This window comes from Carcharodon carcharias, chromosome 16 (genome assembly GCF_017639515.1).
Source record: "Carcharodon carcharias isolate sCarCar2 chromosome 16, sCarCar2.pri, whole genome shotgun sequence".
Taxonomy (NCBI): Eukaryota; Metazoa; Chordata; class Chondrichthyes; order Lamniformes; family Lamnidae; genus Carcharodon; species Carcharodon carcharias.
In genome coordinates this window covers 102293624-102581981 of record NC_054482.1, presented here as the reverse complement: position 1 = coordinate 102581981, position 288358 = coordinate 102293624, and the positions used below count along the sequence as shown (strand labels likewise).

Below are 288358 nucleotides of genomic sequence, written 5' to 3'. Positions count from 1 at the left end.
GGAGTAAACAAAAACAAAAATAGCTGGAAAAACTCAACAGGTCTGATAGCATCTGTGGAGAAGAAGACAGAGCTAACATTTCGAGTCCATATGACTCTTCACCAGATTTTGGAGTTGCGAGCTTCAAGGCACTAATGGCTGCCATGAAGTTTGGATAGGTTCCTGACAGCTGCCTTTATACCCTTGTACTTTTTTGTTGGCCTAGTGACTGCTCTCTGAGGCCTGATTGCTGCTGCAAAAAAGCCTGTGAATAGGTGGGTGTTTGTTTACTTTGGAGGAATCCACAGCTTTTCATCAACTGCCCCCAAGAGGGAGATGGAATGTGGGTTGAAGGAGAGTGAGATAGGGCAGGGGTTGAAGGAGAGGGAGATGGGCTAAAGAAGACAGAGATGAGACATTGTCAACACCTTTTCCTCCCAGCTCAACAACTGAAACCTCCCAAATTTTCACCTGGGGTCACACAGAGTCTGATACATTAATATGGGGTCACACCAGGAAAAAGTGACTCAGAGCTTTATGATGTCCTTAGGTAATGAAAGACACTATATAAATGTCTTCCTAAATCGAAATGTTAATTTGTCATTCCTCTTTGCTGCTTCCCCCCAACCTATACCCCCTGCCGTTGCCCTAAGATTTATATCATTACTTATGCCTATATTTTTATTCGTTATTACGCAGTACGAGTGACACTGGCAAGTCGGTACTTATTGCACATCTCTAGTTGCTCTGAGAATATTGTGGGCCTTTTTCAAGAACAATTTGTTTCTACCACCATGTAGCTTGCTAGGCCACATCAGATGCTATCAACAGCCAAACATTTCGACTGGAGTCAAATGTAGGTTAGATCATGTAGGCATAACATATTTTCATAGGACTTGACCGGGATTTTATGACAATCCAGCAACTTTCATAGTTAAGTTTCCTTGGTGCCGGCCTACAAATGACCAGATTCATCGAATGCAACTTTGCAATTTTCCTTGGTGCAAGTTGTTAGTCCAGTACCGTACACGACATGGCCATACATAACACAAGTCAATTCCATTTTCATTTTTGTTCAATCTTGTAGCTTCCTCTGATTTATATTATTATGCCTTCCACCTGACAATAGTTTGCAGCAGTCACTTTGGGATCAACCCATTGGCCCACTTTTCTGGACTAACTGGTCTCTGCAAAAATGGTACACAAGGTGGTAAATATGTGATAACAATATCTTGTAGTTTACGAGCTTGTTACAATGATGATTTTTTGGGAATCATAGATGTCCACAGTCGCTACAGTCCTACGCTACAGGCATCCACATTTACAGTGGTGCGCTGTAATATCAAGCCCCACTGCTCCCCAAGCCATGACAAGTGTGAAAAGTGTGACCAAATCACTGGGTTTTGCCCCAGTTCCACCTATCTGATTAATTTATGTTAACAGAATACGAGCACCAGGTTTGTAAGCTTAATAAGTAAATAACTGTTTATTGAACAAATTGTCTTGAACTAATGGTAAAAGAAAGAAATATGAACTGCTAACTTCTAACTCTATAACTTAAACTCTACCCCTTCTTAAATCCTTATACACAAACACACATACACATGCACATGCAAACACACACATAAGACACACAAAACATGGATTTTAAGGGCGAGGTAAAACAGTTCAGTAGCACCAATCCAGGGTACAGGATCAGATGGGTTCATTTTGTTTGATGTCTTCCAAATTCATTGCAGTTTCTCTATCCCTTTCCTTGCTTTTAGATTTTGCTCTTTTTTTCTTGATCTTTACTCTTGCCCTGTTCCTCATCATTACTACTGGATTTTTACATCCTTTACACTGGCTACTTGCCTTCCTCTCCCACTTTCTATCCTTTTCAAATTTATGAGGTGATGGAAAAAAGGTTTAGCTTTATGGATCAGCTCATAATCATCAGCCACTACTGCTGCCTGTCTAGCAGTTGCAACCCTTTGGTCTTCAACATAGATTCTTATTACAGAAGGTAGGGAGATTTAAAATTCTTCCAAGGGAATGGTCTGTCTGAGAACTTCATAGGTAGTTTCAACTCCTAATGCTTGTATCCACCTGTCAAAACTATTTTGCTTAATCCTTTCAAATCCAATGTAAGTTTGCCCAAGCTGTTTCCTTAAATTTCAAACTTTTGTCTAAATGCTTCAGGAACCAACTCATATGCACTCAAAATGGCCTTTTTCACCACATAATAATCACTGGAAACCTCCTCTAACAGTGAGGCATAAATTTCCTGTGCTTTACCTGTCAATTTGCTCTGCATGGGTAATGTCCAGTTTCCCTTGGGCTGATTCGTCTGTTTAGCTATCTTCTCAAATGAAGTAAAGAATGCTTCAACATCTCTTTCCTCAAACTTTAGAAAAACTTATACAAATTTAAACATCTTCCCACTGGGTCCTGATCTGGAAATGAGCCCTGCCTCACCTCCTGGTATCTCTTTTTTAATTGTCAGCATTTTATGCTGGAATTCTCTCTCCTTTTTTTCTCTTTCTGTTCTTTCCTGTTCAAGCTTATGTTTCTCCTTTTCTAACCTCACCATTTGTAACTCACTTTGAAATGTCCTTACTGCCTGTTCCCTTTGGAATGCTCTCTCTTCTCCTGCTGCTTCTAGTTCCATTTTTTATACTTGCTGCAGAATTTGAGCCCATTCCAATGAACCACCTCTTGGAGAGCTCGGTCTCTCGAGTACTCCTTACAGTTTTAAATGCTGTGCTATCTCTTCGATTATCTCTATCTTCCTACTCTTAATTTACTTGCCAATTCGATTAACCTGACTTTTGGGATCCCTTGTAAAATTGTCAGGGACATCCGTTCCACTTGCAGGAAGGTTTTAGCAATTTCCAGTGTCATCATATTTTTGATACTTACAAACCTGGTTTTTCCTTTTAGCTTTTATTACTTACTAAATCTACACCCGAATCGTCATTGTCTTTTGTTCCAAAATATCTCAGACTTGAGTCCCCAAACTATGTCACGATTCACTGGGAATGGTGCACTCCAATATCAAGCCCCACTGCTCCCTGAGCTGTGACAAATGTGAAAAGTTTGGCCAAACCACCCGATTGCCCCAATTCTACCAAACTGTTTAATTTAGGTTAACAGAATACAAGCACCAGGTTTGTAAACTTAATAAGTAAATAACTGCTTATTGAACAAATTATCTATAACTGGTGGCAAAAGAAAGAAATATGAACTGCTAACTTCTAACTCTATAACTTAAACTCTACTCCTTCTTAAACCCTTACACATAAACATACATACACATACACATAAGACACACAAAAATTGGATTTTAAGGGTGAGATAAAACAGTTCAATAGCATCAATCTGGAGTACAGGATTATATAGGTTGATTTTGATTGATGTCTTCCAAATTCCTTGCAGTTTGTTTTTAAATGACACGAGGTGGTCTCTCAGCACTTTCAGTCTGTGGTTCACTGGTGGAGAAACTTGCTTACAATGTCTCTACTGGTGATTTTCCCCTTTTCCTCTTGACAGAGGTTTTCAGAGAAAGCAGGTTACAGAGATATGAGGAATAGCCAGCTAGCTATTATGGCAGAATTACTGGAATTTTACAAACACAGGACGGAGAAGTTTTAGGTCTTCTCTCTTTGTAGGCTAGGAGCTGCACTGTCTGCACTGTTGCTACACAAAATCCTGGTCACCTGGCAGGAGCTAATTAAAATGCTGTCATCAGGTAGTTCCCCTTAGTCCAGGACTCCTTTCTGGCACCATCCTGTTCTTTTATGGCACACTCTGTTCTAGGATAGCAACTTTGTAGATATTCCTCATCCTGTTCCAGTGAACACGTCTTTCAACTGCAACTATGGTAGTTTTTAAAGCCACGGTCCAATTTTAAAGCCACAGTCCAAGTAAAATAAAAACAGGTTCTTTAAATAGTATGCTCAATTTAACAGAAATGCAAGTAATAAAGTGGGAAGAGGAAAATAAATCTTGAAACTGCAGTAAGATAAATGTTCCTCTCTTTGCAGCATATGATTTGATATTAAGTAACAGTAAAGAAAACTTAACCATATGATACTTATTTCTTCAAGTAATTCCATATCATGTTTACACAAAGCATTAAAATATGAAGGATTTGTTTTTTTATTACTGAGCTGGAGAATTAAACCAAGCGGAAGTTGGCGAAAACTGGCACACAATCTAACAGATGACTCATAGGGATTTATACAAGAGCAAAATCTATGTTAATGCCAGGAAAATTTAGTAACAGCATTGTTTATCACAATAGGGGAGTGTCCCAAGAAATGACAGCTCTGTGTGCTTTGGGTTGTGCCTGAGATTTTCTGCAAAGTCCCACTCTCTTCTCTCTTATGACTAATAAGGTCACATCCCATCTGGCACAGTTCTACTCCAGATTCATCTAACTCACAATTGTTTGAAACTGAATTTTAACTTTTCCAACACATCCCTCATACTTTGATGGAAATCCAAAGATTTAAATGCCGCAGAAACTGTTTCAAAGCTTCTTTTTCGGAACAATTTAGATTAGTTCAGGAGATCACAGGATAAATATGGGTGATGAAACTCACTCAGGTCATCTAACATAATCATCAATTAATCAAAACACTGTAGTCCCCCATAATAATCACCCATAAAACCATAGAGGTTTAGGACACAGAAGGCCATTCAACACATCGCCTGTGTTGTCACAAAGGGTGCCTCCAGGGTGAGAATCAGTTCCGATTATAAGTTTGTGCTTAGTCACGAGGGATGCAAGCAGACCTGCTGAGCAAAGGTGTCTTTGCCTTGCTCCTGATACCAGTAAATCTACTTTTGCAGATGATTACAAAGAATGTACCAACTCTATCTACCTCTCTCTAGGCCAGGGCTTCCCAAACTGGGTAGCAACCCCAGTGGGGGTCACGAGACGAGATTTTTGGAGTTGTAAACTCTAAGGCAGCAATGGCCACCTTGGAGCTTAGACTGATTTCTGACAGCTGCGAGGCCCCTTTAAACTCTCACCTTTTTTTCTATTGGTGGGTATGGCCTAATGGACTGCTCTCTGAGGCCTGATTGCTACTGCAAAAAAAGGTCTGTGAAAAAGTAAGTGCTTGTTTTCTTTTGTAGAAACCCACACTTTTTTATTAACTCCCCCAATTCATTAGTCAATGCCGAATCAACACAAACCCATATCCTGGGTAGGCTGATAGATACAACAAGCTTGCTACCTCTTCTGTCCATGCAACAACCAAAGCTTGTGCAAACCAGTCTAAATTTGAGATATACACCTTTTAAAAAAGCATACAATTCATGCTTACTAAAAGTTTTGTGAGCCATAATATTTTTGTAGGAGAAGAAAGACGTTTATGACTATATTTCACACCAATATTTTCTTGTGGTGTATAATTAAAACCCTACTGTGATGACTATCATCAAATCTGGCTCTACATGTGATTTACAGTCATGTATAACTAAATGCCCTTTTAGGCTTTAGGTAGGTAATAAATATGGAGAGTTATAAAGAGAATTATAAAGAGTTAATTATGCATGAGTTCAATGTACAATGTAGATTTTACCATATAACAAATTTTAGTTGAGGTTATTGTAAGCATTTAGCTACATCAAGTAATGAGCACGATATGGTTGCACAAGCCTACCCTTCCCCCCCACCCCCCATTCAACAGCTCCTAAAACCCCTAAATTTCCACTGTTGGGTCACAAGAAGTATGAGACATTAGATTGGGCTCACATTGGGGAAGAATTTCCAATTCCAATGAGGCACCACTCCAGGCAGTTTGTACCTGTGCTTTTACTGGAGGGAGGCCCTTAATCCTAAGTAGTGCCCTCAACTTTAATGGATTACCTGCATAAGGATCTTTTCAGTGTCAAAAATATGTCTCTGCTTTAGCATTGTGAGCACTTAGTCACAATTCCTGCCCTTACTGCAGCTTCCTCTTTGATGGCAAGATACAATCCTTTTAGAGCCGTTGCTTTGCTGGATTTCCTATTTTCTAGCTAACTGTGTTATAGGCGAAGCTGTCTCGTCCAACTTTGAATGTGCTTATTCAGAAAATTCAGCACAAACCACCCTCTGACGTGTCAACACAGACCAGCCTTGTCACAAGTCAGCTCAAGTCCATTGTTGCCAATATCTGAGCTCGGGGGCTTCTTGAGTGTCCAGAGTGATTGTGTTAGGACTATAATTTATGTTGTTGTTTCTTATCGTGTACAGGAACCAAATGGTAGAGGAAACCAGCAATTTTGATAATAACCTAAATCAGCTTTACTGGCATTTATTCCTGGTGATGTTGTCTCTTCCCTCAAATTTTGTGCTTTTGTAATGTGGTGAGTTGAATAGAGAGAAAAATTATTGTCTTGTGCTCAAATAGATGTGCATTTCTAGAAAAATAGTACATGAATCCTGATGGCTTGTAGGTTTTTTTCAGAAAGTTGGCCTTGCTTTTGTTGGCTTGCCTAAGCTGTATTTCAGAGATATAAAAATGTATTCAGCATTAGGAATAAAAATGCTGTCACAGACAACTTTAAGATGTTACCTTTTATTTCCCTTGATCAAATATATTTGTATACGGATGTGTATATTTTCTTACCCTTGGAGTGACTGAGTCATTTTAAACAAACCAAGAGTTTTGTATTTTAAGATGAAGAAGATTAGATCATTTCTCATACACTTGCCCCAGAGGTTAACAAACACATGGCGTCTCACTCACACGACTCACCCACCCTATCACACACACAAAACTAGACACAGTTGAAGATAAAACAGTAATTATAAAAATGGAATTGAACTCAGTCTCTAATTCAGTGCGGGCCTAATGTTTCGTAGTCCAGTTGTTACCTTAGCTGAAGTGAAGGTCCCAAAAATGGAGAGGTTTGTCCTTGGTTGTGGTGGTTCCTAGAGTTGATCTGCCCGGAGGTTGTTTCTACAGGTAGGCTTGAAGATGGAACAGTTTAGAGGTGACAGGGAGAGAGGCTTAGGCTGGGACTGTCCGGGCCCGCTGGTGTCAGGTGTTCAGTAGTGTGAATTGACAATATGGCCCGATTAGTTCCACGTGACTTGAAACCAGTTCATAATGTCTGTTCTACCCGTCAATGGTGGGCCACATTCTCTGCCATCAGACATCGGGTACCTCATTGTAATACATCAGCATATCAATATTAGGCCTGCCTACAGAATCGTCCCCACCCTGCCCCCTTGGATTGTCCACCCACGTTGGCGGGAAAGCAGGCCAATGTAGAACACATCTTGACAACTGGGATGTGCAGATGTTGGGACTTACCCGCCAGGGCTTTGCTCACACGGCAGACATTCGAAGAGCAGAAGATGCTGAAGCCTAACATCAATGGCACACTGGAGGAACATCCATGGCATGTTGGGTGGATTCTCATGGACATGGCTCTGCTGTGAAGTAGCGCACAAAAGTTGGATAGTCACCTTTGATACTCACAATGGGTGATGGTCGAAGGAGTGGGAGAGGAAGGGCTAGGATTGGCTGGAGTGGGAAAGGTGTCAGGAGGGTAAGGTTGGGAGGAGGGAACGAAGGTGTCGGGGGGGGTTGAGTTTGGGAGTGGGAGGCAGAGTGGGGGGAAGGAGAGGGTAATAGGGAGAAGACGGCTGCTGGGGAGGTAGGTGTAAGGGGGGGAGGTGGAAAGTGCAAGGGAAGGAGGGCAGAGAGGGGAGGGCGTCAGGGGAAGGAAAGGATACAGAGAGGGGGAGGGTGTCCGGGGATGGAAGAGGTATGAAGAGGGTTGTCTGGGAGGAGGAAGGGGTACAGGGAGGGGTGGGTTTCCAGGGGGCAGAAGGGGTGTGGACAGGGGAGGGAATAAGAGTGGAGGAAGAAGTATGAGTGGAAGTAGGAGTCAGGAAGGGGGTAGGAGTAAGGCTGGAGGAAGAAGTGGGGCTGGAGGAAGAGGTAAGGCTGGAGGAAGGAGTCAGGAAGGGGAGGTACTAAGCGGGGGCATGGTGGGGGCGGAATCCAAGGGATAGTAGGACTTGGGGGGTTGGGGAAGGGTTTCTGGGGACGAATAGCTTCCAGGGGTGAAAGGATTTCCGGGGGATAGGGATGCAGAGTGGGGAAGGAGTGCAGAGTGGGAGATGTGCAGGTGAATGTGCACAGGAGGGGTCAGATAGGTCCCTGTTGCCTCCTGGAGCGTGAACGGAGGGTATGCATGATATGGAGGAAGGGTGAGATGACCAAGGGTAGAGTGAGGCAGTAGGGTGGGAGGGTGAGGGTTCGACAATAGTGTAGAAGGGCTGGTGAGGGTGGTTGGTGGGAAGTCAGAGGCAGACACAGATCCTGGGGAGTGGGAAGGAGGAGGTTGGGAGGTGAATGTGGATGGGGGTTGGGTTTTCAGGATGAAAGGGAACACGTACATTCCCCTGGACGTCACAAAAGGAAATGGGTTGCAGCTGGTAGGTAACAGAGGGGAGTTGGAAGGAGATGCCGGGGGGGGGGGGGGGGTCAACTGTGATGGGGGAGATGAAATAGGTGAACGGGGAGGGTAAAGATGGGGAATGCACAATGTAGTGGAGCCAGACCATGCTTGCTAAATCAAAAGTGAAACGAGAGTAGTGGTGAGAGAGATCATGTGCTGCATGGGAGAGTTGTCAGTGGGTGGGCGGAGATGCAGGTCAGCTCAGATGGATATTGAACCCCAGCAGGCAGCATTGAAAGTGCTCAGGGCATTGAGATGAGTGTGAAATGTGAAGGATCCGTGTGTGTGGGAGAATGCTTGCAGGGAGCTCTGAAAGGCCCTCCCACACACACACTTTTCCCTTCAGAATCATTCATGGGCCGGCTGCTCCCTCTGCGGTGATGGGTCTTCCAGGCTGCTTATTTCTGCCTCTTCACTAGAGGAGAAGCCCTCTTGGCTGCAGTTAAGGAGGTGGATGGAGCTGAGGGACTGGCTGGCTGAGGGTGTCAGTCACTTGGCAGAACTCCCTGTGAGCTAAAGTAGAGATGGTTAGTGCGTAGCAGCAGAGTCAAAAGCAGGGGAGACAGCACTCACAGCTGCGTTGAGAGAGGGATGATGTGACGCGGGATCCTCAGGTGGGTGTTTGTTGTCGACCTCACTGTCACTACAGGCAGGGTCCACATCCTCACCAGTCAGTGCAATGGCACACTCCTCAGAGTGAGTGAGGGGCTGAACTTGGGCCACTCCACCCTAGTCTGGGACCTCTCCCTGCTGATGTGAGCAGGCTTCTCTTGCATGAGAACAGATGGAGAGAGTGTGAGCAGGACACATGGCACCGCGTGGAATGTTTGTGTGGTGAGCGGAGCCAGGGACAGGATGAGGACGCGAGCTCGAGAGGATATGAACCTGATGGAGATGTGAGGGCGTGAGTGAGAGTTAGTGGTGTTGTCCCTTGAGGTGTGAGATCCCTGTGGGTGGGTGATGGGTTTGTGAGTTGAGATTGATAAGAAGAGTGAGTCACCCTGGCGGAAGGGATGAGACCCCATACATCCTGTAGCGGCACAGGTGCCTGTCCTCTTTTGCAGGGCAGTGGCGCTGACCACCGCTACCACTGTCTCCCAAGCCCGGCTGGTAATGCCGCTGCCCATCCTGCAGCCAGAGCTGGGGTTGGGGCCTCCACGGCATCCAAAAGGCATTCCAGTGATGCATCATTAAATTCTGGTGGCTGCAGTCTTCTCGCCTTTCGTGGACATCTTACCTGCAGCGGTCATGGGCTGGAAGCACTGAGGTGTGTGCACAAGGCTAGACTTTAAATATGGCGCCCAGCGTGATAAAGCGACGAGGTGGACGTGGGCAGGCAAACGAGAGCCCGCCCACCCATCAAAACGTCCTGTTTCCCAGGAATGCATAAATAATGTGGCGGGATTGGGAGGATACAGAGTGAAAACGTGTCATCATGGCCTGCGGGTGAAATGTCGTTTTACCCACCCGCTACTGCACTTAGTGCAAATCTGGGACAATTCCGCCCTTAGTTTCTCTTTCAAGATATTGTAGGATATTATATTGTAGTTATATTGCTGCTTAAACTGGCTGCTACGGTTGATGGTTTTGCCTGTCGGATCCCCGCGCTCTCTCTCTCTCTCGCTCTGATGGATTTCTGCCTGCATCTCTGAAGATGTCTCTCAAAAACAGTTTGAATTTTCTGCTGTGTCTTTAGCAGGGAGCCAAGATGGCTCCTGTATCATGTGACCTCACATCAGTGTCGAGCTATGGTTCTAAATAAGGAATTGTGGTAATTTAGTTAATAGTCTCAATTCTTCTCTGAGCTGTTTTTCAAAGGTGGCCAAAGCCTTTAAGCTTGACAGTGCAAATTTTCATTTTTACAATTAAGGTGTCGATGAAGTGAAGTGAGTCAAAATCAGAAAAGGTATCGTTGTCCTCTTGAGAGATAAGATGGTTTAATCCACAAAACTGCTTGGTGGCTCTGAGGAGCCATCTTAAGTTCCAGTGCAGTACAAAGCTTTTTTGCACTCACAATGTTTTTTGGATGAGAATCTTGTCTGCTCTCCCAGGTAAAAGATCCTTGGGCACTATTTCTAAGGAGAGTTATACCCGATGATGTGCCCAATGTTTATCTTCAATTAAAATCACAAAATAAAATCCAGTCATTATCATATTGCTATTTGCAGGAAAATGCTGTGCAAGAATTGCATTCCCTACATTACTACAGTGACTATACTTCACTTGGTTGGCTATAAAGTGCCTTGGGATGTCCTGAGGGTATGAAAGGATCTATATAGATGCAAGTCTTTTCTTTATTTCTCTCATTTACCTGGCACTCATTTGTTTTTGGCACTTTCCCATTGCATCACAATATGTTGAGCACCTGTACAAGATGCCTCTCTCCATGCCATTGTGCACAGCTTCAGACACATGTGCTTCTTCCAGACCAGAGTATTGGGTTTGCTGTTCACATTTTTAAGTAGGTTATCTCTTTAAGGTACATTATAACTAGTACTATAGTGTGATCCTGATATCCTTGAGGCTCACCACATCAATTCAATGTCCCACTTCCCCCAATCTATCTGTCTGCAAAAGACTAGCAATCTCCAAGGCATGAATTTCCCTTTTCCACCTTTAGTTTGAATTTGGTGTTATGTCAAGTCACTGTGGAGCAGTGATGCTGTCAAGCAGGATAAGCAACCAATCATTTTCAAGTATTTTCACAGACTGTAAACCATAAGTAAAATGCACTGAGTGTCCTGCATTATTAATATAATTTTACAGAGAGTGAAATGAATGATTGGGTTATACACATGGGATTAAGGTAGAAGTTAAAATGTCATAAATAACATTCCACAAATATAAAACTTTGTTTTCAGGCCGAGAGAGGTTGTTCAATAGTAATTATAGGCTTAATGTATAGTTAAAAGTTCAGTTACACTTCATTTAACAAGGTGCAATTTTTACAAGGGTTTTTATAATGAGAATAATTGTGTAAAAGGGCACACTCACATCAGTTCAGTGTGGACTGCCTGAATACATTATTTCTTACAGGTCCCAATCTGACTGTAACAAGTGGCTAACAGTGAGTGGAGATCCTGGTGTCTTCATGCACTGAAGTAGAAGTTAGTCTGAGATGATTCCTGTTAGCAGGGTACAGGAGACAGCTTGAGAAAGGGCCACGCTCTGGTCCTCTTGGCTACATAGATGTGGACTAAAGAAAGGATAACATTACAACTAAAAAACAGAAATCATAACCATAATAAGAATGTTTGAAAAGGGCATAGGTTATTATTTACTTCAGGGACAAAGTATACACAGCACTGATTCAGAGCCTAAATTACATTAGGGAATGGGTAAGTTACTTAAGACGGTCTGTGCATGTTGCTGCATAGGGTAAGTTGAATTGCAGAAGGGAAAATGCCAGAAACTTAGCTCCGTCATAATTTGGTTTATGTTTCATTTTAAAAATACAGTCTGTGCATTAGCCACAAGCAATAAAAACCAATTAGCTTCACATAATGTTGTAATAAAGACTTGTTTTACTTTGAGATGTACATAAATGAGATACATACTGACATACCAATATTACAGGTATTTCAAAGTTACAGACACTGTTCCCGAAATGTCCAAATAACTGAGGCTCTATTTCTTCTTTATTTTCATTGTGTTGTTACGTCTCTTTTTAAAATGGTGACAGTTTGAATGACTGGATCCAATCCCTATTAAAAGTTAAAATAATGTTCACAGTAAAACTAGATCCAGGCTTGCCAACCAGAGTATGGTGGGGTTGAGGGAGGGAGGGGGGGTTGGGGGTGGATGTGGTGGTGTTCAGCTGTGACTGACGTGCAGCTCTTGGAATGTTTTGTCCAACTGCCCTGCCTTGCCCACGTACTCTGTCCCACTGTGAGAGGGACAGAACAGCAAAGGATGCCCATCAGGCACACAATAACTATGTGGTTGGGGCAGTCCAACTAAAGAAGTCAAAGGATGTAGATGTGGAAAATGATAGCCCATTCACACAACTGCCTTGAGGTCAGTTTGTGCTGAATTAGAATGTAATTGTAATTGAGTTATGTGATTAAGTGTTGAAATTGTTCCAATCTGTTGATATAAACTGCAGTTAGTAATCTTTATACACATTTTTAAACCTGCTGCGAACCACAGAAATTTAATCTGTTTTTTATAATTTGCTGACTTGCTGTTGCCTGCAAAGCACAGTTTCACATAAATGCAGCCAATTTTGAATTTAACCCCCATTTCAATCTCATGAAGGACAGAGCCTCACTTTAATGAGAATATTAAAATGGTCGCTTGACAATTGAACATTTCATTGATCATCCCAACGTCACCTTAAACATGACATTCATTTATTTATCACTACTCCATGTGAAGCTTGAAACCCTTAATACGTCAAAGGATCAGGATGAATACCTATACTGAATGAATATTTCGGCTCCATGGACGAGAAAGCAGATTTTCAAACTGAGGGAAAATGAGAGAAGTGGGAAAAAGAGCCTGAGAGCGTGTGTGACTCAGATGGAACATTAGAGAGAAAGAGGAAGGGAGAGAAAGAATTGGGAGGGGGAGAATTTGAGAGAGACAGAGGAAATATTTGAAATAATTGGAGGGGGCATTGTGTAACAGAGGAAGGGCAGAAATCGAGCTCGATTGAAAATGTACAATCCAAATTCCAAGCAAATAATTGGAAGCAACACATGCCCAAAAGATAGGTTTCAATGTTCCCTGGTATGGGCTACTTAGAAGTAAAGTGACAACATAAGTTCGAGCATACTATATCCAAAACCTGTGACAATTTGTTAGTATACAGTTCCTTTGTCAATATTGATCAATGGGAAAATAAATTCCAGTCTATGTAGTCCCTCCTTCACTATTGCCAAGAGCAAGGGCTTGTAGTACTCAATTACATTCCATTGACAGCTCCACTGCTCTGCCAGGCAGGCACTATTTCGTCTGGTGGGGCAATCCAGAACAAAGGGGCACAATCTCAAAATTGGAGCTAGACCATTTCGGAGTGAAACCAGGAAGCAAATTTCCCATGCAGAAAATAGTGGAAACCTGGAATTCTCTCCCCAGACCGAGACTTTAGCTGATATGCATTCAGCCACAAGCTTTCTTTGTCTGAGCTTCATAGATACCTGAGCATTCCTTCTATTGGTGTTTGCGAATGGATGTTCTTACTTATAAATTTATGTTATACCACAAGATATTAGGATTCAAAGGCATATATTGGCTTTCATAGGAATTATACAATGATATCTATTATTACAAAAAATTTCACTTTTGTATTCTGGTAGCTATTGCCAATAATAATAAACATACACTTGAGACACTTAAGGTATCAGGAGTTCGCAGCATCACAGGTTTTGAGCTTCAGGGGAAATGCTGACCAAGCCTTGTTAAATTCCAAGGCATCTATTCTAAACCTCTTTTCACATCTTTGTATCACCTTTGTTGAAAATCTGTATATTTCAAAGTATTACCTCATCTAATAGGGAGAGATGGAAGCAAAAACATTGCAGGATCATTTTTAACACAACTCTCAGCAGCCAGTTCCTGAGCAGTTTTGATGAAGCCAAAGGAGCCGGTCAATCATGCAGTTTAATGGCTTTGGATGACTCATGGCTTAAAAAGAACCATTTAGGAAACAAGAGCATTACCCTCATGGATTCAGAAAAAGACAAACCCTTTTAAAGCTTCATGGTGCTACATGTGTTAATTGTTTTACTTGTGCTTATTTTGAGCATTGCTGGTGTGATGGAAAAATATGGTAGGCCAACATTACACATCTGGACATGCAAGGCAGACAATAAAGTAATGAAGCTACTTCTCACTGGTGGCTGTGGAACTCTGTAGTTTCTATTCTGCATCTGCTAGGGAGGAGTCATAATCAGTTGACTTTAAGTTGGTTTGAATGATGTGGTTGCAAGAGCATGTCAGAGGCGGAGTATTCTCTGAGGAGTGACTCACATCCTGACTTGTCAAAGCCTGCCCACCATCTACAAGGCACAAGTTGGAGTGTGATGGAATACTCTCCACTTGCCTTGATGAGTGCAGCTCCCACAACACTCAAGAAGCTCAACATCATCCAGGACAAAGCTTGATTGGCACCCCATCCACCACTTTAAACATTCACTCCCTCCACCACCGGTGCACAGTGACAGCAGTGTGTACCATCTATAATGCACTGCAGCAAATCACCAAGGATCCTTTAACAGCATGTTCCAAATCCACAGCCTAAATCCCTACAATCAAAAAAAAGACCATAGGTGAAAGGAAACACCATCACCTCGAAGTTGCCCTCCAAGTCTCTACAGTACAGAGGCATCTTGGTGACCTGGTATGTGAATCACAAAAAATCAATATGCAAAAAGTGATTGGGAAGGCAAATGGAATATTGTTGTTTATTGCAAAGGGAGTGGAACTTAAAAGTTGATAGGTTTTGCTACAGTTGTACAGAGTGTTGGTTAGACCGCACCTGGAGTATGGTGTACTGTTTTGGTCTCCTTGTTTAAGAAAGGACATAATTGCATTAGAAGCAGTTCAGAGGATGTTCACTTGACTGATTCCTGGGATGAGAGTTTGTCTTGTGAGGAAAGGTTGGAAAAGTTGGGCCTGTACCCATTGGAGTTTGGAAGAACAAGAGGTGATATAATTGAAACATATAAGACCCTGAGGAGATTTTACAGGGTGGATATGGAGGATGTTGTCCCATGGGAGAGACTAGAACTAGGGGACACAGATTAAGAATAAGGGTTTTCCCATTTAAGACCAAGATGAGGAGAAATTTCTTCTCGCAGAGGATTGTTAGCCTGTGAAATTCTCATCTCCAGGGAGCAGTGGAGACAGATTCTTTGAATATTTTTAAGGCTGAGTTAAGTAAATCCTTGGCTGACGAGGGAGTCAACAGGTAGAGGAGGTAGACAGGAAAGTAGAGGCCACAATCAGATCAGCCCTGATCTTATCAAATTGTCCCAAAGTATAAATACAAATCCCTGTTGTGGATACTTGTGAGTTACAAGAAAGCTTTACTCTACAATTATATTGAAGAGCAGTGTGGATGGAATCTGGTTATTGATGGCAGTTTATGTTTCTTTAATAAAAGTAAAGAAGAAAATCTCCAAATATAAAAATCAAATCCAATTCAAAAATGAGCTGGTGTGCTTTAATTTTTAAACAACTTGGGACTGTGCTTGGAGTTCCAATTTATGTCCATATGGAAATTCACTTGAGTGAAATAACAGGTAAGAGTCAGTTGTAGAAAAATGTTCAAGGAGCCAACTGGCCTACTCATGCTCCTAACTCGTATGTACGTTTGTTCTTGTGTTCATAAGCCACACACATCCTGACTTGGAAATATATTATCTTTGGATTGGATTGAACTCCTGGAACTCCCTCCCTAACAGCACAGTAGGTGTACCTACAGCACATGGATTGCAGTGGTTCAAGAAGATGGATCACCACCATCTCCTCGAGGGCAATTAAAAATTTGGCCCTGCCAGCAAACCCCTCGATCCTGTGGATACATAAATTTAAGAAAATTATTCTTTTTACGAAAGAAGCCAAAGGAGTAAGTAATGTGCTCTCACCTTAGTCAGATATTCCGAGTTAGCTGCAAGTAACCAGCAAGGAGTCAAAGCTAGAACAGGATTCAGGACTGTAGGGATGATTATCTGAATATTGTGCCAGAACTATTGCATATTACTATGTCTATGTGTATTTATTAAACCTCCAGCTTTTCTATTCATCACTTAATCTGATTTATAGAAGTGAGAGACATATGATGCAGCATTGCATAAGTCTAGCTTGAGCTTCACATTCTGCCAGATTACATTTCTTACCAAATTATTTTCCATTGCAATAAATCAACATTGGTGACACATCTCCCTTCCCCGAGCTGATCTGTGTTCCCAAAGCATATCTTGTTTAGATTTGTGAACATCTTTCTACAACTTAACGCCAACTGACTCTTACCTGTTATTTCACTCAAGTGAACTTCCATATGGACAGAAATCGGAACTCAGAGTGCAGTCCCAAGTTGTTTAAAAATTAAAGCAGACCAGTTCATTTTTGAATTGATTTTGATTTTTATATTTGGAGATTTTCTTCTTTACTTTTATTAAAGAAACATAAACTGTCATCAATAACGAGATTCCATCCACACTGCTCTTCGACATAACTGTGGAGTAAAACTATCTTGTGACCCACAAGCATCCAGAAAAGGGATTTGTATTTCCTATGCCATGACAGGCTCCAAACAGGTGGCAGGTACAAAGCAGAACAATACATAATAATAGTAATACGGCAGTGCCACATTGACAGTCACATTATAGAGATGCTGAAGAACTGGGCTTCAGCCATAACGCTTTGGTATATTGCCATAGAGTCCCGTACCATCATTCCTTACTGTTTCTTAAGGTGTTTTCACAGTTAACATCAGTTTAGGGTTCTAAGCATGGTTTCAACTGTGGGTCAAATTTAAGCTCGTGCACTGTAGATTGGGTGTGAAAATCAGAACTCCACTATGAGCCCACTGACTCCCACAGCTATCTTGACGACACTCCCTCCTACACTGATTCCTGTAAGGATTCTGTTCCATTCTCCTTCTGTCTCTTTCTTCTCTGTCCTGATGACGCCACCTGCTAAACCAACACTTCTAATATGTCCCATTTTGCCCTCAACTGAGGATTTCCCTTCCACCATGATTGACATGGCCGAATTAGCTGTGCGCCTGCCAACCTGTCAACGGCCAATTGAGGCCATTTAAAAAGTAATTGCAGTAGTTAAAGGTTGGCAGGCAGGCCAGGAGCCCTGGCAGGCTTCAGAGAAAGCATGAAACCTCATCCACAGACAGGATGAGGTCTCATGTAGGTTTTAAAAATCTAATAGAAGTTTAACTAAAAGTGATGGACATATCCGAACTCATGTGACAGTGCCACCTAGGGGGACATGTCAGGGAAATTTTATTTTTCTATTTTTAACATTTTTGAATTTGGCGCCAATCTCCCTGAGGCAGCACTTAGCCTCAGGAAGATGAGTGCCCTCTTTCACACACATGCGTGCGAAAGAGCACACTCTCAGCATAGGGAATCCAACCCCCTCCCCCGCCCCACCCACATAAAATGGCAGTGTGCCCCCGATCGGAGAGCCAATCGGAGGCGCGCCTCCATGTGCCCGCTCCTGAATGACCCCCCCAACCGGGTGGGGGGTGGGGGGGATATTCTGCTCCTGATATTATTGTGGGATACTTTATAACAGGCTTATGTTTCTGTGTATGTGAATAATTTAAGTAAACTGCAGACTGTTTGACTGCAGAGGACTGGAGAATGGCCAATGTTGTTCCATTGTTTAAGAAGGGTAGCAGGGATAATCCAGGAAATTACAGGCTAGTGAGCCTAACGTCAGTGGTAGGGAAATTATTGGAGAAGATTCTTCCTGACAGGATTTACTACCATTTGGAAGCAAATGGGCGTATTATTAAGAGGCAGCATAGTTTTGTGAAGGGGAGGTCGTGTCTCACTAACTTGATCGAGTTTTTCGAGGAAGTGACAAAGATGATCAACGATGGAAGGGCACTGGATGTTATATACATGGATTTCAGTAAGGCCTTTGACAAGGTCCCTCATGGCAGACTGGTACAGAAGGTAAAGTCGCACGGGATCAGAGGTGAGCTGGCAAGATGGATACAGAATTGGCTTGGTCATAGAAGACAAAGGGTAGCAGTGGAAGGGTGATTTTCTGAATGGAGAGCCGTGACTAGTGGAACTCCGCAGGGATCAGTGCTGGAGCCTTTGCTGGTTGTAGTATACATAAATGATTTGGAAGAAAATGTAACTGGGCTAATTAGTAAGTTTGCAGATGACACTAAGGTTGGAGGAGTTGCAGCTTGTGAAGAGGATTGTCAAAGGATACAAGGGGATGTAGATCGGTTGGAGATTTGGGCGGAGAAATGGCAGATGGAGTTTAATCTGGACAAATGTGAGGTAATGCATTTTGGAATGTCTAATACAGGCAGGAATTATACAGTAAATGGCAGAACCCTTAAGTGCATCGACAGGCAGAGGGATCGGGGTGTACAGGTCCACTGGTCACTGAAAGTGGCAACGCAGGTGGATAGGGTAGTCAGGAAGGCATATGGCATGCTTGCCTACATCGGCAGGGGTATTGAGCATAAAAGCTGGGAAGTCATGCTGCAGCTGTATCGAACCTTGGTTAGGCTACACTTCGAATATTGCGTGCAATTCTGGTCGCCACATTACCAGAAGGATATGGAGGTGTTGGAGAGGGTGCAGAGGAGGTTTACTAGGATGCTGCCTGGTCTGGAGGTTATTAACTATGAGGAGACGTTGGATAAACTCGGATTGTTCTCACTAGAGCGACGGAGATTGAGGGGTGACTTGATAGAAGTTTACAAAATTATGAGTGGCATGGACAGAGTAGATAGTCAGAAGCTTTTTCCCAGGGCAGAAGAGTCAATTACTAGGGGACATAGATTTAAGGTGAGAGGAGAAAACTGTAGAGGAGATGTGCAGGGCAAGTTTTTTACGCGAGGGTAGTGAGTGTCTGGAATTCGCTGCCAGAGGAGGTGGTGGAAGCAGGTATGATAGTGGTGTTTAAAAGGCAGCTTGACAAATACATGAATAGGATGGGAATAGAGGGATATGGACCCCAGAAGTGCAAAATGTTTTAGTTGATGGGCAATATGATCGTTGCAGGCTTGGAGGGCCGAAGGGCCTGTTCCTGTGCTGTACTTTTCTTTGTTCTTTGTTTGTTGTTTGATTCATCAAAGGGGTTAAGTGTAAAAAACAGGTATTTGAAGTGCTAATGGATGAGCCAAGTAAAATGGAATTTGCATTTTTAGATAAGGGGAGATATTGTTGGTTTTTCAAAGGGACATGATAAGATGTTTACAACTGACAAGGTAAATAAGACAAAGTTATTATGTTTATTTTTCCCAGAAGTGCTGGTCATAATGACAGCATGAAAGATTTTTATGTTCTGGGGAAAGTAACTTCCAAAGACAGGTTTAAACAATGGAATTTACAGATCAAAAAGGGGGAAATATATTTAAAGAATGATGGAAAGCTGTATGGGTGTGATTGTATGAGATCTTGAGAAGTGTACCATGTGAAACAGGCTTGGTGGAAAAAGCCTTTAGCCATGCTGGAGAAATTTGCTGTTCCAGCGACCAAGGTTGTGTTAAAAGCCTTGAAATTCCATTGTCAAGAGAGAGGGTGAAAGAAGTTGTGAAATACCTCCCTTATAGAAACAGTGGGTGCTTGCGGTAATATTGCTAGATATTTTATAGATTAAGGGCCTATTTTGGACTGTTACTTGAAAGGAGTGTGTAATTGGGAGTCTAGTTAAGTATAAATCTTGTGGGAACTGTCATAAAACTAAATGTAATTGTGTAATGGAAATCTTGTGTGTTTGAGTTTTCTTTTCTTTTGTTAACAAATGTTTTAATTTAATCTTTAAAATTTCGAAAGGTGGTAGTGAACTCATTACTCCTGACTTCAGTGCACAAACCTTCTCATAATAAATACAAATTGCAAAACCATTGTGATAGCCTGGCCAAGTTTCCCTCTGGGATGTGGTCAGCCTGGCAAACACCACCTGCTATATCATAACACTAAGGGGTCGCGAATGGTGCTGAACATTGTGCAATCATCAGCGAACATCCCCACTCCTGACCTTATGATGGAGGGAGGTCACTGGAGAAGCAGCTAAAGATGGTTGGGCCTAGGACACTACCCTGAGGAACTCCTGGAGTCATGTCACAGGACTAAGATGTTTGACCTCCAACCACAGCCATCTTCCTTTGTGCTAGGTATGACTCCAACCAGTGGAGAACTTTCTTCCTAATTCCCAATGAATTCAATTTTACTAGGGCTTCTTGATGCCAAATATGATCAAATACTGCCTTGGTACAACTTCACCTCTGAAATTCGACCCTTTTGTCTGTGTTTTAAGTCAAATGGTCCTGGCGGGCCACAAACTGAGAATTAGTGAGCAGGTTGTTGCTGAGTAAGTGTTGCTTGATAGCACCATTGATGACTTCTTCCGTTAATTTGCTGATGATTGAGAGTAGACTGATTGAACAGTAATTGGCTGGTTTGAATTTTTCCTTCTTTTTGTGGACCTGGGTAATTTTCCTCATTGCTGGGTGGATGCCAATGTTGTAGCTATACTGGAACAGCTTGGCTAGGGTCACAGCTAATTCTGGAGCTCAAGTCTTCAGTACTGCAGTCAGGATGTTGTCAGAGCCCACAGCCTTTACAGTATCAAATGCCTTCAGCCATTTCTTGATATCACACATAGTAAATCAAATTGGTTGAAGACTGGCATCTGAGATGCTGGAGACCTCCGGAGGAGGCCGAGATGGAGCATCCACTCTGCACCTTTGGCTGAAAGTGGCTGCACAAATGCTTTGTCTTTTGCTCTGATGCGCTGATCTCTGCCATCATTGAGCATAAGGATATTAATGGAGGTTCTTCCTCTTGTTAATTGTTTAATTGTCCATCACCAGTTACGACTGGATATGGCAGGACTGCAGAGCTTTGATCTGATCCATTGGTTGTGGGGATGCTTAGCTTTGTCTATAGCATGCTACTTCTGCTGTTTAACATGCTGTGTTATAGCTTCACAAGGTTGACACTTCATTTTTAGGTATGCCTGGTGCTGCTCCTGGCATGTTCTTCTGCACTCTTCATTGAACCAGGGTTGGTCCCCTGGCTTGATGGTAATGGTAGAGTGAAGGATAAACTAAGTTATGAAATTAAAGGTAGTGGTGGAATACAATTCTGCTGTTGCTGATGGCCCACATCGTTGATGCCCAGTTTTGAGCTGCTAAATCTGATCTGAATCGGTCTAATTTAACACAATGGTAGTGCCACACAACATGATGGATGGTGTTCTCAGTGTCCCCACAAGAATTGTGCAGAGCTCGCTCCTACCAATATTGTCATTGATAGATACGTCTGCTATAGGTAGATTGGTAAGGATGAGGTCAAGTAGATTTCTTCTTGTTGGTTCTCTCACCACCTGCTGCAACCACAGTCTGGCACCATCATGACTAGGCCAGCTCGGGTCAGTAGTGGTGCTGTCAAACTACTCTTGGTGATGGATATTGAAATCCCCCAGCCAGAGTTTATTTTGCGCCCTTGCTATCCTCAATGGTTCTCCAGGCGGTGCTCAACGTGGAGAGGTACTGATTTATCAGCTGAGGGAAGGCAGTTGGGTGGTAATCAACAGGAGGTTTCCTTGCCCATATTTGACCTGATGCCATGAGACTTCATGGGATCCAGAGACAATGTTGAGAACTCCTAGAGCCAATCCTTCCTGCTTCTGGCTGTGCCGCCACCTCTGTTGGGACTGTCCTACCAGTAGGACAGGATATGCCAGGGATGTTGGCTGAACGGTGTAATTCGGTAAATATGACTGTGCCTAGGCTGCTGCTTGACTTGTTGGCTTGGTGCAGGCATAAGAGTCCTGCAGCAGTAACCAATTCCGCCCTCTACCCTACTCTGCCCAGTGGTCAGCCCCCAAGTGCAGGCAGCAATATTACCAGGAGCCCTCCAAAAATATCTCAACAATCTCGCCCACAGAAAGTTCATTGGGGTCAGCTCCGTCAAGTAGGCTGAAAAGTTCCCCTCTTCCATAGATAGTGCAGGGGAGGAAAATCTCCACTTACGTGTCATGAGCTGTGATCAAAATGAACGTTAGTCACATTCCTTTGGTTCCTTGGTACACTAATTATTCTGCTTCTAAAGCAACAGGTTATCCCCTCTGGACAGAACAATTTCTTCGGAATCTCTTAAATGTTGGTACAAAAATATTGTGCAGTTAATTTCCAAATCTAATACTTATTTCAGAAAATCTGCACTAGAAAAAACATGCAGGGAGCCCTCAGCAACAAGTAGAGTCATGCGGTGAACAGAAGACATGCTGTTTTGGCCAAATCTGTGTCCTGAGCATTTTCAGTTAGTTGGATGGATTAATCTCTGCTCTCTGCAATAGAAATTTTATCTGCTACCACAATTTCTTTTCTGTAAGCTAACAATGAGGTTTAAAATCACTGTTTGTTATCACTTACAGTCATTCATTTCTGATGGCAACAGAAAGTGTTTAAGTTTTATATTAGTTTTCAATATGCAGGCCCATCAAACGTTCCCTTGTTGATTAATTTCATGAGGGGTGGAATAAGACCAATCAAAGGGTAAAGCGCTTTTTTCTTGTTTTAATTATTCTGCAAATATTTGAAGTTTGCAAGCTTGAATATCTCTGGCTGTGATTTTCACTTTGATGGGCACAGCTGTATAAACAGATGCTGTGTCGGCCACAGATAAAACCTCCTTGCATCCAAGCATGAACTTGATACTTTCCCATCGGCTGGCACTTGAAAACATTCGTTTCCAACCATAATCGTTTCTTAAAGGGAATTTGAAATTTCTCTCCTTCCCCCTTTTCCAGTGATCTCACATCCTTTCAACAATCAAAGCAGCAGTTTGTTCCACAGGTCTGCCAGTAGAGTTCTGAAATCGGATATTGGCAAGTTGACTGTCTCGTTTTCTCTTCCCATGGAGTGGTGATTTTAACCGCCTTCACTCTGAGAGGTGAGAGAGAGCCAGGCATGAGTTATATTATTGGCATCAGGCAATGAAACTCTGTCACAACCTCATCCCCATCAATTTATGATTTAACAAACAGAAAGCAGGCCATGGATGAACTTATGAAAAATGCAGGTAGGGGCCAGATTAACATTCAAAAGTCACGGTGCCAGGTCTTATATTGTGGTCCATGAGGGGCAGGAGTTTACCTCCTGGGCCTCATTATGAACCTTCATCCTCCATTGAACTGGGTGGTGGCCCTGATGTTCTCTCCCTCCCTCCTATCCTCAGACCTGATCGCAGCTCCATTGTCCTGTCCCCACCTCCTGATGGCTCAATCTCAGCCACCTACCCCACTGGTGGCAGCCTGGTGCCAAGTTCCTGTACTGAATGCCAAGGACTGTCCCCATGAGTCCTTGGATGCACACTCCTGTCACTTGTTTAGAACAAGAACAAAGAAAAGTACAGCACAGGAACAGGCCCTTCGGCCCTCCAAGCCTGCGCCGATCATATTGCCTGTTAAACTAAAACATTTTGCACTTCCGGGGTCCATATCCCTCTATTCCCATTCTATTCACGCATTTGTCAAGCTGCCTCTTAAACATCACTATCGTACCTGCTTCCACCACCTCCTCTGGCAGCGAATTCCAGACACTCACTACCTCTGCGTAAAAACATGCCCTGCACAGCTCCTTTATAGTTTTCTCCTCTCACCTTAAATCTATGTCCCCTAGTAATTGACTCTTCTGCCCTGGGAAAAAGCTTCTGACTATCTACTCTGTCCATGCCGCTCATAATTTTGTAAACTTCTATCAAGTCACCCCTCAATCTCCGTCACTGTAGTGAGAACAATCCAAGTTTCTCCAATGTCTCTTCATAGCTAATAACCTCCAGACCAGGCAGCGTCCTGGTAAACCTCCTCTGCACCCTCTCCAACACCTCCATATCCTTCTGGTAATGTGGCGACCAGAATTGCACGCAATATTCCAAGTGTAGCCTAACCTAAGTTCTATTCAGCTGCAGCATGACCTCCCAGCTTTTATACTCAATGCCCTTGCCGATGAAGGCAAGCATGCCATATTGACTACCTTATCCACCTGCGTTGCTACTTTCAGTGACCTGTGGACCTGTACACCCAGATCCCTCCGCCTGTTGATGCACTTAAGGGTTCTACCATTTACTGTATAATTCCTACCTGTATTAGACCTTCCAAAAAGCATTACCTCGCATTTGTCTGGATTAAACTCCATCTGTCATTTCTCTGCCAAGTCTCCAACTGATCTATATCCAGTTGTATCCTTTGACAATCCTCTTCACAATCTGCAACTCCTCCAACCTTAGTGTCGTGCCCCTTCCTGCCAACAAGGTTGCCAATTTGACCGGCTGTCAAGCAGAAGGCTACAGCAGGCTTTCATTGTTGTATTAGTACTGCTTGACTGCTTCCACAACCTGTCATTATCAAGGGTAGCAGAGGGGGTTGGGGGAATGAGGGGGGGCGGTGGTGGTGGTCTTGTAAATTCACGTTTCATTGACAGCTCCAAGTAGTTATGAATAGATTAGCTGTTTTTGAGGTGGGGCGATGAATACCAATGTTTATCTTATAAGAGATTAAGTACTTGAAGCGATTTAAATATATTGAATATGTTTTTATCAATGAGAGTGGTTTTTTTAGATAGCGAAGCCAGTAACAGATACTTAAAACTTTACTTTGTTTCATCTCAGAATGGCTCCTGAGATCTGTCCATGGTGAATACTGGGTGAGTTGGCATGGAGGGTGTAAGGGGCTATGGGAGTTGATAAAGGGACATAAGTTGGCATGGAGGGTATGTGGGACCATGGGGAGTGGGTAGAGAGTCACGGATTGGCATGAAGGATATGAAAGGCCATGGAGGGTTGGTGGGGGCATGAGTTGGCATGGATGGGGTATGGGGAATGTGCGGGGGGTGAGAGGGTGTGAGGGGTGAGGGTTAGAGGACCTTAATGTTTTTATTATAACTGGGACAAAAACCCAGAGCACTGAGGCTGGCCTTTTAATCAGCCTGTCTTGGCACTCGGTAGCCCCTGTGGCTGCCTCCGCTCTGTTTCCGGGGGTGGCAGGCCCAACTCCAATTAGCACCCACCCCCCAAGATGAAAATCCAGCGGTTTGGGGCAGTTTCTCTTAAGTTAGATTTGGGGAGTCAAGAATTTTCCCAAGTCTGCACATCCAACTCAGGAGTGAAAATTCAGGCCTTAATACTTAATTCATTAAACAAAGTACTTTTATGTTGATCTTTGACTCATGTGTCACTGTAATGTTAGAGTTTGTTTCTGCTTTTCAATGTGCTGTGACTTTCTAGTTCATAATTTATATGTTTTACAATATAACTTTTAGTTTTAGGAATTGATGTTTTAACTGTAGATAAATGGAGCAGATGATTGACAAACTGATAAGCATGCCTGAAGTAAATGCAATTCAAACAAGCTTGGAGGAAATTACACTTAAAATATAGCCTGTGTTGGTCTTGTAAAGTCAGAGTTGATAGTGAAAAAATTTGAACAATGAAGCCAAGATGTCTGGAGAAAGAGCAATTGCATCCAGTAGAAATATAAATTATTCATTTCAGTTTCCAGAATCAAAGAGCTATGTTGCAAGTAACATGATTAGTTTGCATTTCTGTTTGAATCAGCACAAAACATGCCATGTTGCCACAGAGATAGGGATTCAGGGAAGAGCCTTGGTTAGGAGGCTCTTTTGTCTAACTTATCTATGTGTATTTGCTGGCAGAAGTAGGCAGTTCAGTTCAGTTTGGATTTTATGAGGGAAAAGAAGCTAGAAGATTTGCCCTACCTTGCAGCTAGTGGAAGAAATCTACAGTGGTCCTCACAGAACCTTGTGGCAGAAAGCAATCAGCTTCAATAATTAGCTTGGAAAGAGATATACAGAAGACTGGGAAAAAAACAGTCTATGTATGTCCAAAGCCAGGACTAGAAGCTGTAGAGTCCACAGTCTTGAGGTCTGTAATGAAAAATTGGAAGATTGCTTAGCTAATGGAAGGATCCCCATAATTTGTATCTCAAGGAATAGCTGGAATACTAAGGAGAATTAAAGTAAATTCTGGAGGTCTGTGGCATACTTTTGGGTTGATCCCAGGACAAGTGAATGAGCCTACATGATTTCATAAGACAAGGGAACTCTTGGGGGAAGTAAAAAGTTTAACTGAGTTTATAAGCATAAGTCTTCATAAGCTTTGTTAATAGTGCTTACTTTGTTTAACATTTTTTGAGATACAATAAAGTTTGTTTTTGTTTAAAAATGTGAAAACTTCTGTTGGTTAATTGTTGGGTGTTCGGATTTCTTCTTTAAATGTTAATGGTCCCTAATAGGATCGTAATGAATGTATTAACTGAAAACCTTTTTCCAAAAAATGACCAGTCTGGGGCTGCTGGTGTTCTAAGCTTTAACACATATATTTGTTCATTTTAAAATGTAAAAATATTTGTTATTGTTTCTTAGTTCCATACTAGGACCATAGGAGCATAGGTACAGAAATAGGCCATTTAGTCCCTAAAATCTGTTCCACTGCCATTTACGAGAACATGGTTGATCTGTAACCTAACTATATATACCCATCTTTTCCCCATATTCATTAATAAATTTGACTATCAAAAATATATCATTCTCAGATTTAAAAGTTACAATTGATCTAGCGTCAATTGCTGTTTGTGGAAGAGAGTTCCAAACTTCCATCACCCTTTATATGTAGAAGTATGTCCTAATTTCACTCCTGCCAGGTCTGACTCTAACTTTTAGACCATTTCTTCTTGTCCTAGACTCCCCAACCAGAGGAAATAGTTTCTCTCAATCTCCTCTATCAGTTCCCCTTAATATCTTGAAAACTTTGATCAAATCACACTATAACCTTCTAAATTCCTGGGAATATAATCCTAGTTTATATAATCTTTCCTTGTAATTCAAACCTTAGAGTTGAGATACCAATCTGGTAAATCTACACAGCGCTCCCTCCAAGGCCTCCTAAGGTATGGTGCATAGTCCTGCTCACGGTTCTGCTGTTGGGGATAATTGTCATCTTATTCCAATTATAGCTCTGCATGATTTTATGAATGAAAGTAATGTTCTACACACAGAATAAACATACTCATCGGCGCTGACTAGGGTGGGAGGGGCAACTGCTGTCCCTGATGGCAATTTTAAGGGGACATTCCTCTCCCTGCTTGCAAAATGTCAAAATGTTGTGGAGCTGTGCCCAGGAGCTTTGGGCAATTTTTTGGGCCACCTGTTGTGGCTTGCAGTCCAAATGCCTGCCACACAGAGCTTTGCCTGCTGAATGGAACTCCAGTAGAAGGGGGCTGTCATAAGGCAACGCCTGCTGTTTCATGTCAAATTCCTCATGTTGACTGGTTTGACCTTGTGCAGAGTCATTCATGTGATTTTAATGTCATTGAGTTTAATCTTGATTAAAGTGTACCATTTTACTTGAGAAAGCATGACACCACAGCATATAAATTTAACTCTCATTCAAACTCAGTTATACACAACATACATGCAGGCTGTGTGTGTCTTCATATCACATACTTCGTTAGCCTACCTTACTTTTATTCCAGTTTGTAACTGTTTATTTTAAATATATGTGCCAGTGCAACATGATAAAAGCAAGATCACAGTCACTGACTTGAGTAAAATGTGAGTGGGTGGGCAGAGGATGGTCATGGAGAGAGCAGAACTCAGACAATGTATCAAGGGTTATAGAACCAAGGCAGGTTAATGGGGTCGAGATACAGATCAGCCCTGTTCTAACTGAACGGTGGAGCCGACTCAAGGGGCTGAATGGCCTAATCCTGTTATTTGTTCCTGTGACTATTGTAACTGTCAATGCTGTGTTGGATTAATTGGTCAGTTAAGCGGTGGAGCGGTTTCAGAGATAACAATGACTGGTGCTATCTTTGATTTTGTATTTGCTGTGGTATACAGTAAAATGATTCGACTCTGACACGCTAATATAGTAACAGAACATTTATTTATAACAATGAAGGTCCAGGAAAATTAGTCAAATCTCTGTATTTGATGCTCAAAGAAAATGTGCACTCTTTTCAGGCAATTTATGTATGGTCCTCGTGAAGGAGAAGAACAGAATTCAGTACAGTTGGAGCTGCACGAGACTCCATGAAGAAACTGACATGAAACAACGCCCCTTGCCTTAAGTGAGAATGGATAGTATTTTAATTGGAAATGTGAAGCGTAAGTGTATTAGCTAGATATTTACTCAGGCTTGTTTCTGATTTAATTGAACGTTTATTACCCAGCCCACAGTAGTGATGGGCTTAATACTGTCTAAGTTTTACCCTCTTCCCTTTCGCCATTACACTTGAGTCAGCAGCTATGATCTTGCTTTTAGCTTGCTACACATGCGTGTAGAATAAAAGAAATATCAGCTAATGGAGCACATGATATTAAGACTTTGCAAGGTTGCATGTAATTTATGTAGGATTGAGTCTGAATTCCTGTTAAAGTTACATGATGTATAAAAGCAACATGCTTTCTCAAAGAAAGTTGTATCCAAAAGATTGCTTGGTGGTACAGAATTTGAGTACTTCTGAAAAAAGAGACATGCTGTCAAAGCTTTTCATCTTGCATGCATCAGGACTGAATCGTACAAATACCAAATCTCAAAGAGAACAACATGTTACACTGCATGAGAAGAGAGGGCTAATTGGTTGGTAAGTGGACTTTGATTGGTAGAGGTGTTGCCGTGGAGAATGCACCAGGGAACAGTTAACTGCCGAGCCTTTGTTTAAATTCAAACCAAGCAAGTCAACTTTGATTGGTCAAGGCATTTGCCATGGGGAATGAACCAGGGACTGGCTGTCTCCCAAGCTTTTGTTAAGTTGAAAAAGGCGCAATGCTTGGACATGCTCTTTCTGTTTACAAAGGTCAGGGCCCTGCGTGTGAATACATGTAGCTTCTAGCATGCATAAGTGAGCCACACTGTGAGCCTGGCCGATAATCTTAAATTGGTTGTTAGTGTAATTCTTAGCACAATCAGGATTGTTTAGTAAATGTTGTCCAATCACGGAATCACATTGTGGTGATTGTTGCTTTAAGGCCAGCCTTGCTGATTAAGGGCCATATGGTCAGAACAGCCAATCAGCACCAAGCTCGGGAAGCTTATAAAGCGCAGAGTTTTCCTAGTCTAGACAGTGTATTGTAACCTTGCTAGAGGTCTGCAGTTAATCCAACAGCTCTGTAAATAAAGTTCATTGTTCAACTAAAGAAGTCTCTCGGCGGTACGTCTCTCCATCTAGCGACAAAGATAAATGATCCAGTGCTTCCTCTCGCCCTACACTGTGAGTATCTCATTTTAAAGAAGGAAAACATATATACTCACCAAGATGTCTCCCTTTGGGATGATTGACTGATTTGACTCCTCCACTGAGGACTGGATTCAATACATCGAGCGCCTTGGGTTTTATTTCCAGCCAATGAAATAGGGGAGGAGGCAAAGCACAAAGCAATTCTCTTGAGTGTGGGAGTCAAACCGACAACCTTATTTGCAGCTTCACAGCCCCAAGCGCGCCTGACTCCAAACTGTTCAATGAGCTCCTTAATTTAGTGAAGGACCATTTTCAGCCAGAATCATTCCCAATTACCCAGAAATCAAAAAGGGATACTGGAGGCAATCAGACAGCGATCCTGAAGTTGAAATGTTATTGATGCGGGGGTAACCACACCCTTGAAACATGTAGATTTAAGGAGGCCGAGTGTTATTACTGTTGCAAAAGAAAACATTTAATCAAGCAGTGCAGAGCTAAGTCCAGACTACTAAGTAACCAGCTAGCAAAGATGCTAGGAGTACATAATGTAAAAGAGCCTGATATTCTGACATTCAGTCTCTTTTTAATCTTAAAGCAGTGAAGGCAGACCCTATTACTGTCACACTCCACATAAATGAGAAGCCTCTAGTTATGGAGATGGATACAGGGGCATTAGCCACAGTGATGGGTGAGCACATATTTCAGTGCCTAAGAGAAGATACCCAACCCTTAATCCTGGAGAGAACTTCTGCCTGGTTGAAGACTTACACTGGAGAAGCCATGAAAGTAAAAGACACCACCACAGTACCTTTGAGCTACAGGCAGCAGTCAGCCCAGATCCCAGTAATAATAGAGACTTCTGGGCCGTGATTGGCTAAAAGAAATCAAGTTAAACTGGTCCGAGATTTTTCAAGTGAGGGCAGGAGGACTGCTAGAATTGTTTAAAAAAATGGCAGCATTTTTCACAATGAATTAGGAAAAATCAAAGGCTTGCAAGCCAACATTTATGTTGATCCAGAGGCAACTCCCTGATATATGTTGAGGCAAGACTGGTACCATATGCCTTAAGAGAAAAAGTGGATGCTAAGTTAAACAGGTTGGAGGAGCTAGGCATCATACAGCTGGTTCAATTTTTGGAATGGGCAGCACCTATCATCCTTGCACTGAAACCGGCGGCGATTATAATCAGACCACCAAGACAGATAAATATCCAATTCCAAGAATTGAAGGCTTGTATGCAAAGCTGGCAAGGGGTCAATCCTACACTAAGTTGGATATGAGCCACGCGACCCAGCAACTCAAATTAGATAACACATCACGGGGATATATCACAATAAACACACACAATGGCCTATTCAATATACCCGCCTACCTTTTGGCGTTTCCACACATGTGCAATATTTCAAAGGACGATGGAGAGTTTGCTACAGGGATTACCATGGGTTGTAGTATTCCTTGACGACATCCTCGTAACTGGATTGACAGAGGCTGAGCATTTAGCAAATTTAGAGGAGGTATTAAACAGATTTCTGGAAGCTTGACGCCGTCTAAAAAAAGGAGAAATGCATTTTCCAAGCCATCGAGGTTACCTATCTGGGGCACCAGGGAGACGCACAAGGATTTTACACCCCATGGAAGAAAAGGTTAAGGCGATAAAGAAGGCGCCTTCCCCCACAAATATCATCGAACTCAAATAATTTTTAGGGACGGTCAACTACTACGGGTGATCTTTACCCCACTTATCGACTGTACTGACCCCCTTGCACATACCACTGAAGAAACCTTCAACAGAGTAAAACAACCGCTGCACTCCTCATTCTTGTTAATGCACTTTGGCCCATCTAAAGAATTGATATTGGCCTGTGACGCCTCTCCATATGGTGTTGGTGCAGTATTGTCCCATGAAATGGACGACGGCTCTGAGAGGTCACTAGGTTACATATCAAGAACCCTCTCAATGGCTGAAAAAGGTTAGTTGCAGATCGAGAAGGAAGGACTGTCAATAGACTTTGGAGTTAGAAAATTCCACCAGTACTTACATGGCTGGCACTTTACTGTTGTCCCCAAGCATAAACCACTTTTGGGCCTTTTCAAAGAAGACAAGGCTATCTCGCTGATAGCCTTGGCAAGAATTCAGTGATGGGCCTTAGTTCTGTCCACCTATGAATAATTTTCAAGCACCAACTTGGGATATACATAGCGAACACAGACGCCCTTAGCTGCCTACCCTTGCAAGAAAGCATCTCTTGTACTCCTGTACCCCAAGAAATCATCCCTGTATTGAATTTTTTAGACACATCGCCCATCTGCATGAAGTAAATCAGGAACTGGACCAATTGAGATCCGCTTCTATCCAATGTGAGAGACCAGATACTTACAGGATGGTCAAATGAGCCAGTCTCCCAGGAAATGAAACCATTTTTTACCCACAGATATGAATTGAGCTGTCAAAATGGCATCATGCTCAGGGGAGCAAGAATTGTCGTTCCTGTATCAGAGAACTGATCCTAACTGAATTACACAGCACTCATCCTGGCATTTCTAAGATGAAAGTGCTAGCCAGGAGTTACATGTGGTGGCCTGGTATAGATGCAGATATCGAGAAGTCAGTCAAGCGCTGTCAACAGTGCCAACAGCAACAAAAGTTGCCAGCCGCATCCCCACTACACCCTTAGGAATGGCCTAGCCGACCATCGGTGTGGATCCATACAGACTACCTGGGCACAATGTTTTTGATCATAATCGACACTCATTCAAAATAAATGGAGACTTTTGGGGTGAAATCACCTACCTCACATGCTACCATCGAAAGGTTACGCCAATGCTTTTCAAATCACAGATTGCCCAAAGTTATTGTATCGGACAACAGTGCCGTATTTACATGCGCTGAATTTCGAAGCTTCACCAATCTAAACATCATTGAACAGACCCGGTCTACGCCTTACCACCCAGCATCAAACGGACTAGCCGAGAGGGCTGTCCAAACCTTCAAATCAGGGCTAAAAAAATTGTCAGGAGGAACCTTGGAAACTAAAACCTCACGCTTCCTTCTTAGCTACGGTATGACTCCACATGCAACAACGGGGCTTCCACTATCAGAACTGTTTATGAAGCATGATCTCAGAATGACCCTGAGCCTCATATTTCCAAATTTGCCAGGGAAGGTAGAGAAAAACCAAGATAATCAGAAAACAAACAACGATTTGCAGAGTGGAGCCTGGAAATTTATGGTAGATGAAGCAGTAAGTGGTTTATGTAAGAAACTTCAGTAGCAGTCCAAGTTGGATCCCAGGAATTATTGCCTATGAGACAGGACCCCTTTTATACCGAGTAGACGTGGAAGGCCCGATCGTTCGTCCGGTGGATCACCTGGGGAGCAGTAAGATGCTTCCACAGTCAGTATTGCCATCAAGGAATGTCATCAAATATGTAAGCACCGAAATACTTGATCGGCCTGTTGTAAACATAACTGATGTCTCCATTGAATCAAATAGTGATGAACTGCCTGTGCCAAAACAGGTTATCGCACTCTGTTTGTTTTGATCCTGTAGGAGAGCCTCACGCTATAGAATTATGTCACTCTACCCGGAACAGAAAACCCCCTCAATGACTGGATTTTTAATTACTGGACCTATGTATATAAGAGTATAATCTGAATTCATGACAAAGTGCAAGTGTGACTATTTCCAAGATTTTTTACATTGTTTTCCATTCACCTGTATAATGTAATTTGTGTAAATAAGGAATGTAAAATAAGGAATTAAAGGGGGAGGGATGTAGCGATTATTGCTTTAAGGCCAGCCTTACTGAGTAAGGGTCATGTGGTCAGAACAACCAATCAACACTGAGCACAGGGAAGCTTATAAGGGGCGGACTTTTCCTAGTCTAGAGAGGAGCCCGTAGCCTTGCTAAGGGCCTGCAGCTAGTCCAACAGCTCTGTAATTAAAGTTTGTTGTCCGACTAAAGAAGCCTCTTGGTAGTGCATCTCTACACACATCTAATGTTGGACACTGAGTTTTGCAAGCATGGGCTGGTTGAATACAATCAGAACTTTGCCAGCTGCGAGCTGCTGAAGGGATGTTTTGTTTGATACAATCCAACAATCATTAGGACCTACAGCCTACATACCTGGCATGACACCGGCACTGAAATTCGTATATCACATTACTCATTTTGCGGTAGGCAGAATGTCTTTCTTTCTTGACAGCAACAATCTCTACTGCATTGTAGCAGCGTGAAACAGCCAGCTTCACCTGTTGCTCAAATTTTTGAGACACCTTACCCTTCCAGGGTAATCTGAGGTAGACTGGGCACTTTTCAGGACTGAAAGTGGTGGCCTTAGGTACAGTCGTGAGTTTGTGCGACATACAGTGGGCAATGATAGGGTAACCATTATCCCATAGGATGGCTCTGATGCCACCTATTTCAGCATCAAGTTTGTATGGTGAGCAAGTGGCTCGAGCCGCATTTATGTGTTTACTGATAAGGCCATTCTTATAGTGCGTGGAACTGTAGGAATCGTGTATATTGACCAGTGAAGGTGGGCTTGCAGTAGACAGTATTAGAACCCATTGACAGATTTCTCAACTAGCACGTCGAAGAAAGGGAGCTCATTTGACTGCTCCATTTCAAAGGTGAATTTGAGTGCAGTATGAAGCCCATTAAGGTGTGTGATGACATTCTTACATGCAGCTGTGGATTCAAATATAGCAAGCATAACATATGCATCAAGAACATGCGAGGGATAGGAGATAAGAAGTCATTTCATTGAAGGCACGTTTCACGTGGAAACTGATGAAGATGTTTGTGAGACCTGGGCCTAGAGGGGATCCCAAGGCAACACCATCTACTTGAGCATACATAGCGTTATTAAAACTGAACTGAACTGTGCAAGTTGCTGAGTTCACAAGTTCAATTAATACAAAGGTGGTGTGTCTAGATCGCCCCGATATAGTGACATTGTACAAATGTCTATTGGTTCCTTGAGCGGTACATTGGTGAATAGGCTAGCAATGTCAAACGAGCACATGGACACGACATTACTATTAATATGCAAGTCCTGTATGGTCTTTGCAAATGTGAAGGAATCTTTCACATGTTCAGAACCAGTTGTAGCAACTCGCTCAACTATTTGGCCAATTCATGCTGTGCAGAGCCGGTCATAAATAAGATGGGCACAAAGGGACAGCACTTTTATGTGTCTTGGGCAACACATACATCCGCGGATACAGTGAACCGTGAGGATGAATCCTATCATAGACACCACCAGGCAGTTTGTCACTCTTACACAAGTCCAACAAGCATTTCTGTAACTTGCTTTTGAGCCGGGCTGTGCAGTCATGCTTAGCAGTGGGCCCAAAGGATACGAATTTGGACCCATCATTAAGAACGGTGTGCGTGGTATGCATCAATCAAGATTAGACAAGGTGTAATGACTTGCAATGACATCAAATCAGAAATGTTAAAACTCTATTATAAAAGAAAAGCAGAGGCCATTAACTATCTCAGAACCCTCAAGTACCCTTTATGTTTTGCCAGGCCAAGTTTTACTGATGTCTTATTTCTGAGTTGCAGCACAGAGCACGTCTGAAAGTTTCATGTTGCTGAGCAGCTACATTTTGTGATAGCAATAAGAGGGCTCTGGTATTTCAATGTCACAATCTCAAAAGACCTTTCTGGGGAATATGAGGCACCATTGAGGGTTCTAATGACTTCAAAAGTAACAATCATTACTCCAAGCTGCTCTTGGGGATTGTCTGGTTTGAGTAACCCATTCAGAATGAACCATTTCTGTTTTAAACTATGATCCTTATCAGCTTGTAGTTTCACTCTTTCCAATGTGTAAAGTTTGTGAAAGATATGTTGAGACTTGCTAGGATTAGCTTGTGCTGCTTTACTCAGTGCTGAGTAGCTCATTCATTGAACAGTTTAAGATGAAACATTGGCTCATTTCAACATGTAATGTGTAGGGGTAGCAAATCCATTTGAGCAACTATTTTGTCATTTAAGCTGGAAATCATCACAATTGGGTTGACGTGAGCTGAAAAGAAAACTTTATTCTCCTTTCACCGTGTCAAAGTCTGCGGATAAAGTCATTCACTTTTCTCATTTCTGTGTGTATATAAATCAGTTGCTGTGTGCATAGTTGTGGAAAGTGGAAAATGGGAAATCTGGGAAAGGCTTGAAAAGTTGAACGATGAAGGTGAAATGTTTGATGTTATGGCAAAGTCAATAAAAGAAGCTTGTTCATCATAGATTACAACATAAAGAGCCATGACTTCTGTGGAAGTGCTCACTATTTTAAATGATACCCTTGTAGATTAGGGAGTTCTGCAGGGGAATGTGCGTTGATAGTTGTGCAAAGGACTGATAAGCCAAAGCCAATGTTTTCCTAATGCCAAAGTTTCTTGGACTGATCTGTAGTGACGTAAGTGACAGCTGACCAGCTCTGATATTATACTTTGCAACTGGGATAGATTAGACAGAATTTAGTATTAAGGACATCATACATAATAGTCCATAGCCTTTCTTTGGAACACAACAGTATATGTAATTGTACATTTGAGTGGACCCTTTAATGTCACAGAGAACTGTTGGACTACTTCTTGAGTCTCTAACTTTGTGTTAGCAATGCAAAACTACGTTTCCACTGAGACATAAATCCTATCGATATGTTTTGTCTAAATGGCAATTTATCTCCTTTGCTCTTGTTGGGATCTGGCTGCTACATTTCCTACATTACAATGGTGACTACACTTCAAATGTGCTTCATTAGCCGTGAAGCCCTTTATGACATCCTGTGGTCACGAAAGGCAGTGTATAAATGCAAGTTCTTTCTTTCTTCAAATTATCCAAATGTTAAGTTGGTATGTCACTAAATGTAACAACATTTAACATGTATATTTCATTAGCTGCTCATTCAGGGCATTGAACAGTTTTGGTAATTGAGTGTGGCTGAGGTTAACTGTGTAATGGCATAATTTGCCCTTGTATGGGAATGAAATAACATGAGATCATTTGCAAATGATAAGTTGATATTCATATTTTGGCAATGATGACTTTACAAAGCTGCTTTAATTATGTAGCATTGTAAACAGCAAATGTTTTTCTTCACATCTCCACAGATGTGATTTATCTGGCACAAGAATCCAGACACTCCTCCTTCTGGGACTTCAATTAACTCATTGTCTCTTCCGGATGCGACAGTTTAAGTGTCCATCAAGTTCATAACAAAGGCCATTTCCTTGTATCATAGATATTCTAGGGAGGATGGGTTAGACTACAACGAAGCATTGACATTTCCTTGGCTCATGGATGTTAATGCTTTCCCCTTCACTGAAGGCTCCCTGCTTTGCTACACTTTCCAGCAACTGCCCCACCCAAACCACCATGGTGATGAAGTAACTCTTATACCAAAATTCACTTTGGTTTCTCCCCTTCCTCCCCTGATACCACCTCCTCTTTTCAGCATCTCACTTTAGTCTGTTCTTCATCTCTCCTTTGTAGTCCTAGTTCTCAATCACACAACCAAGACCTAGTTCCTGTTTCTCACCAAGATACCCTTTCTCCTTTCTTCTCAGGTTCTACACTGAGTGCCTCCTCACTTTCAGTAATTTCAACCTCCATCAACTCACCTTACCCTCTCCCCTTTCCCTGCCTCTTCCATCTACACCTCCAACAGTAAGTATGAGGAGCACATTATTATGACCAATGCAGTTAGTAAAGCAGAGTTATTTAAAAATCCCAGAGGGAAACTTTAAACAACTGTCATAACCTATACTTTTAAATGTTATGTTTGAGATGCGACTCTAAATTCAAGAATCAGACCACCAGTTCTTGAGGCTTTACATTAAACTAATTGAAACATTTTATTAATTTACACAGGTTAAAATATAAATACATGGCCACAAATTACTACTATCATAGCTTTTAGCAAATTCCCAAACTAATCTCCATTAAGGCAACAGCAACCCATAGACATAACCAAACACCAGGCAAAGCATTTTCACCTTAGGAATTCAGAATGAGGTTCTTTTCACTATGGAGCCAGTTAGAGGCTTACAGCTGCCTTTTGATCTTACGTTGCCTCTTCTCTGCACACCCGAAAACTACTGAAGTTATACCTACCACCACTGATTGAATCCAAATTCTCATTGTCTCAACAGTCTCTTTGAACTTTACCTTTTAACAATGAAACCCCACCCATTGTACCAATTTTATTAGTAATATAAACGTATTGCTTGGTAGCTGTTAGAAAGGCATCACCCCACTTCTTGAATGCTCTATTCACAAAGTGCAAATACACTCTACTTCTCTGTTTACATCTCAAACTAATACATGTCAAAACACCCAGACTACCTGACTTTAATCCAATTAAGATACCCGCAGACTAAACCACTACTTTAAAAGAAAAATATTTTCCAAAGTATTCTATACATTAATAGCGTCATGACACACATGAATTTCTTTAATTGTCACTAAGATTGAGACCATCGGGTCAGCTGCATCTACCACATTACCCTTTCCCTTGCTCATCAAGGCATGCTCCCTCCAAGATTCCCCCAGCTTTAGCCCTGAATCTGCATATTTCAGTGCTTTCTCCTCCATCTGCTCTCATTCCCTCCCTGAGCTTTTCATGTCCATAAGACCCATCTCCTTATTCACACTAACCTGCTGCCCACCTAAATTCCTTGCCTGAACTCCTGTTGGCCTACATGATACATGTCCCCAGTGTTCAGATGCATTCCCCATTCCCTTTCAAAACTGTTGTCATCTCCCTCTACTCACAAACCCACCTTCCAACTCTATCCTCAGGGAGGCAGTGGCATAGTGGTATTGGCAGCCATTGTATTAATCTCTGTCTTGACGATTTCAATGCCTCTGAGGGTAGCAGCAATTGTATTCATCTGTCTTCACAGCTACCAAGCAGACCCAACTTTGGAATGCTATTATAGGACTGTAAGGATGGATAGAAACCGGGTGCATGGAAGGATCCTTCCAGGATTTATGATGAGGTACATTGTTGGGTCTTAATCTGGGTGTGCTTGATATTGATGTTGGCTGATTTGACCTGGGAGTTGTTGTATTGCTGGGTCCCTTTATACAAAGCCACCAATCACCCACACCAAATTGGTAAACTATAAGTAGGTTTGATTTATTTGAAAGCTCCAACTGAAATATATATATATTACAGGATAGCTAAACAAACAGGTATATGCTAGAGATTCAGTAACACAACATTACTCACAGAAACAGATGAAGGTCACACACTACTATGAATGAGAGTTTTTTCACTATCAAGTGTGTAGGAGTGGGAGCTATATTAGGTAGTTAGAAGTTTATTCTTTTCATCTCCACATGGCTCCTGAGATCTGCCCATGATGGATACTGAGTGAGTGGCTATGGAGGTGACATGGAGGGTATGGGAGACCATGGGGATGGGTGGGGCATGAGTTGGCATTGAGTTTGCATGGAGAGTATGAGAGGCCAGGAGATGGGTGGGGGCATTGAATTGACATGAATGATATGAGGGGCCAGGGGTGGTGGGTGGGAGGCTGAGTGAGTGTGAAACGTGAGGGCCAGAGGGCCTAACAATTTCTAAAACAACTGGGACTGCGCTCTTCTTCAAGGGTAGGTGGGCCTGACTCCATCCTGACCCACCCAGCCCAGAATGAAAATTGCATGTTTCAGGGCACTTTTTACCAAGGCAAATCTGGCAATTCAGGATATTTCCTTACTTGAGCTGCCTGCCTTGGTAGTCAAAATCTGGCCCACTGTATCTTTGAAAATGAGCTGGATTTTGTGGAGCCAACATGGGTCTCACCCACCAGTCAAAGAACTGGTGGGGAACCCCAGTCAGTTTCATTGGGTGACCCCATAGAATCAAGTGCCCTTCAGTCACTTAAGTGACCAGTGTTGGTTGTACCCCATAACTGAGGTCCCTGGTGGTAGGAATCCCACCCACCAAGATCTGCCGGCCAGTCAGAGGCTGGCAGCTACTTATAGCTATGAGTGGCAGCGGGTGTGATGGCTGCTGGTGGTACTGCACCTATCAGAGGCCCAGGAACATAGTGAGACCACAGACCAAAGGCGAGAGCAGGATGTGGGGTCGCAGGGTGGGGGTAGTGGGAGGGGGGCAGTAGAGGGGTTGGAGGCAAGGGCAGGAGTTGGTTTTCAATGCCCCCTCCCCAATCCATGCCAGGTCCCTTGATTGGGCAGAGAGTTTCTGATAACAAATGAACAACACCCTCATCCTCACCCTCACCCTCACTGCCACCTGAGAGGTTGCTGGCAACCTTCCAAGGATACGGAGAAGCTGGGCAGCTCCCATTAAATCCCTGAGATACCACTAAACTGTGGTGGCCTCAAGGATAATGGGAATCAATTGGCTCATAAATGAGCCTAATCAACATCTTGCTGCTGGTAACTGGGTATCCAGTGTAAACTCCTTTTGCCCCCCCCCGGGGAGACTTACATGGGGCCTCTCCCCTGATTAAGGGCTGCCATTGTTCCCACTGTGACGGGCTGCATTAAATCAAGCTCAATTTTTTTTTATTATTCATTCATGGGATCATTTATTGCCCATCCTTAATTGCCCTTGAGAGGGTGGTGCTGAGCTGCCTTCTTGAACTGCTGCAGCCCATGTGATGTAGGTACACCCACAGTGCTGTTAGGGAAGGAGTGCCAGGATTTTGACCCAGCGACAGTGAAGGAATGGTGATATCTTTCCAAGTCAGGATGCTGAATGGCTTGGAGGGGGACTTCAAGGTGGTGGTGTTCCCATGTATCTGCTGCCCTTGTCCTTCTAGATGGTGATGGTTGTGGGTTTGGGAGATGCTGTCTAAGGAACGTTGCTGAGTTCCTGCAGTGTATCTTGTAGGTGGTACTGTTCATCGGTGGCGGAGGGAGTGAATGTTTGTGGATGTGGCGCCAAACAAGTGAGTTGCTTTGTCCTAGATGTTATCAAGTTACTTGAGTGTTGTGGGAGTTGCACTCATCCAAGCAAATAGAGAGTATTCCATCACATTCCTGATTTATGCCTTGCAGATGGTGCACAGGCTTTGGGGAGTCAGGAGGTGAGTTAATCGCTACAGGATTCCGAGCTCTGACCTACTCTTGTAGCCACAGTATTTATATAGCTAGCCCAGTTCAGCTTCTGGTCAGTGGTAACCCCGAGGATGTTGATAGTGGGGGATTCAGTAGTGGTAATGCCATTGAGTGTCAGGCCATGATGGTTAGATCCTCTCTTTTTGGAGACAGTCATTACCACACTTGTGTTGCATGAACGTTACTCGCCACTTGTCAGCCAAAGCCTGGATATTGTCTGGGTCTTGTTGCATTTGGACATGGACTGCTTTGGTATCTGAGGAGTCGTGAATGGTGTTGAACATTGTGCAATCATGAGCGAACATCCCAACTTCTGACCTTATGATAGAAGGAAGGTCATTGATGATGGTTGGTCCTAGGACACTGCCCTAACAACTTCTGCAGTGAGGTCCTGGAACTGAGATGATTGACCTTCAACAACCACAACCATCTTCCTTTGTGCTAGGTATGACTCCAACCAGCGAAGAGTTTTCCCCCGATTCCCATTGACCCAAGTTTTGCTAGGGCTCCTTGATGCCACAGTTGATAAATGCTGCCTTGATTTCAAGGGCAGTTATTCTCTCCTAACCTCTGGAGTACAGCTCTTTTGTCCATGTTTGAACCAAGACTCTAATGAGGTCAGGAGCTGAGTATCCATTTATATGGGCCAATAGACCCCACAATCAGAAGCAGTGCTGGTAATTTGAAAACAGAGCAGTGCTTGGAGGTCACTAGTTTCCTTGGGCACTGTTCTTCCTCATGTTATTCTTGCTGCACCCTAACATCAATATAAACACACCTAAACTAAATAGGAGTGTGGGAAAGTTGATTTAACATTATCAAGATAATGCTATTAACCCAGGAGAGCTCAGTGGCTTAGAGATTCAAGTTGCATGAGGTATTCAACTCCATTACACTGCAGGGAGCAATAACCCCTTCAAGACATTTCTGCTCATTAAAAAAGAACAATCTACTGAAACAAAAACATTTATAGCAACAGCTGAAGACAGATAATGAAGATACAATCATTTGTAAAAACGTATATTTTTAAGGGAGTAAATGTGTTTTTATTCTGTCTTTTAATATAATAGTGACGGGGTTTAACTGGAACGGACACAAAGCTCCTTTGTTATGCGATGAATAGAGGTCTATTGAACAGACAATAACCAGCTGGTTGTGAAGTGCTTCCTTTTCCAAAAGTAAAATCAATCATATTTAACCATTTTGCATCCAGCAGGATATACTTTCAATTCTCCAGAGACCACATTGAAGATGGAATTTTCACTTGACATGTAGTGTTTGTCCCACAGTCCATTTGGTGCAAACTAAATTCTCAAGTGACTTTTGTTCAACAATGCTGCTTATTTGGAAACTTATCAGATCGGAGTAAAATATCTTTATTAATAAGCCCATGTGCGTAGGTTTGATGAAAGCCAATGATGTAATTCCCACAATCTAACATTGCTGCTATTTAATGTTCCAGGTGCGAAGAAAAAGGGCTTCGACCAGAGTAACTGAATATTATCTCATTTCACCATTCCAGTAGAATTTCTGCTGTAGATTTGAAGCCATTTGCCTGTCTTGTTAATCCTCAAGAACGTTCATTAGCTAATATTAAAATGCTTCTTTTAAGAGCTCAACGTTCAGTTGGGAAATATGTAGGCATGTTGCTCACTCAACTCATTTCCCATCAAACTGGAGGATACTGGGTAGAGGCTGTGGGGATTTGGGTGAAGGAGATAATGTGGACTTTGGAAGGGAGGAGGCAGGAAGCTGGAATTAAAGGGTGGTATTAATCCAGGCAATGGGGCTCTTGCCTGCTAGCTAGAGAGCCGGCGAGGGCCCTGCATCACCTCCTTTCAGGAAAGCCCACTGATCAGGCACTTAAGTGGCCAGTGGTGGGCCTTCCCTAGGATTAAGGGCCCTGGAGGTGGACGATGGAAATCTCACCACCCACCCAACCCACACCCTCCCCACCCCCGGCTGCTGCTGACCTCTCCATTTCAGGCAGTGGTAGTGGGAGTGGTGACAGTTGCCAGCAATGCACCCAGCTGAGGCCCAGGATCAGGGGGGTGGGGGGACCCCAGGCCAGGTAAGTGAATGTGAGATGGGGGTCGTGGGAGAGGGGGTTGGCAGCAAGGGGAGGGGGTTGGCTTTCTGGGCCTCCCCTGCTTCATTATGGCAGGCCCTTTGATTAAGCACTGAGTGTCTGACAACAAGGGCCCAGAGGCCACTCGCTGCCCCCCACCCCAGCCCTGGCTGGGGTCCACAGTCAAACAACAGTCTCCCTGCAAGGCGACTCCCCTTCCTGTTGCTGGGGGCAAGGCGAGAAGGCCGTCCACGAGCCTTCCCATTCCAGGCTTAATCGGGACAGTTGGGAAGGTGGTGGGGTCCTACGCAGCAGCCTCCCGCCTGATTAAATGCCCCCTGTCTCCAAACTCACCTCGGGGAAGAACATTAAATTTCACCCAGAGTGTGGGAAGAAGTGGACAGAGCAGACTGCAGGAGGGGATCTTAGATTTGGGAATAATTGTGGGCGCACTGCGATCCAGGATCTCTACTTATGATTGTAGATTGAGCCTGGAAGGAGGTTAAGGGATGGCAAGTATTTGGCAGCACTCATGGAGAGGGGTGGTGCTAGTGTGCAAGAATACTCACAGGGCTGGGTGTAAAACTCCATAACACTGGGGTGGAGAGAACGAATGCTGTTTTATTATTTGCCATCCAGATAAATAGTATGATTTAATGAATCCCATTTGGGAAGACAATGACTGGTATTTTCCATGCCCGCTGGCGTTGGGGGTGTGTTTGGCGGCATGAGCTGGAGGAAGAGGTAAGGCTGGAGGAAGGGGGAAGGACTAAGGGTGGTGGAATAAGCAAGGGTGTCTAAGGGAGTCAGGAGGGGGAAGGGATGAAGTGGTGGGGGAGTCCAGAGGGGCGGGGGTGGGAGGACTAAATGGGGGGAAGGTGTTCGGGGGGTGGGGGGGGGGGCAAATGGGTCCGGAAGGGGGTAGGGGGAAGGGGGGTATGGGGTTCCGGGAGGAAGGGGGTTCTGGGAGAGGAGGAGTCTGGAGGGGGGGGGAAGGGTTCCAGGGAGAAGGCCGAAAATCGGTTTCGCGACGCTGTGAAACAAGTTCGTGATCGTGCGCTCAGCCCATCAGTGGCAGGCCGCATTCCCCACCATCGAACGTTGGGAATCTCATTGTAGTACAATAGCATATCATTACAAAGCCAGCCCGCCGGACTCATCCCCACCAACCCCCCCCATCCCGCGTGACGGGCAGGAGTCGGGACTTACCATCAGGGCCTTGCTCACATCACGGACATCCGAGGAGCAGATGATGCTGGAGCCCGACAGTAACAGAGGAACGTGGCATGTTGGGTGGATTCTCACGGACACGGCTCTGCTGAGAAGCAGCTCACGGAAGTTGGAAAGACGCCATTCACGCTCACAACGGGTGATGGTCGAGGAGGTGGGAGAGGAAGGTCAAGGATCGATTGGGAGAGGAAGAGGCATTGGGGGGGTGAGGTTGGGAGGAGGGAATGAAGGCGTCAGGATGGGGTGAGGTTGGGAGGGTGGAGGGTTACAAGGGAAGAGGGGGTAACCAGGGAGAAGTTGGCAATTGAGGAGGTAAGAGTAAAGGAGGTGGAAGGTGTAAGGGAAGGAGTTTGGAGTGGGGAAGGAGTGCAGAGAGGGGATGGAGGTAATCCAGGGGGAGGCAGGAGTATGGAGATGGGATGGAGTCCAGGGGGAGGAGGGAAGATGGAGTCCAGAGAGGGTAGGGAATAAGGGTGGAGGGAGAAGTAAGGGTGGAGGAAGGGGTCGGGAAGGGGAAAGGAGTAAAGCCGGAGGAAGAAGTGAGGCTGGAGGAAGGGGGAAGGCTGGAGGAAGGAGGAAAGACCAAGGGTGGTGGAATAAGCAAGGGTGTCTGAGGGAATCAGGAAGGGGGAGGGGCTAAGTGGTGAGGGAGTCTTGGGGTGGGGGGGGGGGGGTGGTGCGGGGTGGACTAAGTGGGGGGAAGGCATTCTGGGGGGAGGCCAAATGGTTCCAGAAGGGGGTAGGGGGAAGGGGGGATGGGGTTCTGGAGGAAAGAGGTTCTGGGAGAGAAGGAGTCTGGAGGGGGAAAAGGGTTCCAGGGAGTGAAGGGGGCCTGAGGGGGGGATGTCCAGATGACCATGCAAGAGAGGGGTCTGATGGGTCCATGACTGCCTCCTGGGGAGTAAACTGAGGGTGGGCATGGTATGAGGGAATGGTGAGTATGAGAAGGGGGGCTGAGTGAGGCGGTAAGGTGGGAGGGTGAGGGTTGGACAGTGGCGGTAGAAGGGACAGTGAGGGTTAATGGTGGGGCTCGGAGGCACTTCTCCCTCCAGAATCATTCATTGGCCAGCTGCTCCCTCTGTGGTGACAGAGGACGAGGTTGAGGGGCTCACTGGCAAAGGGGACTCTGAGGGAGAGGACAGCTTCTGAGATTCCTGAGTGGATGACCCAGGGGTGTTCAGCAGCCGCTCCTCCTCCCTTCAGGTGCTCAGGGGCCCTGGGCTGACTCCTTGAGGGGAAGAAGCACCTGGAGGGGCGTCAAGGTGCCCCATTTCCCTCTCGTGTTGCCTCTGTAGTAACTCCCCCGTGGCTCCCGCGATGAAGTGCAAGTCTGCACATATCTTCGTCTTCTGTTTGACCATGGTCTCCATGGAATCTGCCATCATTTCCATGGAGACCTCCATACATGCACATGTGGGCTCCACTTCATCAGAGAGTGGCAGACACACTCCTTCAACTCGCATGCCACTCTGCTGAGGGCTTCCAATAGCTCTGCGTGATGTTCCCACACCTTTTGCTGACTCTAGGATGAGTTGAAAGGCCAAATCTAGAGGCTCATCATCTGACTCAGACCTCACAGATGCCTGATCCCCAGCAGTCCTCCGAGTGCCAGGGAGCTCGCACAAACCTGCCTCCTGCTGCTGTGGGCATGTGTCTGTGCGGTAACCATCAGACTGTGAACTCAAGCCTACTCAAGATCTGGGTTCCACAGAGGTGTGTGTCTCTGCACTGGTGGAGGGTGTGGGTAAGCGCAGTGAAAGGTCTTCCAGGTTGCTCTTTTCCAGCTCTTCAATGGAGGAGGTGTCCTTTGGCTGGAAGTGAGGATTTGGATGGAGCTGAGGGAATGGCTGGCTGAGAGTGTCGGTTGCTTGGCAGAGCTCCTTGTGATCCAAAGTAGAGATAATTAGTGCATGGCAGCAGAGTCAAGAGCAGGAGAGGGAGCCTCACATTTGTATTGGGAGAGGGATGATGTGGTGCAGGATCCTCACAAGGGTGTTAATCGCTGATCTCACCGTCGCTGCAGGCATGGCCCACGCCCTCACTAATCAGTGCAATGATACACTCCTCAAAGTGAGTGAGAGGCCTAATGGGGGCCACTCCACCCCCCGATCTGGAACATGTCCCTGCTGATGTGAGCCAGCTTCTCCTGCATGAAAACATATGGAGTGTGAGCAGGACATATGACACTGCATGGAATGTTTGTGTGGGGAGTGGAGCCATGGACAGGATGAGGACTCGAGCTCCAGAAGGTATGAACCTGATGAAGATGTGAGGGTGTGTGAGAGAGTTAGTGGTGTTGTCCCTTGAGACGTGACATCCCTAGTGATTCGTGATGGATTTGTGTGTGTGAGTTGAGAGTGAATTACCTTGGTGAAATGGATGAGACCATTCATCCTGTAGCAGCACCTGGTGGCTGTCCTCTTTTGCAGGGCATTGGCGCTGACCACTGTTGCCACCACCTCCCAAGCCAGAGTAATGAGTTTGCTGCCCATGCTACGGCCAGAGTGGGGATAGAGGACATCACGGTGAGCCCCCACTGCGTCCAAAAGGTGCTTGAGGGTCGAATCATTGAACCTAGGAGCTGCAGTCTTTTTGCCTTTCAGTGCCACGTCTTCTTTGTAGCAGTCATGAGCTGGAAGCACTGAGAGGTGTGCGCGTGGCTGGACTCTAAATATGGTGCCCGGTGTGATGAAGCGGCAAGGTGATGGCGTGCAGGGCGATTGAGGGCCCACCCGCCCTGGAAACGGCATGTTTCTTGGGAATGCATAATTAATGCGGCAGGTTTGGGATGATATGGTGTGAAAAGCCACCACTGCGGCCGCCGAGTAAGATGTCGCTTTACCTGCCCACTACTGTACGTAGTGCAAATCTGGGACAATTCCGCCCAATGATTACTAAACTTTGTGCCTGGTCAAATCCTTTCATTTGCCATGAAAGTTGTATTTGAACAATAATCATGGAAATTATTATTGATGCCATTGGATATATTGTAGTTTATGGGAATGATGAGTAATAGGATTACTCACAATGCAATGAATTATTCATGATCTCATTCAACTTTGGTTAATAACACATTAGTCTTTACTAGCCTTGGTTTGATTAATCTAGATACATGATGTTTCACATTAAACTGACCTCTAACTTGTGAAGGTTTTATTTCAAGTTCTGAAATGTCAAAAGCAGCTAATAGAAATTCTAACAGCAGCAGGATTAAAGAAGTGGAAACTGTCAACAACCCCTGTGGTCTGGTTGATGCACGAAGAGACTGCAGTGAGCACTGCACTCAAAGGCAAATATTGATCTTTTGCAAGCAATGTTTAAAATTATTTTTGTGTATCAATTGGGCAGTGAATGTTTAGTTTCATTAAATAGCACATTAACCTGTTAGCAATAATACATTGTGTTGCATATTAGAAATTTTAGCCTATATTATGCAACATTGCTAAACATTTTAACGACCTTTACCTAAAACTAAATGTTCATGGTTATACACAATCTTTAATCATTAACGTCAGAGCACTTTTGTTCACCACCCGTAGGATGTAAATTAGAGATTCTGAGCAGAATGCGGCAAAGCTAATGAAAAACTGTCTTCGATTTCAGCACCAGTTAATCTTAAACCTCACCACATTCCTGCTCATGATTCATAGCCATGCTCCAATCATCACATCTACATCAGATACCAAAAATCCATTAAACCAAGCAAGTTGTTTCTCATTTTGTCATACAGTCATCTTTAGGATCAGTGGGGCATGGCAGGCTAAAGTGTATTAGTAATCGGATTTGCAGAGAAGTGTTCTGGGTCCAAATAAAAGCAATTAGAGCAAGAAAAGCCACAAAGAATGATAAAAAATAATCGTATAATGAACACTTGAACAATAAAAAGAAAATAGGAGAACAGTTTTGGAAAATTGGAATGCTCTATGCCAAATTCTTCGTAAGAAATGAGATCATTTTCTGGTAAAGGTACATATGCAAATCACTGACTTCTAATGGGCAATATTTCTGAATAGCTGCACAATTGTGGACTGCTTGCTAGGGTACAATTTGTTACACTGGAAGTGGTTTTGTTCTGTGTAAATAACAGCTAACAGTATTTCAATTTTAATTCTATTTGATGTTAGTATTAGTAATATCTCAAGATTAGTCAAGTGTAAAAATAAAAATAGAGCTTTTGTTCTGGAATAAGCGTCACAATCTGCAGTCCAAAACCTAGTCCAACAGTTAACCCTTGCATTTCTAAAACATCGGAATTGAACATATAAAACAGAAGGAAGCTACACAGGGGTGAAATTGGTCTATGCCAGCAGTGTGAAACAGGTTCATTGCAAATTGGCAGCCGAATTTTCACTACACCTGACCTTCTTTCCACCGAGGTTGACAGAAAGATAGTTCAAATTCTTTTTGGAGATTTATTTTCTATTCTTACATTTACTCGGTTTGAAATGAAAAAAACTTGTCAATATTTTCCAAGACAATGGAAAATAAAAACTGCGCAGTGAAAAATCGGCTGCTGATTGGCTACAAGGCTACATCACTTTGATGATGTAGACCAATTTCACCCCCATACATTTGCATTGGGATTAAAATTTGTTACGATAGCGCTCCTTCAAATCGGTGCTTCATAGACTACATCGATTCCATCAGAGTAGCAGCACCTCATTTATATCATTGAAAGACCCATGTGGATTATGCAGGATCCACAGTGCTGCCTGTCTGCATAGCACTGTTTTGAAGTGGAATGACACAAATTAAATTTTGGCCCCAAAGTGTCTTATCACAGATGTCTTACAAAGTGCTGAAAATTTATTAAAAATATTTAGGTGACAAATATTTAGATCTGCACTTATTTACACAAATACATTATTTTTGAGGAAGGTAAGTGGCTCATATTTTATTTGTTGGCTTAACTTTTTTATTATACACTATTGCATTCCACATTATATATGGTAGTCCTTCACTTCTAGACTTTTTATGATTCCTCATTAACAAAGAAGCTATACATAACATTTCTAAAATGCTCTGCTATTTAATTCCCCGTTCTCCTTTTGTGGGCTCTTTACAATGTGTTGCATTCCACACTGAGGGGGCAGGAAGGAAACTTGCTTCCAGCTCTCTGCCAACACTCTGTGACCATCTGCTGGAAGGTGCTTGAGAGCAACTCACAGGGACTCTCTTTTCCAGTTTTATTTCCTCCCTGTGGAGAAGCCCCTGGGCTCTACTCAACCTTTTCACAATGGTACTGCCAATTTAATAATTTATTATATAAGAAATTATGGGTAGAAACAAGCGCCTTGCCATAAAGAAACTCCCTGCTATAACATGAATTGGTACGGCCCCAAAATACAGGATAACGAAGATCAATCAAAGCTGTTCTGATTTTTTTCTGATTGTTTTCTATTATTCTAGTATTTTGCATTATACTACATGTAATCTACTACTCAAACTGAAGATCAAGAAACTCTCCACAGAAAGTATCATTAGTTGGGATGGATTCACAGGTGGGACAGTGGAAGCAACATTCTTGGAATCATCTAAGCCACAATTGGATAATGTAATGGGGAACTGTAGAGTTTTTCTGGGTGGAAGACCTAAGATGGGTCATATAGCCTTTCCCATCTGTGTATATTTAACGATCTTGGAGGATTAATTCTTGGCAAATGTATTGGGTGAAGTTGCAACCATCATGCCAAGAGTGCCAGGTTTTTAACTTTCTTGTATCTAGTATCTTGTTTACTTAATAATAAAAATTGCGTAATCTATTAATTGATATACACCTTTATTTTACACAATTATATCGTATGACAAATGATCATACATTTTTTAAAAATTTACAAATCCCTTTACAACAGCATATGAAAAATAGACATGAACAGAACACAGTCCTATTAAGAATGCACAGACACCACCTGCAATTACTTACAAAAGTCAATTGGTACAACCAGCAGTACAAGCTTTGTTCCTTTAGTACAACAGTGAGGTAGATATATTTTAAAGATAAAGGCGAACAAAGTACAGTATTAAGAACAGAAAATTTACAATCTTAAAAATGAATTGTTACTCCAACAGTAATATATTATACAAACATCCAAAGTTGCAGAAGGTATATACCTTCTGAAATTTAGAAGTACAGAGCTGCCAATATTCACACTAAATCATTCAGAGTGAACCTACCATAATGTTTAAGGTAATCCAATTGCTACTGATTGTTTCAGAAAAATTTCTTACACAAGTTAGAATCACAAGAATCCTTGAGCCAATGGTAGATTGAGAAAGCAAAGATAAAAAAGTTGTTGTAGGGCATTACATTCAGTGATTTTCTTTATGCATCATTATGCTGTTAGGGCAAAATGTATTTATATATATGCATATAATTCTATTACACAAAAGATTTTACATGCAACTTAAAAGTAGATTAACATGAACTTTGAAAGCATAATGTGGAAGGCATAATGTCACCCCTTTTGTGGCAGTCAGTCTAACTCTTAAATATTTTCAATTTATATCATGAAAAGAGAAAAATATCCCTGCAGGGGATTTTTCCAATCAATTTGGAAAAAGATGAGAAAGCAAAATATTACAGTGACAGCTGCCTGTAAAAATGTTAACTGTAATCACCGCCTAACACCAAGCTATCAAAAAAATCTGTAATTTTAAAAAGTAGTCAGTAGGACATGCCAGAGGCAACTTTAATAAGTGATTTGGAGAAAAGAATAAGTAATATATGAATGATGCTACCTTATACTTTACACCCTTTATTCAACTGGCTAGCATGGGTTTAATACAGACTTTTTAGAAAATTAATAAATTGTGAAATTGCCTTGGTGTTTGGAAAGTTAAGAGAATTAAAGTGCTAAATTGCTCATTCATAGACATTTCTCTCAGCAATGTACTGAATAAGGGAATAGAAATTAGTTGTTTAATAGGAACCTGTGTCCCTGCTTTAGTGAAGTGCATTGGTCACTTTGTCTCTTGATTTTTCAGTGCCATTACATCCACAAATGATGTACACAATGCATGGTGCACAATGGATTTTACTAAGTTCAATCATACTATTCTGCTGTTAATTTTTAAAATCATCCTTGAAGTCACATCTACTCCTAAAGTCCTTCAGTTGCCAGCCTTGGAAAAGTGCGCGTATTTGGTGCAGTCTCATCGGTTGTCAATGGCGTCAGAAAAATAAAGTTAAAATATGCCCTTAGTATCTTACCAAAATGCAAAAATGGGCCTTCCCAATTACTTTCAATAGGATTGACTCTGATTAAACAAATCGACTTCTATTACCCGAATAGAATTTCTGAGGGGAATGAGTAAAAAGCTGGTAGCAAAGTAGCAAAAGTACATTACAAAATTCAATGGAAAATTCACAGTTAGCAAAATTAATACACATCTGTATAAATGAATTTAATTTATGTAATTTTGACATTAAAGGGTAAATTCAATAATCCTGCAATCCCAGTGGGAAAACAAGGGAGTGCGGGTCAGAGATTGGGCAACATCATAGTTAGCACAGATTATCCCACCTGCGCTCACTTTGAACTTGGTTCCCCACTGGCAGCATTGGATCACTGATTCTGCCCTTAGAACACATACAGAAATTCAGAATACAATAAAAAATATAGCTTATATGTTACTAAAATACTCTGTACTCTGCTCTAGAGAGTGTCTATAAATGTTTATATACAAGGAATACATTATTAATTCATGATGTAAAATACATTCAACTGTACAGTATGCAATAATCAGTACCGTGAAGAACACAGTTTGCTGAGCTGCACAAAATTGGACATTCATGATACGGGACAAGTCAGAGACTCTCTCACTGATGAACACCTGCTTTTAAAAATACATACAAAAAAAGCCAGGAAAGGAATTCACAGTGTGCTTAAAATGTCCCATTTGTGTCTTAAAATATTAGTTGCTGCCAGATACTTGAAAAATAATTAATTGATATCTTTGAAAAACACCTGTCTAACTCATTTGAGAAAAACAGCAGAAAGTTTTGATTTGGTCTACATTTTTAATTTTAGATCAATTTCCTTAAAAGCATGATTACCTTAACAAAGTTGTTAATATTCCTGGAAATTATGTGTCATGGTGGTCAGAATATTATAAAAGGGGGCTCACTGTAAATATACCTATGTGAAAACACCAATGTTTCTCTGGAATCTGTTTAAATCATACAGATTTTGCTCTCTGTGTGGTGTGTTTCTGTTATCGAAGATTTTTGTCTTCTGTTAATCAGTACATGGTGTTGCCCTTTCTACACTCAGCAAGTTGCTGGTGTTTACATAAAGCCCAGAAAAAAATAAATAGCTGCATTCTAGAAATAAGGCAGCACTGGAAAAAAATATCTGGTACAAATTTCACATAAGGAACCCATAAACGGTTAGCAAGTTCCCAACTCAGGGTAATTAGTAGTTTTGTCACATATAGTGTTATGTACTCGAGTTAAGTCAGTTTGCCTAAAGTATAAAGCAACTTAGATGATTTCTTGCCTCAAAAACAGATCTCTGCTTTCAAAGGAAGGTCTTCCTTTTATCCTCAGGATACTAACATCAACAATTAGCCACTTTGAACTTTGCCTCGATACTCCATTTCCCCACAACTATTTCCCTTAGGGTTAGGCCGTACTGCTGCTTGAACAGGGAGTGCTTTGAGTACTGCCAATGCTGTGAGCAGTGCTGCTGTTTTCTGATGCTGGAGGAGATGTGGGGACTTGCTGCCTTCCAGCTGCTTCACCTGCAGAAGGTAGACAGTTGTCAATTTATTGACCAGATGCAAAGACCTTACATAAATTTAGTCATGCATTTGTGGGACAATTAAGTGAACAGAAGTAAAATATCTTCTCTTGAAAAGGATCATCTTGTTATGTACAGCAATAATAATTCATCAATGGTTAGTATGTGAGATATAAAGTTTAAGGCTTTATGTCCATAACATCTCCTGTATATAATTCCTTCCTCTGCAGGACCAGTCAACTATATACCGACAAGTATAAATGGACATAGCTTTTGAAAGCCATGAAGCTCTTTTCTCCCCTCCACTAGTGGAGGTGCTTTTGTTTAATCAGAATCCCTTTTCAAGGCCCCTCTGCTCTGAAACTCACTGCCAAGTAAAAATAATTCATCACAGATTCATGCGAAAATCAGAACAGGCCTTGAACCAACCCCTGCTGTTATCCCAGATTGGTAACTTCATTCTACATTTAACTATTTCCCGAGCCATGTAATGGTAAATACTTTATTTAGGGAGGAAAATGGCTTTCAGGACTTAACTGGATTCGCTAAATGTAAGAATCAGTTCACCATTCAGTAAGGGATAAATTCATAGTCTGCATTGAAATATATGAAAATAGCTGAGTACTACTAGAACTGTCTCCAAGAACATCAACAGCTAATCTGTTAAAAATCAAGATATACTGTGGAAAAAGCTTGGTTAGCAGAGTGAACATGGTGGGGTGTACAAATAATTTGCACACTTTTAAATGAAACAAATCCAGCTCTGAGCAGTAAACTGCTTTTGTTTTGTTAGTATCTGATTGGGGTACATGCATATATATATTACAATTCCCTGTCCAGGAAATCTGACTGCTATTTTTCCATCTGCTTGAGTATGATTTGAGTTTGCTTTGTCAGATTATTTTAATTAGGACACGTTGAAAATTTGATAGTCCACAATTCTTCAAGGATTTATTCAATATTTCATTTTCCTCTCCAAGCGAATAAGTGCTAACAATTATTACTGAAAGAAAAATGTTTTTGTAGGGGTAAATTAACATCCAAAACCTGAAGCTAGATGCAGATAATAGATGTCTAACAGATATTTATTACCTTACGTTAATACAACGAATCAGAAGCATTTAACAAATGAGGTTCCAAGTAATGCAGAAAGCTGAATTCTAATCCTAAAGATTTAGGGGGAATATGCTCACTTTTTTGAGATGAACACATTTGGATCTTTGGTCATAATTCATAACATGCACAGAGAGATGGAGGGAAACACGAATCAAATGGAACAATGTGCACTCAATGAGTTGTACTAGATGACGCTGAACTGAGTTTCCACCTCCAGGGCTGAATAGTAGTAATTCAGACAGCTGTTGTATCTTTTGCTGAATTTCAATGGATGTTTTAAAGGCAATGGGCTATGTTCAGTACAATTGCATTACAGTGGAATATTTTGCTATTTTCTCCCTCCAGTACTTTAAGCTTTATAAGTAAGAGAAAGTGATAACTAGCTTTCGTCATTCTCTCTGAAGGGAAACAAATATTTTTCCTCTGGTGCAGGTTTATACATGCCTGACTGTTCCCTGTAACTTAAGAAATATTTCTGACCTACAGTCACACAGCTGTTTTGTAAAATTAGTGTCAAGAGAGATGGTATAGTTCTTATGAACTTTTGAACAAGTAACTTAATTTTGTTGTATACTTGAAGCAGATTATGGACTTGCTCTTCAACCTGAAACAGTAGGTCAACAATGTGACCTGCCAGCTGCTCGATCATTTCCCTATATACAAATTAATGAACAATTCAGTGTTTCCAGTCATCCTTGATAAATATGGACTTGTACATCTATCTTGTACAAAGAAACACTGTTGAATTAATTGATTGATCACCAGCTGCACCTACAATTAGTACACAAGAGCCAATTGAGCACTTTAAGAGTGTTATGTATAGGGCTTTGGATATTTAAAAAATAGAGCAAAACAAATTCCCATGTAGACAAACAAATACTCAACCTTTCCTCAGAAAATTAATATAAATCCATCAATACCAAAATAACCAGCCTAACTTCAAGCACTGGGAAGTAATAGCAAAGCAACAGAATCTACAGTACAGAGATACAACCATTCTTACTCAACCATTTCATTTTAATTAATCTTGCAGATAGTGTTTTAATATTTAATTGCATCTACCCAACTACCTAGAACAATGGAATAAAAGCAAAATGCTGCAGATGCTGGAAATCTGAAATAAAAACAGAAAATGTTGGAAAAACTCAGCAGGTCTGGCGGCATCTGTGGAGAGAGACACAGAGCGAACGTTGTGAGTCCGTATGACTTTAAAATTGCTTTTATAGACTCAGATGTTTACAGCACAGAAGGAAGCCATTCGGCCCATCGTGTCCGTACCGATCAACAAAGATCTGACAACACTAATCCCATTTTCCAGTGCTTGGCCCATAGCCCTGGAAGCTATGACAACACAAGTAAATATCTAAATACTTCTTAAATGTTACAAGACTTTCTGACTCAACCACCTTTTAGGGCAGTGAGTTCCAGACTCTCACCACCCTCTGGGTGAAAAAAATTCTCCTCAGCTCCCCTCTTAGCCTTCTACCTTTTACCTTAAATCTATGCCCCCTGGTTATTACTCTACTAATGGAAAAAGTGCTTTCTTATCCACCCTATCTATGCCCCTCATAGTCTTATACACCTCTCTCAGGTCCCCTCTCAACCTTCATTACTCCAAGGAAAACAACCCCAGCCTATCCAATCTTTTGTCATAGCTCAGACCCTCCAGCACAGGCAGCATCCTGGTAAATCTCCTCTGCACCCTCTCCAGTGCAATAATATCCTTCCTATAATGTGGTGACCAGAACTGCATGCAGCACTCCAGTTGTGGCCTAACCAGCATTTTATACAGTTCCAGCATAACCTCCCTGCTCTTGTATACTGTGCCTCAGCTAATAAAGGCAAGTATCCCATATGTCTTCTTAACCACCTTATCTACTTGCCCTGCTACCCTCAGGGATCTGTGGATATGCACACCAAGGTCCCTCTGATCTTCAGTACTTTCCAGGTTCCTAGCCTTCATAGTGTAATCTCTTGCCTTGTTAGCCCTCCCAAGTATATTATCTCACACTTTTCCAGGTTGAATTCCATTTGCCACAGCTCTGCCCACCTGACCAGTCTATTGATATCCTCTTGCAGTTTACGCCAATCCTCACTATTTACCACCCTGCCAATTTTCATGATATCTGCGAACTTCTTGATCATACACCCTACATTCAAGTCCAAATCATTTATCACAAACAGCAAGGTCCCCAGCACCGAACCCTGCAGAACCCACTGGACACAGACTTCCAGTCACAGAAACATCCCTCTAACATCACCCTCTGCTACCTGCCTCTCAGCCAATTTTGGATCGAACGTGCCACTTTGCCTTGGATTCCATGGGCACTTACTTTCTTGACCAGTCTTCCATGAGGGACCTCATCAAAAGCCTTGCTAATGTCCATGTAGACCACATCAAATGCGTTATCCTCAACAACACTCCTGGTTATCTCTTCAAAAAATTTGATCAAATTTGTCAAATATGACCTTCCCTTAACAATTCCATGCTGATTATCCCTGATTAATCTGTGTCTCTCCAAGTACAGATATATTCTATCCCTCAGAATTCTTTCTAGTAACTTACCCACCACCGAGGTTAGACCGACTGGCCTGTAATTTCTTGGTCTATCCCTTCCTCCCTTTTTTAATAATGGGACAATGTTAGCAGCCCTCCAGTCCTCTGGCACCTCACCTGTGGCCAGAGAGGATTTGAAAATTACTGCCAGGGCCCCTGATATCTCTTCCCATGCCTCCCTCAACAGCCTGGGATACATCTCATCTGGGTCTGCAGATTTATCCACTTTTAAGGCCGCTAAACCAGCTAGTACCTCCAATCTCTCTCTGTTAATCTCCTCTAATATTTCATAGTCATCCACCCTGATGTCTATACCTGCATTGCCCTTTTCCATTGTGAAGACCGATGCAAAGCAGTCACTGAGGACTGTGCCCACGCCTTCCGGATCCACACACAGATTACCTCCATGGTCCCTAGTTGGACCTACTCTTTCCCTAGTTATTCTCTTGTTCTTTATATATTTGAAAAAAACCCCTTTGGGTTTTCCTCTACTCCACCCACCAATTCTTTCTCTCTTAGCTTTCCTAATTTTGTTTATAAGGTCCCCAGTGCAATTTTTATACTCCTCTAGGGACTCTGCTGTATTGAGCCCTTGGTATCTGCCATAAGCTTCTCTTTTTTTCTTAATCCTAACCTTTATGTCCTTTGACATCCAGGGTTCTCTGGACATGGTCCCCCGCTTTGTCTTTATGGGAACATATTTGCCCCGTACTCTTGTGATTTCCTCCTTGAATCCCTTCCACTGCTCTGACACAGTTGTATCTGCAAGTAGCTGCTTCCAGTCTACATGGGCCAAATTGTGTCTCATCTTAGTAAAATTTGCCTTTCCTCAATTTAGAACTTATATTCCCGGCCTAACATCCTTTTCCATAACTATCTTAAATCTAACTGAATTATGGTCACTATCTCCAAAATACTCCCCACTGATACGCCTCATTTCCGAATATTAGATCCAGAACTGTCCCCTCCCTTGTTGGGCTTTCCACGTACTAGCTAAGAAAGTTCTCCTGGATGCAACTTAAGAATTTTGCTCCCTCCCTTGCACACTAAAATCCCCTAGTATTACTGCCACATTATTCTTACACATTTCTGAAATTTGGCTACATACTTGATCCTCTATCTCTCCCTGACTATTTGGGGGCCTATTGTACACACCCAACAGCGTGTTTGCCCCTTGTGTGTTTTTTACTTCGACCCATATGGCCTCATTTGATGATCCTTCCAGGATATCATCCCTCCTCACTGCTATAATTGATTCCTTGATCAATATTGCGACACCCCCTCCTCTCCTATCCCCCTCTCTATCTCATCTGAATACCCTATAACCAGGAATGCTATGCTGCCTTTCTTGTGGCCAAGTCTTGATCATAGCTATGATATCGTACTTTCACATGCCTATCTGTGTCCTCAGCTCCCCTGTCTTATTTCTCAAGCTCCTTGCATTAAAATATATTCCATTTAGCTTTGCTAATTTCTCTTCCTTCTTATCTAGCCTATGTTTCCTCTGCCTTCCAGATTCACTTACTAGCATTTTAACTTCTAATTCTATCTCAGCTTCTCTCCTCTCTGAACCACTCTTCAGGATCCTGTCCCTCTGCAAATTTAGTTTAAATCCATCCTAACAGCTTTAGCAAACCTCCCCGCGATGATGTTGGTCCCGTTCCTGTTCAGATGTAACCCACCCAATTTGTACAGGTCCCAACTCCCCCAGAAATGGTCCCAATGCGCCAGGAATCTAAAGCCCTCCCTCCTATACCATCTCTCCAGCCACGCATTCATCTGCTCTACCCTTCTGTTCCTATACTCACTACTGCGAGGCACCAGGAGTAATCCGGAGATTACTACTTTTGAAGTCCTGCTTTTCAATCTCCTATCTAATTCCCTAAAGTCTGCTTGCAGGACCTCATTTCTCTTTCTTCCTATGTCATTGGTCCCAACATAGACCACAACCTCCGGCTGTTTGCCCTCCCCCTTCAGAATGCCCTGCAGCCATTCCCTGACATCCTTGACCCTGGCACCCAGGAGGCAACATACCATCCTGGAGTCACGTTTATGGTTGCAGAAGCGCCTGTCTACTCCCCTCACTTAAGAATCCCCTACCACTATTTCCCTTCCACACTTCTTTCTCCCCCCATGAGCAGCTGGACCACCGACAATGCCATGGCCTTGGCTCTGGTTGACTTCTACAGAGGAACCGTCACTCTCACTGTTTTCCAAGGCTGAAAAATGGTTTGGGAGCGAGGTGAACTCAGGGGATTCTCTCACTACCTGCCTGGTCCCCTTCTTCTGTTTGGCGGTCACCCATTCCCTCTCTGCTTGCACTTCCTTAAGCTGCGGGGTGACCATGTCCTGAAATGAGCTATCGACGAACCTCTCAGCCTCGTGAATGCACCATAGCGCCCCCCAGCTGCTGCTCAAGCTCCAAAACCCAGAGCTCCAGTTGCTCCGGTTGGAGGCACCTCCTGCACACATGGTCATCCAGACTGCCAGGGGCACCTAGGGTTTCCCACATAGTGCAGGATGTGCAAATCATGGGACTGAGCTCCCCAGACATATCTTACTAAATAGAATATGGACCCTTGCTTTTATTGTACCCTTATTCCTATTTGAGTAAAGGCTAGATGCTAGATTCTCTAGATAGACTGGATCCTCTAGGTGCTTCTAACTGCCTGTCCCAGGGTCCTTCTCTCACACTCTCCTCCAGTTGCTGTTGACTGCCTGTCCCAGGGTGGTCCTCTCGCATTCTCCTCCTCTAACACTTAAATTATTACTCAGCAAGAAGTAAGTCAATGTTGCATTTAGATACTATGAAAGATCTTTCTTACAACTGGAAACATTTTTACGATACAGATCTTGTCATTTCCTGTGGAACTTACACTGCCCAAAAGGGAGTACATTACACCAGGGGACTCTGTCAATGGAACTTGAAGTAAAGCAGAAAAGGTATATTGGATTTACATTGTTCTGCTCCCACAGACCAAATGTTAATATTTCCACCATTTAGATCCCTGCTTCTGTGATCTATTACCACAGCTCAACCACGTGGGAATATTAATACCATGGGACTTCTCCATAACCACCATCAATTCTAGTCCATTGCCAGATATCAGGAGCTGAATTTATGTTGCTGTGTCTGTTTACATCAAGTTTTTATTCTTCTCCCACTCCTGATATTTTTGAGAGTTCTTTTGAATGAAAAATTACTTCTCCACTTTTTAAAGGTTGACTTCACTTAAGAAAAACTTATGAATGGAAGTTATTTTGTCTGTGGAATCAGATTTGTAGCATCATGTATGAGTGAAAAATGAGCATCCATTTCTCTAGCATTTCTAAGGTCTTCCTTTTCTTTCAACCAACAATTCTCCCCCCCACCATGGTTTACAAGGTTGGCAATTGTGCATGTTCTACTTCACGCACTTCTGTTCTCACCTCTTTCCCTCCCTCCCTAAATCACCCTTATCCTCACCTTCTATCTCACCAACCCCTGTATTCAACTCATCATACTCTGCCATTTCCACCACCTCCAGTATGATGCCACTACAAAACATATTTTCCCCTTCCTTTTCAGCATTCAGGAGGGACTGTTTCCTCTGTGATACCCTGTTCAACTCCTCAATCAACCCACCACCCCTTCTATTTCCTTCAGCACCTTTCCATGTAAGAACGTTTATCATCTCTCAATGATTCTTATATAATAGAGTCCAAACTATCTATTCCTCATTAACCATTCAATTTCAAAAGTTTCACTGCATTAAATTACTTGCATTTTCAAACAACATTCAACAATTTTAAAACTTAAATGGTTTGATTAATGCATTATGGCATTTTACTGATATTAAATGAAATCTTTAGTTATTTATTTCACATACTCATGAAGTGCTAACAATATACTTTCTGGCCTGAATTTTTCCTGTGTCGGGTGGGCTTGGTCGTGGAGCTGCCCATGAACGGCTCCACGGCACTATTTTACGTGGTGGGCCAATTAAGGCCCGCCTAGCGTAAGATGCGAGTAGTTGCGCTCAGCGCTACCTGTACTGGGGATGGGAGTCGGAGGAAGGAGAGTCGGGGCTACGAAAGAGCACTTCAATCTCCCTGAGGCTTGGAGCTGCCTCAGGGAGATTGAAGCGCTTTTGAAATAAATAAATGGATTAAAAATTTAGTTAAACATGTCCCCACATGAGATGGGACATGTTTTTACATTTCAGAAAAATGCTTTCTTTAATTCATTAAAGCTTTAGGAAACCTCATCCTGCTCATGCATGAGGTTTCCTAAAAATCGTAGAGGCCGCTTGGCCTTTTCGCCTGCCCACCAACTGTAAGGTTGGACGGGCAGCGTAAAGTAGGCCTTAATTACTTCCTTAATGGCCTTAATAAGCCTTTTAAATATCAGCGGGCGTGCAGCTGACTCCGGTGCGTGCCCGTCAAACGAAACATCATGAGACAGCGCGATGACATTTTACACGCTGGCAGGTCTGGCCTCTACTTCATGAATGGAATTCATTCAAACTATGAATGCGTGGTTTTACAAACTCAGAAAAAGGGATTAAAACTGTGATTTGTATGCTCATTAATACTGCAACCTAAGGTACTTGCTTATATAATAGAGTCCATCCTATCTATTCCTCATTAGCCATTTGACTTCAACAGTTCCACTGCATTAAATTACTTGCATTTTCAGACAACCTTCAACATTCATCCCATCCCCACCCAAGAGAGTGAGCCTGCTGCAGGGCGATAAGTAAGTTAAACATTTGACAAGATACATACCTGTGTGGGAGTAAATGTACCACAAAGCTCCTGTCAGAAGTGCACCAATGACAAATGCTGCAAATGCAATTCCCACAACTGTTGGGGTATCCAGGCCATAAATGACATCTGAAATATAAAAGGATGGTATGACACAGATTTACAGTGTAGAAAATAAGATATTCTTCTAACGCGATTATCATTTAACAAATAGATGTTGGGCAAGGCACTAATGTTAAGTCCCAACTTCTGAGCGTCACACTTGTCCAGACTTGTTCTAGGCTGGTGTGTTTTCCCATGGATGTGGGTGGAAAATTTGAAGTAGGGGAATAATTCTGGCAAGCAGGCAAGTTGATGAGATGCAAATGCATTGAAATTAGGTTCCCAACCTCCGGAAGTGGGAAAGAGGGCCCGCCGTTGACGGGTGGAATGGACGATCGTAAACTGGTTTCACGAAGGTGTCAAACTGATTTTTGGCCTTCCTGCCATATTGTCCACCCACGCCTGCCATCATGTACAACGCCAATGGGGGTGGAAAATTCCGGCCGCTGTCACTTGCGGGGGTCAGCTTTGTTTATGAATCATGCTATCATGGTAACTTGTATGGTGTTTAACACAGCACATATATGCCAACTGTGGTACAATCTTCTTGATTTTAGCCTTAATTTAGCTTTCTTGCATTGTGCTGAATATTTCAAAGATCTCCAAATACATGACCATTTACATGGAAGAGGAAAAAGTAAGCTTTTTTGTATGCATTGGTCAGCAGGGAGTGATGGTGGAAGAGAGGATGGGTGGGTGGGAGAGAGATCTGGTAGCACGTGGGAAACCTAGAAGCCGGCTTTGGAGTTTTAACTCCACAGTGTGCGTCTTCCTGTCTGGGAATCAGCCTGATTGACAGAAGGCTGAGGAGATGAGAGGGTGTGGAATGTCCAATCTGTGATCTTGGGAGGGATGGATGGGGTGGGGGGGCTGTGATGCGACGTAGGGTATTGTTGTTGAGTGAGCTTGAGGGGTTAGAGGAAATATTCTGCTCCTCCTGGCTCACAAGGAATGCAGTTATAAGCCACTTACTTTCTCCCTAATGCTGTGCTTGCTTTACTGCTGGGTTTTCCAAGGCCTGGGAAACCCAGCTGGTCACAGTTAAACTTGTAAAGCAAATTAAATCTGAGGCTTATGGCTTCATTAACATATTTAAAATGCCAACCTGTATCCTAGGAGTGGGTTGGATGCCCATTCCTTGACCCGCTTCAATAAAATTTAGAAGTCAGTGGGTTGAGCAGCTGCCCAACAAGCTAAGAATTTTTGCCCATTTAAGCCCCCTCACCCAATTCCACCTGCTCATCCATATTAAAACACCTCCATTATCTCAGCTGGCAATATTAACTAGTTTTGGCAGTAGGGTAAAGGCATGAAAAGTTTGTGGTTTGAATTTGGGCTTGTACTATAATTAGAAAAATAAAGGGAAGGTTTGTGAGCTCATGTTTTCCTTAGCACATACATTTGAATTTCTAAATACAAAGAGGGGGTGAGAGAGAAAATAAAAAATAATGAAACCCAGAGATTTATTCTCTATGTACTGAGTTTCTTAATGAAAAATAATTTTTAAAAGATAACATAAACAAGTTTTTAAATGCTGCTTTCTGCACATTGTTTTTTTTAACCGCATCAGTATTCATATGATAGAAAAGTCTGTAACTTAGAAATTCATGTTTTGTAAGTAATTTTCTGGCTTCTGTAATGGAATACAGATTGATAATATCTTATTACACAGATTCCTGAAAAGTTGCTAGGTTTTTAGCAGTTACCTCTTCTCCATATAATAAGATAATTGAATTCCTGGCTTCTAGGGATGGCACTTAGATAGCTTAAATAAAACTAGATCAAAAAATGTTTTTTAATTGCAAACTTACTTCCCCTGGCGGAGAAATTGTTTTTGAAAAAGCTTTAGCCAAATAAATCCAGTCACCAGAGTGCAATTCACATTAGCAGGACTTATTAAAAAAAAATCTTAACAAAGGGTTTTTTTTGACAACAATTGAGACAACCATAAACAATCAAAGTACATAAAAATATTGATTGTAAAGCTAAAATAACATTTAATCATCCAACTTACAAGGCCGTGGTCTCTCTACATTAATCTGGCTGTCAGGTGTCACTGAAAAGAACACAAATAAATGTATTTAATAGAGCTATTAAACAAAACCTTATATTCTGTGAGCTGAGTATAATAGTAGTAAAATATATAATTCCATAAAGTAGCAAAGAACACATGACTCAGTGGCTGTACTTATGCACTGTATCACATAGCAGTGATGGGTTTGATCTGCATTTTTTTTCTACATTTCCATGTAAGTACTTAAGCACTTCAGTTAGATAGATGTCTGGAAAGAAGCTGCCTGTTTCTCCTCTTTATTGGAGAATGAGGGGAGCGAGGGACTTTGACACAGCTATACAGTAAACAATAACCTTTCATTCATTTGAAGGCTTTGTATTTCTATTCATCTTGCTTTGAACTCTTACCTTGCCATTTGTCCACAGTATAATGTATAGATATATTTGAATGATAGGGTTACTTCAAGATGCTTTTTAATTTTAAGGAACCTACTGCTCCTGCATCCTCCAGAAGGGAGCTTAACCAAACTGAGTTATTGAGATCTTAATGTTCTCCCAATCCATTTAATTTTTCAACTCATGCCCAGGGAGGGGAGAGGGAGGGAGAGAGAAAACGGAGAACTACAGACTAGTTTGACGTCAGTAGTATGAAACATGTTAGAATCTGTTATAAAGGATGTGATAAATGGACATTTAGAAAATAATGATATGATTGGGCAGAGCCTACATAGATTGATGAAAGGGAAATCATGTTTGACAAACCTGTTGGAGTTTTTGAAGATGTTAGTTGTAGTATAGCTAAAGGAGAACCAGTGATGTGATGTATTTGGATTTTGTGAAGATGGCTGTAATTATTTTTATATTTTTGGGAATATGGTGGTATTCTGAAAAGAAGGATGTGTGTGTGTGTGTGTATCCATGATTAGTTAAATTGGGGGGAAGTTTAGTAAAGGCAACTTGTCTGTGGGAACTGAGAGGTGAAAGGTAAAGGTGCTAGGTGCATGATTTGTAATGAGAGGCTATGGTGAAGTTGGAATTACAAGTAAATAGGTTGGGTTTTAAGATTTATATCAGGTGATAGGTAAGGACTTGACTTTTCAGCTGCTAAATTTTAAAGGGAGTTTAAGGGACTTCTACAACTTACAAAGGTTTCATAAGTAAACAAGGGAAGGTTATTCAATTTTTTTGACCCGAAAGTGGAGACAATAGGAAGATGTGAAAGATTTTTATATTTTGGAAATGTTGAGTTCAAAGAGGTACTTCGGACAATGGAGTCTAGGATGAAAGGGAAAAAAAGATATTTAAGGAAAGATGTTTAGTTGAGTTGAGGTGGCTGCATGGGGGAGATGTCCTGAGACCAGCTCTGTGCTAAGAAAAGTTGTGAATTTGAAGCAGCCATCCAGTTTCAAGCCAGAAAAGTCTTTGTTTTTAGAAAGCAGTCTATTTCTGAACTTTCTTTTGGATTTCCACACCACAGTGGAACAGGGTGAGAAGTCGTGTGGTAAACTTTATTAAAGTGACAGCAGTTTTTGCCTTGGTTAAAAATCTATAAGGCAGTTGTTGCCATGTTGTTTACTTATGTGTTCTGACCAAGTTGGGTTTCTTTGGGGAATGTTTTGTAAGACAGCTTCAGCTGTGTAATTTTAATCTTGCGTATTTAAGTTTTTTTTTTCTTCTTGTTAATAAATCTTTTAATTTTAAAATCCTAGAAGTGTTACTGGGATTCTATGCTTCTGGGATCAGTAGTTTTCCCCTCGTTTTCAAAATACGAAACAAAAACAGTTATGATCAGTAAGACAAATTTTGCTCTGAGATTTGGCTTGCTCAGCGAATAACATCGACTGTGATCGTAACAATTTTCAGAAGGCTTTCGATAAGGTCCCACACAGGAGGAAAGTAAACAAAATTGGAGGACATGAGATTGGGTGTAATGTACTGCTGTGGATTGAAAATTAATTAACAGACAGAAAACAGAGTAGGAATAAACGGATCATTCTCAGAACGGCAGGCTGTTACTAGAGGGATACCGCAAGGATCAGTACTTGGGCCACAGGTGTTCACAATTTATATAAGTGATCTGTATGTGGGGACCAAATGTAATATTTCCAAATTATCTGATGACACAGAACTAGGTGGGAATGTGAGTTATGAGGTGAATACAAGGAGGCTTCAAGAGGATTTGGACATACAAAGTGAATGGGCAAGAACATGGCAGGTGGAATATAATGTGAATAAGTATGAAATTATCCACTTTGGTAGAAGAAACAGAAAGGTGGAGTTTTCTTAAATGATGAGAGGTTGGGAAGTATTGATGTCCAAAGGGACCTGGGTGCCCTTGTTCATGATTCACGAAAAGCTATCATGCAGGTGCAGCAAGTAATTAGGAAGTCAAATGGTATGTTGGCCTTCTTGTAAGGGGATTTGAGTATAGGAGTAAAGATGGCTTGCTGCAATTGTTTGGAGCCTTGGTGAGACCACGCCTGGTGTACTGTGTACAGTTTTGGTATCATTGTCTAAGGAAGGATGTGCTTGCCACAGAGGGAATGCAACTGAGTTTCACTAGACTAAATCCTGGAAGCCAGGATTGCCTTATGAGGAGATATCGAGGAAACTGGGCCTCTATTCTCTAGTTTCGAAGAATGAGAGGTGATCTCATTGAAATTTCCAAAATTCTTACAGGGTGTGACAGGGTAGATATGGATAGGATGTTTCCGCTGGCTGATGAGTGTAGAACCAGGGGACACAGTCTCAGAATAAAGGGCAGGCCATTTAAGACTGAGATGAGGAGGAATTAATTCACTCAGAGGGTGGTGAATCTTTGGAATTCTCTATCCTGGTGACTTGTGTAAATGCAAGCATTGAGCATGTTCAAGATAGAAATCAACAGATTTCTGCTTACTAAAGACATTAAGTGGGGAAAAATGGTGTAGAGGTAGATGATCACCATGATCTGTTTGAATAGCAGAGTAGGCTCAATGGGCCAAATGGTCTACTGCTCCTATGTTCACAGTATAATCACAGTTCAGTAAAGTACATTTGATGGGCTTCTCTCTTCCTTTCCCCTTCTTACTGTTTAAACAGCATAAACACATAAGTAAATAGTTAGGAAAATGTTTTTACATTGAAAGGACTGTTTATTTTACATAGAAAACAAAGGATAAACCAAGTCTGTGTGTTACAAATACATGTTGCTTATAAAGGGGTGGGGTAATCATTCCAGATGATGCTCATATGTTTTCATTGTTACAGTGTGCTGACAAACAGATAAACTTTATAGGCTACGTAATTCCCTTCATGGGACATTGCAAGATAGGATGCATGCACCAGAGTTTTGGATGAACTGGAGTTTAGAAGGCTGAGGATGGGAGGCTGGTCAGGAAAGCTTTGAAAACAGGGGGCCAATCCAATCCTGTCAGTCTCCTGTCACACAGGTTTGGTTAAAATTACCCTCAGAGGTTAAGGAATCAGGAGCTCTGCCGAGACCATGAACGGTATGCTTCAGACAGAGGTGGTGGCTGGCAGGAAGGTCATGGAGTTTGTTGAGGGACAAAGGACAATCGCTTTGTTCTTCCCAGTGTTTATCTAGCAAAAAGTGTGGCTCATCTAAGGCTGAACATTGGACAAGTAACCTGTTATCATAAGAGGCACTGGAGGTATTGTGAGATGTGAAGAGTTAGAGCTGGGCAGTGGGCAGTAAATTTGGAAGCAAAGTACTTTACATGGTAGAAGAAAACAGCAAAAGGTGGGTCCTAGGGGGTGCTCTAGAGATACTGACAGAATGTGATAAGAGAATAGAAATCATAGAAATTTTCTGTCTATGCTCAGTAGGTAAAATTTAAAAAAAAATTCTTCCTTGGATGTGGGTGTAACTGGCTAAGGCAGCAGTTTTACCCATCCCTAGTTGCTCTTGAGAAGGTGGTGGTGAGCTGCCTTCTTGAACCACTGCAGTTCATGTGGTGTAGGTACACATACAATGCTGTTAGGGAGTTCCAGGGATTTGACCCAGCGGCAGTGAAGGAACAGCAATATATTTCCAAGTCAGGGTGGTGAGAGGCTTGGAGGAGAACTTCCGGGTGGTGGTGTTTTCATATGTCTGCTACCCTTGTCTTTCCAGATGGTAGTAGTTGTGGGTTTGGAAAGTGCTGTCTAAGCTTGGTGAGATCCTGCAGTGCATCTTGTAGATGGTATACACTGCTGCTACTGTGCATTGGTGGTGTAGGGAGTGAATGTTTGTGGGTGGGGTGCCAATCAAGTGGGCTGCTTTGTCCTGGATTGTGTCAAGCTTCTTGAGTGTTGTTGGTAGCTGCACTCAGCCAGGCAAGTGAGAAGGATATTCCATCACACTCCTGACTTGTGCCTTGTACCAGATGATGGGCAAGCTTTGGGGAGTCAGACTGTGAGTTACTCAACACAGGATTCCTAGCCTCTGACCTGCTCTTGCAGCCACAGTATTTATATGGTAGTCCAGTTTAGTTTCTGGTCAATGGTAACCCCAGGATGTCGATAGTGGGGGATTCAGCGATGGTAGTGCCATTGAATGTCAAGGGCTGATGGTTATATTCCCTCTTGCTGGATCTGGTCATTGCCTGGCATGTGTGTGATGCGAATGTTACTTGCCACTTGTCAGCCCAAGCCTGGATATTGTGCAGGTTTTGCTGCATTTGGACATGGACTACTTCAATATGTGAGGTGTCACGAATAGTGCTGAACATTGTGCAATTATCAGCGAGCATCCCCACTTTTGACCTTAAGATGGGAGGAAGGTCATTGATGAAGCAGCTGAAGATGGTTGGGCCTAGGACACTACCCTGAGGAACTCCTGCAATGATGTTATGGAGCTGAAATGATTGACCTCCAACAACCACAAACATCTTCCTTTGTGCTAGGTATAACTCCAACTAGCAGAGTTTCCCCTCGATTCTGATTGACACCAGTTTTGCGGGAGCATCTTGATGCCACACATGGTCAACTGCTGTCTTGATGTCAAGGGCAGTCACTCTCACTTCACTTCTAGAGTTCAGCTCTTTTATCCATGTTTGAACAAGGCTGTAATGAGGTCAGGAGCTGAGTGGCCCTGGCAGAACCTAAACTGAGCATTAGTGGGCAGTTATCGCTAAGCAAATACCGTTTAATAACACTGTTGATGATCCCTTCCATCACTTTCCTGATGCTTGAGAGTAGATAGATGGGGCAGTGATTGGACGGGTTGGATTTATCCTGCTTCTTGTGTACAGGGCAATTTTCCACATTGCCAGGTAGATGCCAGTTTTGTAGCTGTACTGGAACAATTTGGCTAGGGGCATGGCAAGTTCCGGAGCACAAGTCTTCAGTACTATTGCCGGAATATTGTCAGGACCCATAGCCTTTGCAGTAATCAGTGCTTTCAGCCATTTCTTGATATCACATGGAGTGAAGACTGGTATCTGTGATACTGGGGAACTCCGGAGTAGGCTGATATGGATCATCCACTCGACACTTCTGGCTGAAGATTGTTGCAAATGCTTCAGCCTTATCTGTTGCACTGATGTGCTGGGCTCCCCCATCATTGAGGATGGGGATATTTGTGGAGCCTCCTCCTTCAGTGAGTTGTTTAATTGTCCATCATCATTCATGAATGGATGTGGCAGGACTGCAGGGCTTAGGCCTGATCCATTGGTTGTGGAATAGCTTATCTCTATCACTTGCTGCTTATGCTGTTTGGCACACAAGTGTCCTGTGTTGTAGCTTCATGAGGTTGACAACTCATTTTTAAGTATGCCTAGTGCTGCTCCTGGCATGCCCTCCTGCATTCATTGAACCAGGGTTGAATTCTTGGCTTAGTAATGGTAGAGTGGGGGACATGCCAGGCCATTAGGTTACAGGTTGTGGTTGTGTACAATTCTGCTGCTGCTGATGGCCCACAGCACCTCATGGTTGCCCAGTCTTGAGTTGCTAGATCTGTTCGAAATCTATCCCATTTAGCACAGTGGTACTGCCACACAACACAGTGGAGGGTATCCTCAATGTGAAGATGGGACTTTGTGTCCACCAGGACTATGTGGTGGTCACTCCTACCGATATTGTCATGGCTCATTCTAAAAATGTTATTGAGCTTCCAATTGCAGACAAGTTATGGCTTTGCTACCAAGGCAAAGACCCAGGTCATACACATTTTTTTTAAAAATGTCTTTGCGGGTTTTATTGAAAACAATTGCTCTTTGATATCCAATTTTTTTTAATGGGGCAGATTTAAACGATAACATTCACATGTCCATGTGGTTATAACTATTAATCTTCACTTCATTGGTCTTTTTGAACAATGCATGTATTGCTACCACAAACTAATGATGTCCAAATGTAAACCCAAAATGTTTGAATTTTTGCTGAGCGGCAACATCGCAGATCAATAATTTTCTTGTAAAAATCCAATACAATCCTTCTACTTGTATCTTGGTATTAAGCTAAAATAACAAATCAATTACCGTTTAATTTGTGCAAAGGCAAATTTACCACATTGGAATTAGCTTCCTTTCGAGTGGAAAAGAGTGTTGGTCATTATTATAAGATGCTTTATGTGGTAGTAGCCTTCCGTCTCATGAAATGATGGTTTGCAGCATGGTGGTCAACTGTGTTAATTATTGCCTAGTGTAGCTCAGGAGCCCCACTCTGGTATTGCAGTCTCTGCTGATTTTGCTGTAAGACACTGGGCTGAGAAAGTGCACAATTTGCTGGCATCTGTTTTCTCTGGGCCCATACTCGGCCAGCTGAGCTTTGCATTTCTGAACTGCTGTCTCTTGTCTTGTGCTAACGCTCTTCAGCAAAACTGGACAGTCCTCTCCAGGTCACAAGCCTAGACAACATTTATGGAGGCTCTGGATTGCCCAAACATCAGGAACCCCTCTCAACCTCCCTGGCTGAGTCCAAAGGAATGCAAAGCATTACTTTTGACACCAACTTGGTTGCAGGAGTTGCCAGAAAGATGGCATGTTTGGACATCAGTCTGCCTTTGGGCTCCACTCCAGAATTTTTTGGATGGGATGCCAATCAAGCGCTCATTGTTGATCCAGAGCTGAACTTCAAACTTTATATTCTGTCACCAAGACCACTTATCTTCACTTCCATCTTACATTAATCCCATCTCTAATGAAACCCTCATACAAGCTTTTACCACCTCCAAACTCAATTACACCATTGCTTTTCTTGCTGGCCTTCTATCATTCACCCTCCAACTTGTTCCAAAATAAAACCCACACACCAATGTCCTTGCTGGCCAACAGTACCACCCTGCTCCAGATACACCTAACTTAAAACTCTCATCTTCATCTTCAAATCATACCGTGACCTTTACTCCTGCTTTCTTGTACAGTTTCCTCAAGCATTACATTGCATTTCACACCTTATGATCTTCTGACTCTGGCCTCTGCATCCCCTCATCATAGTCACATACTTTTCAGTCCTACTCTCTGGAACTCCCTCCTGAATTCTCTGACCTTTTAAAACTTTCTGAACCCCCCCCCCCACCAAATCACTTCACTTACCAGCTCTAACCTGCACTTGTTCCTTGTTATTTTCCTTGGGATGTTTTGCATGCTGAGTGCGACAAATGCAATTTGTTGCTCTTGTCAGAAACTACAGTCCAATGAAGACTACTTGTACTTATGCATATAAAATTCGGACAATTGAAGAATAGCTTCTACTTAAAACAAGTACAAATTGTTGAAACATATTACATCTCATTTTACCAGAGGGACCACTATTGTATGCTTAGTTTGGTGAGAGTAATTACCTAAATCATGGTTCTTATGGCTTAATAGTGCAAAGCCACAATGAACAGCAAAAATAACTTTCCTATTAGTCAATTCAATTATCCGAATAAATGCACAAATAATAGCAGATCTAAAAAAAAATATCTGGCCATAATTCCAGTATATGGCAAGGATAATAAAAATCTTTTACTGAACAATTTAATTTCTGTACGTTTGAGTCTCGTGCCCTTAACACACTAGACATGAAACAGAAAACATTGATGGCGATCTGTATTTATATAACCCCTTTAGTATTGTAACATATTCTTAGGTGCTTTTCAGGAGCATAATCTTACAAAAATTGAAAGAACCAAAGGACCTTTTATGATGGATGACTAAAAGCTTAGTCAGAGGAAGGTTTTATGGACTGTCCTGAAGGGGGAGAGAGACATGGAGAGGTGCAAAGATTTAGGGAGGGAATTACAGAGCTTAAGGTTGAGGCAGCGGAAGCTATAGCTGCTAATGGTGGGGCAAAGGGAGCAGGGCATGCATGAGGGGCCAGAACTGGAAAAATGCAATTACTGTTTACATAATTCAATGTACATTACTGATTATATGAACCAATGGACAGGAATTGTACACATGTACACTACTTTCAGATTTTTGTTGTTGACTCACCTTGTGTGTTAGGTAGATTCATTCTTCCACGAATAACAGCCAATGGCTTGGTAAAGGATTGTCTGTTTCTCATCATAGCCATTATTATTTGCAAATTCACATTTATACAAGCTTCATCAGGAGGAATGCACTGCAGCATGAAATAAACACACCAAGTGAGATCAAGTATATACAAATGCAACAGTTGCAATGCAAATGTGTTATCAGCAATGAGTTAAATGATTTATCACTGAAATTTATGAATTGATATATGTGATGACAATGAATGATGTCAATTTCTGATGTCAATTGTAGCAAAATGATCTACCTGAAATATTTTAAGGGCATGAATTTACATTTATTCTCTTTCTACAAAAGTAATAAGCTATTTGTCTGTGAAATTCTGTACAGATTGGTTAATTGCACAATTTACATGTGTTTAATTAATATTTTTGGTAAATATTTATATTGTAAAATAGAAATTTAATAAATCACAACATAATCTAAATCAAACCCAGTAAAGTTTCTTGGTAGTACAGGACTTGAGTATTGCTGAAAAAGAGAGACAAGCTGTCGAAACTTTTTGTCTGTCAGGTCAGACTCAAGAATGCCAAATTTCAAAGGAAACATCAATTTATACTGCATGAGAAAAGGGGTGCTGATTGGTTGGCAAGTTGGCTCTGACTGGTCGAGACACTGACAAAGCAAATACACCAGGGACCTATTGTTTCCCTCATGCTTGCCAGCCAATCAGCAAACCTACAGTAATTCGTTTAGAAACATAGAAACTATGAGTAGCAGTAGCCCATTCGGCCCTTCAAGCCTGCTCAGCCATTCAACGTGATCATGGCTGATCCTCTATCTCAACGCCATATTCCCGATTTCTCTCCATACCCCCTGATGCCCCTAATATCCAAAAAATTATCAATTTCTTTCTTGAATATACTCAGTGACCTGTCCTCCACAGCCTTCTGTGATCGAGAATTCCACAGGTTAACCACCTTCCAAGTGAAGAAATTTTTCCTCATCTCAGTCCTAAATGGCCTGCCCCGTATCCTGAGACTGTGGCCCCTGGACGTAGACTCCCCAACCAGGGGGAACATCCTCCCTGCATCCAGTCTGTCTAGCCCTGTTAGAATATACGTTTCAATCAGATCCCCTCTCATTCTTCTAAACTCAAGTGAATACAGGCCTAGCTGAACAAATCTCTCCTCTTTCAATAGTCCTGCCATCCCCAGTATCAGCCTAGTGAACCTTCGCTGCACTCCCTCTATGGCAAGAATATCCTTTCTTAGGTAGGGAGACCAACACTGCACACAGCACTCCAGGTGTGGTCTCACCAAGGCCCTGTATAACTGCAGTAAGACATCCCTACTTCTGAACTCAAATCCTCTTGTAATGAAGGCCAACATACCTTTTGCCTTCCTAATTGCTTGCTGCACCTGCCTGTTTACTTCCATTCGCTGGTATAAAAGGACACCCAATTCGTTTTGTACATCCACATTTCCCAATATATCACCATTTAAATAATACTTTGCCTTTCTGTTTTTCACACTGAAGCGTATAACTTCACATTTTTCCATGTTATACTGCATTGCCATGTGTTTGCCTACACACACATTTCTAAATCGCCTTGAAGCCTCCTTGCATCCTCCTCACAATCCTGCCCAGTTTTGTGTCATCAGCAAACTTAGAAATATTGTATTTGGTTCCCTCATCCAAATCATTTATATATATTGTGAATAGCTGGGGCCCAAGCACCGATCCCTGCAGTACACCACTAATCACTGCCTGCCACCCGTAAAAAGGCCCATTTATTCGCACTCTCTGTTTCTGGTCTGTCAACCAATTCTCAATCCATGCCAGTATATCACCCCGAATCCCATGTGTTTTAATTTTGCCCACTATCCTCTTAGGATAAAGTGTGTGTTATCTTCAACTGGATAAATGCCCGAAAACCTTCTAACTTAGGCGTTACTGGACACAGGTAAGTAAATTTAATTATTCTGACACTCTGAAGAAACATCTAACTTGTGTAAATAGCCTTCATTTTGCATCTTGCTTGAACATATCATCTTTCAATCTCAATAGTTGAAATAATTTTATATTTAGAAATATGGCAAACCTTAGGAAGATTAGGAAATCCTTGGCTTTCAGTATCCTTTTTGCTGCATAATGTAATTTCACAATGAAGGAAGACTAGGGATATGTTGTAGACTGGCTTAAACACAAAGCTGAACCTCTTTTTTTCCATCTCTGCATGAGGCACCAGGAAATCGAGCTTCTGAGAACTGTAGAATTTCACAGAATCCTCCTTCGGACAAATATTTTCAATAATGCTGTAGTCTGAATAGGCAACAGGGTCCGATGATGGAGAAATGTAGCAGGTCTGGATAACAAAGCTAAGTTCTGGGTCAGATTTGGTAACAGATACCTAAATCCGTGTGATGGAAGAAAAAATAATAATTTCTTATTAGAATACTTTTAAGTCACAACATCTTCAAATTAGCAAGTCAGCCCGAAGGAGGAAAAAAATTCTAGAGACAATGTCTTTTCTCATTCTTTGTTGAAAAAGACGCACCCTTATCCTAATTCACTCTTTTGCAGAAACATTAATTTTGCTGTCATCATGGAGACCCTTGGGGTGAATATCCCTCACTGCTTGTCTGCTCCCGTAATATTACTGTTGGGGAAAGTTCATGGAGCACCTCTGTATTAGTGAATAACGGCACAATTTCAGATTGGCCTTAGGGCCATTAGCACACCATCAGGTGGAGATTATTACGATCCTTGGCCAGACCCCGGGGCATGGGGGGGGGAGATCCGGTTAGGGACCAATAGCATTTAGTTTGAAGTAAATAAAGGTTGAGATTCAAGGCACCTGCTTTTGGAATAAAGCCACAAGATTCCATGGGTTTTGAATAAATAAAAACAAATTTTACTATACAAGTTCAGAAAGATAAAACAATTTACAATATGTATCTTACACTCTAACATTCAGGGTAAGTCTGAGGTACATGTGATTTAACAAACTGTGGTTGAACACACCACACTACAGAGTAAATGACAGATGCAACCAAGAGAGAGTCCATAGGTTTCTCAGGGAATCTCCCAAAAGATAATCTCACTGAAACTTTGGGTGGAATCGTCCCAGATGTGTACTAAGTGTGGCCACGGGTGGGAAAAAGAACCTTTTACCCACTGGCCGCAATGCCAGCTTTTCACGGCGTAGTCTCAATCCCGTCTTATTAATCATGCATTCCCTGGAAACTGGCCATTGTGCTGTCAGATGGCCTCCGATTTGCCTGCCATGCAGTCACCTTGCCACTTCCTTACACCGGGCGCCACACTTAAAGCGCAGCCACGCGCACATCTCTCAGGGCTTCCGGCCCACGACTGTTGCACAGAAGACATGGCCTTGAAAGAAGACTGCAGCCTCCCAATTCAGTGACACATCCCTGGAATGCCTTTTAGATGCCATGGAGGCTCGTCGTGATGTCCTCTATCCCTGCTCTGTGAGAAGGCCAGGAAGCAAGGTGACAAATCCAGCATGGAAAGCAGTGGCAGCAGTGGTCAGCGCCAATGCCCTGCAAAAGAGGACAGCCACCCAGTGCCAAAAGAGGATGAATGGGTTTCATCCATTCTGCCAGGACATTTCATCGTCCCATCACTCTCAACTCATACACTCACAAACCCATCAAGCACTCACAGGGATCTTACACTTCAAGGGACAACACCACAAACTCTCACACACACCCTCATATCTCCATCAGGCTTATATCCACTGAAGCTCGTGTCCTCATTCCATTCATGGCTCCACATTCCATGCATGCCATGTGTCCTGCTCACACTCTTTCTATCTGTTTTCATGCAGAAGAAGTGGGCTGACAACAGCCAGAAGTGCTGAGTGGATGATCTAGCTTGACCTCCTCTGGAGGTCTCCAGCATCATAGGTGCCAGTCATCAAACAATTTGATTCACTCTATGTGATATCAAGAAACGGCTGAAGGCACTGGATGTGGTAAAGGTTATGGGCCCTGACAACATTCCAGCAATAGTACTGAAGACTTGAGCTCCAGAACTAGGCATGCCCCTAGCCAAGCTGTTCCCGTACAGCTACAACATTGGCACCTACCCGGCAATGTGAAAAATAGCCCAGGTGTATGTCCTGTACACAAAAAGCAGGACAAATTCAACCAGGCCAATCACTGCCCCATCAGTTTACTCTCAATCATCAGCAAAGTGATGGAATGAGTCATCAACAGTGCTAACAAGTAGCATTTGCTCACATATAACCTGCTCACTGACGCTCAGTTTGAGTTCTGCTAAGGCCACTCAGCTCCTGACCTCATTAGAGCATTGGTCCAAACATGAACAAAAGAGTTGGACCCAAGAGGTGAGGAGAGCATGACTGCCCCTGACATCAAGGCAGCATTCAACCAATTGTGGCATCAAGAAGCTCTAGCAAAACTGGGGTCAATGGGAATCGGGGGAAAACTCTCCACTGGTTGGGGTCAAACCTAGCACAAAAGAAGATGGTTGTGGTTGCTGGAGGTCAATCATCTCAGTCCCAGGACATCATTGCAGGAGCACTTCAGGGTAGTGTCCTAGGCCCGACCATCTTCAGTTGCTTCATCAATGACCTTCCCTCCATCATAAGGTCAGAAGTGGGGATGTTCGCTGATAATTGCACTATGTTCAGCACCATTCACGAGTCCTCAGATACTGAAGCATTCAGTGTTCATATTCAGCAAGACCTGGACAACATTCAGGCTTGGGCTGATAAGTGGCAAGTTATGTTCGCGCCACACAAGTGCCAGGCAATTAATCTCCAACAAGAGAGAATCCAACCATCTTCCCATGACATTCAACCATCGCCGAATCCCCCACTATCAACATCCTGGGAATTACCACTGACCAGGAACTGAACTGGACCAGCTATATAAATACTATGGCTATATGAACAAGTCAGAGGCTGGGAATTCTGCAGCGAGTTCTTTGAAAGAGCAATATGTGCTGTGGATAAAGGAGAGCCCGTAGATGTAATGTACTTGGATTTCCAGAAGGCATTTGATAAGGTGCCACGACAAAGGCTTATTGCGGAAAATAAAAGTTCATGGTGTTGGGGGTAACATATTAGCCTGGATAGCGAATTGGCTGGCTGGCAGAAAACAGAGTGTATGCATAAATGGGTCTTTTTCTGGTTGGCAGGTTGTGACAAGTAGAGTCCTGCAGGGGTCTGTGCTGGGGCCTCAACTTCTTACAATTTACATCAATGACTTTTATGAGGGAAGCGAAGGCATGATAGCTAAGTTTGCAGATGTCACAAAGATAGATAAGAAAGTATGTTGTGAAGAAGACATAAGGATTTTGCAGACGAATGTAGATAAGTTGAGTGAGTGGACAAAAGTCTGTCAGATAGAGTACAATGTGGGAAAACATGAAGTTGTTCCCTTTGGCTGGAAGAATAAAAAAGCAGAGTAGTATTTAAATGGTGAACGACTGCAGAATTCTGAGGTGCAGGGGATCTAGGTGTTCTGGTACATGAGTCACAAAAAGTTAGTACAGCAAATAATTGAGAAGGCTAATGGAATGCTATCCTTTATTACGAAAGGAATTGAACATAAAAGTAAGGATGTTATGCTTCAGTTATACAGGACATTGGTGAGACCATGGGTGGAATCATTCTAGATTTGCACTATGTGCGCAGCGGGTGGGAAAACTGATGTTTTACCTGCTGGCTGGAGTGGCGGGTTTTCACGCCATTTCGTCCCATTCCCGCCTCATTAATTATGCAGCCACAGGAAACATGCTGTCTCACTGCTGGGTGGCTACCGATTTGCCTGCCATGCCATTACTTCGCAGCTACCTCACGCAGAGCACCATATTTAAACGGAAATTGCATGCACAGTTCTCAATGCTTTAGCCCAGGAGGGCACTGGTGAAGGCATGACCCCAAAAGCCAAGAAAAGCACAGTCCACCGATTCAGTGATGCATCCCTGGGATGCCTTCTGGACACCATGGAGGCCCACTCCGATATCCTCTACCCTCTCTCTGGCCACAGGAGGCCCATTAGTTTCACCACTCTGGGGAGGTGGTGGTAGAGGTGGTCAGTGCCAATTCTGCACTCAAGAGGTCGGCCATCCAGTGCAGAAAAGGGATGAATGAGCTCATCGGTGCCAGTGGTGTAAGATTAAAGCTGGGAACTAAATATTCAGGGGTACTTGACTTTTTGAAAGGACAGGCAGGAAGGAAAGGGTGGTGGAGTAGCTTTGTTAGTATGAGATGGAATAAGTCCAATAGCAAGAAATGATCTTGGATTGGAAGATGCAGAATCCATATGGGTGGGGGTAAGAAATAATATGGGGAAGAAGGCACTGGTGGGAGTAGTCTATAGGCCCCCTAACAGTAGTTATACTGTAGGACAGAGGATAAATCAGGAGATAATGAGGGCATGTAAAAGAGGCAGTACATCAACCAAGGATGGCTTTAATCTTCATGTATATTGGGAAAATCAAATCGGCAGAGGTAGCCACAAGCCAGAATTCATAGAGTGTATTTGGGAATGTTTCCTAGAACAATATGTTGTGGATCCATCCAGGGATCAGGCTATTTTGGATCTGGTAATGTGTAATGAGGCAGATTTAATAAATGATCTCAGTGTAAAAGATCCCCTATGAAATTTGTTGAATCGGTGTGCAATCAAGCCAATTCACCCACATGATCCAGCGTGATGGGGGCAGGGGGGGGGATGATTCTGATGAGCAGGGTTTATAGTTAGATGCAAATGTACTGAAATGATGTTGCCGACATCCGGCGGCAGGAGATGCGGCCCACCATTGATGGTCGGAGTGGACGATCACAAACTAGTTTCATGACAGCGCAAAACCGATCGTATGAATAACTCACCTCTTGACGCCAAGAGGGGCTGAAAATTCTGGCCCATATCTTGAATATTGTGTACAGTTTTGGTCTCCTTGTTTGAAGAAGGATGTAAATGCATTGAAGGTGGTGCAGAGGAGATTTACTAGATTGATACCCGGAATGAGCGCGTTGCCTTATGAGGATAGGTTGGACAGGCTGGGCTTATTTCTACTGGAGTTCAGAAGAGTGAGGGGTGACTTGATTGAAGTGTATAAGATCCTTAATGGTCTTGACAAGGTGGTTGTGGAAAGAATGTTTCCTCTTGTGGCCGAGTCCAGAGCTAGAGGGCACTGTTTTAAAATTAGGGGTCGTCCTTATTGGGCAGAGATGAGTGGAGATTTTTTCTCTCAGATGGTTATGCGACTTTGGAACTCTCTGTCTCAGAAGGCAGTGGAAGCAGGGTCAATGAATATTTTTAAGGCAGATGTAGACAGATTCTTGTTCGGTAAGGGAATCAAAGGTTGTCAGGGGTAGATGGGAATTTAGAATTAGAAACACAAATGGATCAGCCATGATTTTATTGAATAGCGGAGCAGGCTCAAGGGGCCGAATGGCCTACTTCTGCTCCTATTTCACGTGTTCGTTTGAGTAACTCACCTCCAGATTCCCCAAAGCCTTACCACCATCTACAAGGCACAAGTCAGGAGTGTGATGGAATACTCTCCACTTGCTTGGATGAGTGTAGCTCCAACAACACCCAAGAAGCTTGACACCATCCAGGACAAAGCAGCCCACTTAACTGACACTCCATTCAACACCTTCAACGTTCAATCCCCCCACCACCGATGCACAGTGGCAGCTGTATGCACAATCTTCAAGATGCACTGCAGCAACTCACCAAGGCTCCTTCAACAGCACTTTCCAAACCTGTGACCTCTACCATCTAAAAGGACAAAGGGGGCAGACACAAGAGAAGACCACTACCTCCAAGTTCCCCACCTAGCCATATACCATTCTGACTGTTGTTGGGTCAAAATCCTAACTCTTTCTCTAAAAGCACTGTGGGTGTACCTTCACCACATGGACTGCAGAGGTTCAAGAAGGCAGCTCACCACCACTTTCTCAAGGGCAATTAGGGATGGGCAATGAATGCTGGCGCCAGTGATGCCCACATCCTGTGGAAGAATAAAAAAAAGCTACCTAACCTGCCGGGTATTTCCAGTGTTTTTGTTCTTATTTAAGATCCTAACCTTTTTTTAAAACTGTTTAAATACAAACAAAGTATTGTACCAGTATTCAGCATCATTGAATTGTAGATAAGTTTAATATTTTTATAATCTGAGTGCAATAGTTCAACAATGCGGTATTTACCCTTCTTCAAAATGGATAGGGGAATGTGGTGGGCAGTGCACATGGTCTCCTGTGTAAAATATCATGGTAAGCTGGTAACTGTACTCCTTGTATGCCATGTTTTCGGCTGCAAGTTTTAGTTCATTGATGATACTGGTTTCTTTATGGAAATTGCCATTTGTTGTAAATGTAGGTTAGACCATTGGGAGAAAGTATTAAAGGTGTTTTCTTGGCTCTCATTCTCAACTCCTAGAAGCAGTGTATGATCATTCTATCTATAAATACACATTGGAACAATAGAAATAGGCACATTACACTAACAACAATTAAATTTACCCTTCAGCAGTTTGTGGGGAAACGGTACCCTTTTAAATGCACCATTATCAATAGATCATTAAGCAACTGAATGATCAGCCATTGCATTAATTTTGTTGAACATGAACTTGGTAAATTTGGGTGTTAATTGTAACACTATTTCACACCAATCTGCAATGCTGAGAATGAGCAGAATGTAAATAAACAAACTGAGTATTGTACTAGGAGGCTGGTGCAACATTTGTGGGGAAAATCGCTAGTTTCACAACTACCATTGCACACTAGAATGAAATTATGGTCAGCGTCATGCTTAGAAAAATCCCTTTGGTCAAACCCCCAATATAATTTTGGACTTATTGTTCCTACAATTTTCTCTGGCAAACTAAAGAAATTTAAACCACAAATTAACCATCTGTTCTCTCAAATCCATGCATCAATGCCAAAAGAAGAACTGCAATAGTTTAGCTAAAGCCACAGCCTACACAATTCTTTAGCTCATTTACGCAAGCATGCCAAGATGATTACCTCAACAAATAATGGGCGATTCTCTGAAACAGTGTGCATTCCTTGTGAGGGAGTACGGAACAGATCTGTGTTGTACAGCTCCATGTTCAAAGTTGCATTGTTGATTTGTGTCAGAGAAGGGAATCCAGAATGGGAAGGCATTTCAGACTCCTTGCTAGGTGTGAAGTATGTACAGTTAAACTGAAACAAAAAGGAAATTATTCCTGAAATATCCACACAAGCTGCCATCAACAATTAAACTGTTTTTAAAAATTCTAGTACTCCACAAACTCTTTGGGGTAATTTAGCAATATATGAAATATGATTAAAATGTTCAATTAATCGAATAATCAGCTTTGAAAATTCTACAAAATCATAACTGCTACAACTTCTTTAATGTCCCTAGTCTGAGAAAATTAAACACTTCTCATCACTATTCAGGAAAACCTGCTAAAGTCCGTGTGTGCATGTCATTGCAAGGATAGGATCAGTCGTAGATATAACAGGCAGCATTTTGCATTTTGGGTCGAGATCCTGACATTAAAGGCATCCTGGAGTACTTGTTCCCAGCTGCAACTGCCTCCCCATCTCCTGCGGGGAGGCTGTCTCCAGGCAGTTAGCTTCTGATAACTGACCTTAATTGGCCTTTAAAATTACCTTAAGGTAGGTACCCACCACTTGCAGGCTGCCTGCCATCATTCTCACTCCCATATTGGGGCGCAAATCCTGCTCACACTCACTGTGCACAAATTAAGAAAATCCACTTGGGTGAAGTACCTATGGAACTGCAACCAAGTGGGCAGGATTTTACTCCCTTGGGTGGGCGTGCACCCGACCCGACAGGGCATAAAATAGCGCGCAATTATACTGGGCGAGCACCCCAATGTCATTGCGCATTTTCAGTCAGCGGGTGCACACAAGAGTCGGCAGCGTGCCTGCCGACAATCAAGAGGCCTATTAAGGCCATTAATCAATTAATTAAAAGCTCTTTTTCGCTGCCCATCCAACCTTACAGTTTGCGGGCAGGTGAATCGGCCAAGCGGCCTTTGGACTTTTTAGGAAACGTCATCCACGGGCAGGATGAGTTTTCCAACGTTAATTTAAAAAAATGTTTTGACAGCATTTTTACTATGTCCTTGTTGACATGAGTGAGTCCTATGTGATGGCATGTTTTTTACATTTTCATAATCTTTATTTTTGATTTTAATATCCTTTAGCTCTCTGCCTTCAGGGAGTTCAGTGTGCACTCCCCCGCGCATGCGCAGGCTTTTGCGCTCGCACTCCTCCCGTCCCTGCCCCGGCGGCGCTGCGCTTCTCAGCACGCCTTTCACGCTGGCTGGCCGTAAATTGGCCAGCCAGCGTGAAATCGCGGTCGGGGTCCATTTTCAGGCAGTTCCCTGGCCCGCCCGTCGCACTCGCCCAACGACCTGGAAATCCTGCCCTGTATGAAAGGTAAATGGATAGAAAATTGAACGAGGAGCTCATTTCAGAAAAGCTATATAATAACCATGATAAGGTTGTGTTTGTAATAAATTACTCTCAAGTGATAGCTTGCAAATAATTATACAACTTATCGTTGCAGATCTCAAGTATGGAAACTGCCTTTTTAACATTAACATGGTATCGATGGGAACAGGGAAGAAACTAACCTATTAGATTTTATTAATTTGATTCTTCATCAATATTATTTATGCTAATAATCACAGTCAAAAACTAAAACTGTAACATTAGCCCTCACTCTGCTCAATAAATAGGGTCTGCCTAAAGTTAGAACAAATTCTATGGCCAGCAAGCATAGGGTTAATAGTATTATCAATTCTTATTTGTAGGAATGTGAATTTGAGAAGGCTGTTGTCCTTGCAAATATGCACATTTCTATGACCTTTAACCTGTACTGCTTGTACAAAGTGCTTCAGAATGTAAATAAAAAATACTATATACATTAAACTGCATACCAGAACAGTTTTCGGTCTGTTTCCAACTGGATCATCACCATCTCCGGGGAAGCCATTGTCTCCGGATTCTTCATTATCACCATGCCATCCACTTCCTTCAACAGGGTACTCTAGCTCAATCACAATCTATCAAGGAAAATTTCAATGGTTCAGAAAAATTGTTTTGTATTGTTGATCTCCCAAAACATCATTCATAATCAACAAGTAAAAGAAAATGTCTTTCTTTTCCTATAATCTGCTTCAATTTAAATTTGTACACACTCTGTTCTTCTAATGCATTGCTACTACTTATTTCACACTCTCTTCAACTTTCCATCAGTGGTCATTCCTTTATTATGCCCCTGCCATCTGTAACTTGTGCCATCAAACTTTTTGCCTAGCTAATTCCTTAAATTTTTACTTTATGACAGCATCTTTTGTTTCTCTCCCCATTTTTCTTCATCCTTTTTTTGCCTCCCATTCTGTGTCCATTGTTTTATGAAAAATACCGAGATGCAACTTTACATGCAGGTGCTGTAAAAATTATTGCTTTCCACTCTCTCCTTTTATTATACTTTACTTTTCACTCTACTTCTCTCCCTATAGACCTTGAATACTTTCTTTCAACTTCTCTGCAACCATTTGCCTCTGATTCTTTAACCGTATGCCTGGTATCCTCTTTCTAGGCTGAACATGAAAGAAAAAGATAGCTTTACTATGTAGTAAAGTAAGCTTTGGTCAAGAGAAAAGCATTGGTTCATCTAGGTTACCGTTCAAATTTGTCATCAGGTTCATGCTGTGATTATAGAATTGACAGTTCTGAATCCTAATTCTAACAAGAATTAATTGTTCCTTTTTATAACAAGTATTAGGTAGGGGGGAAATTATCCGGTGCAGAGGTGGGGTAAAGAATTCTGAAACTACTTTTTGGTGGATAAAATCTAACTACTTAAGTTTTACTTAGGTTGTGTTAATGTATTTTAAGGAATTATTTGTTTACAATTCTTCTAGCTAATAACTTTTACATAGCATATCATTTAAAAAACAGCACTTGTGTATTGGCGAAAATGCAAAAGTGAAGTAAACTTTTTTAAAAAGTAATAATCTTTCCCCAAGTGCAAATATCGGACATTTTTATCTTTAGTGGGAGCTAATATCCATTGGTGGACAATTGGAAGAACAAGATAAGAAATTAATTCAATCATCTGAAACAAATTTAAAAATGAACATTATCTAATGTTTTGCTTACCGAGTTCAAATAAATGGTGGAACCACCTGTAGCAGAGTATTTAGTAGTTTCACAGCTTGTGAGTGAAGACTCCAAAATGTAATGTGTAGAGTTTTCCTTTGCTTTGCATTTTGGATCCAGTAAAGAAACTTGTGTTATAGCAGTTGCATCAGTCTAAAGAAAAGGTCACAAAACATATTAAAAATACACAATATCCTTGCTGTGTCCTGAGGATGTAATAACACTCCTTCCCTGAATAAACGTCCATACTATGAATATAGTCCCTTTGCACTGGTGCTCGAATAATGGTCCTTTGCACCTGACAACTAACACATTTGTGATTTTATTGTATTGGTAATTCAAGTCTAGTGCTGTGGTGTGATTGATGGGATTGCACAGGAGAAAACTTACACTGTTGGTGTTGCAGGCATTGAATTCTGGAACACAACATAACTCTTCTGGCCATAGATAAGACCAAGTTGCAAATGGTGTAGCGAATGTGTTCCAGTGGATTTCATTTTTTTAAATAAAAAAATTAAATAATTTTTCCCAAAACGAACTCATTTCTTTGAGACACAGCAGTTGAAAATCAAAATCATTTTCTTATCAACAAAGATACAGTACAGATATAAAAAAGAGCAAAGAATGATTAAAAGATTAATAAGGAGGGGAAATTAGAGTCTGGGAGAAAGCTAGCTAGAAATATAAAAACAGATAGGAAGAGTTTCTATAGATATTTTAAAAATAAGTTAACAAAGTAAGTGTTGGTCCTATAGAAAGTGGGTCTGGGGAATTAATAATGGAAAATAAGGAAATGGCAGATGAATTCACAGGCATTTTGCGTCGGTCTTCACTATAGAGGATACAAGTAACATCCCAGAAATAGCTGTTGGTCAGGAAAAGGAAGGGAAAGAGGAACTCAAGAAAATTACAATCACCAGGGAAGTGGCACCGAGCAAACTGTTGGAGCTACAGGCTGACAAGTCCCTGGGTCCTGGTGAACTTCAATCTCGGTTCTTAAAAGAAGGGGCTAGTGAGATAGTTGACTTGTTTGTTTTAATTTTCCAAAATTCCCTAGATTCAGGGAAGGTTCCATTAGTTTGGAAAATAGCAAATGTAACTCCTTTATTCAAAAAGGGAGGGGCACAGAAAGCAGGAAACTACAAGCCAGTTAGCTTAAAATCTACCATAAGGAAAATGTTAGAAACTATTATTAAGAACCTTATAGCAGGGCACTTAGAAAAATTCAAGGTAACCAGACAGAGTCAACATGGCTTTGTGAGAGGGAAATCATGTTTAACCAATTTATTGGAATTCTTTGAAGGAGTTCCATGTGCTGTGGATAAAGGGGAACTGGTAGATATACTGTATTCAGATTTCCAGAAGGCAATTGTTAAGGTGCCACAGCAAAGGTTATTGCAGAAAATAAAAGCTCATGGATAACATACTGGCATGGATAGAAGGTTGGCTAGGTAACAGGAAACAGAGAGTGGGTATAAATAGGTCATTAGCAAGATATAATGAGTGGTGTGCCACAGGGATCAGTGCTAGGGCCTCAACTTTTTACAATTTATAAATGATTTGGATGAAGGGACCAAAGGTATGATTGCTAAATTTGCTGATGATACAAAGATAGGTAGGAAAGCAAGTTGTGAAGAGGACATAAGGAGGCTACAAAAGGATATAGGTAGGTTAAGTGAGTGGGCAAAGATCTGGCAAAAAGGATATAATGCCGGAAAATGTGAAGTTGTCCATTTTTGCAGAAAGAATAAAAAAGAAGCATATTATCTAAATGGTGAGATATTGCAGAGCTCTGATGTGCAGAGGGATCTGGGTGTCCTAGTGCATGAATCGCAAAAGGTTAGTATGCAGGTACAGCAAGTAATTAGGAAAGCTAATAGAATGTTATTGTTTATTGCGAGGGGAATTGAAGACAAAAGTAAGGAGGTTATGCTTCAGTTACACCGGGCATTGGTGGGACCACATCTGGAGTACTGTGTACAGTATTGGTCTACTTATTTAAAGAAGGATGTAAATGCATTGGAAGCAGTTCAGAGAAGGTTTACTAGACTAATACCTGGAATAGGCAGGTTGTCTTATGAGGCAATGTTGGACAGGCTAGGCTTGTACCTGATGGAGTTTAGAAGCTTGAGAGGCGACATGAATTAAACAAAGAGGGGTCTTCACAGGGTGGATGTGGAAAGGACGTTTCCTCTTTTGGGAGAATCTAGAACTAGGGATCACTGTTTAAAAATAAAGGGTTGCCCATTTAAGACCGAGATGAGGGGAATTTTTTTTCTCTCAGAGGGTCATGAATCTTTGAAACTCTCTTCTTCAAAAGGCAGTGGAAACAGGGTCTTTGAATATTTTTAAGACAGAGCTAGATAGATTCTTGATATGCAAGGGGGTGAAAGATTATCGGCGGTAGGTGGGAATGTGGAGTTGAAGTTACAATCAGATCAGCCATGATCTTATTGAATGGCGGACCAGGCTAGAGGGGCCAAGTGGTCTACTTCTGCTCCTAATTTGTATGTCCGTGTGTGTCTATTAAAAAAAATGTCATGGGAAGGAGCAGTAATTCTTTCAAGTTTCATGCTCAACCATAGCAGCTGCACTAACCATTTTGCTGAAAAGTGTTGTAATGCTATTTAGCTGTGCTACCTTCAAATTAAAATAACTCTTTTGTGTCAACACAAAACTCAGGCACAGCCTTGGTGTTTAGTCAGCAAGGAATAAAGTCTGATCCACATTTGTATAGGACAGCCAAAGAACGTGCCCATTAGGTTTTGAAATCTAATATAATTAACGCTGTAAATATGAATTGACAAACACTTCACAAATTATCATGGCAGAGAAAACATGTAATGGATTTAAACAAACCTGCAAGCTGTTCTTTTCAATTGCAGCTATCATTCTTTCATTCTCACATTGAACAGATAGGGCCACATTCTCAATGGTCTGAATCTCCTCTGGTTCAGATAATCCATTTCTCATCAGTTTTTCAAATGTACTATCCTGGGATCTCTGTGGCAGCTTGTGAGCTGTGTCCACCCCATCGTAATCTTCTGGGTCAAAGGGAAATGGAAATCGAAAGACTTCTGGAAATCCAGGAAATGCCTGATCAGATGATTGCAATGGCTCTCTCAGAATTGAAAGCTCTGGTGGAAGAAACGATTCTACCTCCTCTTCTTCAGCTATGGTGGAAAGAGAAAGGAGACAATAAACAATCTTGACTTTTTTTAAATCAAAAGTTTTAAAACAGCTTTTCACTTTCAAGATCTAATTTACTGCCAAATTATAACTAGAATAAACCTGCATCTTCTCATTTCACTCACAGCACTCTATTGAACACCAAAAATATTTGATATTCTAAAGAATGATCTGAGTGAAATAAGATTAAACTCATGTAATTGTTTTTTAAATGACCATGTGCCAATTTTCAAATGACTAGCAGTACTGCGATGTAATAAATAATGATTCTGAAGAGTTGGAACATAACACTATTGTACTATTTAATATCATAGTATGAAACAGTAACAGTAGTATTACTGTACTATTACAATGCATTTCATAACGAAAAAATGCAATCTGGACAATACAGGCATTCTCCAGTGTTTCTTGTACACTGGAATGAACCTACGTGGGTTTGTGTCACATAGAGATTGTGTCATGTAGATTGAAATTTAAGAATTTAACATTTACAATTATTTTTAAATCATAATTCAGTCTACTTTAACTCATTCATCTTTCAAACCTTTTTTTGAATAAGTAGGTTTTTAAAATTGAATCTCAGAAAACTAGTTTCCCTTTTAATCTCCTCCCTGTCCTTGGTTAGTCTGTTACACTGCCTAAGATAGGAGCATGTAATGGTCTAGCTTGAGAATATTTCCATGAATGGTACCAATGATGCCTTGGGAAACCTATCAATAAGACGTGACAAAGAATTTCCAGCTTCCCTCCCCAGGTGGCTTGACCAAACTGATAGACTCATCTCCAGGAAAAGGGCCAAGTACACAAGTCAGGATCCAAATAAGTCTTTCAGCTAAATGTCAAAGGTCTACTGTTAGCAAACCAAACACAACTGTATTTTTACATATAGAAATTCCACGGGGCAGGATTTTTCAGTCAGCGTGGGGGGGGAACGGGCCCGACATGCCGATGCATAAAATGACGCGCAATGATGTCAGGGGGCATGCGTCCTGACGTCATTGCGCTGTCTTACAATGTTTCGTTCAGCAGGCGCTCACCGGAGTTGGCTGCATGCCCGCCGATATGTAAACGGCCTATTAAGGCTAATAAGGAGCTGATTAAGATAATTGCTAATGCTGCCCATCCAACAGTAAGGTTGGCAGGCAAACAAAAAGGCCAAGCAGCCTTCGCCATCCATGAGTGGGATGAGGTTTCCTAAAGTTTATATTAATTAAACTAAAAAACTTTCATAAATATAAAAACATGTCCCATCTCATGAGGGGACATGTTTAAATACATTTTTAAACCTTTTATTCATTATTTACAATAGCGATTCAATCTCCCTGAGGCAGCTCTGTGCTACTGAGTGCTACGGCTCACATCTTACACTGGGCGTGCCTTAATTGGCCCACACACGTAAAATGGCGGTGCGGAGCCGATTGCGGGCGCCAATCGGTTACGCAACTGCACCCGCCTGCTCCCGCCGAGCCCGCCCACCGCCTGAAAATTTCAGGCCACTATTTCACAGAATGACACTTGTTGCATCTATTAAAGCATCTACTGGTGTCCTCAGTAATAAAGAAATACAAAATAGAAGTTCTATGCGTTCATACTTTCCTCAGTTATTGTGTTGAAAACACAGATTGTTTCTTATTTTATTATTGCAAGAACTCTTGTGCTGGTTTACAAATGATTAGCAAATCGTTCGTGTTTGTAACTTCTAATTTATCTGCAAGTACTTTTTACAGTAGACTTGCGGCTGCAATATATTTTCAGCTGTAACATAGGTGAACTAGATGATACCACTAGGGAGACTGGAGCGTTTCTTGAACAGAGTTAGGGAAAAAGTGCTGTGCTGTTCAGGCTCCAAAATTACAAAATTCCCTATTGAGCAATTCCTATGGAACAAACTTTTGTGCAAGACACGGGATGCTGACGAACTTAATCACTATGTTTTTTAAAAGTGAACTGAGCCTCTAATATTGGAATGTTTACAGCACAATTTCCTTGAGTTAACTTGTCTTATTGTTTCTTTATAAGCAATTGGTGATTTAATAATGGCATTTTACAATGGATTAAATTGTTTTAATAGGCTTTCCAGGGCATGCTTTTGCCAATGCTTCTTCAACAGAACCTTCTAAATTCACAACAGCTACCACCTAGAAGTTCATGAGCAGCACACGCATTGGAGCACCATCACCAGCACCATCATGGGGAGGAAGATGACGTAGGGTAATGTCACTAGACTAGTAATCCAGAGACCCAGGTTAATGCTCTCAGGACATGGGTTCAAATCCCACCATGGCAGCTCAGTAATGTTGAACATGAAATTATCATTGCTTGTCGTAAAAGCCAATCTGGTTCACTAATGTCCTTTAGGAAAGGAAATCTGTCATCCTTACTTGGTCTGGCCTACATGTGACTCTAGGTTCACAGCAATGTGTTTGGCTCTTATCAGGACTCCGGAATGGCCTAGTAAACTACTCAGATTATAATATCAACCCCTGTGGCTACATGACCTCGCCATCATCCAGGTGCTGCCCTTACCACCACCTATATGACAACCATTTGATTAGAAGGAGGAGGAGGAAGGGAGTAGGCAACTAATACAGCCCCGTTCTGGCAGTGTTAGTCATGAATGATTCATCCAATTATGATACCAGTCAAATCAACCCCAAATCCCCATTCACCAAGTCCCACGACTAATCTTCCCCCTATCACTGACCAACACAGTATCCTCTTGCAAAAATAAAAGCCAACACAAAATAAACATTCCAAGCCAAATTTCTAAATCAAACCATACCACGTTGCATACAAGATCAACTAATCACCTGTATGCATTCACTGAGAGCCTTTCTCCCATGTGCATTTGCCTGTCCTAGCATGCCTACTGTGTTGCCCCAGTGGCTGCAGCATGGCTGGTGGACGGCTGCTGACTTTCAGTGGGGGAACTGCAGATTTCCTTGGAGGATGACCTCAAGCAGCCCTGAACCTAGAAGGCCCAGCTTCAACAGCACTGTCTTAGAATGGGCGTCAGCAGTCTCAGCTGGTAGGCAACAGCAATGGTACTGACAGAGTGGCAGTGGTTGAAGCATTAATTGTCATCCCGAGAGAGGACAGCAGGTAATCCTCCATGGAACAACTGCCACGCCCCTGGTGGAGAGGATGCTCAACTTGCAAGCCCCTTTGAACATTGGTATCCATAACCATGATCACAGCAATCTCAGCTGGTATTGCAGAAAGCTGACCTTGCGTGACTTAAGTCTGAGCTTTCACTGCAGACACTGGGTAGCTTCTGCTTCTGCTGCAATGGAAGCTGAGACATCGGCACTGCATTAGAGTTGGGTTTACAAGTGTGCTAATGGAGTTGGCCATCACTTCCATGTTGGAAAGGATGGGCTCCAGGGTCTGCGCAAAGCCTTTTGCCGTGTTGGTATCAGACTCCTATGTCCTCCTGAATATTGCTCACAGGCTTTCTGAGTTGGCTGTCAATGCACCAAGCATTTTGCTGTGTATACCCTTCCTTTAGCCTTCTGTTGCCTGTCCATCAAAGACCTAGGCCTCAATTAAGTCCTCTGCAACTGAATGTATGTGCGATCTCACCCTTAGCAAGCTGGCACCTCTGCTACTCTGAACCCCTGCCCTGACTGCAGGCCACTCATGCCCAGTTCTTCACCATGCCCCGTGCTATCCTCTAAATTACATGTAGTTCCAGCATCTGAGCTGGTGACAGTGAATGATGGTATTTCTTCTTGATTAGTGTTTTGTTACACTTCCACCACTGCCTGGTTAGGTTGCAGTTCTTGGATGTCTGAAAGAAGAAAGACGCGAGGGTAGGTTTCAGGTGAGGCGGCTCACCACTATCTTCTCAAAGGCAATGAAGGATGGGTAACAAATGCTTGCTAAAAACACTCACATCCCATGAATGAATAAGGAGGAGGGTGGGGAAGCAAGGTTGGGGTAAGTATGAGGCAAAAGTTTCTTCCTACACCACCTGCAGCTTGTAAATCAGAAGAGGCTAAGGGATGAAAGGGGATGTAGGATGTGACAGGAAGATTAGATATGAGGGTACCATCACTTTTGTGAGCTACAGTTATACTTCAGTGATGGCGAGCACCGTCTCTTCCATCAGGGTTAGGACATGCAGTAGTGCCTGTCTCCCACCAGTTAGCTCCTGTTGCATCAGTTTATGCACAACTTGTCCTGAGGAGGAAAGTGGGTCAGTGAGTGTAGTTTATCTACTTGGATGATTGCCAGCTATTCATTCATGACTGGCACATGTGTAACCTGTGACATGTGGTGTCAGGCTAGCAGCAATGTTAAGTGCGTGAGTGTGAGTTGAAGCTATGAATGTCAGGTAGGTGTTGTGATCGATAGAGATTGTATGTGAGTTATGCAGTTGTACTGCATTGAGCAGTTTGTGAAATTAGTGATGCAAATGGTAAGATATGGCAATTCAAGATGAATCCACTCATTCTGATCATTCATGTGAGGTCACTGAACTTCTTGCAGCACTGCATTCAGGTCATCAGGACTTGGCTGCTGGCACTAACTGCCATGGGTATCTGCTCCCAATGCCTTCACACATTTCATTTAGATTCCCCACCACAAGAAAGCAAAGAGTCTTTTACACAATCAGTTTCTGCTGAATGTAAACTCATTTTCTAGAAGTTAAAGAAGTGTGAAAAATTTACTGCAACAGTCTTCTCCTTCCTCCTCCAAAATAACTTTATGAACCAGGAAACACCATGCTTACACTCTTGTAGTTACGTCGCAACCCGGGCCTTTTAAGAAGCCGTATGAGGACAGGTTGGGCTGACTAGGCCTGTTTTCACTAGTGTTTAGAAGAATGAGAGGGAATCTCATAGAAATGTATAAAATTCTGACAATGATGGACAGACTGGACGCAGGGATGATGTTTCTTCTGGCTGGGGTGGGGGGGGGGAGGTGGGGTGGTTCTAGAACAAGGGGTCCAAGGGGTCACAGTCTCAGGATACAGTGTAGACCATTTAGGATTGAGATGAGGAAAAACATCTTCACTCAGAAGGTGGTGAACCTGTGGAATTCTCTAGCACAGAAGGCCGTGGAGGCCCAAATCACTGAATATGTTTGAGAAGGAAATAGATTTCTAGGCCCTAAAGGTGTCAAGGGATATGGGGAGCGTGCGGGAGTATGGTATTGAGACAGAGGATCAGCCATGATCATATTGAATGGCAGAGCAGGTTCAAAGAGCCGAATGACCTACTCCTGCTCCTACTTTCTATGTTTCTAAGCCAGTTTTTCATTACTTCAGAGACAATCTGGGAAATGTGATGATCAATTCAGAAAACTAAATAATACAAACAGCTTCAGTCCTTTTAATTAACAAATTAGTCCCACAGAGATAATTTACTCATATGGCATAACTGTCAGATGAACTATGCGTTTCAACAAGTTGACCTGCAATTTCATTTTATATGGCTCTTAATAGAAGCAACAGATTTTTGAGTATCTTCAAAGGCCAGTCATTTTCTGCCCAACATTTGTTGCAGCAATTAGTGCCTCTTGCCAACTTAATGTTGATTTCCTGTTGAGACGCAAAGATTTTTTTTATGATGTTACGGTTAGAAGCGACTTGTCTTCTTCTTTGCGAAGGTCTTGCACCTGTTAGTTAACCACTTGTTCTGCAGACATTTGGATGGCTGATTTCTCCCATAGCAGCTGCAATGTGTCTCTTGTCTCCATTAAGAATTTCTGAATCATTTCCAGCACTTCAGTTTCAAAAAGACCACAAATTTTATATATCTTCAACTTTCAAAAAAGAATTTACAACTGTTTAACTGGCTAATGCCAAACTATCAAACTCAGCTGAGAAATTATCAAAATAACCTTTCGTACTAAGATGGTATAATTCCGCTGATAGATAGAGTTGCAGGTCCATCACAGCTGTAGTCTCCTTCTCCATTCTTCTCCTTGTTCGCCTCAACATGGTCCACAGAACTGACAATCTAACTTCACTCAGAAACACTAGGCTGAGTTTTGCAGGGTACAGTGGTCCCTGCACTCCTCCCCTGGCTAAAAAGTCGGGAAGAGGGAGTAGTCCACTCATGTTCTCAATGGCTGCCCCACAGCAATTTAACGCTGGGAACAGCATTAACTGCTTTAAAGCAAGACTTCTGCATTAATTGCCCACTTAAGGTCCTTAATTGGTGATGGGCTGGGAAGGCTATCCACCTGCCACCCTCCCACCCCGATTAAATGTACACCCCGCCACTAAACTCTCCATGAGGAGTGCACAAGATTATGACCAGTGAAATGGTCTGCAGGAGGCCCTGGAAACATATCCAGGCTCCAGCTGTCAAGTGGCAAGAAGAAAAGGCCCAAGCATCTATTAGCCTTCAGTGACATTACCAACCACCAATGAGTCTTCCCCACCAACATCCTAGGTATTGCATACCTTGAAAGAAACAGCCATATCGACACTATGGCTGCTGGAGCGATGCAGAAGCTGGGCACTCTGAAACAAATGGCCCCTGACCACTTCAATGTCTCATCACTATCTTCAAAGTTCATCAGGAATGTGACACAACTCTCACCCGGATGGGTGAAGCCACAACTAAACTCAAGTAGCTCAACAACGCCTAAGACAGAGTACTATTCTTGATTGATGCCTCTGCCATGGAACTAACAACATGTAGGAACTAAGGGCTGAATTTTCCCCCTGTTGGGGGGGTTATACGGGGGCGGGCGGGAGAGAGCGCGAACCCGACTTGCGCCCCCGAATGGTTCCATGCTGTCATTTTATGTGTGTGGGCCAATTAAGGCCCGCCCAGCGTGACACTTGCCCGGAAGTGCTGAGTGCTCCCTGTGCGGGCCTCAGGGAGATTTATTTAACTTTTAGATATCTGAATAAAGTTATTAAAAACTTTTAAAACATGTCTTCGGATGTGACAGTGTCACATAAGCTGGGACATGTCAATGAATTTTTAAAATAATTTTTATTGAATTTTTAAACACTTCATGAAAGCTCATCCCGCCCATGGATGAAGGTTTCATGAAAACTGTGAAGGCCGCCTGGGCACTTTGCTTGCCCGTCAACCTTAAGGTTGGACAGGCAGCTCATTTACCTATTTTAATTAGTTTTTAACAGGCCTTAATAAGCCTTTGACAGTTTGGCAGGCGCGCAGCCGACTTGGCTGTGCACCCGCCGAACTGAAAATCTAAATGATGTGCAGTGACGTCAGGACACTCACCCGATGTCACTGTGCATCATTTTGTGTCGGCGATTGGGCCCCGCCCCGCCCCCACTCGCCAACCGGAAAATTCTTCCCTAAGTAAATGTTGCTGGTTTTACCTTGCTTACCTCATGCTGAAAGTTGGTCACTTGCTGTTTTCTCATATATGTAAAGGTAAACTGAGTGCTACTTACTGCAGGAACAGGACTTGTGATTGCTGTGAAGTGCACTGAGCCAATTATTTATAACTAATCCTAAAAGATTAATGCAGAAGAACATCTACTTATTAGAATTATTACAGGTTTGTTTTGAATGCTCGCAGATGACACTGTTACTACTACTCATTCCAACTTGCTTCAAATCAACATTTGTATATCGTAAACATTTACTTTTCATTGGTGAGATTCCAGTCTCAGAATACAATTCATGGTACACATACTCATCAACACTTACCAGCTTCCTGAAGCCTTAAATGAACTCTGTTAGCAACTGAGGCTTTTGTATATGAAGTAATTGGACTGTGTCCATGTTCTTGAGCCCAGTGCAGAAGATCAATCTGGGCAGATGTCAGATCAGATGATGTCTTTTTTACCACAATCATAGATGTTTCTGTGTCTCGACTAAAATTGATGCTGTCCCTGTCAGAGACCTTGATGCAATGAAAACAAGTGTTAACATAAAACTAATCAAATTAAGTGATTACTTCACATTTTTTTGCTTATGTGAATCTATTCCAGAATTATTTTACAATTAAAATTAAATGTTACAGGAAATCAAGTATTTCAACATGAATTCAACTTTCAGTATAGAGCTGTTATGCAGGGATATCCACTTTTATCTTCAGCTAGAGCAAATGTTTATATGCTAGAAATCCACTTTCAGATTTCCAGAATGTGCTAATTGAAAAATCGTTGAATGAAATCCCATTTTATCTATAGTTTTAGTTTTGCTAAATAATATTTTGCAGTTTAATAGTTTGCTACCATAACAAAAGCATTACAAGCCATCACTACAGGCTTAAATGTCTGTATTCCTAGAGTTAAAAGTATAAATGCAATCACAATAAACTAAGCAAAATCTGTAGGCACTTTATTTTAGCCCCAATCCTAGCTCATTCCCTAATAAACAGAGTTTTTGGCATTGTTCCCATTATGCTTCTTCATCCCCAACAGACAACAGATAGCATCTCTGCAGCTGTGCAGAGAGGATGTGAACTGTAACAAATATCACAATGGCAGTGTGAAGTAAAATGAGTAATGACTTTACTGTACCTAAAATGTATAAACTTGGTTATATGCAGTAATCTAAAATTACACATTTGCAACCAAAATATATTTCACTGTAGTCAATCTACAGATTTTAACAATCTACAGAGTTCTGAGATTACAAGCTAAATCACCCATAAAGTCCCGCCCTCTTTAATAAAAAAAAGGCTTACTGGTTTACATTCTGCTTGAAGTCATTTATAACGGTAGTTATATTATTTAGTCATTTTATACAAAATGGTGGTACCACTCCGCATTTAACGAGAACAAACCTATCTTCAGCTGAACTGGAAAACCAATTGACAGAAACACCAACATTTAAAGTGCAGTATACAGTTTGTAACAGTGGGCAGAATTTCACCCCGTTGGGGGTGGGGGGAGTTGAAGAGCGGGTATTTGGAGGCACGCCTCTGATTGGGAGCGCCGCCATTTTACGTGGGCCAGCCAGTTAAGGTCTGCCCAGCGTGACAGGTAGGGGGGGGGAATTCCCTGAGCCGAGAGTGCACTCTTTCGCGCATGTGCACGAAAGAGCGCACTCATCTCCCTGAGGCTAAGTGCTGTCTCAGGGAGATCAGCGCTACAGCAAAAAATGTTAAAAATAGGGGAAAAAAATTTCCCTGACATGTCCCCTCATGTGACACTGTCACGAGTTGGGACACGTCCATCACTTTTAAATACACTTTAATTACATTTTTTAATAAGGTTTCATACTTTTTCTAATGCCCGCCAGGGTTCCTGGCCTGCCCGCCAACCTTAAGGTTGGAAGGGCAGGTCCATTAATTACTTCAATGTCTCTGTCAATGGCCTCAATTAGCCATTGACAGGTCGGTGGGCACACAGCTGATTCTGCTGAGCCCCCGCCTACCTGAAAATTTAAATGGGGCGCGGTGATGTCAGGAGTTCTGCCTGATGTCACCGTGCATCATATTACACGTCAGCGAGCAGGCCCCGCTACCTGCTCACCGACCGGGAAATCCTGGCCAATATTTCTGGGAGCTATACGTTCTAGTGATATTCAGGGGCTGGACTTTACAGGCCCCTGCCAGGCGTGTTTAAGTGGAGGGAGGTGGGGGAGCACATAAAATATGAGGTGGTGGCAAACCCACCATCTTCCATCCCACCCCCAACCCAGTCCCCATAATACAGTAGGTGGCCGGGCACCAAAATTGGCACTCCTCCATCACCCCTATACCTCAAACCCCTCCAGAGGCACCTTCCCATGCAACCACAGAAGATGCAACACCTGCCCTTTTCTTCCCCCCTCCTCACCGTCCAAGGGCCCAAACACTCCTTTCAAATGAAGCAGCACTTCACTTGCACTTGCCTCAATTTAGTCTACTGCATTCGCTGCTCCCAATGTGGTTTCTTCTACATTGGAGAGACTAAACGCAGACTGGGTGACCACTTTGCAGAACACCTTCGGTCTGTCCGCAAGCATGACCCAGACCTTCCTGTCGCTTGCCATTTCAACACTCCACCCTGCTCTCATGCCCACATGTCCGTCCTTGGCCTGCTGCATTGCTCCAGTGAAGCTCAATGCAAACTGGAGGAACAGCACCTCATCTTCTGATTAGGCACTTTACAGCCTTCCGAACTTAACATTGAGTTCAACAACTTCAGATCATGAACTCTCCCCTCCATCCTCGCCCCCTTTCCGATCCGTCTTTTTCTGATAATTTTTATATATTTTTTTTATATACATATTTTTCTTTTCCCACCTATTTCTACTGTTATTTTTAAAATTTATTTCCATCCATTGTTTTATCTCCATCTTTTAGCCTATTTTGATCCCTGACCTCCCCCCACCCCACCCCTACTGGGGCTATCTGTCACTTGCTCATCCTGCTTTCTACCCTTACTGTCCCCATTAGCACATCCTTTAGCCAGTATCACCACCGTCAACACCTCTTTGACCTTTTGTTTGACATTTTTGGCAATCTCTCCTTTGTCTCTGCCTATCACTGATCCTCTATCCAGCTCCACCTATCCCACCCCCCTCAAACAGCTTATGTTTCACCAGATTTCTATTTCTCTTTAGTTCTGATGAAGAGTCATATGGACTCAAAACGTTAACTCTGTCTTCCTCTCCACAGATGCTGTCAGACCTGCTGAGTTTTTCCAGCAATTTTTGTTTTTGTTTGTGACCAAAATTGGCACACCCGCCAACCATTTTAAAATAAATAATTAATGGGCAATTGAGCTTCTTACCAAGTCAATTGACCTACCTCACACTGCCCACATCATAAAACAGCTGGCGTGAGCAAGCGGATGGGAGTGAGGAGCTGCTTTTGCAAAGGCAGGAAGGAAGGGAGGCATAGCATTTGTGGGGTGCCCTTGGCACATTGGCAACAGCACCACCCCCCTACCTTTGTGCCTCTGCGCCTGGCCTAAAACCCGCCTCTGTCACCCCTCTCCCTAAACTGTCCGATCCTTCCCCACTCAGAAAGGCCCGACATACCTGGCTCCAGTGCCCATCTTCTCTTCTTTGTGGAAACACTTGCAGTCCCAGCAGCACCCACTACTCATTTCTAGCATTGTTGGGACTGCTAGAGCTGCCGGCCAATCAGATTGGTCAACAGCTCTCAAGTGTAGGACTTCCTCCCACTGAGGGGTGGAAGTCCCAATCTTAGCCTGTTTAGTGCACCAGCAATGTGTTATCGCTACAGGGCTGGCCTTTTTTGGGTCTGCCAGCTGCTGGCTGATTCTTGCAACGTTTAAAATATAATAACATTTTACAAGAACATTCTTACTATCTTGAGAGCCTAGCATCTCTACTCACTCATCTGCTTTAGAAAGGCGTAATTAGCACCTCAGAGTTAACAGTGTTCGTGATGTAGCTGCGCGCTCGCCAAACTGACAATCTAAATGACACCCGGTGATGTTGGGACGCCCGGCAGACGTCACCGCGTGTCATTTTACATGTCAGTAAGCGGGCTCCACCCCTGCTCGCCAATGGGAAAATTCTTCCCCTGGTTTCTTGCTGTAGGGGAGTGTAGGGGGGCATAGTGGTAATGTTACTGGAGCAGTAATCCAGAGGCCCAGACTAATGTTCTGGGGATATGTGTTTAAATCCCACCACATCAGCTGGTGGAATTTGAATTCAATTAATAAATCTGGAATTCAAAGCTACTCTCAATAATAGTTGCCATGAAACCACTGTCAATTGTCGTATAAACCTAACTAGTTTGCTAATGCCCTTTAGGGAAGGAAATCTGCTGTCCTTATGTAGGCTGGCCTACATGTGACTCCACACCCACAGCAATGTGGTTGACTCTTAACTGTCCTCTGAAATGGTCTAGCGAGCCACTAAGTTCAAGGGCAATTAAGAATGGGCAACAAATGATACCCTTACCAGCAATGGCCACATTATAAATTGAATAAAATTTTTTATAAAAATTCATTGATATGTCCCAGCTCATGTGGCACTGTCTTAAATTTTTTTATTTTCTTTATTTAGATTTTTTAAACTTATGCATGAAAGGCCCCAACTCAGGAGACCCGCCCTCACCCGCACAGGGAGCACTTAGCGCTTTCAATTCTTTCATCCTGCAGGAGGAGTACATCGGAAGCATGGAGCCTGGTGAACTAGCTGTATGCTTTGTGGCCTACAGAGAGTGAAGGTGACAGAGAAGAGTGCGACAGAGGTGCCTGGCTGCACAGAGGAAGGAGCAGCACCCTCAGGAAGAAGGGGCTCCCGCACACACTGCTGGAGAGCCATCGGCGCTTAGCTAGACCCAAGGTTTATAGATGCCGCCTTTCATTCTTGCTGATGACCAAGAACCAGTGTCGCCGAAGACTGCACAAGTCTAGGGGACTGGTCAATCACATCTGCCAGCTACTGCAGGATTTGGCTCCAAGTGTATGTGGAGGGCATCCACTGCCAGTGGCCGTGAAAGTGACTGCAGTGCTCAATTTTTACGCCAGTGGCTCCTTTCAGGGCTCCACAGGTGACACCTGTGAAATATCACAAGCCTACACCAACATATTTATCCATGAGGTCACAGAGGGACTTGGAGGCTGGAGAAATAGCGGAGGTGTTGCACAAATACTCTGCATTTAACTATACAAAAGAAGATGCTACCCAGGCCGAGGTGAAGGGTGGGGGGGGGGGGGGGGGGGGGGGGGGGGTGGTGGTGGGGGGTGGTGGTGGCGGCGGCTGGTGTGTAACTGGTTCACTAGAAGAACTTACAATCAAGAAGAAGGAGGTTTTGGAAAGTCTATCTTTACTCAAAATAAATGAGGTGCCAGGACTGATGAGATGCATCCAAGAGTACTGAGGAAAGTGAGAGTGGAAATTCTAGAGGCACTAGTGATAATCTTCGAGTCTTCCTTAGACACAGGGGAGGTGCCAGAGGACTGGAGAACTGAGAATGTTGCAGCCTTGTTCAAAAAGGGGTGCAAGGATAAAGCTGGCACCCACAGACCAATCAGTTTGGCCTCAGTGGTACGGAAACTTCTGGAAACAATAGTATAGGATAACATCAATAATCACTTAGACAATTGCAGGATAATTAAGGAAAGCCAGCATGGATTCAGCAAGGGAAAATCATGTTTAACTAACCTGCTAAAGTATTTTGAGGAGGTAACAGAGAAGGTTGATAAAGGAAACCCTGTTGATGTGGTGCATATGAATTTTCAAAAGGCATTTGATACAGTGCCACACAACAGAGTTGTGAGCAAAATTCTAGCTCATGGAATAAAAAGGATAGTAGGCACTTGGATAAGAAATTGGCTGAGTGACAGGAAACAGAGAGTAGTGATAAATGGTTGTTTTTCAGATTGGAGGAAGGTTTGTTGTGAAGTTCCTCAGGGGTTAGTGTTGGGATCCTTGCTCTTCCTGATATATATTAATGACCTAGACTGGTGTGCAGGGCTTGATTTCAAAATTTGCAGATGATACAAAGATTGGAAATGTTGTCAACTGTGATGGGGATAGTCTTGAACTTCAAAAGGACATAGTCATGTTGGTGGATTGTTCAGACAAGTGGCAAATGAAATTCAATGCCGAGAAGTGTGAGGAGGGAAAGATATGGTGAATCAGTATAAAATAAAGGGAGAGCCTCTGAAGGAGGTGCAGGAACAGAGGGACCTCAGTGTCGATGTACACAGGTCATTGAAGATGGCAGGGAATGTTGAGACAGCAATTAATAAAGCATGTTGTATCTTAGGCTTTATTAATAGGGGCATTGAGTACAAAAGTAAGGAGGTCTTGGATAAGACACTAGTTAGGCCTCATCTGGAGTACTATGACCGGTTCTGGGCACCATACCTGAGGAAGGATGTGAAGGCATTAAAGAGAATGGAGCAGATTCATAAGAATGAATCCCGGGATGAAGAACTGTAGCTATGAGAATAGATTGGAGAGGTTGGGATTGTTTTCCTTGGAGAAAAGAAGGCTGAGAGGAGACTTGATATAGGTATTCAGGATCCCAAAGCGTATGAACAGGGTAAATAGTGAGAAACTGTTCCCACTCAAGAGAACATCAAGAACTAGAGGGCACAGATTCAAAATAAGTGGCAAAAGGAGTAAATGTGATGTCAGGAAAATCTTCTTCATCCAGCGGGTGGTTGGAGTCAAGAATAAACTTCCTGAAAGGGCGGTGGAGGGAGGTTCGATCGAGGCATTCCAAAGGGAATTGGGTTGCTACCTGAAAAGAGAGAACGTGCAAGGTTACGGGGATAAGGCAGGGTGTGGGACTAAGTGGAATGCTCTTTCAGAGAGCCAGTGCAGATTCGATGGGCTGAATGGCCTCCTTCTGCACTGTAAAGATTCTGTGACAGGGATCTGACACTGACTGCCTGAAAGGTTGGTAGGTACAGAAACTCTCATAGCATTTAAAAAAGTCTTGAAGTTCTGTAGCCCACAAGGCCAAGAACCAACAGCTAGAAAGTAAGATTAAGTTGGATGGCTATTTGAGGGTTGGCATGGGTGCAATGGGCAGATTGGCCTCCTAATGTGCTGTGAATTTCTATGGGCAGAATTTTGCCCTTGATGGGTGGGCGGGCCCCACTGGCTCAGTGGCGGGCGGGCAGCCAATCACCGCCGCCGAAATGGGCTCCGCTGCCATTTTGAGTGGGCGGGCCAATTAAGGCCCGCCCAGCATGTCGCCCGATGGGAAGTGCTATGCGCTTCCTGTGTGGGGGGGGAGGGATTCCCCAACTGTCAAAGTGTGCTCTTTCACACATGCACACATCTCCCTGAGACTAAGTGCTGCCTCAGGGAGAGTGCTGACAATGTTTGAAACTTAAAAAATAAAAAAATTATTAACATGTCCCCCTCATGTGACAATGTCACATGAGATGGGACATGTTAATAAATATCACAAAAACTTTGCTAAACTTTTTTAAAACAGACATGAAACCTCATCCCACCAGCCTTAAGGTTAGATGGGCAGGGCTTTTAATTGGTTTAACTACCCTGTCAATGGCCTCAATTGGCCAGTGACAGGTCGGTCCCCCCCGACATCATCCCGCGTCGTTTTCACATCAGCGAGCGGGCCCCGCCCTCAGCTCGCTGATGGAAACATTCTGCCCTATGATTCTATGAAAAGATCAGAAGATTGATTTTAAGTTTTCACAGTTACAGAAAATGGGTGGTAGTGAATCAGGTATCAAGTAAAATCTGGCTGGTTGTATAATGGGCAGCCAATATTCTACTTGGTCCTTCTAAACCCTTGCCAAAACTGAAATTCAGCCTGCATGCCGCAGGTATCTAAACTCAAACAGACTTTCTGCTGCAGGCTCAAAAAGTTTTATGAGAGGCGGAAAGGGGAAAAACACAGTTTATAGTGTTTGTATACCCTTTCAGTGGAGAAATGGTGCGTCACTGGACCACAAAAGCAGGAGGCAAGAAAACAATTTACAAAATGGAGGGAGGGATTTAAAGGCCATATTGACATTACGGAGGACTTGTTTCTGTGAAGCATTCTTCTGGTTTATTGTTGTTGTAGAAGCAAAGCAACTGTGAATCATTTTCATCATAACATTACAGAAATAATTTGCGCTGATACTATTTACAACTGTATTATACACTTGCAAAAAAGATTTTTTTCTGCATTGAGTGTTTCATTAAGAGAGCACTTTTGCCATCCTTCAAAGTTCCCTCAAGAAACCAACGGTCAAGTTATCACCCTAGATCTAAATTTATACTGTTCTACATCTTCCTGCACCAGAAATCTCTTCAGTTTCCTTCAGAAGAAGCTACTGTGCATCTGCAGGGCAAAGTTCAAAAGAAGGTTTAACTAGTGGAGTGGAATCTTCTGCTCTCACTGATGGTGAACTTGGAGATAGGAAGAGTATGTAATTAGGTGGCATGGTGCAGTACCGCAATCCCATCGCCTTCCCACCTCTGCCAGAAATAAGCTCTGGGCAGGTAGACACAAGTCGACCTTCCTGCCCTGCTGCCTATTGAGGCCCTTAAGTGGTCAATTAGTGACTACTAAAGGGCCTCATCATATACTAAACGCAGACTGGCTGACCACTTTGTGGAACATCTTCGCTCAGTCCGCAAGCATGACCCAGAGCTTCCTGTCGCTTGCCATTTCAACACACCATCTTGGTCTCATGCCCAATGTCTGTCTTTGGTTTGCTGCAATGTTCCAGTGGAGCCCAATGCAAACTGGAGGAACAGCACCTCATCTTACAGTTAGGCACTTTACACCCTTCCGGACTTAACACGGAGTTCAACAACTTCAGGCCATGGACTCTCTCTCCCATCTTTACCCTTTTTTGAATTCAGTTTCTCTTTTTCAAATTTTCCATTTATTTATCCTCTTCCCCACGCCCCCCGGCCCGGGCCATCTGTCATTTGTTTCTATGTTGTGCTTTCACAGACCTATTCTATTTGCTATTAACACATTCTGCTAACTCACCTTTATGCCACTATCAGCATCTCCTTTAGTCTTTAACACTGCCATTAACATTCCCTTTGTCTTGTGTACATGATATTTTTGTCAATCTCTCATGAGCTCCCACCTATCCCTGACCTTCTATTTTGCTCCAACTGCTCTACCCCCTCAAACAGTATAAAATCCATCATATTTCTACTTCTCTTGGACTTGAAACGTTAACTCTGTTTCTCTCTCCACAGATGCTGTCAGATCTGCTGAGTTTTTCCAGCATTTCCTGTTTTTATTTCAGATTTCCAGCATCCACAGTATTTTGCGCTTATATGAGCTCCATGTGGTTCAAGTTTCTGATTTGAGTTGCATAACATCCTTCTAGGAGATAGGAAGGACCATAAGAGATGAGAGTCAAATCTGGGTAAAACTATAACTTCTGGTGTTGATTGGGGGCAATGAGGTCTGCCCTCATGGCCACAGAAATGATATATTTAGAAAGGGGATATTTTATAATATGATCAAATATATATTTAAAATAACACAATCATTGTTGGTATGTAAATCTTGCAAAGATTTGAAATCTGAGGTAAAAATGAACTTTTATTTCTACATTAAAAGTTCAAAGTCAACAGAATAAATGTTTTTAGAGAGATGATTTACAATTCTGTTTCTTCAAAACAATCTGACAATTGGCTTTGGATGTTACAATAATATTAAAGCACAGTATTTGAGTAAAAGAGAGGGGCAGCAAGAAAGAGGCATTCATAGACCATGACAGTAGGCGTGAAGGAAGAGGTTAAACTATGAATTCTGCCCTGCAAATGTTAATTATTTATATATAATTTTCCATTTGAAGATGACTGTGTTTATAGTTGCCAAAAGTAAAATGTATTCTAAAATTATCAGCATTTGATAGCATTTGGTAAAATAAACTTGACCATGGGAATATCACATCAAGCAAATCCTTTATAGACTGTTCTGTAGTCTATCCATTTTCAGACAAGAATACACACATTATATAAATTTCATGGTCCAAATAATATTTCCATTGAAATGTCTGATCATTTCACAGACGTAATGCAGTGTATCTCGGCTAAATTCCCCATTTGTTCCTCATTCTGTTTCCCCTTATTGTGACCAAATTTTAATCCTTTCCCACTGAAAATTCCCACGAAATTATCAATACTCGACTCAGAGTGTTACTACGATTGTATTGTTTTTAGGAGCATTGCTTTTTTGCTCTGCTATGCTGTACTTTGGAGAACAAAATCATGCTTAATTATTCAATTCGATTCTGTATTTCCTGTAACCTGTAAAATACCACACCATCACATTTCATGCCTATGTAATGTACATCCACCAGCCCTCACTAGTTTTTCATCAGGCATTAACTCTTCTAGTTTTTAACTCACCTCTTTAATTAGCTATAAATTAATAAGCCACAGGTTTGTTTTCTGTATTTGCATCTTTGTTTGAAGGTTTTCATAAACATTATGTTTAATACCTCTATATATTCATTTTAGTTTCATTTGCTAATGTTCTTAAAAAAATTATTTTTTTTTACAAAATAGCATTGCATTAATGTAATAGTTATTTATTTTCCACCTACATTAGTGCTTTTTGCAAATAGTCAATTTCATATATGATACATAGAGAATAATTTACACTGATCAAATTGTGACTCAAAATCAGGTTTGTCTGATTTCCTCTTCTGCATGTTCTTATTGATTTCACGCTATGGATTGACAGCTGAACCAATACTTATTTCATAACTGCATTGTCATGACGAACATATACCTCATTCCAATTCTCAAAGGCATTTTACTCATGTTACTGTCAGGGTTCATGCATCTCACAGCAACCACAGACATGCTTTGATATCAAGTTATTAAACCATTTGTTGCTAAAACTTTCCAGAAACACAGTTATTTGTAAATAATTATTCAAAAAGAGATCATTCATATTTTGCAAATAACCTTCAATACAAAGGAAGGCATGGAATAGAGTACAAATAATTATAAAACGTTAGGGGAGTTGTCATCCAGGCTTTTAGTTGTGATAACAAATGTATTTCTTGTACTGGTGAAGAAATTTTTTAAAATGAAAGCAGAGACTTATTCTGTGTCGTAAACTATAGCTCTTGTGTAAGATAGGGTGATATAATCCATCCAGAATTTGCAATCACTTTTTGTGCATAGGAGAAAACAGAGACATCAAGGTCTTTCTTCCCACTTAAAAAAAAAATCTCTTATACAATGGGAGCTAGGCTTTCACAATACATAAAACAGAAAAATCAGCACAAAAGATATTTTTAAAAATCTGTGCATAGAATCTACCATAGTAGAAGGAATAATGTGTTTCAGTACATTATAAATACATAATTTGCAATTTGGCACAAAAATCTAGCCTGACCCTCCAGTGCACTGTCGGAGGTGCTTTCTTTCGGATGAGACGTTAAACATCTGCTCTCTCAGATGGACATAAAAAATGCAATGGCACTATTTTGAAGATGAGCAGGGGAGTTATACCTGGTCTTCTTGGCAATATTTATCTTTGCATGAAGATCACAGAAATAGATTTTGTGCCAATTTCATACTTGCTGCTGTGGGTGCTTGCCCTGTACAAATTGGCTGCTATGTTTCCTACATTACTTCAAGGTACTTCATTGGCTAATAGAAGATCCCAGGGTCTGTCTTTCTTTCCTTTTTCTCTTTCTGTCTTTCTTTCTTATGTATTACATTGCTAATCTAGATTTGTTAATTCTGAAGTTAAAAACTGGGCATTTTATTGTTTATTCTATTTGACAAATTTTCTGGTTAAATAAAATTAAAATGAAGTTCTATTTTAAAAAAACAGAATTAAAACATTAAGAAAAGCCACAAAATTTGACTTCAAAGCACACATATTTTCAATGCTTTTGGTGCCAGTTTGGGTGCACACTTTTGGTGTGGCCTGTGCTGGTGACATTTTGGTGACACCATTAGCGTGGGTTTTAGGAGCATATACTGCAAGTATTCAGAGTAAGCAGATTGTGACATAAATCAGCATGTACATCAGCATGAGACCACCAATGCCATTCGCTGCTCCAACTAACACCCACTCTTAAGCATGCACAGCTAAATATTCGTTCAGCAGCAGGGAGTGTGATGGAATACTCCCCACTTGCCTGGATGAGTGCAGCTCCCACAACAGTCAAGAAGCTTGACACCATCCAGGACAAAGCTGCCCGCTTGACTGGCACTACATCACAAACATTCATTCCCTCCACCACCAACGCACAGTAGCAACAGTGTGTACCATCTACAAGATGCACTGCAGGGATGCACCAAGGCTCCTTAGACAGCACCTTTCAAACCCAAGACCATTACCAACTAGAAGGACAAGGGCAGCAGATACATGGGAACACCACAACCTAGAAGCTCCCCCCAAGTCACTCACCATCCTGACTTATATATCACCGTTCCTTCACTGTCGCTGGGTTGAAATCCTGGAACTCCCTCCCTAACAGCTCTGTGGGTGTACCTACACCACATGGACTGCAGCGGTTCAAGAAGACGGCTGACCACCGCCTTCTCAAGGGCAACTAGGGATGGACAATAAATGTTGGCCCAGCCAGCAAAGCCCAAATCCTATGAATGAAAAAAAAGAAAGGAAGAACCACCCTCTACCAACTCCATTTAAAGGGCTGATCAACTACTTTCAGATTATATTCTTGCTGATGTCAACTGGCTCTTGCTGAGTTTGTAGCAGTGCTGTGAGTTTTCTACTGCTGTTTGAAGTTGGTGAAGTCTGCAGTGAGTCATGTTGCACCCGGTCAACACCTAAGGGTTCTGATCAGACCACTTGTTCCCAGTCATAGGTGCTGCAATTACCATCCCCATTTGCCTACAGCATGACAGGGAGATTAAGCAGATGCAATACAGAAGAGGTCAAGCTCCTCGCATAGTGAGGAGTGCTCTCAGAAGAAAGGCTTACCCACCCAGGGTCTTCAGGCGACAATTCGCTTATCTCAACCTCGCCGATGAACTGTGTGTACAACATCTCATTTTATAAAGGAGATATTCACTGAAATGTGCCATGTGATGCAGCAGACTTGAAGCCTCACAGCAGGACAAGGACAGCGCTGCCAGCAGCTGTGAAAGCAACCATGGCCATGAGTTTCTTTGTGTTGGGATCCTTCCGGGCTCCACAGGGTGACATTAACAATATCTCCCAGTTTGCCGTCCACAGCTATGTAAGACTGACATTCTGTATGCCAAGAGAGAAGAATACATTGTAATCTCTCTGACCAGAGAGAAGCAGCTGGAGTGTACATGCGGCTTCACCAGGACGGCAGGCTTCCTCATGGTGCACTCATGCTAGCCTATCAAGATTTTGCACCCCATACTCAGGCATGTGTCCACTCAACAGCTAAGCATTGTAATGAGCAGACAGCCCGAAGTTTGTATGTAGCCTGCATTGCATCACAATCCCAGTGTTGTTTCTGGAATGTATCCAACTTTCTCCCCGGTAAGTTTTTGCAGCAGCTAATTTGTGCTTACCAAGTTCCACCGAACAGCACGTGATAATGACCAGATAATTTATTTTTCATTCAATGTGGAAAGAGCTTGTCGCTGACAAGGCCAGCATTTATTGCCCATCTTTAATTATCCTTGAGAAGGCAGTGGTGAGCTGCCTTCTTGAACCACTCTAGTTTGCATGGTGTTGACATACCCATAGTGCTGTTAGGGAGGAAGTTCCAGAATTTTGATGCAATGGGGATGAAAGAAAGGCAATGTATTTCCAAGTCAGGATGGTATGTGTCTTGGAGGATAACTTGGAGTGGTGGTATGTCCATGTGCCTGCTGCCTTTTTCTTCTAAGTGGTTGAGGTCACGAGGTTTGGGAGGTACTGTTGAAGCCTTGGCAAGTTGCTGCAGTGCCAATCAAGTGGTTGCTTTGGCTTTGATCATATCGAGCTTCCTAAATGTCGTTGGAGAAGCACTCATCTTGGCAAGTGGACAACATTCCATCATACTCTTGACTTGTGCCTTGTAGATGGTGGGAAAGCTTTTGTATGTAGGGGATTGGTCAGTTGCTGCAGAATACCTAACCCCTGCCCTGCTCTTGTAGCCAAAGTATGTACGTGGTTTCTTTAGTGAAGTTGATTGAGGGGTAAATATTGGCCAGGATACTGAAGAGAACTTCCCTGCTCTTCCTTGAACTGCCATGGGCTCTTTTACATCATCTGAGAGAGCAGATGGCACCTCCAACAATGAAGCACTCCTTCAGTGCTGCACTGGAGTGTTGACCTAGGTCTTTGCGCTCAAGTGTCTGGAGACATTTACACTATGTCATTAACATGTGGTTCTATGATCCTATACAGAAACAAATGGGTATCTCTTCAAATTTAGCTTTAGGGTGCAAGGAAAAACTATCGCTGATTTCAATATAATGCTCCAAAAGAGCAGCTTTACAAAGCACTTTACATTTTGAAAAAAAAAATCCTGATAATTACACCGGCATACATGAAATAAATTTGATGTAAAAGAGATAGTGTGAATTTATTCCACAATTATTGCCTATACATGTTGTATAAATTTTTCTTTCATCTTTAGCCAGTTTCACCTTTTAATAAAATGAGTCAATTTGTCTTTGATCATAGTAGAGAGAGTTAAGCCAATAGGATTAATTATACTTCCATATATGAATGTTTTTCCAATACTCAAGTGGTATTTGAACGTGTGGTACTAAAACAGCACAAAGGAAAATATGTTCAACTATAGTAAATGTAGCACACGTTCAAATGTTACCTTCTCACCATATTATTCTGGAATATAAAAACTATGTGGACTTCTTACTTTCCATGAAAATTATTTATGCATCAATTCATCTGCTTCAACTCTTTCCAGTGTATTTAATAGATCATTGATGTGCCATGGTAATGCAATATGTCACACAACTTGTGTATGTAATAAAATAGGAAAAAATGTTCTTGAAGACAATGACATGGGGCACTAAAATACTCTCAAATCTGAAAGAGCCCCTAGCTCATGGTTTAAAAAAACTAGTTGACGAAAGGGATGGAAACATGCTTCAGCAAGAATGGAAAGCTGTGGGGAACTGAGAAACGAAACAACATTATTTGCCCTTGAGTGCAAGACTCAATAAGCTGTAGAATTACTTTTTGAAGATTTCATGCAAGTACGGAACTCAAAAGCCAACAGCCTGAGGGAATCAACTGCTCACGACTAACAGAAAAATGCATTTTCAGTATTCCATGTCTCATATTACACTCTTCAGTGCCTTAACCTATTTTGCTAAGCAAAATTGAAGAAGATAAAGCTTTTGCAAAGAATTAACTTGTTTTTATGATGATCTGTAATCATAAACCAAAATGTATCAAAAGTTACATTCTTCCAATTAACACATATCAGGAAGGAGAAACAAAAAATTTGACATATTGAAGTTCATAAGCTTTTGCAAGTTCACTTCTTTACAGTAATTTAGCATTTTTAGAAGTCATCTGTTAGTTAATGCATCACAATTTTAAATAACTTCTTACAAGTTAATCCAATGCTAAACTCAGTTTTATTAGTTTGATTTCTGGTTAAGAAGGATTCATTTACTGAACAGTATTTTATGCTCAAACACTTACAACCACTTCCAGCTTTCCGTAGACATCATGTGAGTTGATTACCCAATTGACTGCTTTCTCACACTTGAGGAACAGCAAAATATATCTGGAAAGTATGGTGTCCACATGCACAGGTCGTATGTCAATAACTATGTCCACCTTGAAAATCCTGCTATAGAAGAGAGTAAAAAAAGTTAAGTGAATATGCCAGAAATTTTACTTATCCTGAGCCTTTTCCAACTGAACGTGTCTCTAGTGTCTGGCCAGTTGATTAAAAAGTTGGATTTAATCCCAGACAATAGAACATGTGCAAAACAGCCTACAACGCAATATGCATTAGAAAATGATTCACAATAACATTCACTCAAAATAATTCTACGCATTTTTTCCAGTAGTAGTTGAAGGGTCAGATTTTGCAGAGGGTGGAATTTGACCATAAACACATTTATCTTAACTACAAGTTTAACTTGCATGTTAAAACAATATATTTTGTTTTTTGATCTGGCTGAATGCCAGTCACAGTTTGGTTCTCTTTTTAAAAAGGAGGATAACTACTATTTCCTCTTCTATTTACCATACCTGGTCCATGCATCAAGTATAATTGAGAAGGCAGTCAGCCTGCTCCAAAGTCCCTGCCACTAACACCAATGAGAGCAAGAATGACTGCAGATGATCTTCTGTTTCCTGCTTCAGATATCTTGAAAGTACTCTGGCAACTTTATCAATTGGGTCACAGCTGGTCACCACATTTGAGTATTAGAGTGAGAATTGTAGATCATATGTAAACAAAAACAAGATAATAAAAAGTTGTGTTCCTATATACTGCTTGTGTTGCTAGGTTAAAACGTTGGAGGTTGAAATGGGGTTATTAAAGTGGGAATCCAGAAGAGAAGTTTTAAAAGTCTGTGGCATATGTGATATAACAAAGTGAGCTTGTTAAAGTGTAAGCCAACTGAGGCTTTGGCAATGGTTGTGCAACACTGAAGCAGTGTATTTAGGTATTATCTGACTGCTTTGTTTGAGAGGTGCTTGCCAGGTGATCTGGAAACTTATTCTGCCTCCTAATGGTAGAAATTTGATTGTGTAATTTGGTGTGACAGAATCAGATGGTATGGCCAGAAAACGTGTTCGTATTGATTTTGTCTTGGAGACTGAGAAGCAGAGTTAGCAAAGGATCAAAAGAGCATTTCCATGGAAAATAAAATGGAAGTGAAATAATTCCTCAATTATGTACATAAATTAGAGAGGGCTTGCAGAGACAGTATTAGTACTGGAAAGTATAGTTACCCCAGCTGGTGATTGAACTCTGCAGGTTAAAACAGCTTATTCAAACCATGCCACTAATGACTGCAAATAGAGACTCTTTTTATTTTAAAATCTTATGTACATTTTTAGTGCCATTTACTTTTTCTGTAACAGTGATCTTTCCTTTAGAAATGTAATATTTACGCTAACAGTTATAAAATGTGAATCTGATTTTTAATGCTTGACAAATTGGGGCAAGGAAGAGGAAATTGTGGAAACTATTGTATCCTAGTTCAAATGACACAATGTGTCATCATAAACTGTTCACTGAAGCTGGAAGGGCCAATTCCAAGAATTCTGCAAGTTAACATGTAGATGCCCTATTAAATAATGGTCATCAGGGAGTCCTCTGGAAGTATATTAGTTCTATACTAGTAATGAAAGCTGAACCAAGAAATTGATTATAGTTTATAAACCTGATTACAATATGTCAAAAACATTAAACAAGTTTACAAATACAGTATGTATAAGAGATGACAAAATAGGTTGCAATGTTAGTTTTCAATTTTTAAATAGTCTTCTATTTATAAAAATGAATTAGTTAATTTTCTGTTTCTGTGCCATTGAGTATGACGAGTGCTTTATTAAGGAAATAATGGGAGTTTTACTTTGTTGCAATTGAATTAAAAGCTTTACATATTTTCATAAATTCAGAGGTTAATTAGTTTCAAGTGCAATCCCCAGTTGGAAATACGATACATGAAATATATTAAAAATGTTTTATTTAATCGCAGTTTTAAAGTTTTGGGACATCTGTGGCTCTTAACACCACTCCAGATTCTAGGCACGGCAACTGATTTTTATAAAGCATATTATATATTAACACAGAGTAATTCAGCATTTAAAGTATCCAAGGACAGAAAGCAATAAAAATATTACCTGTAAGGACTGGAACTTGGAGATTCAAGTTCAATGACATGAACCTCCTTTTCCACTGTTGGGTTGGATAGTAAACAGCCCTGTGCAGATTGAGTCTTAAGATATGCTGCAAGATAATTCTGGGAGAGAAAGTTCTTTTCTATGGTGCATGTTGGTGGCAACAGGGGATCTATAAGAGAGGTTAGAAATATTGTCTATGATTTTCTTAGTACCACTGTAGTTATTAACATTTAGTAAAATTGACATTTTAATTATGAAAAATTATAAATATTTCACACAGCATTTGCGCCACAATAACCACCTCCAACAAAAGAGAATCTAACCATCTCTACTTAACATTCAATGGCATTACCATTGCTAAAACCCACACTATCAACATCCTGGGGTTAGCATTGACCAGAAACAGAACTAGACCAGCCATATAAATACTGTGGTTACAAAACCAGATCAGAGGCTGGGGACTCTGAGGCAAGTACCTCACCTCATGATTCCCCAAAGTCTGTCAACCATCAACAAGACACAAGTCAGGAGTGTGATGGAATACTCCCTGCTTGACTGGATGAGTGCAGCTCCGACATCATTCAACACCTGCAAATTCCCCTCCAAGCCACACAATATCTTGATTTGAAACCATATTGCCGTTCTTTCACTGTCACTGAGTCAAAACCCTGGAACTTCCTTCCTAACAGCACTGTGGGGTAACAGCACCACATGGACTGCAGCGATTCAAGAAGGTGGCGGTGTAAGGGCAATTAGGGATGGACACCAAATGCCGGCCTAGTCCACATCCAGTAAAAGAATTTTTAAAAACTCAAAGCTTGACACCATCCAGGAAAATGCAGCCCACTTGATCGGCACTTATACGAACATACATATTGGGTGTAGGCCACACAACCCCTTGAGCCTGCTCCACCATTCAATAAGATCAAGGCTGATCAAACTTTAACCTCAACTTCACATTCTTGCCAACGCCTGATAACCTTTCACCCCCTTGCTTATCAGAATCTATCTACTTCCACCTTAAAGATATTCAAAGGCTCTGCCTCAACCATCTTTTGAGGAAGAGAATTCCAAAGTCTCACAACACTCTGAGATAAAAAATTTTCCTCACCTGAATTAAATGGGCAATCCCTTATTTTTAAACAGTGGCCCCTAGTTCTAGATTCTCCCACAAGGGGAAACATCCTTTCCACACCATCCTGTGAAGTCCCCTCAGGATCTCATATGTTTCAATCAAGTTTTCTAAACTCCAGGGGGTACATGCCTAGCCTGTCCAACCTTTCCTCATAAGACAGCCAGCCCATTCCAATTAATCTAGTAAACCTTCTCTGAACTGCTTCTAATGCATTTACATCTTAAGAAGACCAATACTGTACACAGTACTTCAGATGTGGTCTCACCAATGCTCTGTATAACTGAAGCATAGCCTCCCTACTCTTGTATTCAATTCTCCTTCAATAAACAATAACACTCTATTAGCATTGCTAACTACCTACTGCATCTGCATAATAAACTTTTGCAATTCATGCACTAATACACCAAGATCCTTCTGCATCTTAAACTTCTGCAATTTCTCACCATTTAGATAATATGCTTCTTTTCTTTTGTCCTGCCAAAATGGACAACCTCACATTTTTCTAAATTATACTCTATTTGCCAGGTCTTCGCCCACTCATCTATCTATATCTTTTTGTAGCCTTGTGATGTCCTCTTCACAACTTACTTTCTTTCCTATCTTTGTGTCATCAGCAAATTTAGCAACCATACCATTGGTCCCTTCAACCAAATGATTTATATAAAAAGTTCAAGCCCCATCAGTGATCCTTGCGGCACATCATTTATCACACACCATCCTGCCAACCAGAAAATGATCCAACAGACCTACTCTCGGTTTCCCATTAGCAAACCAATCTTCTATCACTGACAATATGTTACCCCTACACCATAAGCTTTCATTTCTCACAATAACCTTTGATGAGGCACCTTATCAAATGCCTTCTGAAAATCTAAGTACAGTACATCCACTGGATCCCCTTTATCCGCTGCACCTGTTACTTCTTTAAAGAATTCCAATAAGTTTATTAAACACGATTTCCTTTTCACAAAACTATGTTGACTTTGCCAGATTACCTTGAATTTATATAAGTACCCCATTACAACATCTTTAATTATAGCTTGTAACATTCTCCCTATAACAGATGTTAAGCTAACTGGCCTGATGGTTCCTGCTTTCTGCCTTCCTCCATTTTTGAATAAAGGAGTTACATTAGCTATTTTCCAATCTAATGGAACCTTTCCTGAATCTAGTGAATTTTGGAAAATTAAAACCAACGCATCAACTATCTCACTAGCCGCTACTTTTAAGACCCTAGGATGAAATCCATCAGGACCCAGTTCCAACAATTTGCTAAGTACCACAGCCCCGGTGATTGCAATTTTATCCCATAAGACCAAAAGATGTAGCAGCAGAAGTAGGCTATTCAGCCCACTGAGTCCACTCCACCATTCAATGAGAACATGGCTGATCTGATAATCCTCAATTCCATTTACCTGTCTTTTCCCCATAACCCTTACTGATTAAAAATCTGTCTATATCAGCCTTGAATATACTTAATGACCCAGCCTCTACAGCCCTTTGTGGTAAAGAATTTCACAGATTCACTACTCTCCGAGAGAAGAAATTCCTCCTCCTCAATGAGAGGTCGCCTCTCATTCTTCTAAACTCCAATGAGTACAGGCCCAACCTACTCAGCCTCTCCTCATAAGAAACTCCTTCCATACACGGGATCAACCTAGTGAACCTTCTCTGGACTGCCTCCAATGCCAGTATATCTTTCCTTAGATAAGGGGACCAAAACTGTTCACAGTATTCTAGATGTGGCCTTATATAGTTTTAGCAAGACTTCCCTGTTTTTACACTCCATTCCCTTTGAAGTAAAGGCCAGCATTCTATTTGCCTTCCTTATTACCTGCTGAACTTGTACGTTAGCCTTTTGAGATTCATGCACGTGGACCCCCAAATCCCTCTGTACTGCAGCTTTCTGCAGTCTTTCTCCATTTAAATAATATTCAGCTCCTCTATTCTTCCTGCCAAAGCTCATATTTTCCCACATTATATTCCATTTGCCAAGTTTTTGCCCACTCACTTAATCTGTCTATATCCCGCTGTAGGATTCTTCTTGAGTTCCTCCCTCCCTTTCAATTTCTGAGTTATAGTCATTGTTACTTGTATACTCTATAGTGAAGACTGATGCAAAATACCTGTTAAATTCATCTGCCATTTCCTTATTTTTCATTATTAACTCCCCAAACTCATTTTCCAAAGGACTAAGGCTCACTTTGTTAACTCTTTTTAAATATCTATAGAAACTCTATCTGTCTTTAAATTTCTAGCTAGCTTTCTCTCGAACTCTAATTTTTTCTTCCTTATCAATCTTTTAGTCATCCTTTGCCAGTTTTTATATTCCGACCAATCTATTGACCTGCCACCCACCTTTGTGCATTTTTATACTTTTTCTTTAACTTTGATGCTATCTTTTTTAGTTAAGCACGTTTGGTGGGTCCTCCCCTTGAAATTTTTCTTTCTTTTTGGAATGTATCTATTCTGTGTATTCTGAAATATCCCATTAAATGTCTGCCACTGCATCACCATTGACCTATCCCTTAACTTAAATTGCCAATTCATTTTTGCTAGCTCTGCTTTCATGCCCACATAATTGCTCTTATTTAAGTTTAAAATATTAGTCTTAGACCCACTCTTCTCTCCCTCAAACTGAATGTAAAATTCTACCATATTATGATCACTGCTACCTTCACTATGAAGTCATTAATTAATCCCATTTCACTGCACAATACCAGGTCTACTACCTGTTCCCTGGCTGGCTCCACAACATGCTGATCTAAGAAATTATCCTGAAACACTCTATGAATTCACTATCTACACTAACTTTGCCCATCTGATTACTTCAGTGTATATGTAGATTAAAATCCTCCATGATAATTGCTGTACCATTATGATCAGTTCCCACTATTTCTTCTTTGATACCCTGCCCTACCATGTGATTATTGTTAGGGGGCCTGTACACCACTCCCACAAGTAACTTCTTGTCTTTATCATTCCTCATCTCAAACCACTTCTATATCCTGGTTTCCTGAACTTAGGTCATCCTTCTCTATTGTACTAATGTTGTCTTTAATTAACGGAACCACCCCTCCACCTTTTCCTAACTTCCTATCCTTCCTGAAAGTCACAAACCCTTCAATTTTCAGGTCCCAATCAATGCAATCCTGCAGCCAGGTCTCTGTAATGGCTATTAGATCATAATTATTAATTTCTATTTGCACTATCAGTTCATCCGTTTTGTTTTGAATGTTACATGCATTCAGATACAGAGCCTTAAGTTCTGTCCTGTTATTATTTTTGTAAACTGTAACCTTATCTGTTGATTTACTCTTGGACATGTATTCTCTTATCCCTTCCTGTCAATCTTTTTATCATTTCCCATATTAATACCTTCCACTTTTCCTTTGTCTCCACTCTTTGATATACCGCATCTGCCCACATTGACCCCTTGCCCCCACTATTTAGTTTAAAACTTTTTCTATTTCCCTAGTTGTATGGTTTGCAAGAACACTGGTCCCAGCACGGTTCAAGTGTAAACCGTCCCAGTTGTTCAGCCCTGACTTTCCCCAGTACTGGTGCTGGTGCACCACAAACCGGGACCCACTTCTTCCACACCAATCCTTGAGCCACATATTCATCTCTCTAATTTTATGTACCCAATGCCAATTTGCACGTGGCTCAGATAATAATAGAGATTATAACCTTTGGAGATTCTGCTTTTTAATTTAATGCCTAGCTCTTCATACTCTCTATGTAGAAACTCTTTCCTAGTTCTATCTATGTCATTGGTACCTACATGGACCATGACAATTGGATCCTCCCTCTCCCACTTCAAGTTCCTCTCCAGCCCGGAGCAGATGCCCCAAACTCTGGCACCGGGCAGGCAACACAGGCGCCTGGGCTCTTGCTCTTTGCTGCAGAGAACAGTGTCAATCCGCCTCATTTTACTGCCCCCTACTACCACTACATTTGTTTTGCTTCCACCACTTGAATGGCTTCTATATTTCAGTGCTATGGTCAGTTTGCAAATCCACTTTGCAGCCCCCATTCTCATCCAAACAAGCTGAGAGAACCTCAAATCTATTGGACAACTGCAGAGGCTGACATGCTTGCCCTCTGGGTCCCCTATTTGCCTCAGATGTAGTCACACCCTCCTGCCCCTGACCCCATCCAACAAATATTCACTCCCTGCACCACTGACACAGTGGCAGCAATGTGTACCTTATACAAGGTGCACTGCAGTAACTTGCCAAGCCTCCTTCAACCACTCCTTGCAGACCCATGACCTCTACCACCAAGAAGGACAAGGGCAGCAGACGCATGGGAACACCATCTCCAAGCCACATACCATTCCGACTTGGGACTATATCACCATTCCTCTACTCTTGTTGGATCAAAATCCTGGAACTCCCTTCCTAACAGCAATGGGTGTGCCTACATCACATGGACTGCAACAATTCAAGAAGGCAGCTCACCACCACCTTTTCAATTGGGCAATTAGGGATGGGCAACAAATGCTGGCCTTGTCAGTAATGCCCACATCCCATGAAAGAATAAAAATAAATGTGCATTTGGGAGGTAATAAATATTAAATTGTTTGGAAGAAGAAAATCTAAGGGTCTGTTATCTGTGCCCAAATGACTGTACAACTTAACTCATATCCCTGGTTATGAGTGAACCACAGTGATTAATAAAGCTTGGACTACTAGGCACAAACATTCCTCATTATAAAGTAAGGTTGACCTACCTTCACCCACTTTGATGTATATGTTATTAGCCTTATTTAGTTCGGTGAAAGAAGTCACAGACCCATATATTTTTTGTGTCCACTGTAGCAAATGTTTGCCATCTTGGGGGAGAGAATACTCTTCCAATGATCTTGATGAAGTAAAGTTTACTGCTGGAAACTGAACAGTAGAATTCTCAGATACCTGAAAGAAGGAAGAACAAAAGAAAGTTCTTAAAGCTTCATCTCTTCATCAAATCAAAATGCATTTTTTTTAGATTATTGAACGGCGAGTGATATTTTTGAACTTCATTTACTCTTAATGCATTTTTTCCTCTTTTTGGCATTGTTGCAGAAATGCAGCTTTACCTATTTCACAGGAATGTGAAGTTGAGGTTAAAATCAGATCATCCATGATCTTATTGATTGGTGGAGCAGGCTCAAGAGGCTGAGTGGCCTACTCCTGTTCCTATTTAATATGTTCGTATGTAAATATTTGAAGCTAGCAATTGTTAAAACTAATAAGAAAGAAAGACTTGCATTTATGCAACAGCTTTCAAAACCTCAGGATTTTCAAAAGCTCTTCATAGCCAATCAGGTTGTAATGTAGGAAATGCAGAAGTAAGAAGAAAAAGAACTGCAAATGATGGGCAGAATTTAATACTCGCCCTGTGGTGAGGTTGCAGGCAGGGGGGCATTTAATTGGGCAGGAGGATGGGGATCCCGCCTCCTTCCCACCCCAGCCCAATTATGTCCTTTTAGTTAATGCCAACTTAAAGGCCTGATCCTGCCACCGCTGACATTCAACCAGGGTCCCACCTTCAAATGCAATGAATGCCAGATTGAGGGGCCCAGCATGGTGGGGGAATGGGGGGATGCTGAAAGACCTCTGATTGGCTGACAGCTCTTGGTGGGGGAGGGGGCCAGAATTTCTGCCCTAGAGTCCTAAATCCCAGGCAAGTCCCGCTACTGGCCAGTTAATACAGGGGGTTCTCACTAGCTCTCCAGCAGATGGGCAAGACTCCCACCCTGGGATTAAATTCCACCCGATGATGTTGAAACAACCATTAACTCCTTTAAGCCCAATTAAACTGTGAAGTCCACAGATTGGGTGCTAAAAAAGGAGATCAGGTGTAGAAATGTAATATAAATCATTGTGGATGGCAAAAAAGCAATGGGAAATGCACTCTATGGGCAGGATTTTACATCCCGTGAGCAGGAAAACGCCCAACTTGATCAGGCGTAAAGTAGCGCGCGATAACTTTGGGTGAGCATCCCGACGTCATCGCGCATTTGCGCAATATTTCGGTCGGCAGGCAGACGCGAGAGTCAGTAGTGCGCCTGCCAATTAAGAGGCCTATTAAGGCTATTAATCAATTCATTTAAAGCTATTTTTTGCTGACCACTCAACCTTCCGGTTGGTGGGCTGGCGAATCAGCCAGGCAACCTCGGCATTTTTTAGAAAACCTCATTCATGGGCGGGATGAGGTTTCTGACATTAATTGAAAAAAATAAAAATGTTTTCGCAAAATTTTTATTGAGTTTATGTTCACACGAGTGAGTGCTATATGGGGACATGTTTTTCCGACTTTCTAAATCTTTAATTTCGATCTTAAAATTCTTCAGCTCCCTGAAACAGTTCCCTGCTTCAGGGAGTTTTCAGTGTGCACTCCCCCGCACATGTCCAGACTTTTGTGCTCACAGTCCTCCCGCTCCCAGACCCTGCAGTGCTGAGCTTCTCAGCGCACCCTTCACGCTGGCTGGCTGTTAATCAGGGCCAGTGTGAAATCACAGTCAGGGGCCAATCACAGGCGGCAGACCGTTTCCCGGCCTTGCCCGACGACCCAAAAACTCTGCCTTATGGGTAGAGAGGAACCCAAAACAAAAGAGAATCCAACAGGCAAGGGAAGTTTATTACAAAAACTTAGAGGTATGGTACAAAAGGAAATACAACAACACAATTAGAACATTTGTTGATAAATGGGAACAATATCTAGGATTAATGGATGATGTTTGGATTGGGGAAGAGGTTGAAAGTGGTATATACTACTGGTCAGTGCTGAGTCTACTTTTCTTCTCAATACACAAATAAAGGTGAAATTTATCCCCAGTCACTCAATGTCAGTTTACGCTTAAACTCTCATTAACATTCGGTGGAACATAAAAATTGATATAAACAATTGGAAATCAGTGTAAGTAACTGGGGCCCAAGGGAAGTGCAGGGTAGGGTTCATACCATATATTCCTTCTTTAAGCATGAAAGTTACACCATCATTCATGTACATTAAACCCAACATGGTAGAAGCTTTTCACTTTTTAATGTGACTGATGACACAAAAATGAAACAAAATACACAGTGAGAACAAATCTACGCTCTCATCCAAAGGCTGAACTCTTAAGTTTGCTACGTATATTTTTTTGGCTCAGCTCTTTCCCCGTGCGTATAACATTCAAATAACAGAAGCCTATCTGAAAAATCCACCTGTATGCCACGCCTTATAAAACATCATGGCCTGGATTTTGGGGTAAAAATAACAGTGAGGCTATCAGTACTCATGTCATTAAAAAATAAGTTGGGTATCAACTTCCAGCAACTGTCAATAACTGAATTATTCTAATGCAATCTTTTTCAACTTTGCGTCCCTCAGTAAGAACTTTTCAATCTGATCAGTTAAGAAGATACACGGTGGCTTGCCCTCTTCATTGGATTCCAGATGCTCTATAGCGTGCCATACCAAAATGTACTTCTATTCATCGCCAAGTCCCAATGCAAAAGCCTATAGAAAGTCTGTTGGCAAGTGCAAATGTAATGAATGGCTGCCCACAAAATCCAGGTCCATATTTTCATTATTATTAAGCAGCCTTGGCTATTACTCCAAATTTGAAAAGACGAATTTATTTAGTTACAGTCTTTAAAATGTGAAAATAATTCAGAAGTATAAACTATATGTTGGTGAATGAATGTACAACAACTCTCACTCAGTTTAAAATATAACAATGATTAAAAGTTGGCAGCAGACAATGGCCCACAGTAACTAGCTTTATTGTAGCAAGTCCAGTGCATTTTATGTGATAAACAACATGTGCCCAGCAATCTGCATTTAGATATGTCTACATCTGGTCTAGACAGTCTAGCTGAAATCTCTTTTTTACCTGCAAATTAACATGAGTTGGAAAAAGTAGAAAATAAGCTTACAATTGAATTTATTTCATCTATTTATCACAAGCCACCTCTCTAAATATTGTGCAATTTGTACTTTTTCCATCTCTAGTTGCCTCAGTGTACAGTCCATTGTTTTCACGGTACTGTATTTTTTTCCACTAGTTTCCTAAAATGTACATCCCACTACACAAATTTAATGCAGATGGATTGGAGTCCGACATTCCATTGATCAGTGCCAAAAAGTTAGAAAGTGGAGACAACCAGCTGTTTAACCTTTAGGCATTATACTTAGGAAATCTGGCTATGTTAGTGCAATTGCAATAAAGCAAAATAATAAGTGCAAAGCTCAGTATAGTGCAAAGCTCAGTATAGTACAAAGTAAAATAAATCGTAATTGTGGTAACAACAACTTGTATTTATATAGGACTTTTAACTTAATAAAACGTCCCAAATCCTTTCATAGGAGTGTTCTCAAACAAAGTTTGACACCAAGCCAGATAAAGGGATATTAGGATAGGTGACCAAAAACCTAGATGTACGTTTTAAGGAGGGGAGGTAGAGAGATGGAGAAGTTTCGACTGGAAATTATAGGGGTAATGGCCTAAAAAGCCACATATGATGAGGCGAAGGGAGTCTGGGAGGGATGGTGAGGTGTGGCAGGCCAGAATTGGAGGAGTGCAGAGAGCCCGGAAGGTGGTGGGGCTGGATGAGGTTACAGAGATAGGGAAAGGTAAGCAATGGAGGAACACCAACTGCAGATTTACAAACTGAGAGGCAGAAACAGGAGTAGGCAATTCAACCTCTCAAACCTGTTCCAACAATCAATTAGTTCCTGGCTGAGGTGTATCCCAACCCCATTTAGCTCCCTTTGATACCTTTAGATCTCAGTATTGAAAGTTTCAGTTGATCCAGCATCCACAGCCTTTTGAGGATGAGAGATTTCCAGGAAAACTAGCTGACTTACTCATACTAGCAGCATGGGGTTAAGTAGAAAACACCTCGGATACTGCTCACGATATCATTGTGCATAGTGATCTTACAGTCCTCTGGTCTGCATCCAAGCTCAAGATAGTTGAAACCGTAATCATAAATGGTATCCATAAAGATGGTTGGAAATTACCTACCCCTTCAGCTTTACTGCACTAGCACTTTCGCTTTGATTCATATCTTGCACTGATCTTCCTCAGTGTAAAAGTAATACCATAATGTCAACACTTTCAACTTATTGGCAACTTTATTAAGATAATAGCTACTCTACCTTTACTCTCAACTCGAGTTTTACAGATTTCAACAAACAACATATAAGTGTCAAAAGGTACATGATACGTTTCATTTATGCGATTAATGTTAGACACAGGAATGGCAATTAAGCTTGTTAATGCATTGAAGCACATGCACTCAATGAAACCATGCTTCTTAAAAAGGAACAACATGTTCCATTACAAAAATAATTTCTGTAATCTGGAATGGTTTGCATTTAATGAATTAGTGCATATATTAGAGCATTAGAGTTAAGTTAAGAGCCCTAGTTATAATTTTAGCAGCAGGAAATGGTTATTTTCACGCAAGGTTGTGTTTTATAGCATTACTATTGCATCTTATGTTTATCTTTAATCCAAGTGTTAAAAAAGTAGGATTGAACTTGATATACCGTGACTAGATTGGCATCCACTCTAAACACAAATTTTGTTTTGATGGTTGGATGATTCCCTGTGGTTTGCTAATGTATAAAACTTACCATGATAGCTACAACTGCACATCAGTACCAGAGATCAAATTCCATGAACCCAGCAGAAAAAACACGTTTAAAGGGAATGTGGGTTGAAGATGGGCTACAACAACTGGAGCCTTAATTCTATGACCCTTGCAGAGTGCGAGTTCCTACTGGAACAGTGGAATCATCAAATTTAATCCCATGTGTATTACAATGGAAAAGAAAGCAAGTGCATATATTATTACCTAATTATTGAAGTTTTTCCATATGTTAGACCAAGAAAGAAAACAGGTGATTATCTTCTTCCAAATTCAGAAAAACAAAACAAGAAGGCAATCCTATGCATATGGCATCATAACTGGAACCAGAAATGCATGGCCATATGCAGCAGGAAGGGATTGATAGGATGAGTCTCTTCTTTCTTGAAAAAGGTGGCTGAGGAATGACTTTTCTTGAGGTCTTTAAAATGAGGGAATGTTTTGAATTATGAAAGTTTTCTCGATGGTGAAAATTCAGCCCATGGTTTTCCACCAGCAAGGAGGAAGAAATCTGTTGCTCTTACCAAGAATGTGTGGTGGGAAGTAGTTGAGGGAGTGAGCAGCAAGCACCTTGTTCCCAGCTCTTGATTGAATCTAGGAGTCAGTTTAAATACATTACCAGGTCCAGAAAACTGAATATAGTTGTTGATCCCACTACATCCTGTGATTTAAGCCCCTCCACCTTTCACTTAGTCTTGCCAAATAAACTCCATTAAATCTCTTCATGCTCACTGTTATGACCAGATGAGAAGTGGTGAACTGGCTCCTCTCTATTCAACTCATTGGCTGGTCACAACAAAGGTTTAAGTTTTTTTTTTAAACAAGGGTATGCCTTTTACAAATCAGAATGTATCTGACTATTTAAAAGAATATATGGTTAAGCATCCTTTGATTGTCATTGAGGTGTAGATTTTAAATGTTGTGACTGATTTAGGTTAGCTGGTTTTTTGAATACAGTCAGATGTAGAAGATGTTGCAATTATTATAAGATCACAGTTTGTTGGTGGGTTCCGGTACAGTTGGCTTCTCGAATTGGGTGACACACCTATTCCAAAAGGCAGAGAGTGAAAGCCCTCAACTTGTTTCCTCTGCTGAAGACTTTCTCAACACCACATGTGTCACTTACAATCTCCCTCTAGTGGCTGGCAGCCTTGCCTTGAAATATTTCAACACTGTGTATTTACAAGAGGTTTTGGGTGGGTCTCTGTGGCAGCCATTGTTTCAATATCTAGTACTTAGCAATTTTAATGTCTCATCCTTAGACAGTTATGAGTCTGGATGGATACTGGATTATAGGAAATATGGCATAACGGTATTGTCACTGAACTAGTAAACCAGAGACCCAGGGTAACCCAGGAATGCGGGTTTGATTCGTATCATGGCAGATGGTGGAATCTAAATTCAATAAAAATCTGGGATTAAAAGTCTAATGACCACGAAACCACTGCCATAAAAACCCATGTGCTTCACTAATGCCCTTTAGGGAAGGAAATCCACTGTCCTTACCCGGTCTGGCCTACATGCTGACTCTTAAATGCCCTCTGAAATGGCCTTGCAACCACTCAGTTGAATCAAAGCGCTACAAAGTCTAAAAGGAACGAAACTGGACAGACCACCTGGCATTGACCTAGGCACTTGAAATGACAACGGCAAACTGTCGCGTCCTACTTACTCCTATCTGGTAGCTAGTGCTGAAATTACAGGGCATGTCTCACAGACTAGCCAAGCAACAGCCTGACATAGTCATAATCATGGAAATACACCTTGCAGATCATGTCCCAGACACTACCAAGACATATCCCTAGGTATGTCCTGTCCCATTGACAGGACAGACCAAGCAGAGGTGGCAGCATAGTAGTATAGAGTTGGGAGGAAGTTGCCCTGGGAGTCCTCAACAACGACTCTCGATCCCATGAGGTCTCATGGCATCAGGTCAAACATGGGCAAGGAAACCTCCTGTTGATTACCACATACCGTCCTTCCCCTCAGCTGATGAATCAGTGCTCCTCCATGCTGAACACCACTTGAAGGAAGCACTGAAGGTGGCAAGGGTGCAGAATGTACTCTGGATGGGGGACTTCTGTGTCCATCATCAAGAATGGCTTGGTAGCACCACCACAGACCGAACTGGCTGAGTCTTAAAGGACATGGCTGCTACAGTGGGTCTATGGCAGGTGGTGGGAAAACCAAAAAGAGGGAAAAACATACTTGATCTCATCCTCACCAACCTGCCTGCTGCAGATGTATCTGTCCATGACAGTATCAGTAGGATACTGCACAGTCCTTGTGGAGACGAAGTCCCATCCTCATTTTGGAGATACCCTCCATCGTGTTGAATGGCACTACCATTGTGCTAGATGGGATAGATTTAGAACAGATCTAGCAACCATGAGGCGCTGTGGGCTATCAGCAGCAGCAGAATTGTGCTCAACCAATCCTCATGGCCTGGTATATCCCCAACTCTTTAACACTAAGCCAGTGGATCAAACCTGGTTCAGCAAAGAGTGCAGGAGGGCATGCCAGAAGCAGTACCATGCATACCTAAAAATGAGGTGCCAATCTGGTGGAGCTACAACAGAGGGCTGCTTGTGTGCCAAACAGCATAAGCAGCAAGTGATAGACAAAGCTGAGTGATCCCACAACCAGCAGATCAAATCTAAGCTCTACAGTCCTGCCACATCAGGTCGTGGCTGATGGTGGACAATTAAGCAACTCTCTGGAGGAGGAAGCTCCACAAATATTCCCATACTCAATGATGGGGGAGCCCAGCACATCAGTGCAAAAGACAAGGCTGAAGCATTTGCAACAATCTTCAGCCAGAAGTGCTAAGTGGATGACCCATCTCGGCCTCCTCTGGAGGTGCCCTGCATCACAAATGCCAGTCTTCAGCCAATTTGATTTACTCCACGTGACATCAAGAAACGACTGAAGGCACTGGACAGTGCAAAAGTGATGGCCCCGATAACATTCCGGCAATAGTACTGAAAGCTTGTGCTCCAGAACCTGCCGCGCCCCTAGACAAGCTGTTCCAGTACAGCTGCGACACTGGCATATACCAGGCAATGTGGAAAATTCCACACGTATGTCCTGTACACAAAAAACCGGACAAATCCAACCCGGCCAATTACCGCCCCATCAATCTACTCTTAATCATCAGTAAAGTAATGGAAGCGGTCATCAACAGTGCTATCAAGCGGTACTTGCTTAGCAATAACTTGTTCACTGACACTCAGTTTCGGTTCCGCCAGAGACACTCAGCTCCTGACCTCATTACAGCCTTGGCTCAAACATGGACAAAAAAGCTGAACTCCAGAGATGAGGTGAGAGTGTCTACCCTTGACATCAGGCAGCATTTGACAAGAGTGTAGCATCAAGGAGCTCCAGCAAAACTTCAGTCGATGGGAATCAGGGAGAAAACTCTCCACTGGTTGGAGTCATATCTAGCACAATGGAAGATGGTTGTGTTTGCTGGAGGTCAATCATCTTAGTTCCAGGACATCACTGCAGGAGTTCCTCACAGTAGCGTACTAGGCCTAACCACCTTCGGCTGCTTCATCAATGATCTTCCTTCCATCATAAGGTCAGGGATGGGGATGTTCGCTGATGACTGCACAATGTTCAGCACCATTCGCGACTCCTCAGACGCTGAAGCAGTCCATGTCCAAATGCAGCAAGATCTGGACAATATCCAGGCTTGGGCTGACAAGTGGCAAGTAACATTCGTGCCACACAAGTGCCAGGCAATGACCATCTCCAACAAGAGAGAATATAACCATCGTCCCATGACATTCAAGGCATTACCATCGCTGAACCCCCCATTATCTACATCCTCGATTACCATTGACCAGAAACTGAACTGGACTAGCTATATAAATACTGTGGCTGCAAGAGCTGGAAATTCTGCGATGGGGAACTCACCTCCTGACTCCCCAAAGCCTGTCCACCATCTTCAAGGCACAAATCAATTGTGTCATGGAATACTCTTCACTTGCCTGGATGAGTGCAACTCTAACAACACTCAAGAAGCTTGACACTAACCAGGGCAAAGCAGCCAGCTTGACTGGCACCCCATCCACAAGCATTCACTCCCTCCACCATCGATGCACAGTAGTAGCAGAGTTGTACCATCTGCAAGATACACTGCAGGAACTCACCAAGGTTCCTTTGACAGCACATTCCAAATCTACGACCTCTACCATCTAAAAGGACAAGAGCAGTAACACATGGGAACACCACCACCTGGAAGTTCCCCTCCAAGTTACTCACTGGGTGAATCATCCTTGATTTGCACTAAGTGCTATAGTGTGAAGGGAAAATAACGTTTTACCCGCTGGCCACAATGGTGGTTTCTCATGCTGTATCATCCCAAACCCACCGGGTTAGTTAAGCATTCGCAGGAAACACGCTGTTTCCATGGAAGGCAGGCTCTCATCCGCCCGCCACATCGTCACCTCGCCACTTCATCATGCCAAGTGCCACATTTAAAGTGCAGCCGTGCGCATACTTCTCAGTGCTCCCAGCCTAGGCCTGCTGCACAAAAGACAGGATGGCCCCGAAAGGCAAAAAGACTGCAGCCTCCCGATTTAGTGACTTGTCCCTCAAGCGCCTTTTGGATGCCGTGGAGGCCCACTGTGATGTCCCCTACCCCCGCTCTGGACACAGGAGGGGCAGCGGCATCACCAATCCAACATGGCAGGTGGTGGTCAGCGCCAATGTCCTGCAAAAAAGGTCAGCCACCCAGTGCCAGTACAGGATGAATGATCTCATCCATTTCGCCAGGGTAAGACATGATCAGACAATTCTCATCACTCTCAACTCACACACTCACAAACCCATTATACATGCACAAGGATCTCGCACATCAAGGGACAACACCACTAACTCTCACACACACCCTCATCCCCATCAGGCTCATATCCTCTGGGGCTCGCATTCTCTTCTTGTTCATGGCACCACTCACCAAACATTCCATGCAGTACCATGTATCCTGCTCACCCTCTCTCTATCTGTTTCCATACAGGAGAAGCCTGCTCACGTCAGCAGGGACATGTCCCAGAACGGGGGTAGAGTGGCCCACATTTGGTCCCTCATTCACTTTGAGGTACATGTACTTGCACTGACTGGTGAGGGTGTGGGCCATGCCTGCAGCGACGGTGATGTCGGTAGCGAACACCCACATGAGGATCCCACATCATCCCTCTCTCAACACAAATGTGAGTGCTCTCTCTCCTGCTTTTGACTCTGCTGCCATGCACTAATCATCTCTACTTTGGTTCACAGGGAGCTCTGCCAAGCGACACCCTCAGCCAGCCAGTTCCTCAACTCCATTCAGGTCCTCATCTCCAGCCAAGAGGGCACCTCCTCCATTGAAGAGCAGGAAATAAGCAGCCTGGAAGGCCCGTCACAGCACTTACCCACATCCTCCACCAGCGCAGAGACACACGCTTCAGGTGGGACTTAGATCTACAGCAGGTTCAGGTTCACAATCTGGTCACTGCACAGACATGTGTCCGCAGCAGGAGGCAGGTTCAGTCGAGCTCCCAGGCACTTGAAGGACTGCTGGGGAAGAGACATCTGTGAGGTCTGAGTCAGATGATGAGCCTCTGGATTCGGCCTTCCAACTCATCGTGGAGTGTCAGCAGAAGGCGGGGGAACATCACACAGAGGTGTCGGAAGCCCTCAAGAGTGGCTTGAGAGTCGGAGAAGTGTGTTTGCCTGCTCTCTGATGAAGTGGTGCCCACGTATGCGCATATGGAGGTCTCCATGAGTAGGATGGCAAATGCCATGGAGACCCTGGTCCAGCAGAACGCGGAGATGTGTGCAGACCTGCACTCCATCACGGGAGCCATGGGTGAGTTCCTGCAGTGCTAACGTGAGAGGGAAATAGGGCACCTCAACGTCCCTCCAGGTGCTCCTTCCCCTCAAGGAGTCAAGCCGAGGCCCCGGCGCATCCGAAGGGAGGCAGAGTGGAAGCTGGACACCCCTTGGTCATCGACTCAGTAATCTGAGAGGCTGTCTCTCCCTCTGAGTCCCCTTTGCCAGTGAACCCCTCAACCTCGTCCTCTGTCACCACAGAGGGAGCAGCTGACAAACGAGTGATTCTGGAGGGAGAAGTGTATGTGGGGCAGGGCCTTTCGGAGCTCCGTGCAGGCCCTCTCCTAAGCAAGCGGATCCTTCCCGTATCACACCACTTCAATGTCCTGAGCATTTTCAATGCTGCCTGTTGGGGTTTGCTTTCAGCTGTTCATCTGAGCTGACCTGCATCACCATCCATCCAATGATCACACTCCCTTGTAACACCTGATCTTGTCCACCATGACTCTTGTTTCACTTTCAATTTAGACAGGATGGTGGTGATTTAGTTTTCCATTCGCTCCCCCAACCTTTCCCTTCTCCCAGTCACCCATTTCCTTTCCCCCATCACTGCTGACCCTCGTGGTATCACATTTCACCTTCCTTCTGTGACCTATCAGCCACAATCCTTTTCCTTTGGGAATGTCCAGGTGCATGTGCACGTCCCCTTCCTGCCGGGAAATCCCACTCCCATCCACATTAAACTCTCTGATCTCCTCCTTCCCACCCCAGGTCCGTGTCTGCCTCGGTGTACCCACCTATCATCCTCGCCATCCCTTCTATCGCTACAGTCAAACCCTCACCCTCCCACTCTACTACCTCACTCTGCCCTTGGTCATTCTCAAGATTCTCACATCCCACACCCACCCTCAGTTTGCTCCCCAGGAGGCAATCATGGACATATCAGAGCCCTCCCTTGTACGTCCACCTGGACATCCCCCGCTCCTGACCCCTACCCACCTTGGAGCCCTTCAGCCTTTGGAACCCCTTGATAAAAACAAAAAAACTGCGGATGCTGGAAATCCAAAACAAAAACAAAAACAGAATTACCTGGAAAAACTCAGCAGGTCTGGCAGCATCGGCGGAGAAGAAAAGAGTTGACGTTTCGAGTCCTCATGACCCTTCGACAGAACTTGAGTTCGAGTCCAAGAAAGAGTTGAAATATAAGCTGGTTTAAGGTGTGTGTGGGGGGCAGAGAGAGAGAGAGAGAGAAGTGGAGTGGGGGTGTGGTTGTAGGGACAAACAAGCAGTGATAGAAGCAAATCATCAAAAGATGTCAACAACAATAATACAAAAGAACACATAGGTGTTAAAGTTAAAGTTGGTGATATTATCTAAACGAATGTGCTAATTAAGAATGGATGGTAGGGCACTCAAGGTATAGCTCTAGTGGGGGTGGGGAGAGCATAAAAGACGTAAAAAAATAAATAAATAAATAAATAAATATATTTCCCCCCCCTTTTATAATGGAAATAGGTGGGAAAAGGAAAATCTATATAATTTATTGGAAAAAAAAAGAGAAAAGGAAGGGGGAAACAGAAAGGGGGTGGGGATGGGGGAGGGAGCTCACGACCTAAAGTTGTTGAATTCAATATTCAGTCCGGATGGCTGCAAAGTGCCTCGTCGGAAGATGAGGTGTTGTTCCCCCAGTTTGCGTCGGGCTTCACTGGAACAATGCAGCAAGCCATTTTAACACTCCACCCTGCTCTCTTGCCCACGTCTGTCCTTGGCTTGCTGCATTGTTCCAGTGAAGCCCAACGCAAACTGGAGGAACAACACCTCATCTTCCGACTAGGCACTTTACAGCCATCCGGACTGAATATTGAATTCAACAACTTTAGGTCGTGAGCTCCCTCCCCCATCCCCACCCCCTTTCTGTTTCCCCCTTCCTTTTCTCTTTTTTTTCCAATAAATTATATAGATTTTCCTTTTCCCACCTATTTCCATTATAAAACGGGGGGAAAATATATTTATTTATTTATTTATTTATTTATTTTTACATCTTTTATGCTCTCCCCACCCCCACTAAAGCTATACCTTGAGTGCCCTACCATCCATTCTTAATTAGCACATTCGTTTAGATAATATCACCAACTTTAACTTTAACACCTATGTGTTCTTTTGTATTATTGTTGTTGACATCTTTTGATGATTTGCTTCTATCACTGCTTGTTTGTCCCTACAACCACACCCTCACTCCACCTCTCTCTCTCTCTCTCTCTGCCCCCCACACACACCTTAAACCAGCTTATATTTCAACTCTTTCTTGGACTCGAACTCAAGTTCTGTCGAAGGGTCATGAGGACTCGAAACGTCAACTCTTTTCTTCTCCGCCGATGCTGCCAGACCTGCTGAGTTTTTCCAGGTAATTCTGTTTTTGTTTTTGTTTTGGAATCCTTTCCCTCACTGAACTCCCCCTACCCAACACCCCAGACTCCCCCCCTCCCTCTTTGTCCTTCCCTGACTCCTTCAGGTACCCTTACTCCTTCTGCTATCCTTAGCCCTTCCCCCCTCCCGACTCTTGCCTCCAGCTTTACTCCTTTCACTAGACTTACTGCATCCCCTTTCAGACTTCTTCCTTCGCCCTTACTTCTTCCTCCCCCTGGACTCTCCCCACTCTCTGCACTCCTTCCTCCCCTGGATTCCCTCCTCTCGAACTCCTTCTCCCCTCTGAACTCCTTCCCTTACACCTTCCATCCCCCTTACACCTACCTCCCCAGTTGCCGTCTTCTCCTCCATTACCCCCCCTCCTCCCCATCCCCCCCTGCGACACCTTCGTTACCCCCCACCGTCAACCTCGCCACCCCCCACCCTCCCATGACACCTTCATTCCCTCCACTCCCAACCTCACCTCACCCCTGCACCCCCCGACACCTCTTCCTCTCCCAGTCAATTCTAGATCTTCCAGTACATCTTTCTCTCCCAAACACAGCTGGACATAGAAAGCATAGAAAATAGGAGGAGTAGGTCATTCGGCCCTTCAAACCCACTCCACCAATCAATATGATCATGGCTGATCCTCTATCTCAATGCCGTACTCCTGTGCCCTCCCCATACCTCTTCCTCTCCACCCCTTGGCCAACATCCGTTCTCAACAGTGACTTTCCAACTTCCGTGAGCTGTTTTGCAGCAGAACCATGTCCATGAGAATCCAACCAACATGCCATGGACCTTCCTCCAGTGTGCCATTGCAGTCGGTCTCCAGCATCTTCTGCTCCACGGATGTCCGTGATCTGAACAAGGCCCTGGCGCTAAGTCCCGAATTCTGCGTGCCACACTTGTCAAGACGTGTTCTGCATCAGTGTGAAATCACGCCAACATGGGCGGATGACCCAATGCTTGGGGAGGGGGGAATGATTCCGACGGGCTGGCTTATAATGATGTATTACAATGAGGTTCCCGACGTCCGACGGCGGGAAACATGGCCCGCCATCGACGGGCTGAGCGGACCCTCACAAACTGGTTTCACGATGTCGTGAAATGGATTTCTGGCCTTCTCGCCATATTGTCTGCACACGCCGTTGAGCACGCCTGACGCCAGCAAGCATGAAAAATTCCACCCATCATTCTGACTCAGAAGTATATCATACCTACACCACATGGACTACAGCAATTCAAGAAGGCAGCTCACCACCACCTTTTCAAGGGCAACTAGGGATGGGTAATAAATCTGGCCTAGCCAGCCACACCCACATCCCATGAATGAATTAAAAAAAACCCTGACCTTGACTTACTCAGGTCTCTGTTTTATCACCCCATGTAGAAAAAGTATGCAAAATACAAGAAAGAGGGTAGAGGATTGGAGGTGGATCTCCACAAGAAGTCTAGCCAACAGATGGCAAGGAGGTGACCCTGGAGATAAGTAGCACATCTGCACTGCTGTCAGTCAGAGATGGAGAGACAGGGAATTTGCAGATAGCTGGTGACTGAATTGCAAATATCTCTGACACAAATTTATTTCATCATTGATCGAACTATGAAAAGATTGATTATGCTGATTGTAAAGATTGTGACTTTGCTGCAACTAAATCATATCCTTTGCTTTCGTGTTCCAGGGGCTTCATACGCATAGCATGAGAACAATTGTTGATCACAGGTCTGATCAGCCTGTCTCTGCCATTACTGAAACCAGACAGAATGCATCACATGGAAACAGTAGTAAGCGCAGGTTGACGAAACTTTAATTCACTGTGGGTGTGCACATTGTGTTTGACATGATTTTATGTTGTTAAGATTCCTCTGTTTGGCACTAAAAAATTATTGACCAGTATCACTTCCATGTCTTTCCCATTTTACATATTTCTAGTACGTATATACATATAAGCATACATATTTCTAATATTTTACAGTAGGTAAATGTTCACAATATTCGGGCATGTTTGGCAGCAATGTAAGTGGTTGGTCTGGTAATGGGTGTCCCACCTTTGTTTTCCTCCTTGTCCTCTATATTCCCCTCATTTCAGGATGAGTGCTGAGTCTCTTCATTCTCCTCCACCTGCAATCCTCTCTGCCGCATGGTTTAGCCAGATTACAGCCAGGATTGAAAGAAATCTATTATTTTAACTCACCACCTGCCCCCAACCACCTGTTCTTGGGTGTTAAAATACCCCCCAAGTCTCCAATAACAGCAGCAATTTAGTTAAAATTAAAAAGGGAAAATACAGATACAGCATTCTAAAGGGTATAATTTGATGTTAACGTCATTATCTCATTAGGCTACAGAGTGCTGCAAATCATTAAGATTGCAATTCGATACACACTTCAGTAACCAGTGTTCATGTTTGAATTCAGGTTAGGGAGAGATTAAAACAATCTATCTCCTACCACAAGCAGTTATTGCACAAATTTTGTTGAAAGCAATTCATTCTCCACACTCCCAAAGACTTAACTTGGCTCAGATACCACAATATCTGCACGTATACACAAAGCGCTTAACAAAGGTACCAATCCTGTGATTAAGATGAATCACTCACACCACATAATTTCCTTCAGAAAGGCTGCTATGATAATCTGTACCACGTTCACTGTCAATACTGCTCTGCAATTATTTAGCAAGAGTTGTAACTCAATAGAAGAGAAACAAGTTGCATTTACATCCTCGGCACATCACAAAAAACTTTACAACCAATGAATTACTTTTGAATGCAGTCACTGTTGTTATACACCGCAATGTCCCACAAATAGCAATGAGGTAAATCATTTATTTTTAGAGGTGTTGGTTGAGGGTAAGTATTGGCCATGGCACTTGGGTATACAAGCGACATGTTAACCCTCTCTTTCCTATTTATCAATCTGGTTTTGGTCAATTATCAGGGTTTCAAATAAATAAAACAAAATCTACCTAAAAAGCCGGCACTAAATGTTAAGCTGATTAAAATGATCAAAAACTCTAGCAGTTATTATACAAACAGTTTTAAAATACTGAATGATTTACTATTAAATCATTATTAGAAACAAGATAAGTTAACAAATGCCACAGGTATTCCATTTATCCCTTTTGTATGATGTTACCAATAACATATGGGAGGCATTAATAGAAATCAGACTAAACATATGGGGTGGAATTCTCCACTCCAGAGGTGAAGTGCAGTGGCAGGCAGGATTAGTGGTGAGTTTCCTGCGAATAAGCGGGCTGGGTTCTCACACCCGATCTTCTGCTTGAAACCTTATTGGTTATGTACAGGCGAGCTGCTTACTGTATCACGTGGCAAGGCAGGCACTGATTCATCCACCCACCGTCACCTCAAGAGTTACAAAGTTCCTTGTGCCATATTTAAACGCCACCCAAACATACACATTACTCTGCAGCCCAGCTGTGTGGTCAGAATTTCTGGAGATTGGGGGGGGGGGGAGGTGTTCTTTTTCTTTTTCACAGGATGGATCCAGCAGCTCCACCACACCTTTCCAGCACGGGAGGTGGTTGCGAAGGAGGTCAGCTCCAAAGCCAACCCCCAGAGGAATGCCATCCAGTGCAGGAAGAGGATGAATGAACTCAGCTGCACTGCCAGGGTAAGTCAACCTTCAGTTCGTTCTAAACTCACACTCTCTTAATAGCATTATGCACTCAAAACATCACACCACTCAGGGGTCTCACACAATATTAGCAGGGAAGATATCAGCATTGAAGCCTAATCACCAGCATCTCATCTATCGTGCACAAACGACATCTACAGCCCTTACTGTCGGCAGTGGGAGGGGGTGCTCAGGCACACAGTAGGCATGCATGCTTCCTAACCTCTGCTCCCTTTCTTCTCAACACATCCCATCCATTAGTCTTCATGCAGGCCAACCTTGCGCACAACAAGAGGGAGGGATCCCAGATTGGAGGAGGCACAGGCAACATACAGGAGCTCTCCAAATTTGAGGGGGATGCCACCGAGTTGGCAGGGAAGGACAGAGATCGCTCCTGTGGTGAAGGCGAGATCGGCCTCCCCAGCAAGCCAGCCAGCACAGATGAGTCCTCCATGAGTTAATCATATCCTGATATTCAGAGTGAGTGACATGCATGTTGTATTGAGCCTGTTCATGAACTAAATCTCCCTTCTCTCCTTTACCGGTAGCAGCAGGTCCAAACAGACCTGCACAGGCAACATAAGCTTCAGCCCCCTGGCCACCTCAGGGGAGGATGCTGAGGAGCCATTTGAAGAAGACCCATCACAGCATTCACCTGAAATCTCCAGCAGCGCAGAGATGAACACCCCAGCAGGTCATAGTCCAAGATTAGGCTTGTGATCACATTCTGGGGAACATCTTACTGACATGTCCCTGCAGCGGTTGGAGACAGTGACAGCCCAGGTCTCTGGCATTCGAAAGTCTGCTGGAGAAAAGCCGCCCACTGAGTCTGAGTCAGATGATTAGCCTCTGGAAACAGCCATCACAAACATGCTGGCGATGCAAAGACAGGCGGCAGAACATCAGGCAGAGTTGCAAAAGGCAGTCAACAGACTGGAACAAAGGATGGAGGATTCTGTCGGCGTTCAGTTGTGGCTCCGACATGCTAGTGCCTTGAGGTCTCAATGGAAAGGACGGCAGCCATCTTGGAGACCTTGGTCCAGCAGGTTCTGCCAGGTTTGCGCTCGGACCTTCACTCCATCGCTATAGGCATTGGTGGACCCATCAGTGGCTAGGTGAGAGGAGGGTGGGGCACCTACACCCTCTGCCAGGTGCCCCTTCTCCTCAAGGAGTCAGACAGGGGCCGTAAGGGAGGAGGACCAGCAGCTGATCATCCCTGGGGCATCCACACAAGAGACTCAGCGAGTGTTCAGCCGATCCCAATCCCCGCTGACTGTGACCTCATCATCTCCAGCTGCACAGGCTAAGGAGGGTGAGCCTACCTCACACCAGGAGACACAAAGCAGGCCGGAGTCATCCAGGTCTCAGACCTCCAGAGGATGCCCGTCAAAGTCATCAAAGGCAACAGGGCACAGCAGTGAGCAGGGTATCTCCACCTCCGCTGTGGATGTTGGGGATCCATCAAGATGTAGCGGTAAGGTTAGAAAGATTAAGAAGCCTTGATCTCACTTTTGGGTCAAGGGTGTTCACTCACGGTCTATATTATGCACCTTCGTAAATACATTTGCTGTTCATGGCAATGGTCTCATCGTTTCAATGCATTGTGCATATGCATCTATGCGACCTCTTATCGCAAGAGTGACACAAGCTCCCCCTCCATGATTGCCTTCCTTTGTGAGCCTCACATTCATGTGATGTCTAGCTGACTCATGTTATTTATGTGCCTCTTGTCTAATGGCAGGGAGATGTGTCAATCTCCTTCTTGAAAGTGACTACAAATTGCATTAGAAAGTGGCATTCATTAAGACACCATGGATTATGCATGCTCAATTGCATTTGAGGGTTACCACTCAAGTTGTCTCATCATCAAATAGCTGTCTTCATTGTTTGTGCCAAAGCACAAGACCTACATCTACAATGATCTCTACAGCCACGTGCGCATCTCTGAGGCAGCAAGAAGTGTCTCACTTAGGAAGCCAATAATGCATCAAGTCCACATGACGCAGGCTTTGTGCTAGCCTGCTGCCTTTCACTTCCCAGAGCAGCTACATATTTATTGCTTTGGTTGCTAACCTTTCCAAAGTTTAGGGCCTGGTGAAACATGAGGGTCAGAGGTCCAAGACCCAATGCTGACATTGCTCTTGAGGTTAGTGGTTGTTAAGGTCTCTCAGATCACTCGCATGCCACTAAGGGACAGGAGAAATGTGCTTGGGTACCCTGACCCACACTTTACTCCTCCTGGGGCCTTGTGGCTATGAGTGTGTCAAGGGCATGTCTTCCGCGTCTTGCGGCTTTGATTGCATCCTCATGTGGAAGCTCCACATCATTGCCCTCTTCAGATTCCTGCACTTCCAGTTCTTCATCATCTGAAGAGTTCTCAGGCTCCTCCATGTCTCCCTCTGGCAAGTGAACTGCGCTTTAAAGTGCCAGATTGTGAAGGGCGCAACAGACCATGATGATACGGGACATCATCTCTAGAGAGTACTGCAGAGCCCCACCTGAGCGGTCCAAGCACCAGGAGCGTATCTTCAGGATGTCAATGGTCTGCTCTATGATGGATCTTGTTGAACTACGCACCACGTGTATCCGAGGCACTTTGAGAGCGATACACAAGTGTCATGAGCCATCACTTTAGTCGATATCCCTTATCGCCAAGCACAACAGACCTTTGAACATCTGAGGCACCTGGGAGTGTCTCAGGATGCATAAGTCCTGGGAACTCTCAGTGTACCTGGCACAAATATGCACAATATGCTTCTGATGGTTGCACACCAGCTGAACGTTTAGTGAGTGGAACCCTTTTCCTGTTAATGAACATCAGGAGCTTCTGCCATGGAGCTCTCTCAAAGCCACATGTGTGCAATCAATCGCACCCTGTACTCCAGGGAGCACAGAAAAAAATGTAGTTCACCTAAAGCTGATCTGAACAATTTGGCAAATTTATAGTTATTCAATGTCAATGACAATTTAGTTTTACCAGCTAATCATAAATGCTTCTGCTGGCATTTAGAAGCACTTTTCTATGGGACCTGTTAACTCCATCAATACCCTGGAATAAAAAGAGATTAATAAAACAATATAAAATCCAGTAATAATGCTAGACATTTAAAATAGAGCAAACATGCAGGAAAAAGCACAATGTCAGGTTACCAAATCTATCCCAAACTTTCAACTTTGTGCCATTGGTTAAGGAGTACATGTACATTTTCATGCCCAGCATGCGGATAGGTTTTGAAAACAAAATCAACAATGCTTTAGCATTTCACAGATTGTCTATGGTTTTGATTAAAAGCCTTTTCTTCTCCATGTAAAGCGATATAATTTTTTAACTTGTCATGCATTAGTTTTAATGATCTGGTGGCTACTTTAATTATTTCAAATGTATAGTTACTCAAAGTTGCATTATTTCTGCAAGAATTTATGAGACAATAAATATGATATATCAGTAAAAGGTCAGTCATCTAAAAATAAAATACAAAAATCCAAGTTGTAAGGTCAAATTCCATAATTCAGGGCACCATCAAGTCAAAAAGAAAATATAAGGAAAGCAGAAAATAGTAATTAAGCAAAGTCTGATTAATTACAAAACATGACTGTATTTAAGCTTTGGTGCCATTCAGTACAGTAATTATTTGTTTTTTAAGGAAATAACAAGACTTTCATTTATTTAAACATCTGGAGATGTTTAATTAGTTTACTTTTCTTTGACACTGTAAACTTGAGTCATAAATTCAGTAGAAGTCTGCATATTTTACCATAAGTTGGGGAACCAACTGTCACAGAAGATGAAAAATTCACTCATTTAACTCACTAGCACTGCCAATAGCTGCACTTAAAAATGTAGGCTTTATACATCAATGTGGGAAAACAAAACAATTTTAATCAGAGCATGCTAAGTAGTTTTGAGTTACCACTCCACGTTTTTCCACAATGACACGCTATGGAAACTTGATGTGCTAATTTCTTTATATGTATGAAATTTTTAACATTTTAACACAACTATCTGTCATTAATAGCACTGGGGTCTTTAGAGTGGCACCCACTGGTTCAAAACTAAGCAAGAGAAGGTAAAATAAAAGTCTATAGGAAGTTTTTGCTTCAAGCACTCCTCCAAAGAATAGAAGAGAAAATCAGGTGAAGGATTTTTTTTTATTATAAAACATGGCAATTTGCTTACTGACATAAAGATGTGTAACTTGAATCTCCTTTTCTATTCAGTGGCTTGACTGATTTCCCTGCCAGGGTGCCTCCCTGGACATCTTGGAGTGATTGTATCAGAAATAATGGGAATATGAATTAAACCAATCCAAGAGTCATTCCCACTCCCAGAAACCATATTAATAACTGGGAAACATTCGAATGCAGGTCATAACATGGTTTACTGGGTTTAAAACAGCTGCTAGGGTTAGTAGAATGTTGTACTCCCATTCTTACTGAAATTACCTCTGGTTGCTTCCTATCAGTGACATCATTGAAATGTTCACAAAAAGCAAAGGTGCAAGTTGAGGTCCTCCTAAAAAGAAAATTAAGATTTTTGCTTAAAAGTGCACAAAGCAAAATGGTGTTGCTATTTTCCAAGGCTGTGGTCAATATGGCTTCGAGGACCAGGAAGAATGGAAAAGAGAAGGCTTTTTCACCTATTCCACCTGTAGGTCAAGATGTCAATGGAATATGAAGTACTCAAAGTACTCTCAAAAGACTTTCCAAAGGAGATTTCCAATGCATGTTCTTAGAACATGAAGTGAATTTCTGGCTAGCACAAGTAATGGGTGTAAGAAATAGTTGAATGCCATGATGGGAGGCAGGGGTGGGCTGAGGGGAACTGTTGGGTCTTTGTAGGATATAGGATCTTTCATCTAGGTCTATCTTATGATCTTTGAATATTGTGGCATTTCCAATTTTTTGAGTGATGTTCACAACAGATAAACTTAGCTTTAGGTGTTTTATATCAAATATAACCTATGGTTCAATCAAATATGATCTTTTTTATGATATTCTGCATTTTGTGCACAATAGTTTGCAGCTACAGGGGGCTAAATTTTATAGCCCCAAAAAACAGGCACCAGGATTGTAATGCACAATTAACCTGCATCTATTAATTGCATGCAGATAGCACATGAAATTTGTGCTGTCTGAATATTGGAATGATTCCTCTGTGCAGTCAGTGCTAGGTGCAGCAACAGGGTGCCCAAGATCACAACTTGCCAGCACTAATTAAAGCTATCCTCTCTCGGTCATGGATGCAGTGCCACAAGAAATTCAATGGCCTCCTGAGTAGTCAAGATTAGTGAATGCATCTTCAAATGTAATATCTGACCAACTGCATTACTAATCTCAAAATACAGCACAAATTACCCTACCCTTATCTAACCTACCAATAATCTCTATCAGTCAGGTGATTTGCATCACCTCACCCCCACAATTAGCATTGCTGTAAGCCTCACATCCACATCTTGCAGCTCAGCCATGACAGCTGCAGAGATTGCACTGCACACACTGACACACTTTGCACTCCCTTGGAGGACACAGTGGTGCACAACTAAGGCAGAAGGAGCTAACTGGAGGGAGACAGCCACACTTGCATATCCTAACCCCATGAGGGAGAGGATGCTGGCCATTATTAGGATGCCCATTGCTGAGACTGTGGCCAGTGGCGCGGCTAAAATAATCAAAGATGACAGTATCCTTGTAACTGATTGTCCTTCATCCTACACTCTCTTCAAATTTGCAACCTGTAGACTGTGTAAATATGTACCTCTTACTTTCTCCATCTCCCCACACCACAACCTTAACTCTCTTTTCTTTTCGATACCCAAAAGGTACAACATGGCTAGGCAGTGGAGGAACATCAAGAAAAATGATGAAGAGAACAAATCACTGTCATGTGATTTCATACATGCAGCTGCTGGCTCAATAGTGACATTGTGTGAATCTTAGAGGATAGATTAAAGGTGGGATCTGCATGTGATGAGACACTGGGCATGAGCAGTCTGTTGCCAGGGCAGGGAACAAGGACAGTGCAGGTGCCAGCTTGGAGGAGTTCTAGGTCACCTTCTCCCTTCCTCTTGCTCATGTTCTTGTTCCTCAGCTGCTTGCTGTATTGCTGGCAGCAAAGGGTGTCCCCTCTAAGTGGCGAGGTTGTCCAACTACCACCAAATTTGCCAACCAGCAATTAGTCTGTGTTTAGCTGATGATCTCTTTAAACAGCCTTGGTTGGGGGCAGTGGGTGGGGTGGGGAGGGCTGGTGGTGTCCTGCTGTTGAATGAGCGTTCAGCTGTGCCAGGTCAATGCAGGACATTAGTTGAAGTGTTGAGCTCCAAAATTGCACCCCTGGCATCAAATCATCATGGCACACCAACTGACATCATTGTCTGCCTGCTCTGCAAATTTCTTATGAATCTTCACTGCCCACATTGCTAATGTGCTCACCAAAATAGCATCTGGCAGGATACACCACTCAAATGCGTGCATGCACCACAGATGCAATTTTGGAGCTCAAAGTGCACTTCTAGCACCCAAAAAAGGAGGCTCCAAACAGCCCAATTTCTCACCCACTGAGTGTCACAAGATTACGTATAATTATATTAGTTTTAAGTAATAGCTGCTACTAAGCTCATACATAACATGTGCAAAGCAGACGTTTATTTGAGTGGGTGTTTTGCATAATCAGTTTGCATGTCTGAAACATAATGTGCTTAATATAAATTTTGACTCAGTTAAACAGATCTGCTATTCATTCTAAGACCACACTGAACACATTCCAGCTACTTCCAACTTGTTTGGAGTATCAGTTTATGGGTTCAATAAAGTAGTACTTCTGAGATAAAACTGCAGTCTAAAAAATACTTAAGACTTTATCAGGTAATTTCTATATTATATTTATCTTGTTCTATGGGTCAATTGACATCTGGATCCATTTAAAATACAATCAGAAAGTTCACCTTCTGATTTGCAGATAAATGCTATGTAGCAGAAATAAACAACACTTGTTTTTCAGAAAGTTTTGTCAGCTGGCCAAAAATCTGGTGTGAAGCATCAGGATGCAGTGGTTTAATGGTGTAGACTCAGTTTAATGAAGGCTGATATTTGGCAGCCTTGTGCCAATAAAACTAGAGTCTGGCAAATTGAAAAGAACAGGGGAGTATTCTAAAGCTGTGGATAATGAAATTGTCCATGCCATATGCAGAAAGACCTGAACAGCTTGGGCTGATAAGTGGCAAGTGACATTTGGACTACACAAGTGCCAGGCACTTGTCCAACAAGTCCAACAAGAACCTTTCCTTGACATTCAATGCATTACTACTGCTGAACCCCTCATCATCAATATCCTAGGAGCTGCAATTTACAAGAGAGTCAACTGGACTAGCCCCATGAACGCTATGGCAATTAGAGCAGGTCGGAGATTGGGTTTGCTGCACAAGCCTCCCGACTCTTTGACAGCACCTCCCAAACCTGTAACCTCTATCACCTTTTAGGGCAATGGCATCCAACCCACGGATCATCCTAACTTGGACATAAATCGCCGTTCCTACATTGTCACAGGGTCACAATCCTGGAACTCGTTACATAACAGCTCTGTGGAAATACTTTCACAACTTGGACTGCAGCAGTTCAAGAAGAAAGCTCATTACCACCTTCTCAAGGGCAACTAGAAATGGTCAATGAATGCTGGCCTTACTAGCAATGTCAGAATGAATTTTGAAAAAAGACAAATGCAAGATTTTTAAAAACGTTAAATAATACACAGGACATATACAGCAAAAACAAACCACCACTATTTGGTATGATTTGATTTCTTACTACTTTGGTATTATATCAAGGAGAATCAGTCACAATATCCTTGTGTGCTTAAACAGTGCATGAAATGGCACCACCAAGCAGCTACTGTTGCAGAGATACAATGGACAATAATAGATTGAGTGAAAAATCTGACCAGATGCTATAAGTTTTAATGCAATTTTTCCAGGAAGGGGACTGGAAGAGACAACTTAGGGACAGACAACACAGCAATAGAAAAGGCAAAATGATTTGCAAACCAACATATTTTTTATGTACAAACATCTATAAATCTAAGGTCTCTCATACATGGCAACTGGAGTTTCAATTCAATTAAAAAATAAATCTGGAATTGAATGCTAGTCTTAGTAATGGTGACCATGAAGCTATCAACCAATTGTCATAAGGACGTAAGTAATAGGAGCAGTAGAGCATTCAGCCCCTGAAGCCTGCTCCACCATTCAATAAGATCATGGCTGATCTGCTTGTGTTTCAAATTCCACATTCCCATCTACTCCTGATAACCTTTGATTCCCTTGCCTAACAAGAATCTATCTACTTCCGCCTTAAAAATATTCAATGACCCCGCCTCCACTGCCTTCTGAGGCAAAGAGTTCCAAAGTCGCACAACCATCTGAGAGAAAAAATTTCTCCTCATCTCTGTCCGAAAAAGGCAACCCCTAATTTTAAAACAGTGTCCTCTAGTTCTGGACTCACCCACAAGAGGAAACATCCTTTCCATATTCACCTTGTTAGGACCATTCAGGATCTTAGGGCGGAATTTTCTGCTCCGTTGGTAGCAGGCATATTTGGCGGCGAGTGGACAATATGGCAACAAGGTCAAAAATCGGTTTTACGCCATCGTGAAACCAGTTTGCAATTGTCCGCTCCACCAGATAATTGCAGGCCACAATTCCTGCCGCCGCATACCAGGAACCTAATTTCAATGCTTTAACATCTCGTTGTAAGCCCTGCTCGCCGGAGTCATCCCCCTATGCTGGATCATCCAGGCACATCGCCATGACTGCATGCTGATGTGTTTCACAACTGTACACAAGCGACATGTACCTGGCCAGCTACACTTGGCTTCGGACTTCAAGGTTTGTTTGTCTACCTTGCTTCAGGCAGCACTCGTAGTCATCAGCGCCAGGCTTCTCAGGCAGCACTATATCAAATTAGGGAGGCTCACAGGCAGGACTACCAGACCAGCCATAAGGAGGGGGTGGCATTTCAACGGCTGCAGGGCTAGGGCTTGCTTGAGGAAGAGGGAGAAGTGGCCTCAGGCAAGGGAAGTGTCTGTGGGGTGAGGGCTGTACTAGGGAAAGCGGGTATCCCAAGGTGTGTATGGGAGCACATACGGATCTGTGTGAGTGGCCTCAAGATGGCAAGTGTTGAGGAGGCAGTCTCCAGAGGTGATGAGGCCAGATGGAATGTAAGGGTGTGTGTGAGAGATTGCTGATATCCCTTGAGCTGGCAGTGATGAGATGCCAGAGAATGTGTGATGACCTTGTGAGTGTGTGAGTTTAGAGTGGTTGCGTTACCCTGGTGGCACGGATATGATCATTTGTCCTCTCTCTGCACTGGATGGTAGGTTCTGTGCAGCACTGGCACTGACCACCACTGCCGCTGCCTCCCAAGTTGGATGGTGAGATTGCAGGACCTTCTGCAGCCAGAGCGGTGGGTGGAAGACATCACAGCGGGCCTCAAAAAGGCATTCCAGTAACGGGTCACTGAACTCTTCTTGGCTTTCAGGGCCATGTCTTCACTGGAGCAGTCCTGGGCTGCAAGCACTGAGAACTGAGTGCGCGGCCGCAGTTTAGATATGGCACCCTGAGTAAGTAAACTGTGAGGTAATGGCATGGCGGGCGATTCAGAGGCTGCTCACCAGTGAGACAGCGTGTTTCCTGTGGCTGCATAATTAATGAAAGTGGAAAATACAGCACAAAAACCGCCATTGCAGCTGGCGGGTAAAACGTTGTTTTACACACCTGCTACCGCACTTAGTGTAATTCTGGGATGATTTCGCCCTTATATACTTCAATCAAGTCAACCCTCACTCTTTTAAACTGTAGCGAAAACAAGCCCAGTCTGTCCGACATTCCCTCATAAGACAACCCGTTCATTCCAGGTATCAATCTAGTAAACCTCCTCTGAACCGCCTCCAACGCGTTTACATCCTTCCATAACTTAGCAGAACAAAACTGCACACAGTAATCAAGACATGGTCTCACCATTGCCCTGTATAACTGAAGCATAATATCCTCACTTTTATGTTCAATTCCTCTCGTAATAAAGTATAGCATTCCATTAGCCATCTTAATTATTTGCTGTACCTGCATATTAACTTTTTGTGACTCATGTATCAGAACACCTAGATCCCTCTGCACCTCGGAATTCTTCAGTCGTTCTCCGTTAAAGTAATACTCTGCTCTTTTATTCTTCCTGCCAAAGTGAACAACTTCACATTTTCCCAAATTAAACTCCATTTGCTAGATCTTTGCCCACTCACTCATCTACGTTCCTCTGCAACCTCCTCATGTCCTCTTCACAATATACTTTCCTACCAACCTTTGTGTCATATGCAAATTTAGCTACCGTGCCATCGCTCCCCTTATCCAAGTCATTGATGTAAATTGTAAAATGTTGAAGCCCCTGCACAGGCGCCTGTGGGACTCCACTCGTCACATCCTGCCAAACAGAAAAAGACCCATTTATGCATACTTTCTGTTTTCTGACAGCCTGCCAGCCAATCTTCTATCCAGGCTACTATGCTACCCCTTACACCATGAGCTTTTATTTTCTGCAATAAGCTTTGATGTGGCATCTTATCAAATGCCTTCTGGGAAACCAAGTACAGTACATCTACAGGCTCCCCTTTATCCACTACACAAGTTACTTCTTCAAAATAACTCCAATAAATTGGTTAAACATGATTTCCCTTTCACAAAACCATGCTGAATCTTCCCGATTACCTTGAGTTTCTCTAAGTGCCCAGCTATAACCTCCTTAATGGGCGATTCTAAGAACTTCCACATGACAAGATGTCAGGCTATTGTTTCCTGTTTTCTGCCTCCCTCCCTTCTTGAATAGAAGGGTTATATTTGCTATTTTCCAGTCGGATGGAACTTTTCCAGAATATAGCGAATTTTTCAAAATTAACACCAGAGCATCTACTACCTCATTAGTCACCTCTTTTAGGAGCCATCTGGTTCACGAATGTATTTTAGGGAAAGAAATTGGCAGTCCTTATCTGGTCTGACCTACATGTGACTCCAGACTCACAGCTACATGGTTGACTCTTAACTGCCCTTTGAAATAGCCTAGGAAGCCACTCAGTTATACCAAACATCTACAGAATAATCAAACCAGATAGACTGCAGCAGTTCAAGAAGGCAGCACATCAACACCTTCTCAAGGGCAATTAGGGATGGACAATAAATGCTGCCCTGCCTGAAACGCCTATATCCCATGAAAAATGTTTTCTTTAAAAAGGGATCAGATAATTGTTTTATTATTTCTACCAATATTTCTCCCATCTCCCTGAAGTTGTTTCCTTCCAAAGATATCAGACAAGCAAGGGGCTAATGGGAGGAAAGATCTTGTGATAGTCTCTATCACAAGGGACAAAGCATTTAAGAAACTAATGGGACTAAAGGCAGACAAGTCGCCAGGACTTGATGGCCTGCATCCAAGGGTTTTAAAGGGAGTGGCTGCAGAGATAGTGGAGGCATTGGTCAAAATATTTCAGAACTCACTGGATTACGGGAGGGTCCCAGCGGATTGGAAAACTGCTCATGTAATGACCCTGTTCAAGAAGGGAGGGAGACAAAAAGCAGGAAACTATAGGCCAGTCAGCCTAACATCTGTCGTTGGGAAAATGCTAGAGTCCATTATTAAGGAAGTAATAGCAGGACATTTAGAAAAGCTTAATGCAATCAAACAGAATCAACTTGGTTTTGTGAAAGGGAAATCATGTTTAACAAGCAGAGTTGATAAAGGGGAACTAGTAGATGTAGGGTATTTGGATTTCCAGAAGGCATTCGATAAGGTGCCACCTAAAAGGTTATCACATAAGGTAAGAGGTCACGGTATTGGGAGTAATGTATTAGCACGGATTGAGGATTGGTTAACACACCAGAAGGCAGAGAGTCGGAATTAATGGATCTTTTTAAGGTTGGAAAGACGTAACTAGTGGAGTGCCATAAGGATCAATCCAGGGCCTCAATAATTTACTATCTATATTAATGACTTGGAAGAGGGGGCAGAGTGTAATGTATCCAAATTTGCTGACGATACCAAAATAGGTGGAAGGGCATGTTGTGAAGTGGACATAAGGAATCTGAAAGTGGATATAGACAGGTTGAGTGAATGGGCAAAAACTTGGCAGATGGAGTTTAATATAAAGTGAGGGGTCATACATTTTGGTAGGAAAAATCAAAAGGCAGACTATTATTTAAATGGAGAGAGACTGCAAAAAAAGTGCAGCAGAGAGAGATCTGGGTGTTTGTGTGCATGAAACACAAAAAGTTAGCATGCAGGCGCAGCTAATAATTAAGATGGCAAATGGAATTTTGGTCTATATTGCTATGGGGTTGGAGTTTAAAAATAGAGAAGTCTTGTTACAACTGGACAGGGTGTTGGTGAGGCTGCACCTGGAGTACTGTGTACATTCTGGTCCCCATATTTAAGAAAGGATATACTGGCATTGGAGGCAGTTCAAAAGAGATTCACCAGGCTGATTCCTGGGATGAAGGAGCTGACTTATCAAGAATGTCTAAACAGGTTAGGCCTTTATTCATTAAGAGTTTAGAAGAATGAAGGGTGATCTTATTGAAACATACAAAATTCTGAGGGGGCTTGACAGGGTAGATGTTGAGAAGACGCTTCCATTAGTGGGGGATTCTCGAACTAGGGGACATAGTTACAGAATAAGGGGACATTCATTTAAAACTGAGATGTGAAGGAATTTCTTCTCTCAGAGGGTGATAAATATCTGGAATTCTCTACCTCAGAGAGCTGAGGAGGCTAGATCACTGAAAGTATTTAAAGAGGAGGTAGATTGATTTTTGAAATATTGGGGAGTTGAGGGCTGAGGAGATGGCACGAAAGAGGAGTTGAGGCCTGGGACAGATTAGCCATGGTCTTTTGAATGGTGCGGTAGGCTTGAGGGGCCGAATGGCCTACTCCTGCTCCTTTTTCTTATGTTTTTATATTCTTATGTTCTTTATTCCAGCACACTTCCATGGGTGCTGGTCCCATGACCTCATCCAAGCAACTATCATTCACCTGTAAACTTTGACAGTGAGTTTGGGCAGGCCATTTAACAGAGGAGGACATTACAGGCAAGCCAGATTCAGCCTGAGTATGACACCAGGCAAATTGACAAGAGTAGGCATTTGGATGTTTCCCAAAGCCTCAGCTTTACTGATATTGAATTGTAAGAAGTTTCAACTCATCCAGGATTTTATAATGAGCATGAAGATATATAATGCATCAGCAACTGATAGCATTTGCACAAAACTAGAATTAGGGTGACAGCGTACAGTTGGAAATGGCCTGTGCCTGCAGTTAATGTCCTTTGAAGTAATTTTTTTTATTCACTCATGGGATGTGGGTGCCGTTGGCTAGGCCTGTATTTATTGCCCATCCCTAATTGTCCTTGAGAAGGTGGTGGGGAGCTGCCTTCTTGAACTGCTACAACCCATGTGGTGTAGATACACCCACAGTGTTGTTGAGGGAGTTTGAGCCAGCGACAGTGAAGGTACGGCGATATATATTTCAAGTCAGGATGGCGTGTGCCTTGGAGGAGAACTTCCAGGTGTTGAAGTTCCCACACATCTGCTACCCTTGCCCGTGACAGGTGAAAACCCGAAGTGTGCCAAGGATCACATGAGCATGCAAAGTGCATAGTAAAGTACAAGATTGGAAAAGACTATATAGTCTACATGCTGTGTCACGAAAAGTACTTACGCTCATTTGCCCACTCAAATATTTCATCCAATATGATTTCTCTATGCTGCATGTCTCCCTCGATAGTCTATTGCACATGTTCTGCATCAAGTAGTTAAATCTAACTGCCTTTTTTTCAATTGAGAATCAGATACAGATCAAGGAAGGTAAGGAAGAGAGACTATAAGTTGTATCATAGTTACAAGAGATCGCCTTGGTAAAACAGCAACAACTTGTATTCAAAAGCATATTTAATCTAATGAAACAAGGCTTCACAGGAGCAGAATAAACCAAAATATGACTCATTAGGCAATTCTAAGTAAATTCTAGGGCTTGGGTCCCAGGCAGCTGAAGGCACGGCTACCTATGGTGGAGAAAAAGTGGTGTGGGAGAAGAAAGGGAAGTAATTGCAAGTGATTCTCTGGCTATGATTAGATACATAAGGATGGAACCAGGCAGGTGCTGTCCCATCCAGCTGGATAAGTGTGGTGAGGCTTTGAAGGAGGATGATGTGGTGAACCATGTCAAAGGAGGCAGACACATTGAGAAGGACAAGGAGGGATAGTTTACCTTTGTCACAATCACATAGGATGTCATTTTAGTATTTGATGAGAGCAGTTTCGGTGCTGTGGTAGAGGTGGAACATGATTGGAAGGATTCAAATATGGAGTTGAGAAAGATGACCATGGATTTGGGCGGTGACAAAGCAAGGTAACATCAACCAGAGGGATCATGGTGGTATGCATTACTTAGAAACGGGATGGGAAGTACTTGAACAGGGATGGTGAGACAGTTAAGCATATTTTACATTGCAATCAAATGTTCAAATTTTTTGAAGAGAAAGGGCAGGTTAGAGTTACAATAATCATTTACAAGGATAGGAAAGGTCAAGAGTAACAGGGATAACTGCCACCATCAGCCCAAGGACTGAGATAGGCTCTGCGTGTAATCCTATAAATATGATGATAAGGATGCCAGCTGCTTCTGCATGCCAAGTAAGCATTTCTCTGGCTGAGAGACTAGTGCTGAAACTGTCTGGAACCTGGCTCCTATTGAGGAGATATACTGAGGAAGGTTCTATTTAGAAATTTTCCATGTTTACGAAAAGGCTCAAAAAGTCTGAAAATGGAGCTTATGACATTGCTCTTCTGGATCTTTTTTGTGTGTTCTCATCAGCTGGTTGTCTGGAAAGTGTAGAGGTGCAATCCTTTAGATTCAGGTGGCCCACTTCTAAGAAAAATAAAGAGGGATTGGAAACCAAAGATCAATATTCTGCACTAGTATAATATGCTTACTATCTGGAAACTTTTTTTTGAGAGTCTTCCATATGCCAAACTGAAAGGGCTAGTCTTCTACATCTTTGATTTCTTGCCAGTCCTTTGGGCATACTGCCTGAACGATTGTGGGTAACATGTCTGCCTTGATTTTTCCTTTCCTAGAAGCTTGTCCAGAATATGTTGCAAGTCCTGCCCATTTTTGAAGACAAAACTGCATGAATAGAGACGTTTCTACCACTGACTTAGCTGAACTGCATCCATATCCCAACATAAAATTATCTTCTTAATACACTGCAATGAGAGTGTAGAAAGCACCTGCCAAGATGGCTTTCAGCAAGTGTCTTTTTTTTTATTCATTCACAGGATTCATTTTCTAGCTAGGAAGCATTTACTGCCCATCCCTACTTGCCCTTGAGAAGGTGGCATTGAGTCACTTTCTAACTACAATGCTGTTAGGAAGGGAGTTGCAGAATTTTGATCGAGCAACAGTGAAGGAACAGTGATATAATTCCAAGACAGGATGATGCGTGGGTTGGAGGGAACTTGCAGGTGACGGTGTTCTCATGCATCAGCTGCCCTTGTCCTTCTAGGTGGTAGTGGTCGAAGGTTTGAAAGGTGCTGTCGAAGGAGCCTTGGTGAGTTGCTGTAGTGGATCTTATAGATGATGCACACAGCTGCCACTGTGTGTCGGTGGTACAAGAAGTCAATGCTGAAGGTGGTAGATAGGGTGCCAATCAAGCAGGCTGCTTTATCCCAGATGGTGTCGAGCTTCTTGAGTGTTGTTGGAGCTGCACTCATCCAAACAAGTGGAGAGTATTCCATCAGATTCCTGACTTGCGCCTTGTTGATGGTGGGCAGACTTGGGGAGTCAGGAGATGAGTTACTCGCCACTGAATTCCCAGCCTTCAACCTGCTCCTGTAGCCACAGTATTTATATGGCTGTTCCAGTTCAGTTTCAAGTCAATGGTAAACCCTGGGATGTTGATAGTGGGGTATCAGTGATGGTAATGCCATTGAATGTTAAGGGGAGATGGTTAGATTCTCTCTTGTTGGAGATGGTCATAGATCTTCTTACAATAATAAAATTGCGTATTTGATGCCATATAAAGTATACTTCACGAAGTTGCTAAATTAAGTAAGGATCTGAAAAATTTTGCCTGGACATTCTTTTTTACACAAAGTGAGGCTTTGATTACTAGAAACTCATCTATTTTTGTACTTTTGGTACCCGATTTCAACTTCCCAAGCCTCTGAAGAACACCTCGTCAACTTGGCTCAATTGGCAGCATTCTTGTTTCTTGAAGTCATAAGGCTGTAAGTTCCAGTCTCACTTCTGGACTTGAACACAGAGTCTAGACTTCTACTTAAATGCAATACTGTCTTTGGGCAGACACTAGAGATCCATACAGCACTTTTTACAGAAGAGCAGATCATTTCCATTCTCATGGCCAATATTTTCCCGTCAACCAACACCAGCAAAAACAGATTAATTGGTCATTTGTCCCATTACTGTGTGTGGGACATTTCAAAATAGTAGCCAAATTCATCTGAATAACAACAGTGAATACATTGCAAAGTATTTTTATTGCATTGAAGTGTTTATGGCATATGAGGTGTGAGGAGGTGCTATATAATTAAGGTCTGCATATAATTTTTCATATAATTTGTCTTTAATTAACTTGAGTAATTAACAATTGCAACTCAAACTTATTTCACACAGAAACCCTGCAACTGGAAGATAGAAAAAGGGTTTTATTTACTACTTTGCATTGGATTTAAATCCAGGACCCAAAATGAAAAGATCCCAATGCTCCAAAGGGTATCTTCTCAGGTATAGTGTGTCCCAAAACATTCATACCTCTGAACTCTGTCTCTTCTAAGTTGGTTTACCAATCTGGTTTGAGCGTCACAAAATCATGTACTGTTATGTGCAATAATTTTCTGTGCTTGCTCTATGAGTCCATCTTCATGACAAAAGCAGCCACATTTATAGGAATCTTCCAACTTACATGGAACAAACGTTGTACTCCTGGTGCCAGTCTTTCTGCCTTTATGATCCACAGCACAGGTCTGGGAGAATTCAGCACAAAAACCAAAGGCTTTTGATGGACTTCAACAGAGAAAATGGGTCTCAAATTCAGTGTCACCTTTGGGGAAGAAGTGAAAAAAGAAATATCATCACTTTTTTTGCACCAAAAACTGCATGGACTGAATACATTCTTTCATGTAGGCATTTGTTACACAGTTTTATGCTATTTTCATTACTGATACCATGGTGCACATTTATGGAACCAGAACTACTATATGTCTGCCTTCAGCCTAATTGTTGATTATCTTTGTGAATCATTAACAATTATACACAGCTGGATCCACATTTTTGTTAGTCAATAATGCTTTCAATGGTATTGTGCACCATAAAAACTAGGAAATAAAAGTAAAAAAACATTTAGCTATAGCATTATATTTTTGAGAAAGTTTTTCTGCTTTCTGTTAAAAGGGTAACAAGATTAAAAGGTTAGGTACTTAAGTGAAAAGATATTCTTGGTTGAGTTTCTTTAAATAAGAACCAGAATAATGTTGAAAAGGTTTCACAGAATCACAGAATTTTTTATAGTGCAGGAGGCCATTCAGCCCATTGTGTCTGCGCTGTCTCTCCGAATAAGCAATTCTCTCACCTTCTCCCCATAACCCTGCTCATTGTTCCTTTTCAAATAAAGTCAGTTGATTGCATTGATTCAACTTGCCTCCACCACACTCTCAGACAGTGCATTCCAGACCTTAACCACTCACTGTGTGAAAACATTTTTCTTAATGTCACTTTTGATTCTTTAGCAAATTACTTTAAATTGGTGCCCTCTCGTTCTCAATCCTTTTACAAGTGGGAACAGTTTCTATCTAATCTGTCCAGATCCCTCATGATTTTGAATACCTCTATCAAATCTCCTCTCAGCCTTCTTCACTCCAAGGAAAACAGTCCTTACTTCTCCAATCTATCTTCATAACTGAAGTTCCTCATCCCTGGAACCATTCCTGTAAATCTTTTCTGCACTCTCTCCTATGCCTTCATATCCTTCCTAAAGTGCAGTGCCCAGAACTGGACAAACTAGAGTCTTATATTAGTTCAACATAACCTCCTCGCTCTTGTAATCTGTGTCCGTTTTAATAAAGCCTAGGATACTGAATGCTTTTTTAACCATTATCTCAACCTGTCCTGCCACTTTCAATAACTTATGCATATAGGCTCCCAGGTCCCTCTGCTCCTCCACCCCCTTTAAAGTTGTACCTTTTATTTTATATTGTCTCTCCATGTTCTTCCAACCAAAATGAATCACTTCACATTTCTCCACATCGAACTTTATCTCCTACCTGTTCGCCAATTCCACCAACTTGTCTACGATCTTTTTAAGCTCTACACACTGCCCTCCTCACAGTTCACAATACATCTAAGTTTTGATCATCTACAAACTTTAAAATTGTGCTGTGTACACCAAGGTCTAGGTCATAGTTTGGTAGTACAGAATTTGAGTACTGCTGAAAAAATACATTTTATCGAAGGCTTGCACTCATCAGGACAATTGCAGGAATACAATGTTTTGGGGGAGCAACAACTTTATACTGTATGAGATGAGATTGGCTGGCAAGTGGACACCGATTGGTGGAGGCATTGCCATGGAGAATGCACTAGTTAATGGTGACTGACAAACATTGTTTGAAATTCAAACCAGGCAGCTTGACTCTGATCGGTCAAGGCACTGTCCTGAGGAATGAACCAGCAAATGGCTATCACTTATTTTGTTCAGCTAGAACAGATGCAACGTGCATACATGTTTTTTCTGTGTGCAAAGAACAGGGCCCTGTGTATTAATATATGTAGCTTCCAGTACACATAAATGCGCCACACTGCACGGCCTACAGACCTAGCGTCATACTGGTGCTGAAATTCATCTACCACATCACTCAATTGTGTGATAAGCAGAATGTCTTTTTAGCTTGACAGCAGCATCCCGTTAGTGGCGAATAGCACTTGTGTTGCTACTGCATAGGAGCAGTGTGTAACAGCCAGCTTCATCTGGTGCTCAAATTTTTGAGAAAGCTTGCACTTCCAAGGTAATCTAAGGTAAAAGGGGCACTATTCAGGGCAGAAAGTGACAGCCTTAGGCCCATTCATGAGTTTGCACGATACACAAACATACAAAATAAGGTGCCACATCAAAGGTTATTGTGGAAAATAAAAGCTCATGGCGTAGGCGGTAATGCATTAACGAGGAGCAGAAGTAGGCTGTTTGGTCCCTTGAGCCTGCTCCTCCATTCATTAAGATCATGGTTGATCTGTTTATGTTTTGATTTCCATATTTCCATCTGCCTACGATAGCCTTTGATTCCCTTGCCTAACAAGAATCCATCTACCTTTGCCTTAAAAAGATTCAATGACCCCGTCACCACTACCTTCAGAGGCAGAGACTTGTGAGAGAAAAAATTTCTCCTCATCTCTGTACTAAAAGGGCAACTCCTAATTTTAAAGCAGTGCCCCCTAGTTCTGGACTCACCCACAAGGGGGAATATCCCTTCCACGTCCACATTGTCAATACCATTCAGGATCTTATATACTCCAATCACTCTTTTAAACTCCAGTGGAAACAAGCCCAGTCTGTCTAGCCTTTCCTCATAAGACAGCTCACTCATTCCAGATATCAATCTAATACCCTAGGATGAAGTCCACCAGGACCCAGAGAATTGACAGCCCGCAGCTCCATCAGTTTGCTCAGTACCGCTTCCCTAGTGATTTTAATTTCACCAAGTTCCCCTCTCCCTTCTACCTCATGATTTAAAACTACTGTTGGAATGTTTTTGTATCTTCTATAGTGAAGAGAGAAGCAAAATATTTATCATTTCATCGACCATTTCCTGATTATCTACTATTAACTGCCCATTGCCACTCTCCAGAGGGCCAGCACTCACTTTACTTACTTTTTTCCTTTTTAAATACCTGTAGAAACCCTTGCTATCCATTTTTACATTTCTAGCTAGCTTCCTCTCATACTCTAATTCCTTACTTCTGATTAACCTTTTAGTCATTCTCTGCCATTTTTAAATATTCTTACCAATCATCTGACCTGCCACTCATCTTTGTGCAGTTATGTACTTTTCCCCTAAGTTTGATGCTTTCCTTAATTTCTTTACTTAATTACAGATGGTGGGACCTCCCTTTAGAGTTTTTCTTTATAGCAGGAATATACTTATTCTGAGTATTCTGAAATGTCCCCTTAAATGTCTACCACTGCTTCCCTATTGATCTATTTCCTAGCCTAGTAGCTCTGTTCAATTCAGCTAGCTCAGGTCATGCCCACATAGTTGCCCATATTTAAGTTTAAAATACTAGTCTGAGGCCCACTCTTCTCCCTTTCAAACTGGATGGAAAATTCAATCATATTGTGGTCGCTGCTACCTAGGGTACCTTCATTCTGAGGTCATTCATTAATTCTGTTACATTACACAATAACAAGTCTAATATATCCTGCTCTCTGGTTGGTTCCAGATCATGCTACTCTATGAAACTATCTCAAAAGCATTCTAGACACTCCTCATCCAGACTACTACTACTGATTTTTCCAGTGTATACGTATATGTAGATTAAAATCACCCATGACTATTGCCATCCCTTTATCACAAACACCCAATATTTCTTCTTGTATACTTTGTCCTAAATTGTGGTTACTGTTAAGAGGCCTGTAGACCGCTCCCACTAGTGACTTCTTTCCCTTAGTATTCCTCGTTTACACCCAAACCTGCATCCTGATCTCCTCAACCAAGGTTCTCTCTAACTATTACACCAATGCTATCCTTGATTCACAGTGCCACCTCTACCTAGCTTCATATTCTTCTTGAATATTCAGGACCCAATCCTTGTCATCCTGCAGCCATGTCTTCAATGTACACTATCAATTCATTTACTTTGCTATGAATGCTACGTGCAATCAGATACAGAGCCTTTAATTTCGTCTTTTTGTTATCTTTGTAACATCTAGTCTTGACTATTGGTGTATTCTTAGGTTTTATCTCTCTACCCTTTCCTGATATTCTATGACCCTCATTTCCCATATTACTATTATGGTCTCCTGCCTTGAATCTATCCTTTGATTTGCCACATCTACCCAAGCTTGATCCCTCACCCCCACCTCGTTTAGTTTAAAACCCTCTCTACTTCCCCAGTTATGCGATTTGCAAGAACACTTGTCTCAGCACGGTTCAGGTGTAGACCGTCCCAATGGTACAGCCCCCACTTTCTCCAGTACTGGTGCCAGTGCCCCACAAACTGGAACCTACTTCTCCCACACCAATCTTTGAGCCACGCATTCATCTCTATAATTTTATTTGCCCTATGCCAATTTGCACATGGCTCAGGTAATAATCCAGAGATTATTACTTTTGAGTTTCTGCTTCTTAATTTGGTACCTAGCTTCTCATGCTGACTATGCAGAACCTCCTTCCTTGTCCTGCCTATGTCACTGGTACCTACGTGGACCACAACTGGATCCTCCCCCTCCAACTGTACGTTCCTCTCCAGCCCTGAACAGATGACTTGAACCCTGGAACTAGGCAGGCAACACAGCCTTCTGGACTCTCGCTCTTTGCTGCAGAGAACAGTGTCAATCCCCGTCACTATACTGTCCCCCACTACCACCACATTTGCTACCCTCCAGTCCTCTGGCACTTCTCCTGTGGCCAGAGAGGTATAACCAGGGGGCACAGATTTAAATTAAGGGGTAGGAGGTTTAGAGGGGATGTGAGGAAGAATGTTTTCACCCAGAGGGTGGTGGGAATCTGGAATTCACTGCCTGAAAGCATGGTAGAGGCAGAGACCCTCATAACATTTAAGAAGTATTTGGGTGTGCATTTGCGATGCCATGGCATACAAGGTTATGGGCCTAATGCTGGAAAATGGAATTAGAATAGTTAGGTACTTGTTTGACCAGCACAGACTCGATGGGCTGAAGGGCCTTTTTCTGTATTATAGATCTCTATGACTCTATAATGAGGCGGGTTCTGGACAATATGGCGTGAAAACCTGACATCACAGCTGGCGGGTAAAATGTCATTTTACCCACCTGATACCCCGCATTTAGTGCAAATCTGGGAAAATTCTACCCATTGTGTTATTCTGTGGAAAAGGCTAAGTGTGTATGTATGATTTAATTAAGTTGGGCAGAGATTAATAGAAGACAGGTTGTCTGGGGAATTTAAAACATGAAAAGGACAGAGATATTACGTTTGAGATACAAGTGAATAGGTTAAATCTAACATTTGCATTTTTAGATAAACCGAGAGTTTGTTTGAATATCAAAGGGAAGTCAGAGGTGACATCTTGCAGGAGCTCCATAAGTAAACAGAGGTGGGGATATTATATTTTATTGACCCAAAAGCAAAGACAAGATGGAAGCGTGAAAGATCTTATATTTGGAAGGATTTAAGTTTCAAAGAGGTATGAGAACAATGAAACCTGAGCGGGGAAAAAAGGTACTTTAGAGTTACTGTGGAGAACTTAGGGTGGTGAGATGGAGCTGTGATGTAACTGCTTAGTTGTGGCTCTGGGCTAGGAGAAGATGTAGTTTGAATCAGCCATTCAGTCAAGCCAGCAAAGTCTTGGGCTGCAAAAAGCAGTTTTATTCTCAAGTTTGGTTTTACACAGCAGAATGGAATAGAGTTACAGGTCACATGGTATGCCTTTATTAATGCTACAGCAGTTTGCCTTGGGTAATAGCACTGGATTTTATAGTTAAACATCTATAAGGAAGTGTTGCCTGGAAGGTGTTTACTTGTACATCTGACCAAGTAGAGGGTCTTTTTGGGGGAATGTGTTGTAAGACTAACCTTAATTGTGCAACCATAATCTTGTGTTTTCTTCTATTCTTCTTAATAAACCTTTTACCGTTAATTTTTAAAATCCCAAAAACGTTACTGGATTTCTCACTGCTGTGATCAATGCATCTTCTTCTCGTTTTCAGAATTTAAAAAAGATTATGACCCGTCAGCCAAGTTTCCCTCTGGGATTTGGTATGCGCAGGAATTAACAAAGGCTGTGGTCATAATGCTTATTTGAAGGTTAGTCCTATGTCAGAGCTTGATTCTTAATCTATAGTTAAAAACTGAAAAAGACCTACCAGAATTTATCATGTGAACCTAATTCACTACTCACTCAGTCTCACTCCTCAGTCACCAGGCTCCTCATGCATCCCTTACAGCGCAAAATGATCTGCTCAGTGTTATAACGTGGCAGATGGTATGTGCCAGGTGGATCAAATCCACAAGGGAAACTTGACTGCGCTATCATAACAGTTTTTGAATTTGTATTTATTCTGAGATGCATGCACTGAATTCAGAAGTAATAAGACCCCAAAGACTTATAGGGATTTTCTTTTAAAAAAACTAAATTAAAATATTTATTAACAAAAGAGAAAATTTCAAGCACATACACAGAACTACGAATTACTACTATAATAACTCCTAAAATAACCTGACTCCCAGTTATACTCCCTTTAAGGCAATGGTTCAAAAATAGATTTTAGATTTTAAACAGATCCAGCAATTTAACACAATACCCTGGACAGTGGAATTCTAAATGATTTTTCTCCAGCTTCAGTTTCTGTAGACAGCAGGCTTATGCACAAATACTGGAGGCTTCATTATGGCTACTTCATATAATTCTGTGAGATCTTGCATGCCTTCCCCTGACACATAGCCTCATTCTCATTTATGGATGTTTCTCTCTTTTTAACATGTAAATTCCATAGTTTCATGTGTCTTTGGAACTTTACCTTTCTTATAATATAAATCTTTTCATGTTGTCAATATTCTCATTAACCTCTTTGAAATTCAAAACTCTCTTTATCTATCAAAAAATGCAAATTCCTTCACATCTTACATGCTAAGACCCCAACCCTTGATTACCTACTTAGCCTTTCAAAAACACTTCTACGCCTTACTTCTTTTGATAACCTCAACTTTTAGTCTGCTTGGCTACAAAGTGTAATTAAATCACACACACAGACAAACCCAACTACTTATCCCCATAAACCTACTTTACAATAAACCAGAAAAATATTATGAAAATTATTATACTCTCATGCATTATCCCACAGGGTGTCTTTAATGCGGCCAATTTTATAGCGCGTGGAACTGTAAGAATCCCAATACGTGTACTGACCAGTGAAGGTAGGCTTGTAGTAGACCGTGGTAGAGAACCCCATCATATATCTGGGCTGCCCAAGACACATAAAAGAAATGTCTGTTTATGCTCTATCCTGCGGGATAATGGCTATCCTGATCAGACCATTTCGCTCTGTATATTGCTCAAATTTATGAACGGGCCTAAGACTGTCACTTTCTGCCCTGAAAAGTGCCCAGTCTACCTCAGATCACCCTGGAAGGGAGAGGTATCTCAAAGATTTGAGCAACTGGTGAGGCTACCTGTTTCATGCTGCTCCTATGCAGTAACAGCATGAATGGTATTTGCCACTAACAGTACGCTGCAGTCAAGCCAAAAAGACGTTCTGCCTATCACATAAATGAGTAATGTGGTATATGAATTTCAGTGCCAGTGTGATGCTAGGTATGTAGGCTGTCCATCCCAAAGACTAGCGGATCACATTAAACAGCATGTCCCATCCGCTGTTCACAATGGGCAAGGTACGGACCGTCCCCAACCAGCCCATGCTTGCAAAACTCAAAACACAGTGTCCAACATTAGATTTGATTCTGCAATTGGACAACATTTGCTAAATAATCCTCAGTGTGCTAAAAATAATGCTGACAACCAATTTAAGATTGTCAGCCGGGCACACAGTGTGGCACACTTGCATGTGCTGGAAGCTACATATAATAATACAGAGCCCTGTTCTTTGCAGACAGAAAGAACATGTATATATATTGCGCCTGTTTCAGCTAAACAAAATAAATGAAAGCTATTTGCTGGTTCATTCCTCAGGGCAATGCCTTGACCAATCCGAGTCAAGCTGTCTGGTTTGAATTTCAAACAATGCCTGGCTGTTAACTGTCAGTCACCATTAACTGATGCATTCTCCATGGCAATACCTCTAACAATCAAAGTCCACTTGCTGGCCAATCAGCACCCTCTTCTCATACAGTCTAAAGCTGTTTCTTCCCTGATATTGGTATTCTTGCTATTGTCCTGATGAGTGCAAGATGAAAAGCTTCAACAAAATGTCTTTTTTCTGCAATATTCAAGGTCAATGTCATTAATGTCACATGTAGGCTAGACCAAGTAAGAATGGCAGATTTCCTTCCCTAAAGGACATTAGTGAACCAGATGTTTTTTTTAAAATTACAATCAACAATGGTTTCGTGGTCACCATTACTGTGACTAGCTTTTCAATTCTAGATTATTAACTGAATTTATATTCCACCAGCTGCTGTGGTGGGATTTGAACCCTTGTCCTCACAACATTGGCCTGGGCCTCCACTATAAAGCTTCCTTCAGCCTGAAAAACATCCATTAACCACTACTCGCTGTTTACTGTCACTCAGCCAATTTTGTATCCACGTTGCTACTTTCTCTTTTATTCCATGAGCTCTAACTTTGCTCACAAGTCTATTGTGTGGTATTGTCTCAAATGTCTTCTGAAGTCCATGTTCACCACATCAACAGCACCGGCCTCATCAACCGTCACATCGCTTCAAAAAAACTCAACCAAATTTGGTAAACAATATTTTCCCTTAAGCAATCCATGCTGGCTTTCCTTAATTCATATGTAGTTGTCCATGTGACTATTAATTTTGTCCCTCAGTATTGTTTTTAGAAGTTTCTCCACCACCAAAGTTAAACTGACAGGCCTGTAGTTACTGGGCTTATATTTACAACCTTTTTAGAACAAGAGTGTAATGTTTGAAACTTTGAAACTCCCCAGGCCTCTGTTACCACCAGGGTCTAAAGGAGACTGAAAAATTATGGCCAGTGCCTCTGCAGTTTCCACTCTCACTTCCCTCAGTATCCTTGGATACTTCTCATCTCGTCTTGGTTTTTATCAAGGTACAAATAGCCTATCCAATACTTCCTTGTTATCAATTTTAAACTCTTCTCGTGTCTGAATTGCCTCCTGTTTCACCATGGCTTGGGTAGCATCTTCATCCTTGGTAAAGACAACTGTAAACTATTCATTTAATACTTCAGCTGTGCGCTCTGCCTCCATGCGTAAATCCCCTTTCTCTCTTAATCAGCCCTGCTCCTCCTTTTATCACGCTTTCACTATTTATATGCCTGTAGAAGACTTTGAGATTTCCTTTTATGTTAGCCACCAGTCTCTTTTCATATATCCTCTTCGCTTCTCTTATTTGCTTTTTCACCTACCCTCTGAACCTTCTATAATAAAAGCAAAATACTGTAGATGCTAGAAATCTGAAACAAAAACAACAATTGCTGGAAATACACAGCAGGTCTGACAGCATCTGTTGAGAAGAGTCATACGGACTCGAAACGTTAATTCTGTCTTTCTCTCCACAGATGCTGTCAGACCTACTGAGTTTTTCCAGCAATTTTTGTTTTTGTTTCTGAACCTTTTATATTCAGTTTGGTTTTCAATTGTATTTTCTATCTGATATCTGTCATGAGCACACTTTTTCTTCCTTATCTTAACTTCTATCTCTTTCGTCATCCAGGGTGCTCTAGATTTGTTTGCACTACCTTTCCCTTTCAGGGGAATATACCTCAACTGTGCCTGAACTCTCTCTTCGCTGAAGGTAGTCCTTCAGCAATTTTCCTGCCAACTTTTGACTCCAAGTTATTTATCCCAGATCCATTCTTACCCCATGAAAGTTGGCTTTCCCTCACTTAATTATTTTTACTCTGGATTGTTCTTTGTCTTTTTCCACAGCCAACCTAAACCTTATGATACAATGATCGCTGTCCCCTAAATGTTCTCCTACTGACACCTGATCCACTTGGTTCATCTCATTCTCAAGAACCAGGTCTAGCAGTGTCTCCTTTCTCATTTGACTGGAAACATACTGCTGTAGAACACCTTCTAGGAATTAGTGCCCCTCTCTGTCCTTTACACTACTACTATCCGAGTCTATATTTGGGTAATTAAAGTTCCCCATTATAAATATTCTATAATTTTTGCATCAATCTGTAATTTTCTTGTAAATCTGTTCCTCTACATGTTCCCCACTAGTTTATGTAATTAATATAACTATGTACAAATATGTAAATTCAGTTTCACAGCATGCTGGTGTCTTCCTTACGCAAATATATAATCGCTAATATAGATAATTTAATTTTAAAAGCTTGCAATGTCTTACATTTTTAAGAGCACAATTTGCATTTATATATACCCTTTAGTGCAGAAAAACATCCCAAAATGCTCTATAAGGGTATAATCAGATAAAAGTGGATGCCTGGGAGGAGGAGATATTAGGAGGAGTGACCAGAAGTTTGGATTTTGAGGAGACCCTTAAAAAGGATGATATGAATGTGTAGGCAGAGGGGTTTAAGGAGGGAACTTCAGTGTGTAGGACCTTGATGGCTAAAGGCACAGGCATGATTTGTGGGTTGAAGGGAGTGAAGACGCATAAAAGACTAAAGTCTGAAGAACGGAGAAGTTCAGAGTGAGGGGGCTGCAGAGTTATAATGTTGGAGGAGGCTACAGGGATAGGAAGGCATGAAGGGAGCAGAACTTGGTGTGGAATAGGATATCGGCAGTTGGATTTGGATGATCTGAACATTGGAGAACAGGAGGCAGGCCAGAAGAGCATTGAAATAGTCAAGTATGAGATGATAAAGGTATAGTTGAGAGTTTCAGCAGATGAGCTGAGGCAGTGGTTGAGGTAGAAGTGAGCAGTCTTGGTGAAGTAGAGTATATGCGGTCCAAATCTTAGAAAAATCCAGCAGCAGACTTTTAAGAGGATGGAAATAGAATTGTAAGTTTTATTTTTTCATAAATTAATACAGCTCATTTATACATGATTTCTTCAAACCAAGATATTATTAAAATTATACTACCTTTGCCCAGTTTTTTTTTAAAGTATCTTAGACAGTTCTACAGTGGCTCTTTTTACACAATTGTAAATAAGGGAACCAGGCAAATCTTATTGCAAAAACGTCCTGCTTTAAATTTTAATCACATTTGATAAACCACATATAAATTATCAAGAATGTTGCTGATTCAGTATTATATTTCAAATGAAGTTTATTATGAATGACTTTATCCTTCTCATAGTGAGGTTGCTCAATTTTTCATGTTATTCACAAACTAAATTGGATGTCACTGTTCCCAGGTCTCTTGCCATGGCCACACGATCCCTTCACAAAGTTTACTGCTCTATGGAGATGGTTTCTATCTTGATGACCAACTTATCAGGTAGGGAAACCATTATGTGGCATAAAATCAATGTGAACTGTATTCTATTACTCTATGATGCAGTAGCATGCATTCTTAACAAAAACACCAGCTATATACTTAAATGTAGTTGTATGACAAGGTAATTGAATAATTACTATTTAGAAGTTTTAACATGCAATTATCGTACCAATATACAATAACTGTTGCAGGCAAATGCCCAAGTTTTTGAATTAACAATTGCACTCAGAAAAGCTATGCTGTCAAGCTAAAATGTTGAAAACTATACACTATAGTGGTCATCTGGCACAAGCTGCATTGCTCTGCTGCTTTTAGTTTTCAAAGCTGTCCCAAAGGGAGCTGTCTGAAAAGCCTCCATTCATCCAGACAAGGTCTGTCTTCTCAGCTAACCATTTTTACTGCCAGTTAAATAGTATTTTCGATAATCAGTGAAGAGTGTATTGTGCACTGCAAATTAAGGACCGCAATAAACCAAATTCTGTAGTGCTTTCACCCCAAAGAGACACTCTCTTAATATGAACTTTTTTCTTACTTGATCATAAAGTTACAACATGAAACAGTTTAGGTTTCAAAATACTAATTATGACCTTAACTTAAGTGGTCACAAGGATTAGAGATGTTGTAGGCATTACAGAGCATAGGTGTGCATATGGGGAAATCAAGAGATCAAGAAATAAAAAGGCCCTGTAAACATTTTGAGAATATTTAGAAATGTTTACTTGCTCTATATTTGACAGAAGGGAAAGCAGTATTAAGATCCTTGTTTAAATATAGTGCATCACATAACTCTACAAAGGCATCAAAATTAGTGCCAATCACTTAAAGATTTGTGGTTATTTTCTGTAATTGCCTATATTCAACATATAGATTCTGTTTGTCCATTCTACTCAGATAATGGCAACAAAATCAGAAAAAAACTTTTCTTCAGAGGCCCCATAATAGACATACTTGATGTCAATAGGCCAAAGACAGCTGCACAAGTTTCTGTTTCCCAGGAGATGATGGTTTCATGGAAGGCTGAGAATTGCCACAGCAACCGGACTATAAAAACAATTCTCTGATTCAGGCCTCCAGATTCTGTTAAAGCAATTCATAATGTATCACAAGAACAGAACAGAAATGTTGAAAATGATCAAAGTTAACAAGGCCATTAAAATGTCATTTTGTTTCCACCTTAAAGGTGACAAGTCACAACCTGGAATTGAGTTACAACAGATGAAAGCAAGTGCAACCAATCCGTAAACTGACTGAACTGTTTTCACTGACAGAGTCTAGTGATAAACCCCTTGGTAGATTATTCATAACAACTATTCCAAATTTACATTAATCGACCGGCTTGGAAACATTCTTAGTTATATCAGGTTTCGCTGCAACATAAGCTGTCTATGCTTCAACAGCTGTTGTATGCTGAACTACAAAAACTTATTTTCAGACAAATATCCCTTAGAAGTTATACAGAAATAAAATGTTTTAGCTATGCAGTAATGATACAAAATATCTTGCATATGAGAACAGCAAGGTAGATTGATTGATGTAGCAAAAATGGTAAAATATATTTTCCTAGCAGTATAATACTACTGTTTAAAGGTATCTAACAAATGCTGGTTTGTGCTACCAACATGAAAACATCAAAGTTTAGTGTAGAGTGAGGATCCATAAGGATCCATACCTATTACAACAGCCTATTTATACACAGGTATACAGAATAACCTAATTTTCTTTACAATCTGAAGTGGCTGTAGCCCTGACACAAACTATATTTTATTGTTCTTCACTTTCAAATATATATGATGGCATATTTGAAAGTTGATATTTTCAAACTCACATTGCCTGCTGTTTAACCTATTTTGATAGATTTTTTTGCCGCTTCAGGATCTGGTTTCTTTTCATCTTCCTTCCAGCATTGTGTGTGCTCTCCTTTCCTAATGTCTTATTTCCTCACACTCCCCTGAGATAACTCTTCTCCAGTCTTTTTCCTCCCCCAAGTAAGTCTCCTTCCAATTCTGTTGGTTCTCTCTGAGCAGATGGACAGAGTGAGGGAAGGCAAAGTATAACAAAGGCACTGGATTGAATTAGTAACTGATTGGAAACTGGATTTCCTTCTGCTGATTGTATCCCAAATTGCTTTCTCAAAAATTAATTTCAATACAATTGGTAAAGATGAAGGAATCGAGAAGTGTGGCCATAAACTGAGGATGAAGCAGCAGTCGACAACAAAGGGTTTATAAGGGGTTTTCTTGGCTTAGGGGGAAACTTGGCTGCAATATCTATTCACCAAGGGTGATGGGTGGGAGGAAGTTCTGCATGTGCTTCAAAGGTTACAGTCAGGTAGGAATTATTCCGAGTGTATTGCCAGCTGCTTCACTTCAATTTTAAATAGTCGTTTGGTAGTACAAAACTTGAATATCACTGAAAAAAGACACATGTTGAAGCTTTTCGTCTTGTACTCTTCAGGACATTCGCAAGACTACCAAATGTAAAGGGAACAACAATTTATACTTCATGAGAAGAGACTCTGATTGGTAGAGGCACTGCCATGGAGCATACACCAGTTAACTGATGACTGACAGTTAACTGCCAAGCTTTGTTTAAATTCAAACCAGGTAGGTTGACTCTAATTGGTCAAGACATTGCCCTGGGAAATAAGCCAGAGAATGGCTGTTGCCTATTTTGTCCAGTTGAAACAAGCACAATGTGTGCATATGTTCTTCCTGCAAAGAACAGGGCTCTGTGCATTAATATGTGTAGCTCCCAGCACCTGTAAGTGTGCCACATACGAGCCCGATTGATAAGCTTAAATTGGTTGTTGGCATAATTCTTAGCACACTCAGGATTGTTTAGCAACTGTCCAATCGCAGAATCGCATCTAATGTTGGACACTGTGCTTTGAATTTTGCAAACACGGGCTGGTTGGATACAGTCAGTACATTGCCTGTTGCGAACAGCCAAAGGGACATGTTAAGTAAAAACAGAAAATGCTGGAAAAACTCAGGTCTGGCAGCATCTGTGGAAAGAGTTAACATTTCGAGTCCGCATGACTCTTCTTCAGAGCTAAAGCTCTTTCCAGCATTTTCTGTTTTTTATTTCAGATTTCCAGCATCTGCAGTATTTTGCTTTTATCAAAGGGACATGTTGTTTGATACAATTCGCCAGTCTTTGGGGCATAATTCCTACGTACCTAGCATCACACCAGCACTGAAATTCATAAATCATATTACTCATTAGTTTCACCTGTTGCTCAAATTTTTGAGATACCTCACCCTTCCAGGGTAATCTGGGATAGTCAAGGCACTCTTCAGGACCTTAGGCCATTCACGAGTTTGCACAATATATAGCAAGCAATATCTGATCAGGTAGCCATTATCTTGCATGGTGGCTTTGATGCGCCCTATTTCAGCATCAAGCTTGCACGGTGAGCAAATAAATGGCTTGGGTCCATGATGCCTGGATTGTATCAAATAGCATGTTCCTTCGGCTGTTTGCAACAGGCAAGGTACTGACCTTACCCAACCAGCCTGTGCTTGCAAAGCTCAAAACAGTGTCCAAAATTAGATGTGATTCTCGATTGGACAACATTTGTTAAATGATCCTGAGTGTGCTAAGAATTATGCTGACAACGCAACTACGCTTGCCAAAAAATGAGCACTCTCTTCTCATTAAGTATAAATTGTTGTTCCCTTTACATTCAGTATTCTTGTGAATGCCCTGATGGGTACAAGATGAAAAGCTTTGACCTGTCTTTTTACAGCACTAATCAACTTAAATTTTAGTTTACTGTTATCTTCTGCGCTTTCCTGCTCTGATATAGCAGTACGTTTGTTCACTAAATAAGTAGAACAGTTAATGAATATGTCAGCAGGTTTTTCTTATTCCTTCTTTTGCTATCTTTTCACGTTACTCAATGGCCACTTCAGCAATTAATCCATATTATTTGTTGGAAAATAATTCTTTTGGGCTTTTGTGCTTCCACTCATTCTTTCAGCCTTACTAGGTATCACTGTTTATCCGAGCTTGATTTCGAGGTTGTGAACGGGCAAATTTTTAATGGCTGATCTTGCTTTCATGATCGCTATCTCAATACTACTCAATGGCAAGCATTTCCTGATCATTTCAATCTTTTAAAGCTTTTCTCACTTGCACAAACTTTTGGTGTAAAAGTTTTCTTAAGGGAATAGCTTGGGATTTCTGATTGAGTGGGGAATGCAAGATTGAGTGCTCCCTCACTGTAAGCAATTAGTCAGGTAATGTAACAATTACAGTACCACCTGTAGGCACAGTTCCTTGCAATCCTGAGCCCACTCACTATTTCAAGTATATTTCTGATAATGAATTTCCTAACTTTCTTTGCAATTGCATCGCTTAACTATGTTCAAATTGGCGCATAAAGAATAAGATTACTTCAGGCCTGGTAATATATGTTGTTTACCAATACCTCCCCTTAAAAAGAAAATGCAGTTTACTCAAAGTACTGACCTTTGTTTTTAAATAGAATATCATGACAAACATGACCTATATCTGACTCTTGAAAACTTCCTACGAGCATGGAGATCTTCAAGTCATGTCTTCCTCCCTGGGCTAGTTGCATGATGTCAATTATAGTCCATCCAACATAGGGTTGCCAACTCTGGTTAGACATATTACAGGAGGTTTCATCACATGGCCTCCTGCCTCCAAGCCCCAAGCTCATAGCACTGGTCTTCCCACACCAGTTCTTTCCTATCTCCAATATTTGCATGAGTAATTTTTAAAAAATGACTAAAGCAAGTTAAGAGAGGCCAAATCAGAACTGTTTTCATGTCTTAAATGACCTGCCTTAGTCCGTGAACTATTTAATAATTTAACTCTATAACCTTCAACAGTTTTGCTAGTCAGGTGACAGCTCATTTTTAAAAAAAGTAATTTATTGAATTACCAGTAACTAACATTAATAGACTTATGTTACACAATTCAGTTACTCTATAAGGTTTTGAAAAGATACATATGAACCACAATCATAGTTTGAGTGCTTGATTGGAGCTCCAAATCAGTTCTACGAGCACTGCCGCTTAATAGAAATAAACTCACGGCAAACCTTCTGAAATTTGATACGGTCACTTATTATTTTAATGGGGAAGGTTGCGGGGGGGGGGGGGAGGGTGCGTGTTTGTGTGTGTGTGTGTGTGTGTGTGTAAGGAAGGGAGGGAGGGAAGAGAAGGGAATTGCGGTGGTGTAGTGGTACTGTCACTGGACTAGTAATGCTAGTAATCCAGAGACCCAGTGTCATGCTCTGGGGACCCGGGTTTGAATCCAACCACAGCACACGGTGGAATTTGAATTCAATAAAAATCTGGAATTAAAAGTCATGGCCATGAAGTTGTCGATAGGTGTAAAACCCATCTGATTCACTAATGCCCTTTAGTGAAGGATATCTACCACCCTTACCTGGTGTGGCCTCCAGATCCACAGTAATGTGGTTGACTCTTAAACGTCCTCTGAAATGGCCGAGTAAGCCACTCAGTTGTATCAAACCGCTGCAAAATCTGAAATGAATGGAACCGGATGGACCACTAGGCATTAACCTAAGCACCAGAAGCGATAATGGCAACCTGAGCCCTGTCGACCCTTATTAACATCTGGGGACTGGTGCCAAAATTGGGAAAGCTCTCCCACAGACTAGTCAAGCAACAGCCTGAAATAGTCAAACTCATGGAATCATACCTTACAGACAATGTCCCAGACACTACCATCACCATTCCTGGGTATGTCCTGTCCCACAGGTAGGACAGACCAAGCAGAGGTGGCAGCAAAGTGGTATACAGTGGGGAGGGAGTTGCCCTGGGAATCCTCAACATCGACACTGGATCCCATGAAGTCTCATGGCATCGAGTCAAACATGGGCAAGGAAACCTCCTGCTGATTACCATGTACCTCCCCCCTCAGCTGATGAATCAGTACTCCTCTATGTTGAACACCACTTGAAGCACTGAAGGTGGCAAGGGCACAGAATGTACTTTGGGTGGGGGACTTCAATGTCCATCACCAAGAATGGCTTGGTGGCATCACCACAGACTGAGCTGGCTGAACCCTAAAGGACATAGCTGCTAGACTAGGTCTGCAGCAGATGGTGAGGGAACTGACAAGAAGGAAAAACATACCTGACCTCATCCCCACCAATCTGGCTGCCGCAGATGCATCTGTCCATGATAGTATCAGTAGGAGTGACCAACGCACAGTCCTTTTGGAGGCGAAGTCCCACCTTCACATTGAGGATACCCTCTATCGCGTTGTGTGGCACCAAGACCATGCTAAATGGGATAGATTTCAAACAAATCTAGCAACTCAAGACTGGGCACCCATAAAGTGCTTTGGACCTGCAGCAGCAGAATTGTACTCAACCACAATTTGTAATCTCATGGCCCGGAATAGCCCCCACTCTACCATTACCACTAAGCCAGGGGGTCAACCCTGGTTCACTGAAGAGTGCAGGAGGGCATGCCAGGAGCAGCACCAAGTATACCTAAAAATGAGGTGTCAACCTGGTGAAGCTAGAACACAGGACTAGTTGTGTGCCAAACAGCATAAGCAGCAAGTGATGGACGGAGCTAAGCAATTCCACAACCAACGGATCAGATGCAAGCTCTGCAGTCCTGCCACATCCAGTCATGAATGATGGTGGACAATTAAACAACTAACTGGAGGAGGACGCTCCATAAATATCCCCATCCTCAATGATGAAGGTGCCCAGCACATCAATGCAAAAAAAAGTCCATGAACAAATTTTAAAAAATATGTTTTAATGATTTTGTTGTCAAAAAATAGAAAATTAATAACATCAACAACACTTTAGAGCAAGGGGTTATGACAGGGTGGATTTTTCATCAATTTGCTGTAAAAACGTGTATTTTTTTTATTCATTCGTAGGGTGTGGGTTTGCTGGCTGGGCCAGCATTTATTGCCCATCCCTAGTTGCCCGTTATATCCGTAAAAGGTAATGCACATGAACAACACCTAGGGCTAGATTTTACAGTCTGCTCATGCCCCTGGAAGGAAAGTTGGTTTCAAATGGACTGACTTTTAAAAAGCCTGCCCTGCAGCGAAGACTTGCTGGGGGTGGGCTAAACAAGCTCAGGGTGAGACTTCTGCCCTACTGTGGACAGGAAGTCCCACCCTCAAGAGCTGAGCAGTCCCTGCAGCGCCGGAGCTCAGTAAAGAAGAAGAGCGATGGCCACTGGAGAGAGGTAAATCCTGGGGTTTTAGGGCAGGGAGAGATCGCAGAGCCTAGGGAGGGGGAAAAGTGGGTTGTGGGGCCAGGTTTTAGAGGGCAGGTGGGAAGGAGCGAAGTGAGGTGATGCCTCCAATGCACACAGGGCACTCCCCGTTGATGAGCCCTCTCCCTCCTTTCTTCTCGCCTTTTCAAAAATGGCCTTTGCACTCTGGCCCGCCTACTTCTAGCTAGCATTTTATGGCAGTGGGGAAATTAAGGCCCTTAAATGCCAATTAAGGGCAAGCAACTCCCCCACCCCCCCCATATTATGGGGAACAGGGTCGGGGGTAGGCATGAGGTAGATGGGCTGGGTGGATGGACATATTTTGCGCACCCCACCTGCAAACATGCCTGGAGTGGGGGGGCATAAAATCCAGCCCTTAATTAACATTACTCAAATTTGTACTTTAGCTTTACTTATATCAAATATTTACCTATATGGAAACCTTTCTAAAAAAAAGTTTCCTTTTAACTTGTTAGGCAACTGTTCATACTCTGCACATCTCAGTAGTAGCAATCATTCCTAGGGTTGTGCAATATTGGATACAGCAGCAAGCTGGTCCCAAGTCACAACACAACGGTACTCAAAGAGTTATTCTTTAACTTCTGACTTGGTGCTCCTGGCAAACAGCCTCATCTAGCAGGAGTGAATATTGGAAATTCTGGCCCAAGAAAATAATTTACCGCTAAAAATTAAAACGGTACCAGGTGCATCCAAATTTCCATTACACAGTCCCAGGGGAACATGGCTCACCATCAGAAGCACAGAAGTCACAAAGCTACATTTTAAACTTCTTTTCACAGGATGTGGGTGTCACAGGCTATGGCTGCATTTATTTATTGTTCCTCCCTAATTGCCCTTGAGGAGGCAGTCTTGAAGCGCTGCAGCCCATGTGGTGTTGGTACACCCACACTGCTGTTAAGTACACCCACACTGCTGTTAAGAAGGGGGTTCCAGGATTTTGGCCCAGCAGCAGTGAAGGAATGGCGACATAGTTTTAAGTCAGGGTTCGTTCGGCTTGGAGGTGAACTTGCAGGTGGTGTTGGTACTGCATTGATATTTTGAAAATTTGTAAGTATTTTCTAAACATATATATCTGAGGAAAAAATGGAGATGTACTTGGAGTAAAAATAAATCACCTTAGATTTTCCTTTTCCACTTAATACACAGTGAAATTATTTGCTTTTGTATGGATGCAAAATGCTATGAAAGTTGTCAGCGAGGTTATTTTTAGCTGTTAGAGTATGAAGTTACCACTCATATTTTTCCCTTGTAACTTTTGATAGGATGGGAGGTCTCGCGGTGCTGTGGTAACATCCCTATCTCTGGGCCAGAAGCTCCAGGGTTCTAATCCCATTTCAGGACTTGATGACCATGGGAGGTGGATTCATAACATGGCCAAACAGGTTGATTATCAGCCTGTAAATCCTTCCAGTATGCCTGATGGTGGGCACTAAGAAGGGGAGAGTTCCCTGGTCAGCCATACTGCAAAAGGCAATGGCAAACCACTGCAGTAATTTGCGAAGCATAATCATGGACCAATCCAATGGAAGTCCATGGTCACCCTGTTAGGGCTTGGTACCTGAAGGAGGAGGGACTGTTGCTATGCGCAAGCTATTATTGTCTTTTTGGCACAGCCTGAATTTTCTTGAAACTGGCAAAAATTGCCTTCCCATATGAGGAAATGTTAATCAAGAAACTTAAGGAAACAATCTCAACATATGTTTAAACAGTAAAAGTTAAGGAATGGCAAGAAAATATTTGATTTGTAAATACATCTCCTGATATGCATCAAATTTTAAATGTGTCCCAGGGTGACCGGCCCAAAATATCAAGATTATTGAATTCCCTCTGAACATCTCACTCTCAAGAACAGGGATTATTGTTGGTTTTGTATCAGACAATTGTTTAACACACACAAGAGGTTCTGCTTTCTGCTACCTTCATGGAGGTAGTAACCCAATTAAAAAAGTAGACAGAGAAACATCTTAAGAATACACTGGCCCAGATCTTCCATTCTCCGAAGGGTTGTACCCCGGAGGTTGCTCTTGGGTATCCCTCAGAAGTCCACATGGAAGGACTGCATAGGAATTGCCCAGGAAGTTTCAACTTTTGTTGGGCAATTAGCCTGCATCTGGAACCCTCCGAAATTCTGATTTAAAGTTGGAGACCTTGGATGGTTCTGACTCTCTTAGCAGGACAGTTACCCAGAAAAAGTTAGAAGGATTAAAACCAGCTCTACCTCCTGGGTACTATTGACCCCCCTATATATACTTAATACTATTGACCCACACATCAACCAACCCCCACTGGACCCCCAACTACTCCCCCAACCCCTCACAACGATCCCCCCATACCACTCAACTAGTCCCACACCACACAACTAATCCCTGTAAACCCCTGACTACATCCTGAAACACTTGACCACCTGTCAAACCCCCGAACCCAGACTGCTACTTCGACCTCTCCGACCACCCAATGCACCCCCACCCCCTCTAACCTGTAAACCCCAACTAATTCCTGTAAACACCCCAACCACACAACTAATCCCCATCCCTGACTACCATCCCGATCCCCCTGACTACCTCCCTCCCCCACCGCCCGATCACCCTACTCACCCCTCCCTGACCACCCTACTCCCACACACCACCCCCAATCACCCCCACCTTAACCCCTCACTCACTTACCTTACACTCTTAACTCCTCTTCCAGATGGCCAAAATGACTGGAACATTTGAACAAAGCAAAATAAGGCCACTAGTGCTGTGAAAAGGAGGCATGGCTTCATTCCCCCTGTTGCATCTATACTGCACTGCACTGCAGGCCTCCAGGAGCAGCTTTGCTCCACATTTCTCAGCAGGCCCGGGTTCGAAGTCTGGGCGAGGAATGTGGAGCTCATGCCCCGGGAAGGGCACTAAATAGAGAGGGCATTTGACATTTTGAAAAGATAGGAAGCTTGGAAAAGATGGTGGGGTAGCTCTGCTAATTAAGGATGGCATTAGTATAATAGTGAGAGATGACCTTCTCTGGAAAGAGTAAGATGTAGAATCAGTTTGGGTAGAGATAAGAAATAGGAAAGGCAAGAGGTCACTTGCGGAAATAATTTATAGAAGGCCCTAGAAGACAGGTGAGTGGGGCAGGCTCAGTGGGACCAATCAGACAGGCCCTGGCAAGGGATACTAGGTAAGAAAATAGGAGCAGATTAGCAATCTGATGGTAATTGTCATTCCACAGAAGATTCAGTCCATTATGCATTTGTCAGTTAATATCACCCGTAATTTCCAGGATAAAGTTCTTTCCTAATCCTTTTAGTGGTCACTTTTCTTCCGACGTTGAACAACTTTCTGAGAGATATGCCAATACTAGTTCATCCTAAAAGGTATAGTTATATTAATCTTAGCTCAATTAAAATTTATGCTACGTCAGAGCTTGAACAGCAAATTCAAACTATGCTAAATAGAAAGAAATAAATGCTTTGATAGTCAAATACAAGTTCTTTTAAAAGTTACAAAATTAGAACTTTTATACAATTATTAAGACATAAAAGCCTTGCATGACAGTAAAAGCATAAGAATTGTGGAAGTATTTTCCATTGAAGTTTTCTAAAGAACTAAAGTTGTTACAACAGAAAGTTATCTGGAAATATGCTTTTTCACTTAACATAAAAAGCCTTATATATAGTTTAAAGATTGACTCTGCCTATGAAGATGTTATAGCTCAAGAATAGCCCAATCAGGTGTCATTCTTCAAGATCATCTTGATATTATTATCATACAACTATTAAATGTATGTGATACTGGACAGGTAATCCACAGACCCAGGGTAATGCTCTGGGGACCTGGGTTTGAATCCCACCATGGCAGATGGTGGAATTTGAATTCAATAAAAATCTGGAATTACAAGACCATCAGACCATTGTCAATTGTCATAAAAACCCATCTAGTTCACTAATGTCCTTTAGGGAAAGAAATTTGTCATCCTTCCCTGGTCTGGCCTACATGTGATTCCAGACCCACAGAAATGTAGTTGACTCTTAAATGTCCTCTGAACAAGGACAGGTAGGGATGGGCAATAAATGCTGACCTAGCCAGCAATGCCCACATCCCATGAATTAATTAAAAAAAATATTTAACAATCTTTCTAAATTGTTCAACCATATTGAAAATAAATTTTCCACAGTACAATGGTGATTCTGATTGACAAACACTTTGCGTTGAATTATTAAATAGAAACTAAATAGAGGGGAAAGGGGTTGTGTGAAAGGAGACATAGCAAATCAAAGGGTAACAATGAGGTACTAAAGCACGGTAGCAATTTGGGTAAAAATAACCAGAGTGTGGCAGGAAAGGACATAGCATACAATCGTAAGAGTGCACCAGCAGATAAGGCCTGAGACTGCAAAAATGGTAAAAAGACAGAGTTAAAGGCCCTGAATCTGAATGCATGCAGCATTCGTAACAAAATGGATGGTTTGTTAGCACAGATAGAAATTAATATGTATGATCTGATAGCCATTACAGAGACATGGTTGCAGGGTGAGCAAGGCTGGGCATTGGATATTGAAGGGTCTTTGACATTTCAAAAAGATAGGGAGCTTGGAAAGGATGGTGGAGTAGCTCTGTTAATTAAGGATTTTATTAGTACAAAAGTGAGAGAAGACATTCACTGGAAAGAGTAAGATGTAGAATCAGTTTGGGTAGAGATAAGAAATAGGAAAGGTAAGAGGTCACTTGCAGGAATAGTTTATCGGGAGGCCCTAAAAGACTAGTGAGTGGGGCAGGCTCAGTGGGACCAATCAGACAGGCCGTGGCAAGGAAGGGGCTGGGATAGTAGGTGCGGAGGGCAGGGGGGTGCTTTCAATGGGTGCTACCTTGACCTTCTCCTCCCCTGAAGTGGTGAGTTAGGAAGATGACAGGCTCTCTATCCCTCACCTTCCCACTCAATTACATGGCCAACACAAAGCCTCCAGACACTCTCGGAGGGGGTTCAAATTCCATGCTAGGTGTCCTTTCACCAGCACTTTTATCTACTACTTTGGAAATATAAGGTGAAATTTAATGCCCCCACCTCCCCTCCTCTGGAGCTGAGTTTGGGGCGGGAAGATAGTATTTAGGCAGGAGAAAGGGTGCGGTGTAGGTACCCACTGCCTTTGACCGTTTAAGTCCACTCATGGATGGCCTTCTCACCCAGATGGCATTTATAGGCCTTAGGTGGGCAATTAATGTCCACTTAAGGGCCTCAACTCCCCCAGGGGCGTTGCCACGTGGGGAAACCGAAAAGCAAACCTTAGCAGGTTCCCGGGAGGGGGTGATCCCTTGTTCAAAGGCACTCAGTGCCTTTGAGGGATTGAGGGACCTGACATCAGGAAGGGGGTGGGGGGTAGGGAGGTGTTGAAAACCATCTATGTGCCTCTGACCTTTCTGCCTGCTCTCCCACAATTCCCACCCCGCGACCCCCTTCCAGCCCTCATTTACCTTTGCGCCTCGTTGATCCTGGGCCTCTGGTGGGTGCATTGCTGGCAGCTGCCACTGTTCCAGGCACTGTAGCAGTGGTGAGCTGCTGGCCTCTAATTAGCCGGCAGCTGATAGGGGTTGGTGGGTGAAATTCCACCTCCTCACCCCACCCCTCCTCAGGGTTACTTAATCCAGCAGAAGGCCTACACTGACCAATTAAGTGCCTAATGGTCACTTAATACCGGCTGGCCTTCCTGAATGAAGGCATCACGGGGCTCTTGCCAATTCTCCAACCAGCAGGCAAGACCCCAATCGTAAACGTTAAATTCCACTTGTAGTCATCTCTTCTATACTACTTTGGATATTCTAGGGCCAAACTCAACGAAAGCTGCAAGAGAGAATGACATTCCTTTTTGTTTGTCAACATTTAAATTTAATTTCCTTAAGGGCCTAGAAGCAGAAGGCAAAACCATTAGCATTTAAAAAAAAAATAACCAATAGATTTTCAACACCAGCTTTCCATGCTTTCCTGTTCAGCACAGCTGTTTAGGAAGAGATTGGAAGTGTCATTCTGCAATATGGTGTTACCAGTTGGGATCACATTTAGAAAATTGCAGGCATATAGCTTCAAATCTTCCACCCACTTCCACAGAAAGTCAGGAAGTGCACATCTGTGATTACCCAAGATACTCTGAAAGCAGCAGATCACATAACCACCCTTATGTTATGTTTGGCAATTGTTACAAACAATAAAGTTAGTAGATTTTCCTATTTTTTTCTATTTTTCACATCAAATGTACACTATTCAAAATTAGCTATGCTTGATCAAAATAGCCACCCATTTATCTATGAGCACCAAAGTCAGATCTCAAGAGGCCAAGAGTCCTTACACATTATTGCTAACTATCTAAAGAGATATTTTTTAAAAATCAGTTAACCAATTCTCTCCTTCTTCCCTCCTCAGGAGCAGGACACATTTGCAACATATGGCTCTACAATGCTTTTTTTTCATGTGCACAGGTTCAAATGAGCAAATATACAAGGTGTTATTTTCCTGAAATGGATGCACATACTTCCAAAGCACATGATACTTAATGAAAGATACAAGGGAGAATAATGTTCCTTTTGTTTGTCAACTTTCAAATTTCAGGTATGGACAAAACTGTGATTGTCAATAAAACTGGAATTCTGTCAGGTGATTTTCATACTCAAAAGATTTGTTTAAAAATTATTCATTGATTCCAATATAGAATCCGAAGTAAAATAAGTAGAATTCAGAAATACTGAATGAAATTATACATTTCATAGTAAGCGAGTACAATAAACACATGGTGTTATGCTTGTGATAATTTCCACATTAAATCTCAAATTTGTATCATATATAGCGTAGCAAGAAATTCTAATGGTTTACATATGAACAAGGAGGAGTAGGACATTTGGCCCCTCGAGCCCGCTCTGCCATTTATTAAGATCATGGCGGATCTAATAGTAACCTCAAATGTGCATCCTGCCTACCCTGATAACATACCACCCCTTGCTTACCAAGAATCTATCCGCCTCTGCCTCAAAAATATTCAGACTCAACTTCCACCGCCTTTTCAGGAAGAGGGTTCCAAAGACTCACGACCCTCAGAGAAAAAAATTTCGCCTCATCTCCATTTCAAATGGGCGACCCCTTATTTTTGAACAGTGACCCCTAGTTCTTGATTCTCCCACAAGAGGAATCATCCTCTCCACAACCGCCCTGTCAAGACCCCTCGTAATCTTATATGTTTCAATCAATAGATTATTTTATTTACCTTAAATGACATGCCAAATATAACAAGCCCACCCCAAAGCATTACCCTGAAGACTGTAACATATTTTGCCCATATGTTACAACTTTCTGTTCAATTACACAAATGATTTTAGACAGTTGGAACAAAGGGAAATCAACTTGAAACATTGGGCAGTATTTAATGGAGGTCACAGGGGTCAGGCACTTGACTGGGCAGAAGTGGGTCAAGGGCCCCGGGGCGTAAGTTCCACTGAGTTCTGCTGAGAGCTGCTGGCCAATCAAAGGCTGGCAGCTTTGCTTTGTGCGGTATCACATTTGGGGCCCACGATCACTGAGGGATGCAGGACACATGGAGTGCTGGCGGAAGGGGTTTGCTGGGCAGGGTTTGTGGGATCAGGGGAAGGGTGGATGGCAGCAAGGGCAGCTAGGTGCCTTTCAGAGAGCACCCCCTTCCTGATGCCGTGAAACTAATAATACTCAAAACAAAAGTGGAAACTTTAATCACGTGTAGCTTGCTTCAGGATCATGTGATGCCAGGAGCCTGTGTATGTATAGGAGGCTGGGCTGGGTCGAGCTATCACTGGCTCCAATAACCTCCCCCCCTGCTACACATTCCCCACCCAGTGCCATCTGTCAGCCCACTCCTCACGACGCAGGCACTGAGTGACTTTGAATGAGAGAACACCCTGGAAGCACAACACTGGGTGAATACCAGTGACAGTGGGATGAGGTTCTTAAATGGTAATTGAAGGCCCGTAAACGGTCTTCCCACCAACTCATAATTGGGACAGAGGCAGGAAGGTGGCAGGGTATTCATATGCACCCTCCCGCCCAATTAAATGCCCTCCACTACCAAACTCACTGCGGGGTGGGATGGGGCATTGAATTCCACCCATTGAATCCATTTTTCTCTCTCCACAGATGTTGTCTGACATACCTGAGCATTTCCAGCATTTTCTATTTATATTTCAGATTTTCAGAATCTTCAGTATTTCACTTTTGTATTATTAATGGTTTTGGACTATCGGGTACGCACTATTCAGCTGAGACTATGTTGCCAAACCTATGCATGATGGCAGCTAGGTCACTGCAAATTAAGTAGGGTACAATACATTTATGTAGCTTCAAACGACAATACTAAACTGGACAAAGAAAATATTCTCAGAGTAATTTTCTAACTATTAAAACTATAACTGACTTTTTCTACAACATCCCATTATTAACAAAGGTTAATGCAATAAATATTTCAAAATGAATTAGAACTGAATAATTCAAACAAAAAATCTATTACAAAACAATTACTTTGGACAGCCACAATTTAGCTTATTCATACTCCCAAAAACTATTCAGCCTCAATAAATCTGCCAATCTTCGTATATTTTCAGAGGGAGAGGTAGTAAAAGGTTATCAGAAAAATGTAGCTTTTTTTAGGTTTATTGTAAACTTAAGTCATCACCTTTATCATGCTGACACATGCACATGTCTATTCAGAGTACATCAATCCACCCAAAGAAAGCCAAACTGACCAGTGAATGACAAGGTCCACAGTTTAAACTAATATTGGGATTTATCAGCAGCTTTTTCCTGCCTTACATTAACAAAGGAAGAAACAAACATCAATGATTTTCATGTGGGAAACAGAAGTGTGGAAAGGAATCTGTCAGCACAACTAATTCAACGATATACAAGTTCAAAGAAAAGAATTATATTTGGAGTAGATCCACCAAAGAAATTTTACTTGCATTAAATGCTGTTGCCACATGGTTAAAAAAAGCCTTTCATGAGTACCAGACATCCCAAGTGCTTTGCAGCCAACAAAGTACTTTTGAAGTGTAGTCACTAATGTAGAGGACATGGCAGTCAATTTGCACACAGCAAACTTCCACAGGCAGCAATGAGATAATGACCAGATAATCTGTTTTTGTGATGTTGATTGAGGGATTGGCCAGGACACTGGTGATACTCCCCTGCTCTTCTTCGAAATAGTACCATGGGATCTTTTAGATTCACCTGAGAGAGGGCCTTGGTTTAACATCTCATCTGAAAGACTCTTATAGTGCACTGCTCCCTTTGAACTGCATTGAGTGTCAACTTAGATTGTTGTGAACAAGTCCTGGAATGGGACTTGAACCCATAATCTTCTGACTCAGAGATCAGAGTGTTACCAACAGAGCCACAACTGACACATATCTTGAGTGATGTTACCAACTACTATTTACAGTGTATCTACAAAATGTATCTCTTGCCAACAGACAGCACTGACAATGAAGGGCAGATCAATCAATCAAGCAAAATAAAGATAGACAACTTAATGCTTAAAGTTATTTGCTCCAACTGGATGAATTGAGCTAGCTTTCTACTAAACACCCAAATAAAACAGGACACAAGGTAGTTTTCAAATTTGTACTTGCACTGAATGGTGGAAGGGTTGTGGAACCTCTCAATGAACTGCTGCATTCCTTGTAATAATGGTGTGTCCATACTGGTGACAGGTAAGGAGCTAACAGGGTATTGATTCAGTAATGATGAAGGAACAGTGGTATATGTTGATGCCAGCATGTTGCATGACTAGGAGGGGAACTTGCCGCTGATAGCACTTTCACGATGTCACTGCTCTCGTCCCACTGATGGTGGAGGTCACAGGCAAAGGAGGTGCTGTCAAAGTAAACATGCCAGTGATATGAGGGATGGATACTGAGTGCAGTAGCAAGGGCACAGATCAAGTAGACAGCTCTGTCCTGATTGCAACAATACGTTACAGCTATTCATGGAGTGTTGAGTATTACATCACACTCCTGATTTGAGTCTCGTAGACAATGGAGAGGTTTTTGACAGGTTAAGAGCAATGCTCTTCTAAGTTTGTGAGTGTGTGGCCATGCAGCAATCCAGAGCGTACAAACGGGTCACACACAGCCAACATTTATGATGTGCGCAAACGCAGCTGCACAGCAACCTTAAATGGACCTCACAGTGCAACAAACAGACTCTGCATAACAGAAAATCATCTGTTTTACAAAGGAACAAGATGCTATCAAGGCCAAGATGAGAGAGGAAATAACTGGTACACTAGAAGAATTTACAATTAAGAAGGAGAGGGTGTCAGATAGGCTATCTTTATTCAAAATAGATAAGGTGCCAGAGCTGGATGAGATACATCCAAGGGTACTGAGAGAAGTGAGGGTGGAAATTGCAGGGGCACTAGTGATAATCTTCCAGTATTTCTTAGAAACAGGGGTGGTGCCAGAAGACTGGAGAATCGCAAATGTTACATCCTTGTTCAAAAAGGGGTGCAAGGACCAAGCTGCCAACAACAGACCAGGCAGTTTGACTTCAGTGATAGGGAAACTTCTGGAAACTATAGATTCAGGACAAAATAAATAGTCATTTAGACAAATGCAGGATAATTAAAGAAAGCCAGAATGGTTTCAATAAGGGAAACATTTTTCAGATTGGAGAAAAGTTTGTATTGGTGTTCCCCAGGGGTCAGTGTTGGGTTAATGACCTAGATTGTGGTGTTCAGGGCATTATTTCAAAATTTGCTGATGATATGAAGATTGGAAACATTGCCAACTACGATGACAAGAGTTGTGAACTTCAAAAGGACTTTGACATGATGGTGGATGGGGCAGACAAGTGGCAGATGAAGTTCAATGCAGAGAAGTGTGAGGTGATTCATGTTGGCAGGAGGAATATGGAGAGATAGTATAAAATAAAGGCAGAAACCTAAAGGAGATGCAGGAACAGAGGGACCTTGGTGTATATGTACATAAGTCATTGAAGATGGCAGGACATGTTGAGAGAGCATATCAAATCTTAGGCTTTATTAAAAGGGGCACTGAATACAACAGTAAGGAGGTCACATTGAATTTGTATAAGATACTAAGTTAGGTCTCATCTGGAGTACTGCATCCAGTTCTGGGCACCACGCTTAAGGAAGGATGTGAAGGCATAGAGAGGGTACAGGGGAGATTCACAAGAATGATTCCAGGGATAAAGAACTGTAGCTATGAGTATAGGTTGGTGAGATTGGGACTGTTTTCCTTGGAGTAAAGGTTGAGAGGAGACTTGATAGAGGTAATCAAGATCCTGAGGAGAATGGACAGGGTAAATAGTGAGAAACTGTTCCCACTCAATACAGCATCAAGAGCTAGAGAGCACAGATTCAAAATAATTGACAAAAGGAGTAATAGTGATGTGAAGGAAACATTTTTCATCCAGAGGGTAGTTGGGAGTCTGAAATGAACTTCCTGAGAGGGTGGTGGAGGCAGGTTTGATCAATGTATTCAAAAGGGAACTGGATTGCTATCTGAAAAGAAAGAATGTGCAAGATTATGGGGATAAGGTAGAGGAATGGGACTAGATAGAACGCTCTTTCAGAGAGTCAGTGCAGACTTGATTGGCTGAATGGCCTCCTTCTGCACTGTAAAGATTCTGTGACATTGGTGAAGAGTTAGTCACTTCTTACTAAGTACCCAATTTCTAACATGTTCCTGAAGATATAGCTTTGATATCACTGGTCCACTTAAGCTTCTGGTCAATGGCAACCCTTTAAGATGTTGATGACTGTGGATTTGGTAAAGATGCACCATTGAACTTCCTAGGGAAATGGGTGGATCTTTTCTTTTTGCTCATTACCTGCCACTTACAAGGTGTACAATTTGGTAAACACTTGTAAGCCCAAGTCTGGATCCTTTCCCGACCCTGCTGCAGGCAAGCATGTTTTATTATTGCAGAAGTTGTAATGGAGCTGAACAGTTGAAAATCAGAGAAAAAGCACCAATCTTGACCTCATGAGAGATGCAAGTTGATTGCTGAAGCAGCTGAACATGGTTGAGCCAAGTGATGTCTTGGGATGAGATGAGTGACCTGGTGATAGTCTGTCCATTGTTAGAGCTTCTTAGCACCATACTCAGTTGAATGCTGCCTCAATGTTAAAGATGACTATTCTCACCTCTTGGGGCATTCAGCTCTCTTGCCCACATCTGAGAAGACTTTGATGAGGCCTAAAGTTTGGTGGAACCTAATGGAGTGTAAAAAGCAGGTTATTGGTGTGTAGCTCTTGCAAGATAGCATTAAATGATTGGAACCATAGCACAGCACAGATGGAGGCCATTTGGCCCATCTTGTCCATGCCAGCCTGAGGACACCCAGGTGTCCTTTCTAATCCCACCTTCCTGCACCCAGCCCATAGCCCTGCAGCTTACAGCACTTAAGGTGCAGATCCAGGTACCTCTTAAAAGAGTTTAGAGTTTCTGCCTCTACACCAACTTGGGCAGCAAATTCCAGACACCCACTACCCTCTGTGTAAAAAAGTTATTCCTCATGTTCCCCCTACACTTTCTGCCAATTATCTTGAATCTATGTCCCCTGGTTCTAGAATTCTCTACCAAGGGAAATAATTTTATCCTGTCCACTCTATCTATTCCCCTCATAATTTTGTACACCTCATTCAAGTCACCTCTCAGCCCTCTTTGTTCCAGGGAAAATAACCCAAACTTATCTAATCTCTCCTCATAGCTACACTTTTCTAACCCTGGCAACATTCTTGTAAACCTCCTCTGCACTCTCTCCAGAGTTATTACATCCTTCCTGTAATGTGGTGACCAGAACTGCACGCAATTCTCCAGTTGTGGCCTCACCAGTGTTTTATACAATTCCACCATTATATCCTTACTTTTATATTCTATACCTCTGCCAATGAAGGAGAGCATTCCATATGCCTTCTTTACAAACTTGTCTACTTGAACTACTGCCTTCAGGGACCTGTGTACTTGTATGCCAAGATCTCTCACTTCATCTACCACTCTTAGTACTTCCTCAATTACTTATTTTAATTTATTCATAGGATGCGGGCATAGCTGGCTAGGCCAGCATTTATTGCCCATCCCTAATTGTCCTTGAGAAGGTGGTGGTGAGCTGCCTTCTTGAGCTGCTGCAGTCCACATGGTGTACGGACACCCACAGTGCTGTTAGGGAGGGAGTTCCAGGGTTTTGACCCAGTTACAGTGAAGGAACGACGATATATTTCCAAGTCAGCATGGTGAGTGGCTTGAAGGGGAACTTCGAGGTGGTGGTGTGCCCATCTATCTGCTGTCCTTGCCCTTCTAGATGGTAGCAGTCATGGGTTTGGAAGGTGCTGTCTAAGGAGACTTGGTGAGTTCCTACAGTGCACCTTTGTAGATGGTACACACTGCTGCCACTGTGTATCGGTGGTGGAGGGAGTGAATGTTTGTGGATGGGAAGCCAATCAAGTGGGCTGCTTTGTCCTGGATGGTATTGAGCTTCTTGAGTGTTGTTGGAGCTGCACTCATCCAAGCAAGTGGAGTGTATTCCCATCACACTCCTGACTTGTGCCTTGTAGATGGTGGACAGGCTTTAAGGAGTCAGGTGGTGAGTTAATCGCCACAGGATTCCTCGCCTCTGGCCTGCTCTTGTAGCCACAGTATTTGCATGACCAGTCCAGTTCAGTTTCTGGTCAATGGTAACCCAGGATATTGATAGTGGGGGATTCAGTGATGATAATGCCATTGAATGTCATGGGGCAATGGTTAGATTCTCTCTTGTTAGAAATGGTCATTGCCTGGCACTTGTGCAGCTCAAAGGTTACTTGCCACTTGTCAACCCAATTGTCTAGATCTTGCTGAATATGGACATGGACTGCTTCAGGTATCTGATGATTGGGGATAGCTATATGACAGTAATTGACTGGGTTAAATTTTTCCTACATTTTTTGACGGGACATGCGTGTTACAATGACACTGGAATAACTTACTGAGGGAGCTAGCTAGTTGCCCTGCATAGGTGTTATACTTACGAGCAGGATGTTAAAGGAACTAGAATTTGTTGTACTCTTTTGTGCTCAGACACCTCTTTATGCCACCTGAAGTGAACCAAATTGGCTGGACATTGTCATCTGTAATGGTGGGGACCACATGAGAAGAATGCATAGGATTACCCAATTGGCACTTTGGACGAAGATGCTTGCAAATACTTTAGCCTTGTCTCTTGCACTCATGTATAATGTGGGAGTATGGAGAATAATGTGGGCAAATGTGAAATTATCCAGTTTGGCAGGAAGAACAAAAAAGCATTTTATCTAAGTGGTGAGGGATTGCAGAGCTCTGAGATTCAGGGTGATCTGGGTGCCCTAGTGCATAAATCATAAAAGGTTAGTATGCAGCAGATACAGCAACTAATTAGGAAAAGTAATAGACTATTATCATTTACTGTGAGGGGAACTGAATACAAAAGTAGGGAGATAAAAATAAAAAACTGCGGACGCTGGAAATCCAAAACAAAAACAGAAACAGAAATACCTGGAAAAACTCAGCAGGTCTGGCAGCATCGGCGGAGAAGAGCACAGTTGACGTTTTGAGTCTTCATGACCCTTCAACAGAACTGTTTCTGTTGAAGTTCTGTTGAAGGGTCATGAGGACTCGAAATGTCAACTGTGCTCTTCTCCGCCGATGCTGTCAGACCTGCTGAGTTTTTACATAGGTAGGGAGATTATGTTTCCATTGTACAGGGTGCTTTTGAGACTACATCTAGAGCACTGTGTACAGAATTGGTGTCCTTATTTAAGGAAAGATGTAAATTTGTTAGGAGCAGTTCAGAGAAGGTTTACTAGACTAATAGCAGGAATGGGCGGGTTGCCTTATGAGGAAAGGTTGGACAGGTTAGACTTGTACCCACTGGAGTTTAGAAGAGTAAGAGGTGACTTGATTGAAACCTTTAAGATCCTATAGAGTCTTGACAGGTTGCAGGGGGACAAGGTGTTTCCTCTTGCGTAAGAATCTAGAACTAGAGGTCACTATTCAAAAATAAGGGGACAATTATTTAAAATGGAAAGGCAGAGGATTTGTTTCTGTTAGAGGGTTGTGAGTCTTTGGCGCTCTTCCTCAAAAGGCAGTGGAAGCAGAGTCTTTGAATATTTTTAATGCAGAGCTAGGTAGACTCTTAATTAACAAGGGGGTGAAAAGTTATCGGGGGTAGTCAGGAATGTGGGGTTGAGGTTACAATCAGATTAGCCATGATCTTATTTAATGGCGGAGCAGGCTCGAAAGGCCGGGTGGCCTATTTCTGCTCCTAATTCGTATGTTCATATGTACTGGGATCAGTTATGAATGAAGATCAGGATGTTCTGCTCCCATCAGCTGCCTGGTGGTCCAACAGCATTTTCAACTCCACAACAGGGCTACAAAGCTTTCCCCTGATTCACTGGTTTTAGAACAATTAGCTATCTCTATAACCTGCTGATGGTCATGTTTAACATGCCTATAGCATTGTGTTGTGATTTCATTAAGTTTGTGTCATATTTCAAGGTCTAACTGCTGCTATTCCTAACATAGCTGACAACTTACTGAATCAGGGTATCTCTACTTTTTTAATAAAGGTGAATTGTGGAATGTGCCAGGCCATGAGATTGAAGATTGTTTTGGTATACATACATTTTACTACTTACGCTAGTCCACGTTTTTTAAAATTCATTCATGGGATGTGGGCATCACTGGCTAGGCCAGCAAATATTCCCCATCCCTAATTACCCTCAAGAAGGTGGTGGTGAGCTGCCTTCTTGAACTGCTGCAGTCCATGTGGTGTAGGTACACCCACAGTGCTGTTAGGAAAGGAGTTACAGGATTTTGATTGAACGACAGTGAAGGAATGGTGATATAATTCCAAGTCAAGATGGTGTGTGGCTTGGAGGAAAACTTGCAGGTGGTGGTGTTCCCATGCATCAGCTGCCCTTTCCTTCTTGGTGGTAGAGGTTGCGGTTTTAGAAGTTCTGTGAAGCAGCCTTGGTGAGTTTCTGTTGTGCACCTTATACACTGCTGCCACTGTGTGTTTGTGGTGGAGGGAATGAATGTTTATTTTGGTGGATGGGGTACCAATCAAACAGGCTGTTTGGCCTGGATTGTGTTGAGCTTCGAGTGTTGTTGGAGTTGCACTCATCCAACCAAGTGGAGAGTATTCCATCACACTCCTGACTTGTGCAGTGTAGATGGTGGACAGGCTTTTTGGAGTCAGGAGATGACTTACTCACTGCAAAATTCCCAGCCTCTGGCCTGCTCTTATGGCCACAGTATCTATATGGCTGGTCCAATTCAGCTTTCGGCCAATGGTTAACCCTCAGGATGTTGCTAGTGGAAGATTCAGTGATGGTAATGCCATTGAATGTCAAGGGACAATGGTTACATTCTCTCTTGTTGGGATCTGGTCATTGCCTGGCACTTGTGTGGCACTAATGTAACTTGTCACTTATCAGCGAAAGCCTGAATGTTTTCCAGGTCTTGTTGCATATGGACATGAACTGCTTCAGTATCTGAGGAATCATTAATAGTGCTGAACATTGTGAAATCATCAGCAAACATCCCCACTTCTGACCTTATGATGGAAAGAAGGTCATTCATGAAGCAGCTGAAGATGGTTGAGCCTAGGACACTATCCTGGGGATCTCCTGCAGTGATATTCTGCAACTGAGATGATTGACCTCCAACAACCACAGCCTTTGTACTAGGTATGAATCCAACCAGTGGAGAGTTTTCCCCCTGATTCCCATTGACCCTAGCTTTGATAGGGCTCCTTGATGCCACACTCAGTCAACTGCTGCCTTGATGTCAAGGGCAATCACTTTCGGCTCACCTTTTGAATTCAGCTCTTTTGTCCAATTTTGGAACAAGGTTGCAATGAGGGCAGGAGTTGAGTGCCCTGGCACAACCCAATCTGAGCATCAGTGAGCAAGTTATTTCTGAGTAAGAGCACAGTCGATTACCTGTTCCATCTCTTTGCTGATGATCAAGAGTAGACTGATGGGCGGTAATTGACTGGGTTGCATTTGTCCTGCTTTTTGTGTACAAGACATACCTGCAATTTTCCACATTGTCGGTTAGATGCAAGTGTTATAGCTATACTGGAACAGTTTGGCTAAGGGAGCAGCTAGTTCTGAAGCACAAGTCTTCAGCATTATTGACAGAATTTGTCAGGGCTCTTAGCCTTTGCAGGATCTACAGCCTTCAGCCGTTTCTTGATATCATGTGGAGTGAATCAAATTAGCTAAAGAGTGGTTGGTATCTGTGATGCTAGGGACCTCAGGAGGAGGCTGAGATGGATCATCCACTTGACATTTCTAGCTGAAAATTGTTGCAAATGCTTCAGCCTTCATTTTGTGCTGACATGTTGGGCTCCTCCATCATTGAGCATGGAGATATTTGTGGGGCTTCCTCCTCCAGTTAGTTGTTTAATTGTCCACCACCATTCACGACTGAATGTGGCAGGACTCCACAGCTTGGATCAGATCCGTTGGACGTGGGATCACTTAGCTCTATTTATTTCATGCTGCTTATGCTGTTTGGCATGTAAGCAGTCCTGTGTTGTAGCTTCACCAGGTTGACATCTCATTTTTTGGTCTGGCTGCTGTTAATCCTGGCATGCCCTCCTGCATTTTCATTGAACCAGAGTTGATCCACTGGCTTGGATGGGGGATATGCCGGGCCATGAGGTTACAGATTGTGGTGAGTACAATGTGAAGATGGGACTTCGTCTCCACAAGGACTGTGCAGTGGTCACTCCTCCCGATGCGGTCATGGATAGATGCATCTGCAGCAGGCAGATTGGTGAGGATGAGGTCAAGTATATTTTTCTCTTGTTAGTTGCCTCACCACCTGCCACAGACCCAGTCTACCAGCTATATCTTTTAGGACTTGGCTAGCTTGGTCAGTAGTGGTTCTACTGGGCCACTCTTTGTGTTGGACATTGAAGTCCCCCATCCAGAGTATATTCTGCACCTTTGCCACCCTCAGTACTTCCTCCAAGTGGTGTTCAACATGCAGGAGTACTGATTCATCAGCTGAGGGGGTGGAGGAGAGGTGGGTGGTAATCAACAGGTGGTTTCATTACCCATGTTTGACCTGAGGCCATGAGACTTCATGGGGTCCAGAGTCGGTGTTGAGGATTCTCAGGGCAACTCCCTCCTGACTGTATACCACATTAAATTTAATGTTTGTGATTTGTTCTTGGATATCTTTCTCTCTCTCTGCTTAAAACACTTTGTAAAAATGTATGGATCATATTTAAATAACTGAAGCTATAAGGAGTTCATAAATCAGTGCAGTCCATCATGCATTATCTCTATTTCTCATTTGCTCTTTTACTTGCACAGCACAGCCACTCTCGGTTTCATTCAATGTAATTTTTATCTGACTAAAGTACTTGAAATATTTCCTCTAACTTATCTTCAAATAATTTTAAATTATTTAGCTATCTGACACACTGCTGAAGTTTGGGATAATTGTGTACACTGCAGGCAGTAGGGCTGCAGAACCTGCCATCAGCTGACAAAGTTACTGTTCTGGGCAAAATTATCAAGTCCAAGGCTGGCTTTTGGAAGAGTTTAAGACTCCAAGTAAAAACTTCAATGGAAGTACTAAAAGAAACAAGAGAATTGAGTTGGTAAATTTGGCCATATTATTGTGCAATATGTACTTTTTGAATTATGTATCTTGATTACTACCTTATTTTGGACTTCAGAAATTTCAATCACAATGGAAAAAGTAACAATGATTTTTTTTTTTCCAAAATAGCATTTTGAATTATTCCACTGATTTATCAACAAGTCTTATGGTGAAGGTTAATTGTTTTCCTGTTAAAAAAACACAGAACTTTTCATTGTAACGTTTTGATGTTAAAGACTTCCGTGATAAAATCATGACACCCCCGAGGTGTGGTTAACATGCACAGGAAACTGAATTTTTAATTTATGATCGGACTGTCCATCATATAACTTTGTCATCTGCAGCTTGAACTAAAAAACTTCAATTAGTGTTTTCAGTCTAATTTGTAAGAATTTGAACAGTGGTTAACTTGTTTTATCACCCTAAGGAGTCACAATTTTTGTGGTAAATTAATTTGGATGCACCATTAAATGGAAATAGTTCCAAATGCTTTCTCAGTTTTTCAAAATACCAGAATACAGAACACTGTAAATAAACCTTTCAGTTCATAGTACAGCTAACCCTTTAAGACAACTTAGCCAGAGCTTGATTCAGTCACTTCTAATTTCTCAGTGTTTGTTCTGGAGTAGTATCTTAAAGAACTTGTTTTCAAAGTCATTTCAGAAGTTGCCAGTCTCTGGATTTAGCTTAGTTTGGCAGCTATCTAGCTATATACCCCAGGTTTTTTAGAGGAAATAGTCATACATTGGTCAGACTTCAGCTTCCTGCAGTCCTGTTTACCATGTGGGGAGTTGTGGGTACAAACCTATTGCACGGTGCAATATGGTAAGTCGTGTGCCATGGTCACTTCGAAATCATTTTTTCAAAGGAACATTTACTTTTTCATGGATACCTTTAGCTCTAGTGGAGTTTAGAATATAGTGTATGTCTTGCATTAGGATTAGTCAAAATTGCCAAATTTATTCTGTAAACTTGATGCAGAATGCGCAGCTTCAAATATTTCAAATTGATTCACGAGTTCTGCTAAACAGACTTTCATACTCTGTAAATGTTGCCAGACGCAATCAATAGCCATAACCAATGCAAGGCAATATCCAGTCTTATCTCATCTTAGTGGCAAGGCCATCCTCTATTGTGAAGTGTAGCACTAAACTAGTGTACTAGTAATCCTGAGGCCCAAGCTAATGCTCTGGGGACATGGGATCAAATCCCACCATGGCAGCTGGTAGAATTTAAATTCCATTAATAATTCAAAAATCTGGAATTAAAGCTTGTCTTAGTTATAGTGACCATGAACCTAATGTTGATTGTCGTAAAAACCAACTAGTTCACCAATGTCCTTTCAGGAAGGAAACCACTGTCCTTATCTTGTGTGGCCTACATGTGACTCCAGACCGACAGCAAATTGGTGACTCTTAAACGCCCTCTGAAATGGTCTAGCAAGCCACTCAATTGTATCAAACTGCAAGGAAGTCTAAAAAAATGAAACTGGATGGACCACCCAGTATTGACTTAGGCAACGGACACCCAGGCCTGTCGGCCCTGCAAAGTCTTCTTTACTAACATCTGGGGTCTTGTGTCAAATTTGGGAGAGCTGTCCCACAGATCAAGCAACAGTCTGATACAATCATACTCATGAAATCATACCTGACAGACAATGTCACAGACACCAGCATCACCATCCTTTTGTATGTCTTGTCCCAACAGCAGGACAGACCCAACAGACGTGGCGGCACAGTGATGTACAGTCGAGAGGTGGTAGCCCTGGGAGTTCTCAACATCAACTCCAGATCCCATGAAGCCTCATGGCATCAGGTCAAACATGGGTAAGGAAACCTCCTGCTGATTTGCACGTAACCCCCACCCTGCCGGCCCCTCAGCTGATGAATCAGTGCTCCTCCATGTTGAACACCACTTGGAGTAAGTACTGAGGGTGGCAAGAGCACAGAATCTACTATAGGTGGGGGAATTTCAATTTCTATCACTGAGAGAGGCTCTGTAGCAACACTACTGACCAAACTGGCCGAGTCCTAAAGGACATAGCTGCTAGACTGGGTCTTCAGCAGGTGGTGAAGGAGCCAAAAGAGGGAAAAACCCACTTGACCTCAACCTCTACTTACCTGTCCATGACAGTATTGGCAGGAGTGACCACCACATAGTCCTTGTGGAGACGAAGTCCCATCTTCACACTGAGGTTACCCTCCAATATATTGTATGGCACTACCACCGTGCTAAATGGGATAGATTTTGAACAGATCGAGCAACTCAAATGATGGGGGAGCCTAGTATATAAGCGCAAAAGATAAAGCTAAAGCATTTGCAAGAATCTTCAGCCAGAGGTGCCGTGGGCGATCCATTTTGGCCTCTACCAGAGGGCTTCAGCCATCACAGATACTAACCTTCAGCCAATTCAATTCACTCCATGTGATATCAAAAAATGGCTGAAGGCACTGGATACTGAAAAGACTATGGGCCTTAACAATATTCTGGCAACAGTACTGAAGACTTGTGCTCCAGGACTTGCCGCGTTCCAAGTTGTTCCAGTACCGCTACAACACTGGCAACTACCCGGCAAAGTGGAAAATTACCCAGGTATGTCCCATCCACAAAAAGCAGGACAAATCCAACCCAGCGATTTACTGCTCCATCAGTCTACTCTCAATCACCAATAAAGTGATGGAAGGGGTCACGGACAGTGTTATCAAGCGGCACTTGCTTAGCAATAACCTGCTCACTGACACTGAGTTCAGGATCATGAGCTCCTGACCTCATTACAGCCTTGGTTCAAACATGGGCAAAAGAACTGAACTCCAGAGGTGAAGTGAGTTGCATCAAGGAGCCCTAGCAAAACTGGAGCCAATGGGAATCAGGGGGAAAACTCTCTGCTGGTTGGAGTCATACCTAACACGAAGGAAGATGGTTATGGTTGTTGAAGGTCAATCACCTCAGTTCCAGGACATCACTGCATGAGTTCCTCAGGGTAGTGTCCTCGGCCCAAACATCTTCAGCTGCTTCATGAATGACCTTCCTACCATCATAAGGTCAGGAGTGGGGACGTTTGCTGATGATTGCACAATGTTCAGCACCATTCACAATTCCTCAGAGACTAAAGCAGTCTACGTCCAAATGCAGCAAGACCTGGACAATATCCAGGCTTGGACTGACTAGTGGCAAGGAACATTAGCGCCACACAAGTGCCAGGCAATGACCATCTCCAACAAGAGAGAATCTAACCATTGCCCCTTGACATTCAATGGCATTACCATCGTTGAACCAGCACTATCCCCACTATCAACATCCTGGGGGTTACCATAGATCAGAAACTGAACTAGACTAGCCATATAAACACTGTGGCTACAAGAGCAGGTCAGAGGTTAGGAATCCAATGGCGAGTAACTCACCTCTTGACTGCCAAAGCCTTTCCACTATCTATAAACCACAAGTCAAGAGTGTGACAGAACACTCTCCACTTGCCTGGATGAGTGCAGCTCCAACAACACTCAAGAAACTCAACACCACCCAGGACAAAGCAGCCCACTTGATTGGCACTACATCCACAAACATTCACTCCCTCCACCACCGAAGCACAGTGGCAGCAGTGTGTACCATCTACAAGATGTGCTGCAGGAACTCACCAGGGCTCCTTAGATAGCACCGTCCAAACTAACGACCACTACCATCTAGAAGGGCAAGGGCAGTAGGCACATGGGAACACCACCACCTACAAATTCTCTTCCAAGCAACACACACCATCCTGACTTGGAAATAAATTACCGTTCCTTCACCATCGCTGGGTCAAAACCCTGGATCTCCCTCCCTAACAGCACTGTGGGTGTACCTACACCACATGGACTGCAGTGGTTCAAGAAGGCAGATCACCACCACCTTCTTAAGGGCAAATAGGGATGGGCAATAAATGCTGGCCACTTTAGGGCTGCTTCCCACTCGGCCTCAATTTTGAGGCTTCTGGATAGAGTCCAGGGAGTAGGGAGAAGTCTGGCAGGTTACCCTGCTCAGGCCTCAATGGGAAGTGGGGGGGGTGTGCCTCCCTCCAGGGTCCCCTTTTCACATTAGACAACCCTCCCCCGAAAGACTGCTTCCCGTGGTGCTCACTCCCGTCCAATCTCTCCAAGTGGAAGACACCCACCCATCACTCCCCACCCTGCCCCTGGGTCTCACCTCCCCTTCTGGACAGTGGGACTTAGAATCTGGGGACTGCTTGTAGCCCCAGTCCTGGCCAGTGCCACCACCGGTGCTGCGGGGACTACTGAGCTGCCAGCCAATCAAGTTGGCCAACAGCTCTCTGAAGCAGGACTTCTGTCCAAGGGAAGGAAAATCTGTTTCCAGCCATGGCTATGGAGCTGCTTGTGATCTGCAGGGTTGCGTTCCCCGCTAACTCTTTAGATGGCAGGGTGGGAAACCCCACTATCTGAAAAATCTGACCACAGATCAGCAAACATATCGAAAACAAGAGGATGGTAGAAAATAGCATTCACAAAAACCAGAGGGAGAAAGGAGCAGGGATGAATACAGACTTGCAGAAACACGTAAAAAATGTTAATATGGAGACATACGGACCTCAAGAAATGAACAAAAGTTTTCCATAAATTTATAAATATCTGAAGTCATAAATTTGATTGGAGTGCCATCAAATTTACAGAACGTTTTCCAAATGCATTGCATTGCAAGCTGGATCACTAACTTAAATAAATCTTTGGAGCACTGAAAGATTTTTTAAATTTTCAAGAGAAAACCTTTGACCAGGAACTACACTTTTCCCCAAAGAGTGCTGGTGGAAGGGCAGGAGACAATGGTCACCATTTACTATCAGCACTTCAATCTACTTGGGAAACATCAGTCATATCATCCATTTGTCACTTACTTTTTCAAACATTTTATGCAGTTTTATTGCTAGTTTCGCCTAATACTAACTTTGCCTAACATTAGTTTCCATTGCAGAATGGATGTGTTTTTATATTAGATAAATCAAATTGCAAAGATGAGAGGCAGTACCAATCTTTTTAAATCACAGATAGGCGCAGACAAACCAGAATCTGGAGCTGATGATGAGCCAAGTTAAGTTTCCCTCTTCCGTTCAGTAATAAAAGCTTTATTAGTAAAAGCTTGGATGAGAGGACATAGGCATTTCGGTCAGTTGCTCATGAACCTCAGTAGATTTCCCTATGACCCTTAACCATTACAAAGCTTATGACATTTACAAGGTACCTTCAAAGAAGCAAAAGACATGACACACATCAAAATGTGCCACTTAACTGAAGAAAATATGCTTACCAAATCTTGTTGTTTGTGGAGCAAGAACTGTAAGGACAACTTAAAAGTGACTATACTGTGACAAAACGATAAGTGATACAATGATGAATTCCAGCATGATTTACATTGCTGATTGCATGATTTTTAAAGTTGATTTTTTTTAACCCAGTGACGTTCTGTAATATTAAACATTTGAAATGTAGGTAAATTATAAAAACCAACGTTACATAAGAAATAGGAGCAGGAGTATACCATTCCGCTGGCCAGCCATCACATCTGATCTGATCTGGCCTTAACTCCAGTTTCCTGCCCATCCCCCATAAACCATGACTCCCTTGTAGATCAAAAATCTGTCTAACTCAGCTTTGAATATACCCAATGATTAGCCTCCACTGCTCTGTGAGATAGAGGGTGAAATCGCCCGAAATTTTTAATAAGTGTGGTAGCAGGCAGGTAAGGCAGCCGCAATGGCAGCTTTTCACGCAGTATTGTCCCAAACTCGCCACATTAGTTAAGCATTCCTGGGAAATATGCCGTTTCCATGGCAAGTGGGCTCTCACTCACCCGCCATGCCATAACCTCACGCTTCATCACGCCAGGTTCCATATTTAAAGTCCAGTCGCGCGCACACCTCTCAGTACTTCTAGCCCACGACTGCTGCAGGGCAGATGTCCACGAAAGGCAAAATGACTGCAGCCCCCAGGTTTAATGACATGTCACTGTAAAATTTTTTGGACGCCATGGAGGCCTGCTGGGGTGTCCTCTACCCTTACTCTGGCCACAGGACAGGCAGTGGCATCACCAATCTCACATGGCTGGCAGTGGCAGCAGTGGTCAGCGGCAATGGCCTGCAAAAGAGGACAGCCACCTGGTGCTGCTACATGATGAATGGTCTCATCCGTTCGCCAGAACAACTTGCTCTTCTCATCACTCTCAACTCACACACTCACAAACCCATCACACATCCACAGGGATCTCACACCTCAAGGGACAACACCACTAACTCTCACACACACCTTCACATCTCCATCAGACTTATACCCTCTCAAGCTCGTGTCCTCATCCTGTCCATGGCTCCGCTCATCACACAAACATTCCATGCCGAGCCTTGTGTCCTGCTCACATACTCCATCTGTTTTCACGCAGGAGAAGCATGCTCACATCAGCAGGGAGAGGGTGGAATGGCCCACATTAAGCCCCTCACTCACTTTCAGGAGCTTGCCATCGCACTGACTGGTGAGGATGTGGTGGACCCTGCCAGCAGCGACAGTGAGGTCAGCAGCGAACACCGACCTGAGGATCCTGCACCACATCATCCCTCCCTCAACACAACTGAGTGATCTCTCTCCTGCTTTTGACTCTGCTGCTATGCACTATTATCTCTACTTTGGTTCACAGGGAGCTCTACCAAGGAACCGACACCCTCAGCCAACAAGTCCCTCAGCTTCATCCAGGCCCTCATCCGCAGCCAAGAAGACCCATCACAGCACTTACCCACACCCTCCATCAGCGCAGAGAGACACACCTCGAAGGGGCATAGATGTAGAGCAGGTTAGGTTCACAATCTGGTGGTCACCGCAGGGACATGTATCCGCAGCAGGAGGAGGCAGGTTCAACTGAGCTCCCCGGCACTCGGAGGACTCCGAGTCAAATGATGAACCTTTGGATTTGGCCTTCCAACTCATCCTGGAGAGTCAGCAGAAGGCGAGGGAACATCTCAAAGAGCCGTTGGAAGCCCTCAACAGAGTGGCATGCAAGTTGGAGGAGTTCGTCTACCGATCTCTGATGAAATGGTGCCCACAAGTGCATGTATGAAGGTCTCCATTGGGAGGATGGCAGATGCCATGGAGACCCTTGTCCAGCAGAACGAAGAGACATGTGCAGGCCTGTACTCCATTGTGGCAGCCATGGGTGAGTTCCTGCAGTGGTAATGTGAGAGGGAAACGGGGCACCTCGGTGTCCCTCTAGGTTCTCCTTCCTCTCAAGGAGTCAGGCCAGGGCCCTCGAGCACCCGAAGGGAGGAAAAGCGGTGGCTGGACACCCTTGGGTCATCCAATCAGGAACCTCAAAGGCTATCCTGTCCCTCTGGGTCCCCTTTGCCTGTGAACCCCTCAACCTCATCCTCTGTCACCGCAGAAGGAGCAGCTGGCCAACGAATAATTCTAGAGGGAGAAGTGTGTGTGTGGCAGGGCCTTTCAGGGCCTTGTGCAAGCACATTCCCACATCATACTCCTGAGCATTTTGAATGCTACCAATTGGGGTTCACTTTCAGTTGTCCATGTGAGCTGACCTGCATCTCTGCCCACCCAATGATCACATTAGTATGCAGCGCCTGATCTCCTCACCACCGCCGCCGCCGCCACCACCACCACCAGATATCATCAACTTCCACCTCCCCTTTGGGGATGTCCAGGTGAATGTGCACATTCCCTTCCTTCTGGAAAATCCCACCCCCATCTATATTAACCTCCCCAACCTCCTCCTTCCCACCCCCGGGTCCGTGTCTGCCATTGAGTCCCCACCAACCACCCTCACCGTCCCTTCTATTGCTACCATCAAACCCTCACCCTCCCACCCTACTACTTCACTCTGCCCTCGGTCATTCTCACAATTCCTTCATACCATGCCCACCCTCAGTTCGCTCCCCAGGAGGCAGACCCCTCCCTTGCACTTTCACATGCACATCCCCTCCTTCGGAGCCCCCTCCTCTGCCCCTTTGCGCCCCTTTACCCCCCTAGAACCCCTTCCCCTCTTTGCATCTTTCGCCCCTTTCCCCCATTTGCACCCTTTAGTCCTCCCACCCTGCGGACTCCCAATGTTGTGAAACCAATTGGCCTGCTCGCCATACCATCCGCTCATTCCACCGAGCACGCCCGACACCAGCAGGCACGGATGATTCCCCCCAGAGCGTTGCAAAGATTAATGTTCTTCTGAGAGAAGAAATTCCTTCTCATCTCCATCTTAAATGTTTATTTGGATAAGATTATGAGGTGTTAAGAGAATTAAAGCTTTACTTGTTGATATTATGAATGGCTGTGGTTGATTGACACTTCTGAGGTTGTAAAATGAGCAGTTTTTTTCAAAGGGGATTTTCAAAGCCTAATTGCTTATTGTGTCAGTTTCATAAACATTTCAAATACTTGTCAGACTTGCCAATGGCTCACTGGTTCTGTACATAGTGGATACAAAGAGAGTGGGTATGGAGGATGCATGGGGGGATATGAAGGCGTATGGAGAATGGGTGGAAATTGAGGGGCATGAGAGGAAGGGAGCCTAACCATGGACAGGACAGGGATGACGTCCCAAGAACCGAGGTGGGCCTTCTAATCAGCCTGCCTCACCACCTACTTGTCTCATTTGCTGCTTCAGACCTGCTTTGGGAGATGATGGGCCCAACTCCAGCCCAACCCTGACTCCCGGAGATCAAAATCTTATGCAAGTTCCCTGACTTTCAGAAGTCGGGATATGGCCCTGCTCGTGGTTTCTAACTCTGCGGAATATCCAGCCCAGTTAAGGACCTCATCCCACTGATGCTGATATTAACACAGCAGCAGGTGGCGTCTCCCCATATGGGGGGCACGACAAGAAAACCCATGTGGGGTTTACATCAATCTCCCAGGGAGGATCCCTTATTCAAAGGTACTCAATGCCTGGTCAAGAGACCTGGCATAGGGAATATGGTGGGCCCAATAATAGCCAACTCCTACCTTTGCTGCCAAACACCATCCCGCGACCCTCCTGCCACAATCACTCATCTGTGGCCAGGATCCAGCAATGATACTAAGCCTCAGGTGGATGTCGTGCCAGCAGCAGACACTGCCTCCCTGGTGGCACTGCCGTTCAATAGAGTTGGAAGCTTCTGACTGGCCAGCTCTTCTTCCACTCCCCCCCTCCCCACCTCAGGGTCCTTGATCCTGGGGAAGGCATGCCATTGTCTAGTTAAGTGCCTCGGTGGCACTTAATTCATCAGGCCTTCCCTAAGGGAGGCGACATGGGACTCCCGTCAGTTCTCCAGCTAGTTGACAAGATCCCCCAGCACCTCCATTAAATCCAGACCAACTTGGGGAAGAGGAAACCGTGTTGGTATTCCTTAAATGTTTTAACATCAGTATAATGATGGAAGTATGCAGAAGGTATGTGACAAGCTGAAACTTGTTTTCCAGCATCACTACATTCCAGGGTTATGTTACAGATGAAATCCAGTTATATGATATGGGAGGGAAAAAAAAATACAGATCTGCACATAATTGGAGTGGTATATGGTTGTTCAATGTCACAGATCAACCTGAAATTTAAGGGGAAATTTACAAAAAATGTGGCTTTTCACTGTCTTAATTCTGTTAACTGCTGCCTTATGAAGATAAACATGAAAATGTATTTTTATCACAGGGAACTTTGCTTCGCACCTTCATGCATTTTACAAGAACCAGTTTCTATAAGTCAGCAACTCCCTTTGAACCAGCTGGTGCAAAGGTATACAAAAAATAGATTTCTGGAATATCAATTGAGCATGGGTGTGTCCTGTTGTAGGTCAGGGGTCAAATGAGTTATGCGTGGCCCAGTTGCACAGATTTGTGTTAAAAGCACCAGGCTGTCTTGGAATCTAATAATCACTTGGGATCACTAATGCAGAAAACTCATCCAGAGGTTCTATGGGCAGAATTTAGTCCAGGTGGTCTCGCAAGAGCTGCCAGAAATACGCCCACCAGAGGCCCAGGGTCAGCAAGGAACCAAGGCCACAGATGAGTGAGGGCGAGCTGGGGGTTGTGGGAAGGGGTGGAGGGGCAGGAGGTGGGTCCGGAGCAAGGGCAGGGGATTGTTCTCCGTGTCCCCATGCCCTTCCTGATACCAGGTCCTCGATCAGACACCGTGACTGACAACAAGAGCCCTCTCACCTCCAACCAGGAGGCCGCAAGCAAACCCACTGGGGTTTGCTTTGTTGGCTCCCCATGTAGCGAATGCCCTGGCCATCACTGGTTGAATACCAGCGGTGATGGGATGAGGCCCTTAAGGGATCATTTATCATTCAATGAACAACCTCAACTGGCAGATGGGCAGGAAGGACATCCATATGCCTGCCTGCCCGGGATCTAATCAGGGCAGAGATGGGAAGATGACGGGTTACCCATTTGGCACCCTTCCCACCCGATTAAATGTACCCGTCTCAGGGGCACATTAAATTCCATCCTGTACATGGGAACCATTTTAATGGTTCAGGGGTTGGGGTTGCCATGTTTTAATCTGAGCAGTCTGGGCTTCTTTGTGTGAGCTTTTCAAAAATTTCTAAAATATTTAACAGCAGATATAAAAAGTCTGACTTTTAATCTAGAAGTAAATTTTACCAATACTTATCTTATATCTTATAATGTGCAGAGATAGTTATTAAGCATATTAATGAGCATATCATTAATACGAGCAGCAATACAAAAATCAGAACTCAAGACATGATTCTAACCGTCTGTATGTACCCTGTCTGATCTGGTCATGCCAAAAAATGGAAATCCAAACAATAAGGGAAGGCATTGAAAGGATAAATTGCAGGAATAGTTTGCAATTGTATATTAATCCATTCAATTTGGCCCACCATAACGTGTCTATTTTTGTGAAGAATTCTATGACATCAGCCCTAAATTTGCCTTTCACTAATTCTAACAATGCAGAAAACACTGAGCAGAATAGTAGCAGACTTCAGGAGGGCATCAACGAGTGAATAGGATTTGGAATGCACTATCCAATAGAGTGATGTGATGGAATCCGTGCTTCCAAAGCTTGCATTTTTTGAGACAGATCCTAATTGAAAAGGGAAACTAAGAAAGGAAACGGACCCCCAGTTTCTAAGAAAACTATGATTGAACCTAAGATCGGAAGCCAAAACCTCTGGGGAGACTAAAACTGGTTGAAACCATATAAAAGGACACAGGGCCATCAGAGCTCAGAAAATGGTACCAGTGGTGCAGTACAGGCAGGCTGAAGAAGACAGAAGCTGGAGGATCCAACATAACTGCTTACTAATTTGTTTTATTTAAAGGGTGTAGAAGAGTAAGAAAATCTAGAATCTCCAACTTGAAATACTGACACTGCCTTTTTTTCTCCTTTGAAGACAGACTTTAACTATTAAAGAGTACCTCTGCAGTCCCCTAGGGATATGGTATTTCAGGCTGACATTTACATTTCCCAGTTTTCTGACAAGGCCATATCCAACAAGGAAAAGTCCAATGACGTCAGCCTGACTTTCAACGGCATCATGATTTTTGGCGATCACTATTGACCAGAAGCTTAACTCCACTAGTCATATCAACACTATGGCTAGAAGAACAGCAAGCGCTGGGTACTCTGACTAATAGTACACCTCGTTAAACATAAAAGTCACTCCATAAGAACATAAGAAATAGGAGCAGGAGTAGACCATATGGCCAATTGAGCCTGCTCCGCCATTCAATACAATCATGGCTGATCTTGGGCTTCAACTCCATTTTCCCACCTGCTCCCTACCCCTTAATTCCCTGAGAAACAAACAACATCTGTCTATCTCAGCTTTAGATATAGTCAACGATGGAGCATCCACAACTCAGTGAGGTAGAAAATTCCAAAGATTCACAATGCTTTGAGTAAAGAAATTTCTCCTAATCGCAGTCCTAATTGATCAGAATCACAGAATCACAGTGCAGAAGAGGCCCTTCGGCCTATTGAGTCTGCCCCTTATCCTGAGACTGTGCCCCTGTGTTTTAGATTCTCTGTTCAACGAGAACAATCTCTCAGAGTCCACCCTACCAGCCCCTTCAGAATTCTGTAAATTGCAATGAGGTTACCTCTTATTCTTCTAAGCTCCAGAGAATATAAGCCCAATTTACTCAGCCTTTCATCATAAAACAACCCCTTCAGCCCAGGGATCAATTTAGTGAACCTTCGCTGTAACGCCACCAATGCCAACTATATCCTTTCTTAAATGTGGAGACCAAAACTGCACAGAGCACTCTGGATGCAGTCTCACCAAAACCCTGTAGCAAGACCTCTTTATTCTTGTATTCTAATCCCCATGTAATAAAGGCCAACATGCCACTTGCCTTTCTAATTGCTTGCTGCATTTGCATGCTAGCTTTCTGTGTACCTTGTACAAGCACACCTAAATCTCTTTGAATATCAACACTTACAAGTTTCTCACCTTTAAAAAAAATTCTGCCTTTTTATTCTTACAACTAAAGTAAATAACTTCACACTTTCCTGTCTTATACTCCATCTGCCATCTTGTTGCCCACTCACCTAAACTGTCTATAGCTCTTTGCAGCCTCTCTGTGTCCACCCTACAGCTTACCTTTCCACCTAGCTTGGTACCATCATCAAAGTTAGATACATTACTCTCTGTCTCTTCATCTAAGTCATTAATATAGATTGTAAATAGCTGAGGCCCCAGCATTGATCCTTGCGGCACTTCGCCGCTGGAAACATGAGAAAGCCCTGTTTATGCCTACTCTATATTTTCTATCCATTAACCAATCCTCTATCCATACTAATATATTACTCCCAATTCCATGAGCCCTGATTTTGCCTATTAATCTTTTGTCTGGCACCTTATTGATAACATTTCGAAAATACTACATCTACTGGTTCCCCTTTATCTACCCTACTAGTTACATCCTTCCCTGTAGTAAAACCATGTTGACTTGTTCTAATCATTCTATGCTTTTCTAAGTGCATTGTTAAGACTTCCTTAAAAATAGATTCCAGCATTTTCCCAACAACTGATGTTAGGCTAACTGTAGTTCCATGGTCTACACAGCTAAAGTTAGGATTATGACAGAATACATAACAATTGTCTAGATGGATAAACCTGCAACAATTCTCAAGGAGATCAAAAACTGTGCAGGACAGGGCAGTCCTCTTGATTGGTTCTGTGCCACTGGGCTCAATATCCAGTCCTCCCTATCGCTGCTGTGTGACTTATTACCAACAGGATGAATGGCAGCCATGTGCCAAACTGACCTCTATAAACTCTGGTTTGGCCACAATTAGAATATTGTGTGTTTTCACCTCAGTTCAGGAAGAATACGAGGGTCTTGAGAGGGTGCAGAGGAGATTTACCAGAATGTTTCCTGGGATAGGCGATTTTAATTACAAGGCAAGATTGGGGAAGCTAGTGTTTTTCTCTTTGAGGCAAAGAAGATTGAGGGGAGATTTCATAGAGGTGTACATAATTATGACAGGTATGAATAAGATAGACAAGGAAACACTGTTCCCATTAGATAATGGTGCAAGAACTAGGGAATACAGATTTAAGGTTTTGGGCAAGAGATGCGAATATGGGGTTTGATGTGAGGAAGAACTTTTTTATGCAGCAAGTGGTAAGCAACTGAAACTCACTGTCTATCAGGGTGATGGAAGCAGGGATGATCAATGATTTAAAAAGGAAATAAGATGGACACTTGAAGGATTTAAACTTGCAGGGCCATGGGGATAGAATAGGGATATGGAACTTAGTGGATTGCTCCATGGAGAGCCGGCATGGACTCAATGGGGCCAAATGGCCTCCTTCTGAGCCATAAATGATTTTATGACATTTCCAACTCTCATAAGTTCTACCACTAAAAAGGACAAAAGCAGCAACATCCCGAAGGGACTCAATATCAGGAAAGGGGTTGCCCACTAAGAGCCACACCCCTGCCCATGCTGTTGACACTCCGCACCCCTCTCCCTGTGGTCTCCTCCTTGTGAAACGCTGCTCTCCTACATTGCTTGCTTGTGTCCTGGTTCAATCCATGGTCCTAGGACTCCAGCACGTGTCCTTCCGGCAGCCACATTCTCCCCTGTTGATAGCTGATTTCTGCACCCCGGTCTTGATTCCAGGGGAAGGCCCACCAGCGACCTTGACACTGCCTAATTGGCTTCTCGTTCGGCAGGCCTTCCCATGGGTCTCTCGCTGGCTCTCCAATTCTCCCCAAAGCCTCAACAAGATTCCTCCCAACAGTACTATTGCCACACAATACAAGCCAACATATATATGCAATCAGAAATACAGCAGCAGTGTTAGTTCTGCAATGCTTAGGAGTCACCCTGCTATCAATCAACTCAGTGAACTTTTTTTAAATGGGGTTATTGTTTCTATGTGTAAGTATCTAATAGACTTCTTTACAATTTGTTGAACTAATTTATACAATTGTTTGCATCTTGATATCATCACACTCTCAGCCTCAGTGACTTAATTATCCCAAAGTCTATTAATTTTTTCATCTGTTAGGGAGACTTTAATTAAACAAGGCAAAAGCAAAACTTTAAGTGTTATTTTTTAATTCCTTTGTAGTAATGAAATCCATCGTATTTACAAACTGAAGGTTTCAACATCTGACAGATACAGAAAAAACGCCTGATGATTTCCTTGCATCGATCCCTTTGCAACAACCATTTTAGATCAGAGAAAATCCTTAGTGTGTGCAACAATTGGGAGTACTTCTGATCTCTTTACAGGAGGGGAAAACAAGATTTGACATTGGATTCTGTAAGTTTATATATAGCCCTGAATTCCAAATTTATTTGGATTTCAGACCAGGTTCTGAGGTGGAACTTCGCTAAATCAACCCCCCAGATTTAATGTTTAGTTTGTAAAGTGCAGTCTGTATTCAGTGGAATTAAACATCCTCTTTGGATATTAAACAATGCATTCCACATTTGGTTTGACTTCTAATCCATTTCAATTGTAACAAAATTGGATCTAAGGTCTTAGTTTATGCAGATGTACAATAAATATGCAAATATTGCAAAGCATTTGACCACATTGGCATTCCTCTAACTTGGATAAGTAGTGGGGTAGGCAGTGGCGTAGCGGTATTGTCACTGGTAATCCAGAAACCCAGGGGACCCTAGTTCAAATCCCGAATTTTCAATAAAAATCTGGAATTAAAAGTCTAATGATGACCATGAAACCATTGCCAGTTGTTGTAAAAACCCATCTGGCTCACTGAAGTCCTTTAGAGAAGGAAACCTGCTGTTCTTACCTGTTCTGGCCTACAAGTAACTCCAGACCCACCGCAATGTGGTTGACTCTTAAAGCCCTCTGAACAAGGGCAATTAGGGATGGGCCCACATCCCGTAAAATTAAAAATATGAAACAAAGATATGATTCAAAATCCTGAATTATATTTGGAATATAAGCATTATTGGTAAAGGATGCTATCTTTAGGGCAGGGTGGAGTTAATTCAACTGGTAAATCAGCATTGCTGGTATGCATCATTCAATTGCTAGCTACAAAAGCTCAAGTTTTGTATTGATCTTGTGTTCCTATTATCAACATAAGCTTTCTGAATTTTGGAATTATGACTTCATTTAAACATATCAATCTCAAATTAGTTTCAGCCCTTTTGTATGGCAGCAATAATCACAAAGGTTTCCAGTTTATCATGCACAAATTTATGCATTAGGAAAGGGAGGGTATGACAGTTAACTAAAAAATTTGCAGATGAATTTCAACCCTTATATCTAATATTGCTCATTTACAAAGGCACCTCATTTAAGCACAAATCTGACCCTGGATTAGACCTGGTGATCACTATTTCCTATTGATGAAACACGTGGAACAAACAAAGCTGCCACCAGCCAATCAATCCCCTCCCCATAACTGCCCTACTTTTCCTTAATCATTTATGTGGACTTAACACAAGTTAGCTCTTACCTCCTGAAAGTGGTGCTTCAGAAAAAGTTGGATAATATCTTCAAAACTGTACACATTTTCGCAGCATGGCTAAGCATACACTTTTTAAAAAACATATGTATTGTATAATGAGAAAAAAAAAGTTGCACTTTAGACATTTAGTACTAAATTGGTCGGCAGGAATGGCAGAAAATATATGAGACGCAAAACCCAAGTTATAGTGTTTATCAATGTGGTAGGAACTGCACTTATAATTCACTGGAGCCCAAAATTAGATGATGTTTTTGTACGATGAATAGACCAAACGTGTGTGGTGGATAGAAGTTAAGTCAGCTACTTTTTCATTCTGAGCAAAGGAACCTACACCAACTGTTTTGTAATGTTGCAAGTACATTCTGTAATCAAGAAACATCCTCACAAGCAACATTTCTAAATCCTACATCAGTAACTTGTAAAGTGAACTGAACTTGTAAGCCAAATTAAAAGCTATGCCATGGTTCATTACATATTATTAGTATGTTTAACTCAGGAGAATTGCAGTCAGTTACTAACCAACTCATATTATGTAAATAGAAATAGCATTTTTATAGCACTTATATCTGACTTCAAATCCAGATATTCCATGTATTTTCTATATAAAATGAACACAAGTAGTTTAAAGATGTCCAAAACAAAGTACATTTCTCAGTATAAAATATAGTTGGTCATGAGAAAATCTGGAATTAAGTCTAATGTTTTAAGTCAATACAGTTGGAATTTAGAGTATTGTTGACGTTAAAGATAAGAGTTGTAAAACTTTGTTTACCACTCAAACCTTAAAGCAAAATCTGATCTCCGTACTTTGTTTACAATCCTCAGCTCTGTCCAGTTGCCAAAATCCAGCTCCACAGTTTCCTGTTCATTCTAAGGGCAGGAACACCAACCATTGCAAACTATGTTATTACAATGATGGAACAAAGGAAGCAGACAAGTGACGCCGAGTATCGCAAAATGTTACATTGAAGAAGAGAACCATGTTACAAAGTGGCACTGCCAAATCTAGAATACAATGGACATTTTAGCTTATAAGCTTTATTTGGCTACAAATAGTTGGAAGGACTAAATATATGTCCTGCTAAATTTAGAAGAGAAAACAATTTCAATTATATTCACGACCGCTTAAAATGACACAGCAAGTATATTTGGACTATGCAGCAATCAGTCAGTCATTAATAAATCCAATACAGAATTCAGGAGAAACTTCTTTACGCAGAGAGTGGCGAAAATGTGGAACTTGCTACCAAATACAGTAATTGAGGTGAATAGCATTTAAGGGGAAGTTAGAGAAATACATTAGGGAGAAAAGAATATAAGGGTGCGCTGATGGGATTAGATGAATTAAGGTGGGAGGAGGCTCATGTGGAACATAAACACAAGCACAGACCATTTTTGGCCAAATATCCTGTTTTTGTGCTGTAAATCGTGTGTGTGTGCTGTGGATTTGGCTGAAATAATGTCAAATAGTGTCAAAATAATTTTATTTTCCAATTATTAACATCATACCAACTAAAATCCTCATTCAGGGATAATTTCTGAAGAAGACACAAACATTGGATAGTAACCTACATTTAGGGTGCATTTGTGAAAGTGCTTTAATATCATTGCCAAATTAATGTAGCCTATGAAACTACTAAATACAGAAGAAAAGACACAAGATATTGCTTGTGTCATTTTCATTATAATATAAAAACTGAATATTTGGGCCTTATTCCCACAAACCAAGCGCTTTTAAGTATTTAGTTATTCTATTCCCACTTTGCTTCACTCTTCACAGACTTACTAATGAAAGGAAAAGGATAGCGAAATCACAACTTGTTGAATTTATCTCAAATCTCTTTTCTTTAAATGACTGGTAGAACTTAAAAATAGTATTTGTTTATATGAAATGGAGAACAATTTGTGAACAAATGGATGCACAAGCATAGAGATAAAAGCAAAGAACTGCGGATGCTGGAAATCTAAAACAAAAACAAAAACAGAAATACCTGGAAAAACTCAGCAGGTCTGGCAGCATCGGTGGAGAAGAGCACAGTTGACGTTTCGAGTCCTCATGACCCTTCAACAGAACTAAGTGTTCTGTTCTTCACTTAGTTCTGTTGAAGGGTCATGAGGACTCGAATCGTCAACTGTGCTCTTCTCCACCGAAGCTGCCAGACCTGCTGAGTTTTTCCAGGTATTTCTGTTTTTGTTTTTGTTTTGGATGCACAAGCATGTCTCTTTTTGTTAAATTGTGACTTACATTTTTGCAGACAGATTCTATACAGAACAGAAAAACCATGATAACATACTCAAAACTCCATGAAATTGGCCTTGGGTGATAGTTCACATCAGCCCACTGCTACATGCTCTGCACAATAATCAGTTCTATTGAAGTCAATTGAACTATCGAGAGGGAGGCAGAACAGGCAACCCACATAAGTTCACCCATTTTGCTCTACTGCCCAAATTGAATTTCTACCCCTGTTTCTCTTCAGCACTTACTTCATGCCCCTCTTACTCACATAAGCTAACTAAAACTAAATCAAAAGAAAACAACCCAGTGATAAAGCTATCTCTTGATTTCAATATTTTTGATTGAATTTCCACAGTAAATATTTAAAAAGAGAATAATTTACCACCTCAGCTTGCATGAGGTTCAGGAAGTAAAGTTGGATGGTCAGCAGTTCAATGGGCATGGACAGAAGGTGAGTTCCATGGGCAAGAGCTCAGAGAGAACATGAGGAGATATAGAAGAAAAAGTAGAAAGGGTAGTTGTAATAGTGCTGCGAGAGGTTTGCGGGGGAGTGGGGGGCTGAGAGGAGTCTTTGTCAAAGTGTGGCTTGGTGGGGAATGAGCGATCAGCAGAAGTGGCTGTACAGGGGGGTCTCAATCTTAGTTACAATGGGATCTTAGGCACAAGTTAGGAGTGTTATAGAATACTCTCCACTTGCCTAGATGAGTGCAGCTCCAACAACACTCAAGAAGCTCAACACCATCCAGGATGAAGCAGCCCACATGATTAGCATCCCATCCACCACCTTTAACATTCACTCCCTCCACCACTGACACAGTCACAGCAGAGTGTACCATCTGCCAGATGCACAGCAGCAACTCAGCAAGACTCCTTCAACAGCACCTTCTAAACACATGACCTAGACCACCTAGAAAATGTGGGCAGCAGGTGCATGTAAACACCACCACCTGCAAGTTCACCTCCAAGCCACAGACCATCCTGGCTTGGAACTGTATCACTGTTCCTTCATTTTCCTTGGGTCAATAACATGGAACTCTCTTCCTTATAGCACTGGCACTGTGGGTGTACCTACACCACATGGACTGCAGCGGTTCAAGAAGGCAGCTCACCAGCACTTTCGCAAGGGGAATTAGGGTAGGAAATAAATTCTGGCCAAGCCAGCAACGCCCAAATCCCTCACACATTTTGTTGGAAGTCAGGCCGAAAGGACTGGAAATGATGTTTTATGGAACTAATTGGTAATGGAAAAAAGAATCATAGGTTCTTCTCTGGGATGATCCAGGGGCAGTGAGCAGTTTTGGCATAAGTAAACAAGTTTGTTAGGACTTAATGCCGCCAGCTCTGGTGATAGAATGCTAAACCAGCTTTGTGGCAGTGTTTGAGCAGATCACCAGCTGCAGAAATTTCAAATGGAGGGATGAGGCTAAACAGTTGGGACTTTGAAGATGCAGTTTTAAGTGATTTGGTATAGAGTTTTTACCATAGGCAGATGCAGAAGAAAATGGGGTTGGAAGGGATGGGGGTTGTAAACAAAATCTGTGGTTGCAAGTATGGGAGTAAACAGTACAGTAAACATGGACTGCAGCGGACAAGAAGTCAGCTCGTTAGCACCTTCTCAAGGGCAATTAGGGTGGACAATAAATTCTGGCCTAGCCATCAACACCCACATTCCGTACAAGAGTAAAAACAAAATCTGTGAGTGCCTCGCACATTTTGTTGGGAGTAAAGCTGAAGGGATGTGAACAGAAGAGATGGCTGAAAGATAAGGATAGGTGAAATCAAATGGAGGGACAGATTAAGGGAGAATTGTAGGGCATCCGGTCTCAAAGAAAGAGCAAGGTGGAATAAGATAGAGATGAAAATCACAGAGGATGAGGAATTGCTCAGTTCAGAGGCTGAGTGAGGAAAGGAGAGATTCATGGTGAGAAACTCGGGGTGAGGTTTGGAAGTGGTTGGAACAAGAAATTAAGTGAGCCTGGTTAGAACTGTTGCTCTATATGTAAAATAAAGTTGTACCCGCCTCATATTATTAAGTGTTTTCTTGATCTTCCTTTGAAAACAGAGATGCATGAAATCACTGTGCAGTTCAGGTGATATGGAAACACTTTTTTTACAGCCCAATGTTACACTATTGTATCGCTGGATATCAAGCAGTTCAGGCACATCATTAAACACAAGATTCTCAGGCTACTTACAGGAGTAACTTGCACCATTTAACATTACAGATTAAATAAGGCAAAACCCTAACCCTCTAACTTCTTTTTCTACATGTTTGAGTTTAGTCTAAATCCTTTTAGAATTGTGCAAATAGTGTCGTGCTGAACAGTAGGTTGGGTCCAATGATTATTTGATATCAATTATGGAAATATAACTGTATAAAATGTTTAGCTTTCTTGACTTGGTTGATATTGTAAACATGGTGATTATAGAAAAAACTAGTGCTCATAAAAAGGTAATTTAATAGTCATTACAGCTTTTACAAGTGTGGAGTATCATTCCTTCAGGTTTTAATTTCCAAGCTGTCAAGCTTTAATTTTTTTAAAGCTTTTCTTTTCTCTTCCTATTAATCCAATTTTTCTTTCCCTGCTCTGAAAAAAGATCACAGACCTCAAAAGTTAATTCTGTTTCTCTCTCCACATATGCCGTCTGAGCTGCAGAGTGCTTCCCGCATTCAGTTTTTCTTTCTTTCCCTTTCTTTGGCTATATTTCTATGCCTGATTGGACATTAAATTAATTCAAACACACTTCCTTCTCTGTCCTAGAACTCTTAATTTCACAATCTTTCAATCTGATTGGTTGAGGAGATATATAGTTGCTTGTCTGTTCACTCAGATCCAAGATGCTGGCTTCCCTCACTGCATTGTTATAACCTTGCATTTTAAGGCAATTTTCCACTCACAAATTTTAAATATCTAAACATGCATAGGCAAGTCTAACCAATAGCAAATGCCATTAGGTGAGCTATCACAGCACATCACACCCATTATTAAAATGTCCAAAGACAACTTTCATTTAAGTAGCTCCTTGACTATACAGGGTAATTAAACATCCCAAGGCATTTCATGGGAGTGTTATCAACAAAATTTGACACAAAAACATAGAAGGAAATATTAGGACAAATGACCTAAAGCTTGGTTGAAAAGGTATATTTTAAGGAGCGCCTTATAAGGAGGAAAGAGAGCAAAAGGCACAAAAGCTTAGGAAGGGAATTCAGAACTTAAAATCTGAAGGCATAACTGCCATTGGTACAGCAATTGAAGTTGGGGATGTGCAAGAGGCCAGAAATATAGGAGCACAGACACCTTAGAAGGTTGTATGGCTGGAGGAGGACACATAGTTTGAGAGGCGTAAAGTTACAGAGCGATTTGAAAACAAGATGAGCATTTTAAAAATCAGGACATTGCTGGACTGGAAGCCAAAGTAGCGAGGGATGATGGGTGAATGGGATTTAGTGCAAGTTATGATGTAGGGAGCAGAGTTTTGGATGAGCCAGCTTTATGTAGAGTAGAAAGTGGGATGGTCAAGTTCAGTGGGAGAATGAGGATTTCAGCAGCAGTTAAGCTGAGAAAGCTTATCTGACATCTAACATAAGCACACTAAAAATTATGTTACTGGTAACCACATCCTTTATAATACATTTGTTATATAAACAGAAACTGGGGCAGAACTTTCACTCTAATCTATTTGGAGTGCTACTTCAGACATTTTTCACTTTTCCTTCAGTAATTCTGTCAATAATTTAATTTACCTCATCATGATGGTTGATGTCTACACCGGTATTTTTTGCTTTGTCGTGGTGGTTGTGGTCTGTCCCAGTACTTTTCAAATTGATAATGTGCACCTCTTGAGGGAGACCTGTCGTTCCTCCACTTGCACAGCCTGATGACACAGTAAAGCTCTCCAGCAAAGTTTTGACTGGATGGGATTCACCTACTGGTCCCAGCACACAGTCACTTCCCGCTAGAGGACCTGCAGACAATGTCAATAAAACAAGTTCACTAACAAAAATAACTGCATTTTTTTCTAATTGTGAACAGTAATTTATCTTGGCAACATGCACAAGGATGAGAAACACAGTTTGATGCAAACTGCACCACTCCTTTCCCCACTAGTTTAAACTGCTGGTATAATTCAACACCTCTTGCTTGCAATGCTTGTACAGAAGGAATCAGTGTCATATTGGCATGACTAGTCCAACAAGAAGATTATCAAAATGCACGATCACATTTAAAACACCTACTGTGACTCTGAAGATCCACAATATAAATCCTTTCAGGTTCTTTTCGCCAGAAGTTCAGGAATAATGAGATAGCTTTTAATTACTGCTAACTCAAAATATGCTAACATGCAGAATTAGCATCTTGAGCTGAACATTTTTATGCAGAAATCTAACAATAATTGATTTTTTTTTTATTCGTTCATGAGATGTGGACATTGCTGACTAGTCCAGCATTTATTGCCCATCCCTAATCCTAGAAACTAAGGACTTGCATTTTATACAACAGCATTTCAAGCAAAAAATACCCACAAAAATAATGGAAACTGAGGGTGAAATTTAATGCCATCCCCTGAGGTGGGTTTGGTGACAGGGGCATTTAATTAGTCGTAAAAGTGGCGGGTGGGGGCACCCCGCCTTCCCAGCTCTGCCCAGATTAATCCAGGGTGAGAAGGCTCATGGATGGCCAATTGAGGTCCTAACGTGGGCAATCAGCTCTCAGTGCCTGAACTGGCATTGGGAAGGAAAGGCTGAGAGCCAACCTCTACTCTTGCTGCCAAACCCCCTTGGCCCCACAAAACCCACCCTGTGATTTCCATCCTGCCATTACTCCTCACCTGTGGCCTGGTCCCTTGTTGATCTTGGGCCTCTGGTGGGTACACTGCTGACAGCAATCACTGCTGCCCAGTCCCCCAGTGGTACTGACAAGCCATTGATTGGCCAGCAGCTCGAGGGAAGGGGGCAGTGGGATTTCCACCTCAGGGTCCTTTATCCTGAGGAAGGTCGGACACTGGCCACTTAAGTACCAGAGAGACACTTAATTCAGCAGGTTTCCAAAAAGGAGGCAACATGGGGTGGGGGAGACACAGGTCCCTAAATTAAATACTGCCCTAAGTAGTAGATTGTTGTAGATTACACCTACACCTCTGGCGCTAGGTCTGAAGTCAAAGTTACCCAGGCAATTTAAGTATCTTTTTACTGATGGCTGGAAAACTAGACAATATTTGGGCAGTTTCAGTTTTAGTTGGCAAGGATCCAAAAGCAGTGCAAATTTCATACTCTGCTTTTAATCACAAGAATTGATGTCAGTAATGTCACGCTCATTACAGTCTAAAGTGTTCATCTATATGTTACAATGAGTACATTTTGCTGGAGTAATGAGTGTGTAGGAAGAGGAGTTGGATGTTGCATGCATCATTTGTGACCTGAATGTATTTGATGCAGTCACAACATGAAAGAGGGAGGGAAAAATTGCATTCTTCGTCATGAACCTAGCTGCCTAGTTTATATGAAAGAAATATGCAATTTACTTCTGGAGGTTAAATTTCTAAATGCTATTTTGTTTTGGGGAGGGTAAAAGCAATTTAGAATACTAGTTACCTTTTAACATGCTCTATATATTTGGGTAAGATAGAACTGTGGAAGGGGCATTTATTTTAATCAACACCTTGCTCATTAACAGCCTGTTCAACTACACTCTTAACAGAGTTTTAGGACTAAAGAACAGGGAATCTGATTTCACGTCAGGAGTTTATGTTGGTTGTTTGTCTTTTCTCACACCAAAAAAAATACTAGTATTAAACAGCTAACTATGCATCTGTATTTACATTTGATTTGGTAGTGAAACAACACGATGGCCCTCACAGCTTACTAAAAAGGGAGAGAAGAGGAAAAGCATTCCCAACTGCTTACTACACAAGTTAACTAAGGAAGTGACAGGCTGAATGACCACCTCTGTGCAGTAACCATTTTATGATTCTATGATAACAGGAGAAAAGGAGCAAGATAAGAATCTGGTCTTTAATTTGCTGAGAGACAGAGGTGATATACTTGTAAGCAAGCTATTTGATATTAATATGTCTCAAAATGAATACTATTAGAAGACTTATAGTTTGTACATGTAGCAGGGAATCTGCTCTTGACCCCCTCATGGTGTTGTTGAAAGGGAATTTGAAAATGAGTGAAATTAATGCGCTGACTTGCCTTTCCTGGATTATTGTTTTGCTATGACCTTGTGCTCAAGTAATGAGAAAAGAAATTTACATGATAAAACATAATTGTACTTTAATTTGTCATTGTCCTTAACATGGTGACTGATTCATTGTGTTTCCACAAAGAACTGAAAAACACTGCTGATCTACCAGCAAATGGTTCTACTAGCCACTAGGGTGACTAGCATTTAGGTCAAGGAGGATTCTGAATTTTCTTCTTACAATCCAAATCCATCTAGAATACTCATTTTTCTAAAAAAAACAAAACATATATTAAATTCCTCTTGCAGTATTGTGAGTCAACTGATTCTAATATTCCCACATTACCTGGCAATCCAGCCAACACGAAGAGCTATAAAATGGAACAAAAGATACAAAGAGAGCAATAAGTGCAAAAAGGGAATATGAAAAAGATTTGCAAGAGATATTATATCAAAGCTAATAGCAAAAGCTTGTGGGCCCACTAAAGACAGATGCAGACAAGACTATAATTTTTTAAAAAATTATTCTTTCACAGTATGTGGGCGGCACTGGCTAGGCCAGCATTTATTGCCCATCCCTAAATGCCCTTGAGAAGGTGGTGGTGAGCCACCACCTTGAACCGCTGCAGTCCATTTGGTGTAGGTACACCCACAATGCTGTTAGGGAGGGAGTTCCAGGATTCTGACCCAGCAACAGTGAAAGAACAGTGATATATTTCCAAGTCAGAATGGAAGGGAACTTGCAGATGGTGCTGTTCCCATTCGTCTGCAGTCCTTGTCCTTCTAGGTGGTACAGGTCATGGGTTTGGAAGGTGCTGTCAAAGCAGCCTTGGTGAATTGCTCCAATGCATCTTGCAGATGGTACACACTGCTGCCACTGTGCGTCAGTGATGGCAAGAATGAATATTTAAGGTGGTGAATGGGGTGCCAATCAAGAGTGCTGCTTTGTCCTGGTGTTGAGCTTCTTGAGTGTTGTTGAAGCTGCACTCATGCAGGCAAGTGGAGAGTATCCCAACACACATCTGACTTATGCCTTGAAGATGGTGGACAGGCTTTGGGGAGTCAGGAGGTGAGTTACTCGCCACAAAATTGCCAGTTTCCTACCTGCTCTTGTAGCCATAGGATTTATATGGCTGGTCCAGTTTAGTTTCTAGTCGATGGTAACCCTCAGGATTTAAATAGTGGGGGACTCAGCAATTGTAACGCCACTGAATGTCATGGGGAGATGGTCACCTGCACTTGTGTGCTGCAAATGGTATTTGGCTCTTATCACCCAAGACTGAAGGTTGTTCAGGTCTTGCTGCACATGAACACGAAGTGCTTCAGTGTCTGAGGAGTCGCAAATGGACTAAACATTGTGCAATCATCAGAACATCCCCACTTCTGACCTTATGATGGAAAGAAGATCATTGATAAAGCAGCTGAAGATGGTTGGGCCTAGGGCATTACCTGAAGAACTCCTGCAGTAATGTCCCAGTACAGAGATGATTGATCTCCAACAACCATCTTCCTTTGTGCTAGGTGTGATTACAACTAGTGAAGATTTTTCCCCAATTCCCTTTGATTCTAGCTTTGCTAGGGCTCCTTGATGCCAAATGCTGCCTTGATATCAAAGACAGTCACTCTCACCTCAACTTCTTGAATTCAGTTCTTTTAAGGCTATAATGAGGTCAGGAGCTGAGTGACCCTTGCAGAACCCAAACTAAGCATCAGTGAGCAGGTTATTACTGAGTAAATGACACTTAATAGCACTGTCAATGACCCCTTCCATCACTTTGCTGATAATTAAGAGTAAACTGATGGGGCAGTTATTGGCTGGGTTCAATTTGTCCTGTTTTTTTGTGGACAACAACTTTCTACAGTGCTGGGTGCCAGTGTTGTAGCTATACTGGAACACCTTGGCTAGAGGCATGCCTAGTTATGGAGCACAATTGCTAGAATGTTGTCAGGGCCCATAGCCTTTGCAGTATCCTGTGCCTTTAGCTGTTTCTTGATATCATGTGGAGTGAATTGAATTGGCTGAAGACTGGCATCTATGATGCTGGAACATCAGAAGGAAGCCAAGTTCATCATCTGCTCAGCACTTCTGGCTGAACACGGTTGCAAACGTTTCAGCCTTGTCTTTTGCAATGATGTGCTGAGCTCCGCTGTCATTGAGAATGGTGATACTTGTGGAGCTTCCTCCTCCGGTTAGCTGTTTAATTGTCCACCAACATTCACAACTGCAGAACACTGATCTGATCTTATAATGCAGGCTGGTTAAATGAGTACTTTGCATTCATTTTCATAGTGGAGCAAGAGGATAAAGTGCCAATGGTGTAACGGAACCTAAACATAAGTGGAAAATAGTTGTTGTAATACAAGTTAAAAAAATCATGGAAATGAAGAATATAATGGGACTTAAGATAGACAAATCTCCATGACTTGGCAGTTTCCACCCCAGGGTGTTAAAAGAAATAGATGAAGAAATTGCCCATTAACCATAATTTTCAAAAGACAGATTCAGGAATTATTCCAGTGGATTAGCAAATTGGACATGTCAATATTATTTACGAAGGGAGAGAGCGAGAAACCAGGCAACTGCAGATCTGTCAACTTGGCATCAAGTGAAGTTACCAAAATCTACCTTCAGAGAAAGAGTTACTGAGCATCTGTACAAGCATTAGCTGGTCTAAGAGAGTCAGCATGGACGCGTGAATAATAAATCATGCCGGATAATTCAATAGAACTTTGAGAAAGTAACTAGGATGCTCTTTAGGGAAGGTTCTATGGGCATTTTCTATATGGACTTACAAACAGTCATTTGGTAAGGTTTTGAACAAGAGGTAAATATCAAAAGTCAGAGCACACAGAATAAGAGTTAACCTTGTGACATGGGTGAGTATTGGTTGGGAGGTAGGAGACAGTGAGTAAGGCTAAAAGATTGAGTCTCTGGTTATTGAAATGTAAATGTAAAGTTACAAAAATAAATGAAAAGGGTTAATGGAATCTTAATTTATATCTCAAGATGGATTGGAATTCAAAATAAGGGATTAATCCTTCATATATAGAGAATTAAAGATAAGCAATTTTGCACACCCGACCTGAACGACTGTGAAATAGCGTGAGATGGTGTCAGGCGAGCATCCCGATGTCATTGTGCACTCGCACAATACTTCACTCAGCAGCTGTGTGCGGCAGTTGGAAGCATGCCCGCTGACAATTAAGCAGGCAATTAAGACCATTAGCAATGTAATTAATAGCAATTTTACATGGCCTGTCCCCATTTACGGTTGGTGTACGGGCCATTCTCCCAGGCGGCATTCACAGTTTTGCTCAAACCCCAAGCCAGGGCAGGATGAAATCTCCGTAGGGAAATAAAATAAAAAGAGATATCTGGGGACTTTTTTTTTTGAATGAGGTATGCTTTCAGGTGCTTGATGTTGCTGCATGGACATATTTTGCAGCATTTTTGTCATTTCCTTTATTCTGTGGATGTCTGTACCTCCCTGGGGCAGCTGTCTGCCTTCAGGGAGCTCACTAGAAGTGCTCACCCACATCCTCAGTTAGGTCAGCGCCCACCCTCTTTCTGCCCCCACCCCGGCAGCGCTAAGCATTTCTTAGCGTGTGTTTCACACTGGCTGGTCACTAGTTGACCAGCCAGTGTGAAATCGCTGTCAGAGGCCGATCACGGCCGGAAGCCCATTTCCCATCTGCTTCCGGGCCTGCAGATTGCGTGTGCCCAATGGATGAGAAACTCAGGCCAAAGGTGTCAGGAATATAATAATTTTTATAATGTTATTGGAATTTATTGTAGAGTAATAGTGGTGTGTGTGTGTGTGTGAGGGAGAGAGAGAGAGAGAGAGAGAGACACTTAATTGAATTAAAGGCAGCTGGTCTGAAGGCTTTAATGTAATAGAAGATAAACTAGGTTTGAAATGTTAAGTAGGTAAACACAGATGTAAAGGGAACATTTGCATTTTTAAATAATCCAGTCTAGGTTGAATTCAAAAGAGAGGGGTGAAATGTTTCACCTAGCCAGGAGAAGTTAAGAAACAGTGTGTTTATTTTTCCCCAAAGATTACTGGTAAAATTGGTACTTTGATGGATTTTATTATTTGAGAGTTAAGTCCAAAGACATGGTAAAACAATGGGAATTTGCATTCAAAGGAGAAAATATGTATAAGGGAGAGAAGGCTATGTGCAAGGGAAGGCATTCTAAGATCTAAAAAAAGTGTGAAAAGCCTCCAGCATCTAAGCCTCAAGTTGCTGTCTACAAGGAACTGAAGCTGAGAAAAACTCACTTTGAATTCAACTGTTCAGGGTTTTGTGTGCTACTTCGCCTGTGTCTTTTAAGATTGATGTACCTCACTATTGCCTTAACAGGGGTGTAACTGGGGTTTAGATTAATTAGGGGATTTAGAAGTTAACATAAGAGTAATTTGGAGATCTATGTATGTGCTTAAAATAATTTCTTCTGTTAATAAAAGTTTAATTTAATTTTGTGAAAAATCTATAAGGCTTGGTGGCCACCCTTTTACTGAATTCAAAGCCCATATCTCGAAAAAAGTACAAATCAAAAAAGTATTTGTGGCAGCTGCCTCAAGTTTCCCTCTGGGATGTGGGCAGTTTGCCATGTACATCCGCCTGCCATAAGAAAAGAGTAAGTGGCAATCTGTAAACTGCTTCCCAAAATTTGTGGATGCTGGGTCAGTTGAAATTTTCACATCTAAATTCACAGATTTTTCTCAAGTAAGGGTATCCAGGGAGATGGAATAAAGGCAAATGCAGTTCATGGAATAAAGGCAAATGCAGTTCAGGTTCAGATCAGCCACGAACTGAATAGCAGAACAGGCTTAAAGGAGTGAATGGCCTCCTCCCATTTCTATGTTAATTATATTTTAAGTCGTATGGCAGTAGTTTTATCAATTCCACTGCATATTTTGGATCCAATAAAGGTTAGTTTACCAAATTTTTAGTGTAAAAAATAAGAGCAATTACATTGACAGTTCACCACCTTTTCATGTATTCACTCCTCCCAGATTTCCTTCTCCACCACGATTGTTTGCAAACATCAATTCTGTTTCTTAAGCAGAAGGTGTTCTACTGTTGGACAGGCCCAGTCCTGTCAATTATTCTCCCCTGGAGATAAAGTGCTCTAACAACTTAGCTATGCACTGCCCAAACTTGTCCAGTAAAGACAAGTTTGAATGTTGATGGAATTAGGTTCATAGGGAGTCTACTAATTTATCACTTCAGGTACCAAGATACAGCTCTTAAATATAAAGAAAATCACCAGTAGCTGTAGAATATGACTTTTAGTGGGGTAGTACTGTGATTTTTGATTAAATGAAAATCTGTCTGTGAAAGGTCAATGAAAAACTGGAAATTTAATCAAAAAGTTTTTAATAAGGTTATAAACTAATGCTATCACAAGAACATGAAGTACAGATACAAGTTAATATGCTTTTCAAGGTTGCATATTTTAAATCTTTCCTCATGCAACACAGGAGAAAATACAATGTTCCAATGCAAACAGCTGTAAAGGGCACAATAACCTTGAATTACAATCAGACAAGCATGATGCAGTAAGAACTCTTAATACCAAAAGCAGCAGGTTAGCCTGACTTATTGCACTCAACTAGTGAAAAATTCTGTCAACAGGCAGAGTTCAAAATTTGCTATGGTAACTGTGCATGTTTGCTTCTCTGCAAGTTAATTTGCTTTACAATATCAGTCTCTTGGGGAAAATTAATAGCTTAGCACAGTACAATAGAACTAGATGTAATGTTAAAATCTGAGTATTTTAAAAGGCAAGACAAGAACTGATTACCATCAAAAAAACATGCCCTGTAGGATAACATCCAGTATATGGCTTCATTTTCTAAATGGTATGAATTAAAAACTAAAAATAACAACACAATAGTTCACTTTAAGGCAGAGTTGGTGACGTTACCATAAACCAAACTATGGACAGGAATATGACAAAATAAAAATAAAAATAACCTGAATTCAAACCTTATGGTATTGCCTCAGGTCACTGTGCCACTGCTCTCTGTAACTCTCTTCCCAGGCATTCTCTTAGCACATCTCGCATCTCGTTCCATTTTCAAAAGCTTCCATAAAACCTATTCTTTCACTGCATCTTCAGTCACCTTCCAAAACTTTCCTTCCAAACCCCTGCTCAAAAGCCATTTCAATCCCTTGATAAAGCAACTCTGTGACAGTTTGCTTTTTTAAAAAGGAGAGCAAATTATTTTTGCTACAAAGTGCATTCCACATATAAAAAAATCTAAGCAACATAGGAATACATAGCATCTAAAGCACAAAAATGCCATTCGGCCCACTTGGGTCAATGCTAGTGTTTATACTCAAAACAAACCTTCTCAACTCTAGGTGCCTCTTCTCACCCTGTACCCAAATCCCTCAATCCTTGCTCTGTCATGTATCCATTAAGCCTGCCCTTATATGTGTCAATGCTGAACTTCAGCCACTCCACATGACAGGGAGTTCCAAATTCTCATAATTCTGTGTAAAGAAATTCCTCTTAAATGTTTTATTTTATCTGTTAGTGGCTATCTTATAGTTACGACCCCAGTTCTGGACTTACTAACAAGTGGAAACTGTCTTTCCACATCCTCCATATCAAGCCTCTTCATAATTTTGAAGACATTTATTCCATCCCTCTTAGTCTTTTCTTAGACAAAAAGAGACCAACCTGCTCAGTCTTTCCTGAGAGCTATGCATTCTCAAATCTGGTGACATTCTTTTAAATACTTTCTGTATTTTTGCAGGTGCTTCATTATCCTTTTTGTAGTATGGAGAACAGATCTGTGTACCTAATGGTCAGTATGGTCTAACCAAAATTCTACATAAATTTAAAATGATCTTCCTTTTGGATTCTACTCCTCTAGAATTGAACCCCAATATTTTGCACTCTTTATGGTCTTACCAACTTGGATTGCTACTTTTAGCCATTTGTGTATTTGCATTCCAAAATCTTTTTGCTCTTCTATCCTATTTGTTTACCTTCCAGGTAAAGTGGAACCAAGTGGTTGCCTTATTCTGATGACCAACATGAATCACCTCTTTACTATATAGACTAGTGTTTCTGCTATCTTGTCTGTAGTTTCTTTCAGTATCCAGAGGTACAATCTATCTTCTTCTAAGGCATTGTCCTCCTTACATAATAATAAAAACGGAAAATGCTGGAAAAACTCAGCAGGTCTGGCAGCACCTGTGGAGAGAGAAACTAAGTTAGAGTTTCAAGTCCATATGACTCCTCTTCAGAGCTCCTCCTTACATTTGGCCAGTTTGTTAACTTTTCCCTTTCTATCTTGACTGTTACACTATCCCTCCTGACATCTTCTACTGTTGACATTTCCTCTTCGGCGCGCACATCAAACAAAATTGAGGCAAAGTATCTATTCATTAACAAAAACAGAAAATGCTGGAAAAACACAGCAGGTCTAGCAGCATCTATGGGGAGAGAAACAGAGTTAACATTTCAAGTCCGTATGGCCCTTCGTCAAAGCTGAAGAGAAGTGTAACTGTGATGAAATTTATACTGTTTAAGGGGGTGGGACAGGTGGATCTGGATAGAAGGCCAGTGATAGGTGGGGGCAAAGGAGGGATTGACAAAGAAGCCTTGAACTGAAGAACAAAGGGCGTGTTGATGGTCCAGGTTGGTGCTAAAAGTGGCATAAAGAAAGCAGAATGTGATTATAGCAGGGGTAGCATTGTGTGAAACAACAACGTGGAACAAGTAACAGATAGCACTGTGGGGGGTGGGATGGGGAGAGGGGCGGTGTTGGGAATAAAAGGTTGGAAAATCTGATAAAAGAGGGGATAAAACCATGGATAAATGAATAAAAATAAAAGTAAGTGGATAAAAAATTAAAATGAATGTAGAAAAAAGGGATTAAAAACAGGGTGAGGATGCAGGAAAGAGTTCATGGCCTGAAGTTGTTGAACTCAATGTTAAGTTCAGGACGCTGTAAGGTGCCTAATTGGAAGATCAGGTGTTGTTCCTCCAGTTTGCGTTGAGCTTCATTGGAAAATTGCAGAGGGCCAAGAACAGACATGTGGGCATGAGAGCAGGATGGGGTGTTGAAATGGCAAGCAATAGGAAGGTCTGGGTCATGCTTGCGGACAGACCAAAGGTGTTCCGCAAAGTGGTCACCCAGTCTGCGTTTGCTCTCCCTGCTGTAGAGAAGACCACATTGGGAGCAGCCATTTCAACACACCACCCTGCTCTCACACTCACATGTCCATCCTTGGCCTGCTGCAATGTTCCAGTGAAGTCCAACACAAACTGGAGGAACAGCACCTCATTGTCCGAATAGGCACCTTACAGCCTTCTGGCCTTAACATTGAGTTCAACAACTTCAGACCATGAACTCTCTCCCCCATTCTCACCCACTTTTTTCAATATTCATTTTAATTTTTTATCTACTTATTTTTATTTATTTATCCACTTATTTTTATTTATTTATCCACTTATTTTATCCCGTTTTTATCCCATTTTCTATCCTTTTCTCCCCACCACCACATCCCCCACAGGGCCATCTGCTACTTGTTCCATGTTGTCCTTTCACACAATGCTACCCTTGCTAGAATCACATTCTGCCTTCTTACCTTTATGCCACTACTAGCACCTTTCTTAGCACTAACTACTACCATCAACATTCCCTTTGTTCTTCAGTTCAAGGCATCTTTTGTCAATTCTGCCTATGTCCCCACCTATCACTGGCCATCTATCCAGCTCCACCTGCCCCACCTGCCTAAACAGTATAAATTTAATCACATATCCACTTCTCTTCAGTTCTGAAAGAGGGTCATATGGACTCGAAAGGTTAACTGTTCTCTCTCCACAGATGCTGCTGGGCCTGCTGATTTTTCCAGCATTTTCTGCCCTTGTTTCAAATTTCCAGCATCTGCAATATTTTGCTTTTATCTATTCAGTAACTCTACCATTCTCTATCATCTCCTGTGAATTTATTTTGTTCATCCTTTTGTGGTCTGTTCCCTATGTAATTCTCCTTTGATTACTTATTTATACAAAAATACTTCACTATTTCTTTTTATAGTCTTTGATGTTGTGCTTCATGGTTCTACTATGCCTTTTATACAGGGAAAGGGAGGGGGGTCTGCAAATAATCAACACTACTAGTAGCCAGCCTCCAATGCTAACTGCCAAAGAACAACATCAATTGTGACATAAGTATGGATGAGGGTTCTGGCAAAGATGCAGAGGCAGGGTGGAGATGTGTGATGTTATGAAGGTGGAAATAAACAGTCATTGTAAATGAAGATGATGTGTGGTTAGAAACTCAGCTCAGTGTTCAGATGCTTAGAGGCTGAGGTTGTGAACAATTTGGTTCAACCTGTGATAGTGGCCCAGGAGGAGGAAGGTGGTGGAGAGGTCCAGCATTAGCATACACGTGAGACCTGAACCATTTCTTGACATGATGCTGCAAAGAGGTAATGGGCAGAATTTTGCCCTCGTTGGGCAGGCGCGGTGGGCAGGCCTGGAAGCGGTTGGGAAGCTGACCGCCGGCCACGATCAGGCCCTGACCGCGATTTCACACTGGCTGACCAATTAATGGCCAGCCAGCATGAAATGCACGCTGTAGCGCTGCCGGGATGGGGACGGGAGGAATGCGAGTGCTGAAGTTCACCCATTCGCACAAGTGCATGCAGTAAAAGCTCCCTGAGGTACAGAGCTGCCTCAGGGAGCTGAAGGTTTTCAGTACTCAAAATCAAGAAATGAAAAATAATGAAAACGTCTCCTCATGTGACTCTGTTGGACAGGCAGTGAAAAATTGTACTCAATTAATCGATTAAGGGTCTTAATAGGCCGCTTAATTGTCGGCGGGCGCACTGCCAACTCCCGCAGCACCTGCTGGCCGAAATATCACGAGTGTCCGATGACGTCGGGATGCTTGCCCGACATCATGTGTCATTTTACGCTCGAACATGTCGGGCGCATGCCCACATGCCAAGCGAAAAATTCTGGCCAATATGTAGGTGAAGAAGAGGAGGTGATGGCATAGTGGTATTGTCACTGGACTAGTAATCCAGAGATCCAGGGTAATGGTCTGGGGACCCGGGTTTGAATCCCACCACAGATGGTGGAATTTGAATTCAATAAACATCTGGAATTAAAAGTCTAATGCTGACCATGAAACCTTTTGTCGATTGTTGTAAAAACCCATCTGGTTCACTAAGGTGATTCCAGACCCACAGCAATATGGTTGACTCTTAAATGCCCTCTGAACTAGGGAAGGGTAATAAATGCTGGCCTGGCCAGCGATACCCACATCCCATGAACGAATATAAAAAAAGAACACGTCTAGAAAGATTGAGCTGAACAACAGAGTCTGGTAGCTTTGTCCTTCAAAATTCAGCCAACTTGGTCCAAAGCAATTTTACTATTAGCAGCCAGTGACTGTGATCTTAAGGATACTCCCCTACTGAATAACAATAAAGTACATTGACATCCCAGATGTTTTAATGCACAGTAGGAATGCTAGAGTTTCCATCCTTTAGATTATTTTAAAAAGAATGACCCTATGAAGAATAGAATTCGAGACACAAATGGAAAGGGATACCTGGCAATGAAAATAATTTTCCACTTGTAAAATAAGGGTTCTCAATAAACTTTCCAAGAAACCTTTTCAAATTCTGAAAAACTCAATCTCACTCTGAAATTTTGAAGGAATTGAAATTTCAATGATCTCACTTCAAAAAAACTATCGATGAGTCAAATTCTTCCCAAATGAAGAATTACTTGAAGCTATGAAAAAAGACAAACAATTCTGTTACAGGTCAAAACATTGATTATTTATCCCAGTACTGTCATAACTGACTCTGGTCTATCTTCACTTGCAGCAACAGTCACTTTCCACTTACCTAGCCCAGGGTTAATGAAGTCAAATGTAGAATTCCTACCATTGAGGCAGTACATGTCACATAACTTGGCTTTAGCCATGGTCCTTTCCAACATGCTGCTCACTGAATTCAGCCACTGGGCCATCAGGAGAGAAGCAGAATTTATTTTTATTCACAAGATTATTTATTTTAATTTTTAAAGGGTCAGGTGACAACCATGGATGATCAGTGTCAAACCTGCTTTGAAACAAAGATGGCAAGCAACTTTCCACTCTTGTTGTTAACAATGGTTTTAACTAGATTTTGATCTAGAGGGTAACCTCCTGCTGTCACACTGCCAGCTGCTAATCTGATCACAACCTTGGAAAAGGTCCAATAATTAGTAAGGCATGTGCTCCTGCTCCAAAATCCACATTCATTAATCATATTAGTTTTTTTCAAAATGATTCCAAGTATGCCTTCCAAAAATCAAGTATATTCACTCCTTCAGAGGCAAGCTAACTGGGATATAACCCTGATGCTAAATTATCTGTCACAATGCCAGCTTGTATATATACACAATCATTTACAGTCAATCATTTGGTAGGAAAAAGCTCCATCCTGCAAGGTCACAGTGATTGCATGCTACTTATGAACCAAGTACAATGATGACTTTTGAGGTCACTTCATTTTAGTTTATAATTGCAATGTTAAGTAACTCAACAGCATATGTTCTTAGGTCTCAAGTAAAAGCATAAGAGATAACCAATTGACTTTTTAGAATACATTCTGGTAGTTATTATAAAACCGTGCTACAGTAAAAACATTACTAATTGTGTACTTCAACTGCACCACATCAACTGAGCAATTGACCACTTCTCCACATCAATTAATTATATGCACTTTTCCCAGAGTTGCTCTAGCTTCTACACGTGAATTGAAAGAAGACTGGCAGTGTAGTTTTCATAATAAGCTAAAAACAGGCCTGTGGTTTGATAGTGACAATATATGGAAAATGTTACTAAGATTTATGTTAGAGATTTAATCCCACCTTATCCTAGGCAATGAAATCCAAGATAATGAAGGTAGTAAAAGAGTAATGTGAAAAGCATAAGGAAGGCCAATTTTGACACCTAGATATGGTTGCAGGAGCTTCAAGTGCTTGTGTTAAGGATAAGTTCTGATGAAACTTACGCTGTGATAAATATCGCAAGTATAATGCATAACAAAATGAGGAATTTTAATGTATCGGCCTGGATTTTGTGGTCAGTGATGAAAAACTGTGCTCATCATTCATTTCTTTTACAGCTGCTCACAGACTCTTTGAGGGCAACTTATGGTCATTAAGTGTTTGATACAGCACATCATATTAGACAGAGGATCTGGGACCTGTGTGAAGGGGCAAGCTACACCAACCAATCAGACTGAAGAATCTTTATTGAGGCACACAGCATCTCAATATTTAATTCAATGTAAAATGATGTATAAAAAGGAAATCAAAGTTGGGATTAAGAAAGATAAAAAGTACAAATGTTCAAGCAATAATTAAAATCTGAAGGAATGAGAATCTACATTTGTAGAAGTTAATTTTCAATGCCAGAGAAACTGTTTGGCAGTAATAAAGACTTAACCACACTGTTAAAATTCACTTATACTTGAGTGAACATGCCCAATTTTTTTTTGGCCATTTTTAGTGGGCATCACAGCTTCATATTGTGCATTTCAATGCTGAGTCTTCAGAGAGGTACCGGTGTAACAAAGCATGTCAGGGAGCAAGAAACTGGGACAGCAACTTCCGATTTCTGTGTTTTATTGTGCATCTGCAGATGCCAGAAGTTGCCGTCTGATTAACTCCATAATAAGTGTGCGCTGATTGCCTCAATGTTATTCCTGCAAACTACGGGTCAAAATGTATGCTAGGAAAGAAGAAAAATTAGGAATGATGAAGTGAAGTCTAAATATAATGGTAGTCAACAGAAACAGCAAAGATTCTTATCAGCATATTAGAAGAGGTAGAAGCACTTAGAAATTTATTTGCGAGTGAGAGAATAGTTGAGATGTTTAACAATCATATTGCATATTTTTAGAGAGCAAATACTGTAGGAGTACCCAAAGGGGATGTGGAATAACTAAAGAATTTGAGCCTTGAGCAAAGTTTAGGTAGGCTGGGGATCTATCCTTTGGAACAGAGGAGGAAGAGAGGTGATTTAATTGTGGTGCATAAAATTAGATAGAATGGATAGGAAGGAACTATTTGCCTTAGTAGAGGAGGTCAATAAGTAGATAGAGGATTAAAGAGAACTTGAAGAAATGTTTACACCCAGAGGGTGGTGGATTTCTGGAACTCACTGCTTGAAAGGGTGGAAGGGTGGTAGAAGCAGAAACCCTAATCACACTTATGAAATGCTTGGAATTTCACTTAAAAAGTTTTGTACCCTACAGGGCTATGGACCAAGAGCTGTAATGTGGGATTAGGCTAGAAAGTTCTTTCTCAACAGGCATAGACAAGATGGGTCGAATGATTTCCTTCTGTGTTATAAACTTCTGATTCAACATAAGTGTCTGGGTCATTTGCACTTTGTGCAGTAAAGACTGAAATTGTTTTCAAGACTTTGGAAAGAAATAATGATATTAAATTATGCTGCCATCTCTCTAGAATGCAATTGATATCTTAAGCAGTGGAAATGAACTAAATCAGCAAATGGAGGTGTACTAAAACTGATGAATAAAACACAGAATACAGTGACATAAGATGATACAAAAGAAAATACTGCAGATACTCAGTGAAGAACCATCCTCCATCATTTCTGCCAACTCCAGCATGATGCCACCACCAAACACATCTTCCCTTCACCCTCCTTGGCGGCATTCCGCAGGGATCATTCCCTCCGAGACACACTAGTCCACTCTTCCATCATCCCCTACACCTCAAGCCCCTCCCACAGCACCTTCCCATGTAACCACAGAAGGTGCAACACCTGCCCCTCACCGTCCAAGGGCCTAAACACTCCTTTCAAGTGAAGCAGCTTTTCACTTGCACTTCCCTCAATTTAGTCTATTGCATTCGCTGCTCCCAATGCAGTTTCCTCTACATTGGAGAGACCAAACGCAGACCGGTGACCGCTTTGCAGAACACCTTCGGTCTATTCGCAAGCATGACCCAGACCTCCCTGCTTGCCATTTCAACACTCCACCCTGCCCTCAGGCCCACATGTCCATCCTTGGCCTGCTGCATTGTTCTAGTGAAGCTCAACGCAAACTGAAGGAACAGCACCTCATCTTCCGACTAGGCACTTTACAGCCTTCCGGACTGAATATTGAGTTCAACAATTTTAGATCATGAACTCTCTACTCCATTCCCACCCCCTTTCCGATCCCCCTTTTTTCCAATAATTTATATAGATTTTTCTTTTCCCACCTATTTCCATTATTTTTAAATGTATTTCCATCCATTGTTTTATCTCTACCTTTTAGCCTATTTCGATCCCTTCCCCCCACCCCACTCCCACTAGGACTATCTGTACCTTGCTCGTCCTGCTTTCTACCCTTAATGTCACCTATTATCACATTCCTTAGCTAATATCACCACCTTCAACATCTCTTTGTCCTTTTTCTATGACATCTTTTGGTTATCTCCACCCATCACTGGCCCTCTATCCAGCTGTACCTGTCCCACCACCCCCCTTAAACGAGCTTATATTTCACCTCTTTTCTATTTTTCCTTAGTTCTGTTGAAGAGTCATACGGACTCGAAACGTTAACTGTGTTCCTCTCCGCAGATGCTGTCAGACCTGCTGAGTTTTTCCAGGTATTTTTGTTTTTATTTTGGATTCCCAGCTTCCGCAGTTTTTTGCTTTTAAAATATTGCAGGTGTTGGATATCTGAAATAAAACAGAAGTTGCTGGAAATACACAGCAGGTCATGCAGCATCTGTGGAGAGAAACAGTTAGCATGTCAGGTTGATAAAGACCCTTCAGAATTGAGGAAAGATAGAAAGGTAATAGGTTTTGAGCAAGTGAAAGGGGGTGAGGAAAGAGGAAGAACAAAAGGAAAGGTTGGTAATAGGGCAGGAGAGATTAAATGACAAAAGGTAAAATGAGATTTTTTGGGGGGAAAGCATTTTTTTTGTCAAAAGATTGGGGCAGATGAGAAGTCAAATGCAATATATTACCCACAAAATAAAATCCTTTAATTCTATGCAAAAATACAATTTGTTGGAAAAGGCGGATATGTGACATGAATCTCTGAAGGTTGCTCAGAAAAAAAAGCGTAGTAACTTTGAAATAAGGGAATGGCAAAGAAAGAATGCAGGAGACTTCCAAAAGGGCATAGAGTGGTTTGTTGAGTGGCAGATAAGCAGCAGATGCAGTTCAATGTAAAGATGCATATTCAAATACATCCTGTGAAGAAAAGAAATAAAAGTGATATAACTTAGTCAGTGGTATTCATAACAGAGTGGAGGAATAAAGAAAGCTTGAGAGGATCACAGATACATAGATTTAAAAAGGTAGAAGCATAGGCAGAAAAGGCTATAACGACGGAAATGAGATCTGGGTGATATAGGTAGAGGAAATTAACATGAAAGCAAGAAAGTTATATTGATTTTGTACAAGATATTGGTCAGGTCACATTTGGCACACTGTATTACACAGGCTTTTAGACACTATTATTAGAAGGATTGGCCAAAGTAGAACAAGGATAATGAAAATAATATTAGAAATAAGAGATTATAGTTACGAACAAAGTTTGGAAATGGGGTAGGGCAATAGCCACGGGAACAGAGATGGTCAAGAGAGAAATTTAAAACATTTACGATTATGATAGAGCCTGAGAGTATAAATCATTAAAATACTTTCCACTGGTTGAGAATTGGGTAACAAAATACACAGTTCCATGATTACCACAAGGACAACAAAGGGAGAAATTAGAAGAAAGGTTTGCATGTAAAGAGCTGTTATAACATGAAATGCTTTACCACAACTAGCTATTGAGGAAGAACTACATTATTAAAAAGTAATTGGATAAGTATTTGTAAAGTAGAATACAAAGATTACAGAAATAGGCTTAATGTAGATGGTGTCATTTGAAGAACTAACACTCGTACACACATGTGGGGATGGATTTTCGCAATGGAGGCGGAAAGCTCGTCAGGAAATTTCCTGACTCGGCAGACCTGTCTTTGCTCTGGAGTAGGGCCTGATCGAGACTAGCCTGCTCCACAGGCAATTCAGAGGCCGCCAGAGGCGGGCGAGTGCTGAGGCGGGCTGGTTAGTGTACCATCTCAGTTCTCTGAGATTTCGGCACAGTTTTATAAAAGATGCTTAGACCCTCTAGTCCTCAGCCCCCCCACTTATTCCCATGCCACCTCACACTGTTCCATGCCTCCTCCATGTCACCTCATATCCTCACACCACCTCATACTATGCCACCTCCAAAGCCACTCACCCTGTATCCACTATGGGCAGAGCTCAGGGGCCATATCACCTTGCACCCTCAAGCCACCTCATACTACCATGCTACTTCCAAAGCAATTCGCCCAATATCCATGATGGGCAGACTTCAGGAAACATGTGGAAATGAAAAAATAAACTTCTAGCAATCTAATGGATTAAAAATGTCTTATTAATAAAACCCAAAGTTTTCAAGTGGTCAATCTGTTATAAAATGAAACAAACTTAGATTCAGTAAGCACATGAAAGACAGCCAACCCTTTAATAGCCTCTTAAAACTGTCAATCAAATATGAATACAGCCTCTCCCATTTTGAGCTTTTGAAACTCAGTCAAGCATTCATAATATGGGTTGCTGTAATAAGTGCCCTTGAGAAATGTCAACAATGCTGTCTATTGAAACTGAAGGAACAGATGGTAATTTTTTTTCTAAGCTACATCAGATTTCATATAAATCAATGCAGTCCAGCATTGTGTCTGCTTTTTTTCCTGTGTATAACAGCCATGGCCTTTTTTTCATGATTAAGGCCCGGGGATTTAAATAATTTGAGATCATGACACTTAAATGGACCGTTTCCACTTGTCAAGAATATTCATGTGTACGTCATCAATTTGTGACTCTCACTTTGCAGGTTAAGGCCCTTCAAATAGCATAAAAGGGTTTGCTCAAACACAGCATTAATTTGAAATAGCACTGCTGAATTTGGGTTTCCTGCCTATGTGATCCGCACCCATCCCCCTTCTCCACTGGGGCAAAAATGGGACCTGCCAGAAATGAAGGTGATATTTCTGCATCCGCATCCCACCTGCCATTTTTAAAGGCCTCTAGGGTTGACCCGATTCCATGAAAATACAGCCCATAGATTCCTCCTGTGCTATAATTTCTAATTCTCTGCAAAAAATTCTTACAAAAAAGTGACCAACAGATATACAGGTGTTTTGTAATTTACATCTGTTTAGCCTGCCTTTGTACTGGTTAATTGGAAGAGAGAGAAAGAAAATTGAAGTTATCATTAACTTACATTGTCGGCATCCTTCCATCTGCATAAGATGATGGACATGCAGCAAATCAAATCCGTTAGGGATGGGAAGTTTCACAGAATGCACTATTGCATTAGCTTACAAGGGTAAAACATTTTACAGGACAGATGTTCATCATCAAAACACCATGACAAACAAGCTGCATGTCATGCTGGTCTATGGAACATTGCTTATACTGAACATCTGAATCAACCAGGATATTCATCTGGTTATTTTCTGTAAACAGCCCACCAATGAAGAATACTGCTTTTCCAGTTTGTCATATTTCTGTGCATTCATGTAGGAAGTTTGTTTAAGTTTTTTTTTAATTCATTTACAGGATGTGGGCGTCTCTGCCTAGGCCAGCATTTATTGCCCATCCCTAACTGCCCTTGAGAAGGTAGTGGTGAGCTGCCACCTTGAACCGCTGCAGTCCACATGGTGTAGGTACACCCACAGTGCTGTTGGGGAGGGAGCTCCATGATTTTGACACAGCAACAATGAAGGAACGATGATACATTTCCAAATCATGATAATGAGTGGCTTGGAGGGGAACTTCCAGGAGGTGGTGTTCCCATGTATTTGCTGACCTTGTCCTTCTGGATGGTATTGGCTGTGGGTTTTCAATGGTGCTGTCTAAGGAGCCTTGGGTGAGTTTCTGCAGTGCATCTTGTAGGTGGTACACACTACTTCCATGGTGGGACGGTGGTGGACGAAGTGAATGCTTGGGACTGGGGTGCCAATCAAGCGGGCTGTTTTGTCCTGGATGGTGACAAGCTGGAGCTGCACTCATCCAGGAAAGTGGAGAGTATTCCACCACACTCCTGACTTGTGCCTTGTTGATGGTGGACAGGCTTTGAGGAGTCAGGAGGCAAGTTACTCGTCGTATGATTCATACCCTCTGACCTGCTCTTGTAGCCATAGTATTTAAATGGCTAGTCTAGTTCAGTTTCTGGTTAATAGTGAATCCCAGGGTGTTGATAGTGGAGGATTCAGTGATGGTAATGCCATTGAATGTCAAGGGGCAATGGTTAGATTCTCTTTTGTTGGAGATGATCATTACCTGACACTTGCGTGGCACGAATATTACTTGCCATTTGTCAACCCAAGACTGGATATTGTCCAGGTCATGCTGCATTTGGACATGGGCTGCTTCAGTATCTGAGGAGTCATGAATGGTGCTGAACATTGTTCACCGATGATTGCACATCGCCACTTCTGACCTTACGATGGAAGGAAGGTCATTGATGAAGCAGTTGAAGATGGTTGGGTCTGGGGCACTACCCTGAGGAACTCCTGCGGTGATGTCATGGAATTGAGCTGTTTGACCTCCAACAACCGCAACCATATTCCTTTGTGCTAGGTATGATTCCAACCAGTGGAGAGTTTTCCCTGGATTCCATTTGACTCCAGTTATGCTAGGGCTCCTTGACGCCACATGTGGTCAAAAGCTGCCTTGATGGCAAGGGCAGTCACTCTTACCTCACCTTTGGAGTTCAGCTCTTTTGTCCATGTTTGAACCAAGGGTGTAATGAGGTCGGAAGCTGTTACCCTGGCAGAACACAAACTGAGAGTCAGTGAGCAGGTTATTGCTAAGCAGGTGCTGCCTGATAGCACTGGTGATGACCTTTTCCATCACTTTACTGATGATCAAGAGTAAATTGATGGGGCAGTAATAGGTTTGGTTGGATTTGTCCTGCTTTTTGTGTACAGGACATACTGGGCAATTTTCCACATTGCCGGGTAGATGCCAGTGTTGTAGCTGTACTGAAACAACTTGGCTAGAGATGTGGCAAGTTCTGGAGCACAAGTCTTCAGTACTATTGCCGGAATATTTTCAGGGACCATAGCCTATGCAGTATCCAGTACCTTCAACCGTTTCTTGATATCATATGGAATGAATCGAATTGGCTGAAGACTGGAATCCGTGATGCTGGGGACCTCCAGAGGAGGCCAAGAAGGATCATCCACATGGCACTTCTAGCTAAAGATTGTTACGAATGTTTCAGCCTTATCTTTTGGACTGATGTGCTGGGCTCCCCCATCATTGAGGATGGGGATATTTGTGGAGCCTCCTCCTCCAGTGAGTTATTTAATTGTCCACCACCATTCACGACTGGATGTGGCAGGACTGTAGAACTTAGATCTGATCCATTGGTTGTGGAATTGCTTAGCTCTGGCTATCACTTGCTTCTTATGCTGTTTGGCATGCAAGTGGTCCTGTGTCATAGCTTCACCAGGTTAACACCTCATTTTTAGGTAAGTTTGGTGCTGCTCCTAGCATGCCCTACTGCCCTCTTCAGTGAACCAGAGTTGATCCGCTGGCTTGGTGGTAATGGTAGACTGAGAGATATTTCAGGCCATGAGGTTACAGATTGTGGTTGCATACAATTCTGCTGCTACTGATGCCTCATGGCACATGGATGCCCAGTCTTGAGTTGCTAGATCTGTTTGAAATGTTTCCCATTCAGTAAGGTCGTAGTGCCACACAACACAATGGAGGGTATCCTCAATGTGAAGACGGGACTTCATCTCCACAACAACTGTGTGGTGGTCACTCCTATGAATACTGTCATGGACAGATGCATCTGCAGCAGGCAGGTTGGTGAGGACGAGGTCAAGTATGCTTTTCCCTCGCCACCTGCTGCATACCCAATCTATCAGCTATGTCCTTTAGGACTCGGCCAGCTCGATCTGAGTTGGGGCTTCCAAGCCACTCTTGGTGATGTTCATTCTGTGCCCTTGTCACCCTCAGTACTTCCTCCAAATGGTGTTCAACACAGAGGAGTACCGATTCATTAACTGAAGTACGTGGTAATCAGCAGGACGATTCCTTGCCCATGTTTGATCCGATGCCATGAGACTTCATGGGGTCCGGAGTCAATGTTAAGGACTCCCAGGGCAACTCCCTCTCAACTGTATACCACTGTGCTGCCACCTCTGCTGGGTCTGTCCTGCTGGTGGGACAGGACATATACAGGGGTGGTGATGGTGGTGCCTGGGACATGATCTGTAAGGTATGATTCCATGAGTATGACTATGTCAGGCTGTTGCTTGACTAGTCAGAGAGACAGCTCTCCCAATTTTGGCACAAGCTCCCAGATGTCTTTATGGGAAGATAATTAGAATTTTCAGTATGTTGCAACGAAAGGAGATTTCACCTTAACTCGCCTCGTGGCTGATTTAAGTCAATTACATAAACATTGAATTTTAAATGACAAATGGCTCAAGGTTTTTTAAAACAACCTTTTTGTCATCTCTTTTTGTGAAGGTGGCAACGCATACTGGAGGATGACAGCACAGATGGTAACAATAAGTTGAACAAGGATATTTGGGCAATGTATGCAAATTAATGTCAGCACATCTTTTGGCTGTGGGCAGATCACATCCAGCTGACTGTCCTAAATTAAACTTTTCAGCAAGGGTCACTTGAATGCAGGTGTGAGCCAAGCTTTGTTTGACTCCTATTCATCCTAGTCTAGGGATAGAAGGGTCCATTTCAGTTCTCTTGCCAACTCAACAGCCTGGCAAAGAGGTAGGTTGTAAAAATTCTAAATTCAAATTTTTAAAGAAGAACCAAAATAACAAAACCACTGCTACATAGCAGAAAAAGAAAAAGTCACAGTAAATCATTTCACAAGGATAGAAGGCAGCATTACTCCATATAAAATTATGTTGGAAGCTGAAATCCAAGAATTAAGACATATAAGAAATATCATACACTGACTGGGTTACACTGACTGGGTTATCCCTACGGAGTAGCAAATCAGGGATTTGTGAGAATCAGATTTCCAAGGACAATAGTGGAAGTGGAGTTGGGTATTATGCAGAAAACAATGAAAATGGTTAAGAAAAAAGCAGATTCTCTTAAAGCAGTCAAAACACCAGGTGGAGACAAAATGGGTGGAATTCAATACCCTCCCCCTTGGTGAGTTTGCTGGCGGGGTTGAATTTAATTGGGTGGGGGGGGCCAATTGGAGACCCTGCTGCCTTCCTGCCTCTACTGCAATTAAGTCCATGACGGGAAGGCTCATGGACAGCCTTCCTGCCCCACCACCAACTGAGGCTCTTAAACAGGCAATTAATGCCCACTCAAGAGTCACAGGCTGCATTGCTGGTATTCACCCAGTGGAAGGTGGGGGAAGAAGCCATGCAGGGAGCCCAAAATCCAAATTCTGCTAGGGTTCTTTGCGGGCTTCCGGGCAGCGGGAGAGGCTGGGGGAGAGACGCATGTGAAGACACTCAGTGCCTGATCAAGGGACGCAGCACCAGGAATAGGAGGAGGTCCTGCTGAGAGCTAGATCCCTGCCCTTGCTTCCAAACTTCTCTCTCGCAACCCCCACTCTATGATGCCTGCTTCCACTATCACTCACCTGTGCCTGGGTTCCTCGACGATCCTAGGCCTCAGATGGCTGTAGTACCGGCAGCAGCCACTGCCTCCCATATGGAGCTGATAGGCAATTAAGAACTGCCAGCCAACTGGCAGGAGGGACTTCCACTTCGGGGTCCTCCATCCCAGGGAAGGCCCACTGCTGCCCAGCTAATTGCCTGATTGGCACTTAATTCAGCGGGCCTTCTCAAAAAGAAGAAATAAAGGCTCTTGTCAACTTAGTAGGCAAGACCCCAGTTGTCTCCATTAAATACAGCCACATATGTCCACTCAACTTCAAGGAAATAGGAATTATATATTAGCAAAGTATTTACTGTCATTGTTAGAATTCGAGGGAGGTTGTGAAGAATTAACATAGTTCCAGTTTTATTTAACAAGCAGATCAAGAGAAATATCACAAAGTACAGACAGGCCCAGCATTTTGTAAAGTAAGTAAAGGACACCCTACTGGATAGAAATCAAAGTTCAAAAAATTCATTTACTATATTGTGGAATGCAAGAAAAAAAAGACAACCAAATCATCTGAAGTCCTTTATCTGGTTAAATCCTTGAAGAAAATGTATTTCCAGCATCAAACCAAAGATGAGTATTGCTCTTACAACAATCATCCAAGATTTGAACAAACCAGTACGTAAAAATATTTTAACGAAATCATATACCACTTGAAAAACATCTTTAGAGAAATGGGGCAAAGAACACCTGGAGAAATCGTTTGAGAAAGGATACAGGTATATAATCAGGAAGGCAAGTTAGCTAACTGACAAGACTAGTTTTTGAAGATAATACTGTGGTGATCAACGAAAAAAATGCAATGTATACTCTATAATGTATTTCAAATCACAAACAAGTCCAGACAAATTATTTTCCAATCTGAACCTTACATAAATATTAAACAAAATTCCATTAATCTAGCTTACGCTTGTTTCATATGATCTGTAACTTATATAAATGTAATGGTTATTAAACTTTTCTACAGGATCTCTGCTTTAATGACCTAACAGACAGATGTAGTTGTATGTTAATGTCTAGACACCCTAGCTTGGAATACTTAATAAAAAGGCCCATCTTATTTCTAAAATAGTGAAAATTGAAAATACTGCCAAAACCAAAGCAAAAATTGCTTTCTTACAAAGTGTTTTTTTTTAAATATGCTTGCTTACTAGTTTGTTCAAATCATGGATGATATTGCAAAAGCAATATTAATCTTCAGATTGATACCAAAAATATAGTTTCTTCAAGGACTTAGCCAGAAAAGGGCCTTCAAATGACTTTAGTAATCTTTTTCTTACAATGTAATAGAATGAACTTTTGAACTTTTAACTAACTTGTAGAGTCCCCCTTACTTTAATGAAGCCATGATTTTCCACCAACTTTCGATCCCTGAGAGAGTGCTTGCTCTGTGAAGGGGCGCCCTTTAACAGAAGGCCTGAGCTCATGGTTGGGTGGTGGAATCAGAGGCCGCCGCACCAGCGATTTGACGTGAAACCTGTGCCTCTCAATTTTTTTCACCACGTTGCAGAGGATACAGGGTGAAAAGCCCCCACTGCCGTCGGCGGGTCAAACACCGATTTCCCCGCCCACTTTCACGCTTTGCTGATTTCACAGAAAATCCCGGCCAATGAATCAGAAAAAGTTAACATGTCCATTTTACAACTCTTTCTCCAACATCTTTACAAATGTTGTCCAGCAAGTAATCATCATGCATGGTGCTGACTCTTGAGAAGAATTATAGGCCCTGATAAGATGCAGTAGCCATATACTTTTATCTGCCACCTAAAATCTACAAAACAAAAAAAGTATTGGCCCTGCATACTTGTAGAGAATGGTTGGAAAGAAGACGTGGGAGGATGTTTCTTATTTGTGCAAGCTCAGCTGCCTGAGACGAGCTGCAATGGTTCTAAATGTTTCTGGGACAGAGAAGAGTAAATTTTTGGACCTAACACACCTGTGGTGACTTGTGGAAGTAGGCATCCTTGAAATTCATTCTGGCAAGCTAGTGCCTTGGCACAGTCCCTGAATGAAATGAAGTCTTATTACACTTTTGCAATTCTATGTTTTTTTTGGAATGTATTCAACGCTGGGAAGTCCAAAATGGAACAGAACCTTCCCAAGTTTATTGCGGAGAATGGGCAAATGAGGGAACGTAAAATGCCATTACAATGCTAATTATGTTCCTCTTCGGAACCCACTCAATCACCACAGATGGCTGTGATTCTCAGTTACCACCATATCAACCAGTCAATGGTCCTCACAGATGATCTAACAAGGCAATTTCAAAAAGCAGGAAGATGAATTTCCCAGCTCATTCCCCTTCCTGCCAAGTTGGCCAAATTTAGATATTGAAAAGTGAACTACTGAAAACGGAGGGGAGGGGGTTGAGAACAAATCTGCAAATAGCAGCAAGAGCATTACTGGTCTGTAAAGAGATATGTAACAAGTAAAATGAAGGCTGCATAAGGGGATTGGCACCCAATACCTAGCAACAAAAGTGAATTGAGGTGGAATTCCTCTGCTTGACACCACTTGATTTTGAGAGCTTGTGTGCTGGCGAGATTGAGAATCAAGGAATCAACTATGGGTAAACAGCCTCTAACAGCTATTCCCCATGTGTACAATCAGTATATCAACAGGAGGAAATGGTGGCACAGAGGTAAGTACCAGGTGAAAATGGTGACTAACTCTGGAATAACCTTTTTCTAGGGCAAAACTGACTCTGGATGTGAGAAGACCAGATGCATGGCTCAGTGCTACCATAAGTGTAGCCTTAGCCTTCTTCTTAACTAGGATGTCACTTTCGTACAAAAGCAAAATACTGCAGATGCTAGAAATCTGAAATAAAAGCAAAAATGCTGGAAATATTCAGCAGGTCAGGCAGGATTTGTGGAGAGAAACAGAGTTAATGTTTCAGGTCGATGACCTGTCAGCAGGACCAAAGACCATCCAGCAAACTCTGTCAGGCACTTGTACCCTATTGAGAGACCTGTCAACAGGGGAGGGTGCTGATAGCCGCCACCACCACACCCCCTCTGCATTACTAACCATATAATTATTCTGGCTACAAGAGCATGTTCTGCAACTAGTAACTCATCTCCTAACTATCCAAAACCTGTCCACCATCTACAAGGCATAAGTGAAGAGCGTGATGGAACATGCTCCACTTGTCTATTTGAGAACAGTTCCAGCAACACTCAAGAAACTTGATACCATCCAGGACAAAGCAGTCTGCTTGACCGTCATTTCATTCACCACTTAAACATTCATTCCCTCCACCATTAGTGCATAGTGGCAGCAGCTTGTACCAATTACAAGAAGGACTCCAGCAACTCACCAAAGTTCCTCCGATAGCAACTTACAAACCTATGACCTCTACCACTTAGAAAAACAAGGTCAACAGACACATGGGAACACCATCAGCTGCAATTTTCCCTCAAGTAACTCACCAACCTGATTTGGAACTAAATCATCATTCCTTCATTGTTGCTGGGTCAAATTCTGGAACTCCCTCCCGAACAACACATTGGGTGCGCTTACACCATATGAACTGCAGCGTGTTCAAGACAGCAGTTCACATCCAATGAACAAATATACTTTAAAAATCTCAAGTAGTTACAAAAGGTCTTTGCAAACAGTCACTCAACATCAATAATTTATGCTCTGAATGTACATATTGTCAAAACTTTTCTGTGATTATGAGATTTTTGTTTAACTGTATCTTACAGAACTTGCAAGCTTCCTAAACAATAATGGTCTCTCCATGTGACAAATCAACAATTTGTTTGCATGTCATAACATGTACAGTAAATAACAACCCCTGCACCTTCAGAAAAGCACAAGATAAAGCCAATTCATATTTGTAACACAGAAAAAGAGCCAATATGGATTCATGCCCAACTGATACAACCATGTGAACAATATTTTTTGGCAAGAACAGATGGATCTCATTGACTAAACATTACATTTTTTAAAACAAGAAACTCTTGTTAACAAAACACTGGTAACAGCTCACTAAAAATTGTAGGTCCAATTAAGCACCTGAAGGACACAAGATATTTTTCTTCAATACTATCACCTACCTGAGATACCATTAGCTATGATTCTGATGAGTAAAGATCATCCCAGGTTCGCCTTTTACCCACTAAGAGACAGATTTTCTTTGTATTCACAAACAAAACAATATAATGGAGCTGCATTTTATGCAGATCACCTTCAAATGCTAAGCCATCTCTTCAGATTGAGAAGAAACCTTCTTATATCGGTGCCTCTCTGCATTATGGTTTGGGAAATTAGGCATCATATCTAGAGTAATTGCAGCACTCAAATGGAAAGAATGTGTTGTGAAATTTTAAAGAGCTGATTCAGTCAGCATCTCCAATACCATGTATATTTTTGATCACCAGTTGAGGGAGTTTTGTTATGACGCAGCAGAAAATGTAGGCCAGCCTCAAATCCATGAGGGAAATTTGATCACATGGTCACAACAGTTTTGCAATTTGTATTTATTTCGAGATGCGTGCCTTGAATCCTATAGTAATAAGTCCACCCAGACTTCAGAGATTTCTTTAGAATGCTAAATTAAACATTTATTAACAGAAGACTTCAAGCACAGATACAGGTCTATGAATTATTACTATAATAACTCCTAAAACCCCTAATTAATTTGGCTTCCAGTTACACCCCCGTTAAGGCAACGGTAAGAAAATAGATTTAAACAGATCCAGGCAAGTCAAAACAATACCGTGGACAGTAGAATTCAAAGTGGCTTTTCCCAGCTTCGGTTTCTGTAGGCAGCAACTAAATACACAAATAGTGGAGGCTTTTCACACTTCTGGTAGATCTTACAATGCCTTTCTCTCTGGCGCATAGCCTCTTCTCCTTTATACATGTTTCTCCCTTTTAATGCAAATTCCACTGTTCCCATATGTCTTTAGAACTTGACCTTTCTCATAATATAAATCTTTTCATGGTGCTAATACTATCAGTAACTTGTGGGGAAAACATACACACTGCTTGGCCTAGCTTCTCTGGCTAGGTGTAACATCCCACCATCTCTTTGAAATTCAAACTACCCTGATTTATCTACAAATGCAAATTCTCCTCACCTCACATTCTAAAACTTCAGCCATGTTTACGCATTTAGCATTTAAAACCTAGCTTCTTTTGATGAATCAAAGCCTCCAAAGCAGCTGTCTCCAACTCAGTTAAATCCCACACACACACACATACACAGACAAACTATCCAAACCCTACCATTAACTTACTTTTACAATAAATCACAATAATATTGAGAATTATTATACTTTCATGACACTTTTCAAACCAAGACAGAGGTTAATTGAAAAAAAAAAGATGATGAGGTAAAGGAGTCAGTGATTAGAAAACTCAACGATTGGATTTCAGAAGGCTTTAAGGGAAAGAAATATCTGAGGAAATAAAGTGGGTCCAGGGTTTTGATGTCTTATGAAAGAATGAGTTAGAACCAAGGACATAGGCATATAAAACAGGACAAGGGGAGAGAGAGCAGTGAGGTGTTATAAAAAAAGTACGAAGGAAGAAAGAGCAGCAAGACCTATAAAACAGTGCGGGGGGAGAGAGCAGAAAGATCCATAAAAGAGCATGAAGAGAGAAATAGCAAGACACCATAAAACAGCACAAGGAAAACAGTGATTCACTATATAGTGTGAGGACAGACAGAGCAGCTAGACACCAATAAATAGTGCAAGGGGAAAGAGAGCAGTGAGACACCATGAAACAATGTGAGAAGAGAGAACACCATAAAACAGCGTGAGGGGAGACCACTGAGACACCATAAAACAGCATGAGAGGAGCGAGAGCAGCCAGACACAATAAAACAGCGTGAGAGGACCAGGGAGCAGCCAGACTCCATAAAACAGCACAAGGGGAGAAAGAGCAGTGAGACCCACAAAACAGCACTAGGGACAGAGAGCAGTGAGACACCATAAGACAGCACGAGGTGGGGAGAGAGCAGCGAAACCCATAAAACAGCACAAATGGAGAGAGAGCAGTAAGATACTGTAAAACAGCATGAGGAGAGAGAGAGCAGCGAGACACCATAAAACAGGACAAGGGAAGAGAGAATAGTGAGACCCATAAAGGAGCATGAAGGGAAGAGAGCAAGACACCATAAGATAGCACACGGGAAAGAGAACAGCAAGACACCATAAACAGCGTGAGGAGAGAGAGAGAGAGGGAGAGGGGACAGCGAGACACTACAAAACAGCACAAGGGGTGGGTGGGAGCCGTGGAGACACTATTAAACAGCTCGATGGGAAAGAGAGCAGCGAAGCACTATAAAACAGCACAATGGGAGAGAGAGCAGTGAAACATCATAAAACAGCATAAGGGAAGAGAGAGCAACCATAAAACAGAGCAAGGGGAGAGTGCACAACAAAACACAATGGGGAGAATTTTCTCCCTGTCAGGCGGGCCGGTCGGGAGCGGGCAGGTGCGGAGCCAATCGCCGCCCGCGATTGGCTCCACACCGCCATTTTACATGGGTAGGTCAATTAAGACCTGCTCAGCATGATGCACGGCTGGTAGCACTCAGTGCTACCTGTGCAGATAGGGGGAAGAGGGAGAGTTGGAGCCTACGCTATTTTGTGCATGCTCACGAAAGAGCACAGCAATGTCCCTGAGGCAGCTCCATACATATTCAGATTTTTCAATAAAGAAACATAAAAATTATTTACACATGTGCCCTCATGTGACGGTGTCACATGAGCTGAGATAGGTTTATGAAATGTGAAAAAATTATTTGTTAACTTAATAAAATCCCGCCCGTGGATGAGGTTTCCTCAAAAATGCAAAGGCTGCTTGGGCTCTTCGCATGCCCGTCAACCTTAAGGTTGGATGGCAGCCCTGTTAAATATCTGAATCGTTTTTTTATTGGCCTTAACAAGCCTTTGACAGTTCAGCAGGTGCACAGCCGCATCCGGCGTGCACCCACTGAATGGAAGATCTGAATGACGCGCAGTGATGTCAGGACACATGCCTGACATTACTGCTCGTCATTTTACGTGTCGGCATGCCAGGCCCGCCCCTACACACTGACATGAAAATTCCAGCCCATAAAATTGCGCAAGGGGAGACTGAAAGCAATGAGACACCATAAAACAGCAAAAGGGGAGAAAAGGAATATCAAAACACCATTAAACAGCGCAAGGGAAGAGGGAGCAACGAGGCACTATAAAACAGTGGAAGGGGAGACAGAGCAGCGAGTCACAATAAAACAGCATAAGGGGAGAGTGAGCAGCTAGACAACACAGAACAGCATGAGGGCACAGGGAGCAGCTATACACCATGAAACAACACAAGGTGAGAGAGTACAACGAGACACCATAAAACAGCATGAGGGGAGACAGAGCATTTCTGGTTTATCTTACAAAATCAGGGTAATTTATTAACAATTATAAGGTTTCATTAGGTAGGAATAAGGTTTACTGGCAATTGTATAGCTTATTAATATTAGGTTTCATCAATGATAATTAATTTATTTTTAAAATTAACTTCACACACAATACGGATAGCAGGGCAGGTGCTTATTCCAGCTGCAGTATGTAGGCTCAAAGGCAGCCACATCTGCAGTAAGTGTATGCGGCTCGAGGAGCTTCAGCTTAGATCAATGAGCTGAAGACCAAGCTACAATCAAATAACTAGGGCCAGGGAGAGGGCTTTAAACTAAATAGTTTGGGGGAAGAGATCATGCAAGGGATGGGGTAAATCAAGGGGACACAACAAGATAAGAGAGCAGAGCAGCGATTTAGGTAATGAATGAAGGGACAGAGCATACAAACTTAACAGTGCAATAGTAGATAACCTAAGATTACAAAAATGATAAAATACAGAGTTAAAGGCTCTGTATCTGAATGTGCTCCGCATTTGTAGCAAAATGGACGAATTGTTAGGCAGATAGAAATAAATATTTATGACCTGACAGACATTACAGAGGCATGGGCCAGAATCTTACGTTCCCCAACCGGTGAATTTTTAGGTGGCGGAGGGGGCAATGTGAAATTGAAGGAACGGGATTCTCTCCGGATTCCTGCCCACCCCGACCACACAGTGATTTTAGGCCGGGGCAGATAATGCCTCGTTTGGGAAGCCTGCTCTTGCCCGAGTTGAGGCCCTAAGTGGCCAATTATTGGACCTGAATATTGAAGGATATTTGACACTTCGAAAAAACAGGAAGCTAGGAAAAGGTGGTGGGGTAGTTCTGTTTACTTAAGGATGTCATTAGTACATTATTGAGAGATGACCTTAGCTCAACAGGTCATGATGTAGAATCAGGTTAGGTAGAGATAAAAAATAGGAAAGGTAAGAGGTTACTTGTGGGAGTAGTTTATAAGCCCCCCTAACAGTAATTACACTGTAGGACAGAGCACACAGAAAGGAATAAACGGAACATGTAAGAAAGGTAACATAATAATCATGGGTATAGATTGGGTGAATCAGATTGGCAAAGGTAGCCTGGAAAATGAGTTCATAGAATGTTTTTCAGGAAAATTTCTTAGATCAGTATGCTCTAGAGCCAACCAGAGAGCAGGTTATTGTAGACCTGATAATGTGTAATGAGACAGGATTAATCAATAACCTAATGGCAAAAGAGTCACTAGGTGACAGTGATCATAACATGACAGAATTTCAGTTTGAAGGGAAGAAGTGTGGAAAAGACTAGTGTATTAAACCTGAATGAAGTTATTTATAAGGATATGAAGACAGAACTAGTTAAAGTGAACTGGGAGACTAGTTTAAAAGGTAGGACAGTAGAGCTGCAGCGGCAGACTTTTAAGGAGATATTTAATAACTCTTAGCAAAGATTTATCCCAGTGAGGAATAAAGTCTGAGTAGAATGCATCTTCCTTGGCTAACTAAGGAAGTTAAGGATAGCACAAAATTGAAAAAAACACTGTACAAAACTGCAAAGGTTAGTGGTAAGTCAGAACATTGGTTAGATTTTAAGAACCAGCAAAGAATGCCAAAAAAAAAACTGAGGGAGAAAGTAGTTTATGAAAGAACGCTAGCTAGTAAAATAAAACAGATAATAAGAGTTTCTACTAGTGTTTAAATAGGAAACGTAACTAAAGCTAGTGTTACAGACTCCAGAAGAAGAGGAAAGCTCACTGTTTAAAATCAAAGTTTGGGCCCTCAGAGACTATGAAGTACAGATCCCAGTAGGCCTCAATGGTTTCTGCACATGCACCAGCCCTGGAATGGCAGCACATGCGCAAATCATTCTTTATTTACAATCTTCGGGTTCTGTGCTGGAGAATGGCTGCACATATGCTGTTGGTCAGGTTTCTTGGTGTTAGCCCAGTAAACTGCCTTGTGCTGTGAAGATTGTTCTTTCTTTTTTTTTTGATTGAGAGCTAGCCCTGTGCCAGGAAAGACCCCAAAAGTGAAACAGAGTGAAAAGATCAGATGATTCAGAAGAAAAACACTATTACACAGAGAGGTACAGAAGCTGGACATGAGGGTGAGAGTTGCGGAGAGCAGATTTCCCAAAAGAAAAGAGGGAAGTCCTAGAAACGAGGGAGAGGGACAGAAGAAAGTCCAAGGAAGTCAGTTAAGTCAAGGAACAAGAACAGGAATCATAAACAGGTCCTGGTCAGTGAAGTTAAAGTAAGGAGCAGAGAAAAAGGCTCTGAATTAAAGACAGAAAGCTGTGGGGAGCAAAATCGAGCTTGCAAGAGGCCAGAAGATCCGAGGCGACAGCAAAAGGTTGGTGACTCCTTACTGCAGACCTATGAAGCAATGGTATTCTGATGGCATGGCTGAGTCGCTGAGAGAGTGCATAGAAGGCAAAGCTTAAATGCATGTGGCGGTTCAGGGGAGAGGAACATTGGAAGGTGAGATCAAAACCCTGGAGGCGGATCCTTGTTGAAGATATCGGAGAGAAAGTGTCGTTTGGGAGAAGATTCCAAGGTGAGTCCTTCGGAATTGGAGATTGGAAACCCCGTGTGAAAGACAGAGTTTCCGTGAGACCAGTTGGCTCACGGTGTGACGACTGTCTGGGGCAAACTGATGAGCAATCCACAGCATCTGCTGTGGGTGGCATCTGTCACTTGATCTTGGGAGTATGCCGTGTCCAACCACAGGTCGCCTACTGGTTCACATGGACTGTATACTTACCATGAACATTGGAGTATACGTTGGATTTTTGTAACTTGTATTTTGGAAGATTTTGAAACCTGTATATATCTGTAAAATTATACTTGTGGGTGAAGGAGTAGTGTAATATAGTTCTTTTTTCTTGTTTAATAAATGTTTTATTCTTTTGTTAAAACTTCATCAGCAGGCCCCTGTAAATGTGCTCAGTAACCGCTCTTCATGTTTCTAAACAAAAAATAAAAGTTAGGATCTATCAAGCCAGGTTCCACCCAGGGATCTGACTTGCCCAGTAGTAACATCAGTTGGGATCGTAACACTAGTATTGGTTCTCTACAGAGTGAATCTGAGAAATTTACAATTGAAAACAAGGAAGCAGCAGAGGTGTTGAACAATTATTGTGTGTCTGTCTGCACAGTAAAAAACTTCACAAAGATACTTGAAAATCAAGAGGTGAAAGGCAGGGAGGAACTTAAAACAATTACCCTCACCAGGGAAAAGGTGCTGGGAAAACTATTAGACCAAAAGCCTGACAAGTCCAAAAGACCAGATGGCCTGCTACCTAGGGTCTTAAAAGAAGTGCTGCAGAGACAGTATAGGCATTGATTATAATCTTCCAAAATTCTTTAGATTCTGGAAAGGTCTCAGTGGATTGGAAAATAGCAAATGTAACACATTTATTCAAGACAGGAGGGAGACAGAAAGTATAAAACTATAGGCCAGTTAACCTAACATCTCTCATGGAAAAAAATCACTAGAATCCATTATTAATTATTATTATATAGCAGGATACTTAGAAAATCATAATGGGGTCAGGCAGAGTCAACGTGATTTTATGAAAGGAAAATCGTGCCTAATCCAATAGAGTTCTTTGAGGAAGTAAAAGCAAGATGGATAAGGGGGACCTGTAGATGTGGTGCAATTGGACTTTCAAAAGGCATCTGATAAGGTGCCACGTCAAAAGTTATTACATAAGAGCACATGGTGTAGAGGGTAAAATATTAGCATGGATATGGAATTGGTTAGCTGACAGGAAGCAGAGAGTGGCAATAAATGGGTTTTTTTCAGGTTGGCATGCTGTAATTAGTGGAGTGCCACAGGGATCAGTGCTGGGGCCTCAGCTACTTACAATCCATTTCAATGAGCTGAATAAAGTGACTGAATGTATGGTAGCTAAATTTGCGATGACACCAAGATAGATAGGAAAATAAGTTGTCAAGGGAAGGTAAAGAGTTTACAAAGGAAACAGATGGGTTAAGTGAGAGGGCAAAGGTTTTGCAGATGTTGTATAATGTGGGAAAATGTGAACTTGCCCACATTGGCAGGAAGGATAGAAAAACAGTATGTTATTTTAAAGGAAAGAGATTGCAGAACTTTGTGGTACAGAGATATCTGAATGTCCTTGTACATGAATCACATTGGGCAGAATTTTCGGGTTGGCGGGTGGCCGTGATTGTCGGGCCTGGGAGCAGCCGGGGAACGGCCAGCCAATGTGGAAAGCGCATTGAAAGGCTCAGTGCTACCAGGGCAGGGGCAGGAGGAAGGCGAGCGCTGAAGTCAGCATGGGCATGGGGGAGCATGGAAGAAAAGCTCCCTGAAGGCAGAGAGATGCCTTAGGGAGCTGACAAATTTAAAATCAATGAAAACAGAATGTAAAATTGGGAAAAAATGTCCACATGTCAGAATGAGACACCTCAACATATGGATGATGAAAATATTTTCAAAACATTTTAATCTTTTTTTTACTTAATCACGGAAATCTCATCTCACCCTTGGATGAGGTTTCCTCAAAAATGCAACGGCCACCTGGCCAATTCGTCTGCCCACCAACTGTAACATTGGACAAGCAGCGAAAAATCGCCATCAACTGCTACATTAATGGCCTTAGTAGGCCTCTTAATTATCAGTGGATGCGCTGCTGACTCTCACATGCACCCACCGACTGAAATATTGCGCAAGTGCACAATGACGTCAGGACGCTCACCTAATGTCATTGCGCGCTATTTTACGCTCGAGCATGTTGGGCATGCACCCTCACACTGAGCGTAAAATTTTGCCCATAAAGTTAGTGTGCAGGTACAGCAAGTGATTAGGAAGGCAACTAAATGCTGGTGTTTATTGCAAGAGGAATGAAATATACAAGTAAAGAGTTTTACTGCAGCTGTACAGGGCCCTGGTGAGATCACATCTTAGTATTGTGCACAGTTTTGGTCTCATTTTTTGAAAAAGTGTATAATTGCTTTAGAAACAGTTCAAAGAAGGTTCACTTGACTTGGGATGATGGGCTTATCTTAAGAAAGGTTGGACAGGTTGGGCCTATACCCATTGGAGTTTAGAAAAATGTGAGGTGGTCTTATTGAAACATGCAAGATCCTGAGGGGACTTGATGGGGTGAATACCAGGAAGATGTTTCCTTTTGTGGGGAAGACTAGGGCACACAGTTTAAGAATAAGATGTCTCCCTTAAGACGAGATGAGGAGAAATTTCTTCTCTCAGAGGGTTGTTTGAATGTGGAATTCTCTTCCCCAGAAAACACTGGAGGCAGGGTCATTGAATTTATTCAAGGCTGGGTTAGGTAGATTTTTGATAGACAAGGGAGTCAAGGGTTATGGGGGCAGACAGGAAAGTGGAGTTGAGACTGCAATCATATCAGCCATGATCTAATTGAATGGCAGTGTAGGTTCTAAGGGCTGAATGGCCTACTCCTGCTCTTAAGTCCTATGTTCCTATGCAATAAATCTTTGGTTTAACAAAGCAAGTATGTAGAGAGGATGAAAAACATTTTGAGTATATACTAGGACCTGAGGCAGAACAAAAGAACAATCAAAGGAGAATCAATAATAAATATTACAGTGCAGAACTTCGCCAATTGGTCTGCTGCATTTATGCCAGCATTAGCTCTTCAACTAGAGCAATCTATTTGAATTCCATTTCAAGCTCTATCATCTTTTGGATTTTTATTTTCTAATATGAATCCAATTAATTTCTAAATAACCTGACAGATTTTACATCAGTAGCCATCTGTATGAATCATTCTGCATTCCAATAACCATCTGCGTGAAAATGTTTCTTGAAATTTTTCACTTTGTCCTTCTGAAGAAAATCTGCCCCCTCATTAGCAATTCACCAACCAGTGAGAACAATCTGTTTATCTTCTTAAAAATTTTGTAAGCCATCAGGAGATGCCTCTAAATTTTTTCTGTTCCTTCTGAAAAATGCTTTTCATTACAGCTGTAAGCTCTCATTGTAGTATAAATAGAGAGCTATAAGACCAATAGCATGGTTCACATTAGAAGTCTAAATTAAGAGGAAATGTAAAGGAGAGTGTAGTTTTGCTCTTGACTTAAATTCTTGAAGAATTAAAAAATGACAAAGCTGATCAAAAATAACAAAAATACAAAAATACTGCAGATGCTAGAAATCACCTGTATTGAGCCAAATGCCATTTTCAGTTCCTAATAATCATTATGAATTACACTAATATGAAAGGTAGGATTAAAATTCAAATATAGCTCTGTGAATCAAAAAATAAACAGAGCATATAAGAAGCTCTCGTCACTTCTGCAACTGAAATTTTTAGGGAATTGGGTAGCACAGTGCACGAACGTAGCACTCATGTTCTACTTCCAAAAGATGGAATAAAGGGGGTTAATATGGCAACTGAGTATAAACCTTACTCCACATGTGGCCTAAACTACAATTTTTGCACTGATGCCCTTACCTTCACAAGCACAACTCAAGTTCGCTATATTTAAAAAGTATTTCAATGTCATACTCTCATCAGTGATCGCAGATACCCTCCATTATTCTTCTCCATAATGATGTTCATGGACACTTCACTTTCAACAATAAACCAAGATATAAATTCTTCTGGTAGAAACTTTCTTTGTTTATATGAGATTTGTTTTACCATTTAGTTTTGGACTAACAAGCCACTCAGTTGTATCAAACGCAGGGAAAATAGGGATGGGTAATAAAGGCCGGCCTTGCCGGTGACACCCACATCCCATGAATGAAAAAAAATGTTTCAATGCAATTTTCTTTCAGGCAATATTTAAAAATCTAGAAAAGCATTGCTATTCAGTTCACCTCTCCACCTTATAACGATTCTCCAGTTCATCACACAAAAACAAAAATGCTCGAAATGAATTTGTATCGAATGAATCACATCCATCTTAAATGAATGATTCATACAAGTACTGGCTCTAAGAATGGCACTCTTCCAATATGTGGCTGAGATTACCAACAGCTACACTGCAAACTCTGACAGCTTCCAGTAATTATTATTAATGAAAAAAATAAATCCATCTTTCAGCATTCAACTTAATTAATTCAATACTGCTTGTGGTCTTAGAGGTCTTTTAGTAGACAGTTACTCTAATTAATTAAGTTAATTTTTGCAAGAAAAGTTAAACTGACAATAAAATCAAAGAATTCACCTGAGCTGATCATTTTTCAATTGTACTTAGATAGATACAAGAGACCCAATGCAAATGAAAAGCAATTTCATATTGTTCCAACTCTCGTTTGCTCTCTTTTTGAATTCCATTACAAACAATATAGATTTCCTGAATTTACTTTTTTGGCATAATTTTATATTTATTTTCAAACTCCTGGTATAAAGTCAAAAACATAAATCAAACATTTTTGATACCATTAAAAAGCAAGATTAAAATTTGGAAGATGGTCACACTTCATTACTACAAATTACCAGGGAAGGATGAGCTCTTATGGGGTTACGTTTAACGAAATCCAAGTTCTTCTAAAGTTTCATGACAGCAGATTTTATCACAAAATGATAAACTTTTTTAATTATATGTAACACTGTTATTAACTATTCTATTTAAAATCAAAGTTGTCCAATTTTGGTCCGCCTTAAGAAGAAACTGGAACCCAAGTGATTGGAAAACGTTGTATAGACACTGATGTCATCCTACTGGAAAACTTAATGTGTTATTGATGAAAGAGATATGAAGAACTTCGTCAACAGTGTAATGACTGCAGCAGAGAATTTTGTTTTACTTATAACAGATGTTGCAAGTTAACTATTTTCTAACAATCCACAGCTTGAATCAATGTTTTGAACTCTGTGGGAATAATTCCAATCAGACTTTAAATTTGACTGAGAAATACCAAAGCTAAATTGCCAAATAGAACTCATTTTCCTCTGTTGTAACTTATAATATATTTTGTTAATTACCATGCATGTTTTATCTAGAACTAAATAATATCACTTTAATTATGAAACATCTGGGTGTAAAAAACGATGGTTTACTTTATAATGCAAAGCGCATTTACGTTGGGGAGCAAAATCTAAACTCAGGATCCTACCACCCAAATTTTGATACATTCAGCCAATCCTTACAAGTTCATTTTTGAAGAATTTGCTGCCTTTAAGCCATGTCCTATGTCCCAAATCCAGCTTTTTTATAACTTAAAGTACTTCATTGACATCCCTATTAACCAACCTTTGAGCTGACACTTTACATTCAATTGCATTAGTCAATGCTGAAAACCACAGATGCATCTGAAACAAATTCAGTATTCACTGCTTAACATTTTACAGTACTTACAAAAATGGTAAATATAACTTTTCATTAGCATACAAATCAAAGCAGTATTCTTACAATTATGACATGGACCCTTCCTGGGCCCCATGCTAGCTGGCATTGTCAATGGTTCATTCTGCTCATGCAAATTTCTTTTCTCCTTCAAAGCTACCATATTCAGAGTATTCCAACAATGGCTTTTTTCCCCACCCCCGCATCATCAAGCCTGAAATTCCCATAGAATCTGTTATTGGTTTCTTCCTGTTCCTCAACTGTTATTTGCTTTTTAGCTACATTATCAGCAGAGTCCATGTCAACAGCCATTCCAATAACACTCAGTTCCACTTCTCCATGATCTTCTTGTGACTCCTCCATTGCTTAACAACTTGTTTGACAACCAGCTCAACTTTGGAAAGACCACAGCCATCACCATAGTGTTCTGTACCTGCTCCAAACCCTGCTCCCTTGCCACTGATTTCATTCCATGCCCCGGCCATTCTTAGACCGAGCCAGATTGTTCTCCTCCTTGCCATCGTTTCTAACTTTCAGCTGAGCTTGAGATCCAATATGATCTCCATCACAAAGAAACCTGTGTTTTCATTGCTTATTCACAATCTCTACAGCATTGTCTGCTTTCCTGCCTCCTCTGCTGAAACCTTCATGTCAACTACAGACAAATCCAATTCTCTCCTTAGTAGTTTCCTATTCTTCACTTAGCATAAAGTCTAACTTGCTCAAAACAGGACTGTATTTATCTATGAAGATAAAAGCAAAATACTGCAGTTGCTGGAACTCAACAATCATCCTCTAAACTTGGAAGTGACATTCCAAACTCAATTGTTCTCTGTTTTGCCTTTTTATTGACACCTATTTTCTCCAAGTTTAAAATCCTGGTTTTGGTATTCTCACCACAACTTCATTTTTCTATAACTTAAAACAAAACTGGTTTATTACCAGTTTGGTTCATTTGACACAATGGTCTAGATTTAAAAACTTAAGTCTTTTTTTTGAATGCATGCTTTTAACATCTATGCAGTACTATGACCGCAATCAAGAACCAGCCCATTAAAAACCACAAGTTAGGAGCTGCACAGTAGCATAACATGTTTAATATGCTTTATGCCATGGAGTAGGACACTAGAATTCAAGTCCAAACCTCCACTAACATCTGTAATTGTGTTTGATTATCTTGGCATCTGCGCCAGCACAGTACCAAGGTGCCTTGTGCTTGGAACGGGAAGAAGGGGGTGAGAGGAATTACTAAAATAAATAAAAGTCAGCACTTCAGCAGGCTCTATTAACTTGTAACTTAAGACTCAATGCATCAATTCATCCACAAAAATATCCATATCAACTTATAATGCAGCTAGGTTCTATGGACACTGCCCATAATAAAAATGCTATAAACAATTTAATTACATACTGTATGGTTATTACAATGAAAATAATCTCAAGCAACAACCTACAAACATGCTCAAGTGATTGGAAATTATGAGGCAGAAGTGTGGTGGGATCGCCCACACAGTAACCTTTCAGTAAAAAAACTGACTGGTTTTGGAAAGAAAAAATGAAAACCACACAATGTTTGTTGCATATATTTTTCTGATTCTGTATTTTAAAGCTGAGAAGCAAAATAAAACTTCCTAACTCTCAAAAAGTGCCTGAAAGATGCAAGGTTTTTTGAACACGTACTATTTAATTGTGGTTTAATTGTCACATTATTTCAGTGCTTGGAACAGAAACAAAATACATTGCTTCACTTAAATATCTACCTTTTTTTTAAAAAAAAGGCCTTAAGACCCTGGGCTGGATTTTGGCTACTGGAGGTGGGTAGCTCGATTTGGGAAATTTCCTGACCCACTTAAACCACCTCGGTGAAAAGTACCCCGGAATGCATGATTTTCACTCCGGGGGGGCAGGTGCAGGATAGAGTCAGAAGCAAAACATAGGCGACCAGGGGGATTGGTGAGTGCCAAGATGGGCTGGTTAGATAGCCCACCTAGGTTTTCTGGGGCTTTGTCCTCGTTGTTTTAGAAGTTCTTAGGCCCTCTAGCCATCGCACCCCCTCAGCCATAGCCCCTACACATCAATTCTATGTAAACTTATGGCCCAACCCACACATACCCCATGGTTCCTCATACCCTCCATGACAACTCAATGCCAACTCATGCTCCCAATCACTGCCATGGTTCTCATACACTCTATGCCTAATCATGCTCTCCACCCAACCCCCAGCATCCCGTCATGTGCCCCATGTCACCTCCATAGCCATGCACCCAGTGTCCATAATGCACAGACCTCAGAGGCCATGCGGAGATGAAAATAATTAAACTTCCAACAATCTAATACAGCTGTCATGCCTAGGCACTTGATAGTGAATAAAATCTCCCATTCATAAAATCCATTCAAAGCTTTTAAATCTCAAATAATTTATCTCTTATAAACACAAACTTCTATTCAGTGGCTACATCAAAAACAGCTAATCCTTTGATTTCCTATTTAAGCAGTTAATCGAACTCTGAACTCAGGACCCCTTGCTGAGATAATTATGTTTTTGAAACACAGCCAAGCATTCATAATGACATAATAATAACCATTGTGGAAATGTCAGCAAAGAGCTCTATTGAAACTGCAAGACTAGGTGCTACATTTCTTCCTAACCTACACCTATAAATCAAAGCAATTCAGCATGGCGTCTTTTTTTAAAACTCTCACTGATAACTGCAGCCTATTATGCTAAGATTTAAGGAGCAGAGTGTTTAAAAACTTCAGATCCTGGCAGTTAAACAGACATTATTCGCCCCTGAAGAGCCTTTACACCTATTCCATGAATTTGTGACTCCCATGCTGTGGGTTAAGGCCCTTCGACCAGCAAAAATGGGGTCTGTGTTCAAATGGCCTAGCTGAATTCAGGTTTCCCACCTTGCACCTTTCCCCTACTGTCAAAAAATTGGATCTATCAGAAATGGGCATAAAAATTCTGCACCCGAGTCCCACCTGCCATTCTTAAAGGTACATGGACTCTTTTCAACTCTGTGAAAATCCAGCCCTCTGTCTTCAAAAAAAAACATTCTAAACACATTTGTCCTCTGTTTTTCCTTTTCATCCCTTTCATGATTAAGCACTTGCTTTAGTCCTTTGCATTTCTTACAACTTTTTCTATCTCCTGAGTCCTCTATTCCACCTTGGTATTTTCTTTTCACTCATCTTTCTATTTCATCACTTTCATTCCCCCAGTACCTTCAGTTAGTATTTTCATTAGTTTGTGCAGCTGTCTTCTTGCAACTGTCGGTGAAATTCTAAAATTTCATTAGTTTTCACAACCAGTTACATTTTCAAACTAATTTATCTATTTTTCTTTTCCTGTTCTTTCAACCCTTAAATGAAATATCATAGAACAAGTTCATTTTCATGTTATTTTCTCAATGTTTTGTTTTCCTTTTTCTTTCCTACATTAGCCTTGCTTCCATAATTTAACCAGTAATGATAAATTAACAATTTGAATTTTGAAGTACCTCTAGAATCTATCATGCAGGAATACCTGATGGCAAGTTTATCACAATTGATCCACTTGACAAATTAGTCAGTTTGAAGAAAAACATAATAAATATCTGAAGGAGCGGAAGATACAAAGGATAGTTTTGGATTGTTCTGGAAGAGAGCAGACATAGGTAAAATGGGTCAAATGGCCTCCTTGTGTGATATTATGTGACACCAAGATTGGGTTTTTAAAGCCTGCAGACTGTGCTGGGAGGAAGAAAAGACTAAGGGGAGGTAGATGTTCACACCTTTGAGATTCTGCAAGAACAATGGATCTTGTGGTGAATCTTAATATGAAATAGTGAAAACAAGGTTTTAAAACTGTTTTCAAAACATGTGACAAAGCACTCACCTGCAGATACTCCACATAGCAATATGATGAGCAATGTTGTTTGAATTCCATTTGAAGTCATGTTTAGAAAACAATGCAGTAGCGTGTTCTGTATTACACAATCCACTGAAGATTACCTATATTTTCCAAAATGGCCACAGTCGTCTACTGTGTGTAGATTGTAAGATTTTAACCACAGTAATTATACTTCTCAGCAAGACTTGTGATCTTCCTTCCGTCACAAACCTAAAAAGGAAAAATGTAGAGGATAAAAGATAAATGATTGGCTACATTTTATGATTAAAATGTGACTGTATTTAGACTCAAAGAGATAATGTTTCCGTTAAGTCGCACTGGTGTACAACAGTGCTATAATCCAACAGGATAAATAAAGCATGTGCAATCATACAAAAAAATGTATGATTGTGTACTAAAAAAATGGACAGCAACCAAATTTTAAAAGGAACATTGATCCAAGATCCTATGGATACATATCCTTCAACATTCCAATGTAATAAATAGTTAAAATACTTAAAAATATTATATCCTCTGACTAAAATGTTTCGCTGTTCACAGAAGAGATGTCATGTCTGAGAAAATCAGCGGCCAACTACATCAGAAAATACAGGTTCCAATTTCACCCCAAAATCAGGTATTTTATTAATAAATTTAGATTAAGCCATAATAATACAAATATTCAGGAATTTTCTAAATTTTTCTCTTCTAACAATTTCAAGCATTACAGTTTTAGTCACTTCTAGAACCCTGGAACCATAGATTGTACACTCCTGCACCCTTCAAATGTGGACAACATTAATAACAAAAAAAATGCATTCAACTAGAAAGTGGTATATTTTTGTATTAACTCCAACCCAAAGACCTGAATGAAATGTAAGGAAGGAAACTGACTGAATTCCAAAGAATTTTTTTTCATCTCCGTCTAAGACGGGAAATGCCTAATCTTTAAACTGTGCCCCCAGTTCAAGGTTCCCCCAAAGGAGGAATTAACCAATTTTCATCCCCAGGTTATGCCCCCTGTAATGAACACATATATAGAAAAAACCCAAGGCGCTGCTGCACAAAGCAGAATTTGAGAGAAGATCTGACACATCCTCTCCTCCTCTTCCCTCCCTTTATCCCCTCTCTTCATTTGTCTCCCTCACTGTACCTATCTATCCACCTCTGACCAAGCTTTTAGTCACCTGTCATAACATATTTGGCTCAATGTCAATTTTTGTTCCAAATACGGTCCTGATTATTTGCCTTAAAATTTTTTACTATGTGAAACTCGCGAAATAAAAAGCAAATTGTGGTTGTACCTCTCCCCTCCTTTACCTCATCCCATTCTCTTCTACTCTCAGCTTCCTATTTGACTCTGAACCTCCTCTCTTTTTTCATGGAATTCAATCATTTTCACCCTTCTATCCTTGCTTTATGCAAATATTGTGCTTGTTCTTGATTTAGATAAGATGAACTAATCTCAATTCAATGTAAATATTATAATTTGGTCGTACAGAACTTTAGTATTGCTGTAAAGAGAGACATTTTTTGTCGAAGCTTTTCAACTTGCACTCATCAGGTCAATTTGCAAGAAAATACCAAAGGGAAACAACAAAATTTAAACTGTATGAGAAGAGTGTGCTGATTGGTTGGCAGTGGACTCTGACTGGTAAAGGCACTGACATGGAGAATACAGCAGTTAATAGTGGCTGACAGTTAACTGCCAAGTGTTGTGTATATGTTCTTTCTATCTGCAAAGAACAGGGCCCTGCGTATTAATATATGTAGCTTCCAGTACACACAAATGTGTTACACTGCAAGCCCAACTGACAATCTTAAATTGGTTGTCAGCGTAATTCTTAGCACACTGAAGATTGTTTAGCAAAAGTTGTCCAATCGTGAAATCACATCTAATGTTGGACACTGTGTTTTGAGTTTTACAAGTGCTGGCTGGTTGGATACGGTCCGGACCTTGCCCGTTGCAAACAGTGGAAGGGACATACGTTTGATATGATCCACCAGTTTTTGGGACATTTTGCCTACATACCTAGCATCACATTGGCACTGAAATTCATTTCCACATCACATTTGTGTGTTGGCAGAATGTCTTTTTGGCTTGACAGCAGCATCCTGTTAGTGGTGAACACCACTCATGTTGCTGAAATAGTTGGCTTCACTTGTTGCTCAAATTTTAATGGCACCATGTATGCCCAAATAGATGGTGCTGCCATGGGATCTCCTCGAGGTCCAGCTCTCACAAATATTTTTGTTGGGTTCCATGAGAAAAGTGTCTTCAATGGAATGACACCTAACCTCCTACCACTTGCTTATTTCTGATATGTGTGCATTCCTCAGGGCAATGTGTTGACCAGAGTCATGCTATCTGGTTTAAATTTCAACAATGTTTGGCTGTTAACTGTCAGTCACCATTAACTGGTGCATTCTCCATGGCAACACTTCTACCAGGGTCCACTTTCCAACCAATCATCATTCTCTTCCCATACAGAATAAATTTGTTGCTTCCCCTACATTGGTATTCTTGTGAATTGTCCTGATGAGTGCAAGATGAAAAGATTCGGCAAAATTGTCTCTTTTTTCAGCAATACTCAATATCCAATGAGTTACTTTTTGAGGTACAGTCACTGTTGTGAGTAAACATTGCAGTTAAATTGAGCAAAGCTGAGTTCCAGAGTTAATTTGTTTCTGGTACTGCTTGTTGATAATGGAATGTTTCCCTGCACACCAAGAGAATTTCCTGTTCTTTTTCAAATTGTAGCATAGGATCATTTATATCTGCTTGATCAACCAGAACAGGCAGGCACAGCCACAAGTTTAACATTTCATCTTAAGTACAGCATCTCTCAGAAGGCAGCATTCCTTAAGAACTGCATGAAGATGTCAGCTTAGTTTATATACGCAAGTCCTGGAATGGGGCTCCAATCCATACCTTGCAAAACAAGAAATGTGAGTGCTACCAACTTAGCGGAGATTACTCTTTTTTACACCAAATCAGGGCTTGTACAATCTGAATAAAATATAATGAACATGCATTTGGCACAAATGTTGGAATGCTCAATTAAAATCAAGAAAAAATGAACATTTGGTCAGAAAGCTACACAGACCAGAAAGGCCCAAATTCAACATTTTGGTTGATGAGTTCATCTTAGCTGAGACACCAGTTGGGATCCTCTAACTGGTCTCAAGTTCTCACTCCTAAATCACTAACCAGTGATTCTCACTGTAATTTGCACATATATGGAACAGGGTTTGCCTCAACTGCCCACCATGGCCAAATAATCTTCCAAAACTCACTATCTAGATGAACTACCAATGGGAAGACTTGCCAATGGAACTTTATCCTTACAAAAAAACACCTTCTTGACAGGAAAGAGGAAAAATATAGAAATGGTTTTAACAACATGCACGTTTGAAAATGAGCACCACACCGAATTAGAATGTTGGTCAGAATCATCTCAATGTAACAAACAAAAAGCAGTAAAAATATAAACACATTTAATCAAGAACTTAGACATACTACTACCTAGTATTCTGTGATTTACTTGCTTTGGAGAACAGATTACGACAGTTCCCTTCATCAAGTTTCAAACAGACAAGAGCTTAAAAATCTAAAATTACTTGTAACTCAGCCCATCAAATGAGCATTAACAAAGAAATTAAGTGCACCAAAAACAATCCGGAACTGTAACCTCAACAATTCAGTACTTCTTGATGCAAAACTAAATCTTGTTTCTACTGTTCCTAAAAAGTGTTCACCATTATTTTGTCAAAGGCCCAATTGTTCATTCGATATCTAATTCTAAGAAGCAAATAAGAAAAGACTTCTCTAAATTAAAATGCCACTTCTAGTGAAGAAGATTAATTTTCAGCTGAAGCACTGTGGCATTGAAATGAAGAAAACCAGTTGCCCAAGGGAGACAGAAGTAACTAGTTGGCCCAGAGAGAAAGGAATATTTTGAGGTATTTCCTACTTAAATCTTTGCAAGAGTATAATAATGACTATGCAAGTTTGAAGCTGGTTACTACTTTTTCTTTCCAAAAGATTTCTCTGGCTCTTGTATTACAAAATTATTTTAACTGTTTCATGCTTACAAAACAATGAAAAAGATTAAAAGAATGCAAATTGTAAATCTGAAATGCACATTTTGTATACAAAAGTGCAATTTGTTAATCATATAACACTAGATACTACACCCACGTTATGTCCAGCTCTTCATTATTGAAACCTTATTATGCACCTCTCATCGCATAAAAAAGCGGTTTCTGTTTATTTTTATAACTGTTGGTAAACTGTGATATTTCGTAGCCAAAAATAAGGTTACTGTTAAAGATAAATTGCTGGAGAGATAAATACAGATCATGCGTTGAATTAAGATTTACCACTATTGCCTATTGGGTAGGTTAAATTTCTACTAGACTATTTTTGGATTTTGATGCTAAACTTATTACATCTAATTTACTACGCATTTTCAAAATCATTCCATCATCTAAAAACTATTTTTTACTACTATTATGGACAATTTTGAAATTCCTATTGTGCATCTGAAAAACAGAGACTTTAAAGTTTGGTTTAATCATTATAAAATGCTGGAAAAGAAAAACAAAAATCAACATGCACATCAAAACAAACAAAAATTATATAAGACATTGTGTGCAATCGTACTTTACTTTCTCCAAATCCGCGCTAACCCACATCTGCCACAGAGCTAATCTAAAACATATGTCTGACCATTAAAAACAAAAAACACGGTCTGAATCCCTGATGTGCTGTTACATCATGACTAAGTGTGAGCAGCAATTTCTTAAAAGGGAAAGTCCACTGGTCAACATTTCGAAAGCCAAAAACATTCTACTGGAACCACTTTTTTTCTGAATACTATTGATTTTAATAATGAAAATATATATGAATCATAAAACTTTAAAATAAAACACAAATATAAACTCTTCAGTGTTTCTAGTTATAGCATTGCAAATTGCACATTTGCACAAAGAACTTTTCAAATTTGTACAATGTAAACAGAACAGTGGATACCAAGGAGGAGTTATTTTTGCATATAAAATAACTTTGCACGCAAGGTGCTAATTTTTTTAATTCATTCCTAGGAAGTGGGTGTCACGGGCTAGGTCAGCATTTATTGCCCACTCCTAATTTCCCTCGAGAAGGTGGTGGTGAGCTGCCTTCTTGAACTGCTGCAGTCAATGTGATGTAGGTAGACCCACAGTGCTGTTAGCGAGGGAGTTCCAAGACTTTGACCCAGCAACAGTGAAGGGACAGCGATATATTTCCAAGTCAGGATGGTGAGTGATTTGGAGGGGAACTTCCAGGTGTTCCATGTGCCTGCTGTCCTTACACTTCTAAGTGGTAGCAGGAGTGGGATTTGAAGGTGCTGTCTAAGGAGACTTTGTGAGTTCCTGCGGTGCATCTTGTAGATGGTACACACTGCTGCTTCTATGCATCAGTGGTGGCGGAGGGAGTGAATGTTTGTGGATGGGGTGCCAATCAAGCAGGCTGCTTTGTCCTGTATGCTGTCAAGTTTCACATATGCTGCTGGAGCTGCACTCATCCAGGCAAATGGAGCATATTCAATCACACTCTTGACTTGTACCTTGTAGATGGCGGACAGGCTCTGGGGAGTCATGAGGTGACTTCCTCGCCACAGGATCATAGTCTCTGACCTGCTTTTCAAGCCACAGTATTTATATAGAACCATCGAAAAGTTACAGCACAGAAGGAGGCCATTCAGCCCATCTTGTCCACGCCAGCCTGAGGACACCCAGGTGCCCTTCCTAATCCCGCCTTCCTGCACCTGGCCCATAGTCCTGCAGCTTACAGCACTTTAGGTGCAGATCCAGGTACATTTTAAAAGAGTTTAAAGTTTCTGCCTCTACCACCAACTTGGGCAGCAAATTCTAGACACCCACTACCCTCTGCATAAAAAAGTTATTCCTCATGTCCCCCCTATACCTTCTGTCAATTATCTTGAATCTATGTCCCCTGGTTACAGAATTCTCCGCCAAGGGAAATAATTTTATCCTATCCACCTATCTATTCCTCTCATAATTTTGTACACCTCAATCAAGTCACCTCTCAGCCCTCTTTGTTCCAAGGAAAATAACCCCAACCTATCTAATCTCTCCTCGTAGCTACACTTTTCTAACCCTGGCAACATTCTTGTAAACCTCCTCTGCACTCTCTGCAGAGCTATTATGTCCTTCCAGTAATGTGGTGACCAGAACTGAACACAATACTCCAGTTGTGGCCTCCCCAGTGTTTTATACAATTCCAACATTACATCCTTACTTTTATATTCTATACCTCTGCCAATGAAGGAGAGCATTCCATATACCTTCTTTACAAACTTGTCTACTTGAACTGCTGCCTTCAGGGACCTGTTTACTTGTACGCCAAGATTTCTCACTTCATCTACACCTCTTAGTATATTCCCATTTATTTTGTAATCCCTGTAACTGTTTGACCTCCTTAAATGTATGACCTGACACTTCTCTATGTTAAAATCCATCTGCCACTTTACCGCCCACTCCACCAATCCATCTATATCATTTTGGAGATTATAGCTATTCTCTACACTATCCACCATTCGGCCAATCTTTGTGTCATCTGCAGATTTCCAAATCGTGCCCCCGACGTTCACGTCCAAATCGTTAATATATAACACAAACAGTAAGGGTCCCAACACTGAGCCTTGTGGAACACCGCTTGAGACAACTTTCCATTCGCAAGGGCATCCATCAACTATTACCCTTTGTTTCCAATTACAAAGCCAACCTTTTATCCAGTTTGCCACATTACCCTGAATCCCACGGGCTTTTACTTTCCTGACCAATCTGCCATGTGGGACCTTGTCAAATGCCTTGCTAAAATCCATGTACACAACATCCACTGCACTACCTTCATCAACCCTTCCTGTCACTTCCTCAAAGAATTCAATCAAATTTGTGAGGCAAGACCTTCCTTTAACAAATCCATGCTGACCATCCCTGACTAGTCTATGCCTTTCCACACAATAGTTAATCCTATCTCTCAGGATTGATTCTACCAATTCGCTCACCACCAATGTAAGACTAACTGGCCTATAATTGTTTGGCATTTCCTTTGATCCCTTTTTAAACAATGGAACTATGTTTGCATTTCTCCAGTCCTCCAATACCTCCCCTGTATCTAGTGAAGATTGGAAAATCACCCTCAGAGCATCTGCCATCAATATGGCTGGTCCACTTCAGTTTCTGGTCAATGGTAACCCCCCCAGGATGTTGATAGTGGGGGATTCAGTGATGGTAATGCCATTGAATGTCAAGAGGTGATGGTTAGATTCTCTCTTGTTGGAGATGGTCATTGCCTGGCAATGTAAATGTTACTTTCCACTTGTCGGCCCAAGCCTGGATATTGTCCAGGTCTTGTTGCATTCGGACATTGAATGCTTCAGTATCTGAGGCGTCGCAGATAGTGTTGAACATTGTGCAATCATTAGCGAGCATTCCCACTTCTGACCTTATAATGGAAGGAAGGTAATTGATGAAGCATCTGAAGGTGGTTGGGTCTAAGACATTACCCTGAGGAACTACTGCAGTGATGTCCTGAAACTGAGATGATTGACCTCCAACAATCACAACCATCTCCCTTTGTGCTAGGCATGGCTCCAACCAATGGGAGAATTTTCCCCTGATTTCCACTGACTTCAGTTTTGCTAGGGCTCCTTGATACCACACTTAATCAAATGTTGCCATGATGTCCTGGCATGCCCTCCTGCACTCTTCATTGGATCAGAGTTGATCCCCTGGCATAGTGGTAATGGTAGAGTGGGGGGATATGCGGATTAGTACAATTCTGCTGATGCTGATGGCCCACAGCGCCTCATGGATGCCGAGTCTTGAGTTGCTAGATCCGTTCAAAATCTATCCCATTTAAAGTGGTGGTAGTACCACACAATATGATGAAAGGTATCCTAAATATGAAGACGGGACTTTGTCTCCACAAAGATTGTGGTCCCTCCTACTGATACTGTAATGGACAGGTGCATCGGTGGCAGGCAGGCTGCTGAGGATGAGATCAAGTATGTTTTTCCCTCTTGTTGGTTCCCTCACCACTTGCCACAGACCTAGTCTGGCAACTATGTATTTTAGGATTAGACTAGCTCGGTCTGTAGGGATGCTACTGAGCCATTGAAGTCCCCCACCCAGAGTACCCTCTGCACCCTTGCCGCCCTCAGTGTTTCCTCCAAGTGGACTGATAACATGCAAAGTTACAGCTGCAAATGTTTATAACCAATTTCACCAGTATCACTCAAAATTTTCAAGCACAAGTAATATTTCATCAATTTCACTACCAGCAGATGGCATCCACAGCAATCTAATTGCTGGCCAGTTTAAGGATAGTATTTAAAGAGGCGTGTCTTCATGAAAAGAATATTTCATTGATATTAGAAGGTGCACCAGAACAGTCCTGTAATATTTTTCAACAATGACACGCTACAGTAATGTATATTAAATTTATACCAGTGCTCTAACTGTAAAACAAAGATTTCATTGAACCCTTTTGCTAAGATGGTGCCCTTTTAAGAACCTCATCTCAGGGAGCCAAGCAAGAGGTATCCAATGTACCTTCTAGTCCGCAGCTGGCTGAGTACTGGCAAATACTTTATATAATAATACTCCAATCTTTATTCACACACTTAAAGGCATAAAATCCAAATTCAGCTTATTCCTCTTTTAAATTACATCCGCTCACTTCAGTTTTATACAGCATCACAAATTGAAGTCATTTTAGGTGCACAGACATAGAAATGGTGAATAAATAACTCCCAATCACATTAAAACACTTCCCAACTAACATCAAGAAATGACTTCCCAGGGAGAGAAGCTTTGCATATTTCCATGTGCAGGTTTCTTTACCCTGACTTTATATTGCTGTGTAGTTGACAACATGACTGTTCTACCACTGCACATCACAAATAACAGATGCCACCCTAGGGCCAACAAATATTCACAAAGGCATTTTAACTCTTTTCTAAAGCACTTTGACAATAGTGTGTCGGAATGGTTATGAACCATCATTGTTTCCTATGGGTGTATATTTCTGTCCTTGATAGCAAGGTTTCTCCGTCAGGCTCTGGTCCCATACATCATTCCTCTCTCAGGTTTTGGTCACACAAAGCATGATGAATCTCGCTCTCCCCCTCAAGATCTGATTTTACCACCTTTCTTTCTGAACGATGCTCTCTTGCAGGCCTGAGTCCTACGCAGTTGTGTGTTTGCAACTGAACTCCAACATTGATTATGAAGTAGTTTCCACTTAAAAATGTCCCCATTAAGAAACAGCACAAAATGAGCAGTATAACTGACGGGAAGTAGTATCAAATCAGCACTTTGCATCCAGTATGAGAGCATATGGATTAGAGTATCGTGCACTGCTTTATCTTTGTACTTCTTGCAGACTAATTGTAACCTGTGCAACACTAACTCTCCCAACATTTACAGAGTCCAGACAATCTGTTCCATCTTAATTTAACACTTCAGCCCTTTTTATAGTTTAAAAGTTTCACTAGCAGTTACATGTCATTGTAGACGTAGGCAACTTCACCTTTGAGAGTGTCTTGGCTCAGTGGTTGCACTGTCAACTGAGTTGGAAGGTTATGCTCAATCCCAGAGACTCCAGAGACTTGAGCACATAATCCAGGCTGACACTTCACTGCAGTACTAGAGGGAATGCTGCAGCGTTGGAAATGCTGTATTTAGGATGACATATTAAACCAAGGCCCTGCTTATTACTGCAGATGTATTCTCCCAGTGTCCTGATCAATATTTATCCCTCAACCAACAGATTGTCTGGTCATTACCTCAGCTGATTGTGGGAATTTGTTGTACGTAAATTGGCTGTTGCATTTCCTGCATTATAACAGTCACTACACTTCAAAAAGTATTTCACTGCCTGTGAAGCTTGAAATGCCTGAAATCCTGAAAAGCATTATATAACTCCAAATATAATTTCAAACAGTGGAGCACAGTATAACTCTTTACTGCTTGCTTGCATTTCAATAAAACAAATTCATACCGATGCCAAACAAACAGGTACAATATAACCATCTGTCTCTACAGTTGGTTGATGTTCCTCCTTAATCTATTGCTTCATTTCATCATTGCCATATCTCTCTAGGTCAGATAAGATAATATAACTGTCATCTATAATAATTAGGGCTGTTTGACCATTTCAGGACTTCCAGCAGAACTTTTTAAAAACGATAAACTCACCAATTGCAATTTTTTAAAAAGTGATAACTGTAATTCTTACTATCGACACACTATCCACGTCAGTAACACAAATTAATACTTAACAACAATCACAGATACCATAGCTGATGCATTTAATTCTAATTCATACCTATACAGCACATAAAACCCAATATTACGGCTATAAGCCTTATATATATAGTATCATAAAAGAAATGGCTACCATCGATTTAGTTGTTCCATGAAAACTCAAAACAATCAACTACTCATCAGCCGCTACCCCACGTGTCCGGGTCCCTTAACTGATACTATGTGATTCCGATTTCTCGCAGTATGATATTTTGAAATCGATTAATATGTTTCTTAAAGATAACACTGTATTTTCTGTTTATCCATTCCACTGTAATAGGGTAAAAGTCCTAACTTAAAAAGCATATAAAAGAAAATAATTCGAGAAATTGCCCTCTTGTGCAACTGATAGAAGATAAAAACTGCTTTCAGAAATAAAACTGTATTATGAAATACCTGCAGCAACGATTTCCAAGGCTGAAATTACAACCTGATAGGTTAACCATGCAAAAAGTGCTGGAAGATCACATACACACAACGGCCAACATAAAAAAAATCATTTTGGGTACTGTTTTCCTCTGCAACGTTCAGCTCCAATGCCTCAGAACCGATGCCGAAAACTTGCAAATGATGAAAAATGCAGCGGATTTAATTCAATTCCTTCACAATCGGAAGAAGAGGTGCCACGTGAAGGATGCAACTGATCAAAACCCCCCAAAAAACTCTCACGATGGTACCTCCGTGAAAAAATATAAGCAGCAACATGACACACACACACACACACAAACATACAGAACTATGCCCTGCAGATTTAGTTAGTGCTCCGAAAACAGAACGCTCTGCAACTTTTCTCCAGCTTCCAGAGAAGTTCAGATCAAGTCTCTCCATCCACAACAAGTAGATGGACCATGTACACCTACCTCGAGCTGTCAAAGGCTGACCGGACGCAGCGGAAAACACATTCACAAGGCCCCAGTCTGAAGCCCCCCCCCCCACGATTTAACCCTTAGACTGTAGTTATCGGCAGAGCCTTTCAAACGAAAATAAAAGTGTCAGGGTGGAGCTGCCCCGTCCCAACACACAGCGTGAGGTTGTCAGCTTGACCCCTGGCGGCTGCTGGAACGGGATCTCTCTCTCTCGTTTTTTCTCAACTCGCCCACACTTTCCAACCCTCATGCTCCGGCTCTCAAGCGAGAGGCACTAATGCCCCCATTGCGCCTGCTCCACTCTCGAGCACCTCAGCCCCTCCTCCCCCCCACCCCCGCCCCCAACTCCGCACACCCCTCCCCCCCCCCCACAACAGCAAGACCGCTGATTAGAGGATCCGGTCGCCGGGGGAGGGGGGGCGTGGCCGGACAGAGAGCGCGCGCTGAACCAGGCGATGTTAGAATGAAGAATGGGGTGTCACCGAATAGCTCAGGATAGTTGTAGCGGACTTAGGCTTTGAAATTAATATTTTGCGATGACTTTCGGGGAGCGGAACGCAGTTTAGGGTTAAACAGTTAAGAAGGTAAGAAAGGGAGGGAGCGGGGAAATGGCCACAGGAATAGGGCTGCAGAAATGCTTTGTAAACAAAACCTGCAAGCCTGCAGCTTGCCTTCTGTTGGGAGAGCTTGTTCCGTCCTGTAGCAAAGGCACGAAACGTGAGCTCCTTGAAGCGTGTGCCTAATGATTGATGTTCTTGTCAGTTCGGGGGGTGTGGGTGGAATCCCGTACAGGTTTGGTATTTTCACAAATGAACAATCAGTAATTATCAGTCGGCAAGAAACTTGCACTTGTGCACTGCTCAAGTTTCAGAGGAGCACTTGGAAATAATTAAGTACGTTAGCATTTTTAAGTAGAGAAATATACTTACCACAGACAAGACTGAAGCACTTGCAACCATCTTTGAGCTCAGCTGCCTGCTAAGGTCCCCAGCATTACAGATACGAGTCTTCAGTCAATTCGATTCACTCCGTGATATGGCTGAAAGCACAGGATACTGCAAAGGCTATAGGCCCTGACAACATTATGCTGATAGTACTGAAGACGTATGCTCCAGAACTAGCCATGCCTCTATAGCCAAGCTATTCTAGTACAGCTACAACTCTGGCATCTACCTGATGATGTGGAAAATTGCCAAGGTATGCCAGTCCACAAAAAGCATGACAAATCAATTACCGCCCCATCAGTCTACTCTTGATCACCAGCAAAGATGTTGTTGACAGTGCTATCAAGCAGCACTTACACAGCAATAACCAGCTCACTGATGCTCAGTTTGCGTCCCGCCAGGGCCTCTCAGCTCCTCATCTCATTACTGCCTTGATCCAAAGACGGACAAAAGAGCTGAACTCAAGAGGTGAGGTGAAAATGACTGCCCTTGATATCAAGGCAGCATTCAACTGAGTATGGCATCAAGGACCCCTAGCAAAACTGAATTCAGAGGACATCTCCACGAGTTGGAGTCATACCTAGCACAAAGGAAGATGGTTGCTGTTGTTGGAGCTCAATTATCTCAGTCCCAGGACATTGCTGCAGGAGTTCCTCAGGGTAGTGTCCTAGGCCCAACCATTTTCAGCTGCTTCATCAACGATCTTCCTTCCATCATAACGTTGGAATTGGGGATGTTTGCTGATGATTGCACAATGTTCAGTACCATTCATGACTCCTCAGATACTGAAGCAGTCCATGTCCGTATGCAACAAGACCTGAACAACATTCAGTCTTGGGCTGATAAGTGTGAAGTAACATTTGTGCCACACAAGTGCCAGGCAATGACCATCTCCAATTAGAGAGAATCTAACCCTCCCCTTGACATTCAATGGCATTATCATCGCTGAATTACCAATTATCAACATTTTGGGGGGTTACTATTGACCAGAAATTGAACTGGACCAGCCATATAAATATTGTGCCCCCAAGAGCAGGTCAGAGGCTGGGAATTCTGTGGCAAGTAACTCAGCTCCTGACTCTCCAAAGCCTGTCCACCATCTACAAAGCACTGTGGTATATTTACAGCACATGGACTGCAGCAGTTCAAGAAGGCAGCTCACCATCACCACCTCAAGGGCAATTAAGGATGGACAACAAATGTTGGCCTAGCCAGCAATGCCTACATTCTGTGAAAGTATAAAAAAAGAGGACGGGTAAAAATGTTGAATTGAGATTTTGGAGAGTAAGGAAATTGCTTAAGCAAAACATAATGTAATAAACTTCTCAATTTGGTGCGAGACTGATATACAAATATCACCTATTTTGAAGCATGTCACGTTTGAAAATAAACACTCCATGAGGGAATATTTTGTCGTTATCTTTTTGAGCATTTTCATACACATGGTTAAAATTGTTATGAACAGAAAATCTTACTGCATTAAATTCTTATAATATTCACTTAATTATTTTGGTCCACTCATTTCAAGCTCTTGTTCCTCTGCCACTTCCAGTTTGGTTACATTTTCAAGTTTGACCAATTTGCATTGAGGTTTTGAACCTAGGTCATTGTTTTAAATTAGAGATAGTGGTCCTAACACTCAAGCCTTACAACCTCACTCATTACTCCCCTCTCTCACTACTCTGACATAACTTCCCTGACAAGTACCTTTTGTTTTCTACCCTTTGGCCAATTTCCTTATCCATTTCTAAGATCCTGAATACCAGAGCTTTGAACTTAACTGATTGGTTTCTGTGTAGAACTCCATCAAATGGTTTTTGCAAATCCTTGTAGATCACATCATAAAGATGGTATCTACTTTAATTACCCCTTCCTTGGAGGTTGATCATCCAGGAACTTCGGCTTTTGAATCCGCAATGATAGCCAGATCCTGGGTTAGGATAATCCTTGTTTACACGTGATAATTGATATTAAAATAAAACCAGTGGGTCTGTAGTTCCCTGCCTGTCTTTTGTACCCTTTATAAATATGGACAATTACATTAGCCGATTCCCAATCTTCTAAGCCTGCTTTCTTAAGGGTTTATAAATCTGTTCCAAATATTCCTGATAATTTAGATGTTTTAAGCAATGTTAGCAAATCCAGGACTTACATCTGATTTATAAAAGATTGTCTGCAGAGGGCATGTTACTCATTTCTTCTGTTGTGAAAACTGGGAGAAAGTAGTCAGCATTGGCTGAATCAAAAGGTTGCGCATTCAAATCGCACACAAGTGACTTGAGCTCAAAATCTAAGCTGGCACTGCAATGCAATACTGAGTGAATACTATAGTCATCTTTCAGATGAAACTTTAAGTGGAGGGTCCATCTGCTCTCTCGAGTAGAACTGAAAGAATCTATGATACTATTTCAAAGAATATCGGGGGAGCTCGCCCAGGCATTCTGACCAATATCATTTCCTCCACCAAATTACCAAACAGATTAATTAGCAAGTATCGTATTGTACTTTGCTGTGCACAAATAGGCCACCACATTTCCTACATTAAAACAGTGACCACACTTTTAAAGTGCTGCATTGACTATAAGAAGGTTTGGGAGGCACTGAGTAAATCAAGTTTGTCTTTCCTTAAATAATATCCATTATCTTATAAAAACAAAAAAACTGCGGATGCTGGAAATCCAAAACAAAAACAGAATTACCTGGAAAAACTCAGCAGGTCTGGCAGCATCGGCGGAGAAGAAAAGTGTTGACGTTTCGAGTCCTCATGACCCTTCGACAGAACTTGAGTTCGAGTCCAAGAAAGTTGAAATATAAGCTGGTTTAAGGTGTGTGTGTGGGGGGCAGAGAGATAGAGAGGCAGAGAGGTGGAGGGGGGGGTGTGGTTGTAGGGACAAACAAGCAGTGATAGAAGCAGATCATCAAAAGATGTCAACGACAATAGTACAATAGAACACATAGGTGTTAAAGTTGGTGATATTATCTAAACGAATGTGCTAATTAAGAATGGATGGTAGGGCACTCAAGGTATAGCTCTAGTGGGGTTTTATTTTTAATAATGGAAATAGGTGGGAAAAGGAAAATCTTTATAATTTATTGGAAAAAAAAGGAAGGGGGAAACAGAAAGGGGGTGGGGATGGGGGAGGGAGCTCACGACCTAAAGTTGTTAAGTTCAATATTCAGTCCGGAAGGCTGTAAAGTCCCTAGTCGGAAGATGAGGTGTTGTTCCTCCAGTTTGCGTTGGGCTTCACTGGAACAATGCAGCAAGCCAAGGACAGACATGTGGGCAAGAGAGCAGGGTGGAGTGTTAAAATGGCAAGCGACAGGGAGGTTTGGGTCATTCTTGCGGACAGACCGCAGGTGTTCTGCAAAGCGGTCGCCCAGTTTACGTTTGGTCTCTCCATTGTAGAGGAGACCACATTGGGAGCAACGAATGCAGTAGACTAAGTTGGGGGAAATGCAAGTGAAATGCTGCTTCACTTGAAAGGAGTGTTTGGGTCCTTGGACGGTGAGGAGAGAGGAAGTGAAGGGGCAGGTGTTGCATCTTTTGCGTGGGCATGGGGTGGTGCCATAGGAGGGGGTTGAGGAGTAGGGGGTGATGGAGGAGTGGACCAGGGTGTCCCGGAGGGAGCGATCCCTACGGAATGTCGATAAGGGGGGTGAAGGGAAGATGTGTTTGGTGGTGGCATCATGCTGGAGTTGGCGGAAATGGCGGAGGATGATCCTTTGAATGCGGAGGCTGGTGGGGTGATAAGTGAGGACAAGGGGGGCCCTATCATGTTTCTGGGAGGGAGGAGAAGGCATGAGGGCGGATGCGCGGGAGATGCATTATCTAGACTACTAACCCCACTAGATCCATTATCTTATGTTCATCCTGTTTCAAGTTCATATATGTCTTTCATGGCTCTTGCCTCTTCTATTGAAGTACTGAAAGTACTGCAGTACTATTAATATTTTTCTTTACAAAACTGCTGATAGAGTACAGGTACATTAACCTGACATTTCTTCTGGAGTCTGGGGCACCCAATTAGCCAAAGTGTTGCTGCTGTTAAAATATATGGCTCCATGAGGACTAGAGTAGAAGATTAAAACTTATATCTTCAAGCAGATTTATTTTAAAGATCAAATCAGCAGAGAAATATGTAACAAAGAAAGTACTCCTCATAAACTGCACCCCCATTGCACCCCTGGTAATGAAAGGGAAATTACAGATTCAGTTCTCTTAGCTGATGTATAGAGTTCAAGGGCTGATGACCCAGTAGTATTCCTTGAGCCTTTACAATAGTCCTATGTATTTTCTTAGGACTGGGCAAAATAATGACCAGTGATTTATAGAGTGTCAGTACAACCTTGTTAGACTTGAGCTACACACTTTATGTTCTAACATTTGAAAATTGCTGGTATGCTATAGGACAGGGGTTTTCAACATCTGGTTAAGGAGGACCCTGAATAATTTTTCTTCAGTTTTAGTCTATTGAACCATAATCAGTATTTCATGATGTATTAATACACCAGGAGTTTAAATGCAGATGTATATTGCTGAAAATGTTTTTAAATTATATTGCAGTATAATTTGTTGTTCCCTTTGAGATTCGGTATTCTTGCAAATCTGTCCTGATGAGTGCAAGACAAAAAGCTTGCACAGCATGTCTCTTTTTACAGCAATGCTCAAGTTCTGTACAACCAGGGGACTAGTAGATGTATATGTCTAACTTTTTAGTTGGAACATAAAATGGCCCTCTGCCAATTGAATGAGTGTTAAAGAAGTGTGTTAAAAGAATACATTCTACTCAAAAAGCATATATATTGACACAACACATGCTTTTTTGATGGAATTTACCATGTCCCCAAAACATAGTGACCAAAGCAAATCTCTCTCCAAATCTTAAATGGAAGCGGAGCGAAGGAAGAAAGCAAGATTAGAGTTGGTGGCACAGCCGGAGCAGAGCATACAATGTAACTGCTCGGAAGATTAAAAGCAAATATCTCAAGTCATGTGGCGAATACTAAAATCAACAGCAGAAGGATACTTGGCTGATTTGTGTAAAAGTATTACTTCCTGAATAATGGATGAATGTGATAGTGGCTGGCCTACTGATAAAGCTCAGATAACATCAAACATCACACTACATTTTGGAATATGAGCTCAGGTTTGTTATCAACTTTTCAGGTTAATTAATAGTTGATATTTAAGAAGGGCACTAACCACAACCTATTCAAGATAAAAACAGAAAGTTCTGGAAAAACTCAGCAGGTCTGGCAGCATCTGTGGAGAGAGAAACAGAGTTAACATTTCGAGTCCAATATGACTCTTCGGAATTGATGAGAGGTAAGATTTTGATGGGTTTTATGCTATTGTAAAGTGGGGCTGTTGGGGGGGGGGGGGGGGGGGGCCGGGGGAGCAAAAGAGAAGGCCAGGGATGAGTTAGAGAGCAGGGGAGATAAAATGGCAAAGATGTCATGGATTACAGGCAAAGGGAGTAGTAATAATGGTATTAAAGACAATCACCAAAGCTCTTTAGTCAGCACCGTCCAAATCAACAACTGCTAACACCTAGAAGCTCAAGGGCAGCAGATACATGGGAATGCTACCATCTGGAAGTTCCCTCCAAGGGAAGTTCCTGGGTACTTCCCTGGAACTCCCTGCCTAACAACACTGTGGGTGTACCTACATCACATGGACTGCAGCGGTTCAAGAAGGCAGCTCATCACCGCCTTCTCAAGGGCAATTAGGGATGGTCAATAAATGCTGGCCTAGTCAGTGACACCGACATCCCATGAATGCTTAAAAAAATTCCTACCTCACCAATTCTGAAGAGGAGTCATATTGGACTCCAAACGTTATCTCTGTTTCTTCCACCACATATGCTGCCAGACATGGAGTTTTTCCAATATCTGCAGTATTATTTTATTTTATTATGAAAACTATTCAGCCTTGCTTTTAAGTTAGTCGCACCAAATATTTTCGAATACAATGAAGAGTTAACACGTAGATAAAACATACGTTAACCGTGAGGGAAGTATTTGTTAAAAGCAGAAGGGCTCTGGGAATTTCGGAATTTTTGAAAGTTCTTCACACAGGAAGTTATTAACATTTTTTTCTCCCTTAAGCACATTCACTTTCACAAAAAAGTGGTTTAATTCTATTTTACGTCCGCAAGATGTGTTTCAGAAATTAAACAAGGAAGCAACGCGCGCCTAGACAAACGGAATAGATAGGGCACTGAACAAAACACCCATCGAAGATAGTTGCAAAAACAGTCACATAACGCATTATTTTAACAAAATGTACTGTCTGGAGTAATGGAAACATCAATTAAAAACAATCTCAAGCTGTACACTATCACTGCACGATTTTCCTAACTTGCTAGCCGAGTGGTTGGGTAAATAAAGAAAAATCCTATGCTTCTGACGATTATAAATGTGGTTAATGTTACAAGATCTTCTTTCACTAATATTAAACCATATTCAAACATTATTAATGTAACTTGAATAGTTTCAGATATGTTAAATCTGTAAAATATAGAACATCAAACTGATAAAAAGCAAAACGTATAAACACAAACATAAATCATGATTTTAAAAAACTTTCGAATTAATGCCCCATTAAGTTTGTCGCCAGTAGTTTCTTTAAGTATGAATTACCTATAGAGTTGTGAAATCCAGATTCCGCTGTAGCAATTGAGCTTATATTTATGTTTTAAATTTTAAGCAGCTCTTTATAGAGAGCTGCGAGAAGAAAACACATCCCACAGTTGATGTCACTTCGTGGTTTGGACAAATCAGTGCAATCAAACAACATTGCACCGGACTGCTGAGATACGGGAGTGTGGGTAGGGTGGACTGTTTTCAAGAGAGCTTGTTGTACTAGTGTTAAGCTGCCATCTTCTGGAAAACAAACGCAATACAACGCCAGTCCTTTGCCGGATGGTTACTATCCACTGACGCACATAGAAAAAGGCGCTAACTATTTTAAGAACCCTTACCTAATTTTGTTTACGCTTGACAAGAAGAAAATTAATTGATTAATAATTTATCCAAACTCCCCCCCCCCATCGACGAAAGCGAATAATTTGAAGATATGTTTGTTTTAAAACCTCCATCAGTTTATCGATGTCAATATTACTAATTGATTACCACTCTTTCTTGGACTCACTTAAGTTCTGTCGAAGGGTCATGAGGACTCGAAACATCAACTCTTTTCTTCTCCGCCGATGCTGCCAGACCTGCTGAGTTTCTCCAGGTAATTCTGTTTTTGTTACTAATTGATTATATTTCTTGTTTGTGGCATTACGTAACGAATGTATTTAAGGACGAGAAGACAATTATTGTTGTGCACCCATTAGGTAAAACATAAATATAAATATTACAGTTGTACCTTTAATTAATAATTTGTTCGAAATCCATCATTTAATTTGTTATTTATTAATACTGCGAGATAATGCCACAAAACAAGAAAGATCAGGTTATGGATACTGATAGTGATACTATGATAAATGCTTTTCTTTATAACGATACCGTGACTTTAAGCCAGTCATGTTTTTTGGAGGCCTGATTTTTTTTTAAGATAAGGGAAAAGTGGAAACATGAATAAATATTTTTGTATGTATTTAGAAGAATTTCATACTGAATCTGTTTTTCATCATTCTGTTGCTGCAAAAATCCTCGAGGAGGAAAATATAGTAATAAATTGCATATACTATGAAACACTATACTTACCATTAAAATAAAACCTTGTATTTATATATTGTATCACATTCAATGTTAGAGGCATAAAAAGAAAAACAGATATTGAGCCACAGAAGGAGATATTGACACGTGCCAGGAAAGGTTTGGTCAAGGATGAGGGTTTTAAGGACGGTCTTAAGGAAGAAATAGAGGTGGAGAGGTATAATGGATGCAATTCCAGAGTGTGGAGGCTAGTTGGCTGAATGGTGTGGCTGCCAATAGTGGAGCAAACTGGAGGACTCCTGAGCCTATGGAACAGAATATTCTAATAGCTAATAAGGTTAGTTGGGTTGCAGAAATGCCATAAAGGCCTTTAAACACAAGAATGAGAATTTTAAATTGGAAATGTAGGAGCCAAAGTAGGTCAGCAAGTACCAGTGTGATGGGGAAATTGGAAAGAATATGAATAACAGTGAAAGAATATGAATAAGGCATGGGTGAGTTCAACAGCATATGGGCTGAGAAAGAGTCAAATACAGATTTGACAGTTTTGGTGATGGAGTAGATACAATGTCAGAAATCAGTTTAGAATTAAATCTGAGACATAGGAACATAGAAACAGATCATTCAGCCCCTAAAGCCTGTTCTGGCATTCAATTAGATCATGACAGATCTGTACCTCAATTCCATTTATTTGCATGTGTTCTATATCTCTTGATACTCATATCTATCTAAATGTACCAATTTCAGTCTTGAAAGTTTCAGTTCAGCCATAATCCACAGTCTTTCGAGTGAAAGTTCCAGATTTAACCTACCCTGTATGTGAAAAAGTGCTTCCTGATTTTACTCCTAAATGGACCAGCTCTAATTTTAAAATTATAACCTTTTGTTCTGTATTTCCTCACTAGAGGAAATACCTATCAAATCTATTTATTATTTTAAATATCTCAATTACATCACCTCTCAACTGTTTAAACACAAGGAAAAACAAAGCAAAGTTATATAATGTCTTCATAATTTAACCCTTTAAGCCCTGATATAATTCTGATGAATCTGAATGCCTTTTAAGATCAATATATCTTTCCTGAGGATTGGTACCCAAAATGAGATGCATTACTCCAGATGGACAGAGATATTGGCCAGGTGGAGGATGGATTGATAGCAAGAATATGGAATTTGTGGCAGAGGGCCAAAGGCAATGGCTTTAGTCTTCCTAATGTTTAACTGGATAGGTAAGAGCGAAAGAAAGAGAGGGCAGTCCCAATGAGCTGGACAATGTAAGATGGTGTGGTCAGCATGTCAAAAATTGCAGACAGATCGAAGAAGATGAGAGAAAATGCACCATGTTCAGAGGATCTAATTTGTGATTGATCAAAGCCATTTCGATATTGTAACAGCACATTCAAAGATTTTGCCAAGGAATAGAAGGATGGAGGGGTTTGGGTTTTTAAGTCGTGTGTTGTGTGGTAGGGGGTTCAGTGGTGACTGCAGTTTTGAAAGTATGGGAACCGTTACTGAGGAGAGATAACCAAGTGCAATGTAAACTGGCATGCGTGTCAGGAAGGGGAGCTATGTGATAGCAGTTTGATAGGACTGGGGAAAAGGGAGCTCATGGAAATTTTTTTTTAATATATTCGTTCATAGGATGGGGGTGTTGCTGGCTAGGCCAGCATTTATTGCCAATCCCTACTTGCCCTTGAGAAGGCAGTGGTGTGCTGCCTTCTTGAACCACTGCAATCCGTGTATTGTAGGAATATCCAGTGTTGTTATCCAGGAATTTGACCCAGTAACAGTGAAGGAATGACGATATAGATCTAAGTCAAGATGGTGTATGACTTGGAGGGGAACCTACAGGTGTTGGTGTTTCCATGCATCTGCATCTTGTCTTTCTGTGTGGCAGGGGTTGCAGGTTTGGAGGTTGTGTTAAAGGAGGATGAGCTTTGAGAAAGTATGAGAGGGGATAGGAGAGAAACAAAAAAAAAATATGGATCAGGGAGAGGGGATGTGGGAATCTAGAGGAAGGGAGATGCAGTTAAAGGGATGGTCTCAATCTTAGTGACAAAGAAAAATACGAGCTCCTCCCACTTGCTGTTAGATATAAGGATGAATGGAGTAGGAGAGAGGGGTTAAAGTGGATGATAAGTGGATAAAAGATGCTGGGATTATTTTTGCTGTTTAGGATGATTCTGGAGTGGTGAATGATTTTGGCAGAGGACAGTGAGGCCAAATAGCACTTCAAGTCATCCAGCCAAATGTGGTGATGGAAATGTTAAACCAGTTGTGTGCCAGGTACACTCAAGTTTGCGCCCTTGAATATTAGAGTGGAAGAAGAGGGCCATTCAAGGGGGAACAAGCAATATTTGAGAGAGTAAATGTCTTACAGAGGACAAAGGCATCAAAGGTGTGGGTGAGGGAAGTGGTAGGAGCACATCAATGACTGCAGGAGTATTGTGGTGAATGAAAAGCTATAGAATAGGCACTTGGCAGCTTGGAAGTGCAAAGGTAACTGATGGAAGAAAGTGTTTGCCATGAAATAAGCTGAAGGAAGTGGGTTTGGGCAAGGGGGACAGGAAAACAAAAACAGAATTACCCGGAAAAACTCAGCAGGTCTGGCAGCATCGGCGGAGAAGATAAGAGTTGACGTTTCGAGTCCTCATGACCCTTCAACAGAACTAGGTGAATCCAAGGAAGGGGTGAAATATTTCCATGCTAATTGACTAAGAACTACCCACCTAATCCCACCTTCCTTACTAGATTTGGAGGTCTGGGGGAATAGTACTAGACTTGAATCCAGAGCAGTAGCCAAAATACATGAATAGACACAGAGGGAATGTAAGTTGGATAGGCATGGCAGATATTAGAAGATAAATGTCCTGAACATAAACAGGGCATAGGGAGGGGACAATTTAACATTATACAAAGTTGAAGTATGAGGTCCTGTGATAAATTGAAATTGACTTGTAGACAGGATGGCATATTTCACCCCTTCCTTAGATTCACCTAGTTCTGTTGACGGGTCATGAGCACTCAAAACGTCAACTCTTTTCTTCTCCGCCGATGCTGCCAGACCTGCTGAGCTTTTCCAGGTAATTCTGTTTTTGTTTTGGATTTCCAGCGTCCGCAGTTTTTTGTTTTTAAGAGGGACAGGAAATGTTTTGTGAGAATAACCCCAATCTGTCAACTGAATGGACAAGTCAGAGAGGGAGGAGGTAACAGATTCCTTGATGGTGTCTTCAGAGAATGTTGAGACAGACATAGAGGTTGGCTATGGTTTTATCTACAGAGAGTAGGAAGATAAGAATTAGTTATGGGTTGGGATAAGGAATTGGAAGTACCCAATTAACCTAAAATACCCAAGAAGGGAGAAAGGAAAGATAGCATGACAGTGACAGGAGAGGAGGACAGAAAGGCTCAAGAGGGGTTCCAGGAATAAATCACAGAGATCATAGAAAAATTAAGACACAGGAGGCCAGTCAGCCCATCATGTCCATGCTAATTGACTAAGAACTACCCACCTAATCCCACCTTCCTTACTAGATTTGGAGATCTGGGGGAATAGTACTAGACTTGAATCCAGAGCATTAGCCAAAATACATGAATTGACACAAAGGGAATGTAAGTTGGATAGGCATGGCAGATATTAGAAGATATATGTCCTGAACATAAATAGGGCAAAGGGAGGAGACGATTTAACATTATACAAAGTTGAAGTATGAGGTCCTGTGATAAGTTGAAATTGACTTGTAGACAGGATGGCATCAGCTTGTAGCATCAACAAACAAGTGTCCACATTTGAGTGATTGAGTGAGAGTGAGTGAATCCAGGAGATGTTCAAGCAAGAGAGTATCAATGGTTGTATTGTTGAAGGTTGTCAAGTGAAAACAGAGGGCTGAAGAAAGAAGAAATACTTGTATTTATGTTGTGTCTTTCAGGCCTTGGGGCACCCCAAATCACTTTACTTTTTAAGTGTAGTGACCGTGGTAGTATAGGATCTGTGGCAGCCAATTTGCACACAGCAAGCTCTCACAAAAAGTAATAAAATTAACTGGCAGGGGGATGGGATCCTGAAAAATAGTTCAGAAGGGAGAGAAGCTGAGATGGAATTAGAAGTTAAAATGCTAGTAAGTGAGTGTGGAAGGCAGAGGAAACGTAGGCTAGATAAGAAAGAAGTGGGTTTTAGCAAGGCTAAATGGAATATATTTAAATGCAAGGGGCCTGAGGAATAAAATAGATGAGCTGAGGGCACAGGTAGGCATGTGGGAGTATGATATCATAGCTATTACCGAGACTTGGCTAAAAGGGCAGGATTGGCATCTCAACATTCCTGGTTATTCAGATGAGATAGAAAGGGGGATAGAAGAGGAGGGGTGGGGGTTGCAATATTGATCAAGGAATCAAAAGAACATTTTTAGCCAGTGCATAGAAAGCCCAACAAGGGAGGGGGCAATTCTGGACTTAATATTCAGAAATGAGCCCAGTCAGGTGGAAGGCATATCAGTGGCGGAGCATTTTGGAGATAGTGACCATAACTCGATTAGATTTAGGATAGTTATGGAAAAGGATAAGGTTGGGCTGGGGATAAAAGTTTTAAACTGGGGAAGGGCTAATTTTACTAAGATGAGATACAATTTGGCCCAAATGGACTGGGAGCAGCTACTTGCAGATAAAACTGTGTCAGAGGAGTGGGACGCATTCAATGGGGAAATAGCGAGAGTACAGGGCAAATATGTTTCCGTAAAGACAAAGGGGAGGATCAAGTCTGGAGACCCCTGTATGTCAAGGGACATAAAGGTTAGCATTAAGAAAAAAAAGAGAAGCTTATGGCAGATACCAAGGACTCAATATGGCAGAGTCCCTAGAGGAATATAAAAAATGCAAAGGGGAACTTAAAAAAGAAATCAGGAAAGGTAAGAGAGTGCATGAAAAAGCATTAGTGGGTAGAATAAAGGAAAACCCAAAGGGGTTATTTAAATATATAAAGCGCAAGAGAATAACTAGGGAAAGAGTAGGGCCAATTAGGGACCGTAGAGGCTGTGTGTGGAACTGGAAGACGTGGGTATAGTCCTCAATGAATACTTTGCGTCGGTCTTCGCAATGGAAAAGGACAACGCAGCTGTAGACATCAGGATGGAGGACTGTGAAATATTAGAGGAAATTAACATTGAGAGAGAGGAGGTACTAGCGAGTTCAGCGGCCTTAGAAGTAGATCAATCTGCAGGCCCGGAAGAGATGTATCCCAGGCTGTTGAGGGAGGCAAGCGAAGAGATATCAGGGGGACCTTGGTGTGCATATCCATAGATCCCTGAAGGTAGCAGGGCAGCTAGATAAAATGGTTAAGAAGGCATGTGGGATACTTGCCTTTATTAGCCGAGGCATATAATACAAGAGCAGGGAGGTTATGCTGGAACTGTATAAAATGCTGGTTAGGCCACAACTGGAGTACAGCATGCAGTTCTGGCCACCACATTATAGGAAGGATGTGATTGCACTGGACAGGGTGCAGAGATTTACCAAGATGCTGCCTGGGCTGGAGGGTCTGAGATATGATGAAAGATTGGATAGGCTGGGGTTGTTTTCCTTGGAGCAATGAAAGTTGAGAGGGGACCTGATAGAGATGTATAGGATTATGAGAGGCATATATAGGGTGGATAGGAAAGCACTTCTTCCATTAGTAAAGGGGTCAATAACCAGGGGGCATAGTTTTAAGGTAAGAGGTAGATGAGGAGAAATTTTTTAGCTCAGAGGGTGGTGGGAGCCTGGAACTCACTGCCTGAAAGGGTGGTTGAGTCAGAAACTCTCGTAACATTTAAGAAGTATTTAGATATTCACTTGCGTTGCCTTGGCTTCCAAGGCTATGGGCCAAGCCCTGGAAAATGGGATTAGTATAGTCAGATCTTTGTTAAGCAACGCAGACACGATGGGCTGAATGTCCTCCTTCTGTGCTGTAAACATTGACGGGTCTATGAGTCTAAAATAAGTGATTGGTAATCTATTTCAGTGATGTTGGTTGAGGGTTAAACATCAGCCAGGACATGGAGAATTTCCTAGCTCTTCCTTGAAATTGTCATGGGATCTTTTATATACAACTGAGAAGGCAAACAGGAAAGCATTATGGGTACAGTAGTATTGTGGTTATATTACTGAATCAACATAATGTTTAGGCTACTGGACTGGTAATAGTGGTATTGTCACTGACTGGTATTCCAGGGACTCAGGGTGATGCTCTGGGGACCCAGGTTTGAATCCCACCAAAGTAGATGGTGAAATTTGAACTCAATAAAAAAATCTGGAATTTAAAAACCCACCTGGCTCACTAATATCCTTTGGGGAAGGAAATCTGCTGTCCTTACCTGGTCTGGCCTACATGTGACTCCAGACCAACAGCAATGTGGTCGACTCTTAAATGCTCTCTGAACAAGGGCAGTTAGGGGTAGGCAATAAATGCTGGCCTAGCCAGCGAGACCCACATCCCATGAACAAATAAAAAAAAAACAGACACATAAATACTTGTCTTTATATAGTGCTTTTCACAACCAGCAGACATCTCAAAGTACTTTACAGCCAATGAAGTACTTTTTGAAATGTATTCACTGATGTATTGTAGAATTGTATGGCATACAATTTTCGCACAGCATGTGCCCATAAACAACCATGTGATAATGACCAGATAATCTGCATCTCTGATGTTGAGTTAGAGATAAATATTGGTCAGGACACCCGGGATAACACAACTGTTCTTCTTCAAAATGGTGCAATGGGATTCTTTACATCCACCTGAGAGGACAGCCAGGTCCTCGGTTTTAATGTCTCATCCGAAAGACAGCACTCCCAACAGTGAAGCACTCTCTCATAATGCACTTGATTGTCAGCCTTGATTTTGTTCTCAAGTCCTGGAAATGGGACTTGAATCCACAATCTGGCTCAGAGTTTGGCAATAGCCTCTTTTGTGAAGCAAAGGCAACTGAGACATTGATCCACAGTGAAATTCATCTAGAATAGGGCTTCTCAACCTTTTTGCTTCTGAGGTCCCCCTCCCATGTTATAACAATTCTGCAAGCACCCATAACACAACATAAGTATTCTTTCTTCTGTATAAAAATTAGAGTTACATTTGCTATTTTTCAAACTGATGGATCTTTCCAGAACTAGAGAATTTCAGAAAATTTCAACAAATGCATCTATCTCCGCAGCCACTTCTTTTAGGAAAATAGGATAAAGATCAGGGTCCTGGTGTCCTGTCAACCCTTAGTTCCACTAGTTTTCTCACCACCCTTTCCATGGCGATAGTAATTGTTTAAAGTTCCACCCTCCCTTTCACCTCTTTATTTACAAGTATTTTTGGGATGTTATTTGTGGCTTCTACAGTGAAGACGGACACAAAATATCTGTTCAGTGCCTCTACCATTTCCTTATTTCCCATTGTTAATTCTCCAGACTTTCTCTCTAGAGGACCCATGCTCACTTTAGTTACTCTCTTCCTTTTTACATGATGTTAGAAACTCTTACTATTTGTTTTTATATATCTAGCTAGCTTTCTCTCATTCTTCAATTTCTCCCCCCTTATTACTTTTTTAGTCATTCTTTTTAAAAATTGTTATGAGTTCCAAACTTACCTTATTGGCGAATGGGGGGCGGGAACTCCAAGTTCCGACAGGTCTTCCGTGCATATGCATGCCGGAAGCAGGCGGCGCATGCACAATCTGGCATTTGTAGTTCTTTAGCTGAGCATGAGCCCAGTGCGCCTGAGTGAAGAAAACAATGGTGCAAAAACCCCAATCATATGATCCAGACACAGCGTACCATAATTGGAGAAGAGTCACAGGCAGGGACAGGTAGGAAGAGGACAGGGAGAGGTCCAAAAGGGAGTCTCAGACAGGGAACTGGGAGAGCTCCCAATTAATAAAGAGAGGAGCAGAGGAAGAGGCTCTAAGCAGAAAAAAGGGCTTCGGTTGGCTGACTTGAAGTCATTAGGGCTCAGGAGAAGCCCTGGAGATCAAAGAAGGCAGCAGAAGGTTGGTGATTCTATGCTGCAGGCTGTTGAGGCAAAGGTACCCCTTTGCAGTAGTAGTATTGTGCTCAGCGTGGTCAAAGAGTTAAAGTTATGCTTGTGATTTGATGCTTGAAGTGCAGACTCAGGAATCCAGAGGAATAGAGTCTCAGGAGACAAGATTGAAACCCGGCAAGGTGGGCCATTGTTGAAGCTGTCCAAGTTGGAGTGACTTTTGGACAGAATTCCAAGGTGAGACCTTCAAAGATGAAGAATGGAATCTCTTGTGAGAGAGACAGAGTTTCAATGAGATTGGTTGACTGACAGTGTTAATTAACGTCTGGGTGGGTTGTTGAGAAATCTGTGGAATCTGTTTGGTCGAATCTGCCATTTATTGGGCAGCGTGCTGTGTTTGCTTGTTAATTCATGTGCCTCATATTAACCCTGAATGTTAGGGTATAAGATAAATATAAATTGTTTTATCTTTCTATCTTGTAAAATTTATTTCCATTTGGTCAAAATCTATGGAATCTTGTGCCTTTATTCACTTAGTAAGTGTCTTGGATCTCAAATTTTGTCTACATCAAACAAAAAGTTACTGGTCCCTAACCGGATTGTATCAAAAACTTGGGTTGTTGCCCAGGATCATAACAAAATTCTGTCCAATCTTCTGACTTACCACTTATCTTTGCAGAACGGTAGGCTTTTCTTTTCAATTCAATACTATCTTTAACCTCCTTAGCCACAGATGGTGCATTTATCTCCTATAGTCTTTCTTTGTCAGTGGAATGTAATTTGCCGAGTGAAATGAAATATCTTCCTAAACGTTTAAGTGCATCTCCACTGACCTACACACATAGCAGCATACAAATTAGGAACAGGAGTAGGCAATTTGGCCCCTCGAGCCACCCTTCAATAAGTGATTGTGGCCTCAAGTCCATATTCCCACCTACCCCTGGTAACCTTCGATTCCCTTATTAGTCAAGAATCTATCTTCGAATCTGCCTTAAAAACGTTCAGTGACCCTGCCTCCACTACTCATGGGGAAGAGAGTTCCAAAGACTCATGACCCTCAGAGAAAAAATACCTACCCTTTTACCTAATTTCTTTGCTTTCATTGATGTCATTGCTGAAAATCCAACTTTGCATAAGTAGGTTGTACTAAATGGGATCAACACCTTCAATGCTGCAATAGAAGCAGTGTTATGTTCATTAGAGCATTCACACCAAAGTATCTCATTGAACTTGGTTCTGAGGGAGCTGTGTGATAAAATGTCAATGAGCTCTCCTAATAGTTTTGAAGAGACAGAAAGCGACAGTTTACCTTCAATATTCTTACTAAAGGGATCTGTAGTCCAAAATGTGTAGCAGATTGTTTCATTGAGAATTCTGGGAAATGCAGTATTAGCTGTGGGTTGATTATGTCAACATCAAATTTTAATTCTTGAATGAAAGACTGTAAGAGCTCAAATATGTTTGTGTTTCCCTCACAGACATGAACTTTTAAGACTTCTAGTTCTTTTCTGAATGCATCAATTCTTTCATGTTGGGCAAAAAAAAACCTTGTAGTGTTTTATTCAGTTTATGCATTCCCACTTAGCCTTCGACAAATCATCTTTCAGCACAATGGTCAGTTCAGGTGTTTTATCAGCTGGTAAACACATCTTCCTTGAAATGAAATATATGGGGTAAGTATTACACCTCAAAATAGCCATTGCCCCTCGGTATGAATCAGCACAGAATTATGCTCTGTATCCACTTCCTCACAAAGTGCTGCAAAACACATGGAGTTTGTTGCTCTACATTTAATAAAATTGGTGAGTTTTACCATGATAAAGATCTGATTCACTATCTTTTGCAGAAAACTCCTCAGTGTAAAAGGAATGGGGCAGAATCTTGTGCCCTCCCTCATGGTGAGCTTGGGGTGGGGCAGCAGTTAATCAAGTGGGAGGGTGACAGGTGGGGTCTCTGCCATGTTCCCACCTCCACCTCGAGTAAGTCTAGGGCAGGAAGGTCTATGGGCAACCCTCCCACCCTGCTGCAAATTGAGGCTCTTAAGTGGGCGATTAATGTTCACTTAAGGGCCTCCTCACTGCCACTGTATTAATCCAGTGGTGGGTGGGGTCTCGCCATGAAGGTAGCAATGACAAGCAAACCCAGTGCAGGCTCCCAAGGGTGGGTTCCTTCATTCAAACGCATTCAGTCTCTGATCAAGGGATCTGGCATTGGTGGGGGAGGGCCGCAGAGAGTCACCCCCATCTTTGCTGCCAACTCCCCTTCTCCACCGCCCTGTGACCCCCACTCTGCAACCCCTCACAACACCCCTCCTGCCATCGCTTACCAGCGTGATCCTGGACCTCGAGTGGATGGCACTGCTGTTCAATAGAGCTGTTGGCCCCTCTCTCTCTGTGGGCAGGGCCCCAGGATCCTTGATCCCAGGGGAAGGCCTGCTGCTGGCTTGTCAAAAACCTGAGTGGAACAAGATGCAGCAGGCCTTCTCAAGTAGAGTTGACGCAGGGCTCTCACCAGCTCTCCAGCCAGCAACCTAGATTCCTGTCACCTCCAAAAGATTCCAGTCAACGTGTCCAAATACCGCAAGGTGTAGCACTTTTATTTTTTGCACAACACCAGAATGCTTTCATTTTTTGAACACTAGAATACTTTCTGGTCATTGCTGCAACCCAATCAGTGCAAATTGTTCAGCTGATTTCTGAAGTCATGCTATCAATCAACAATTTGAAAATATTGCCCAACTTTATTGTCATCTTAAGTTCCTTGTAAAATAATAAGTTTTCTTTTATTTCTTATCCACACATATAGTAAATGGGACATTTTAGAAATGTCTGTAGATTCATCAAGTTGTATAGTAGTCATTGTCATGCAGTCATTTAATACATTGTAAAATTGTCTTCTGACATTAAATCAATCCATCATTTAAGAATGTGATTTAGACATTGGTACTTTTTCCAGTTCCTTGGACTTCTGCTCTCCAGACATTTCCCATACAACTTTCCATGGCACATGGTATTATCTACTCCTCAGCAATCACATATGACTTTTTTGCTTTAGCAATTTTCTGATTGAGAATACAAGTTTATCAATGTTCATTGTGGATTTCATTTCTGCTTTAGTACCTAACATTTCCTTAATGTTTTGCTCAAAAAATGAATGTTCCTTGGTAATTAAATGTCTCTGTAATTTGGAGGGTTTCAACAGTTCATTGGACAGTACTAGTCCACAAATTACATAATTCAGTTTTGGTATATCTTCACTCCCAGTAAAAATAAAACTGAAATTCAAATAGCTACCTTTGTATTTCCTTAATTTTGTAGAGTTAATGGCAACTTTATTTTTTTTTACTCATAGCACCACCTCCTTAGTGTTCTTCAGCTCTTAGGGTTGAACTTAATTTAGGAAGGTCTCATTTCTCTGTGACTTTGTTGTTTTGAAGCTGATGGTTGCATTAAAATTTTATCTATGTCTACATCTGGTATTTATTGTGTGCGTTTACAATGATTTTTCCTCTTCTTTATAATTTATCTTGTTCCAACAACAAGTATTTATACAGCATCTTCAGTAATCAGAAAACATCCAGGGCAGTTCACAGGAGAATTCAGAAGCAAAATCAGACACTGAGTCGCATAAGGAGATATTAGAGCAGGTGGTCAAAGATAGGCTTTAACGAGTGTCTTTAATAAGGAGGAAAAGGAGGTGAACAGATACAGAGGTTTAAAATGGAAGTCCAGAGTATAGGGCATAGGCAGCTGAAGGCACAGCCACCAATAGTGGAGCAATTAAAATGGGGCAGACTCAAGGGGCCACAATTAGTTGAGCATAGATATGTTGGAGGGTGTGGGGCTGGGGGACATTACAGAGGTAAGGAAGGGCAAGGAATGGAGGGACTTGAAAACAAGATGCGAATTTTAAAATCTAGATGTTGACCAGGAGACAATGTAGGTCAGTGGGTACGAAGGTGATGGATGAACAGGACATGGCATTAGTAAGGACACATTGAGACTTTAGATGACTTCAAGTTAATGGAGGAGAATGTCGGAGGCTGGCAAGGCGTGCATTGCAATAGTCAAGTTTAGAGGTAACAAAGGCATGGATGAGAGTTTCAGCAGTAGATCAACTGTGCCAGGGCAGAATCAGGTGATGTTATGGAGGTGGAACCAGGTAGTCTTAGTGGCAGTGCAGATATGTGATCAGAAACTCATCATGGGGTTGTGAACTTTCTGGTTCCGCTTCAGATGGTTGCCAGGGGGAGGGATGGAGTCAGAAGCTAAGGAATGGAAATTGTACCAGGGCCAAAGACAATGTCTTTAATCCTTCCAGTGGTTAGTTGGAGGAAACTTCTGGTCATTCGGTAGTGGACATCGGGACAGCAATCTGATAACTTAGCAACAGTGCAGGAGTCAAGAGAAGTGATAGTGAGGTAGAGCTGTGTGTCGTCAGCATACGTGTGAAAACTAATGCTGTGATTTTGGATGTCCTCGCCGAGGGAGAACATGTAGATGATAAATCAGAGTCTGCCAAGGGTAGACCTTTGGGGGCACCATAGAGAACAATATGGGAATGGAAAGAGAAGTCATTACAAGTAATAATGTGGCTATGATAAGATAGATAAGAATTTAACCTGGGATTACAGTCCAACCCAGACAACAGTAGAGAGGCATTAGAAGAAAATGATGTGGTAACTGTGCCAAATGCTGCAGACAGGTTGTGAAGGACAAGGAAGGATAATTTACCTTTACTACAGTTACATAGGATGTCATCTGTGACTTTGATAAGAGCAGTTTGTGTACAGCGACTTTGTGAAAACCTGATTGGAGAGATTCAAATAGGCATTAAGTGCAACTCAACTGGTGATTGGGCAGGAAAACCATCCATGGGCCTTCCTGCCACAGGCTTAATTGGGGTGAAGGTAGGAAGATGGAGGGGGGGTGGGGGGCATCCTTCACCCATTAAATGTCCCTGCTACCAAACTCACCACAGGGGAGGACACAAGATTCCGCGTCAAGGCTGACACTACCACAGCGCAGCAATGTTGGACTAACTCAGATTTCTCTGCCGCAAACTCAGATTTTAATTCTTGGAAGAGAAGTTATAACTCTCATTATTTTATTTAATAGTTGAACATTGAAGCAAATAGGGATGGATCAAAAAATAATTTACCAATTGTTACGACTGGGTTGTTATGGGGAGGAATGAACAGGCTCCCCTTTATTCAGCCTCCTCAGCTGGTTGCAACAAAGGCTTTTTTTAATGCTCACCATAAATGCCTTTTCCAATTCAAATGTATTTAGAAACATAGAAACTAGGAGCAGGAGTAGGCCATTCGGCTCTTCGAGACTGCTCCACCATTCATTATGATCATGGCTGAGTATCCAACTCAATAGCCTCCTCCCGCTTTCTCCCCATACCCTTTGATCCCTTGCGCCCCAGGAGCTATATCTAACTCCTTCTTGAAAACATACAATGTTTTGTTCTCAATACTTTCTGTGGTAACGAATTCCACAGGCTCACCACTCTCTGAGTGAAGAAACTTCTCCTCATCTCAGTCCTAAATGGTCTACCCCATATCCTCAGACTGTGACCCCTGATTCTGGACTCCCCCACCATTAGGAACATCCTTCCTGCATCTACCCTGCCTAGTCCTGTTAGAATTTTATAGGCTTCTATGAGATCCCCCCTCATACTTCTGAACTCCAGCGAATACAATCCTAATCGACTCAATCTCTCCTCATATGTCAGTCACGCCATCTCAGGAATCAGTCCGGTAAATCTTTGCTGCCCTCCCTCTATAGCAAGTACATCCTTCTTCAGATAAGGAGACTAAAACTGCACACAATATTCCAGGTGTGGTCTCACCAAGGTCCTGTACAATTGCAGCAAAACATCCCTGTTCCTGTACTCGAATCCTCTGGCTATTAAGGTCAACATGCCATTTGCCTTCTTTACCGCCTGCTGTACCTGCATGCTTACCTTCGGCGACTGGTGTACAAGGACACCCAGGTCTCGTTGCACATTCCCCTCTCTCAAT

At 42.0% G+C, this 288358-nt stretch overlaps 1 protein-coding gene across 3 annotated transcripts; it reads right to left on the bottom strand.

Moving 5' to 3' along the window:
- Positions 1–49518: 49518 nt before the first annotated feature.
- tgfbr3 (transforming growth factor, beta receptor III) lies at positions 49519–273393 on the bottom strand. 3 transcript variants are annotated; one of them, XM_041208043.1, is made up of 17 exons: positions 273306–273393; positions 254483–254707; positions 210770–210990; positions 151557–151694; positions 117787–117970; positions 111917–112085; positions 109754–109904; positions 94465–94660; positions 86489–86802; positions 83630–83782; positions 82402–82527; positions 80468–80647; positions 73538–73846; positions 71434–71563; positions 63033–63074; positions 60938–61045; positions 49519–52498 (listed from the first exon to the last, which is right to left on the bottom strand). In XM_041208043.1, exons 2-17 carry the CDS (start codon positions 254541–254543, stop codon positions 52380–52382), a joined length of 2601 nt encoding a protein of 866 aa, XP_041063977.1. In that variant the 5' UTR covers positions 254544–254707; positions 273306–273393; the 3' UTR covers positions 49519–52379. The 3 variants fall into 3 exon arrangements, with proteins under 3 accessions (XP_041063977.1, XP_041063976.1, XP_041063978.1); XM_041208042.1 differs by lacking the exon at positions 273306–273393 and adding an exon at positions 265714–265989; XM_041208044.1 differs by lacking the exon at positions 273306–273393 and adding an exon at positions 265714–265989 and having other exon boundaries at positions 109754–109901.
- Between the last annotated feature and the right edge of the window lie 14965 nt (positions 273394–288358).

Bases quoted from the DNA above. Each gene is read 5' to 3' on its own strand.
- tgfbr3 (XM_041208043.1), bottom strand. From the start codon at position 254,543: ATGACTTCAAATGGAATTCAAACAACATTGCTCATCATATTGCTATGT. The intron at 82,528-83,629 runs GTAAGCAAAACA...TTTCCTTGATAG, and splicing joins CCACCATTTATTTGAACTCG to ATTGTGATTGAGCTAGAGTA. The intron at 71,564-73,537 runs GTTTGCCATATT...TTCATGCTGCAG, and splicing joins GATTTCCTAATCTTCCTAAG to TGCATTCCTCCTGATGAAGC.